A 288,358-nucleotide genomic window follows, 5' to 3' on the forward strand; every position below is an offset into this window, starting at 1 on the left:
GGTGGTAGTTCTTGAGCTTTCTCTCACCTTCAACTGTAAGGTGAGGTGTTTTGATCTTTACTATTTGACTTTGACTAATTGTAATTGCTCGATAAAGATTATTAACACCTTTTTTCTTCTGTCTCAGTTTAGTGCACTCTAAATATACCCTTCTCGTTACCTTGGAAACTAAAAGTAACATTTAACTAAAATGATGTTCTGTTTTAATCTACAATTAAATTATGCCATATTGTGAGTCCCTTCCTTTTGACATCAGTGCATGTGGAACAAGGGAAAGATTACCACTTGTTTAAGTTCTGAAAGGTTAATCCTCAATGTGGTCTTTAGTACTGCCACTGTTTTATCCGCCATGAAGGACGTAAAGCTGCCACGTTAAGTGTGTGGTGCTACGTGCTAATCTACTGAACACCAATTCAGCTTCTACAAACTCACCACACATACAATACCTACAGCAAAGGTGTTTGAAATTCAGATTTCTCAGAAATATTATAGTAGTAATATCTTAAATATGTTGTTGAATGAGTCTGCGTCAGTTTAAGACTGAAGAATCTGGGGGTGTGGAGTTAAAAAGAAGTGAGACCTCTCCAAAGGAATGAACGCAGGCGCTGAAGACGTTAAAAAAAAGATATCTCTGATTCTGCTGCATCAATTTTCATCATTTTTTAAATACTGTACATTAAGAATGATGACATGCTAAATCAGTGGAGATACAAATGTGATATTCTAAACATCATTATAGCAGTAAACAACTATTTGCTATTTAAAGATTCAGGGGAGATATGTTTTCCTGAGCAGAGGCCCCACTAACTGGCTCATGGCCGCTGCTTAGCACCCACGTTCCAGTTCACTCCGGTTCGTACAGCTTTGTTTGCACTGTGCGGCTGTGCACATAAAACCTTTACTGAGCTTATAAAACAGCCATTTACTCTACAGACTGATCACTTTTATAAGCAATACTTGTGAGCATTTCTTTCATTGATGTACTCATTAGGTTTTACTGTTTTTTTTCACTGGGTATTTTGACGTTATGGATCAATGTATAATTTCTGGCTCAGATATTCAGTGTTTTATTGTACATATTGTCTCAGGTATAAGTGTACGATAAGGGCTCATAGCTTCTTCATGTTAAAGTTCCAATTTTTCTGATCCAATGGTTGGACAATTATGTTTTATTTAATGGTTTATTTGAGGCAAGAGACAGACTCAGTCACAGGGCATTTGGATATCCAGTGTAACCAGTGTCACTGGCATGTAAATGTACCAACATACACCATAACGTTAGTTAGTTATATAGTTGTTTTTATTTCATTTTAAATGTTTTTGTCTATAATTCTAAAACAACGGATGTTGGCTTCTCGATGCAGGAGAAGATAAGTCAGGAAAATCTGTGATTATAAATTATTGTTATCTATGAATTCTCAATTGCCATGGAAACAGTAACCTAGGTTAACAGTAAATATACTGTAGGACAATGCTATTATTGTATACTTGAATCACGTCTCTGTGACGGCAGTCAGACACACGAGCAGCTTTAAAACTGCCACGAACCAACGTGCAGACAGAGATGAACTAACCAGACACAATCCTGACTTCCCTGTTTCAATTTAACAAAAGAATACACAACAACGGCGCCTCAGAAAACCTTTTCTTTTATTTTACAGATTTGCACTGGACACGAGTTTGATTCCCAGCATGCTTTAGGAGCACAGAGGTACAACGAATTAGTCCATCGGGCTAGCTGCTCAGTACTTCAGTGCAGGGTGTTTGATCATTCTCAATAATTGCCTCAACCGACATTAAACAATTATTAATACAAAAAATGCAAGAGTGTCCAACCCCCAAATTTTTTGCCGTTCATATTTTATTTATTTGTATCAATTAATTATCGGCTTCACATAGGATCCAATCTCTAACATAAGAGGCACAGGGCCAGATACCTTGTGAGTAAACAAAGTGTGTGACTTTCATGACTGGAATTACACTTTTGTGTCAATATATAAGTACAAATGTATCTAGTGGTTGAACTCATATTCAGTCAAGTACGGTAATTATGGACAAATATGAGCTACATGTACTTCACTTGAGTATTTCTATTTCATGCAGCTTTATACTTTTACTTCACCTCATCAAAGAGGGAAATATTACACTTTTCACTTCACCACAATTGATGGCTTAAGTCATTAGTTAATGATTGTAAAGATCTTACGTATAAAACCTGTAATTGGCTTAAACTGTACAATTGTAGATTTAACTACCCAACAATATATAAAGCAGTTTACATGAGCTTCACCTTAACAACAGTCAAATACTGACACATTATCGCATCGTCATTAATGATCTATTAATGACACATGTTTGAATGCAGGACATTAATAATACAGTGGAAATGCATTTGTTTTTTAATCTTGTGAAATGTTGGTATTTAAACATTGAATTGATTAATATTACGAAATCTTTTTCAGATTTGAAAAGATTGTTATAAAAATGCCAAAAGTCAAAAGTCGTTAAATACAAGGTAAGAAAAAAAACAATGAACATATGATGATGACATAGAATCTCATTTGTGTCAACTTTTTGTTTGTTCTGTGACTGACATTCGTTTTTCTTTGTCGTATGTAATGTGTGACTTGATATTTTCTTGTCTTTGAATGTTGATCCGACATAATAAGCTATATGAAGACATATCAATGTGAGCTTTCGGAGACAGTTGCAGCCATGTTTTTCAATAACTTTTGACAATTTGTGTAAAAACGATTAATCAAGAAAATAACTGTCAGATTAATGAAAATAATAGTTTGTTGCAGCACTATATGTTGGGTAAACAGATGATTATCATAAGATCAAATATGTCTTTTTGTATCAATAAGAAACAAAAACTGTCATTTGTCTCAACCACTTACAAAATAAACCAGATTTAGGTCTGTTTTGACAGCTTTAAAGAGTCTGTCTGGCTGCCCTCTATCAAATAAAAAAACAAAACACAACAACAACAAAGTCATCTACAGACTGTGTATTGTATTTGATTATAACTTCATAGTTTCATGTGTATATTATTGTTCGTACTGAACAACTTGTGAGGAGGTTATCGAGGAAATTATCACTTTGTAGATAAAATTAGGTTATAGTAGCACAGATAAATGGAAATAATAAAACTGAAGCAAATTTGTGATTTGTGATTTTGGGCTAACGACATAAATTGAATTAAATAAAACACTGTTTTAGTCGTTTATTAAGCAAAGTAATGAATGTACGCGAATACCAAACGTGTCGATGACAGCTTCTTTACTGGATACTTCCAAACCAAATCCCTGTTGATCTGATGGGGTTTGTCATTATTTCTTAATACATTTATCAGAAGAAAAAATAAACTTGGGACCAGAATGCAGCTATAAATTGTAAAAAGCTTCTTCTCCAACTATACCCTCAGTTGAATGATAAATGTTCGGAAAAAAATTACATTTCCCTCTGTGTCCTGGTGCCAACTTCTGTTGTTTTTGTTAGTGTAATTTATGGGTTGATCTTCTGCATGGTTCTTGCAACTGTAAAGATCTGGTTGGGAAAATGAAATCCACCTTTTTGAGAATGTAAATGTATTCAATCATCAGAAGTAATTAAATAGGTCTGAAGATCCTGCCCTCATTAATTATTTGCATGTAAGATGTTTTACATAAAAAATATTGGTCTTTATTGAACATGTATGTATATCTTCGGCTGTATGTGAAGCGTAGGCTATTGTAAAGCAAGGCCAAGGTGATGTCTTCTAACGACATTTGAAGACATCACCTTGAACAGTTGTGGGAATTATTTTCACCATTTTTAAAGATTTCATTGTTTAAATAAAAAACAATTCTGCATATTAACTGATCGTGAAAAAGATCATCATTTGCTAACCTTATTATATTAAGAGATGTTTGGATCAGATACCCATAAAACTTACATTTGTTTGATTTCCTCCTTTGGATTATTGTATGTAATGCTCTGTGGTTTCAGAATATTCTGTAAATGTGGGGTTTAAGATGATGTGAAATGTATACTTTTGTACCAGCTAATGTATTTTTATACTGGGAGATTATATTGGGAATCTGAACAACAGCAGCATGTAGAACTATCAAAAAACAAAAACATGACAATTTAAAAATAGAAGAAAAAACAACTCTAGGCTGAAGCAATAACTTGCTGTTTTCTCCCCCTAAAAATGAATGACTGTGCACTACCTGTGGATATTCATCTACCTCTGAGTGTATCTTTTTGTGGCACTGTGACCATTAACTGTCTGTGCGAGGAATGAGCCATGTGACAGCCTGTGGCTCCCCTTCTGACGGACTGAAGAATGGATGACTTTCACTGACTAAGGCGGCCACAGAAAGCTCATTCTATCCACATCTTTACTGCCCTCCCTCCTACTCCCACTCCCCGCCCATATTGGCTGCTCCGCCTGCTATAAAAAGACTTGTCACTGAAAAACACTGAGGTCAAAGCCATTTGAATAATTTTTGTGATTGACGCAGGGCTTGCAGGTCTCTTACGAAGAAGATCTAACTGTGAAAGAAGACAACCATGTTGGATAATAGTGCACAGCCGGGGGCTTCTACTGCATTTTGCTGACATTCAATTTGGAATTTAGTTCAAGGGATTGAAGTGTGACATTGAAAACACTTATTACAAGTCCTTCCCTCTTCAGAGTTTACCCAAATTCATCCCCTTTAAGCTGCCAAAAATTAATCAGCTGTTTAGTGTATCCTAAGCTGATCGCAGCATCTTCTTTATGTCTGACCCATCATCAGAGCACACCTCTTGATGTCTCAGGTTGTGTACAGGGTGACCTGATGTCAGCTCACTTACTCCAGAGTCTCCAGCTGAAGGCGAAAACACCGCCTTTCTTTGTTCCGACAACAGCCAATGTTTTTGTGCACCTGTCTGACTGTAGAGCAAACCCTGCCACAGCCAAGTGGATGTGATCAAGGATGGTAAGGTCTAAATGGCAAATTCCACATAGTTAGTTTAGGAAGTTTAATATGTGACCAGTACCTGGATACCTTATCTAATAAGGACGATAAGTGTTAATGCAAAGTGTCAATGCACGAAACAGAAAACGTTTCAATCACATCGTCTGGACCACATCTGTATGTAGTGGTATTTATATTCATATGTGGTCCAGTGGAGCAGAAGTTTCCGTTTAAGATTCACGGTTCTCATTCGTCATGATTTATTCACTAAGTATGTCTTCTACCTTTCACCAATTTTTTTGCAAAATGTCAACTTTTCTTTTTTGTCAACTTTTCTCAGGATGAGTTGAGCTTTATATATTAGTTTTATTGTTTTTTAGGATTTCTTTACTCATATATTTATATACAGTATTTTTTTTCTCAGAAGGCATTTGTAATATTGTACATGTATTTCTTCTTTGTATTGTCTTCTCTGTATTTAATGTATTACTGTCGTTTAAGTTGATTGCACTTGTGTGTTACCCGAGTATGTAATCTTCTCTTATCTTTGCTAACTATTGCCAACTGTGACATGACCCTCACCTTGCAGGTCACAGCGGTCCTTTCAGAGGCACCCACGTCACCTAACTTGACCTTCATGCGCCATGTTTGCTGATAAAACCGCCAGTTCTGCAAGCTTATTTCCATATTGTGATTTTGTTATCTAGATAATATATCCAGATGCAGCGCACTTGTTACGATGTCTTCATTTCTGAAGGACAAAAATAAGAATTGTGCCGGTGTTCAAGTGCTTTTATTTAAACATATACTAAGAAATTAAATAGCATCCATCTTATTGGACTAATCTTCATCAATGTGTAGGAAAATGGTCAACGGTCACCAAAAGATGGAAACCGGGATAAAGACTTTTTTTCATATTCTCTCTGAACCTGCTGAAAATGGAAGTTGATTTGTTGATTAGTAGTTTACAGTTTACATTGTGCTCTCTTTAGTGAAAGCCGTACCACTAAAATGGGTTTCATTTCATAGCTGTTCTGAGAAAGGAAAATAGATCGCATTTTTCCTATACGGTGGTAAAATAACACTGCAAGAAAACAAAAACCCAACTGCCTTCACATTAGATTGTAAGGTGAGATGGCAAAACCTTGAAACCAGGAGTTGCTGTAATCAACAGCAATGAGGCAATATATTGGCTGGTGGCAGCAGAATAAAATCACCACCCTCCAAGTAGGTGTACAGTATATGACCAATCTGACCAACCCCCCACTTACTGCCATTATCTCACCGTAGGGAAAATTGCCTGTCTGTGTACAAGCCTGCAATATTCCCAGCAGTCGTCCATTTGGCTCTTACAGAAGCACCACTCTCTTAAATGACAGTGAAACGGAGGTCACTCGCCGAACAGTCACCCTGGGGTTAAAATGATAGAGTTTGTGCAAGTGTAAATTACTCTATAACACAGGACACCTTCACTCAAGTCTTTAATGGGTACCTTCCGAGTCTTATTTATAGCCATCTTATCAGTACCCTGTTATCTTGTGGATTTTTCTGACGCTTTGTCAGAACAGCTACACGACGGACGCAGTAGTTTAGGAAGAAGACTTCTGTTGAAGGTGAACACTGAAGCCAATGCGGACTGTTTTCAACCTGCATTTCTTCTAATGGACAGCAGAGGGCGACTTCTCTGGCAACAAAAAGAAGTCCAATTGTTTAAAAGTCTCTGAGAAAAGAACCCTACTTCTCACTTGGCTCAGTTAACACTGTGAACATAGGTTTACAGTATCAATTGCTAGTTTGAAGTCTTCTTCGATGGATGATGTTCATTCAGTAAATTACGATCCCATTTAGAGTCGGATAGACGATAAAGCCAGAGGGTATGCTTTAGGGCGCGACAGGTCGGTACCACTCCTTTATGGTGTCTCTATGTCACTCTTACGCTGTCCAAACCGATTGGTGATGACACATTAACTACGTTCACTTGTCATATACAGTCTTGTATTTGCTTTGGGCAGACGGGAGGGCCTGTGGATGGGTCAAACCGACTCTTGTGCGCTTACTACTCAATACGTCTCATGTTCTACCATCCACTAGAGCCGCAGGAGGGTTTACATTAGAGTTAGTTGAACGCCTCCTGGGGCAAAGTCCTTTGTTTGTTTCTTTAATTAAACAAAACGCATTGTTTGTCCAAGTCCTTGAGTATGATGCACAGAAGTGTTTTCAGCAGGACAACATCATCTGTCTGTTCCTTCCAAAACCATTTCAAACCACTGTGGTCTAAATGGCTACTTTTTGTGGCCACACCCTAAGGTTGGACCTGATACTGGTGCAGTCTCAGAAAAAACAGTCTCAGAGAATCGGTTGATACACAAGCATGTTAAGTGTTCAACCTCGAAGAAGTTTGGTGAATATAACCAAAGCTTGTGACATTCATGGCTAAAACTTAAACCCTTTTGTTTATCTGAAATACAATGACCATTATTAGACCTGCTTGAACATTTTTAAGACATGGTCAGTTTTGGACTGTATTATTTCTGTGATTAAGCCAGAGGCTTAACTTCAACTTAATAATAAGGTAATACAATGCTAATGCTCCTATCAATAAAATCAAACATTTCAAACATTAACTCATATCATTGTGTTACCTGTTTTGTCGGTCTTTTCATTGCATATGAATTGGATGGTCCAGGACCTGATTAAAACTTGGATTAGCAGTGCGCATTCATAAACGTTCATCAAAAGCTTAAGTCAAGTCAAACTCTCTTAGTCAGTCGTCACAACATCAACACGGCTCAAAGAAAATGGTATGTTTCTGAAGTCACACCACCTTCAAAGATTTAGTTTGTGCACATTTAATGCATTTTTAAAGATAGATGCCAAGCCAGCTGTTTGAAATAGTTGAAGGGGACTGTCCATAAACATAAGGGCTGTCCATAGTACCACTTTTTGGGCTCCGGAGCTGTGGTAGTAATCAACAGCGAATATTAAAATCTTTGGCTGTGGGTGGGGGTCGGGGGTACTCAACCTGCACAGGACCGCCGTGACCAGAGCCGCCTTTTAACATGTTGCATAGTGTGCAGTATGGACTCATGTGATGTCGGTTTCCTACTGAGGTGCAGGTGTCCTGATACACAACTCAGTGAATATTAATACGCAGATGACTGTGGCCATTATATCACTAATCACTAGCACTAATTAGCACTAATTACACAAAGTATCAACGCAATGTCGATCCTGAGATTTACTGAACCCAAGTGGCGTGTTCATTGCGCAGATTCAATATCTGGATCTTTGGAACATTTTTCCTTGTTGTGGCGGTGAGTCATGTTCAGTCCCATCAACATAACATAAAGAAACAGATGGATATCATTTTTTCTGTATCCCAGACATGAGAATGTTTAACATAAAATTAAAAAAATATATTAAAAAAACAAAAAAGAAAAAAAAGCACATTTACTCTGAAAACAGTGTAGAATTAAAATGGTAGCCCTTCACCTTTTGCCTTTTCAAACTATTTTTTCTTCTCTTTGACTGCAGGAGTAATGCCTCACTATGGCCTTCGTAAAAAAAGTAAAGACCACTTTGTCAACTTGCTGGAGCAATGCAACACTCCACCTACTGCTCTCGACTGCACCTTAGTGACTTACCTGCCAACAAGACTTCATCCAAGAGGTGAGAGCTAGGTGTGCTACTTCCCTCAGCCATCCATATTTGTGTTTTTCACTTTTTTTTTTACATGTAATAAATGCATCAAAAAAACGTCTGTGACGCTGCTGCTTCACTTTCATAGCAGAAGGTGAAACAACCGCTCCATTATTCACACCATTATGGATAAAAATGTACTGCGCAGTGCAAAGGGGTTATCTGCATCATTAAATTATAATTTATATTATTACACGGCCCACCTAACTTTGAATGAGGAATACAGTCAGTATTGTCATTAGATGTTAGACACAATAAATTAGTCAGATACCTTAAGATTTAGAGAAATATAGCTTAGAATTCACAATGTACAGAGTGTACTCGATTTGGTTTAAGTGCAATGAGTCATACTTTTGCTCGACACTGGTAGCCAGACAAAGCACAACAGACAAAGCTCTGGTCGTGTCTTCAGATGGATAGATAGATAGATAGACAGAGAGAGAGACAGAGAGAGAGAGAGATAGATAGATAGATAGATAGATAGATAGATAGATAGATAGATAGATAGATAGATAGATAGATAGATAGATAGATAGATGGATAGATGGATGAATAGATGGATGCACATTTTTCAGAGTCTTTCAGATGTGAGAAAGGCTCAAGTGTGGCTGCTGCTCACAAAGAAGTTGAAGCAGAGAAATGCCACAGCGCACGCTGAGTGACGTCAACCAGGAGGCCCCGTGGGGATGAGGTGAGTCAGAGCCAGGGCCGCGGCCTCGCCAGCTCTCCGCAGCCATGAGCGCGTCATCACCAGTCTCACTGACACCCTCTCACATTTCTCTGCATCTGCTTCAATGTGCCTCTGCCTCCCTCCATCCCTCCGCCTCCTCAAGAGGATGTCTTCACATCCATGGCATACGCCAGTCCTCGCTATGCCTGTCTGTCTTTGTCTCTCTGCACACTTTGGGGTGGGTACTCATCAAGCATGAAATGTTTTATATCTAATGATGGTGAACGCTTTCTGTCATTTTTTTATGGAATCAAAGAAGCATCCTAAAATATAAGCAAACAAATACGATACTGTAAATCCCAAGTTTGTCATTAGGGGAAAATAACTTTTAGATACCTCAACATTGTGAACATTATAGTTTTGTATTGATAATGTACAAGCAATAGCACAGTTGCTGGTGCAAGAGCAGTGAGTCACAGCTTTGCTGTATACTCGTAGTTACACAAAGAGCAGCGCAACAGACCAACATCCTCTCATATCTTCCAGACCTAACCATGTGCAGGTTAAGAGAGCAAATGCCTCAGTATCTCAGCAGAGTAGGTTTATGCTGATAAGGAGCTCATTAATGCAGAATATACTGTTAGTGATAGATCGAGGCTGGCACAGCTGAGCTGTGATGATTCATCCATCACTTGCAGAACAACACTTTAAATATTTTTGAGGGACCGCTTAGAAACAAAGTACCCTGTAAACCTTCAGCACTTAACCTGCCTCTCCTAGCAGCCAGCACTGATTGGAAATGATGATAAATGGATCTTCCAAACAAAGAATCCTGACATTTATCATCTCAGTCATTACCGTAGCTAAGGCTAACAAATTGACACAGTTGACAACAAAATTAGACCAAGTAAAATATGTTGATTTAAATAGCAGTAAGTTTGTCTTAATGATGTCTCGTATCCGAGTGTACATATCTTCAAATGGTAATTTTTTTGTATTTCACTTTTTTTTTTAAATGTGAAACAAGACAATACTCAGGAGCTAAAACAATTATTCAAAACAAGACATCTGAAAGCACCCTCTTGGGCTCCGGGGGTCGCTCTACATGACAGGGTGGCAGTGCTATGAAGGCGTGGCACAGACACACCTCTAATGGGGAGGAATGCAGTAGATGGAGGAGAGGGCTGTCGGATATGGAGAAGCAGGCTTAATTTTTGTATTAACTTCCTTCTAATTGGTTGACTTGATGCTTGTCTGCAAGCTGCCTGCAATGTGTTCAAATTCCATCATTGCCAGGTAGAGCATGCTCAGCTGGGGAGTCTGCTAGGGGTGGCGGTGGTGGTGGTGGGATGTGTGTTGCTGTTGGGTTGAGAGCGAGATGGGGGAAGTAGCTTGCCCGGAGAAAGAGGTCTGCACCACATACAACATTCAAGCGGACATCTGACGTCAGAGCATCAATAATTAAAGCGTTTTATTCATAGCCTCAGAGAAAAAGAATCAATTGACAAATCACATATTCACTTTGAGTTACTTCAAACGGTGAGACAATTAAAATGCACAACATGTCTGTGTTGTGTGTGTCTGTGTGTGTTTGTGTGCCAAGCCATTTATACATGTTCTATTTATAGCTTCCATGTTATTTAGGATGCACTCCCCAATATATAAGATACAGCCAGCCTTTGCATTTATCCCATTGTTCACGATTTGACACTGCCTCTTCCTCATTTGTATTTCATGTATTGTTGTGCACGCTATCAAATTGTATTAATAATTAATGTTCGGATTTTAGTGTACGCGAACCCTGGTTTACTGCAGACATCAACATAACTGTTCAGCTTTATATAACTGTGTAACATGAAAAATAAACACTGAAGACAGCAGGTTGTCCTTAACACCTTTCATGAATCACTCTTGATGAACTCATATTGCATAGCTAAAATTAAGGTCATATATCATTCACTTTTGGAAGATAAAACTACCAATTAGAGCAAAAATGCTGAGCTTAATCACACGACTTAAATAGTAAATGAATTGTACTTGTTTATGGTGCTTTTCTAGTCTTCTGACACTCATGTCATCATTCACACTCATTCATACACTGATGGGAGGAGCTACCATGCAAGGTGCCACCTGCCAATCAGGACTAACTAACATTCAACATTCATACACCGTAAGCACAGCTACGGGAGCAACTTGGGGTTAAGTGTCTTGCCCAAGGACACATCGACATGGGCTAGCGGAGCCGGGGATCGAACTGCTGATCCTCTGATTGAAGGACGACCCAAAACAATGCGATACACACATAACAATCCATATATTAGGGTAACAAGTGTAAATATCAGCTCTTCCTGAGGAAAATGTTTCTCCTTCTGGCATTCCTTGTGTTATTTTACCCAAAGGTTTATGATTACGGTTTCCTTATTTTATTGTAGAATATAAATAAGACTTGCTGAACATGACATCTCATTCTAGCTGTGGCAAGTTTCACATGTCCTATGTCAACAGTCCTTCTAAAACTGCACTCATCAATATTTTTAAATAACACTTGATCAAAGGACTGTGTATAACATGAAAGGAGTCATTCGAGAAAAAGACCCAGAGATTACTTTTACCTGAATCTGTAGTTTCTCTTCAACACTTCTCAGCACTAAACAGGTAAAGTTAGCAAGTGTCCGACGAGCGGCGTAGGAACATTTAGCAGCTACAGAGCCAGATGTGTTTTTAAGGAGTAGGTGGAGCCCAAAACAGAGGAAAAGAGGAGTGAATACTGCTGTTAGAGATGTCAGGTTGCCAGACATGATTCTGAATAAATGCGTATGTTGCCAATGTTGTTCTGCTGTCCCCAAGTAATTGGGAACAACACAGGGTTATTTGCCAGACTATTTCTTGGCTGAATGCAGTGACTTTCTACAAAAAACACATTTAAAGGGCCAGTTCACCCCCAAATTAAAAAAATACACGTTTTTCCTTTTGGTGTGAGTTGCCAGGTGTCGAAGATATTAACCATATGTCTGCATTCTCTCGAATATAATAAAACTACAGATGGCACTCAGCCTGTGATGCTCAAAGCACCAAAAGAAAAAAGAAAAAACGTGGAAAGACTTACCAGCTATGTCTCTCTCTGGAAATCATGACCATGTTACTATGGCTATCCACAGACCTTGTTTTGAGCAGTTTCATTTAGATGCTTTTTTTCTTTCAACCATAGTTCCTACATTATATTTGAGAGAAGGCAGACATCTCTTCGAACTGTATTACCAAAACTAGACAACTTACAGTTGATAAATAGCACTATGAGGGACAATATGTATTTTCTAACTAAGCGGGTGCTGGCAGTAGCTTCATATTTACCAGACTGATACTGGCATCAATCTTCTTATCTAACTCTCGGCAAGAAAATAAGTTGAATAATTGTATTTCCCAAAATGTAAAAGTATTTCTTTAAAACAGCTTTAATATATCAGAAATGCTTCAAATACTGCAACAAATGATCTGTTTTTCCATTAATTTACTATTATCTGCAATCCTAGGAATAAAAAAAAAGAACTGCGTATATGTAAAAAATATAAATACAGACACTGAATCAGTGAGTTTTATTAGACTTTTACAACGAGTATAAAACCTGAACTATCAAACTAATACAAATATTGACTTCATTAACAGGCCAAGCGTGTCCTCTGTTTTCCCTCACTGACCGTCTTTGGCCTGCATGTTGGCCTGCCTCTGACCTGTGCTCTGTCTCTGTCTTTCATCCTGACCTTTGCCTTTTGCACCTCCCAAGACACTTTTGGATGCATTTCTTTGGGTTAAGAGCATGTTTTGTTATGATGGGTAGAATATAGTGGTATGCTTTATTCAAAATAGGACATTATCACTGTCACATCCAAGCTGAGTCAAAGCAAGACAAACAAGATTCAAACAGATGCCTGCCGAGTTCAAGACAACGATAGAAAACATGCCATTGAAGTATTTCTTTCACAACATCTTCAGCATGTTCGTAAAGAAATAGAGAGCTGAGTCAAAAGTACTTAACCACAATGCTGTCTCCATCAGGTGGTTAAATGGGACGTTTGTATCAGAAATGTGTGTCCTCATGTGTGTGTTTCACTTTTTACTACTTTGCGTTTTGTAGCACATTTAGCTTGTGGCATCCATCTTGTTCCCTGGAATCAGAATCATTTATTAGCCAAATATGTTACGCATACAAGGAATTTCACGAGGTGAAAGGTGCATAACAATAAACATAGACAGAGAATAAAACAAAAAAAATAATAAAAAACAATAAAGATAATGTAAAGATAAATATGGTAAACAACAAACAGACAACAGTAATTTAAAACAAGTATTTATTATAAAATAAAAGTGGCAAGTGTATTTTAATAAGAAAAGAAAAGGTAAGGTTGTCCTGGGGATGTAAGAGTCAGTGGGGGTCCCGGCCTTTGTTGATGAACCCGACTGCAGCTGGAAAGAAACAGCATTTGTGGCGTAAGGTCTTGGTCCTGATGGAGGAGTGAGCGATGGTTGGGTGGACTGTAGGTGTACAATGCACAGGACCTTGAGTCGCGGGATAACGGTTCACATCCTGTGAGTGGCCGGGTGTCGGCAGCTAAACCACTTCAGGTTAAGGTTCGGGAAACATCGTGGTTGCATAACATAACCATGAAAACAATCCCACTTTAGCTGCTATGAGGAGATTGTTTCATTTGTAAAACCAATTCAATATTTTGGCAGTGAATGTTTCGTTCATACGCTCAAACTAGCAGTATAATGTAATTACGAGATGATGTTGTTATGTCATGGCTTGTATTCTCATTTCATTTTGATTAACGTTTGGCAGATGTGCTATGACTGAATTAAACTCGCTTTCACCTTTCAAATCAGCCTCGTCTTTGTACCGCTGAGTTCATCTGACAAATACGCCGCGACTCCACTTCTGAAAGCATGTATTTTACAACGTCAATGTTAATCATGTATGAATCCATGTAATGTTACCACTTCCTAATTCATGACAAACTCAAAGAGAGACGGACAACTGACCGAGTAATGTGTAAGCTGGTTGCTGGGTTGGTCTGACTGGAAGATTCAAAACTAAATCACTCACCTGTCTTTCTAATCTTTCAACGTTGTGCCTCAAAGCTCTGATGGTCGATTGAGGCAGCGTCCATGTTTGTTCAATCTACGACTTTGGCTCCTCAGAAAGAACATATATTCACCAAATCTGGACAGTGAAATAAAGTCCAGGCTGTATCTTTGACTCAATGTGTGGCTGGCCATGCCACTCACGTCAATGTGCCATTCTGACTCATGGTGTTGCCTACAGTGGGGGAGGGAAACTCCGGAGGCAGAGAGAGGCAAGAGCTCTGATACTGAGAGTGGGATGAAGTGTTTTCTCCCCCTACTGACTGAAAAGCTGTCCGGTATTTTCTGTGGAAAGTTCAAATAGATGCAGAATCAAAAGCAGATCCACATTCATTCATTCATTAATTCAGTCATTCATGTTGTAATTGTTTTCTTGTTTTAATTGAAGTTTCGTTTTAAGATTTATTCACCCTCAAAGGTCAATGGAAGGATTTCTGTGTTTTTTTGTTTTAATGAACAGTAGGGCCTTGACAAATTATACTTATTTTTAATAGAAGGCTATGTGTTCTTTTATGCTGTCATATTATTTTATTCATTTAAAATTAAACTATATGCACAGCTGGCTGTCCCAGTATATTGTACTGTATATCAGTATACATATATACTATATAGTATTATTAACTTTCTAAATCAGGACATCTACTGTAGAAGTTTATATTGCACATGTTTGCTGGACCATTGTGAAAGAATAGAAAAGCTGTTTTTAATTATTTATAAATTGTTCACTTATACCATGGCAAGGTTTATGTCTCAATTAACCAATGAGCCACCTAGTAATTAATTCTATCGAACCTTATCCAAGTTCTTTTCAACCCTTCTTTGAATCTGTGCCGGTCGAGCTTTTAACATTTGTGAGAAGAAAAAGTTATAAATAACTAACTAAAACTAAATGATCCAACTGTAACCTGTAATCATATTTTGTTGACTGCGATGACAAAAACACTATAGTTTTTACTTGGAGCCTAATTGATAGTCCCAAAAATTAAAAACAAAAACATGTCCACCCCGGTCACTGTGAATAGGGGGTCGCATCAGGAAGAGCATCCGGCATTAAAATCTATGCCAAATCAAATATGCAGATCATAAAATTATATTTCCATAGTGGATCAGTCAATGAGATGGAAACAGATGATCAGCTGTGGTGACCACTAAAGGTGAAGAAGAAGATTGTTCACACTATTAAGTTTGACATGCTTTTAAGATGGGCATGACAGTTTAACTAGGACATTCTGACATCTTAAATTAACAGTAGAATGCATACTAACCACATGTGTATGTTGCTTTTTGCAATATAAAAGAGTGAGAAGAGATTCATACAATTTAAAGAAGAGATTTGTTAGCTTTGCAGCTTAACGACTACTTTTTCATCCTAGAAAGGGATCACAAATAAAAAGTCTCTAAATATTAGTTATTTTGTTACTTACTAAAACACATTTAAACTTGTATTCAGATGAGATTAAACTTTACACAATAATGCTATAAAAATGGCGTAAAATAAAATTCCATTCAAAACACAGTTGGGAAATTACATTTAAACTTGATTTATTTTGAATAAATAATAAATACTGATTACCAAAATGTCGTAAAATAATACTTCCTGTAAATTATTAATACAAAAATACATGGGGGTAACATTATTTAGTATTAAAAAAATTGTTTAGGGTAAAAGAAGATCACATTTTTTGCATCTAACACAATTAAATCTGAAACACAAAGATGTTGAAACATGACGTTTCCCCCAGTATTAGATGATCTGTTGAAATTTCCATTAAGAAAAACATTTATAATTTTTATTGTCCCAGTTTAAAGTTGCAGCCACACACACTTTTTTCAGTTTAATTACTATAAAAAGTTAAAGTTTGCAATTTTGAATCATCAGAAGTTATGTCTGTTCTGTTTTACATATATAATTCCTTATCACAGAAAAGTAAAAACATAAATAAAAAAGCAACCCAGTAACTTATACAATTATTTAGCAAATGAAATTCTTGAATTAGCACATGATAAATACTACACTTTTCAATCAAAATACGACATTTTACTACTACATCAGAACACATTTCCGTATGTTATTTTTAAAACAGAAAAAAAGTTGCTGTGCGTCTGACAACATGCAATAATAAAAACATCTGCAAAAAGTGATTTCAAAACAGCCAAAAAATAAATTGGTCCCTTTAGGAGGCAAGACTGTAATTTATCAATATATAATTGAGCAATGAAAAACATGAAACCCAAGGATAAATTCCCAGAGAGTCCCAAGAGTGTATAATAACAAATGTAATGTTAACTCTGAAAGTGCACCAGGAAGCTTGTATGAAAAACACCACTGATTTATCATCACTTATATGTGATGCCTTTGCTAAAGCTCTGTAGATGTCAGCTCAGCTGCCTACGGTCACTTACAAAACAATAAATACGAATGAAATTGATTAATTAATTATGAATATTTTTATATTAATGTTAATACAACCTCCAGTTTGCTAAAACGTTCTGTCTGTGGCAATGAGTGTCATTTCACTCTTTGATACTAGTTCACTTTAAAGGTATATAAATGTTTTACTAACATTTTTTGTTAATTTCACAATTTTGCCCTCGCCATCTTGGATTACGACCATTGCCACGTTGAATGGTCATAATGAAGGAAGTGACCATGTTTGGAATGGGGAGGAGTGACGTAGGGACACTGTATACATCTCACAGTAAGCCCAAAAGTATGCTCCGCTTTATGGTCTATTTACTAATTGAACATCAAGTTGTATTGAAGAAGACTTAAAGCTAGCGAACGAGACCATAAACTAATGTTTACAATGTTTACTGAGGGTAATAAATCAAGTGAGAAGTAGGGTCATTTTCTCATAGACTTCCATACAATAAAACTTCATTTTGCAATCAGAGGGGTCGCCCCCTGTTGGTCTGTAGAGAGAATTAAAGTTTTAAGACACTTCGGCATTGGCTTCATTCAGCAGAACCTTCCTGTTTTATTTTGTTACTCACTTCTCCTCTCATTTCAGATCACATCACTTCCTCCTTTGGTATTTTTCCCACCAGTTTTAATGGTTTGCCCCGGCTTGATTAGTCCCACCTGTCCCTCATTAGACCTGCAGTCACTCACAAAATGTTACCGAAAGTTACGGATGTAACTACGGTTCTACGAATCCTGGATGACCACCAGAGTTCTTGGTCACTTGAAATCTCGTGAACTCACGAGAAGATCTCGTAGGACGCTACTTATTCCCGGCTGGGGTCATCCAAGGTCACAGGTGACTTTGTTGATATGACGACTCGACCTGCGTGTGTGCATCCAGAAGATATCCAGTGTTAAGCTCTGCCTCTGGCGGTCAGGCAGGATTAAATAGAACTGCCTACTTCCTTTCTTCCTTGCCAGTTTGTCGTTTCACTCAGTGTCCAGCGTTCCAGCCTTTCTTTCTTTCTCTTTTTTGTTCCCTGTTACTTGTCTTTGTATTAACCTTAGTTAGTTTATTTCAACAATAAATTGTTCAACTCCTGATGCTGCTTTCTCATCTTGTTTATCTGCATTTGGGTCCAACTGCGTGTCTCCTGAGACTATAACACATTATTTTTTCTTTTACTTTTCTCAGACATGTTGAATTGCACAGCTCCATGTGAGCTCTGAGACCTGGATGTGAGTGACAAACCAGGAGTCAAACACATACTTTCACCTACTGTGAGGATATTGACGGTGAGAGACAACAGACTATCTGCAATCCCTCCATGTCTGATGCAACTCAGAATTTCTTCAGATCTCAGTGTTTATAGATGGCTTATACAAAAACATAATGACGGCATTTCATTTGCTGCATACTGGTACATGTGCCAACAAATGCAGCTTGTCGGCAGGTGAGAATATGCATTACCTGGCATTAGGAGAAAAGCTCTCGTCTGGCTACGCTCACGTGATTGTCTGTCCATGTGCGCACAGGTGCGTCAGTGTGTGTATGTTATGTGTTTGTATTTTGATTCTAACATGAAAAGGCACTTCCACACCCATATATTACATTCTAAAAATAAAGTCATGACGTCAAACAGTTATTTCAGTTGGTCAGCTCGCGTTGCCCCCTCCCTTTTGAAAATGCACTCAATAACAGCAACTTTCAGGCTTAAAAAAATAGGTGTAAAAATGTTTCTTAGTAAACGAGTAACACAGAGGATGAATGTTATTATATTAATGATCCTATAATGCAACCATTAGTGTTATCTAAACTAATACAAGTGAGACAATCCCAAAGTCAAATCAAATATTTACTTGTTTATTATTTCTCAAACAGCTCATCTGCATCCTTTCCACAGCCATGGTGTTCTATATATTAAAAGCAAGCATTATGTCCCACTGGTTTATTCATAAAGGATTGATATGTTACTACAAGGCTGAATTGTAGAAACAAGTTTGGGATTGTTGCCTTGATAAGTATTCACATCACATATAACGCTCTGCAGTGAGGCTTAGATATGAGTCATAGTCTAGAATGGTAGGAGGGCACATTAACAGACTGAGTTTGTATTACCACTCAGCCGAAAACAAATATCTTCATCGATTGGCTGAATGACTATGGAACCACTGACTAATTAAAGACATATTAGGGTGCTTATATACATATAGTACAAACCTATAACATGTTGAATTAAACTGGAAGTGGTCTGGGAAAAGTGACCAGGCTGATTTGAACAATGATGAGGATCAATGAAGGTTTCAAATCACATCACATAGTAACAGACAGAAATCCACAAGATAACAACAAGTAAACCTTTTTAAATTGTCATTTTAATTTGCCATGACATTTATTTAATTACGGAGTCTGAAGTGAAACAATGGGAAGATTCATGTTGTTTCGTGGTGGATTAATAATCTTTTAATAATTTCTTCTGACAAAAATATGTATAATACGATCAAACTCGTTTGAATGGTGCAAGCAAACAATTATTATTATAAATGAAATATTTTTTTAATGGATTTTCAAAATATATTTTTGCAAGGATTTTAACGTTAACTTCCTTGCTTTAACAGTCACATTTAGTTTTTTTCTTCAATTTTTTTTTCTAATTAAAAGTATAAAATTAAATTAAAAGTATAAAATTAAAAGCAAAAGGAAGTCCAACCCCACGAAACATATTTAGAGACCAGCCATCACTTCAATATACATAATTTTAATTGATTTACAAACAGAACAGAGCTGTTTTATTTAAAGTGTAAATTAAAAGGAATACAACATAATATGTATTTTAGAATATTCATGCGAATATAATATATTGAATATAGAACATAACATTGGAAAATGACCTAGAGTATGGCCAAGAAGAGTATTATTACATTATTTTCTGTTTGAAAAAAAGAAAACCCCCAGAATAACATGACTCTGTGGTCTTACTGTTGAAGTTATTAGAAACTTTATCTGTTCCTGCTGGCCACATTTTAAACGCTGTTTGTTGAATTGTTGAAATACCAGTTTTTATGAGTATTCACGGTATTCTCCATATTAACTTGGGATCATAAGACAGACACAGTGGTGTGAAAATGTTTGTAAAGGCCACATGAAGTTTATCCAACATTTCACATCTAACAGCACTACTTTAATGACTCGACTTGTGTCTCCATCTCATCTCTGCTGTCCAGTCTCTCAGAGGACTGAGGATTCCCAGTCGTTGGTCCTTTTACTTGATCTGCTGCACGCTTTTTTTCACATTTGGTGTGATCATGAACCGAGACTAGTATTGAAAGCAGACTTAAAGACGGATCCCAGAGTGACCGATTGCCTTTTCTTTTACATTGAAGGCTGGAAACACCTGTGCAGGTACCACGTGTGGCTTCTTAAAGTGACAGGGCTCTATATCTATATCTGCTGACTCGTGGGTCAGACCAAGGATAGTTTCTTTCGGCAAACAAAAAGGACACTGACAATACCCTCACTATGTATTACTACTGGATATGGTCTCTCAAACTTACTCTGGTCTCTAAAAACAACATTTTGTCCATCATTTGGTGTCACAGGTCATCACGTATCACTGATAGCATAGCCACATTGGTCATTAGGTGTCACTGATTGTTACCATGGAAACACTGGTCAAATAAATGTCATCAATTGTTACTATGGAAACACTTGTCAGCAGGTGTTACTGATTGTTACCATGTACAAGCGGATCAGCAGGTGTCACTGATTGTAAGTCTTGGGGTCGGAAAGCAACATTTTAGACTTGAAACAAGTCCATCTTCATTTTTGTGAAACTGTCTAACTTTCATCAGAAAGCTATAAGAGGACACTACAAAAACAAACATTTCAATAATACCCTTCATCAGAGATATGCCATCACTTCTATAGTGCAGTGCATAGATTATATAAATAATTGTACAGCTCTAACAACACTTTCACCAGTGCCAATTGTCTATTGTATTATTATAAAGCTGAAATATTTAATCAACTGATAGAAAACTAATCTGCAAAAATTGTGTAATCAATTAATCCTTTGAGTAATTTAACAACGATGAGTTTCTGTTCAGAACCAGCTTCAGTTGGACACGTCTGTGTGCATATACTATAACTTTAAAGTTAGAAGGAATAGTAGTAACTAGAGGTTTTCAGTTTTATATTATTGTACACTGTGTTTGGGATTTTGTATTGTTGGTCAGTCAAAACAAGGACAATTTCCTAGGGATTTTATAGACCTAACAATTAATCAGAAAATCCAGAAAATAATTAGCGGATTTGACAATAATGAAAATCATCCTAAATAGCAGCCCTACAGAAATGGAGCAAAACGATATAGCGATGAAAGAACAGGTTTTCCAAAACTGTGAAACGACTGACCCTCAACACTTAGTGTTTTGACAGTTACAAGACAAAGCCTGCAAATGCTTCAAATTCCATGGAGGGAGTCCAAGTGACACCACTTCAGATATTGTGAGGACGAGGAACCGTTCTATTTTGAAGAACAAAGCGAGAGTTCTGCTCCATATTCATCCCCGTTTTGTTAAGTCTAGCACATTTTGATGCCATAGAAAAATGTAAATATTGAAACTTGTCAGAAACTGCTGGACAAAGTCGGCTGGCAAATGGCAGTTTACATATTTTAGTTGTGAGAAACATAATTCTGAATGAGTCTTGCATAAATATCTCACGTCAGCATTGTCAGTGGAGTATTTAACTGACTTCAGTAAAGCAGTGTGTTTTCAGTAAATCCTAGATTTTTCACAAGCGAGCTGCAAAATTAATTCCCGATATGCACACACCTCCTCCTTACTGTATACTCGTCCTACAACTTCAAAACATCCTGCTGTAGCAACTTCTGGAACTTTCCCACTCAGAATGATTACCACCAGTCTTTTGTAGATGCAGCTTTTTTCATGCAATCCAATCTCAACTAAATTTGAACCATACAAAATATATGCAGATTTTACATTACATTCGCAGTGTTTTAAATATCCAAACTGTGTGTCCGGATGTCCATGTTGAACAAATCGAGCTGAAAGGTAGAATTTATACATTGGTAATATTATTCCATAATGCCACAATTAAGCTAACCGTGTGTTTAATGTCTGATGTTATACACTTCAAACAAAAAATTATGCAGAGAGGACATTTTTGCACAGTAAATACAAAAATGAATCATGTTTGAATTCCATTTACCTGCTTTGAATTCAGGACCCTGTTATCGTTATATGCTTGCGTGCTCTCTCTGAACGCTTGAATAGAACAGAGCCATCATGTTATTAGTTACCCTTGTGCTTTTCCTACTACATGTCAAAAAGTCTGCTTTGAAGAAGGCCTATTGAGCCGTCTTCTGGCGCTCAGGATCTGCCTTTCACACGGTGAAAAAACATCGAAAACATTGCCAGAATGTTAAAGTTGTGCAAACAAAGAGATTCTGTAAAAGCCATTTTGAATGCTACTTTTTAAGAGGCGACGTAACGATAACTAACCACACACATGGTTGTCTGAATGAAATGAAACTACGAAGTATAGGTGGGGTTAATGACATGCTGTAATATGTGAAGCAGCAGAAACGACGCAATCATAAGCGCTGCATTGACACCTTTTTAAAGGACCACCTCATTGCTAAAAATACAATAGATGCAAGTTGCAGCAGACTAATGTTGTATGTAGCTGTACATCTGCTGGTGTCTGCCTAAACTGAGTGGTGGTCAATGTTCCATTAACACATGAGAGAAAGGTCTTTTTTCATTATCCTGTTCAATTTTCATCAAGAAAATGCAGAGTGCAGATTTTAGCTCATGAACAATGTCTCAGAAAGTACATTTGCTAAAGACATAAGCATGCTTTGCTTTGAACCGGATAACTCGTATTTGAGGTATACATCTGAGACACAAGTCAAAGAGGCAGGTTTAGCTGGTTGTTTGTACATTTGTGTGTTGAATGTATACGCGCCTTTGTGTGTAACGCAGTTGTACCCAGGCTGTGAATGAAACAAGGTCATTGTAGCTACAGCAGGAGAGGAAGTAATAACTCTTAATGTTGGGCACTTGGGCGAGGCACGAGGCCTCATTATCTCCCTAAACGCCTCAGGCTTTCCGATGTTCTCACCTTACACCCACTGCTGACCTATGACTCACCAGTCCTCTATCCTCATAGTAAACCTTTATTACATTACCTTAATCGCGAAGCATCATGTTGGGAGGTTGGAGGGCAAACCCCCGGCTCCTCATCATTTATCATTTCACCCTCTTCCTATAAGTGACGTACACTTGACTTGGGCCGTGTCCATTTGACAAAATACTGCACATACTATGCATTCTTCCAGCATGATGTACAAAAACAACCAGTTCACTTTTATTTAGATTCACCAGACTAGTTTAGTTGGCAGACGTCTCCTGCGTGACAGAACACAGGACTGTTTAGACACTGACGTCACTTCATTGACATTATGGTATGAGAACTGCTGTCTCTGTTTGGGAATGTATCATAAATTGTTTGAGTTTATGTAAATTTGTCAGTGAGCGCTTTGAACCAAAAACCAGCTGAGGTCAAATTTCAAACACTTCCTTCTAGGCCTCAATTCCTAAACTACTCACTTCCTGGCAGAAAAAGATGAGGTCCTTTCCATACTCTTTTTGGTCAACAACTGTATCTCTTGTTGAATAAACTGACATAAACTGTGTATGGATTATTCCAATTCTGAATAGGTTACAAGAGCAAGTTTGTTTATCCTGTGAGACATCTCTCTCAAGGCATTTTCAGTGCATCTGAATTTCAATAATGAGCTCTTTTTTCTTTTACGACTATTTTCTAGATGTTTTTTAAGAGTATCCTGAGTCACACACAGTATAACAGTAGCTTGCACTCATATCTCAAACTCTTAAGTGGGCAGACTGTTCTATGTGTGGGTGAAACACCACAAATGGACAGTCATCCATTATCTTTTCCTCTTCTCTGGGGCCGAGTCGTGGGGGCAGCAGGCTTAGCGGGGTTAGCAGCAACGTTTTTCTGCTCTTCCTGGCCAAATGAGGTTCTTTCCAGCCTGATCTTGGTGTGGCTGGGGAGGTGGATGGGTCCAACGAGTAGATCCTTCAGCCAGTAGACTACAGTTCGTAAGATGGAAGTTGAAAAGACTGTGTGTATGTAACGAGCAGTAACTTTTCAATGGATATCAAAGGAACCGTTGTATGAGGATACGTTGTCTGAGTCTATCCCGGGGCCTCGCAACAGTTGGTCGTGCCCGGAGAATAAAATGTGTCAAAATAGATGTACAGTTTGGTCGTCTCGGATAGCCACACCTATCTCACAGCACTGTCGGCGTTAAAAAACGGTCTGGCTGCACATATTATCATTCTGGTAGAGGTGGGAAAAACACTTTGTAACACTTGTTATGTAAATCCAGCTATTACTTGTAACACGTTCATCAGTTTAGTGTCCCTGGATGTCCCTTTCCTGATCAATCACACGATTGCCTCTCCTAGAGTGCATTACCTCTTTTCACCACACAGTCCAACTGACATTTACAATCTGTTTCAAACCAAAGAAGCTATTTCAAAACATTCACACAAATCTCTCAAACAAACCCCGCTGCATAATCCACCTCTCCACTGTTCAGCCATGTGCTCAGAAAGTTGCAAACAGCGCTGTACATCTAGAGAGGCGACTGTGAGTTCGTCTTTCAATCAGAGGGTCGGCGGTTCAATCCCGTCACGGCCCTAGTCAATGTCTCCTTGAGCCACTCAACCCTGAACGAAACTTAACCCTGAATTGCTCCCTGTGTCTATAGTGTATGATTGTAAGTAGCTTTGGATAAAAGCTTCAGCTAAATTGAAATGTAATGAGAAGCCTTGTCCTCAGTATTTATTTTTCCAAGGCAATATGAAGCCCTGAAGTGCATTCTGTTTTTTTTGGTTTAAAAGTAAAGAACTTGAAGAGAAACTCTGGTACAAAACATATCTGAGAATATTTTAATGGGGATTTTTTAATTATCTGTGAAGCTGTTTAGACTCATGACTTGAGTATTTTCTTTGTTTACAGTTGATTTTGCTGGATTTAGGGCAATGAATGTCCATAAAGCACATTCTGAATTTCAGCATTCAATTAATTTCAGAAAATTTGTAAAAAGATATTAAATAGGTTAAAAAGTCTGCACCTTTTTTGTAAGTACTAGTGTTTTATTCAGTCATCACATGGAATACAATGAGTAAAGCCTTTATGCAATCTAATATACATTTATATATACTTCATAAGTAAAGTGAATTACTGTGTTTGAGCCTCAAAGAATTATAACCATATAGATTTATGGTAACGGAGTAGAGGCTCACTGATACAACAAGGGATGCAACTATCTTTTTAGGTCAACTTAGTTGTGCAGGAGTGTGTCTGTTTCTCAGAACCAAAGGTTTTTTATCTCAGCCAGAGGCCACAGTCTCCACATTCCTTATTTCCAAGCCTCTCTTCTGCTGATGACTCATCTCCCCTGCCTTGTTACAGGGAGCAGAACTCACTCTCCATCGTCGGACTACAGGATTACTTTACTGCACACACCTTGTAATGAAATGGAGAAGCCGAGGCAAAAGGCAGAGAGGGCCAACAAATTGATTGTAAACTGTTTCTGAATATCTATTTATGTGCAAGGGATTCTGATTTCAGGAAGAGGTAAAGAAAAGAGGACATTTACTGAGAAGGTACATTTTACGCTGCAACACAGAAAAATATGCTAAGTAGATCATATGGCTAAATACCATACCAGGTGGTCGAATCGATGTTCCAAAGAGACCATGAAACATATATGGAAGGGTGCTATTTTGGGACAGTTGATTATGTTAGTGGGATCATAACCAACATTCAACAATGTAAAAGATGGAGGCGTTGCCCGATTCAAAGCTTTGAATACCCTGCAATTGTAAAACGTAGATATTGCACTTGAAAATGTTCTACGTCCTGCAGTTACGAAGCAGAATGAGCAATCATTTGGAGTCGTGGCCATTAAATGAATTTAAGTCCAATATTCTCTTTTATCTAAATGTTTGGTCTCCACCAACCCCTTAGGTAGCTGCTATAAGCTCCTCTATGTTCACCAGCTAGTCGTTAATTGTGTCTCTGCTGATAGTGCTGAGTAGGTTGTGTACAGTGGGTTGTTAGAGCTCTTTCTATGTAAACAGTTGCCTGCTGCCATTAAAAACAAAACCATAAGAGCAGTGAGAGGGAACCAAAATAATAAAGTTACGGCCAAAAAGCTAAACAATAAGCTAAAGCTCCATGAAGCCAAGGGGACCAGCTGCTGTTGGGTGATAATACTTTTTTGGTTCATCACTATGAGCATTACATATTGCCATTTGATATTTTGTTATAAAATTATTGATTATAACTTATTTATTACCAGTGACATAATAACATTATTTTCCAACAGTGATTTGTAACAAGTTAAAAGACGCAAGCGAATGACGGCCAGCCCGATAGGGGTGTCAACTTCAGAAAAAAATACTTAATTTGAAAGACTTATTGACAGAAACCTCCAATGGGATGATATATATATTTAAGAGCCGTGTGTCTATCAGCTTGTTTTGGACTTCTTCTGCCCTCTAGTGGCCACAAATTGTTTATTGCCGCTTTAAGTGTAGGACTGATCATCTCCATGGTCACTGTTAAAATAACACTGCTGAAACTCATGTCCACATTCTCTGAATTTGTACTCTGCTGTCCACTCTGTATACATCCATAATTCATGTTATATACTAGCCAGACATAAGAAAATGTAACTTTTAAAATATGCTTTAAGTATACCGTTGACTGCCTGTGCAGACTTTATCACCTTGTTTACCGTATTCTTGTTATTTATCACTGGCACATGCACAAAGCCCAGTGTGTTTAATAACCCTCATGTTTCTCTTCCTTTATGATTTAATCAGTGAGTGTTGGCAGGAGCCTAATGGCAAGGCCAGTGATGAGTCAGCCAGGCTGCAGTTTTGGAAGCTGGAGGTGAGAATAACACCGAGGTAACACAGAGGGGAGGAGGACGGCAGGGACAGAGACAGAAAACTCAAGCAGAAAGGCAGACGGGGAATGAGGGATACATACCATTGTGAATAACACACTGGATTTGGAAACAGGATTTTTGTTCTGTCTAGTCAAACAAGACTGCTAACCTTTGGAAATGAGCGGATTTGTTCCAGACATAGATCTCATTCCAGTGCTAGGATGCCTTTCCTCATTCAGGAGTCTGTGTTGGACCTGCCCTCATGTTATCAAAGGAGCTCTACTTGGTTAGGATAACATGAACGTAAATGTTTTGGAAAATGTTTGATCCAGGATGCATACCCTTGTAAGACAGCCTGATTGATGAGCCAGACTTGTGGCATTCCTTTCATCGTCACCCAAATACCACCATGACAGGAGAGCTTTCCATGCGTGTGTTTAGTCCTTGACCTTTATTTTTAAACATGACGGTAAATGTTAATTATGGACCCATTTAATAGTTGACTGTATTTTCACTGCCAGAATAATCTAGTGACATTGTTTGGGTGACACACCACAGTTTAGACAGTGTGGTATTTTCATTCATAACACTCAAGCTATTCCCGTTCCTGCTCTTGAACCAAAGAAACCAAAATATGTTAGAATTTCAGAAGCTGAACTATATCGTCTATTTCTGTATTTCAGTCACATCTGATAGGTATTTTACTTTTTTTTGTATCTCTCATTTGTTAATCCGCACATTGACAACAGCAACATGATACCTTGACATAACTAAATGGAATCGTCTGAACCATTTTTTGTTATTAGGGATTATAGTTCAATAAGATATAAAAGTAATGGGATTTTTTCACAGAAGGTAAGAAAAACAAAGATGACAGACATATCTTCTATTACTATATGCATCTACCACCAGGTATGATTTTCGTGTTTTTGTGTGTAAATTGGCGCAGTGAACATAACTTTAATTCATTAATTTGTGGTTAATTTGATAGGGACATATACAGTTTACTGCATACAGACAAAGTGAAAACTGCTATGATGCCAGTATCAGAGCTTACTGGAGACATTGCGGTAACTGTCACTCACCGAGCATATCTTCACCTCCTGCACATGTGGATTGTATGAATTGGCAAAGTCTGGAAATAAAACCAATGACAGCCTTTGCACAATCATTAAGCTTTATATCCTAATTTATAGCATCTTAATCATAATGCAGGCCACCAGAACACATCTAAAATAAATAAATAAATTGTGTTCACTTTGTTCAAACTTCCATTTTGTAAGGATATCCCAGGATGGGGGAGGGGATACGAGGCCTGTGTTTGTTGCGGTCATTTTGGAAGCAATCGGTCGGATTACTGTAATCATATAAATACTGCGGTGACACTTGTAATGCTGCATGATGGATGCACTAGCACTGTTAGAACTACATGAATGAAATAATTTGTTAATGAGTGTTCAGGGGCCATCTCCTCCACAAGCACCCTTATTTGTGTTTGAAAATTACATTTCCTTGGTCTCCCTCTCGGTAGTGATTCACCATAAAGAATCATTGATTGATTGGCTGACGTACATTCCCTCATTTGTACGTATGCAAACCATTGTTAAAAGCACAATGAGTAGGATTTGTCACATGCTGTTTATTAAACACAACATTCAAAGTTGACCCCTCCTCCACAACTCAATGAGGGTTAAAAATGAAAGCCAACCCAAGATTTATTCTCCTTCTGGAACAAACTTTGTCCGTTTGGCGTTTTGGTGGCCTGTTTGTGTGTGTATATGTGTTTGTGTGTGTGTTTGTGTGTGTTTGTGTGTGTGTGTGCGTGTGTGTGCATGTGTCACTGCGCTCGTATGTCAGTTACAGCTGATGATCGGCTGTCGGCATTGCCACCAAATCTCCATTTCCCTCCCACTGGCTCAGTCATGTCCATGTTGAGAACCATGTGGAGGCAAGCAATGAGCTCTGAATTGAGTTTGTATTGACCACCTTCAAAGCAAATGTGCTGTTGTCCAGTCTTTTCACAGTTGTAGATGTTGTATTGTCTGAAAAAAACATTGGTCTATCTTTTATAATATAAAAATCTGTGGAAAATAATGTAGGTTTTCTTGAACAACAAGTCTTTTTGATTGAAAGGGGCCTGAAATAGGTTCAAATAAGTACAGAGTCACTATGAGGGCAATATATCTCTCGTCCTGTTCTTCACAGTGCAGGTGAGAGCCTGTTTCATACTCTGCCTACACATTTCAGGGTAAAAACTCATTGGCGATGGTGGTAAGGTGTCCAGATTTCTTGCAGTTATTATGAGCAAGAACTCAAAGGTGCCTCTCACTCGTTTCCATCCATCAGGTGCCACATTGTTTCCAGGCACATGCACGTTGCAGATGTTGATATGAACCATATGGAATCTGGCTGTTATCTGTGCAACACATTTTGCATTGATGAAATGTCACTAACATAATAAAGGTGTGAGAATTGTGTGAAAATGTGTGAATTCAAATTAAATATGTATCTAAGATCTGGGTATGAAATATCATCATGACATGGACTGCTTGTGAGCTGACTTTCAAATAAAAAGAGGATGACGCATGAGCTCAGGTGTTGAGTGATGATACCAAGAAATGAGGGTGAAAGAAAAGGTTCAGTGTGAGAGTGAGAGCTGGAAAATATATGACCATTAGGTGATGTGAGTGACGTCAATTAACTTATTCGGTCTGAGGTTCTGATTAAGACTTTCATATTGGAAGACAATCTTTGGTTTAAGACATGAGACGATTCCACTAATTTCCCAGTATAGATTTCCTTGTTTCATAATAGAAGGTAGTGTAAATACTTTGAAACATAACAGAGTGGGCAGAATGGGTCGTGATTCTAGAAAAACATCTCACTTCTTGGCGTATTTTGTTAGTTATGTTGCTATATATATATATATATATATATATATATATATATATATATATACATACTTTTTTTTAGCAGTGTACTTACACATGGTGCATCCCTTTAAAAAAAAGCTTGATATGTTGAACCCACAAAGATGTGTCCTTCAGAGGACCAGAAGGCAATGGAGGTCCAACAGCTGTGTTTGGCCAGCCGTTGATTTCTCAAATGGCTTTTGATTTCTAGGTTCATCACCACAATGTTACCCTCAAACTGCCAAACCACCAATAAATTGCATCATACCGCACAGTAGCTAAGATAACTGACACACATAGTGCATTGCCCATTCAAAAGTTATCTGGTGCATTATAAGCTTGTTTGTGCTGGATATCTATTGATGCAAGATACTATCAGAAAATGGACTCTGAGTAGACTTTTCTTGAGCTCATTAAGATGATGTTGAATGTTTTCCCTATAATTAAATGAATAAACAATTAAAAAACATCAAACAGCGGTGACCCTTCAACTGGTCTGCTTCAAGAAGTATATTTACCAGTAATTTTATATCCATTCATTTTCTGGAGTTTATTGTGGCTGCAGGCTAAACGAGGTAGCCCAGACGTACGTCACTACAGTCAAGTTTCCCAGTTCTTTCTGGGGACTCATGAGGTATTCCCAGGCCAGATGAACATGTAATCCCATCAGATGTTTTTTCAAGATGAATGCAGGGGAATGTCCCGGAGACTTCCTAGTCAGATACCAGGACCACTTCAAGTGGCTCCTTTCAAACTCTAAAATGTCTGACAGTGATACCAACATACAATAATACTGATGAAAAGCAGAGATGGGTGAAAGATGCAGAAATGTTAATACAAATAGAAACCTTTTTTTACTTGACTAAGTTACTGAAATATATTGTCACAGAAATAATTTGACCCATACTTGCATTGCATAAAAAGCATTACAGAAACCCACTTAAATCCCCTGATCTTCTGCATCATATCGTATCATAGACCCCCTCCAAATGTCTACAGAGAACAATTTTTAATTGTAACAGAAGCTAAAAATACTGTACTTCTGGAACAACATGATTACGAAATTAAATGAAGGTTACTGCAAGTAAATAACAGCACTGACCATCCAACAGATAAGGAGCCATATTTGTGTTTTCTCCCCTGAAATAAAACTGTTTATAATAGTTATAGGTCGCAGTCTGAAAATCTGATTTTTCTTTTTCTCTCTGCTATTAATGACGATGCATGTATAGAAGTGGTAGAACAGTTGCAGGATGTGCACACAGTATATATTTAGTTTAGCTCCAAATCAAAAATTGCAAACCCAATAACAACACATATTTAGGATTATTATCTTTGTTTCAAGAAAATCTGTCTGTCCTTAATACTAAACTTTAGTTTTTTTATTTACATATTTCCCATTATTTCCTTTAGTTCTATCTAAATACAGAGATCATTTTGTTGGTTTAACAGATGGAGCATTACGTCTTTGTACATCTCAAATAAAGGCCTTGCACATTTACTAGAGAACCACACACAAGCTGGCCACATCGCGTGAAAGAAGTAGAACTCTGCATCTGGTTCTATAAGCCGTACGCCGCTAAAACAACACATTCTGTCCTTGAACCAACATTTTTCTGATGGGTTTCTCAGGCTCTGTTGTGAATTGACTTACCAAGCTGTCATATAATGTTGTCATGTTTTATGTGAGGTCACTTGGCATAAGCTTGAATTTTAAACCCCTTAAAAAAAAGCAGACACTGCCTGGTTACTTTTGAGACCCCCCCCCCCCCCCACACACACACACACACATGGGTCGTGATTCTAGAAAAACATCTCTTTTCTTGGCGGATTTTGTTAGTTATGTTGATATATATATATATATATATATATATATATATATATATATATATACACTTTTTTTAGCAGTGTACTTGGACATGGTGCATCCCTTTAAAAAAAACTTGATATGTTGAACCCACAAAGATGTGTCCTTCAGAGGACCAGAAGGCAACGGAGGGGCCAGTAGACTTATTAACAGTATTGTCATATGCATGCACCAATTCTGGTAACCTTTGAGACCTTTGTGTCGTCTCCTCTTCTTTTAAAAAGCTCAACAGGGTCAGCAGAGTATGATGAACCTCTCCGCTGAGCTGTTCCCTTGGGGGTGATATGTGTCCCGACCAGGGTGTGGTGGGGCAAAGACTCTGGCACAGAGGAACAGACAGGAGTCAAGGTGAGGTAAAGCAACAATTATCTTTACTGGGCAGAGTATAAATCAAGGGGAAAAACGGGGACTAAAAACGAACACTAGAAACTAAGGTTTGAAGGCAATGTGAACACGGGGGGTATTACAAAGACAATCTGGCAGGGGACAAGGGAAAGCAGGGGAGTATGAAGGGAAACCACATGTGTAGGGGGGGGGGGGGACCACAGGGTGTTACAGAATGGGGTTGTATGCCTCTTCCTGGCTCCGTAACTCTGGCATATCTCTGTGAGGACCGCTGATTCAAAAGCTGCTCCCCGGTCTGGCTGGTACCTCAGCCACACTACTTTGGCTGACGTACCAGCCATCTGGTTCCTTGTTAGCATGGCCCACGCAAACCTGGAAAAAACATCCACTGCAACCAAGATATAGGGGTACACCTCTACAGGCTGCCCCAATGACAGATAATCCACATCTACCAATTCAAGTGGGTAAGAGGTGGCAATAGGATTTAGGGGCGCCCTTCCCTCCCGATGTGATTTCTGGTGCAGGCAGTGGCCACAGTTGGTTTGCCATTGATGGACGTTGTCCACATGCCCCGGCCAGTAAAACCTGCGCTGCAACACAGATAAAGTCTTCGTCCCAGCCAATTGGCCAACATCTTCATGGTACTGTTTCCAAACCAATTTCCTCCACCCTGGGGGCACTACTCAATTTACTCAAGTAATTCAGTGTCCTTGTCCTTAATAGAACACTCAACTGGACCCAAAACCTGGTATAGGTCCGCAACAACTTCCCTCTGTGTCCCTGAGTGTGTTCTGGTCTGTTTACCATCCAGTATCAGTGTTTTATCCATTTACTGCTCCTGAAACTCTGCATCTTCTGCTGTGATGGCCATGGTGGCGGCAGCCTCTGGTGGTCTCCTTGACAAGGCGTACGCATTGACATTTTCTTTCCCTGGGCAATATCTAAGCACAAGGTTAAAGTGTGCCAATTGTACTACCCACCTCTGCTCAGCTGTCCCAAGATGTGCAATGTTCATGTGCACCTAGTGGGTTATTCTTGGTAAACCCAGTAACCTCAGAGCCACACAGATAGTTTTCTGTGACGGCCCATTTAAGGGCCTGCAGTTTCAATTTAAAAGAGCTGTAGTTTATTTCACTCATTATAGGGCTTAGGGATTGGCTTGCATAAACAATGACCCGTTCTCTGTTGTCCTGCACCTGGGAAAGGAATGTCCCCAAACCCTCAAAAATAGCATCAATGTACAATCCGAAAGGCAGATTAAAATCAGTTTAAGATAAAATAGGAACACTCCCCAACTTGCTCTTCAAGACTTCGAAGGCTTGTTAGCACCTGGAGTCCTACTCTATAGGCTATATACCCCAACTGTTCCATCTGTCAACGCATGCAAGGGGGCAGCAACTTTTGCAGGAATAAACCATCTGTAGTAGCCCACAAAACCAAGGAAGGAACTTACTTGGTGTACAGTAGTGGGTGGGGCCCACCTTTGACCTTCTCAGGGTAAGGAGACACACCCTGTTGCCTCACTAGCTGTCCCAAGTAATGCTCCTCAGTTTGAAACAGCTTCCTTGGTTGCAGTTTCGGTCCATGATCTTTACGTTTCTGAAAAATCGTTCGAGGTGAGCAAGATGTTGGTCAAAGGTACACAATGATATCATCTAAGTAGATTAAGAAGGAATCATTTCCCTGTGAACCCAGACATTGCTGCATCAGCTGTTAGGACGTGACTCGTGCGTTGCATAGTCCGATGCGCCAGCCACACATGCGAACCACGTGGTTGGCATGGACGACGCAGTCAGGAACTCAGAGGAAAAATGGCTATCGGGTGGTTAGTTCCCGTCATCGCTAGGCCCGTGGTTCGTCGTCCAAGTTCTTTTCCGCTATTCCTGCCCTCGCACCACACAAGGCCCTATATTTATCAATCTCGATCCAATCTGACGCCTCTCCTTTGATTGTGTGATTCGCCTCAGGTGTGTTTGGGGAGTGTCTTATTTGCCTGCCAGGCAAAGCAGAGAAAAATATCCCAGAACAAAAACACCACACACCAAAAGAATAATTACACTCAATACAAAATACTACCTTCCCGGCTACACTTTGTGACACAGCTCGTCATTAGAGGGCAGAGAGAGTTCTGGGTCCATGCAATGATCATGCTTGTGCTTTATGGGAGTTTTCTAGCAGCTTGCTCACTAAAGCACTCATGGTGATTCAACAGTCTGTTCTAGACTGCAACACAATTACTTCACTTACATTACTTTTTTACAAATTACAGTGTTATCAATTTCTCTTCCAATTCATAGCAATAAAAGCTGATAAGTGGTTTTCTGAAAATGTCAAACTATTCTATTACATAGTTATTTCTGGTTCAATTGAATCAATTTGATAAAAAAGTCATGTATTGTAGAGCAATCTTTTGAATTTACAACATGGCGCTTAGAGAAAGTACAATTTAAATGTGACAATGTTGCATTATCAATGTCTGTAATGAATAAATAGAGGTGAATAAAAATACAGACTTTACATGGTTAACTGAAATAAAATAAAGCCATTAGCAGATTGTCATAGTTCCCATTTCATTTTAGGGACTTTTATGATTTTCTTTGGACAAATATTTTACTGGAGCTTTTGTTTTCAGTGACTTTCTATTTTCCCAGGACCTAAACCAACCGTGTAAAGCTTTGATAAGAAAAAATTATTAACAGGCCAGATCTAACTCACCAGCTGCCCATTGACGATGCCTGTTCCAGGGACACAGGAACTTGTTACATCTGATGTCTGGGTGCTGTGAATTTTATCTTTCCACTCTTCACTATTTGGTTCCTTGTATTATGAGCCAAGTGGGAATTTAAGCTTTTGTATTTCAATATGCTCATTGGATAGTCTTAAATAGTATATCGAAAATATTAGTAGCGGCAAAGGATAACCAAACAAGAAGCCAGGTCACAGCGGCACACATAATCACCATCTTCTCTACCTCAATGGCTCATATGGGGATCATTCTTTGGTGAAGCAATCTATGTAAGCTTCACTGTTTTAATAGTTATAATTGCAGCAAAGAATACATGTTTTATTCTCTCATTAATCCACATAAAAACAGCATGCATGGATTATCACTCACTAGAAGTTCACAGGCTTGATTGAAAAAGAATTTAAAGAGGAAATAATCCATATTCATATTGACAATGGACAATACTACTTGAATGTTGATGGTTGAATCAAAGATGGCAGTTGGGACCTGTGTTAAGAACAAATAGTATGTGATGTGGAAGTTTTGAGATTATCTTGAAATGTGTATGTCTGCGTTGAAAACCAATTCACATAAGTGATAGTAACATATCTAAAATAATGCGTCTGGTTAGAAGAGAGGTATTGTCAATGCAATTGATTTGTGAAGCATAATGAATACATCAAATATCCTGACAAAAATGATATTACTATAAATAAAACTTTGTGAATAGCATGGCATCAACAGTGCTAATGCCATGATGAGTAGGCCGAGTTACATTTTCCAAGTCCATGGGGGGAAAAGGATTCCTTTGAGCTAAGTGTATTCTCTCCTCAGTGAAGCCGATCCCGGCCTGTGCACTAAGCTCTGCAAGTTGCTTTGCCTCTTAGTCGTGAACCTTTGAAGTTTTGTCACTAGGTACTCACTTTACAGGGCTTGTACAAAGGCAGTACAATAGTCCATGAACATGATATTGTACAGATTTGTTCATGGTAACATTTGTTGTCTTCTTGCTTCTTCACAGTACATTTTGTTTTTATGCCCTATGGCATTTTGGAGAATAATGCAGAATAACAGCAGATCAAGCAAAAATGCCTTTGTGCATGCTCGTAGCTCATGTGCCATCTTGTGAGGGCTCACACCACGAAGCCCACATTTTCCCACTGAGAGTAAAAATTTAAGTATCCTGGGAAACTGAGTTAAATGTCTCTGCTGACGTTTTGAGGGTTGAGACTCAAAAATACTTAATGATGTGTTTGTGAATACTATGCATTGGTTTTGTTTGCTTGTTCATGCGTGAGAGATTTTGTCGACTATAAGATCCAAAGATGGTGCAGAGAAGTGACAAACAAAACTAGCTTCATGTAACCTTGTGCGCAGTACTGTGAGGCACTGTGGAAATGTGTGTGTATGTGCTGTGGGTGTATGAGTTTGTGTTGCATGACGCAGATCATCAATTGTGATAGGCAACTTCCAGCAATCCTGTGGAGAGGAGCAGTCCTTCTTGTGGTTGCAGTTACAAAATGAGTCTGGCATGTAAAGCTGTCTCTTATTGTAAATGTGCAGTTGATTAAGCTTCTGTGTTTATTAAATGCCACCGTGTTGCAAAAACAACAAAACGTTTGTCTCATCATTTCTTATTTTAAAAGGTTGGTTCACAATTCTTCCCTGTCAGCCTCTTTGCATTTCTGTGCTTCATGATTCCTTTATTAACTGCATCTCATCAAACACAAACGCCTAGATGTCTTTGGGAAAGCCTTGCTTAACTGTGCTGGCAGAAATGGCAAGAGAGATCCAGTGATGTGAATCAACCCTCTGATGTCTCTCATGGAGGACATCGGCTGAGAAATTATTAATTAGTTTTGCACAAGAGTGGTAGGCAGGAAATACTATCAGCTATACTTAGGGCTGTACACTTTGGCTCCTATAGACGGGTATGGTTTCTCTCAATGGACAGGAGGTCTTGTTTACAACTTTTGTATTTAAACTGTACATTGTATTACAATAATGGCTTACAGTAATGTTATTTATTTACATACCACTGGAACTTGACAATGTTGTAGAAAAGATATGATGATACTTAACTGAGAAAAGTAAATCAATCTTTTATGTGGCAGATAATCAAATATATTGAACTTAATAGGTCACCAATAGATGCATGCAACTATATTCATTGTTATTTTAACATATGTCAATGAATTGATCCAACACATAAAGATATAATAATAATAATAATAATACATACTATTTTTATTTTTGAATCTGGTTTCATTAAAAGGATGAAGAACATGCAGCTGGTTGTGAAATAATATTGACATTACCATTCGAGACAGCCCCTACCATGCTTTTAACTTCAGTCTTGTCACCTTCTGAACTTAATGCAGTTAGTTATTCATTTTCAACTGTACCAGGTCAAGATAGACAGGGAGAGGTGTATGATTGGGGCCAACACAAAAAGTCTATCTTGGTGCACAACTAAACTTGCCTTGAGCCGAACTGATGATTGATGTCAAAAGTGTAGCATACAATGCTTTACTTCTTCCACATAACTAAACCCTTCTTCAGGCCCCAAAACGTTACTGATGGTCAGAGCAGGCAGTTTATAGTGCATTTAAATAACTAGTGAAGTGCCCGTTGAAAACATTCCTATTCAGAACCGGCCTGTGGTGTTGCTGCTTGCACTTTCACAAACAACTTCACAGTCAACACTTCGTTGCCTTGGGTCTTCAGCAATACACATGCCATGACAAAGTTGCATTACACACCCAAGTCTCGGCTACTCACTGTCAGAAACACAAAAAAACACAAACTTTTCTTACCAACATCCTGGGACCCCAAACTAAAAGGGCCTCAAACAGCTATAGATTTATTACGATGAAAAAATATGAAAAATACTGAATTATGTTACGATTCTAATTAATTGTGCTCCAAAATAACTTACAAAGGACTCCAAAAGCACATAGAATATGCAACACTTACTGTTCTACCTACAATATTGTAGTGCAGAGTACAGAGAAATGTTAATGGTTATGTTGCAGATTCAGAATTGATTTGCAGCAGCATCATAGAATTGAAAGCTCCACCTTCAACAGACATTAAAGCTACAACAAGTTATTTTGGGTTGGTTTTGGTGGTCCCTGTGGATGAGACCGGTAGTGTTTCTGAGCACAAGAATCCCTTTAGAAAACCTCAATTTACTGCAGCAGGGTCTGACAGTCTGCCCCGTAAGTAATGGTTCTGGTTTTCCCATACCTCCCTTCCCTCCCGCGGGCCTGGGCCTCCAGCAAGGTTGTGTCTGTGTTGGCTCCCAGTGGAACAGCAAGGCATACAAGTGTTGAGTACTTCTTCTTCCACCGATGGCAATACCAACATTCCCAGTTCGAGAAAGGGTGAAAAGTGAAGCAAGGCGATGTTTGCCTACTGTAGAGTCAGATGACATGCTAAACTCAGGCTCCGCCCCCGCCGTTGAACCCAGCACTTTTCCCTTGTTTATTCAAAGTGTATTAATATTGTGTTCAAATTGCACCAAAGTAGACGCTACACATCCTTGAAACCCCAGCAATACACCCACCAAGTAGATTGGAGGAACGATTCTCGAGATATGCGAAGGACACAACCACATACAGACAAATGGAGAGACATTCTTTATATTGGGACATCCATCCATCTATTATCTAAACACTTATTCTAATCAGGGGACAGGTTCTGGGGCCTATCCCATAATACATTGAAGAAGTGGCCCACACCCTGGACAAATGGCCAGTGTGTGATGTCACAAAGCATCAAGACACATATAAGACCTCAACAGACGATCAACATTTTCCAGTTCACCCAATCTAGATGTCTTCAGTCCACTGGAGGACACACCCACATGAAGTATCCACAGAGAAGGACCCACCCAGCCTGCTGGCATATTTTAATACAGAACCTTCTTTCTGCGAGGCGACAGGGATAACTGCTGAGCCATCATTAACATAATGTGTTTATCATAAAGGTTCAATTGCATTAAGCAGCCATGCCGAACTGACACATTCTGCGTAGTTAGAACAATTTGCAAATGAACAGAGATTCAGAGCTCGATTTCAGTCTACAGAAATATTATCATACAGGCTGCTTATTAGCAGATGAATGATATCAAATTAGCCACTTCAAACACAATTTTAATGCTCTTATTTAAATTAAATTGAGTTTGGCTGGACTGTGTTGCCTTTTGCTTGTCAGTAGAAATTCAACGTCATCTTTACATAGAAACATGGAACGCAGCTTATAAAATATGAATATTTTTCAGGCACATCCTGTATACGTAATGTGCGCGTAATCTATACATTACTGCTGCCAGGAATTCTTACTCACACATACACACACACACATGCAGATACACACACTACACACACACACACACACACAGTCTGTGTTCCTATATTTTGTTTGCTGAAAGTGCTTTATTAACAGCAGCGTATAAATAGGCTCAGAGGAGTCAGATTTAAACAGCTCCTTTGCAAGAAAATGCTTACAGTGCGATGCTTTGTTCAAACGTTCATGTACTTTTATTCATCTTCACATCATTAGCCAGCTGTTCAAAGTGAGCATGACTGACGCACAGTGATGTACGAACAGCGCATGAATTGGTTGATTGCTATATTAATAGTAACATGTTTAGGGATTGTGTCCACGTGTTTGGAGGGTGTGGTGACTCATATCTTGTTGACTTGGAGACCAAAATAGCAGCCAAATGGAAGAGGACATTCAGTCTACCCTTGAGACTTTGCACGATGGTGAAGAAAATGGGGAGAGAAAGATAAAATGAGAGGAGTGACAGGAGAGAGGAGAGGAGAGGAGAGGAGAGGAGAGGAGAGGAGAGGAGAGGAGAGGAGAGGAGAGAGGACTATGAAGGTTTGAGTTGTATAAGCCAACGGTGAGTCACACTCACTGTTTGAATCTTGAGAACTAATAGAAAATCGTTTGTTTTCTCTCACTAGGGAGTGGGTTAACTCTGCAAGGACAAAAAAGGAAATAGGTTGATTTGAGAAACAAGAAGGAGTTGTCTTATGCAATGCATATCAGGTCATTGCAGAGTGGCACAATGATTTGGTATATTAAGTGCATTAAATGCCCCTGCAGGAGGTCAGATGAGTGGTAGGAATTTCCCAGCTATGATATGTCATAACCCAGCAATATGTCAAAACTGCAACAGATTTATTCACATGGGTGAACTCTAATGTGTTTACACTTAAACGGCATTTACAGGTCACAGGCAAAACAATTGTACTCTATGGACCTGACGGTCAGTTGGTTGTTTCTATGGTCCAGACTGAACTATGACTTTGGCCTCCTAATCTTGTCAAATGCATTTGATCAGATTTATCATTCAATATGTAATGTTTGTTTTTTGCATCGTACTTTGCGTCAGCTGATGGATTAAAATTACATTTTTATCAGTGGTTCCCAGCAACCCTGACAAGGGGTCCCAAAATTAATCCCAGGGGTCATAATTCAATTACCAGTGTAGGAAACGGGAACAAAACAGTACTACACAACTTTTCAACTAAAAAAAGAAAGTTATCTGCTTAAACTGCTCACAACTCATATAGAGTAAAGCGAGTATTGATTCATATGAAGGGTTCACAAGCTGAAAAGATGGGAAATACGGGGTCTACACCACTATACACTAGACAAAGTAGAGTTTTTGGTCACTATTAAGAACAATTTGCAATATAAAGTGGACTTAGTTTGTACTATCTGGTCACACTTTCTCTGGGATGTCATTTGTGCTTTCCCGGGCTGGTCAGATCCACCAGCAGGATCACATTACAATTAGTCACCAAATATGCCACAACATATTTTACACGCACAATCTTTGGTTCATACTATATTTATACAATGTAACCTAGCATTTAATTGCAAAAATAACAAAATTGCAAATCATCCAAAAATCTTATATATTGCATTTTAATTCATACAATCTGAATCTTAATGTGAAACTACTAATTTTTCCCCAGAAGAAACAGGAAATGATCCAGGATTTCAGCTTCAGAAAGTATATTTGACCAGTTTATTACTCAGCTTTTGTGTCAAATATTTCCATCCATTAATAGAAAACAACTAATATGGCATTTGCTTTTTCAATCATTTCATCCGAAACGTGTATCAAATCTGCAACCTTTTAACTGATTTTCATTCCCTGCCCCCCTACACACGCCACTCTTCAAATTGCACCACCGTTTCTTTTCATTGTCTTTAACCAGTAGACGTGGTGGGCGCACAAAAGGAAAGCAGCATGGTTTTCTGGTGCTCCATCAATTGCAAATGTAGCCCCACAATGAACAGGCAGGGTAAGCCAAACCTCGCCATCAGCAGGACTTTCAGATTGAGAGGTTGAAAATTAATCTGACAGCATGCTTTCAAAAGACAGCCTGGAGCCACGCGGGCTAGTACGTGTTACTATGTTTCTCTTGACTGTGGTTTTCAATTATTATGGTTGGGGTCTGTTTGGGCAGAGTTTCACACTGAGCTGCTCTTTGTGGCTAAAAAGGCCCACATTGGATTTATCATTCATAGTACACTATGAATATTTACAGATTTTATTGCCAGGGAATGTGTCAAAGCTTATTTATTTCAAAGCACAGATACTTAACTGTAAAAACAAATACATCTCAAATAACAGCAAGGTTCCATGAAAGGTCTGATTAATTAATCTATTCAGCGGTTGACAGAAATTTAATTGGCAACTACTTTGTTAACCGATTAATTCCTCTTTGAAAAAGTGCCAAAAATGAACTGCTGAAATATGAACAGATGCTGGGTTTTGTTGTCCTCTCGGATGGTAAGTTCATGTTTTGGACTTTTCTGACTTTATTGACCACACTATGAATGTAATTGAATAGCTGAGAATCATGTATCATCAGATGCAGCCATATTATTAAACTGCCATTAAAAACTGTTGAACGTAGTTGAACATTTTATACCCTTCATTATCTATAGATTGATTTGCATTGCATGGTTCCATCTAATATGGTTGCGTGGATGTTGTCAAACCTTTGGAGCACCAGGGTTATGCCTGATTATTAATGAAATTCGATTATTTTTAATAAAAGGACAACTGATGAAAACTAGGATACATTTAGGATCAAAATAGGGACAGTAGACTCCATTTTGTCATTGCGCTGTCAGTTCTGAACATTGACAGAAGTCAATCTGATGAAGGCACATCTTGTTCATCTGAGAGGATACTCCCTATCAGACATATGTCACCAACTGGTGAGAAACAACAGTGTGCACTGTACTGATGCATGCTCAGATGTTAGAATATGGCTTGAGGGGACAGTATCACAATGAGCATTTATACAGACAGAAAGCATGAATGACAGGACCACATAGGCCGGCCTTGCAAGAATGCAATTACGAGACAAGCATTCTGCCAGATTATAAAAGGGGAATTTGGAGATAAAACGTCATAAATTACAGAACATGTGTGCCCAAATGTTCAGAGCCTTTCAACAAAAATGACAACTGAAACATACGCACACATTTTTGAGAGCGCTTAACTTCTAACAACCATTCTTTGATTTAAAAAACCTGGATCAATTTGCCCTCTTTTGCTGGTAAGGCATTATATCCATGAGTAACTTTAATGAGAGTGGTAGCTTTAGGCCTTAAGACTTAGACGCTTCTTTAGAGCAATTTGTCCTCTATTGCTGCTGAGGAATTATGTCCATGAGTAACCTTTAATATGAGAATGTTAGCTGTAGGCCGTAATAGTTAACATTTCTAGGTCACCATATCCGCAAGCATCCAGTCTGAGTCGGTACAACCCGATCCAGTTCCTATTTACTTCCATGACAGCGGGTTCATAGTAAATGTAGAAGCTCTCGGTTGGGCAAAAAAAAATTGGTGTAAATGACACTGATGAGCAACAACCGCACATTGAGACTTTGAATGGCTACAACTGTGTACATCATCAAAGCCCCCTTTCAAAAGGCTCAAAAACACAGCTTTGTCCCAAGGTTATTTATATAATAGTGTCTAAACAAAATGACAAGTGTTTCATTACCTTGAAACGTCAATGAAAACTTCTTTTTCATTAGTTCACTTCACAGCCTGCTCTGTTTCTGTGGTCTCTTTGCCTGAGATAGTTCTTGTTTGTGTCAGCGATGGTCATCAGACAAAAGAAGCTTTATTATAGTCAAGAAATGACGAACATCAGACATCCAAAGTCGTTGTAGAAGAAGGTGTTCATTGTGACCACTGACACTCCTCCAAGGACAGACAGAGAGCGTCATCTGGCGTTACGGTCACACTCTCCCTTACTTGCTAATAACTAATCTGACCTTAGCATCAAATTGTCCCTCAGGGCTTGCCTTTCTTATTGAGCAGCAGAGCTAAAAGGAACAGCCTGGCAGAGAGAGACAAAAAGTGACAATAACTGACATTTTTCACAGCATGCAGTGGAGCTACGTTTCTTGTATGATAACAGGACAAAGAAATCCAACTCGACCTCAGGAGAGGAGGATGTGTGAAAGCCACGGTTGTGTTCTGCATTACAGGGAACCAGAGCTGTATGAAAGACTCTGTTAGTCATATGGAAACTATTCAAGTGATGGGAGTTAATGGCTCCATTCCTTTTATTCACCTCTCTTTTTACACAGTCATTTGACTCTTCACCAATATAAAAAAAATATAGATTTTACATAGATTTAATGTCAAAATGTTGCAGCGTGGTCGAGGTCGGGTTAATATACTGCCGGCCTGGGTAGATTAATCTATAGCAATTTCTGTAAAGGTACAATACCTCATGTACAGTACTTTAGTAAATATCACTTTATTCCGTTATTGCAGTCCTTTCATTAACTTTTTATTGTATTTAATATGTATTTTGGATGTGTGCTGTTCAGTGAATTCTTTCTTTTCCCTCTTGATATTTTTCTTCTGTTTCAGTCTCAAGCCTTTCTGACTACAGAGATGACATTTGTTACACATGGTACAATAATGAAAGTCAGGTTTTCCAGTTGAATTCCTCCATGACTTAATCTTCTGTCATGTGGAATATATTAAAATACAGATTGGTTTCTGCGTCAGTACAATGTTAAACTCCTTAGGCAACGTTCATTCACGCCATTGAGTGTGAATGGACAATAGTTTGGAGCACTGAGAAAATCTAACCACTGTGGGGTAGTGTTTCTCTTCATAAGAACCTGGCTTCACTTACAACTGTGTTGAGAAAGAAACTATTTAAAGAAAGAAATGTACACTTTTGGCATTATACTTGTGTGCTTTGGCTGAAATATGAAGGTGGGCATATTAAATAGCAGTGGACCTTGAGAAGCGCTTGTTGGCATACTGGCTTAAAAGACCAAGACAAACTTTTACAATCAGGTTTATTGTCATTTATTTCCTCACTGACATATACCTTTCAACTAAACTACACATTGTTTAAACAATGGAAATAATAAAGCATAGCCTGTTTTCAAGAATGATGCTTTCACATATATGTCTGGGTGAGTGGAAGTGGAAGAATTTACCGTAATTAGGGGATACTATCATTCTTGACAAAAATCTGTTTTGGAGGCAATCTCATATTGTTTTTTGTATTTTATTATTTCATGTCTGCACATTAAATAAGTTAATTTGAGTTAATTTGAGTTAATTTGCAATATTTTGTATTATATTTCGATGCTAAAAGAAAATAGGTTATTTTTCCAAAACAAGGACAGGTGTAGTGTAAAAACCTGACTTCATTCAGTTTGGTCAAAGTTCAATACTGATTAACTTATTACTTGTTATTCTCACCACTCACTGCAATGTCTTGAGATTGTTTGTCACTGGGGGTCCAGTACGGAGGTCCAGGATGCCTTCCGCCTTGATTAACATCAAGGAAGAGACTGAACCTTAATTACCGGTGAAGAACCATGCATTCCTGCTCCAAATGTGTCTGGTTTGAATATTATGCATTGCTAGCTAGTCAGCAATACATTCAAAAGTCACTATTACTGCACACCAGTGTGTAAAGCTTTTAGGAGCGGTGTGCTGTTACAGTTAAATGGGTTTTACTGGAATACATGTTCTTTACAAAGTGCTAATATAATTATTTCTACTTTCAACATGAGCCAATTTCATTTAATCAACTTGTAATATTTTCAGATATGCGAGTCTAACTCACCTTCTGAACAAGACATTAGTACATTCTTGGGAGAAGCAGCTCTGAGCGACTTCCTTCCACATTAGAGGCGTATGCCACAGTGGGTGGATTTGAATGGCCATGATTGATGGCATACTGTAAACCATCCCACTGATAATGTATTGCTTGTAAACCAATCCCAGTTTCCTTACATGCTGCAGGTGTGCCAAATGCCTCTGGCTGCAAGAATACCAAACAGTCACCACACCCTGTGCACCTTGAGCCCTGTCTGGTCGACTGCCCTTTCCCCCATGCACCATTGATTATCCCATGATGTCAAGGGTGGAGATGCTCGGGTGTCAGGTGCCATAAGAGTGAATTTGTAAGTGGTGTGTTAAGAAGAGCTTTTTTTATTCATGATGGAAATAATCATGGGGGGGGAGGAAGCAGTAGCAAGATTACTGATAGAAAAGAAGTATAAGAGGAGACATGATTGTGGTATTCATGACATGCACTGAATGTAGAGGTCTAAGTGGGCCTTCCCTACTGGCTTTGTGGTTTGTGTCCCATTTGACGTGAGCACTTTGACCATGATCACAATCTTTTCAAATGTATCTGCAAGGGTGCATTCAATGTAATGTGCATGCCATTCAAAGTCACTGCTATGATTTCCACTGGCACAACAAGAGAAAATATTGATGCATAAGAACAGGAGACAAACACAGAGGAGCCATAAAACAAGTGACATATTTTTAGCAAATTCAAACATGTTTAAGTATCTTGAAGATACTACAATATACATGCTCTGCCTGATATGTTGAAGACAAATGGCTGCATTTCATCCCCCAACAGGTACCTTCCAATGCAAAATACTCACATCTGAATTTAATTCTTAAACAATTCAGTTGGTCTATTCTGTGGTTCTAGTATTGTTGGTAATTGATAGTCACTTTTACAGCCATGTCAATACATTAGGCGGTTTGTCAGACATTGTGTAACACCTGGCAAACCTGCAAAAGATCAATGAAATCCTTCAAACGGAGCTTCTGGTTATCAGGATCTACACATCATTTGCAAGAAGGTCGTGTCTGTAAAAAACACATGCCACATGCCTATTTATTAATTTAGTTGTTACACCCTCATCTTGGTGTGAGCTAGAGAGACACTTTAAACTAGATTATTTTACAAGCATGGACTATTTTAAACCCAGCATTAAGAACTATTTGACCACTGGATGTAGCCTACATGTCCTGTTACTGAACAACACTGCTTATTTATAACCTCAAATGTGCTGTTTGTTTCAGGCCTGTTGTGTTTGCTTTTATGCTAATTTATTCAATGCCATCGTGGCCAGGACTGTTAAAGAGATTGTAAATGTCAATGGGAAACATCCTGGTTTAATGTCTTGCTAAAAGACCTTTCATGGTAGCTGTTGATTCATCCACCTCTTATTTTGTATGCTTTCCTATGTATTGTGGTTTAAACAAAGGAAAGCCTAAAAACAACAATATGCAAGCCCCTTGAAGCAGGAAGTGTTAGTCCCTGCATACTTATGTGAACTCCACTTAACTCTGTACATTGTGAATCTACCTTGTCACCATGTCAATCATCCACCTCATCAGATTAGTGAGCAACACAACTGGGTTTCAATCATAGCATTAGAGGTGTACAGTATACTGTAAGTAAAATCACTTGTATTTTACTTTCCAATATGTTTGCTTTTGTTTCATGACAGAGAACTCATTTTATTCCACTTTGTGTATTTCATCGTACTGTATTGCCTGTTACTCCTCAAATTGTGTCATATTTTACACTGATGGAAGCTATTGAATGCTGCTTCAATAGTATGTCAACCTCTATGAGCAAGGCTTGATTACCAGCAGGAGAAGCATCTAGTTGCTTGAAGGCCACAGAACACAGACACCACAAAAGCCCCACAAACACCATTTGTCACTGTGATTTAAGCAATTTATAATTTAATTTACAAATATGCACTATTTAAAGGAGTTACATAGAAATGTAGGTACTTAAGTACAGTACTTGACTGAATGCATGCAGTCAGTGGTGGAATGTGACTAAGTCATTTACATAAGTACAATTACAATGCACTTGTACCGATGCAACTTTATACTTCTACTCCACTAAACTCAGAAGCAAATATTGCACTTTTTTTACTTGTCTACATTTGTCTGACACCTTCAGTTAATTATGAGAGCACATGCTCTTCCTGTCCAATGAATACCATGTATCTCCAGGTGACTTCTTATTGTTCTGATACATTATATAGACGTTGCTATAGATTAAACTATCCAACAGTATAAATAAGTTCAAATTAGCACAACCTTCTAGAGTAGTGGAATGAAACAATAAGCATTTTTCTGCACAATGAGTACTTTTTTTGTAATTTTTAAAAAACTTTTTTGCGTTTGTAAAAGTTTGAATGCATACCCTTTTACTATAACAGTTTATATTTTACAACACAGTATTGCTACTATGGCTTAATAACTAAATACTTATTTCACCACTGGTATTTCCACAGTGTGGTATTGATACTTAAGTAAAGGATCTGAACTTTACTTCATCCACCAATGTACTAAGTTACACACCACCACTGCTTTCAAAAACCTGTTGAGTACATGTTGTTGTTGTTGTTGTTGTTGTTGTTGTTGTTGTTGTTTTTACAAAAGTGCACTAACCCACGACCCACACGGGACCGCCATACTTTGTGTGCACAGTTGTTACCTGACTTCTCCCCCCGAGCCGCTAGTGAGCGAGCAGCGGTTGGCACCGTGACGCGGTGGTGCAGGTCTGAGTGTTGCACAGGCCGGGCCCAGTGCTGCAGGTTGTCCGGTAGGGTGCCCGCGGAGCTACGAGCATGCTGTTGATGTCAGGAGCAGAGGAGGGGAACGTGAGCGATAGCTGAAAACTGTCGGTGCTCTTCTGGAAGGAAACAAACCCGCGGTCGTCCGGCATGTTTTAACTGAAGGTTTCACCGCCACTGGACCAGCCTGTTAGCGACGCATTAGCAGGCACCGCTCGTGTTGGTGTGTGTCTGTGTGTGTGTGTGTGTGTGTGTGTGTGCGCGTGGTTATTTAATGGGACAACCAAAACGCAGAAAACGCAAGGTAGGCTACCGCTCCTGTCGCCAGCGCTGCTACTTTATTTCCATGGACTAATACGACACGCGCACGGGGGCTGAGCAATGTTTCGCTTTAAGGTAAAACGCTCCTCTTCGAAGACACCGTCTGCTCGGTAACGCTAGCTGGACCCGGTAACGTGGATATTTTGGGGTCGGGCTCTTGAATGTATGAAGTGGCTCGGACGTTATATGTTGTTGTTGTTGTTGTTTTTTTTGCTTCATCTCTTCATGCCTCAACCGACCGACCACATGAAAAGTCGACGTCCGGAATAAATTAAACCACAAAGAAAGGCCTCCCTTTTCCACCGCGTCCACCTGAACCGACGAGGAGACAATGCGTTTGGATTTGTTTTGGATGTGTTTGTGGTGTTTACTTCGCCCTGGATCTGCCGGTCAAGGGCAGGCGACGGCCGTTTGTTCGCCCTCATGCAGCTGCGATGAAGATGGGGGCGCAGACTGCTCCGGGAGAGGGCTGACCACCGTCCCGACCGGGCTCAGTGCTTTCACCTACTACCTGTGAGTACTGATCCACTGTGCGACGCCACCTCAACACACGTCTGTGCACTTCAACGTGCCTCGCCGTAAAGGCCTGTGTTTACATCGCTAGTGAGGAATGAACATGCAACACCATGCGGGAAACTTTCTGCTGATGGTCCAACAGAGGGAAAACATGGCCCGATCAAGCTGTTGAGGAGAGTCTGAGGCTTATGGCACATGATGGCTAGAAACTTAGAGTTCAGTTACACTAAGCACAGTTATAGCTTCACAACTTGTACCAACTTTCAATTGCAGCCAAACGGTGACTCCTTCTCTGAAACAACATCAAAACAGCTCTGTTTCTACTCGTGTTATGGTAGACGTGTCTTATGTAAGACTGCAACTAATGAATACAGAAAACGTACCTGCAGCTCTTTTGATAATCAATGAAGTCATTTTTTTTAAGCAAAAGTGAGCAACATTTTCGGATTCCAGCATTTTTGATCAGATATGATGGGAGACTAAGCTGAATATGTTGAGGTTGAGGATCATCTTGGACTCATTACAATGGACATGACGCATTACTTTGTGATGATTTTTAGTGAACAATCAAGCAGGAAAACAATCGCCACATTCGATAATGAGATTATGTGTTAGTTTCTGTATTAGTCTTTTAAAATGTCAGAATAGTGAAAAATGTCCGCCACACGTGTCTAGAGCCTGATTGCTGTCTCCAAAAAATATATTAAATGTACAATTCTATTACCAGTCGAGCCCCTGGGACTAGTTAATGTTGAACATTTTTGCTTGATTAAAGACTAAATGATGAATCAATAACCATAATTGTTGATTTCATTTTCTATTAATCAACACCTTGTTTCAGCTCTAGACAGGTTGATGAGTTTTCCCCCCACTTTAAGATCAACATGACTTGATTTAGCCCTATTTGTGCCGCCAGCCCTCCATATGTTTCCTCAAAGTGATATGTTGTATCTGTTGTTCAGCAGCAGGTTGCATCGTCACAGTATTTTAGTGAGCTTTAAGGTTTGGTGACCGAACCACAAAGTAAAGTTAGGAGTGCTGAGTTTCAAATCAGGGGGTTGAGTAATGCTGCGTGGATCATAGCCAGCATTGTGTTTATTACTAAATAATTGTGAGGGCCATTAATGCATTCTCGCCATAAGCCTGATGAAGAGTTTAACTACAGTTTCATGGAAGGGCACACATTTCTTTTTTATATAAAGTGAAGCACATGTGCTCCAGGTATGTGGGATCTTTACAGGGTGGCGCAGATACAGTTGATTGCCCCATGAAAAAACTCCTCAGTTGGTTTCACAACCTCTGGGTTAATCATAAGCTAAAGTAACCACCTTGGCAACAGCATTCAAAACAGCAATCTATTGTGTCATTTTGTTATTACTATTCTCCCTAAAAAACAAATAGAAGTTATAACTTTAAGATTACATAGGCACTCATCCATTTGAAATGGACCTGTATTTCACAGTCACCTTGCCGTGAAGTTTTAAGGTTTGTTCTTGTTTGTCCTCTGTGCTGTTTTGCCACCTTTTTTAAGAATAGTGGTCAAAGCCTCGCTACCCCAGAACCAATATATTGTGCAACTTGAAATCACCATTGGTAGGAAAGTGTTGGTTTAAGTAAACAAGAAGTAGTGGATTCATATTCCAGGCTCAATGAATTGCACACTAAAGTCTACTGCTTACAGCTGAGACTCTCACCATAGATTGTCCTTATTATTGTCAGTCTGACATCTCGACAAACAACAAAATGATATCGTAACCCTTACTGATACTCTGTGGGCTTATTTTATGCCAAATTAGAAAACAATTAGTTGTTTTCAAGATTGTGCTATCTTCTTACATGGGTATCTATATGCTCTGTGACAAATGTTAAGCACCAAACTGCCTCATCTATTCGCTTCAACCTTTCACAAATATGTGAAAGGTTGTTTGTCCCCCTCTCTGTCCTGCTCTCATTTGTTCTCCTGGTCTCTTGAACTTAAGTTGTCCTCTCCCACTCCCTCCGTCTTTTGTATGTGGAGCACTGGGGTTAGGGATCACGATGGATTAGAGAGACATATTGCAGCTGCAAGGGCTCCTTCTCTCAGGGCTAATGGACCCACAATGTTCTGCTGATGTGTAAAGGAATATGAGTGTTTTGCCATGACAATATTTTAACTGAACTTGTCTAAGTTTGTTTGCAGTTATCATGTCTTCACAATCAGTTTGATGGGTAAAAGACACTGAGAAAAAAAAAGAAACATAGCTTAGTTAGTGCCAACAACCGGAAGGAAGGTGCAAATTTAGTAAGCGTAGCACTGCTCAGAGGTCAAGAAGTCCTCAATACAAGGACACATATTTTAGGCTATCTCTATGGTTGCGCCTCTACTGTTTATCTGTACCTTTTTGCTTTAGTTGAATCTCATGGCAATAGAAAACCACACATTTTACAATAAATCCAATGACACGGTTAGAGTGGACTCTCACCTACAGCCCTCAGGGGCTTGAGTTTTGGCATATGTAATGGCAACAGGCCTGTCACAGAAAAGCAGATGAGAGAAAAAGAAGGCCCCTCAGCCAATAACAAAGCAAACACTCCTTTTGAAGGTATGTAGTTTACCTGCCACCGAGTCTCTGCACACTATTTCGATAGTGTTTGCATGAACTTTTGTGCATTTTTAGAAAGTTATTCCAGATTGCTTCCCAGTTGTTAGGTCCTTTCATACCCTGAACAAGTTTGAGACTTAGAGGAAAAAGGAGGGGTGGCGTCAGGGGTCTTGCACTCTGCTGGTGGAGCTTGCCGGCTTCACCATTGGTGCCCTCAATCCATTTTTAACTGAATGATACTTTTGTTCTTCGTCAGCAGAGGTGAAAGGAGCCAGTCAGTGGTTCCCACTCCCAAACAGGTTGACTCGTGGATGAGAGAATATTAACGCTCTCTCCCCAACACTGTCCTCCACTTGTAGACCTATTCCCATCCCCCCATCACACAGTTTCTAACTGCTAATTGCTGCTGGTTTTCTGAATCTCGTGCCAGTATTCAAAACTACAAATATGAACACAAGAGGAGTTGGTTAGACATGTATTATCGGTTTTCAACTTAAATGCTCTGTATTCTAAATATGTTTCATGTTCAGTAGTATTAATGACCAAAGTCTTTGTATTTGGTAGTTTGTTTTTAACAATGACTGATTGCGTCAAAGTAAAGACTGTCATTTCTTGTGGGACTCCAAAGACGGATAAGTGGGTGAGGATGTGAGCGTTTTGGCCAGATGCTTGAAAGCTAATTAGAAACAGAAAATAATCTTTATTATTATATTATTACATTTGTCACAACCATCCTACAGGTAATCTTATGTAGCTGACATTTATTCAGGTAGAATATGAATACACTTTCAATGTAGCATTGTCTGAAACATTAATGTGATATAATATAGATACGTTCATTTCTAAATGTGTACTTATTTACAATGTGTTGTAATAACTGTTGATATATCACACACACTCTCTTTGATAATGCTGAGTAGATTTTGACATAACTTTGCATAGTAATGCTTGTCATGGCATTGTTCCTGTTCTGACAGTGGAACATGGAAAGGCCTGGGAGTGTGCTGCAACAACAGTTTAATTGTTGATTACACACAGCATCGTTGATTGTATGTTTTGAGGAAATTATGATGCATTGCACCATTGGTCTAATGTGATGTGTTATTTGTGAGGGGTGATGCAGCTACTTGTCTTGTGGAAAGAAGAAATAAGTGTAGTCAAAAATAAGAAAAAAGAGTGTAATGCCAGAAGACGCATGATTTCTATAACATTTTTAGAAAACTTAAATTAAGGAGATCTTGGTAAGATTTTGATTTTGAGTTTATTTTTGAACAATTTTGAAATTGGGGGAGAAGGGGAAAGCTGGAAATCAAGTTTCACTAGTTCAACAAACATGTAAATGGAAAAATAATTTTGAAAATAAGGATTTGGGAGTTTTTATGAAGTAAAAGAAAATATATCAAATTAATATCAAGTAAGAACACATCAGTTGTAATTTCCTGAACATTTGTACAGTATGATGTTATTATTTAGTGTTGGACAGTGTTAGACGGATGAACTAGTAGCTGTATCAGAGGGCTGCACAGATTGTTGTCCTTCTGGTGAAACCTCCAGCAGGAGTCCATGAACTCTCAAGTTACGTCTTCCTTCCTGGCTAAGACCTCCTTTCCTGGTTGTTTGGTTTGGTCAGGTGTCAAGATAGTGTTGGCCGGAGGCATGGCGTTGTCAGGTTGTCAGTCCGGAGGTCCACTATGGCTCAGTCACGCCAAAGGTAGTTTCTTCAAATTTAGCACAGACCTCCACCTGAATGCAAGGATGCCCCTGATTTTAGATTGGTGGTCAAAAGTCAAGGTCATTGTGAGCTCACATCTGTCCGTCCCATTCTCGTGAAAGCAATATCTCAGGAATTTCTTCAACTATGGTACACATTTTCACTTCACAAGGATGAACTGATTATAATTTTGTGTTTGGTCACTGTGACCTCACAAAACAAATGTGTCTGCTAATTTTGAAAAATTCACATAAATGTCTTACAAGATAAAATTGCTGAAGTGGCGACAATTTGTACAGATATGGATGTAAACTGCAAATTGACTGATTGGCGGAGGCAGACAACGGCAAGGCGCTAATTCTAGTTTTCAATTATGAAGCTTATTGTGCTCTTTGAAATATCTTTACACAGAATCCCAGCAAGCATATTTTGTCAAATGAGCAGCACAACACTTACCCAGTAATTATTAGATGCAAATATTGATTAACAAATAGGCTCTTTTTAAGAGTTTGTTTGGCTATTTAGTATTTCTGTACTTACAAACTGGCAACTGGCTGCAGATATGTGCTTAATTTCAGTGTTTAAGTGTTGTGGAAAGTTGTTATATTCATATTTATGGTAGGAAATGCTTCATATTCAAATTGTGTCCAGTTTTGGCCACAGGTCAGTCCTTTCAAGTTGCGCAGGCATCTTGAAAATGATTCAGGAAGACTTTTCTGCACATCTTTTAAATCGGGTTGGAGGAAGTGTCAGACAGTAACAACAGAGATCAACGTACACGGTTACTGCAGGGCAGAAACACAACAGATTAGATGCATTGCATGTGTAGACTCATGACTAAAACGTTTTAAAACACTATACATAGTGTTTTAAAACTTTTATATGTAGTTTTTCTGTCACAGAAAATTTATTTTGACTTTAGAAAATGTTCATGCTTCATAGCGGCCTTGTTTTCCTTTTCTCAAAGCATGTCTGCTACCTCTGAGATTCTTTCTGTGCTTCCTCTCTAAAATTAAGCCAAATGGCACATGGGATGTCCCCTTCAATCTATCTTAGCAGGGACATGCCAGGACCTTGATGAGAAAAGCAGCCAGACACAGAGGGAGGGAGGAAGTGTGATAGAGTCATGCAGGCCTCCTGTTCTCCCCAGCCCTGCATGTGGTTCAGACCAAACCAGTCAACAGTCTGTGGAAGATTTAGTTAAATGGTTTAACATGTGGTTAGGGATGTATCCATCTTCCCACCAGTGGTGGCAGGTCTGCAGCAGTGGTTGCAAAGCACCACCAGAGATGTTGTCTGTGTCGAAAAGAACGATAAGGAGTGGTTGGATGTTGATGGAAGTTTTGTTGTAGCTGCAAAGTCTGTGTGGTAATTGGATAACCAGGTAAGTGGAGATGGGACAGGTCGCAGGGATGATGAGGGTTCTGTCAGGGCCCGCCTTTTAAGGTGTGTGTGTGTGTGTGAGAGAGATTGGGACTGCAGCGGAAGGGCAATATGATCCTTGTAGGATTCAGGGGCCCACACACAAGGTCCTCGAGAGATCTGGCAGTGAAATTCAAGATGGCCAGTTGGAGAGTGAAAGGGGGGCAGGGGGTTGCTTAATGTGTGAATCTTGTATGTTTTGTCAGTCTTTATATGTCCTGTGTCTTCACATATGGAGGCGGGTGGGGGCGGGTTAGTGGATTCCTAATCAGATTAGGGATCCAAAACTGTCTTTGCTCTCACTGGTCTCCTCAGTTGACCTAAAAGAGCAGTTTGTCCTCTCTTTTAATGTGATAGTCCCTTACTTTAACATATATTTTCAGTAGCAAATACGCATGTCATTTTTTTTTTTTTTATTATAAAAGTAAAAGGCCTAAACTCATATTAGCTTTGTGGGGAAGCAAATCAAGTCCTGCGTGCATATCTTTCATGCTGCTACATGCCTATCTTTACTTGAAAGTTAGTTTGAAAAATGAAGCTCCCTGGGGCGAGAGAGAAGGGATTCTTCAAGGAACTCAGCAGGCACAGTTAAAAGACTTACAACTGCCATGAAGGATGGGTGACACAACTACCCTGTGGGTTGTATGTATTATGTTATGCAGCCAAACACTGTGTTGTGTTGTCTTAACTGCATCATATATGCAATAGTTAAATAGATAAAGGAAAGCCTCATTCACAGATGATTATGTCAGTAAGTAAAACTTTATACATCGGCAAGTTTTAAAAGGGCTTCACAGTTGCAAAAGCAAAGCAATACCAAATAAATGAAATGACAAAGGTTTTAAATGTAAACGGTAAAAGGTTTTTAATCAAACTGATTTTAAATGTATGAATGAATTCAGAGATTGGGCTGTGTTTCTAAATGATTGATTGTTTCCACAGGGACCTGAGCATGAACAACATCACTGAGCTTCCAGCATTTGTATTCAAGAACTTTCCCTATCTTGAAGAACTGTGAGTACATGCCCCGTTTTTTTTTTGTCCTTCTTCTTGCTCATGACGTATTTACTCTGTACAATGTTGACATGAGGGCTTATGATATGCACCTGGGTATTTGAGTTTGTGCTGCAAAACACACACTGTATAGGTGCACGACATGCCCTTCTTCTCAGCTGTAGAAGATAAGTGCATTACGTGAGGTTACGAATCACTCAACCATTCATGAATTGAACAAGGGCGGTTACAAAAGGTGCAGTAAAGCTCAATTAAAAAGGTGAGGTGAGACAACATGTATTGAAGCTACGGTCACATGACATCCTGTGTGGATTTTTGCTTTTAAGGGATTATCAGGGTGGCAACAGCATATCTGTGCTCTGGGGCTTTGTTGAGTGGCGTACTTCTAATCTTAGTGGGTGCTTGTTTTTTTTCTTTACTCTTTAAACACTCTGCTGTCTGGCTCGCTGCTGCTGGGAGTCAGAGATAAAATCTGTCTACCTGATATCAGGTAACATGCAGCCCTGAGAAAGCAGAATGACCAGTGAGTGAACAAACTCTAGCGGTTCCAGCTCTACTTGGGCTTTTGCAGATGTGTTTCTTCAGCTCTCGTGCATCTTTCAGCACCACTCCAATCTGCTTTGTCAAAAGGCAATTTACTTTTCATCACATTGTGTGGAGGAATGCAAGGCAGGAAGGAAGGAAGAGGGCAAAACAATTGTTTCCATGGCAACGAGGCAACCCCCACCCACCCCCAAAACACCCAGTCTCACTACTACTCATTTCTCATCTTAGGTCATCATAATGGATGACCTAAGATGTTGTCGGGGTGTCATTAATTGACATATACCCTCACTTTATATGCGTTTTGTTTAACCTTTTTTCTGGGAACAAATCTGCAGACTTGTTTTGGTGAACTTTAGTAAATGACTTTCTCGCTCCAGGGCTGCAGCAATGTCAGTGAACCAGAGCATGTGCCCTGAGGGCAAAGACAAGGAGAGAAAGAGTTGACATAGAAAGAGATCAGGAAGAGAAAAAGAGAGTGGGACGTCCTCATACAGGACAGGAGCGGAGACCAGGGAGGAATATATCCTCCTTCTCTTGCCAAAGGCATCACAAAGCTCCGCAGACGTGATGACAGATATTCTCTGTCTACTTTGCAGTTTGTTTATAGTCTTGAAATAACCTGTGACCGATAGGCTCTCTATGTCTTCAGTAAATTGCGGCAATGACATCTTGTTCTAGATATGCTGTATTTAAAGTGTATTGTATCTCTATCTCTATCTCTCTCTCTCTATCTCCTATTTAGTGTTGGCTCACATCTGATATGTTAGTTCTGATCAATCTTGGTATGATCATTTGAAGAGGAACTGTACTGTTTTTGCCAGTACACATATTGTGTGTCATAACAGTTTTTGTTTGCTCCAAATTAGCTTGGGTTTTAAAGTTTAGTTCTGCCACAATTAAATGAGCATGATCGTCAGCGATATTGACTATTGATTGATTATATAAAACACCTTGCTCTTGCAATTGGGAAAAACAACACACCTGCTAATTTTATCCCAAATTAACCCCAAATACAGAAGCTCCGTGGTCAGCTTACTCCACGGGGGTACCTTGTTAATTTGATGTTTCCTTCTGAAATGCACCTTTAGGCATTGTAGTTAACTGAGCCAAATGTTTCATGTACACAGACTTGTACCTTTTAAAAAAGGCAATAAGATACTTTAATATCTAACACACTCGTTCATCTTTTGTGCTGTTGATTCAACCAGGGAAGTGTAGAAGGGCTTCAACTGTGAGTCACATTGACTTGTGGGAAAATGGATGTGACTTTTACTTCTGAAACGCTTGAAATACCTCCTCCAACTTAACATCTCTGTTACATGGTTATTGTACATTGCAATAGGAATATCTACATTGCCAACATAAACATAGGAAATTAACTCACAGGCTTATTGTCACGACTACCTGTACCAACAATGGTACAAAAAGGTGTGTACGACATGTGGGAGCCTGTCGTGGGGGAGCTGTGCTTATTTGCCCCAGTAGTTTCATGAAAAGAAAGCAAATTTGTATTGTTTCAGCAAAATGTAAATCCTGTATGCCTTTTTAAAAATGTGTTTGTGGTAAATTATGTTTGTTGCCCTTTAATGCCAGAGTGCCCTGCAGGGCTCTTTGTGAATTTCCTATTGACCAAGGTAGACTTGTAGGAGTGGTGTTGCACAAGCAGAGGATTTAGCCTTTTCTCAACGAGATTTAGCACATTCTTCTTTCCTTGTCAAAGCCTAGGGGGACATGTACTGGATTTGTTGAAAGATGCAAGAGGAGAAGAAGCTCTTTATGTTGTGAAACCTGATGGATAATGATTTGTCAAACCATGTTTGCATGTGGGGGTTAGCGGCTTGTGACAATGATTGCATGTTCTGTGTTATGTGAGTTCTTATGGCATTAAGTCCTATTGATATATTAGGCACATTGGTCATTGTATATTTGAAATCATCAAGAATGACAGGCGAGATTTGTGTCATTTTAAATTTGTAGGCATCCATCTGCGTGTGACAACTTGTCATGAGTCATGACTATACGTGCAGATTACGGTCTTGGAATTAAAAGCTGTGGATGTTTCAGTGAGAAACAGCTGGTGGTGTTGGTTTTCTGGTGAAGTGACACAAAGCCATTCCAGCAAAAGAGGGCACAACACAATTACATGATTAAAAGAGTGCCAAACCTCAAACGGTGAAAAACAATGTAAAAAATACGATGGGAATATGACATTTATGTTATTTGAATGTATTCATTTCAGGGTGATTACAGTCTCTGGATTGCTCCACACAGATCTGGTGTTTTTGTTGCTGCCATTTTCCATACCATCTGTGGACCAGCAGCTTCAGTGGACGTCAAAGTCACGTGCTGCATGTCAACTGTCTGCCAACAGTTGATTTTTAAAAGCAGATATAATAACGATGGTCCGTAACAGAACAAGCAGATAGGCGATTAATTGGCTGATATCAGGAATCGCATTTACACAGATATATTCAGCAAAAATGACCTTCAAATGGACAGATATGGCCCACAGATGTATATAGGCTATATTAGTTTGAGAATTATGGAAGGGAAAACTTTGGTTGGGGGCTCCACATGTCGGAGAGCTATTTGCCCACCACTCATAAAGTATGCTCATGGAACAGGTAATTCACTGATTATTTCAGTCTCATCAGGGACTCGCAGCTATTCATACTTGTCATCTCACAGCTATGCTACAAAAATGCCTTGAAGTAGCTCTCTTATTCAGGGAAATGTGTGGCACATGAGCAGTTTTGAGTCTTCTAACACATTCTCAGGCTCACACCAACGGCAGCTCTTGTTGCAGGGAATTCGGTCTGGTCTGACTCACGTTGCAGTGATACATTTGTTGCTAATCTCTAAGACCAGTATACTTGGGCTATGTGTCCCAGTCAGCCAGTCCCTTACTTATTTACACCCTTGTTTCCCATTGACGTCCTGTTCCCAACAGGAAAGGGAGGTGTCCCCTCAGTCTAAAGTAATTCATCCAGGGACTGAAGAAGCTTCCCACTGATCAATGTTACACAGAGAAGACTGTTACAAAGTTGGCCTGCTTGTGTCAGCCTCAGAGGGGTGAATCCGTTTTTCACGCACTGAATCGTAATGGTTAGGAGCCTGAGAAAGAGGGGATATCCAGGAACGGCTCTAATCTCTTGTGAGTGACGGACTAAGTGACAACAGGCAATGGCACAGGCACATGTCTTTGACACCCCAGGCCCCATGTTCAGCTGGAACCTAATATACTGAGGCACAGGATGTGGAGGGGTTCTTTAAACACTATGCATTGCTTTATTCAGAAATGTATCTTGTAGCTTTGAAACATTTTAAGAAATTTCTAAAATGTATACGTGTGACTCTTTCTTTCATTACAGACGACTTGCAGGGAATGAGATGTCATTCATCCACCCTGAAGCCCTGTCTGGACTGCATCAGCTCAAAGTCCTGTAAGCATGCACCCTCCCTGTCACCACCATCGTCGTCAAAACACACACACACACACACACACACACACACACACACACACACACACACTCTCTTATGGCTGAAGTTTTCCACACACTGGGGGAGAGAGTACATATTGCAGTTTATGGTGCTGTCGGTTATTGCCACCCTAAACGTAGTCATATAATGTATCTCCACCCTGGGATAGACTAAATGCCTTTTTCTATCCCTGCCCCAACACTGTCTGTAGTTGTGAAAACACCTAACGCAGAATTGCATACAATTCTTGTGTAAAAATTAGTTCTGCATAATTTACATTGGGCAGCACACCCTGTGTGTGCTTGCACAGACTCGAACACATTGAACAACACACAGTGCTGCCCTGTTGATTCTGCAACAGGCCAAAAGTTCAAAGTCCTGTTGATCTACAGGTGAGGTCTTGGTGACATGACTGAAAACACATCATATAATTGTCATTGTTACTTGGCAAAAACACAGGTGAAAACAAACAAGTATTTTGACTATATGCAGCTCAAACAACCATGTAAACATATACAATTGTACAGGTTGTTAAAAGTGAACATGAAGATGGCTTCCTTCATAACTCAGTCTGTGTTTAGAGTTTAGTGATCAGCCTGGCAACAGCATCAGGAATCAGGAAAACCCCATGAAGACAGCGTCGCTCATTGTGGCGCCACATAATCAACAATAAAACCGCACAGAGGAGGCCTTCACAAAGCTCCCTTACATAGTTGGCATCGGCTGTATCTGTGGACACACATTGTTTTAAATATTTAGTGCAAAAAAGGGTTGTGAGTTGAAGTCATAATTTTGCCATTTTACCTGCAGAATGCTCCAGAATAATCAGCTGAAGACTGTGCCCGGTGCAGCCCTGAAGACTCTTCTTTCTCTCCAGTCTCTGTAAGTCAACACACACACACACAGACACACACACACACACACACACACACGCACGCATACACAGACACGCGCAAATGCACGCAATTGTCTGTTCAAAGAACCTTGAGTTTCGAGTGGACCTTTACGTCCTGCATTTACTATATTAGGGAGACTCTCACTGCTAACTCGGGGCCATGATGTCACACCAGCTCTGCTTGTGAGTTTTATGAATGCCTGTGTTTTCTCAAGAAGTTGCAATTAATGATAAAAGTTATATCGTCCACAATTTCAGACAGGAAGATATGCTTCAGTCATCAGTGCATAGAAAGCGCTGCAGTCATGATCATAGAAGTGTTTACTATCCATAAGTAGAATGCACATGTTTGTGAGCAACTGTCTAGAACATGGTTGTTTGGTACAAAGATAATATTAAAAGCAACAGAAGTACTATAGAACAGTTTTATCAACTAATGTATCTTAACGTCTGGTGCTGAAATTCAGCTGAACAAATTCATGCAGAAATGGATCTATAGGCAAGTTTGTGTAAAATTGAGATCAGTCCTCGATGCTTTGTGGCGGTTTTTTTAATGATTGTGTCAAGGATGAGAGTGTTATACTGTGTGTACTCTACCACTTCGGTCCACACTAAAATGTACTACAGACATTCATGGTCCTTTGAGGATGAATCCACCATCTTACAGTTCACATTTGTGGTTTTAAGTGAAATGGCTCAACTATCAGATGGATTGCTATTTAACATGCTGGAAAATCACACTTTAAAATCTGGTATTGTTGCTCCAAACAACATGTCTTTGTGCCACATTTTAAAAGTTCAGACTAGAAACATCAAATTGTTTACAGTTTGACAAACTTTATTATCCACTTGGAGCCCCATCATCTTACACCACAGTTCCCATTGGAGTCCTGGTCATGTTGACCATCAGATTGCTTCAACTGACCTAATTCTGGCAGATAGCGGTTGTTCAGCAAGGTAGTTTAATATGCAACATACAGTATGTTACTGTAAGATAGCCATATTATGAGAGTAAAGATTTCACTCGTCCTCCAAGTCGAGAATAACTGTTGAAATCTCAATTATTTACTCAAGACTTTGTTGATGTCATCCAGGGGCGGTTCCACTCATATCACATACTTTATTTATTCTTGCTGCAGTGTTTGTTGTGCACTAAGCCCAGCCGTAGCCCTGTGCAAATGTAGGTCAGTCTTATTCAGCAGATCTCTTGCTAACCTTTCTCTTCTTGTTTTGGATTGTTGAGTTTTCCAGGAACTTGTGTTTTTCCACATGTTTACTCTTAACTGTTATAGTGTGTTTTGATTGGCATGCCCTCTCACAATTTCCTGCTCCACTCGTCTTCAGTCTTTGCATCGGTTTTCTGCGACCAGTCAGTTTCATTGAGACAATGATATGTACATGTCTCTATATTTGCCACCTCCAGGAATCAATGGAGGAATTAATCCAGCTCGAAACTTGCTGAAAGTCCAGCTTTCTTCTATTATCACCCCTCTATAACCCTCCCCTTGTCCCTTGCCCCCCCCCCCCCCCCCCTCTTCTTTTTTCACCCGCTCTTCTTTCTTTTTAACAGATGTCTTTTCTCTGTGAGGGTTTTAAGGTCTGTAGCTGAAGTAATATGCTTTGACACAGCCAGTTCTCAGTTTGTATAAAGTTTTAGAGCGCTGAATGTCAATCAAGACTGTTTTCCTCCCAGCCCAGACACTTGAGGAATTTTGAGGGAGGGCGAGACACTCAGTGAGGGAGGACAGCAGGAGAAAACAGGGTGGTGATGGTGAAAAGAACACTTGTGCATTCATAATACTGCTTGCATATAAATGTAATTTTATACCACCAAGCTATTGGCTCCTGATCAGAATTTCATCTGTTTGCAGGTCCACTGCTTTGTAATACAATATAGTCAATGGCTAACAGTCAACATCAGATTACCTGAATATTCACATCATGAAACTTATAATGCTCTATTATATTCACATTTCCCCACAAAATGTGAAGTAAATATATCAGATTTACCTTCTGAGCTCCAGCGTTGAGAGGAACCATTCAGGTGTGACCAATGCACTTCAAAAGTTGGTGCTGCTCATTGCATTAACATTTGTCCAAGACGTTTCAATACCTTGAAGAAATCCAAGTTTGGTTGAAGCCTTGGTGATAGAAAATAATAATAAATGCTTTTTAACTAACAAGAGACCAAAGGTCAAACCCAGGACAAACTGACCTTAATAGATGGATTTGACAAACTTTCTGGTACATGCTAGAAAAGTGACAGTGAAATTAAAGTAACGTTTTGAGTAAAAACATTTTTTTAATTGTATTGTGATGAATATAAAACTTCCTTTGTTGTTTTATTGCTGTTTGTAAGGCATTCATAGCAGCGTCATATACCTGAGGTAATGTCAATATCATATGCATTCAATGAATCCTTGTTCCTCTGTTCTGCAGTCGGCTGGATGCAAACCACATCACTACAGTTCCAGAAGACAGTTTTGAAGGCCTTCAGCAGCTGCGCCACCTCTGGTTGGATGACAACAACCTGACGGAAGTCCCGGTCGGTTCTCTGAGACACCAGGCGAACCTTCAGGCTCTGACCTTGGCGCTCAACCGCATCTCGTACATACCAGACAATGCCTTCGCAAACCTTACCAGTCTGGTTGTGCTGTAAGTTATATTAACTTCTGTTCTAATTGTGGTTTCAATAAAGATATGTTCAGTAGTGTTAAAGTACAAATATTTACTGGCTATATGTTTCACTAATGTTTATAACCAGTCGGTCAGAGAAAAACCCACCCGGTGCAGTCAATTGTATTTTGCGTATTTTATATCACCACTAAACCAAGCTACAAAAATACTCAGAAGGACAACATTTGTAAAGTAGCCATGTCATGAAACCAGCAGTCAAAAAAAAATTGACAATTACATATCATGGCATTTTGATGAGTTTTTGCTGGGACATAATTGAGTAATAAACGGTTTCAGTTCTTATAATAATTGTCCCCAGGACAGCCAGGACAGCCAGGAGGGCTTCGCTTGGAGTCTTCATAGACCTGAACACTAAAGAACTCAGCAGGAGCAACCTGCTGGACTACTTTAAACAAAATTAATTAACTAGGTACACTGACTGAGAACATTCTCGTGTTGACTGAAATAACCTGAGGGAGTAGCTGAAGAAGTGACAGTCATTCGGTGTTCACATCTCTCTCTCTCTGACTTTGTACCATCCCGGTAGTGAAGCAGGACTGTGCTGCTACTTCTCTGCTCTAAATTAAAGAGGCTGTAATTCCTATTTAGTTTTTCATGTATCATATGCATTATTCTGTCACCACAAATCAATGCAAAGTACCTCTCCTTGTTTCCTGCTCTTGCTCTGAATGTATCCTCTGAGCGACTGCAAAAACACAAACATACTGTAGTATTTATTTCCACGGCTTACAGTTAATAAGTCAACAAAACAGGGAGCTGCTCGTGCCCTGCTGTGGTTTTGCATACACTTTTGCAGTGAAATATGCCATTGGGGTTTGAATGCTAACAGCAGCATTGCTCGACTCCAAGCATTAATGTAAAATCAAGATTATCTTGATGTTTTATGCATGGAGGAGAGCTAAAACCTTCCATTAGAGGAACTGGTACAAATATGTGGCACATTTCGAATCGCTGAGATTGTCCCAAACTGTCAGACATACACACGCACACACACACACATTGAGTGGTATTGCTGCAGGGTTAGCATAAACATGTCAGGGTAAACAGGAAGAAAATACCGTGAACCTATTAGGCAAGGATAGCCTTCTGCACACACACACACACACGCACACATCCAGTAGAGACACACCTGATTCACAAGTCACACTCTAGTGTTCAGAGATTATTTGTGGAACAAAAGCTGCAAAACAAGACTGATATACAACCCATAATGAATGTGATGGATTATTTAAAATCTGTCATGGTATGAAAATCTCACAGATGTGTGTGTGTGTAAAACTGCTTTTGCTTTTATAGACATCTTCATAACAACAGAATTAAGGAGATAGGGGACACCTGTTTTTCTGGACTCGTGAACCTGGAGACACTGTGAGTGCAGTCACACAGTAGTTAATGTGTGTGTCAGTCTGAGTGTGTTTGCGCTTGTGTTTATGTATGCTAACAGCTCCCCCACCCACCTCTGCTCCGGTCCTTCAGACATCATTGTGTCCACTTCCTCCTTTAATTGCTCTAAGATAAATAGAGCAAAGTACATGATGCTTATCAACTCTGCCCTCCCACTGTTCACTTCCTCCTGCCACACAATCATGAATAATATTTGTGTGACGGCTTTACCTAATGACAAACAGCTACTGTACAACACTCAGGACTTTACAGGCTGCTGAAGATGTCCTCATACATTTAAAATGAAATATCTGCAAAGGCTGATCCAGTCTTTACATGTTCCTACATAATAACACAGCGCAGTGGACACTAGGCCACACGTAGGCCTACATTAAAATTATTAAAGGTAGTTCTGTTAGTTTTCTGCAATGGTTTGTTATAGCCTCTAGTGTGCTGTTTATCTACTTGTGCTGCTTCATGTCGTGATGAAATGATAACCATTCATTGATAAGTCAATCGACAGAAAAAACGTCCCTTTTTAATAATGGGTTATCAAATAATTGACTTTTCCGCATTCTCAAATTTGAGGATTTTCTGTCTTTCTACCATTTCATATCTTTGCAAATGTATTTATCTTCTGGTGTTGGACAAACAAGCAGTGTGTATGGACTCCGAGAACCCTTTCACAATGTATGACATTTTATAATCTTGACAAATACACAAAATCAACACATTTCCATAAAACCTTCAACTAGGGATTAGTCATTGGGAATATGCATGTTCTTTAAGCTTTTTTTTTTGGTTAGTTGTTCATTGGTTATTGCTGCTTAAAGATTAACTCATTCAGTTCTGCTGGCAAGTCATTAATTTTATTAGAACGATAACAAAGCTGCTTATCCTAGTTATTTATAATACGTACTTGACTTTGTGCTGACAGCCGTCACAGAGAGAACTAAATAAGTTATCTTCAATGTTATCAATGCCTATTTATAGAATCTTTTGTTTTAATGTACCATTGATTATCGGAATGAACCTGTTGCGTCAAAATGCAAGAAAACAGCGCTGACTTCCTGAATCTCCCTCTCTCATCCTAGAGATCTTAACTTCAACAGCATGATGGTTTTTCCCAAAGCAATAGAGGCCCTGCCCAAACTCAAGGAACTGTGAGTATTTCGTTCTGTTTTTCCTCCATTTTGTACCGACACTAAAGTCAGGGACCAGTTAACTCATCAAGTCAACTTTTAATGTCTTCTAGTTTTTATGCGATTCAAAACGCACATCTGAGAATGTAGCTCTGAACTAAATAAGGGGAAAACTAGAGCGCACATGAAATGAAGCAAAACCATTATAACCTGCTTCTATTTTTGTTCCTCTGAGTGACTTAAAATCACAACTACTGTCTGTTCCTTTTCACATACAGATCAGGCCAACAATGACTAATATTATTACATTTTTACTAATTAGAAAGAACATCTGAAATCTTCTGTTTTCAACTTCTGTGCTTTTTTATTTTTGAAGGCAAAACAGCGCAAGTCTTATTTCCTGTTTTTTTTATGGGCACATTATGTAGTTAATGAATCAATTGACTGACCTTGATTTCTGTAGCAGACAGTGATAGTTATTCCACACCTTTTTGTTTGTGCTTTCTTTGGTTGAACTGTGCAGTTTGCCTTTTGCAGCATTACTTTTAGTATTTCTTTAAGCATAGCTCAACTTAACTTATTATGTCATGGTTTTATATTGAGCAAAGTGTCCTTGCTGTGTCCTTGTTCTTCCTACAGCGGATTTCACAGCAATGATATTACCTCCATACCTGAAGGGGCCTTCCATAACAACCCCCTGCTGCGAACCATGTAAGGTCAAACTCAGTGGCACTACTTAGAAACAGACATAGAACACTAACTACTCACTTTTGCACAAATACTATCATGGACTGTACAGTATGCCTTCTGGTAAGCACGCATACGGTACCAGCTGACCGTGTGAGGCTTCAGTAGATGAATGTCCAGAAGATGGTGCCATTCTTGCATAGTAAATGATTTTGGTTTGAACTCTTCCCCCTCTGCTCTCGCTGCCCTCCCAGACATCTGTATGACAACCCGCTGTCCTTCGTGGCCGCTTCGGCTTTCCAGAATCTGTCTGACCTGCACTCTCTGTAAGTCCCGGTTAGGCATGACTCCTGACAAATCAGTGTTCAAAGTGTTGTCTGAACTTGGTGACTTAAATACAATTTAAGTGTGTTTTTAAATCCAATCCACGGCTCATGCTTTGATGTTCTGACTGTGGTTTTACTATTCGTCGTCATGTGTGTTTTCAGGATGCTGCGTGGGGCCAGCATGATGCAGGACTTTCCCATCCTTACGTGGACGAACAATCTTGAGAGTCTGTGAGTGAATTTGTTTGCAGCATCGTTTCATGCTTTGTGCTTTTGTGCGTCTCAGGAGTGACTAATTAGACTTTTCATTTCCAGGACCCTGTCGGGAACCCAGATATCGTTCATCCCCGCTGATCTGTGTGAGAACCTCAAGTTGCTTCGGACGCTGTAAGAGACTTCCTTACCGGCCCTGCAATAGTGCTGAAAATATATCCTCTGCAAATAATTTACTCACCAATTTAGCGGTACAGTTGAAATGGTCCCGGTATAGTTTGAGGGTTAAACTATAGTTTTAACAATGCTACAGAAAAAAAGTGGCATTTTAGTAAATGGGACATATTGAGGTATCGGGAAATTCTTTGTAGACCAATTGTATCTTTCAATGTGGAGCATGACTAATAATCCAATTTTTTTTTCTTCATTCTTCCATTTCAAAAAGTCCTATTCATCTAACTGTTTGTTTTCCTCCATCAGAGACCTGTCCTACAACGAGATCAAGGAGCTGCCGTCCCTCCAGGGCTGCAGCCGACTGCAGGAGATGTGAGTGCTGAACATGCAGCCGTCAGATCACTGATCCTAAAACCTTAGGAGACAGATTATAATTTGAGATTACAAGATTATAATGTAATAACAAACAAGTATTAAGGGTAATCGTGCTTGTTGATAATAACCATAAATTATTGTTTTCAATCGACAGAAGCTTTCAACATAACCATGTTCAACAAATTGACAGGGACACTCTCCAGGGTCTCTCTGCGCTCCGTTTGCTGTAAGTCCACTCAGTCACACACATTGGATGCTGTAGAAACACATATTTATGCGTGGATTGTGAGTTCACTGCATTATTGTTTTACACAGAGACCTGAGTAGAAATGAAATCCGAGTTATCCACAGAGATGCTTTCCTCTCACTCACTGCGCTCACCAACCTGTGAGTATGACTGATGAGCATTATAATTATGTATTATTTTACCCCCTCTGATCATGTGTACAGAACTCTCCACGTACCATCGCTCAATTGCACTCGTGTGCAGAGAATTAAATTGCTTATGTCTTTTCTTTTGCAGAGATCTGAGTATGAACTCTCTGACTGTGATTCCAACAACTGGACTGAGCGCACTCAGTCAGTTGAAACTCTCGGGGAACCCGCAGATGAAAAATGTCTTGACTGCAAAAAACCTGCCCAAACTCCGGTAGGGAAGAGCTTCTGCGATCTGCTGTCAAGTTCTGTTATTTCAAGTGTTTCCTGTTTGGTGCCGACAATGTGATTGAAACGTTCCATGTTCGGTTCCTGGGGAACTCTTGTTGCCTCTGATCTCCCACCGATCTCTCCTCACTCAGATCACAAAATACCAATGATTCATAGAAAATGTTTAGGGACATTTGTGTGATTTGTAAAGTTGTAAACCACGAAGATGTACACGGTTTGGAATAAATCGCTGAAATCAAATAATAAAAATAAAAAAAATATCACATCACTACAGTAAGTAGCTCATACACATATTTGTTTGGCTCTTTTCCATCACGTTATCTCAAATGATTGATAAATAAATATAAATTAGACAAAATGATTTTATACATTTACAGATTCTTTATGTTTCTCCTAGTCTGGAGGTCTGTCAAATATATTGGCAAACAAAAGTTATATATGCTTTTCCCAATGAGGTATTAAGATACTAGACAGTCTGTATTTCGACACTGGAACTCTGCAGGATGCTCACAGCCTTTCTGAATGATCATTGTTTATTTTTAGGTCCATCTCTGTCCCTTATGCCTACCAATGCTGTGCTTTCGTTGGCTGTGACTCATTGATGGGAGCATCTGAGGAAAACGACATCAAGAAATCTACAGGTGGGAATGCTGCAGTCAGTCTTTTCCTTGAAATGCTTAACTATTTTTGTTTTATTTACATAAAAGAAACAAAAAATATTTTATTAACATACTTCCTGCTGGTCACACCTGACTACTTCTTTTGGCCCAGCAACTTACTAATTTAAGATCCCCTTTTTAATATTTCTTAAATGACATTTTCTTTTTTTAAGGAGGGGAGGATGTGGAAAGAATTTCAATAGTTATGCATTGCTCTCCTTCACCAGGTAAGCAATAAACAGCTTCTAATATCTTTTGTTATGTGTCTGTGTATCAATTTTGAAGAGCTTTGAAATACAAAATATTGCTAAATGAAGTATTATTAACTCTTGAGCAACCACATTGTTTCTGTCTTCAGGAGCCTTCAAGCCTTGTGAGCACTTGCTGGGTAACTGGATGATTCGCCTGACCGTCTGGTTCATCTGTCTGGTGTCGTTGGTCTTCAACAGCCTGGTGCTGGTGGCCACCTTCTCCCCCACACACAGAGCCGCAGCCCATTCCCACCACTCCCTAACTCCGTCTCTTTCCCCTGCCCGGCTGCTGATGGGGCTACTGGCCCTGGCCAACCTACTAACAGGCCTGTATGTTGGCGTGCTGACCGCGCTCGACGTTGCCACCTGGGGCTCGTTTGCCGAGTTTGGTGTGTGGTGGGAGATGGGCCCTGGCTGTCAGGTCACAGGAGCTCTGGCCGTCTTCTCGTCAGAGTGGGCGGTCTTGTTACTCTCACTGGCAGCTGTTGAACGCAGCGTGGCCGTGCGTACGATACTCGGGAAGGTAATGATGTCGTCCAGGAGGAACGTCGGCAGCCGTCGCGGGTGCTGGAGAGGAGATCGTCGCTTCAGCCTTGCTGCAGGACTACTGGGGCTGCTGGCTGCTGCTGGAGCCTGCCTGCCCCTCCTGAGTTTAAGTGACCAATCCACCTCTCCTCTCTGCCTGCCCTTTGCTGGTGGAGAGAGTCCAGCTCTGAGTGTTACAGTTGTTCTGGTGCTGCTCAATGCGCTGGCTTACTTGTTCACTGCAGCTGTGTACACCCAGCTGTACTGCCACCTGGGCAGGGTGGAGCTGGCAGATCCGGAGCAGACAGGTGCCCTGCGACATGTGGCCTGGCTCATCTTCACCAACTGCATCTTCTTCTGCCCCGTGGCAGCTTTCTCCTTCGCCCCTCTCTTAACCGGCTCCACAGCCGGCGGCCCAGAGATTGCCAAGTCTGTCACCCTCATTTTCTTCCCGCTGCCTGCATGCCTGAACCCAGTGCTGTACGTGTTCTTCAGCCCGGCCTTCAGGGAGGACTGGCTGAGACTACGCGGCCGCGGAGGATTGACAAGAGAGGTGAAGGCTGGTGCTGAAAGTCACGGAGATGCTGGTGGCGGAGGGTCGGAGCTCACAGACAGTGGCTCCTCCTCCACCCACCTGGGCTTTAACTGTGGGATGTACTCCCAGCTTTGTGGAGAGACAGTTGTATGCGAGCAGTGTGAAGCTGCACTGCATGCCCGGACCTGCTCTTCTCCCTCATCCTCCACAGTCTGTAGACACTTGATGAAGTCTCACAGCTGTCCCACCCTCCTGGCGGGAGCAGCCGTCTGCCAGCGCGCTGAAGGGTTTTGGGCAGACGGCAGCACACCCTCTGCTCAGTCTGAGTACGCAGACGAGGGGGACTCGTTTGTGTCGGATAGTTCAGACCAGGTTCAGGCCTGTGGCAGAGCCTGCTTCTGTCAGAGCAGAGGCCTTCCTCTGGTACACTACTCATACAACATACCTCGAGTCAAGGACTGAGGACGCTTCAGAGCTCCATTATGTCTGTGTGCACAGATCTCTGTCATGTGAATTTAGATTCTACAAGAAAATATAAACACTTTTATATCAAACAACAAAATGTGCCAACTACCCTGCTAAAGGACTTTTCAGCAAGCACTTATGTTTGTAATTACTGTGTAAACGGATGCAACCAATCATTTAAAGGGAACCTGGTGCGCTTTTTGAACTTCATGAGGCCATTTCTACTTACACGTGTTACGTTTCCACTGAACTGAGCACATCATGTTACAAACTGGTCAACAAAGGATCTTGCAAAGAAAAATCTCGCCACCAGTGCCTGCATCCTGCTTTCGATTGGATCTCATTATGTTGCGAGCCTCAATGTATGCGTCAAAGATATTGTGATTTCTCTGTTTTACCTGTGCTTATAAGCTTTTTCAATTTTAATTATTACACATCTTGTCAATTTTTAGGGTTTCTTCACAGCAACTGTTGATTTTATACTTTGATTATTATTTGTTTTACATAAATGTAGCAAATGTAATAATCTTCCTAGAATTTTCTGTTTGAATGTAACTTTACCTACCAGAGGGGTTTAATGTAACGTCAGCAATAACCTCTACCCTGCCTGCCTGTGATCGTAATTCATCAGCGTGAGAATGGTATAAGTAAACACCAGTCTATAATAAATATGTCTTTGCTTTAATTTACTAAGACTAAGAATGTGATAAAAGTAGCAGATATCACTGTGATGGCAACAGCTATGCTTGGTGGCGGTGAACAATGTTATTTATTGTTTGAGCAGCAGGAGGGTGGAGACTATTTCAGGTGGCCTTTGAATGATGAATATACAATATAACCCACGCCTTCACCAAAACGACAGCACTTCTTTTTGTTAAGTTCTTAACCAAAAACTATTACTACACGCCCAAAGTTTTAAGTAATGGTCAGTTTTCCCCATCGTGCTGTTTGATTATCAATCTTTTACATTTTTCGTAACTGCAGAACTTCATCAAACCCAACAAACATTTTATAATGGTAGCGTTTCAATAATTAAATAAGACCTACTTTTATCAGTTGGTCAGATTATTTTGGGCCGTCAGAACTATTGTATCGTATGATGTTGGGAAATACATTTACTCTCTGTCTTGCTGACAGCAATGTGAGAAGATCAATACCACTCATCACATATCTGTATAAGAAATATTCAGCGACAGCCAGCTGCTGGTTAGCTTAGCTTAGCATAAAAAACAGAAGCAGAGAGAAACGTCTATTTTCATCCATTCAAAAACTGAAGGATTAAACAAACACACTTAATAAACATAATTAATGAGTGGTCTTTAAATGTGCTTGTATGTAACATTTGGACAGAGTAAGGCTAGCAATCAAACTTTATGTTAAGCTAAGCTAACCTGCTGCTAGCTCTACCTCCATGTTTCGCGTCCAGATAAAAGAGGGATAGCTTGCATACATTTCTCATTGGTTTAAATGTATCCTTAAATATAATTTGGCTTGAGTGCCAAGTTAAACACATGAATACCGTCCAAGTTAAACGTGAATATAATCCCACTCTTTCACTTCCAACGTCATGTGAAAGCAGCACAAGACTGGCAGCCAGCTGAGTCAACAAGGACGTTTTAAGTGGTGCCAAAAAAATATAAAATGGACTATTATAATTTAAATGTGTGTAATTATATTCAACCACAGATATTTAGAGACAAGTATCTGCAGTGTGGATCTTTTTTCTTTTCTTTTCGGTACTTTACAGCTCTACAGTGCAAAAAAGTCCATATTGGTCAAAGTATGAAAATAAGGGTCTTTCAATCCAGCTAATATTATAGACTTTTTACTGTACGTACATTTCACTCTGTATTGTTGTACAGGTCATCAGAACAGCATTATTATATAGTATATTAACATGGACATCCTTTCACCCTGAGAGTTGACCCGAGTGAAACCGCGTGACGAGGGATTGACTGACGTTTGGTTTGCTGGAGCGTGACTGTACACATTAAAGGTGGATACACCCTCGGAGCGTGTATCCACAAGTGCACATCATGTGAGTGCTCAGGAATTTAGGCAATGTAGGGAAACGTTATCTTCCACCAACAAGGCATTCTTGTGTACTTATAGTGCACCGTTTCATTTTGATCTTTTTAATTTGAATTCCCATGTAGGCAATTTTTCTCGACCGGGTGTGTACATTTTTACACCAACCAAAATGTCTGTTGATTGTTTGAGATTTCCCATATGGTGAAACTACAATTTGTTTTGTAAGTAGGCTGGTTATTGTGTTTTGTATTTGTATGTAAATTATTTGAAACAAAAACAAGTAATCAAGAATGGGATGCTAACTAAGGAAGCTACCTCCTCGACTGTAGTGGCTACCAGCAGTGCTTTGTAAAAGAAATGTCTGTTTTCTCTGTTCTTCTCTTTGTTTGCATTCTTAGCTTTAAGTTTTACATCATCATTTTAGATAAGTGCAAATTGTGGGAGGATCTATGTACTGTATACTGTGATTTATTTTTAACCAAACTATAAACTATGACTTTTTTTAGTTTGATCTTTTATGGATACAAACTTGCAGAATAATACGGATTATAAAAATAATCTCCCTTAATTTCAGTTCAAAATAAAATCTCATTGTAGCTTTTCATGTGAGATCTTCCAGAGTTATTTTTATTCTGTTCAAGTAGAATAATAATTCTATAAAATTGTGAATGAATAAAATTGGATAAATTGACCCATTTCTCTTTTACCTTTGTGTTTAGTATTGAAATTACAGCAACCATTATCTTCACGTATGTTATCATATCTGACATCATTATACTTTTTTACCTGCCCAGTTTGGTTTTGGGACTGGAGATAATTTAGAAAATGTAGTTAATTGCAATATGTCATAGAAAGGACGGCTCCCCTGAAGATGAAACTATTGACTCAAATGGTGCATATTTTTCTCCCAGCAGAGCTGCATAATCGCCTCATGAGAAGGAAGGTCATTCTTTCACCACACTGGTGGAAGTGTCTGAAGCCAGCTGTCCAATCAGATATAACAAAGAGTCTCATCTCTGCTCAGAAAAATGTCCAGAGACGGTCCATTCCTTTGGTCTAGACCGAAATATCTCTGCATTTATTGGATGGATACCCATGACTTTCACAGCTTCCAGAGAATATATAATAGTATTTAAATTCCATGCTACTACACGTTGGTGTGAATGCATTAGTTACTGGTTATTTTTCCATTTCAAATTGTATTTACAGAAGATAATCAACAAATAAATCGGGCTGTATTTATCCGCAGCACTTTTATGAGCGTTGACATAAATGCATACTTTTAGTTTTGGTACTTTTTAACTATATGATGATGCGGACACGTTTACTCAAGAAACATTTTGACTGCATGACTTTTGTTGTATTACATGTAGAGTTTTCCTGCACTTCTACATCATTGAGTTTTGTTTATTATTTAATTTGCGATTATTTTTCCATGTTCCTAATTGCTTTATTAATTTACAATTATTTTTATTTATAAATTTTTCCTTAGTTTTTTCTGTCAAATCAAAATCCTTTTTGACTTGACACCCACTGTGCCTTAGAGAGGTGCTGGCGGGAGATTTGCTCCACTGGTTTCAGCTGAAATTGGCCACACCGACATCATTGTAGGGGAAAATGTTTGCTATTTTTTTCAAAACGTGACCTTTCAAAGCCTCTTTGTACGTATAAAACTTTTTGTGCTATTAAGTGGAGTTTTCTTTCACCTCCAGTCATGTTGTCCACCACTTCTGGCTCCCGTCACTTGTGAAGAGAGCTGTAACCTGGGGCTAAGTGAAAAATAACCTCAGGCATTGTATAAAGGAACAGACAATTTAAGATGTCCTGTTTAGCTTTGAAGCGTGTAGGCTTTTCACTTGTAATGTCAAAACACCTGGCAAAAGTGGAGGCCCTGTAAGGCATTCGTCACGCGTGTTAATAGTGGCCTGGTGACGTGTACAAAGGCTCACTGGATCTTTCGCAGCTGTACGTCGAGAGGTCACAGGAAATATTGACATCGAAGGCATCAAAGGAATAACTGTCGAGTGATGTCACAGCAGCTCCCGCTCGTCCAACGCCGACATGTGTTCGTCTTCATTTACACGCCCTCAGCAGGAAAAGGACTGTGTTGCTATTCCAGCCCTTCACACACGTCTCTGTGGCGCTCGTCAGTCACATTGCTCACACCTCCGGCTTTAGCGAGCCTTTGGGACAATAAAACCAAGGCCTCAATAACTCTCATCCAGTCTTCTGAGTGTGCGTGGCATGCTCTTCATGGAACTGGTTTCCACATGGACACCATTACTTAATACACTGTAACATAATGACCCAACTTCATAACATGACTGAATAAAATCCTTCACTCATTTTTATGATGTAGTATACTATCTATGGCATTTCATGAGATACTGTACCATGACTTTACATGGCATACTATACTGACTGATAGCGTACTATACTATGACTTATTATGGCATAGTGAACTATGAATCTGTTTAGGACATACTATACTATGGCCTTTTTGCAATATACAATACTTTGACTTGTCATTGGTATTGTAGACTATACCAGATTATGGCTTTTTGTGGTATACTATATTATGACTATTTTACGGCTTACAATATTAGGATTTGGCATTTTTATGATTTACTATACTATACATTTTAACAACACACTGATATTGTTAGACTGCTCCTTTTGCAGTCAATTCTTACTTCTAGTAAATATGCTATTTAGTATGCTAAAACCAATAGCGAACGAATTGCATACTATTTCCAGTGAAATATTACAGTACGTAAACACTGGAAACTACAACATCATAAATATCCCACAATGCCATGCGGTAGTGTAGACAACAACGGGCAATGGCGGACACCTCTGTAAAGTCAATGACGCTTCAATGTAAGTATATCATTCCAATATAATATTTTCCTAAATTAGTTGAGCTCACAAATCACAAATGTACTTTTTATGGCATACTATGCAATATTTTTTTTGTGACATACAATACAGTAATATGGCGTGAATATGAAATTTTATGACATTAAACTATAGTATGGATATTTTTGACTTTTTTATGGCTAATTCATCTCTGATTTTATAACAAATGTTATGCTATGAAATTACTTTTGAATTACTTTTTTTGATTACTTTTCTTGATTATTTTGACTATTTCTATATATATTTAGAAATATATATAGACTTTTTATGGCATATAATACAATGACTTTTGTCATGACATACTATACTTTGACTTGTTTATAGCATACAATACCTCAACTGTTTTATTGTATATTATACTATGACTTTTTGCTTTACTACACCATGGCTGCTGTAGCTATCTTGATGGCAGATTCCAGAACTGGTCTCCACTTGTACAACATTACTTTATATTATTAAGTCATTTCACTACTTGATAGTATAACGGAATGAAATCACTCACTTTTGTGTTTTTATTGCATTTATATTGACCTTTCCAAGCACACAAACAAATCAAACACTGCAGTACATTTCTTTAGACCAGCTGACATAAATGAGACACAAGATAGGAAATTATAAATTAATTTCATAAATATTTCCACCTTCCTTTACTATGACACTTTTACTTAGAAGTAAGTGTGAAATTCATTAATCGAGAGTTACACGTGACACTAACACAACAGCGAGTATGGTGATATGATAGATGATTGAGATGAAGGAGGAACGTGTGGCAAATATAAAGGATATATGGGATGATCACAGTTTGACGTGACACAAAACAAACAACGTGGAGACACATTTATAATCTCTTCAGTCAGTCGCCGAACATCTTTAATCAATTTCTTCTTTTGCAATTTGAGCTGCAAGCCAGAAACAAAACATAAGTCAATATAGATAAGCCTTGATAAGTGGCACAAAGTGAAATTGGTAGCAACATTTTCAAAAGCAAATACTTTTTTCAAATTAGTATTATTATTGTCTCATTATTTGTGGATTTTCTTTTTCTTTTGTGTAAAAAATATTTTCAATATTAATAAGTTTTCAAACTTATTAAATCATATGATATTTCATGCCCACTTAGGTGTAACAGAAAATAGGTGTAACACTATAATGACATTTCATCATTTAGTGATTATTACTCATATCGACAACTTGTTGCTGTCTGTGTCTGTCAGCGGTTTGGTGCTGAGGAGGTAGTGTACCGTAGGGTTATAGCGGTTTTGACTTTACAGTTATGGGAGTGACCCAACACAATAAAGTTGTGGGCCCAAAGAAAATAACAATGAGCTGAAAGACAAACAAAGGACCGCCCGGGGAACCGTGGCCCCTCTAGCTGACAGGTGACAGTGCTGGCCGCTACGCCACCGTGCAGCCCACATTAGTGGTTTAATGCGTTCTATACTAGGAATTTGTTATTAAAGACTTTTTTATTTACATATTTATGGACTACTACACAGTACTATCTTTTTTTTGAAAGACGTACCATATGAATACATTTTTACAGCATACTATACTTTGACTTTTTTATGGGGAGATTTTTATGGGAGATTCGATCAACATTGTTATGACATACTTTACGAAATAGTCATAATATACTTTGACTGGTTATGACACTGAGGACATAGACATATATTTGAGTTCAAATACAACCCCCTGCACCTTAATGACTGATTTGTTCTTCAGAAATCTTTCTTTGAGAATCAAAAAACGTATCTGCGTTCTTTGAGGAGAAGAATATTTTGAGAAAGAAGTTGTAATATTATGATAATTATGTCATACTTGAATGCAGTAATATATCCTGATGAAATCTACTCGTCCTACATCCTGCTGTGCATCACTTTATGGCTCTCCCCTTCAGACCATTTGAGAGACCCAGCAGCCCGTTTGGGAGTCTCTTTATGAGAAAGGTTTAGGGAAGCTGCTTTGTGCTGCTCCTCATCAGAAGTGGAAAACCAAAAAGGCATTAATCTCATCATTGTGTATCTTATTGTCCAGACACATATTAACTTAACCACCTATAATAAATAGCAGCTCACAGATGCTTTTCCAAGGTTTTCAGTGAGAAGCACACAAAGATACCGGTCAGCAGCCCAAACTATTTAAAGAGTCAACATAACTGTAGAAAATGCTTAAACATGCACATAAAACTTGACCCAAGCTATTCTATTTTCTCGTATTATTATCACTTCTTTCTCTTTTGTAGTTACCCGAATACTGCGAGTAATTGACGGATTAGAATATTGACTTTTACATTCATCTTTCTCTGGCTAATTTGTGGCTGTATATGGGAATATTTAGAGTTTTTTTGTTTATTTGGATTTGCTGTATATTCTGCAGTTATTTGGGGGAAATGTCTATGTTTCCTATAATCATAAACATATAATTATTTCCAGGACTCTTCTTGGAAATTTAGAAACCTTTTTTTTTGTTTACATCATATATTCACTCTGTTTTAGAAAATCCACTTCAGGAAAAATAAGGGCTATACTATAACATGTTGATCATTTTTTATGACACTAAACATGTTTTTGTTGTTTTTTTGTAACAAAAAGAAAGAGATGGGATGTGAGTGTCAAGTCAGTCAAGAAAGGTGGACCCATGCGTGTCTTTGTACCTCCCAGGAGGATACTTACGGCGGACCTCCAGTTTACACTCCACTACGTCTTCCCCGTTGTCGTTGACTGCTTTGCACATATATATTCCTCCATCAAAAGTACACGGCTTACGGATCTCCAGTGTCAGAACCCCTTGTTTACAGAACATCCGATACTTGGCTTCATTTGAGATGTCCATCTTGTTTTTGTACCAGGTCACTTTGGGCTAACAAGGTAGGACAAAGTATTAAAATATGTCAGCTGATACTTTTTACAATCTGCGATATTGCACAAGTATTAGTATCGGAGCATTATATCATTATTATAGATAATTCTATGTCGGTTTGGGAGTAGTTTTCCCTTGCTTTTATTCCAGTTGTAAGTTACTCAGTTATTCCTGTAAAAGCTGGTGAGTGGAACTTCAGTTTGAAGTGTTTCATGCTTAAATATCTTTATTTAGCTTTCCAAAAAGTGCTCCTAACAGCTTCAGTGTTTGGGTTGGAAGCTTTGGAAAGAGCTAGAAAGTGGACCTTCTGTAGGAATTGTTTTGCCAGAATTAAATTGAAATTGTATTCCTTTTTCGTTACAAAAAAAGATCACACGCATCGCTTGCATAACATGTGATGACCCCACTGACCTTTGGTATGCCTCTGACTGAGCAGCTGAGGGTTGTGCTGTATCCGGCTATGATAGAGCGGTTCACCAACGGATGTGTGAACTTGGGAGCCTGTGAGAAGTCACGGTCCTTGTAGGTGGGCGACTTGTACTCCATACCTGGGAAGAGAGACAGACAGACAATCGGGTAATTGGGTATAATTCTCTTCATGACATAAAAACGGAACCATAACCGCCTTGTACCGGTTGTTTATGTGCAGTCACAGCCCACCTATTTTGTGGATGTAAGCGCTGTCTGTTGAGCTGCAGGGCTCTTGGCTGGGGCCCACCTGGTTGATGGCAAAGACTCGGAAGACATACTCATTCCCCATGATGAGGTCCGATGCAACGCAGTTGGTTCGTCTGTACTGCTCATAGACTGTAAACCACTCCTTCACATGAATCACAAAAACATGGTTCCCAAATCAGTATTTTCCAATTCAGTGTAGTGTTTCTGTTGATTTGTAAATATGGTAAATAATATCAGGCAATCATTTTCAAGATATATCACTGATTTCATTTTCAAAATACCTGAAACTAAAGAGTTGTGTAACTGGGTACAGTTTAGATGTATTTATGTAGGTACAATAATGAAAGAGGATATGGGCAGATTTAAATTGAAATTACATCTAATATGTACGCAGTTCATTGTTATTAATAACATGATAAGCGTCACCTTCAAGCAAGTGTAATTAATTTGATCTAATAATGACTAGAGTGAAACATGAACCGTCAGCACAGGCAGGCAGGAGAACAAGGGCCCTGCGTCACCATACAGACAATCCAGACCAGGTCAAGGCTACGAGGATAAGATTAGGACATTCCTGGCCGACATCGTTCCTGGCAGCTCGAGGTGGAGGACGGTGCTAGTTGGAGGTCTTGCCAACAGGCCCATAATGCATTTGCTGATTACAGTCTATGAGTCACGAGGGGAGGCTAAAATATCCCTCTGTGTCCATGCAGCATTCATTCTCACACGTACATGCACACTCATTCATGACAATAGAAAGGCCAAATGTGGCTTCACAGCAGCTCAGCTGGTGGTTGGCAGGTGAAACTAAAGGCCTGCAATGTAACAGTTTTAGTGGGCAAGAAAGACAACCATTGTCGTCCTAAGAAGACCTTCAGATGTTGTGTTTTTTCCACTTCCTAGTGGCCATGACCTTTCAATAATTGGCTCAATTACTGTCAATATGTCTAATGCCCAAATGGATCGCATTCGTAAACATTTGCATTTTGAGAGAAAATAAATGTATTGCTACTTATTTTGACTGAAGCTGCTGATTATTTAGTGGCGCAACCTGACAGTTGAATTTAGTCTCTTTTAAAAAACAAAACAAAATGATTAATTGGGTTCAAGTTTTCTCTCCAACCTTTGTAACTCGGATCCAACATTTTCCACTCGTAAGGATTTCTTATGCCGTATGAACATATATTCTTGAGGGTTTCTTCTGGCTTTTAATGAGCATAATTACTGCCTAGCATCAACATCAGAAGTTTGTATTCAGTTTAATTTAAATGTAACATAAATGTAAGCACTGCTGCTAGCACCTACGGATGTAGAGTCTCACCATGGTCTTTTTCTCAGCTTTCTGAATGGTGTAACCAGTTATTTCACAGTTACCGTCGTCCTTTGGGAGCTTCCACTCGAGCGCCACATTAAAGCCCCAGGTGTCCGTGATCTTCAGTGCTTCAGGGGGCCCTGGGAGATCTACAGATGAGAGATATGGATTGTGAGTAACTGCCCACAACAGACATTGTATTTATTCCTAATGATATAATGATACTACTCTAGTTATCATACCCTCAACCAGTCCTGCTTACCAACAACCTGCAGTGTGATACTTGCTTTGTCTTCCATATTCTCAATCTGCAATTGGAGATCATACTTCCCCGAGTGTTTTCTCTCTGTGTTGCGAATGAAGAAAATGGTATCCACATCGCTGTTCCTCACACTAGCGAATGTCGGGCTCAGAGGCTCCCCGTCTTTGATCCACGTGACCTTCGGCTTGGGCTTACCCTGCACGACCAAAAAGACAATGGAAGGGTTTCACTTCAAGATGCTATGTGTCAGGTCAAGATTTCAGATGGTGATTTTTCTAAGAAACACAGCTTGGATTACACTCTATTGGTCCTTAGTAAGACATTGACACTTGTGGACATATTGGCCATGAAAACTGGTACAAACATAAGGACTGACCTTCCATAGTGTGCCACCAACAGGTGGCCAAACACTCCAATTAATCATTGACAGATATATATTGATATGAAAGGAAGCCTGACCATGCATGCTTGGTAAAAACATGGCCTTTTCTCTGTCACCTTAAGAACAAACTGTACATTTTGACACTGCAGGTGCCTTTTGATTGTCTAGAAACCTGTCAGCCAGTTGGTCAAGCAAAATAAAAATGTTATCCAAATCAACGACCCCAACAGGTACTCACGCTGCATCTCTCCTCGACAGCGTAAAACACCGTAACATGACCAAGACAATCTTACCGTCCTCTTTTGAAGACAAACATGACATCTTCTTGGTGGAACATTTACATGCAAAGCCAATTTAAATACACACATCAAACATTATTTGTTTATCAACATCATTTCAGTTAATATATTAATGAAACACTTATCTATGATCACAAATGTTTAATCATGATGACTTATCGTTTTTTTAACCAAATTACTGGTTAATTTATTTCAGTCTTTGTGCCTTGTTTACGTTTCACTCTATAAAGACACGAGTAAGGCCCTTTGGTGTTTGAATGATGGTTTAAGAAGGTATACTGTATATTGCACCTGGAATTTTATCACAAGGTTGACAGTTTCTCCAACTTTCTTGATGAGAGTCTGGCGGAGATTTCTAGGGATCCAAATTTTAGGGCGTTCTGTGAAACAAAAAAACACAATAAGAGGAATGAAGGGAAATAAAAAAAAAATGGAGGAAACTCAAGAATTAAGGGTGAATTTAAACCTAAGGAAATATTTTGGTATATTAGATGCATTGGTTGAAACTAAAGAAGCAGAGAGTCCACAAAAGTAATCAAATCTATAAATACTCACCCATTATCTCTCTGATGGTGACAGGTTGAGCCAGCGTGTCGGGAGCACTGGGTCCTGCCATGTTGTAGGCCCGCACACGGAACTTCAGCTTGTCTCCGGTGGTGAGGTTTCTGATGACCATTGATGTCCGGTCAGTCAGACCCTGAGTGGCTGGTATCCATTCATCCGCTGCGACCAGGAAACACACAACAAGGGAAACAACAGTTCATGACTGCAAGTAACAGATATAAATGTAATTTATATTGTGACACAAACTGAGAGACAGAGGAATGACATATACAACAGGGTGTGTTGCAGTTTCATAGTATAAACCTGAGACAGGGTTAGCAGGGTGTCTTCAAAGAGCTTTTTTCATTCTTCTCCTAACTTACAACATTTGCTTCCCTTCACTGTGATTAACTGATTGATGGATATAAACTCTGTTGATATATGCTATTAAAAACGCTCCTCATCAAAAGCATGCCGGCGGTTAAGTCCAGCACTTACTGCCCTCCTTGCAGTACTCAACCCCATAACCCTCGAGTTCAGCTGAGCCAATCCTCTCAGGCGGCCGCCACTTCAGCGAGATGGAAGTGTCACTGATGTCGTCGAGGCAGAGTCCGATGGGCTGACTTGTGGGGGCTGAGAGTGAGGAAGAGGGCAGATAAATGGCTCTGTTAGTCAGTTAGCGCATTAAAGAAATAAATACTGCATTAATTACTGAACAAGTGGATGAATCAGAAATTGGCAAATGAAAAAAACAGCATCAAGTGGTTTTAAGGTGGAATGAGGCATGAACGTACATTTTTGGTGGCTCCCCCAATTAAACTTTGATTTACCTTTGGGCAACAGAACGATACCAAGGGAGCTCGTTACGTTAGTTGATTTGTTGGATCTTTGAGTTACTTAAAGAGGGATGAGTCAAATGTTTCCTTATATTCTTACATTTGCAATGATTGCAAGTATAGTTGTGAGGTACTGTAGCTGTTTGTCATACATGGTGAAGGAAGTCATTGGCGTAGCTACAGTATATGTTATGCTTAAAACATTTTAACATTTCATTTACTACCATCACAACCTGTCCACAGATAAACAAAAGAAATAGATGGATGTATTTCATTTAGTAAAATGTACATATGTCATCTAACAACAGACTCCCTGATCCTGGCAATGATCCTAATTCATATAACACCAAAAACAATATCCATCTCAGTATCAGATACTTGTGGTTGTGTTATCAAACCAATCTATTAGCCTGGAAGCTTTTGTATGTCATCGCGGGAAAGATGAGCCGTCTTTGGTCTTTGGTGCCTGCTGCACTTTATGTCCCGCAGGGATGAAATGATGGCTTTGGTTTATCAGCTACGTCCCACACATTGTTTTCACCACAGAAGGGCCCAAAGCAAACCGCTAGTCACAACACGTTTTAGATGGCTCTGTTTTCAAGAAAACAAATGACAGAGCAATATTGATTGTACCGTGTTTAGCAATTAGTTTTAGGATCTAGTCTCTCATTTGCAAGAATACTGTAGAGGTCAGGAGGATTTACGGAACGTGAAAAAGGATGAATAATTGACTGCTAAGATAAATAATGATAAAAGAATAATAAATTCCCATTAAATTTTTGTGTGAGACTGAAGAGAAACTACACTAGTTGTTTTAAATTACAAGCCTGATGAAACACCGAACATATTACTACTGATTCATCAAGTCATCTGGAGCAGTGACCTCCACCAACAGGTAGATTCATACACTTTTGGGAAAGAATTCACTGCCAAGACATACTAAATATGCAATATCAGCAACCAATATTGAAAGTATGATAACAAACACTGTGAGTAAAAAATCCTCCAAATATCAGCAACATCATTTTATCGTTCCTAGGTCATATTTATAAAGTCCACCATATATTTCCATGTTGTTGCCACATCTTGTTGACGACTTGTGATTTGACTGAAAGGTGATGAATGTGTGTTGAGGTCGAGTCGTCACTCAGGCCAGGACTTCACGTCAAAGGGCAGAGTCTAAGTATTCAGCACTAGCGAATGATGGCATCAGATGTCAAGGGCTTCCTTGTGTGTAGAAAGTCACAGGGATTGTTTCAAAAGTAGCTCAGGGTTGTCTGTGTAGAGTATCTCATTCAGATGTGTTTTAAAAGCAAATCATCAGCAGCATGATGTCTAAAACTGTGTTTCACACTTTCACACATGTACTCCAATAAAAAAAATATAGAGCTGCTGGAATAATGCCCACTACCAACAGGTTGCGGCTCTGGCTCTGGTTCAGCAGCAGGAACGGGCTCCACAGGGGTCACCTCTGCCGGGGGACTACTTTCTGTTGGGGTTACACCCTCTGCTGGTGGTGTCTCATTCTCAGCTGGAGCTCCATCTTCCCTACTCGGGTCTGCCTCTGACGGGTAGACTGCTGCTGCTGGTGGTTCGCTGCTGGCTTCAGGGTTCCTGTGCTACCACATCAGGTGGAGGTTTCTCTGTCTCGGGCTTGCTGTCTTCCACCTCTGCTGGTGCCTCCACTGGAGCATGTCTTTCTTCTTCCATTGGCTTCTTCTCAGCTGTCTTTGGGAGTTTTTTTTTTTTTCATCCTTTCTCAGTGTCTAATAGTCCTGCAGCTGATTCAATCTGATGGTCGTACATGTCCGCCTCGTCTGCCAGATGCCTTGCTCCAACCTATGATCTCATTCTCTTCGCTGTAGTGACAACAATGCTCCCTCTGGAGCAGCAGCCTCCACAGTAGTGTGGACCCCTCAGTGTTAAGCAGCTGGTCCAAGCAGGCCATTATTTATAGAGAGGAATGCCATGGATAGTTTCCTAATCGTCTGTTTTACACACAAGCGCCATCTGGATACAATGGTGTTCCCTCTTAAATCAATAAGTGGAGAACTAGATGGTAGTTAAAGAATCAGTGAAAGACTGGGAGACAATTGAAACCTGAGCCTCTGCCTGACAAGATATTGTCAGAACAGTCAGGAAGTAAATCTTATTAGACTTGTCCCAGACCTCTGGATCACCACACTCACCTACGATTTATTTGACAATTGATATGCAAGGAAGTAAAACAGACAGTCTGACTCTTACATCCTACTTTGTTTTCCTTGTGTTTGTATGTTTAGTACCAACATGAAGAATGTCCACGTTGCATACTGTCTTTGGATTCACACAAGGTAAAGAATCTTAAACAAGAAAGCCATTTCCTCAGAGAACAAATACAGTAGAGCCTGAGTATAACTTTTCATTGAAAAGGAACTCAAATTAAAATCTTCTTATCTCAAACAATAAATATTCATGACTAAAGAAGCAATAATTCAAATGTATCAAATGTCTTGAGGAATTATCTCTGAAGAGATTGAAAAACTCAGGTGATCTGCTTCACAAAGACTGTGCGGTTGATTTTGATTTCATTAACATCATATGGGATCCTCCTCTGTTGCTCTCCTGAAGGTTTCTTCCCTTTTTTCCCTGTGAAAAGGTTATTTTTTGGGGAGTTTTTCCTGATCTGATGTGAGGTCCTGGGACAGGGATGTCGTATGTGTACAGATTGTAAAGCCCTCTGAGGCAAATTTGTAATTTGTGATATTGGGCTATACAAAATAAACTGAATTGAATTGAATAATTTTTCAGGGCGGTTCAACCTTTACATGGATGTAATGCAGTGAATGCCGTGGCAGAGAGGACATGTTCTTTTAGCTGCAAAATGTAACTTATCAGACCTCTGTAGCTCGCTCTTCATCTCTGCTCCATAAGCTGCCACTACTGAAACAAACCTGCATCTCTGACTAACTGTAGAAGCTCATTTTGGATAATGTTGGTTTTGACAACAAAGAAGAATGCACAGAATAAAAGAAAACAATATCTAGTGTTATGCTGCATCGATTTCCTTTTTAAAAACTGTTGATTTGAGAGTCCAACAATGTTATGCTGTATAAGTGCAATGGTGCGTAAATTGTTGCTCTTTTAACCATCAGAGGATCAGTATCTAGCTCAAGGACACTTGACATGCGGACTGCAGGAGACAAGGAGCAAATCTTCAACCCTGCCCAACTGAGCCACGCCATCCCTTCTTAAACAAGCGACACTGTAGGACTTGGGTGTAATATGTCCTCATCATTTTGTCCATGTGGTGATGTAACAGACATACACACCGTCATGACATTACTCAGAAAGGACCTGTGGGTCGCATGCGATGTGCAACATATATTTCTGTTACACAGACGAGCCACAGGCTTCTTGGTTTACACACATGACCTTGTCCTTTCTCGACACAAATCAACCGGGTCCCGTGACCAGAGTGAAACCTTAGTCTGAGCAAACCAGGCATGAAACAACCCCTGACTCATCAAAAGACTGCCATGTCATCTTCATCCCCCTCTCCCATCGCTCATCATCATCCTCATATTACTGTGGTGTGGTGGGTGTTGTAAATTGATCTATAAATGATCTCCGTTATAATTGAGGTTCAACAATTAAAAGCTTTTTTTTGTGGGATAAACATTGGAACAAGTATTAATTTAATGCACAAAGTGGGATAGCAGCTGGTATAAACCTGTTGGTAAAGACTCACCGACTGGCACAAAAGGCTGTGAGGCTGGACTGTGACGAGACATGCCGATGCCGTTGACAGCATAGACTCGCATCTCGTACTCCATTCCCTCGATCATCCGCTTGGCTTCATAGGTTGTTTCAGAATAAGGGTCAAAGTTCAGTCTCATCCACCTGTAGCTCTTCTTCTTCTTTCTCTCCAGCACGTAGCCTGATAATTAAATGTTGTCACCAACTAGGCGAGTCAGAACCATAAAGGAGGAGAATACTTCCAAATAATTTGAACACGTTTTGATATGTTTTACCAATAACTGGCTGTCCACCATCAAACAGAGGGGGGTCCCACTGGACCACACAGGAGTCCTCTCCCAAGCTGAGGATTCTGGGAGCCTGGGGAGGATCTGGAACATCTGTGGGAAACATGACTTGTGATCAGAAAAAAACCAACATGTATATTTACTCATACAGGTGATGAACAGATTGTACAAACTAATTTAGAGTTTATTTGTCTACACTGTGATGATAATGAAATCCTGACTGTTTCTTTTGAAATGCATGTGGGAGCTCAGTCTTACCAACAACTTTCACATTGATATCTGCAGTGTCCTCCCCAGCGGGGTTTCGGACCACAACAGAATACCTCCCCTCGTCCTGTCTCTCAGCCCCCTCGATGGTGAAAATACAGTGTCCCTTGGTGGTTTCAACATGGACCCTGCTGTCTCCCTCTGTGACAACCTTCAGGACACAATGAGAACCAGAGCAGAACTGGATTGAGTCTCGCTCTAAACTGATTGACAGTTTCAAAAAAAGATGCAGCATCGCACAATACATGTACACACACATCATGTCAACATGTGGAGGGATAGTAAACACAACACTTTCCATCTCAAAGTTCATTAAAGTATTTGGGAAAACCATGCTTTTAAAAGCCAACAACTTGATAGGAACACACAACTCCAGACATCACCATGCAAATACGGGACCAGCTTCTGAAATGAAAGTCTAATGAGTTGCTCAAAAGGGAAGTTGCGTTCATATACTGATTTCTTGTAATTTAAACTAAATATTGATATAAATATCAATATTGTTAAGTAATTCAGTATATCATCCAGGGATTATTTCACAGAGTCACTTTATCAAGTTGCCATACAAAACCATACTTACTGCCCAGTTTCCGCTGACCTGTGTCTGTCTTTAGGAAGATTCTGGACATGCTCTTACCTGATTGACGTGGACGGATACTGACCACATGCAGTTTTTGTTTTTATAATGCTCTTAATGCAAAAGTGAGACATACAAGTGAAACACACATCAATAGCCACTGGAGAAGCTGTTTTTCATGTATCTGTCTGCATCTGACTGTGATTGTTACTGCTGCAGCCGTTTCATTATCCAGGGTTGTAAAGCAGTAAATCAATATAACACACAACGTGTTCAAGTAGCTGCACGATCAATATTTTGTTATCATGAATTGGGAGTGGTAAGCCATTTGCATGCCGTTTACAGAGTGAAATGTCGAGAGTGCAACTTCTCTACTGGCTGTATTTGTACATCCAATACACTACAGGTGAACCTATTGTTTTCTTTAGAGGCAAGGACAAAGGTTGTAAGCTTATTGTCGAACCACACATGGGTTAGAGATGCTATCGACAAACTTGGATCTCAATCTCCTCCAAACAGTCATATCCATGCATACTTACTTCCCCATCCTTTATGGTCCAAGAGGATGGCGGCCCTTCTTTCTCTTCTCCATCAGGTTTTACAGAACTAGCCTACATTTGAGCAGAGCACAAGTCGAAGAGAACAGAGAGGGCATGTACGCCTCTCTTTCTCCTCAACTCAATGAAACAGCAAGCATGCAGGTGGCATCATTGAACTAAGCTTTTATTAGCTTTGCACTACTTCAGCCTGGTTAAGACAGCTCAGTATTACAGACACATGAATTAGCAGGGAGGAATGCATGAGTTATCAGAGCATCAGTGAGACTGACTCAATAGCTGGATCGGGTATCGCTGACAATGGGGCCGATATGTTTAATTCAATTCTTTGTTATGTACTATATATATTATATACTGGAGTTTTAATTCATATTTACATTTTGAACAAGCTGTTGCTGCATTAACAATGTTACAATTGATTTGCAATTCCTGTAAATTCTGAATATGTTTTACTCACTCATTTATTATTTTAATGATAAATAATAATTCAGTGAATATCTACTTTATTTCTTACATTTGGTTTTACAAAGTTAGGAACGTAATGTTTCAGTGAAGCCTGATGTTTCCTGTCACATAAAAGGTGCATCTCTTCCACACAGTGAGGCATACAGCTTATGAATCAGTCACTGGAATCGAACCGGTACTTGGTGTCAGTCCACCCCCAAAGCCTCAGGCATCGGGACGGAGAAGTGAGACTGCTGCATCGCTAATCTAGAGCTAACCTGTGCAACTCAGAATAGTAGTAAAAAGAGAGTAAACTCCTCAACGTGTATTGTATTAGAACTGCACGACATGTTGTTTAAATGCCGACATTTCTTCTGAGATTTATATTTATTAAATTATAAAATTAGGCTTTGCTTTCACACCAAGCCTCAGATTTGAGATCATACCTCCGTTGCTCTGGACAGACATTAGATGTAGCTGATTCTAACAGTCTATTATACCTTCTCTCCTTTGGTCCAGATCACTGTGGGAGCAGGGTCTCCAGTGATGGGGACATCCAAACGCAGCTTGTTGCCAGCCACCACCACGATGGTTGACTCAGGGGTGCGACCCATACAGTCCAGGTGGATCTTCGGAGGATCTTGTAGAGGGGGAGGGTAACGGTTAAAATGAACAAACCCTTGCATTTCATCTGGCTTTCAACTAGAGGATACGTTTGTGGTACCTTGGCGTGGCACGTAATCAATCTTCACCTCTAGGACACAAATGGAAAAAAAGGGTGTTAGAAATCGTTGAAGTAAAATTGAGCTTGTGAAACTACAAATGATGTTCATTTTTAAGTGTAAAAGAAAAAAAAAGCATCAATATTACCAATGAAATTGAGTTTAGCAGAGAGGTTGAAAGCATGGCCATCTGGCACAAAAGTGTAGTCTCCCTCATCCTCTGGTTTGACTTCATCTATGGTCAGTTTGTGGATCCTTAAATGGTAAAAAAAAGTTCATGTTATCATGTGATACGTGCAGCATATTTAACGCATGTGCAAAAGCATCCTCACCTGCCAATATGTGTGATATTTATTCTGGCATCCTGCTTGACTTCTGCACCATTCTTGTACCAGGTTCCTCTCACATTCTCGTCCGACACCTCACACTTAAACACCGCCTGGTCCTTCGCCTTCACAGTGAGGTCGGCAATGCTCTGGTAGACCTCCAAGTCTTTTTCTACCCAATCAGAGAAAACAAAAGCTCAGAGTTCAGATGATGTAAACTGTCGAGGCCTTCAGACTTCAGAGGAGGTGCTACTGTACGAGACGATGACTTAAGATGCAAATAAGATGATGATGTATGATGAAAAACAATTAGATGCAGCTATTCTATGTGAGGATAATATAGTAATAATGTGTTCAAGCGTGGGGTGTTCGTTGTGTGTGCAGCCTTTGTGTGTTGTATCTTAGCAACAGGCACAAGGAGAATAGTTAATTGGATTTTGGGCAGACAATGAAGTGTGAGGATTTGAAGACCAGATGAAGGAGCTTCATGCTATTACTGTATACAACAAGAAATGATGTACATGGGAGTTATGAAAGGTATCCCTAAGAAATTATTATCTGGGCGAGATACCTCACACCACGCTCCTTGTAAAGGTTCCTCGTCAGCTCGCTGCAGGGGCTGCAAATAAGGTTGTTACTTAATGGAAGTTCTGCCGAGGACCGAGGTGTTGAGCGCGCACACACACACACACACACACACACACACACATAAACACGTACACATACACACACACACACACGCAACCACGCACATGAATATATATATGCAAAAGTGAGAGTATATATATTCAATATAAATTATAGCTTCTACAAGAAAAGGTCAAATTGTAGTCAAACGTTGATGGTGTCACATGATGGTTTTGTGCGGGGGGCTAATGGTACTAAGATGAAATGCCAGGTGGTTAAAAACAGGAGGAACTAGTTGGGGTTTATATGTTGCCTACGTCCGTGTACGGATGAGTTTGAACCGTCCCCATCCATCATTTTTAGATCATCTGTTGATTGGAAATTAAGTATATTTATCCACCTTAAACCTTCACCTGCAAAACACGCCATGTCTTAAATACACTAAAAGTCATCATATTTATTTTTTTCAAACCATCAAAATCTTGCTAGGAATCAGACTTACAAATATCTGAGGGGCCCCGTGAAGATCTTTCATCAGCATCGCCAGGCTGTTGTGACTTGGTACTAGAGGCAAATCTATCATCTAGCAATAAAATATATTTTAAAACCATAACTTCATTTTGATATACAAAAAAGACAATACAAATTTCCCACCGTGATACTTAAGATTTTTAAGTGTTGCATTACAAAGGTCAACATAGTTTGGGGTATTATTTTTGTTGAAGTGGGACATTAAATCAACACAAAGAAATCAACAACACAGAAAAACAAATACCAGAGAGAGAAACCGGGACACGTGATTTATGTCATCCAACTTTAGCTTGCATGTGGACTTCTTGGCATCAACCTTGGCAGAATAATGTGTGCAAATGGCGAGAGCCACTATACCCCAAAGATAGACAGCATGCCTGAAGGTAGGGTATGAGAATGTCCACTCGCAGCGCTCATCACTGACTAAAGCGTCTCATACTGTACGCAGCTCACATGACTGACACTCACCCTGCACCATGAGTTCAGCCATAGACTCGCCCCCGTTGGTTTTGACACTGTAGTGACCGCAGTCTTCTTTCGTGGCCTCATTAATGATCAGGACATGTTTGCAGCCGTCTTTCTTGAAGCGATACTTGAAAGACTCGTCTCTTGTCAACTCCACACCGTCTTTTTCCCTGCACATAGAAATTCGCGGCAACAAAACATATCGGAATTATTAGTCGTGTCTGAAAGTATCAGAAGTATCATTAAAGATGACGAGACTTATAACTCAACCTTTAATAATTTTTTTAGTTTTCTACCATATCTCATCTCTTGCGCATACAATAACAATTCAAAGACATTCGAGTTGTTTTGATTTGTTGATTTGGTGACAGTTAACCTGGCAACATCCGTTTATCAATCAAACCATGACTCACGGATTTGACATCCTGTCTGTCAGCAGCAACAGTTTGACCTTTAGGATTTATGATAGCATGCAACTGTAACTAAAAAAAGACAGCTGATTTGTGTGTGTGAAGAAGAATATCTGACCATTTAACATTGGCTCCTTCCTCTGAGACTTCACACTCTAACTCCACCCTCTCACCCTTCATGACCATCTGATCCTCCAGATTCTTCACAATCTCAATGGGAGGCTCTGCAGGAAACAGAGAAGAATGAGAGGTTGAACTGCGAATCGCAAACATTTTCTGGATGCATTGTGTTGTAAATTTCCCCTAAAACTTGAATACCTTTAACAAAGAGCTCAGTGGTGCATTTCTCCTCTCCCACCACGCAGCAATATGCGGCATCATCAGCCAAGGAGCAGTGGTTGATGATGAGGTATCGCATGTTGTCCACACTGTCAAAGATGTACCTGTATAAAGACCAGGAAGACGTTTACACATTGGAAATACTTTGTTTCAGAGCTATAACTTAAAACAAGAAGTTGATGAAATTGCAAACATGTTGGGGAACGAGCTCATGAGCAGTTGTTGTTTTTTTTTTCCAAAAGAACATTGAAATATTTTCTATTGCCCTTTGACACTTACTTGCTATGGATGTCATGAAGGAGGAGTTCATCCATATATTGATGAAAGCAGAAGCAAAAGAGAGATAGAGATAATTCAATTTTAAAAAAAGTCAAATAGGTTTGCTGCTGAATGTTTCATTATGTGTTATAGAGTTAAGGTGACTAGTTCACATCTCTCTAAATATTAACCTTCCAGATGGTTGAATTTCTTGCCCGTTCTTCAGCCATTTCACCTCAGCATCTGCATTGGCGACCTCAATGGCCAGTCTTATTTTTTTTCCCTTGGCTACTTGGTAAGCTGGATCCAACTTTTTGAGGAAAGCTAAGTTTCAGAGAAGGTACACATACAATTATAAAGTTACAATTAGGTCCTTACTTTATAGTAGGAATTAGACCAAGTACAGCATTTAAAATCTCTGCACAAACCTTCACTTTTCTTCTCTTCTATCTTCATCTTCTTCAGTCTCTTGAGCATCCCTCGTAGGTCGGTAAGGCCGTGTTGAAAAGCAATCTTCTCATATTCTGAAGGAGGAGCATGGCTGAGAACCTCCCAGACATCCTTGTCTGGCTCTGTGTTCACCTGCACGACTCTAATACACATATACCAGAGTTTAATATTAATATTATAAGTAGTACTGCTAATAGTTGTGATACATTTACAAAACAATGAGGTGTTTACATTTTTACTAACAGGTAAAATCTCCATTTAGTCTAAAATATGATCAGAAAGAAAGAATAACTAATGAAAGCAGGAATACAATATGTGCCCTTCCTCCCTCTCTTCTCGACTAGTCTGTGTGTCTTTACCTCACCTGTCCACTAGATGCCCTCAGCAACTTTTCTAGCTCAGCCAATCACCTGACAGCCATTGTGAGCAGCCATGTGCCTGCAGCTTTTGTCCTTCCTCATGTTAAAGCTGTTTCTTTCTGTACATATTTGTTTGTTGTGTATCTGATATTTAGCTTGCTGACTTTTGTCCTAATTGGCCAAGTGAGTAAAATGCTGTTTACAACTATTGTGAGCACTTTGTTGCACCTCAATGTCAAAGATTACAAATATGGTTAACACAATGATGTATACTATTTAATCAACACTCAGGGTACAACATAGTGTAACAAATTAGTAAATAAATACATAACTTTAAATAACTGAATCCTGACAGATGAATGTATGCAAAACAACATTTTCCAACGATACTCAGCAGTTTCTTACCGATTTGAGGGTTTTAAGAAACTGCTGCTCATTCAAAGGAAGAACCCAACATGGCAAAACAAACCAGACACGTTAAAACACAGCACATCAACAGTAACACTATCAGCATATTAGAAACATGCATTTGACAATAATGTCATATTATATGAGTTGTTAAACTGCAGGGAAGCATGCATGAATAAATAAGGACTAATTCATTATGTGCTTGGGGTTTGATTTGCTGTCCAATTTCTTGGTGCACAAAGGACAATGAGTGTTTTGAGACTTTTGACGTGTTGAGAAGGTGACTTGTGTTTCTGAGTGAAGACTGCTAATTGTGAGAAAACGAGTGCTCATTATGTCAGAAAAAAACATCAACAACATGTAGAGGAAAGAGATAAACTGTAGAAACACTGTCTGATCAGTACAAAGTGTTGAGCTATTGTAGTATGAGTAAGAAAGGAAAAGATGAAGAGTGCAATATTAGCGTTAGTGTGATAATAAATGTGAGATAAAATAGGGGGACTAGATAATCTGATGGTGGTAAATTAGGATTTATATTGCTACATGTGTATTTATTGGTATTTTCAATGGCAGATGATTTAATTATTTCAAGAAGCTTTTGCAAACTGCAAAACCTCAAATTAAATTACATTTCTGAGACAATTCTCCCTAACTTATCATTGTCCTCAGGCATTTTTGCATGCAGGTAAATGATCAGGTTATTAGTCCAACTTTTAGAGTCAATGCAGAAGTATCTTACTCTCTGAAGATGCAGGACGATCCAGAAAGAATGAGACAGAAACAGAGTAAATATTGTTTCCTTTTTCTGATAGTCTGCAAAATGCTGTCACTATTTTGTTATTGTTTACCTCTTTCTTAATAAGGTACTAAAGTCCAGCTCTCCCGAGTCTTCATTTCCATCATTACTACTGCAAAAATTTCAGCCACCAGCAGCAAAATATTAACAGCACAGAATAAATCAAAACCACAATTCTAGACTTTTATACAATATGAATCATTTCCTGTTAACTCATGCTCCAATATGTAAAAGAGATACGGAACAATACTGTACAATGCAAATATGTAAATACAAAAATTAGGCTTGGATGAAAAAAGACAAATCAGTGCATTGATGGATGAAACAAGTGCATTTACATGCAGAAGTTTTGCTGCAGAGACAAAGCGTTCCCATGTTTAAAGGAACAGCATTAGGCACTTTGGGAAATACACATGTATTTATGTTTGTTTGTTAACTATAGAACCTGAGCTGAGAGAGAAACTCACATAAAGACTGGAAGAGGGTGAAACTTGTCTCTCTCTTTCCCGTTGAGGCAGCTTTACACTTTCATAGTTAACGTCAGTTTGTAGGCTAAATAGCAGCAATAGCATGATGTTGTATGAATGTTATTTTGATGTTTTTATGGGAATCTTCTTAAAAATGTTCAAAAACACAAGCAATCAGTGTGCCTGTGCCAGCCCCTGGTGTGTTTAGGCACAACTAAATACTTGGGTAGGTTTAGGTGGTTTGGGCTGAAATAAGAACTGAAGTGACGTTTGTAAAGTATGAAAATTACATCAAAAATAAGTCAATGTTGACTTCTGGTTTTGCGTAACACACAAACAGCGGTCTCCTTGGTGAAAGTCTGGTGTTTCTAGACCAACCCATCCACTCTGACCTCCCACTACGTAGGCTTTGTGGCTCTATGTCACCCGTTGTGGCTTACCATAAGGATTACACATGTGGATTACTTAAGAATTGATTAAATGGGTCACATATGAATTATAGTGCATTTCCTTTAGTAGGTATATCTACCAACAGCCTGTCTGTTTAAATGTCAGTAGAACAGAAGCATTTATGATACTTCTTCTTCCTTTCAATAATAATAAAACATGTTTTTACTATACATTAAAAAATATATATATATTTTGACTTAAGGGTGACTAAATGTGATTTCCGATTTGCCATTAAGCTCATTTTATTTACTTTACATTGAAGAGGCAGACCGTAAACAAGGGAGAAGAGAGAGAAAGGGGCATGATGGACGGGGGATGTTGTGGTTATGTGCTGTGCACCTTTGCACACATTACCGCGGGTTACCGTTAACTAGCCAGACTAGTTGTTCACCCCAGCCTCCAGTCCTGCTGCCTTAATTGAATCACCTCCTGGCTCAAGCTTCAAACTTAACACACACATTTGACATTGGTCTCAGTTTTCTGATCTAATTCTCAGAAAGAAAATATTGGCAAGCAAATTCATCTTTCCCAAAATGTCCAATTATTCCCTTAAGCCATGAGCAGCAACAGTCATCCAAGCAAGAATGTTACAAACACCCGAGGTTAAAGAAAACAACGGCCTCCATAGGATCTGATCGACTCTAATCAGTGGGATGAAAGATAAAGACAAGGGCATAGTCTGTGTGCTTGTCTCCTGTCTCTGATCCGACAGCAGGATTAGAAGCTGAGTCTCTGGTTTATGTGGTGAAGTTACAACACACCAGAGCTGCACTTCCTCTATGTGACAACCCTGTGGAAGAGCTCATTTACTGAAAAGCCTGTGTGTCTTAGCACATCCTGCCCTTTCAGGACGATCAAACTACCGTCAAAGCTCACTCTGCCGGGTCGCTGTTTTTGCAGCTGGCTCTGCTGTTTTGATCGAGGCCCAGGAGTAGATCAGAGAGAGCTGATAGCTGCAACTATTGCAACTCTCTGGTGTAATAACCGCACCTCATCCTACAGTATCAAGATCTGAGTCAAAGGCTAACACAATGACAGCTACTACAGTTGGCGACTACATCAAAGATGTTTTAATTTGAGTCCTCTCAGCTCTCTCCAGTCTTTGTGGTCCATCTCTCAAAATTCAGCAGATTGGAGGCTGCACCATTCACAACACTGGTTCTGTTTGACTTGATTCAGAGAAGAAACAGGCCACAGAAGAACCTGGTCCTGGTTTCTCTGTGCGTTGACAATCAGAATCCTCAGAGTTTGAATACGAGCCAACATTGTTGCAAGAAATCCCCTTTACTACCTTGATTGTGGTCCACTTCTCTTCTTACCGGCTTCATTCCTGATAGGTTAGCATTTCCACAGATACTTGTTACACAAAACATGATAATATTCCACCGAGGGAAGTTTGGCAATTGTATTATTCTCTTACAGTATTTCATATAATAGAATGTTGCTGCTGTGTTTTACAGGACATTAATTTGGTTTTTTTTTAATTTCATGATCACTATCTATATGTAAAAAATAAACTTCAGTTTAAATCAATTTCAGATCACCAGATATTAATTGAGCACTGGAGCAGAATAAGGTCACATTTTTAATCTTCATATATAGTCATAGATTCCTCATCAGAGTAAGAAAACAATGTGGATCTTAAAACTTTAAATATGACTAAATATGAGCTGCTTGGTTTTAGTTTTTAATAAAAAATAAATACATTTAACTGAAGACATAAATCAACACTTGTAATACAAAGTTCAAAATGAGTTTTATTTGGAACTGATTTTTCAGTACCAATACAATGGTTTTCTTAATACCTGTAAGGTCAAGAAAGAAGCTGGTTGACACTATTAATGAATGTTGTCCAACGGCCAGCGGCCAAACCTTAATGTGAAACTAATTTAGAAAAAAAGTAAACTAATCAATCAGCATAAAATCGATTTCAATGTTACCAGACATTCTTTTTTTTACAACATATACAACTTACGTGCGCCTAAAAGCTGCTCTGATGTCAAAACCTTCAGCAGCACAAGCCTCTGAAACACAAGATAATTATGTTAGTGAATGAATCGATATGAGAAACAATACTAATGACTAACAACAGGTCCGCTCACCATGTACAGCCAAGTCAAAATTGCAGCTGTCAAACTTGTCCCTGGATGCAACCTCACATCTGTAAGCTCCAGCAAAGTTTGGCTTGGCCTCGATGATTTGCATCTCAAAGGTGTAGACCTGCAACCACATGCATGAGGAGAGACGTGAGAAGGATTACCCGACAACATCTTTGATTCAAAACCTTGTTGTACGTATGCTTCATGTGTATAACATCAGCGAGTTTCAGATTTGGGGATTTTTAATAGCGTTTGCCACTGATTTTACCTGCAGACTCTCCTTGCAAGAGTTTGTTTTGGCATCAAACAAAATTTGGAGGGTTAACACGCCCCATAACATAAGATCTGAGGTAACGTGCGTGCGGTTCATCATGTTATGAGGATGAGTGACTGAGGCAAGAGCTTGCAAAACCCAGGGTGAGGAGGGCAATACTTGCAAAACAGCTTTGTTGCCTGAAAGAAAAACTTCACACATTATTGACGAAATACATATCATAATACGTATTTCGTCAATAGAATGGCATATCATAGGACATATACTATGTGTCTCAAGAAACGATGTCTATGTTCCTGTTTTAGTGTGGGCAGTATTTTTCTACAGTACCTTACTGCTGCGGTCATACGTCTCCTTTAGCTGCAGGTGTTTTCCAGACTTGCTGGCGAGGTCCATCCACTTCCCTTTGAACCATTTAATGGTGGGCTTCTTCAGCAACGACTCAGCATTCACTTTGGCCACAAACGTGATGTTTTCACCTGCACAAAAGATTAGTTTACCATGTGGCCTTCAGATACCTATATCCAATGCAGCATGCCATGTTATCTGTATGCACATAAATACCCTTAAATGCACTCACTTGGATGTACATACTGTATATGTTTAAAAATAAAACAAATTGGGACAAATGGTAGTTTTGAAATAAAAGCACCATTAACATGTATTACTCTTTAACTTTCTTTTCATCAAGTTTCCTTATTTTCACATTTCACAATACCTTGTCTAGCTCAGAGTTTGCTGAAACAATGTAATAATAAAGGTGTAAAAACTCATGTTAAACCTTGTTAAGACAGTTTATTCAACAGAATATGACACACACACTTATTACAAACACATTATGCTCTATATATTCCTGGATTTGAAGCCACTCACCTACAGTGACCTCCCCACTCTGGGGTTTCTCTGTGAAAAGTCCAGTCAGGTCCTGTCTGGTGTCCGGAGGCTGTCCCTCTGAATAAAGACAACAAGGTCAGAGCAGAATACCACAACATGAAGTTAAGGGATCAAAATCAAACAATGTAAAATTCAAATGCACAAATGTGTTGCATGAAATTACAGGATGCAAAACCTTTCATTTTAAATTGCATTATTTTCCATATTATTCAAGGTAGAAAAAGTGTGTGTATGACACTTGAATAAAAGTATTAACAAGTAACAACTTTAAATACTTTCATTCAACACCCGAGAACCTTACACATGCTCACGAGACACTATCAAAAAGAAAACCAAGCAAATATATGGTACTGTATGCATATGTGTCAACATATAGAATATGAGACATACACTCGATGGCAGCTAAGGCCAAAGTAAACATGGCCTTTAATGTACATTTAGACTGCAATGTTTTTTGTCATGTTTGACATTTCCAGGAAAAGCTTAAGTCAACGATTATGATATTATGATGAGCAGTATGGTGTCCATCGGTGACTGAAAAAGGAAAGGGGTTAAGGAACCACCCTCAGCTTGAGGAGCATCATGTGCTGGGGCAGCCGTCTGGTCCTCAGTGGGTGCTGCTGCAGGCGGAGCAGGAGCATCAGCAGGAGCCTCAATGGGAGCGTCTGGGTTACCACAGAGAGGACAGGTCACAAGTAAGAGTCACGAAACATATTGGATCCATACATTGCACCCCTAACAACAAGTAGTCAGCTCCAAAAAGGCGAATGACTAAAATGTCAAACTTCATTTATAATCCTAGAAAATGTGTGTAACCAGCAGAACTTCTCTTTATTTTCACTTTGAGAAGCACTTAAAATGACAACATGTAGTGTACCAAGGACAATGAGCAGTTAACTGTCTACAGATGAATCTATTTGATACTTTCTTTTATGTCGTGTGAAAAAACTCTCTGGTGAACGTCTATCGCCAAAATATTTCTTCTGCCTTATCATCTTTGAATGGCTGAACGATTTTCCATGTGTTATCAGCTGCCTCTTATGCCTATCCTGAGCACCAGTCAAGTAGTGGTTACTCATGAGGAAATAATGTGCTGGTGTGAGGGTCAAGGTCTCCGTGCAGACAAAGGAAGGGTGGCTATGATGTGGGCCACGGACAGCTGTGGGACGTCTCTTGTAGCACACTGGGCCATTAGTCTGCTGCCTTTCTTCAAGATTTGTTTCCACCTTATCAAATCCAAACAAACGACCTCAGCGGGTCACAATGACAGACTAATGGCACAAAGGTTGATGTTTGACACACTTAGCACACAGTCACTGCAGCACACAGTCACTACACAGTGCCACGCAGATGTGATAAAGGGCTGGACAAAATGATTGTGATTAAAATGTGATTACAATGTGAGTTTGTGTGAAACATTAAGTGCATGCAGTGCATTGAGTATTTACGGCCTCGGTGGTTCTGTGCATTAAGTGCTATATTTTGCTTTGTGCTCTGTGACGACACAGCCTGCAGGTGAGCGAGCAGAGGCCTCAAACACACAGCTGCAGCATCAAAGACTCCCACCTGGCTTTGATATGACCTTCAGGTCAAACTTGACCTTTGACCCCCCAGCGATCACTGCATAGACATTGGCATCTTCCCTGGTAATAGCTTTTAAAGCGAGGGAGTGCTTTTTTCCGTCAGCTGTGATCAAATATTTGTCGCCACTGGCAATGTCCTTTGAGTTGCACTGCCATTTTACTTTAGCGTCAGGCTTCTCGGTCTCTGCTTCAAAGACCACAGAGGACCCCTCCTCCGCCTCCTGAGTCTTTGGTTTCTTGGCAAATGCTGAAACTGAAGAAGGGATGTGGGTTCAAAATGAATGGTGAGCCTTTTTAAGTGTGACTTTGTTTTAATATATCTGCTATAATCAAATAATTTAAGGATAAAACACACATACTATAATCGATGAGCAGACGTGGAACATTATTTTACAATAGTGATTATACTCTTTGCACCTTGAATGAATTGTCAATAAAATCAACGTTTTTGTTAATTCCATCGACAAACGAACGTCACTCGTGAAAAAAAGAACAACACACATAACAAATTGCAGTGGAACAGAGAGTGGACATGTAAGAGAGAGGGGGGGAGCTGCTCATGTTGTACAGTCACAGCACACTGGGGGGGGGGGCTAGCTGAAAACCAATAAATGTGCCCTGTTGCAGTCAACACATCGTGTCTCAAAACACCAACATCTGGCTCCTTAATAAGTCTTATTTTATTATTTGTCTTTGTGTTCACTTTCATAGTTTCTGTACTGACAAGATAATTGTGAATGTGGGGAATCATGAAAGAGTTAATGTAAATATTGAGCGAGGGAAAGCTAATAGTGCAAAAGAACAGTTATTAAAAGCGCGGAAAAAACCTCCAAGGTTGTTCAACATACCAATAAATCAGGTTGCTGATAAATGTAAAGGTGGTTCCTCGATTGCCAACAGTAGTGGTTTCCTTGTAGAGTGTCCTTGAGTTTGTAATGTGACCTCAGGAGCCCATTCACATAGATATTGTGTTATGCGTACTCATATTTCACTTAAGTAACACAATGTCAAAATAAAGTAAAAGTCTTTCATTTGAAATTTTACATTAGTAAGTTTAAGAGTGTCATGAGCTAGAAGTACTTTAAGTTGCAACAATAAAGTTTTTTATTTATTGTGTATGAAATATATTTTTATTACTCGTACTTAAGTAGCATTTTAATGGCCAGTGTGGAACTCATTCAAGTCAGAAAATATTCAGAAAAAAAGTACAATGTGTCACCATAAAATGTAGCACAAGTAAAAATTAGAATAAAACAAAGTTAAGTAGAATAACCTTAAAATTGTAGAGTACCTATAGTGCGTCAGTAAATGTACACAAATAAAAAACGACCTCTACTTATCAGTAACAGGCCTGGGTCGTGATCCTAAATGGGGGGGAAATGGTGTCTAGGGTCAATCTATTAATATTAAGTTACACACTCATTGTGTAAAACACCAGCTGTTGCCTTTCCTGCAGTGTAGGGAGGTCTTTTTTATCTTTTGACACGTTTTCAAACATGCGTAGCAACGTCATTCTTCAACACTTTAAAAAGGACCTAAAAATAGTGAGTGCCATCCCTGAGAGTGGACATGTAACACCAGGTGTTTGGAATCATGAAACATATGTCGGTTTAATTCAGATATACAGAGTCTGAAACGGTGCAATGTACTGAACAAAAAACATGTGTTACAAGATGACCTTATGCATTTATATATAGGATACATATGTACCGGACTAATAAATAAGGCTGGCAGACTTCAGCTAACAGCAGCGCAGGTATCATAGTCGCAGGATTAACTGGACTCTATTTTAGTGACAGAATGAACAGCGTGTGTCTGCAGCCAGCAAACCTCTTGTCACGCCGTCAGTCAATCGTACTGCCCGCGGTACCTTTCACACATTCTTACCACATCTAAAGAAAAAGGAATCTCCTAATTGCAGTCATTATAAAATGAAATGGTAAATTACAGTTCAGAAATATTTAGTGGGGTATACTTTCAAAAACTTTGGTTTCGAGAAAAAAAAGAATATTTAGTAAAATAAGAGTTGATCGTAGCCATTAAGTGAGCATAATGTCTTTAAGTCTCTTTGTTTGTCTAAATACAATATACTGCTGTACAGAGCTCTGTCTAAGCTCTTTATTCATTTACAATCAAAAGTTACTCTTGTTTTATGTTAATACCTAGCAAGGCATGTTATTACCAATTTAGGGATGACTTTTGGATTGGTTGGCACTGATACCTGCAAAAGAAAGATTTACTGTTTTTTTCAAGACTTTCTTTCATGAAATCATGTTTTTATTTCCATGTATTTAATTGTATTATTTACACATGTATGTTTTATTTGTTACAAGTTGTATCTGAGTATACTAATATATTAATGGATTGATTAAGTTAGTTGCAAATAGTTTACTTTTTTTCACAGCCAGCAATTAGAGCAACATTATCATTAACCTGGCGTTTCCCTTTTAGAGTTCCTTCTTTGGGCTCCCGAGGGAAGCACCGGTCTCTTTAATGTTCTGTTGTGTTCATCGTCGTTTGGTGCTGAGCAGCTCGTGTTCAGTGTGTTTTAAGATCTTTTTGGCTGAAAACAATGCTACAAGAGAGCTGGAAGTGAACTGGGGCGACTGTGGGTCAGTGGTTAGCAGGTCCATCTTTCAATCAGGGGGTTTGTGGTTCAATCCCCAGCCTAGTCGTTGTGTCCTTGAGCAAGACACTTAACCCTGAATTGCTCCCTGTAGCTGTGTCTACAGTGTATGAATGTAATATGGTTGTAAGTCGCTTTGGATAAAAGCGTCAGCTAAATGTAATGTAACTAAAACTGTAGTGTGTCGGACAGCAAAAAAACATGGTGGAAAGTACGAGCTGCAAATTTGGGTGATTATTATCTCTAGCTTCATCATTTTAAGTAACCCCTTTCTCCTTGTCACATTGTCATTTAATACATTGTTAATTTTAGAAATTTGAATTATAGATGCTACAATATACTTATGTTTGTACTTTAAAGTTGACAAAGCAGTGTTGATAACGATTGCTAATAATGTCAAAGGCGCAAGACGATCCTAATGGTTATTTTCCTGAAATCTGGCCTTTTGGGAACTACGAACAATGTGTCATCTAATGTGTCATCTAATAAGTGATATGTCGTCACTCCACAAACGACAAGAGGGGGGGAAAAAAACTGGAAACTCATTTGACAAGTTGGAATCTTGTCCGACAATTTTGGATCAGTGGTGCATCTTGTGATGCAATGATGTGACACAAATGTGACAGTGTCGAATTCACACGACACGATGTTTCCACCTGGATCGTTCGAGATGCAACTGAGTCCAAAAGGGGCTGAGAGTACTATCATGCCACTGGCAAACACTTTTAACTAAGCATGGATAATTAATGACACATACTATGTTGGGATTTTAGCTACTGGCTACGTTATTATTCGTACTAAGCTACTTTAGTAAGCCGCTGTATTAAGTGTTGGAAGTGTCGTCAGTTTCTTGACCCAATCTACTGTATAGTTATTACATTTACTACTATCTGCAGGACATTTGAACAACCACCCTATTTCATTTTTGTCTCAATACACATAATGCCTCATTTCACAGTGTTTTAAAGTTACATATAAACAAATCTATTACTTAATCTATTGTCTGCTATTGTTACTTCAGTGTGCCTGTGAAGTCAAAGAAGTAAATTTTATTCCATCTTGTTATAAAAATTTATTGAATTTCTCTTTTTTTTAGAGATTGTATTGTCTGTCGATAAACTTGTAAAGTCAAGCGATATACTACTTTTACATCAATGTAGAATATACTTGTAAGTGGCAGAAAATAGCTTTTAATTGTGACATAATGGCACAATTAGTGATTTAAAAAACGCTGTGGTAATACAATTACACAACTTGATATAAACAGGAAAATGTTTGAGTGAAATGTAATAATCACATTATTCCACGAACAGTCAACCGATGTATCACTATTTCTCATAAAAACAATGTGCAGGTCTCAAGTGATCTTGAGTTTGGTTGTGGTTTAAAGTTGCTTAATAGGGGCCTGGCCCAACACAGCAGAATATGTTCTCACACATATTGTCATATCACATAGCTTCTTAGAAGAAGTGTGTGTTTCAGGAGAATATTGCACAGAGGAAGTAAAACATACAACTAGATATTCAGTTGCAGCATGTTGATTAATTCAGTTAAAACAGGTCATATGTATTGTAGACTTTGTTAGACAACAGGATTAAACTAATATTTAACAATGTACTGTACGTTTTTTTCTATTTGTTAGGGAAACATTATGACAACACTTTCAAAAGTAGCTGAATGAGCACATGTACCTGTTTTTTTGACTGGCTCTGGCATCCTGAATGATCTTCTCTCCTCTCGAGTATGACTCCCTGATCCTAAAGTCTGCCGTCTATCTCGACCCTGTGCCTTTAATAGTGGTGCCGCTGCCAAAAAAGCCCCCCCATTCTACTTTCATGAACCATCCCACCTCTCTGCCATGTTTTTTCTCCGAGGCCCAACACAATGCCCAAAAGAACAACCCCCCCCCCCCCCCCCCCCCCCCCCCCCCCCCCCCCCCCCCCCCCCCCCCCCCCCCCCCCCCCCCCCCCCCCCCCCCCCCCCCCCCCCCCCCCCCCCCCCCTGTACTCCCCATCCCATCCCAGCAGCAACCCGGCTCCCAGCCCCTCCCCCGCTCACGTCTGACCTCGGGCTATATTTCAACCATCCTTTCCTGCAACACCTCGGCTGAATGATAGGACTTGAGAGGGAGGGGAAGGGATGTATGTCGGTGGTTAAATTTAGAGCCTTGAATACACAAAAAGTCTCCCCACATCTGTGCTGCACCAAGTCACCCTGTAACTATAAGAATGAATATGAGAGGGTGGTTGAGAATATGTGATCTATAGGTTTGTTTGATCTGTCGGCAGAGATGAGTGTGTCTCTCTTTAAGTCTCACAGTTGTAGAGTCCAGTTTAATTTTGTTTTTTTTTATTTGCATGAATTTGTGTCTTTGTTGAGCACCTTTAGACTGACCTTTACACACAAGCATTATATCCCTTTCCAGACAATCTCAGGAACAAGTGTGACTTTTTGTTTTCTCCATTTGTAGAATATTAAGCTGCCAAGGACACAAAATACAAGAAAAGTGACACAGAAAAGGTATTGCTGATAATTCATTTCATATGCCTTCCTCTTCTATTTCATACTAGTTTTTGTTATACTATACATTACACTATGTTTCATTGCCCTGTACTGTACTATCTTATATTGTGTTTTTCTGTATTGTTGTGTACTATACAATACTTCACTATAACATAATATAACATATATACTAATATTATATTGTTATTAAAACATATATTATCATATATTATATACCGACAGTACATAAATCTACTACAAACATAGATATGTAAATATAATATATACACTTGATTGACCATAAATGAGGCATGGGGAGGATCACACGCCTTTTAGTGTTTAGACTCTTTAAATCTTAATCTGAAGGATCTGCAGATGGCAGCTGGTCATTCACTTGTGAGATGTGTTTGATGATGACCACAGAAATGATCAGTGCTTTTATTTCTGAATTTGAACTGAGAGCTGTTGCTTAAGTTGGTTCATCATGGAGACCCTTACTTCTGTTAATGTGTTTTTCTTTTCTGACTTGGTTTCCAAACACTCAAAATTCATCTGATCCTGCCATAATAAGACCACTGGTTGAGTTATATTGCATTACATTGTATTGTTTTCTATTATATTCTATCTCTTTTCATCTTCACCTATTACTTCAATTACAACTTGACCATCGAGGGGAGCTGTTGGCCCTCTGGACACCAGGTGCTGGAGTACTTTTATATTTACACACTGCACATTACATGTGATCAAATTACTCCTTTGTATTTCAGTGTTTTTGTCTCGTGTTGTATATTATTTCTTTGATGTTTTTAGAGCTGTTATGTTATTCTTTATTGAACTAAATATAATCTGCAAAATTGGTTTGTAAATGTGGTGAATAAATATAGTTAAGTTCCTATTTTTCTGTTCAAAGGGAGGTGTGAGGTTGTGCCTTTGATAAACATTTCATAAGCATCGCTGTCGTGTTTACAGTCCAAACACTAAACTTTAGACAGTTTGATAAAAACTGCTTTGTTCAGAAAAATGATGACTGAAGCTTCGATAACTACAAGAAACAAGATATTATTCCATGGCATTCAAGGAAAACTTCAACATTTAATGCAGGAAAAAACCAACTTGACGCACAGCTGCATTGCAGACTGGATGCAATACATTAACCACACAGTCACCAGTGATAGCTGCAGTGAAACGCAAGAGCTCATCTTCTTCTTCTTTGTGTTTTACCTCATACCTTAAAACCACCATACACATATGTTCATGAAGAATTTATTTTTTTACAAGCACTTCCTTATTAGAGCATACAAAGTTGTATGTACAAAACTTTTGTCATATAAGTATAACATGGTCTTATAATTGTTCTAATGGTCTTAACCTTAAGGTTCGTCTAAATCATTAATGACTTATTTGTGTCTTCTTGTTTTAAATATTAATTTGCAATTATATATACATGGAATAATACACACAGTATACACACAAGAGAACTTAAGCCTGTTAAGCGTCAAACACATTAGAAAGAAGGCTCGGGCCTCCTGGGATATTTCAACTCTCACTCGTTGTCAAACAAAAGTTTTGAAAATGTACAAACAGAAGTTTCCAAAAAAGAATATGCACAGATATGTGCGCAGCCACATTTAAACATGCATACTGAGCGTCAAAGTGACCCGGGGTCTAGGATGCATAACGTGAAACTGTAATGCCCTCCTCTCTCTTTCCACTTTTTGCCTTTTCACTGTACACTATCAATTATTGGTCCACTGTACAGCAGTAACGGTATTCACACAATTAAATTTCCAGAACGGCAAGTTTGATTAAGCATCTAAGCATCTAACACTTTTAATGCGTACATTTTGACATTTCAGGATCCCTCCTGCCTACATGTATTTTCTCTCCAGATGACTCTTCCCCAGCACCTCATCACTGAAATGGTACGTCAGCTTCTTCTTTATTTTTTTCACCTCTCCAGTTTTGCCATAGTTGCGTAAGGCACGAGCCATCTTCTGATAGGTCATTTTTTTGCGGTTTCCCTTCTGGATTCCCCAGCGGTGTGCGAGAGCCTCCTTGTGTTTGGAGGAAAACTGGAATGTCCCTTTGTCTCTGTCACCCACCAGATACTGTCTTTCATATCGCCGTTCCTTAAAAGGTCCCAACAGGAACTGGTACAATCGGATCTTCTTTTTATTGCCTGTTGGAAACATTAGAATTGCACCGTTACTACATTACATTACATTACATTACATGTCATTTAGCTGACGCTTTTATCCAAAGCGACTTACAATAAGTACATTAAACCATGAGTACAAACTCAGAACAACAAGAATCAAGCAAGTACAATTTCTTCAATAACGTTAAACTACAAAGTGCTATCAGTAAGATACATTTAAGTGCTACTAAAGTGCTACTACGGAGCTACCTTCCCTATTCAAGGTATAGTCGAAAAGATGTGTTTTTAGTTTGCGACGGAAGATGTAGAGACTGTCTGCTGTCCTGATGTCAATGGGGAGCTCGTTCCACCAATGAGGAGCCAGCACAGCAAACAGTCGTGATTTTGTTGAGTGTACTAACTCATATTTACTGAAGAAGGAAATAAAACAACAACATGAAGCCTTATTTTTTTTGCTGTAGCATAGTGACACATAGATGGGTGAGTCGATTGTTTTGCTAGTTTCAACATCATCTGTTAAATGAATTAAATAAGATAACTCGGACATTGGGCTAATTAGCAATAACATAAAAAAGAGGCAGCGGAAGCAGACACACAATATCCTTGTTTTTTCAAGGTCCTTTTTTCCTAATCTTTAATACAAAGTAACTTTACAATGACAACAATAACTACAATGTCAAGAAATACTGACATGTTATCCTTCGTTAGTGCTTTCCACATTGTCATGGTGCTGCGTGAAAAGAAAAGTTGATGACATATTAACTGTTTTTTAAAAATTGGTTAGATATTAAGATAAAACATGTTTTAGTGTAGAACCAGTGCAGAATAAATCATCAAACTCCAAATGTTTGAGCTTCAAAAGAGAAACCCAGGAACAAAATGAATGGCGCTGTATGTTTCCCATAACATAAAATTTGGATATATTTAATATTTTAATATTTTTGCTTACAGATTTCTTGCATTCAATTTAACCGACATTTTGAGTAAGAAATATTATCTAAAAATATTATCTAACTGTCCTTTCCTCAAATACAATCCTGTCACCAGTTTGTAAACAGGCTAATGACAATGTCTGATTCCAGTTATCAGAAAAGTTACTTTACAGTCAAACACTCAATGACAGCTCTGAGTCTGGAAACTTGTTCCATGTGTGTGTGGTGGACAGATGGTCTCTACACTCTGAGAACCATGTTCATTCATCTATTTGTCTGTTCGTTATTCCCCACTGCAGATGCCAAATGTAGAGGGGCTCGGTGAGGCCGTGGTTAGATCAAAGGCCTGCCTTGATGTGGCCAAGGTACAATATAACACTGGAGCTGATGAAACACTATCACTGTGCTCACGAGGGTACTTGAATAAAAACAAACCTCATTTTCCCAAAAACCCTTCAGCTACAGGCAGTGCAGATACTGCCAGACACGACTAGCTGGTCCTAAACTGGCCAAAAGAGGAAGTGGAGAACAAGCATGTAATTTGAGAGGGACACGTCGCCTCTGATTTGTGACAAATGGAAACTGTTCCCCCTCAATATTTGTAATGAGCAGTGATCAAATGCCTCCAAAAACTTAAAGGAAGCTCATTTTCTGCCCTCAATTTTCCGTGTTAAACCGACTGCACACTGGATGCTCACTGAACTCCTCCTGCTTCATGTTCGTGTTCATGTCAAACAGAAATATTGAACACAACAGCTGTGCTCACGGACATGCACAGCTGATTACTCTCAGGTATACTACACAAGTAAAACATGTTAAATATAAACCAGCACTTTTTACTGATCTTGTTGATGAACACATCCGGGTGTTTGTCAGTGAAACAGACGGATGAGTCGCGTTTATTGTGCACATATTTATACACAAACTGGAGATGGTACAGACACAGCCTCATTTCCTGATGAGACATTAGTGCGTTATGTTCATGTGCACATTTCTGCAAAAGGGCTTTGACCAAAAGAACATCTGACAAGGGGGTGGCTCACCAGAAGGCCAAAAATGTAGCCATTGGGGATAGCCTGCCATTCTCCCAGTACACCTGCTGGATTATTTCCACAATCCATTATACAAATTCAATTCATTTCAATTCAGTTTATTTTGTATAGCCCAATATCACAAATTACAAATTTGCCTCAGAGGGCTTTACAATCTGTACACATACGACATCCCTGTCCCAGGACCTCACATCGGATCAGGAAAAACTCCCCAAAAACCACCAAATCCATCCTTGGAAACCAAGAACATTCGAGTTTATAACAGACAAACAACCAGTCTGTTTTTTTGGGAGCCCACTTCCGTTAAAGATGCATGACCAGCAGTGTAAAAGCCGTTGTGCAACAAGTAGCTCATACTAAAAGTGCATCTTAAATTGTCAGCAATACAGAGCTGACATGACTTAATGCCAGACTTCCACCATCACAATGCGAGGAACACAACACTGGCCGGCTGCAACACCGATTTAGATTCTTGAGACTGAAGAATCTGAAGCACGAGTCTCAAAGTCATTTTAGTTGATTGCATAATAACCAATGCATTACAACACTTTTGGTGTAAAGAAGTACGAGCACATTCTGAAAATGTTCACAATTAATGATCCAACCATTTAAATAACAGATGAAGAACAGCCTCCGATGTTTCCCTGATCTCTTGGCTACCACTAAAGTAGACAAGTGTTTCCTCAAATCTGACGACAATTCATTCATCTTCTCTGCTCTCCATTTTCCTGAAAGAAAAAGCAACTTGTCCATTCTGTTGTGTCATATAGCCTTTCTGAAGCACGCGGGATCTATAATATTGTATCAGCAATTTCCACACTTTGCAAAGTCATCCAGTGAGCTGGATTGGACCCTTTGGCATGCCGGTTGTGGCCCTCGGGCCGTATGTTTGACACCCCTGATCTGAAGCATGTCAAGTGACTTAGCACTTCTAGATATATCGTGACCTGGATGATTGAGAATCTTCACATTGTTCTCACCAATGTGCTCACCAACCGCTCACATGAAAGAGATCGTAAATCAATCTACTAACCCAGTTCTCCTGGTGTGACATAAGGGACTCGATCTCTCAGACACTCCTCATCAGACACCTCCAGTGGGGGACTTCGTGCTCCGTGCTCCTCATCATCAGAGCTGCGCTGGGACACGTGTGGTGGATACACTGCCCGAGGGAAGAATGCTGCCTACAACCCAGGGGTCAAAGTTAATTAATCTTAAATCAACACATATTGGTTAACTTATTGATCATATGCTAAATCGCTTCATGTTGCCTTCGGGTTTTTAGAAGAAATACAGTTTTTCAAACTGTATGAGAATGTTATATATATGTTCTCTGTATTTCTTTGGTTACACATTAAGGGGAAAGAAAAAGCATCATTTGATGGAATACATGTTGGGATCCTACTGGAAGAACAAAATGTGCATTATGTATCATTAATAAGGCTGGTTACTATGATCATACAAATACATTGTTTGTCAGATCTCAGGTTATGAAGTGTAATGATTTGGTATTTTATAAAATAATGCAAACAATGTACAGAGCTAAAGCAAAGTCATTGCCCGACTGTGTACAAAGGTTGTTTTCATTGTTTTCAATATATTATGTATTATTCAATAGTATAATCCTATCCATCCAATCAAATTCAGGTTCACCTGTGAGCAGTTTTTTTTTGTGTCTTATGGAAAATACTTTTTATTTAAATCTGTCACAACTTCACATACACTGTATCTGCTTGTTTCAGCACATTACTGAGCTACACTTTGGCCTCACAGTGACCTCAAGTGGAAACATTGTAGTTGTGATATTTTGTGGGTAATCATGCCATATAAATACATTTTAAAAACGTACTTTTCTGCACAACAAGGGCTTGTAATGAATGATGAACCCAACAAATGGTCCGTGGAAGTGAAGAGTGCTACTGCAGCTTTAAGCTGCTATCTCTGTTCTGGTCCACCGGTTCATAACTGGAGGGGTGGAGTGTGTTTTTGTGATACTGAGCTTAGCGTTCAGACTCTGTTAGAAGAAATTATTCTTTTTAAACTGAAATTTAAAAAAAGAAAAAACACAGAATTTAACTTCCTGATTTTTGTCACAGGACTCTAAAAGGCCTCTAGCTCCCTGAATGTTTGATTTCAAACCCAACTGTGAATTATGTTGAGTTTGAAGACGGCTGGAGTGAGCTAGAAGGATATTTTAAGATTTAGAGGTGTGTGTGTGTGAAGGACATCGAGCCTCATAAAGCCTTTTCTGAACTATTAACAATTTTCTGTTCCTTGGAATCATATTTTAGTGGCATTAGCATTACGGAAAGCCTTTGCCATTATTACTCTCATCACTTCAAACAATGAGTGATGACAGCCTTTGCACCGAACATCACAAAACAGCCATTTTTAGTTTTCTTCAATAACATTAAAATGTATATTTATTGTGTGCTGATGTGCTGTTTTGCTGGTGACAGAAGGACTTACCGGTTGCTGTAACACGTGAGGATGGGCCCCGAGATTTGGATCCAGCAGGCTCTCTGCGTCGTAACGTATGACGTCATGTCGTAACAGGCTGGGCGCATGCAGAGTCTGCACACTCTGCAGCTCTGTGAAGTTAGTCTCTTGGAGGTTCTCAAACTCTACAGCGTGTACGTGAGGGTGAGTGTGGTAGTCCCAGTGATCTGAGGAGAGAGAAACAGCATAATGGCCACAGCATTTTATTTTATTTTGTTTAAACAAAGGACTGTATAACTCCAAAACAAGAGTTAAATAAACTGGAAGACACGGCTTAATATAAAAGTCCTAAACATGCCTTTAAAGTGAAGCAGAAATACATGTTTAAAAAGTTTGAGATGACTCAGACTGTGTGTCTATGAAAATTAATCTTTGTCAATATCTAAAACCACGAAGTCTAAAGCAACTAGACTTGATGACGAGCTACTTACTCATTGTGCTTGAGTTTGCATAATAATAATAATAGAGAATTCAGCATGAAGCCCTTTCCTGTTTGTTGCCACAGCCGTTGACTTGAAATGTGCACTCTTTTTCATTTTTCCTCTTTTTCAGAATGGATTCAATAATGGGTGAATTAAAGATTTCATGTTCAAGTGAAACTATTGAAATAGAGGAGAGACCGTAGTTATTTATTGCAACTACTACCACTATACAACTTAATCAAGCAAGATAATAAAGACATATCACACATCCACTGTCACACTAGATTACTCTTTTCTATAGTGTTCTTATTCGTAAGTATTTGAGATATGGATATGAAACATTGTTATCACAATGTCAACTTGCGCTTTGTCAGTGGGGGCGTATTTTGCTATACGGTCTGGAAAAGTCCCCCCACACCCACACACCCACCCCCCAAATTAGATTGTTTTCGTGTAATATGCAAAACTGTTGATTACAAAAGAAAGTACAGCACCAACAAAACCCCATGGGGCGAAAGTTTGTTCTATGTCTGTAAGTTGTAGCGGCCGAAAGAAATGGCATCTGTTTCCTGTGTTCCATACACCCTAATGTGGTGCGCTCCAGCTGCACACTGCAGGCGTGTTACATACAGTGCACCAGAAAAAGCCAGTGTTACCACAACAAAGTTATGGTGATTAGTTTGAAGATTTAAGACTAAAATGACAGTATGTTCCTTTAATTAAAAATGTAAACAAGATTCATGTTGTTTTATGTTTTATGTTTCCCACCACCATCATCCTCATTCATTTAGCATTTTAAAATGTGGCGGTTTCAATTCAAACTGTGTTCGTATGAGACAAAAAAAACACATGGAGTAAAACTCACCTGCCTGGATATCTGCATCTAGGACATATGGATTATAATATTCTGTAATTTGATGTCTGTAGATCTCAGGATCGTACATTTCTTCTGAGTGCTGCGAGAGCAAAACAAAACATCTTCAGACTCATGAAAGTAAAGTCTTCAACTAGAGGTTGATGCAGATAGCACACATTCAATAATACACACCATTTGTGTTTTATAAAACACTCATTTTGTATCTAAATAGGTTTTACTTTGTAAGTCAGACGACGCATTAGTAATAGTGTTATCGTTATGACTTTCTTTTCTTGCCACTACAGTTCTGAAACTCTCAAGAAGTTTTGAGTTTCATTTTCATGTCGCCTGTCATATAAAAGACTCTTACAGTTTGTGTGCTGTATTCAAATTGAAGTAGAGTCACATTAAGTCATTAATTTTATTTGTTATCCATCCTCCTAACTATCAAATATGTAATGCTGCATTAAAAATAAAACTCCTCAAGGAACTCCTCTAAGCTTTAAAATCTCAAAGTTTAGATAATAATTTTTTTTTAAATGTTTTAAAAGATACTTACAGGCGCGATGAGGTAGCTCTCCATTCTGTATGGATGCAACATGGAGACCTCTTCTTCAACGGACCGCGTCTCAAATGCTTTGCAGGATAAAAAGCTCTCACAACCTTTCAAAACTTTTGCGGCATCATTGCACAATCTTTCAAAATTTCCTCTTACTCAACGAAAAACCTAAAAATGTCTCTCCTCTCTCTCTGGTTGTACACGTATAACCTGGGCTACTCTCGAAGGCCTTCAGCTGTGTCAAATAAAATGAAATAAACAAGGCCCGCTGTTTGACTGTAAATTGAAAAAGGAACTTTTGACTTCTGCAAAATGTGAGTGGGTGGGAGCAATAGTGTGTGTCTGTTGAAGGTTCCTGGCCATTGATGAGTTGTCAGGGGAGACCATGAAACTTCACATTTATCAGGGTCTACACGCTGTCCCCTCCCTCAGCAGCCAATCGTCATCAAGTGTTTTCCTCACTGTCAATTTCTCCTGACAGTGAGTATCTCAACATTTTAAGTTTGCTTGACTTTATTTGTTTTAATTTTATTTACGGCACACTTTGGTGTCAACAGCAGTGGAGTCGTACTTTAAAAACGGGTTATTGCACACTTATATAGTTCTGCGCAGATATAAGGACAATTGTTTATTGATATTTTTGATGCAGATAATGATAGTATAGTGTAATAGTATAAATGTTTCTTCATTGGAGGAAGGTATCGTATATTTTGACAAATACTGTACATTAATAAACACATAAATGTACTTATAATTTTGAACAATTACATTACTGGCACATAAATGTTGAATTGGGGAATTTCAAGCAAAGTGTTACCAAATTCAAGAATATTCAAACTTATTATGTTAGCTAATATAAGATGTACTACCTTATGATACAGTGTACATTAAAGTAGTATCAATCAATATAAGCTTTATTGAACACTGTCTCTGATTTGCTTTCAACTTACTTTCAAACAGTGCCAATAAAAACACCAGCAAGCAATAAGATGATTCTAGAAAATCTTATTTAAAAAAACATATTTATTTGAAAGATATGCTAAAATTTACAGCTCACATGCACAACAAAGACAGGCTTTACTGTGACAATGGATATTATTTTTAGTTGAAAGGGTCACATGTCCGGGTTCTGACTGTAGACCTGAAACTGACGGACAGAAAGTTTACAGTGTCGCAAAAGGACTAAAACACGTTGTATAGTGATGTAAACAGGAGTTTGTTGAGGAAGAATGTCCACACACACACACACACACACACACACACACACACACACACACACACACACACACACACACACACACTCACTCACACACACACAGCTGGAAGATAAGATGAAGGTACAGTATCTGTGTTGTAACCACAATGGAGGTAAATGGAGATTATCATTATGACAGAGGAGATACTGCAACAACTCCTGGGTGGGAACTGAGTCCCTCTGCTACCAACAGAAGTCTGTTTGTTGGGTTCAATGATAGATTGTGATGCATTATGTCATGTTTAAGGTGAATTGGGTGAAGAAATGTAATAATTTAAATACCACCATTGCACTTTCCCAGTATATTACTTACATTAAGGCAATTCTTTTTTTGTATTACAAGTTTTCTGAAAATGTATGTTTAAGTATGCCAATGGCACATTATTTGATCAAATATGTTCTAATCTGAATACATTTCCAGAACAGAAATCTGACTTTTTCTTTTCATTTGATGACATATTTGAGTCAAAGGTCTTTACAGAAGGCAATCATTCCAAAAATCTAAAAAATACTGTCTCAGCCATAAATGAAAAATACAAACAAAAAAGTAATAAAATGTAAACGCTTTTCTGAAACTGTACTGTTTAAATATGCAAATTACTTTACAAATTACAGTTATTTGAGAGCAATCTTTCAGATGCAAATTAAACACCTGATTGTATATTTTGTATGTTTTCTTTCCACTAGTGTGTAAAAAGAAACGTGGAATAAAAATAGCACAAAATCAAAAAATTGACCAGTGATTGAAAAACATCCATCCATCCATCCATTATCACCCGCTTATCCGGGGTCGGGTCGCGGTGGCAGCAGGTTCAGCAGGCCGACCCAGGCCTCCCTCTCACCCGCAGCACTTTCCAGCTCATTCTGGGGGATCCCGAGGCGTTCCAAGGCCAGCCGGGAGATATAATCCCTCCAGCATGTCCTCAGTCTTCCCCGGGGCCTCCTACCAGTTGGACGTGCCCGGAAAACCTCTAATGGGAGGCGTCCAGGAGGCATCCTGACTAGATGCCCGAACCACCTCAGCTGACTCCTTTCGACACGAAGGAGCAGCGACTCGACTCCAAGCTCCCCCTTGATGTCCGAGCTCCTTACCCTATCTCTAAGGCTGAGCCCGGCCACTCTACGGAGGAAGCTCATTTCGGCCGCTTGTATCCGAGATCTCGTTCTTTCGGTCACGATCCAGAGTTCGTGACCATAGGTGAGGGTTGGAACGTAGACCGACCAGTAAATGGAGAGCTTTGCCTTCCGGCTCAGCTCCCTCTTCACCAAGACGGACCGGTACAGCGCCTGTTTTACTGCTGCAGCCGCACCGATCCGCCTGTCGATCTCCCGCTCCACCTTACCCTCACTCGTGAACAAGACCCCGAGATACTTGAACTCCTTCACTTGGGGTAGGCAGTTTGCCCCCACCGGAAGGGAGCAATCCGCCGCAGAGCACCATGGCCTCAGATTTGGAGGTGCTAACTCTCATCCCTGCCGCTTCGCACTCGGCTGCAAAATGCCCCAGTGAATGCTGGAGGTCACGGTCCGAGGAGGCAAACAGGACCACATCATCCGCAAACAGCAGAGAGGCGATCCCGAGACTCCCGAACCGGATCCTCTCCACTCCCTGGCTGCGCCTAGATATCCTGTCCATGAAGGTCACGAACAGGACCGGTGATAAAGGGCAGCCCTGGCGGAGGCCAACACCCACCGGGAACGTGTCTGATTTACTACCGAGGAGACGAACACAGCTCCTACTGCAGGCGTACAGAGACCGGATGGCCCGTGCCAACGGGTCCGGCACCCCATACTCCCGCAGTACCCCCCACAAAAACCCCCGAGGGACCCGGTCGAAAGCCTTCTCCAGGTCTACAAAGCACATGTAAACTGGTTGGGCAAACTCCCAGGACCCCTCCAGTAATCTTGCGAGGGTAAAGAGCTGGTCCACTGTTCCACGACCGGGACGGAATCCGCACTGTTCGTCTTAAATCTGAGGTTCGACAAGCGGTCGGAGCCTCCTCTCCAGCACCCTGGCATAAGCTTTTCCCGGGAGGCTGAGCAGTGTTATACCACGATAGTTCGAGCACACTCTCCGGTCCCCCTTCTTGAAGATGGGAACCACCACCCCGGTCTGCCAGTCCATGGGCACTGTTCCCGACCCCCATGCGACACTGAAAAGGCGTGTCAACCAAGACAGCCCAACAATGTCCAGCGCTTTCAGCATCTCAGGGCGGATCTCATCCACCCCTGGCGCCTTGCCACCAAGGAGCTTTTTAACTACCTTAGCGACCTCTGCCAGGGATATGGGTGAAACCACCCCAAAGTCTTCCGGCGCTGCCCCCTCTCTGGGGGACATGTTGGCCGGGTTTAGGAGTTCCTCAAAGTGCTCTTTCCACCGCCCGACGATGTCCCCAGTCCGGGTCAGCAGTTCCCCCCCCCCTGCTGAGAACAGCCTGGGGTAGACCCTGCTTTCCCTTCCTGAGCCGTCGGATGGTTTGCCAGAACTTCCTTGAGGCCAACCGAAAGTCCTTCTCCATGGCCTCCCCGAACTCCTCCCATGCCCGAGTTTTAGCCTCCGCGACCATCGCCGCTGCAGCCCTTCTGGCCCGCCGGTACCCGTCAGCTGCTTCAGGAGAGCCCTGGGCCAGCCAGGCCAGAAAGGCTTCCCTCACCCCCGGTGTCCACCACCGGGTTCACGGGTTGCCGCCACGACAGGCACCGATGACCTTCCGGCCACAGCCCCGAGGAGCCGCGTCCACAATAGAGGCTTTGAACAAGGTCCACTCGGATTCCATGCCTCCAGCCTCCCTCAGGATTTGTGAGAAGTTCTTCCGGAGGTGGGAGTTGAAGACCTCCCGGACAGGATCCTCTGCTAGACGTTCCCAGTTCACCCTCACTACATGTTTGGGCTTGCCAGGTCTCTCTAGCCGAGTCCCCCGCCATCTGATCCAACTCACCACCAGGTGGTGATCAGTTGACAGCTCTGCTCCTCTCTTCACCCGAGTGTCCAAGACATACGGCCGCAGATCAGATGATACGATTACAAAGTCGATCATTGATCTCCGGCCTAAGGTGTTCTGGTACCAGGTACACTTATGAGCCACCATATGTTCGAACATGGTGTTCGTTATGGACAAACTGTGGCTAGCACAGAAGTCCAACAACAAAACACCATTCGGGTTCAGATCGGGCAAGCCGTTCCTCCCAATCATGCCCCGCCAGGTTTCTCTGTCATTGCCCACGTGAGCGTTGAAGTCTCCCAGGAGAACTATGGAGTCGGCAGGCGGTGCCCTTTCCAGGACCCCTCCCACTGACTCCAAGAAGGCCGGATACTCCGAAATGCTGTTCGGTGCATAAGCACAAACAACAGTCAGAGCCTTACTCCCCGCAACCCATAGGCGCAGGGAGGCGACCCTCTCGTTCCCCGGGGAAAACTCCAACACAGCGGCGCTCAGCCGGGGGCTCGTGAGTATCCCCACTACCGCCCGGCGCCTCTCACCCTGGGCAACTCCAGAAAAGGACATAGTCCAACCCTTCTCCAGGAGCTTGGTTCCAGAGCCCATGCTGTGCGTGGAGGTGAGCCCAACTATATCTAGCTAGTACCGCTCCGCCTCCTGCACCAGCTCCGGCTCTTTCCCCGCTAGTGAGGTGACGTTCCACGTCCCTAGAGCTAGTTAATGCCGCCGGCGATCGGCCCGCCCAGGTCTCCCGCCTGGCCCGCCGCCCGGTCTACATAGCACCCGACCCCGATAATTCTCCCTGCGGGTGGTGGGTCCACAGGGTGACTGCTGCTCCATGATGTTTTTTCGGGCTGAGCCCGACCGGGCCCCATGGGCGAAAGCCCGGCCACCAGACGCTCGCCGACGAGCTCCCCTCCTGGGTCTGGCTCCGGGAGGGTGCCCCGGTTTCCCTTGTCCGGGCAAGGTAACTTCAGTCCGTGGGCTGCTTATCATCAGGGTTTATTGAACCGCTCTTAGTCTGGGCTCTCCCCCGAGACCTGTTTGCTTTGGGAGACCCTACCAGGGGCTGATGCCCCGGACAACATAGCTCCCAGGATCACTGAGCCACTCAAACTCCTCCACCACGTTAAGGTGGCGATTCATAGGAGGAGCAATGTTTTGTCAACATAAAAATGAAACTGTAAAAACTATAGATACTGCAAAAGACAGTTAAAGAGAACAGTATAACAGTGCGGCACAAAACTGTGGTTGTATTGTTAGCGCTGCCTGTTTAAGAGGAAGACTGGAGCCTTGTTATAAGGCAATGCGCTGAAAATATTACTATCTCTGAGATTAAAATACTGAGGTTATGTTTATCTTCTTACCGAGGTCAGCCTATTTATTCTCATGAGCACGGAGATCTCCACTACACATTAAAAACACGGTAAAATCGTCTTTCAAATACTGCTTTCATACATAATGTACTCAGGTACATAATCACACAGGAAGGACTTATCAAAAGCAACAAAAGATAGTGATTGTCATTGGTCATAATATTCAAAATAGTTGTACTGTGTGCAGATCCATCGACAACATTAATCTTCTTATGCACATTCAATGTTACATGCAGTTTGATAAAACTGTAAAAAAAAAGTTGCTTTAGATATTTCTGTCTTCTTGTCGGTTGTATTTTCCTGGTTGACTGATGGAAGACCTTAATGGGAGAGTCTCCGTTTGAGGAGCTGTTAAAACCACGCAGACTGTGGGCAACCTCGAGAGGCCCCATTTTATTCACAGCTGGCTGAGCAAAACTCACGACATGTAGCCTACAGTGGCATTTTCCGAGAGTATTAATACACAGCGTGAGCTGCAGCATGCCACGCACTATTTCCATGACAACTATTTTCAGTAAAGCCAAAGGATAATTCTTTTTGTTCATGTCGTGCAAGAAAATGACATCTAGTTTAAACACAACCTAAATGATGTTAACGTTTTAGTGAGTAAAATCCACCTTAATTACATTAAATACTAATTCAAGTTTATAATAATAAGTTATGTTGAACATGGTGGAGAAATATAAAGTTGAAAAATTCAACTTCACTGATCATTTTATATAAAACCTTTTATTTTAAAGAGCAAAGCCATCCGGTAAGTCAAAGAGTTACGCCAACTGTTTTTTTGTTCAGATGTATGCACGTGACTTTGGGTGCGGATTGTAAAAAGGACAAAAAGATTAATCCTACACACTGTTGATTACCTGTTCTCATTTTAGTGATGATGTTATTAACATTTATCAGGTAATATTCATACAGGTAAACAGCATTTTTTGGGGGTTTTCACAGTCAGGGAACACAACTGTCGTCAAGACAAGAACTTTGTAAAAACAGAACAAAATTGGAAATAAATGAAACTGGATGTGATTCACTCTTTAATTGTGTTGTCTAGGTTTGATTGTTAGGACTGAGGAGCTGCTTGTGTTGTTTGTTCCGACATATACGTTTACACACTCTCAAAGTACCATAACATCCTTGTATGCAGTACTTTATTTGAGAAAGGTAATAAATATTTAAAAACAGCGTTAAAGAATGTTTCAGTTGAGAAAATGGCCTCCTTTACGCAGTGTGGGTCAGTCAAGGTATTGACTAAAGAGATGGTGAAAATAAAATATTGATTTAATCATTGATGCATTTGCTGGCGTGTAATTAAGCTGTATTTAATTCAAGAGATGTTCAGTTCATATGTAATTTAGTATTAACTTCTCCGAGATAGACATTGCTTTAACATTAACATTTTAATCTGAAATAACTATTTTTAAAATTGTATTTCTGGGTTTTGTTCTCTTCTTTGTTTCTGTGAAGTCAGTTTTTAAACAAAGATCTAAACTAGTTGCAGTGTGTTTGTCTTCCTTGTGGCCTGAGAGATGAGGTACATGCAGAATACAGGACACGCAGTGATATATTATTAAATGAGGAACTGGGAACTAGTCTTTCAGATTCAGTTCCTTGAAGGTTGCCTTCCATTTACGTGTCATATGGTCAGGATCCTCCAGACCTCCATACGGCCGGTTGCCTTGTTGTCCTCCTTTGTAGGAAGAGCAACTGGTTTTAATCAAAGTTTAAATGTGTGACAAGAAGATGATAAAGAGATATTGTTCAAGAATGTCAGTGTCAGTATAAAACATAGTTTTCTAAAGTAATTGACGACTGAATATTAGTGACATATTTGACGTTATTGTGGAAAACATTAGAAACTACAGGAAAGAGAAGGAGGATAACACATTTGGCTTTATTACATCCAAATTATTTCCACAAAACTTCCAAAATTCAACAACAAGTACTGTCACAAACTGACTTGTTTTTCATTTCTAACAAATAGTTAAAAGTAACTGATTCATGTTAAGCCCGGAGTGTGTTTCAACTCTAACTGGTCTCTTTTCACTTTCTGCAAGTTACGACGTCATAAAAAAAAGCGTGAATCCCAGACAGATCACATGCAGAGAATTAATTTCCAAAATGTTTCCATTGGTCATGTGCATAGGATTTTACAGCGACAGTATAACTGTGTAAGCAGTGGTGGAGTCTAACTTAGTATATTTATTTCAGTACTATACGGTTTGGGTACTTTATTTGGCTATTTCCATGTGATGCCTCCATTCCAGAACAATTCAGAGGGAAATATTTAGACTTTTAATTAGAGATTTAGCCTTCACTGATAGTAAGGTTTCTATACAAACTAAGATTTTACATAACACATATAATGCTTATGATGAGCTTGTAAATATAAAGCATTGTAATTAAATAGAATAAACTACCTAGATACATGTGAAATACTTAAAATTAGCTGGACCTTGGCTACTACTACAATACTACAATGCTGACAGCCAGGTCCTTTATTCTGCATTGAGTACTACTTTTATGATAATTTTACTAAGTTGTGCTAATAATATTTACATACATTTACTAACATTTAATAAAAGCTAACTTTTGCTGATCAGCGGCACCTATTGCCAAAAGCTAAGTATCAGGTACTGCATAATGTAGCATAAGCATCATAAAGTCAGCAATCTAGCAAGTAAAGTCAGTTAAACAGTGTTTTCATGAAGTCATGCCAGACCAAGTAGCTGCAAAGCCTGTGTGTTGACTTGATTCTGGTGAATACAACATTTGAATTTGTGATAGGAAGAATGTCTTAGCCTATGCCTTATTTGAAATCTCACTGTAAGTAACATTTTCAAAGCAGATAATTAGCATAGCTTAGCAGAGATAATGGCAACAGCAAGTGTGACTCTGTTTAAAGTTCAAAGTTCAAAGTTACATTTAAAGTTACCAAAATATGTCAACCAGCACCTATAAAGCTAACTTACAAAATGTAAATGGGTCATCATTAGTAAAATAATCAAATTGTAAAAACAGCATGTTGTGGCTGATGTCTAGGTCCGGCTCAAATTATGTAAAACCTGTTTTAAAGGTGTTGGACACATTTTGAACAGAGCAAGGCTAGCTCTTTCCCCTATTTCCAATCTTTGTGGTAAGCTAAGCTAACCAATGTAAAACACCAAGCCAAAACAAAAAACCCTTGCTATGGTTGGAAAAACTAGAAAAGGGCTAAGGCAATGGATTGCCTCACGCTGAGCAGGTGTCCATATTATTGTGTCCAACAGCAGTTACTGTATGGACCACGCTCATAAACATAAAAGGAAACATACAGTAGAATCACATTTGGCAGGGTTGTTATTTGTTTTGAAGTGTGACACACTGTGAAGTTGCATACATGTAATCTGCAGTAGCGCTGACCGAGTGTGGCTTTCTGGTTCGGTACCACCACAGAGTGTAACTGAGCGCTTCACAGTGTTTCCCTCTGAATGCACTCACAAGATGCACATTGCTGATGGCTGAAGCCCTCAACAGTTACATTACTACACAGTCACACACTGTGGCCCCTCAAGTCTGTGGGCCTGCTGTGTGGAGGTGTCAATGTTCTCATCACTATCTTTGTGTGCACTTATTTTAAGAGGCTACTCATATTCTGAAGGAAGCACTGCTGCAGTTTACTTAACACTTCAAAAACATAGGGATTATAAAATGAAAAAACGACAGGTATTTACTGAGGTCTTTCTTATTAACTGTTAGCAAGACAGACCAACGTCTGAGTCATTTCTCAACAGTCCTGGATACATTTATTGTGCTGTTATACATATTTTTCTGCTGACATTCAGAGTTTTTCTCAGACATGTGGAGTCTCCCTAGATTCAGTATCATAAGATTCACAGTGCAGGGTCACGAGATTGTGCCAGCCTCGCAGAGGGGAATGACGCGCATGACCACTGACTGTGGAAAACAGGATACAGGCTACGTCGCAACAGGATGTGTTGCACTCCTCCTCTGCAGAACATCAGTTTGACCAGAATGACTGCAGGTTGATGTCCACACTCTGTAACTCCTGCGGCAGTATCAACATTTCGTAATCGTCTCCGCTCACCATTTCTTCTGAGCTAGTTGAGTAATTCAGTGAAAAAAGAAAAAGAAAGGTTTTGTCTGAAAGAAACACATGTAGGTTGTAATATTCTTCATATTAGATGCATAGCTATAGATAATTACTTAATTTAATTGTGTATAGCAAAGACTAATAAACATAGAATCATTCAATACAGTATGAAGTTTATATAATTTTAAATACATTAATAACCAAACAAAAGATAACTGAAACAAACATTTATTGTTGTCTGTGCATTTCAAGTAAACACAATATGTGTCAGCCTTGCTTGCATATGGAAACAAATTAAAAGATTTAAAACCTTAAGATAAATTATTTTTGAGAACCAAATGTACATCTAGATAAGCTCTCTCTCTCTCTCTCTCTCTCTATCTATCTATCTATCTATCTATCTATCTATCTATCTATCTATCTATCTATCTATCTATCTATCTATCTATCTATCTATCTGTGTGTATATCTATGTTTGAGTTATGCAGGATATTATTAATAAACTAATGTAAGACTTGCATGAATTCTTACAAATAAATGTAAAAAATAGCAAACAAAAACATTTCTGAAATTAAATGTAAGTAAATACTTTAAGTAAACTGTTTGAACAGATGTATCAACACTGTATAGCTACGATAGACAAAGTAACACTAAAACACCATCTCGTTACAGTGTGCTTGTATAAGGAAACGCCCACAACCTCACTCAACAACGTCTTACCGTCGCCGCCTGTACAACGTTCAGCGATGAGCAGCCAAGGTGTCCACGGGGGAGTTGTTGAACTACTGGAAGCAAATTGCCAAAGGTGGTTGAAAAATGCAGGCTTTCTATATATCTCTGAATTAACAGGGGAACTAAAAACTTCCTTAATTCTACCAATTTAGGTTGGTACCATGAGCTTCTTCTTCTTCTCCTTCTTCTTCCTTATTAAAACAAGAAGGTGACAAACGTTTCCTACAAACCAAGTTTTTAAGGCTGTGAATCTAGTGTGAACGATGAGTTCAGTGCATTTGGTCACATCTTGACATCTTCAGTGAATTAATATGCTTTACAACAATAAACATCACACATTATAACACATTTTATTGTGACGTGTAAGTTACTTACATGTTAGTTACATTGTAATATTTTACAACCACTGTTAGACAGCATTATAAATTGGGTGCTTTAGGTGACAAAGATATTCGTGGATTAGGCAGATTATAATACATTACGAGCTTGTAAAATCACTATAATGTAGTCATTGTTTGTCAATTAGAAACAACATTATTTAATCAAAAATGTCAGTGAGTGACCAGAAATTATGAAGTATTAATAGAATTGACCTTATAAGACATTATATAGTGTGTTGTGCTTGTTGTTATAAAGAATTATGAATAGTTGAGTCCTTATGATTATACAATGGAAAACGCATAACACAATGCATTATAAATATGTGTATAATGTATATTAGACATGGGCATCATAGGAAGTGTTACAACATTGTCTTTTGTGAAAGAGTATACTGTATCATGCTTTTTGCAACAACTTGCAATGCCAGGTGCCTAAAATATATTTACATTGAATTCATGGCTACATGAACTTGTTTCCCTCCATCAGCTAAACAAACACAACCCCATGTATCCCCTTTATCTCACTTATTTCAACAGAAGGCCCTTTCTATCATTTCTGAATTATATATACGAAAGCAGAGTGATCCTACATAATATATTTTATCACGTATTTACAGAATTGTGAAAGGAGATATGCATTTGGGTGTGTCTAACAGATTCTATTTTTGATGATTTTCTGATGAGAAGTGTCACGGTAGATGTGGCCCCCCTGTGCTATACAAAGCTAGAAATAAATAACAAGCATTCAAATCCACTCGTTCCTTCTCATTGGATCTCACTGAATGCCGCTTCAGTACCACGGTACCATTTAGTGTCCAGAGCAGCTTCTACAAAAAGAAAAACGCCTTTCATCTGCCGGAGCTGCAGGGTGACAACATGCACATAGAGTTCAACTTTAATGTACGTTTAAAAAACACAATGCATTGTTTTTTGAAGAATACACTACAACTCATCATATTATTAGACCTCCTTCTGTTTCATGGATTGGAGTTCCATTCATACATTGTCATATTCATTGCATGTGTTTGTGTAACTCTGTAACACTGTTCATCTGTACACTTGACATCTATCTCTCCATCCGGGGAGAGGGATCCTCCTCTGTTCTCTCCTGAAGGTTTCCTCCCTTTTTTCCCTGTGAAAGGTTATTTTTGGGGAGTTTTTCCTGATCCGATGTGAGGTCCTGGGACAGGGATGTCGTATGTGTACAGATTGTAAAGCCCTCTGAGGCAAATTTGTAATTTGTGATATTGGGCTATACAAAATAAACTGAATTTAATTGAATTATTACAAATCATGTCGACAAATAAGCTTTAAAACAATACAATGTGGATTGGTTCATTAAAATGACTGAAAAATGTTACCGTTACTGTTACCACATTCAAGTGAGCTTGGTAAACATTATTTTATGTGACTGTGATACAGCTTGCCGTATATGCATGTGAAATTGGCCAGCCAACAATGAAAACAGCTGAATTCCATTACAGAAAGTTATGCAAATGTCATCAAAAAAATAGAAACACACGAGTCAGATGATTTATTGTATATTGCCACGTCTGCAAGGCCTCATTACAGTGTGAGCCTTAAATTACCAGAAGACCGAATAAATTCTCATTTGCGCCGCACGATCTGAGCCGTCAACAGGCACAACATCATCACTGAGCCTGACAAGCAATCCAGCAAGCATCCACAGGGTTATATCAGGCGGAAGTTGGATCCACAAGTGGGCTTTTAACTAAATGGATTCTGTTTGATGTCCGATTCTTATGAAATTTACAAAAACACGAGAAATGTACGTTGAATATTTCAGTTTTGTGGATGGGCGGTCCACAGAATGGGCCCATGCTTCCTGGCTGATAGTCACCAGAGGTTTCAGTGGCCATACTGTGTTTCACAATGATGAGGAATGGTCGCTTGACATGCCTGCAAGGGGACATCCAGCCCTCTCACTTCTTATTCCTGATTCCTCATTTTCTCTGGACTCTACATGATCCAACTATCAGACAAGGCTGTGGGTATTATTAGACAAGGGTGAATCACAAGGCACATGGACACACGCACACAGCCACACACACAGCCACACACACACACGCAGCCAGACACACACACAGCAACACACACACACACAGCCACGCACACACACACGAAAGCAGCACAATAGTAGCCCTAATTTGTTGTCTCAATCTATTTTAATAACATTTGAGTTTTAGAATATCTTTATCTACAAACAACATACACATACATAACCAAATGTACCCAGGCTTTGGGTCCCTATCACACCAAACAATCAAGTTCCTCTTTCTTTTTTCGTATTGCTCAAGTCAAGCGAGGATGACTCAGTGCAGATAATGATCATGTTTTTTTTGTTATCTGACTGCTAAATTCACGTCAGCGCAGTTCCCAAGTCTATTTTAAAGAATCTGAGAACTTAAAGATTTGGTAGACTTCTTAAATGTTAAAAACAACTTTCCTCAAGAACATACACCGACGATGTCGTTGAAGGGAGTTAAGAGTGTACATTACCATACATTTGTACATTTAAACCATTTATCTTTATAAATAGGTTTCCAGATGATCTAGAATGTGTCATGTAGTCTTACTTTAACTCAGGAGAGTCTGCTGATCTGTGTTCAGTTACGAGTACAAAACAAGTTGAAAAAAACAGATCTAATTGTTGTGGTAATAGAATTACATTTGTTTTCTTCGGGGCAAATGTCACACGATAATTTATGCAGTGAACTTCTGTCACATGCACCACCTGCTGGTCAGGCCGTTAATTAAGGAAATGTATTGTACTGTTGGACCTACAGGTTAGATGGTGCTGACCACCTCTGGACCCAAACATGGGTGCAAAATACTTGTGGCCGACCTTGACAAACTGTGTATTCAAAAACAGATCAATTACTTTGAATGATTAACTATTTTCAAACTGTTTTTGTTTAAGAGATGGGTTGAGAGAAGATGAAAGAAGAAGTACAACTACCAATACGTAATTCATAAAACTACAGCGCTAGAAGTAAATGTCATTCAAAATCTGACCTATAAGTAAAAGTACAATCTACTCATATATTGTAATCTTCGATATTGTTAGTTTGATAATACTAGTGAAGTATTTAATTGTTGCAGCTGCTCAAGGCGGAGCTAGTTTTGACTACTTTATATACAGTTTGGTAGATTTGGCTGAGTGGCTCTCAACCCGGAAGTCAGGCCTCTTGCAAAGGGGAGCAAGATTAATCTGATTGGGTTGTAAGATTATTAATGGGGTAGGATGGAAGACCAACATTATAATACACACATCTATATCCACTTGTCTTTTCTCAGATACTAACACACATTGGATAAGTTGGATCAGGTATTTAAAGTTACCCTCATTTTGTGTCGATTTTGGCGGTCCCTGTGGACAAAAGTGGAGGCTTTCTGAGCATCAGAGTCCCTTTAGAAAACCTCTCACTTTACAGCAGCAGGCTCTGACAGTCTGGTCTGCTCAGAGGATAAATGTCTCTTTGGTGGATTTCCTACCAACTTATGGACATGTGAAACATGACCAGAAGCACCACGTTGGTGTTTCACAACCCATAAAGGTTGCAACCCAGCGGTTCAATCTTTGACAATGCATTGATTTGTAACCTCATCTTACGTTTCTTTATGTAACATCTTAATCTGCAAAGTAACTAACAACTACAGTGTCAAATATATGTAATGGAGTAAATGACACAATATGTGTTACTTTAGGAAATAAAAGTATAAACTGTAAATACTGAAGTAAAAATACAAGCGTACCTTTAAATATGTGAAAGTTACACCTTCACATATTGTGTTTTTACAGACTAATTATTATTTGTGTTTTTTGGTATCACAAAGAACAAAGCACAAACAACAAAGCAGAAATATAGTTCATCACTGAAACATTTTGTTATATTTAAAAAGGTGTACAGTTAAAGTTTTCAGAGTTCAAATCCAAGTTAATATAATTTGTTACGTTTATAACCCCTTCTATTTGAGAGTTTCTGGCTCAACACACTCTTTATGAAAGCATGTTAACGTCACACTTGGCCAATCCCAGGGTCTATCTAACTCTTTGTGTCTATACATGAAACAGCAGCTTTAGGAAAAAAAGAAGAGGTTATGTCAGTAGTTCCCAGAACTGAAGTTCAATTATTTTATTTTACGTCCTCCAAATGAGTGCACTCTCGGCGGTCTTTGCACAAGCTACCATAACACACACGTTGTGTAATCCTGTCAAAGTTCATATCCAACAACATCAGTGTGTTCTAGTGGGGCCATTGAGGACAACATTGGTGATATGCCTTGCTAGTGTCAATATTGGGGTGGGGGGGGTCTCACTTGATGGTAGGTTGGTCTTGTGATGTATGTAGCTATTTTTTTTACATCCAACCAGTAATTATTTGAGCCAAAGAAGATTCCACAGTGACGGATATTATATGAAATATCGTATATCGGACGACAAGAAGTCTGTAATGAAGTCCAACATGGATGCATTTTAAGGTAACCTAGATTTGCCACTGACTGCATCTACTGTGGCTGGTGCTTCGTTGGCTAGGCTGGTTCCTCAGTCCTTTGAGTGCTGTGCTCATGCAAGGTGCACAAACTGCTCAAATTGGGTACCCTGTGCTTTAGTAAGAACACTTTTACAACATTGTGATGGTATCCAATCCAACTCCAAATAGGCCTTTTTCACAACAGAAATTTCTGTTTGCCACTGTGCAAAACAGGTGTCACTAATAACACTAACAAGAGCTCTGTTTCCATCAAGTGTCTTGGTAAGCTGTGACAATATTACACCTGTGTTTCCTACCGCAACATGTCCAAATGTGTTCTGGGAGAAAGGCCAGGGCAATTAATATTAGATATAACTTAATTAATATGAAATGACATTCCTGTGACCATATACATACACTGTGTTGTGTAGACAGACAAGGTCGTAGAACAAAGGGAGTAGCACATTAGAAACTAGAACGGGCACTCGGTAAAGCGCATACCTTCGCCGCAGTGGATATCACACGATTGGGCATTAAGTTCTGAACATTTTGGCATTAGTATCATGCAAATTAGACACAAATTAAAAACGCTATGGTAAAAAGATGATTTTGACATTTTTATGATTTTGACCTTTGTATGTTGCATGAGAGGGTGGGGAACAGAACAGTGAACATTTTGGTGCTGTTTTCATGCAAATCGGATAAGAATTGACTGTGTTATGACAAACCCCGCACATTTTGCAAGGTCGTAACCCCCCCTGACCTTCGACCCTCAACCGCTAAGAAGGGTTATGACGTCATTGTATCATGTCGTATATCACAAGACCGGGCATTGAATTCTGAACATTTTGGCATTAGTTGCATGCCAATTGGATAAAAATTTACCGCGTTATGATAAAAATACGATTTTTACCTTTTTATGACCTTGACCTTGACCTTTGACCCAATCGCTCCCAAAATCTAATCAAATGGTCCCCGGACAACAGCCAATGATCCCACCAAATTTCATGCGATTCGGTTTAATACTTTTTGAGTTATGCGAATAACAAACAGACATATTTACAAATAAATACACAGCGATCAAAACATAACCTCCGCAAAAGTATTTTGCGAAGGTAATGATGGTACAAGCTTATGGTCAATGTTGTCCTCAAGGCCCCATCTGAGTAGACTGTTGTTGTCCAGTATGCTACCTGTTGGGAATTATTAAACAAAATTAGTCTTAGGCTACTAATACAAATTACAAGCGAGCATGAATGAACTAAAGGAATAAATCACACACATTTGGAACAGCATCTGGGACTGCGATATATGACTTTTATGGTTTAAATTCCTTTATTCCAATAAAACGCATGTGGGACTCATAAGTGGTTGATTCCCCTGAAACCTTCTTTTGAAATGCCTAAAATTAACCCAGTTCTGCTGCCATATCCAATTAAACTAGACTGGCCTTAAAATCCCTGTGCACGGCGTGCGTTAATGTGTGTGCCTCAATGTGAACATCGACAACAGTGTGTACGAATGCATTTGGGTTTATCCATTTTTTTTAAAAAGAAGCAATATAAAGTAAACTCTCCGCCTGGGGGCTTCTCCTGCATGTGGAGTTAATGGGGCAAAATGTTACGTTAACGTTACTTCCTGAAATCTTTGGTGGGGCTGGATCCACGTCCAGTCTCCCCTCTCCTGTTTGCACCCCCTCCCCCCCGCTCCCCTCTCCAGCATCCTGACACGTGGCTGTTTGGGAGAGCCGTGGTGACCGACAGTTACTCCCGAGCTGCAGCTAGCGGATCCCTGCGCTCCGCAGCTGGGAGACTCAGCGACGCAAGCCTGCCTTCATCAAGCCGGCCTGGATGGCAGGGACACACTGGTGCGAAGCCTGCAGAAACCACAAGGTATTATTAACGCATTGCAATGTCGCGTTTACGTCGTTGTTTGCCGTTTTACGGCCCCGGGACATTCGCACTTAACTTAACTCAAACTGTTGCTAGTTTTTGTCGTGGTGACCGTTTTTGTTGATTTGCCGTGCATTGCGCGTGCGAGCTAACGTCTGTAGCTGTGAGCGGACGTTAACTTCCGTGGCTCCGACTGTTCACCGGCTAACGTTAGCGCGCTGACTTTTTAACGTTAGTTCACACAGTTAGCTTCGTTGTCGAAAGCGGTGCGACGTTCACTGTCCGCAGTGTTTGTCACTTTATCACTGGGCCGCTGTGTAGTTTGTGTTTTCCGTATGCAACGTGAGTCGACGTCATTGTTTGTTTGTGAGTGAACTGATTTATCATCTGTCCTGCTGACTGACGGAGACGATGAGCAGCAGATGCTTTCAAACGCGTATTAAAAACTTGATGTTACATTCTGGAGCAACAAGACGACGCACTGCTGCAGTGAGGTTAAGGCTCCATTAAACTTTCCGCTACGTCGCAGATATCCGAGGCAGCGGCCTGAACTCTGCTACTTGTGAATGCTTCATTCCCTGGCGCAACTTTACTTTTAACACGACTTCTTAAGCATGTGTCTTCAGCTGGTCAAAGTAACAAGTTACATCTGGTTGGAGTTTTTTTTAAATATGAGTCTGGGTCAAGCAAACATGCAAGCAGGCCTATGCCAGCGTCTGATCATCAGACAACTGAATGCTGGGGTTTAGACTTTAGGTCAGACTATTTAGCTAAATTAATATGAAATAATTGTGAGTAGCAGACTTAATTTCATGCTTATGTAAAATGTTCCTACATGTTTTGAGAGGGGCCTGTTGGTCTGAACGTGTGCCTCTCTTGCAGCATTACTGGTTGCAAGTGCTTTTTGGACCGTGGGACGGATGAAAGGTGGAAGCTGTAGGAAGCCCAGCCGGGCTGTAGCTGCTTTGTTTATCCCAGTTACCCTGCTGATGCTGACCTTCAGGGGGGCATCAGGCAGCCACAAGATGACACAAACGTCTATGACACATGCAACAGCCTCTGCTGCAGGACCGGGCCACGGCCTGACAGAGTACCTCCAAGCGAACATCTTGTCCAGTGAACATTTTCATGTCTGGCTCTTGTCCCTGGTGGGCTCTGTTGCTGTGGGCCTCAGTGGGATATTCCCCCTCCTTGTCATTCCCATTGAAGCTGGAGCAGCCCTCAAAACAGAAGGTAAGAGATGGTAACATGTACCAAAAACTTGCATGTATGGCAATGTATCAATGACGCATAATGATATCTCTGTGACTTCAGGGAAAAGATGCCCTTTTTTAAATTGGTTGTAGGATTTTTTGGGAAAAGCAGGAATCAGTCAGTACATGTCAACATATACACAAATGGTGCCATGTAAAGGCCAAACAGCTATAACATGACAAAGGACTTCAAATTTCTGCAGTAAAATAAATATTTCAGCCTCATTAAACCATTACGTATGTACGTAAAATGCCAGTTCTTTAGTGGCTCTGTAATAAATCTCAGCTCTCCACACCCTCTGAAGAGGGAAAAATAACCCCAGTAAGTTCAAGAGATAGTTCTACTGGGTCTTAGTCAGCCAGTCCTGGACCCAGCTGCACCTCCTTTTGTGTTTACAGCCTTCAAGATTCCATGAAACGGGTACTTGAACTTCCTGGAAAACGTTATGTGCACTATTGCATATTTTTCTGCATAACCATGCCTTGAAGTTTAGATGAGACAGAAGGCGGAAGGATTAACATTTATAGGAAGCTTTTACTTCATTTCCTTTTTTTCTACTGTAAAGTTACTTATCAATAGCAAGCGCTGAGTGTTGTACTGAATGGGAACAATGTCAGACTGTCAATTGAAAACTCAACCAGTACCAAACTGGATAAAGATTAGATATAAAAAAATACACGGTGGAAAATAAATAATTAAAAAAGCAGGTTGCTCTGTAATTAAAGTAATTCGGATAAACCGAGTGTGTCACAATCCACCTGCTTTAACGTGAATGTTTTATTAGCGCATGAATGAAACTGAGCACTTCAATAACCAGACCAGGCAGGTCAGCCTGAGGCCTGCAGCCTCTTGGTCTGCCCCGCCCACAGGAACGTGGCATTCCAGATGTATTTTAGGCCGTGGGCTTTTCAAGTGCAGTCCTGACCGGAGGTTAGTCGTGACTGAGGAAACTCCCAAAGCAAAGAAAAAGTTTTGTGGAGCACATCATCACTGTGTATATTAGTAGACTGCGCCAGAGACACCTTTTTGTGGATTTGTGTGCATCATGCTTTACTTAAAAATGAAACGGTACCATTTTATATATTATATACACATACATATATACATACATACATAAAAAGAGAGAAAGTAACCTTGGTGCAAAAAAAGAAAGAAAAGAAAGCCCATGTCACAAACTGGCCTAGAGTCCATGACAAAAAAGTAAATCACATATAAGATAAGGTAAACTAATTATGTTAATTGGGTAGATTAGTAATGAATATGGATGAGGGCAGTTTAGGGAGGGAGGGAGAGCTGTGTGCAAACAAAACAAAACCAGGTGGTGGAGGCCCGGGAGGAAGTGACAAGAGAGGTTTGAGTTGAAGCTACTTAAATAGACTGAGGCCCAATGTATTCAGGTGTAGGCAGTTTACTGATGTCTTTTCCCACTCTGCCCATTGGCTCCTCAGCCAGGAAGCCAAATCAACCACACAAGCAACAGGCAGAGGGAGGGAAGTCAGTCACATGACATCAATTTGCAGTTCTTAATTAAACACAGTATACAGTGATGGCTCTTCTCTCTTCCCCTGTGTTTCCTCAGCTGGTGGCCAGAGGCTGAAGCAGCTCCTGAGCTTTGCTATCGGTGGTCTTCTTGGTGATGTTTTCCTTCACCTCCTCCCTGAGGCGTGGGAGCGCTCTCGCTCTTCAGGTGGGTCTCCTTTCCACCAAGACCATCACCACCTTTTTGTATTTGAATTATGTTTAATTTCTTTGACCCCTCTTAAACACATAAGAATAATATATTTATATTTGTATACTAGTAGAATGCTTAAGACCTTTTTACAAAGACTAATGTCAGGAAACCTTATTTGAGAGCAGTAATTCCTCAGATATCATTCCATTTTGAATAAATGAATCATGAATTACATTTCTTTCAAATGTAAATATGTAATTTCATTTATGTTTAATTAAACTCTTGGTTTGAGTTGTTGATTGTAGCTCAGTTTTCACTTACTACATTTTCTCATTCAGTCTTGTTTGAATATTTCTGCTTCAATTCTAGCTGGTAAACACAACCACTACATGACCCAGGGCTTGTGGGTAATCCTTGGCCTGTTGGCCTTCCTCCTCTTGGAGAAGATGTTCCCAGACCGAGACAGCCATGAGGAACTCGCGTCAAATTCAGATCTGAATTCTAACTCTGCTGTAAGTGTTTCAGCTGAAATGTCGTTAGAAATGTCAATACCCGCCTTCATATTTTTGTTTTCATATGTATGCTAGGTCTGCATATTTCCAACAGTGTTCTGGTTACTTTAGCATTAGATGAGCTACTGTCCAGCCAGCCTATCAGTTCCCTTGAGCAGGGAAGAATTTAAAACAAGAGTTTGATGAGAAAATCAATACGCCTCTCGCCTCTCGTTGGGCAGTGAGGTTGCCAGACAGCTGGGGGGGACTCCAGGATGTCACTGCGCCCGTCCAAGAAATAATTTGGCACATAAAACCACAAGGAGTTGTTTTTACACTAAGATTTTTGTTCAGATTGAAAAATAAGTGTAATTTTAATTCGTAAGATTTTGATTTTGTTAAGCATGGCCAGAGCCAGGCCAGCTGTTTCAAGTCTTTGTGCTAAGCTAACCAGACAGGCAGAGAGAATGGTATTGATCTTTCATCTAAATCTAGTTTCCCAAAATGTCAAGCTATTCCTTTAACATCCTGAGTATGAATACTTATCAAATGGATCTTTATCAATGAACAGACTCATATTTTACGTTTTATATTATTCAGTGTCAAAAATAAATAATCGTCACCACTGTTGTAGTTTGCTGTTTAGAAATTATATGAAAATAGTGGAATATGAAATATGACGCTGCAAGATTGACAATAACCTTTTAACGCATGGCTTCGTTGTCGACAATGAATGGCTGGTTGCAATATGTTTGTAAAGGCGGTCTCATCCTCTCTTGTCTTTGTATTGCCAGTGAGGGGGGAAGGGGACAGGGGGAGGGAGGGAGGGAGGGGGGGGGGGCAGAATTGGAATCCACGACTCAGCTCCTCCACTAGTGCAGGGGTGAAGCAGCTGCTTTAGCCATTTCAGTGTCCACCGGAGAGCACTCGGCTTGTAGACAGAGGCAACAATAGAGTGTGACAGAGGTGATACGTGTTTTTCCTTTTACAACACTGGGTTTAGGCACATTTTACCAAAATGGGCAAGGACTGTCACAAACTGAACTACTTTTTAACCCAAATTGGGTAATTGTTTTTGTGTGGAGAGCTACAATGTTTAATGTAAGAGATCACTTTTGTATTTTTAGTTTATTTTAAATTAGGTTGCAGTGGTAATTTAGTATATCAGTCTAAATGGCAACATAAGTGGTTTCTGAATTTTTTCTGAAGAAAGTTGGCTGTTCTCAGAAAACAGAGGCTATAGCCTGAAATGTCTCCTTTATGTTCAAATTAGAAACCTGTTGCGCAGTGTTGGAATTAAAAGGTCATCTGTAATATCTGAACAAAAATGAAGTAAAAATACAAATGACTGCTTATTCCTGCATATGTAGGAAGTTAGAGAAATAATTAAACATAACAGCTGTTCTGCTGGCAGGAGGTGAAAGCCATTGACACACAGTGGGAGCAGCAATAAAATGCATGTTCATTGCACTGTTGAATCCACACAACCATTAATTTAATGTTTTTGGTAAGACTGGTGTGGTTTCCTTAAGGGAGAAGAGCCCTTCCAAATGCCTTTGTACTGATGGTGGACATTGATGGATAATAGGAACAGAAAAATGTATTTTCTTTTTTAAGTTTGGGGGTTATGGTTCACATGGGGACATGTTCATTTTTCCTTGTTGTTCTTCCCTTTTTCTCCACAGTCGCAGTCTATTTCGGCTTTCAGTGGAAAGGCTTCAGCATCGCTCAAAAATGGGCATCATGCTGAGTCATGGAAATCCTCCAAGCAGAGTCTGCAGGAAAGATCAGAGAAAATCAAGGTAATTCTGACAACCAAGACATTTCCCAGTTAACAACAGATGAAATGTTTATTTTTATTTCAGAGACACCACTGGGTGTGCTTGTCATGGGTTGGTTATGCAAGAGATGCATTTGTTTAATCTTCAAGCCTCCACACTATTAATGTAGTTTAGTTCATAACCAGAAACTTTGTTGGCTCAATTAAACAAAAATCCAAAAGATAAATTGGGTCTTGTAAATTGTATCATTCAGCCACATCTACCACAGTGTCAGCAAATCCTCTACACTTCATTATACATTGCATATTGTTTGCACACATTGGGTGAGAGGCTGATTTGAAACTGCACAATTCAACAGTTTATTACAACAACAATAAAATTGCCCCAGCAGCTGTTTTTTCTTTTCCAGAGAGGAATGGATCATTTACTGCCTCCATTTTAAAGAGGTCAGACTACAAAGCAGGGCGTAACTTTAGCTGACACCCAAAACAACCAGGATTGTGTCCTGAAAGAGAATGCTGTGACTCATAAATGATACGATTCCTGTTCGACTAATCGAGGGTAACATGAGTAACAGTGGCATTGTGTTTGTGTGTCACAGACATGTGGATACCTAAACCTACTGGCCAACTGCATTGACAACTTCACCCATGGACTGGCTGTAGCAGGAAGTTTCCTGGTTAGCAAAAAAGTAAGAACTCATCACTACAAACACGGTTATCTTAGAATGTTTGTATTTCTCATTCAAATGTAGTTTACACCCAAAAAAAATCCATTTAGTTTTTATCGATGAATGAGAGCTCCCACTTTGCTTTATGTTCCTCATATGATTTGTCTTTATTAAAGATAACCTAGAGTTTGAGGCCTATAATAGCGTATTGAGGCTCGATGGCGGAGCAGCAGACCTGTTCAGAGTCTTAAAAGTGGACCGCTCAGTGGAGATTCATTAAAACAAACTTTTTCAGCTTATTCTTGCGGCATCATCTGACAGGCTTGATCAAAAAGGTGCAGTAATATGTATTTGCGTCGCTTCAGTAGGTTAGTGTATATTTGTAGCTGTGGGGAAAGAGTCCAGCTGGAGAGACATAAGGCTAGCAGCATGAACTATGGATCAATGTGCCAGAGAGGAAGTTCTCAAACATACACATACAAGACATCTCACCGGTGTTTTGTTTACTCCCTTGCGCATTTATCACAACGTGACTTTGCCACGATGAAATACTGTATGAAAATTATCTGTATCAATGCAGCGTTAATTAAAGATTAATTGTATAATACTAATGCATGTTTTACTTACTATAATTAAGTCTTTGACTAGTGTCTCCTAAACAATGTTATTCTTTTAAAAATAAAATGTACACGAAAAAGTCAATAAACTCTTATGCCAAATGGCTTTTTGAGTCTATTCTTTTTACTCGTAACTGGTTTGAGCTTTGAGTTCAGTGACATGTAGATATCCAATAGCCTCATGTACATGTCGTGTGTGTGTGTGTGTGTGTATAATAACTACGCTTAGTACACACTTGATGGGTCTTATCATGCTCTTCATGAGGGATTATAAACACTTTAAAATATGTTAAGCTGTCACAGCTTCACAGCCCTTTTTAAGCTGCTCAAAGTTTGTACTTTGTTTTTTACATTTTTCCTCTTTGCACTGCAAACTTAACATAATAAGCTTATCACTCAACTCAGGTGCTGTCGAGGATGAATGTGTCGTACGTCTTTTTTTTAATACTAAAGAAACACATTTCTTTACCAAGTCAGACAAAGCAGTGTAAATGAAACTTCTCTTGCAGGTTGGGTTCCTCACCACCTTTGCTATCCTGCTCCATGAAATCCCCCACGAGGTGAGATACAGAGTCTTCTCTTAAATTGTATATACCATTTCTAAATATAGACGTTTGAGGTTCACTTTAAGGTTTTATGTTTACATAGCAGAAAGTACGTAGGAAGAATCAGACTGCTTGAGTGCTTGTAAACACAGTGAATGTTGAGCCGATCCTCTGCTGTGGGATGTGTCCCCGTCTGCAGGTGGGAGACTTTGCCATTCTCCTGAGGGCCGGGTTTGACCGGTGCAGTGCCGCCCGCATGCAGCTGTCCACGGCGCTGGTCGGTGTCTTGGGAGCTTGCTTCGCTCTGTGCTCTCAGTCACCAAAAGGCACAGGTAAGATTCTCAATATACTGTACGTACAATTAAACCATTTTACAGTGTCCAGAATGATACATAAGTCTTTCCTGCTGTTTCTAGAAAATGCCACTGCCTGGATATTGCCGTTCACCTCTGGAGGCTTCCTCTACATAGCCTTGGTGAATGTGGTGCCTGACCTGCTAGAAGAGTCCAGTTTAAGGTATGCATCTTTTGTGCGTGTTCACATTACAAACACAATGGGGGAGCCACTCATTAAAGCGTGGCCTTTTTAACCTGTTCTGTATTGTTGGAGTTGAGACAGTGGTGACGATGTAAGACTTTTTTTTTTACAAACGGAACTTTGCATGTCTTGTTCTGTGGTGTGGAAATGGGCAGATGGAATTTTTCTTGTAAGTCCTTGACTCTGAATCTGTGCCCTTTGTTGTTTTTCCTCTACCAGGCAGTCTCTCCTGCAGATCCTGCTCATTTTCTGTGGCGTGGCTGTCATGGCTGTGCTCTCTGCCATTGTTAATTGAATATGAACAAATATCTGACAGAAGAACATCACTTTATGGATGGAAGATCTTCTTGATCTGCTGACGAGACATTTGTGCAGATACTTAAAAAGTGTTCCAAACTGAAACGTCAATGGAATTAAGAGCGTTTCTATGGATCTTTGTTACCAAATGGTCTTATATCGTTAATCAGACAATGTTTTGCACATGCATTTACACAGGTACACCTAATGCACCAGCTCAACAGAGCAGGTATGATTAGACTCTACAAGAACATACTCCTTTTAAAATTTATTCAACACTAAATTGTTTTAACATTGTATATATATTTTCTGATGTAGCTGCTGTATATTTATTGAAAATTAGACAAGCAACCTATAGTTTTATTAGATGTGCACCACCGCCACTCAATCTTTGTCTTACGATTTAAGTGCCAAGAAGTCAGGATGTTCTGTTACACCAGGGTCATGTCTACACCAAAGTACAGTTGTCTGTTTTGTATCTTCATTCACCCCAGTCTGCACCTTTCTTTTTTTTTTTTTTGTATCTCTGCTTGAATAAATAATTGTAATAAAGTTGAAGTTAATAAAAAAAAGATTGTTACTGTTTGTTAATATTCAGCTTTAATGTATTGTTGCCAATAGTTCATTGAGAATTGTCACCATGCTGGACTTTTCATAGCATTAAGTTTCCACCCCTGAAATAAATGCCTGTACATTTCAGACATCCGTAAAAATAAAAAAAATTAACAGCTGTTTATGAACTTAATGAAAAAACCCACACATAGCAGACAATTAGTATGAGTAACTGGAACACGCGTGTGATAATGATCTCAGTGGGATTAGGATATCCTGATATTGACTGGTAGAACTGTGTGAAGGTGCTGAGGCAGCCCAGTGTGTTGTGACCTCACAAAAATCTGTCCATGAGCATATTTGTACTGCAAAGATCCTATGCCTAAAATGTCATATGGGAGTGGAGGGAGGGGGGTATTGATTGTGTTCACACTTGTCCAATTTCAACACAGTCTGTTTGGCAAGCTTCTGTTGCCATAACGACTCCGCCACGGGTTGCCTTCCTTAGTCGTCAGCCTGTGAGCGGCCGATTGTCTGTGGGAGCCTTCCTCGGTCACAGCACCGAAGGACCACAAACAACCGCTACGTGTAGTGCAAACGCATTGATTCTCAGCTATGTTCCAATAACTTCATTAAGTTCTGAATTAGATTATCTGATCTCGTTGATGACCGATATATAACCCTCTGCTCAGTAGTTTTGTGGTTCTGCTCACAAAATCCTGACACTTTCCATCAGCCTTTTGATGTAATGCCTGTGCTCAGGTCAACATGTCATACACTAAAACTGAACATCTCCAACACAATCCAGACTGAGCTATACACATGTAAGAACAATCATATCTATGTGTTACACTGTAATGTGGTCAGGTTACAATAAACTCTAACAAATGTATTATTTCCAGTGGCTGAGTCTCTTAAGTGCAAGATCAGAAAAAGGAAAATAAAGGTTTATGTGTAGGAGTTGCGCTCAGTGTAGACATTTGATTACATTCTAATTTGTTTCAGTGACATGATTATATTTGAGTACAGTATACGGAAATAATTTCTGTTCAATGATTAAATACTTATTTATATATTGAATGAGCCTCTCTAGGATAACAATCTAACTTATCACAGACCCCCTTACTAGATCTTCTTTTGGTTGATTAAAGGCTTCTGAATGCTTGGCTCCACACTAATGACCTGCAACAGGATCTCAAATTGGATCAATAAATTTCTTCAGCCAACTTCAAAGATTTAATTGTAGACGTAACATGTGTGCAGCTGTTAAAGTTACAGAGGCCTTTACCCCCTCAGTTGTATTTATTGCTGGTTCGATGTCCTCCTAGATAGTCTTGTATGTTTATGTCTATTTTTGGACTAACCTTTATTAATAAAAGGTAGTTTGAATTACCAATTTGTCGCTGTGAGAACCACAGAGGTTACTTTCGTTCATTAGGTGTATATGCTGATACGTCTCTTAGAAGGGTAGAGTATGCGTTTGCATGATACTGTATTCATTTCATAGGGTAATTGACTGAGTCATACATCCATAATGAACACTATAGGTGAGTGACCAATTACATGCAACTAATCATTTAAAGAAACCACTGCTGCTGCTTATTTCTAGATTTAAAAAAAAGGATTCCACTGCACCTGTGTTTTGCATGTTTACCACAATCCCAAAAGGTGACCATTCAAGCATCACAAATGACCACTCCCCCATAGCAGAACAGCACTCATGTCCACCCCATCCCGCAACAACCTGGAGGAGAAAGAGCGCAACTACATCCCTGCCCCTGCCGCCTCCTCACAGCGTTGGTCGCCATCCATCCCCTCTCCTCTCCTCCCATACCATAACAGATGGTGGGAACAACATTGCATCTACCGGGTACCACAATAGACCGCAGCATCCAGTCCGGACGACGCTGGCCTTGCACCATTATGCTCGTGCAGGACTGTGTGAGGCTGTGAGTGCCGTCGTGATTCATTTCACGCGGTACCACCACCACCACCACGGCCACGGAGGAACCTTCCTGCGACTGTTTGGGCTCTCCATCGAGCGGGGAAGATGGCCGCTATGAAAATATTAACGGGCACGGGGCTCTTCTTGGCTTTCTGTGCGCTCGGGCTGCTCGCCATGGCGATTTGCACCGATTATTGGTACGAGACCGACGCAAGGAGACATCGAGAGAGGTGTAAAAACTATGCCAACAAGCGAAACGACCCGGGCTACATCTACAATTCAAACATCAACCTCCCCCTCCAGATGCCTCCAAAGAGCCTGGAGAGGAAAGGTAACGGCCCAGATGCTGGCGCTCTCATCCGGGGGAAGCGGCACTTCATGGCCGCTGCGTCTCCCATGGAGTCTCATTGCAGTCGGCAGTTTAACTCCACCATCTCCGGGCTTTGGAGGAAGTGTCACCGGGAGGGATTCGACCTGGAGACCGAGGACCTTATTTACAAAGGTAAACACGAGCCGTCTGGCTTTTCTTGTGTGCACCAGGCCGTGATGTTCAGCGATGAGCTCACACCTAGCCTGACACAAACAGGATGGCACAGAGGCCCACACTCTCCTCACACATCAACGTGTCTCTGCGCTATATATGTGCGTTTTAAATGTGTTATGAAACGAGATTAGGATGTGGTTGTTTTTTTTAGAAGCTTATGTCTCCTCTTTATTTGCGAATGTCGCTGTCCATGGTGCTGAGAGAACCCCCTTTTGCTGAGTGTCTCTCCCAGATAATGGCTGCACCTCTATTTTCTGAACCCGTTTTCCATATAAGAGACACAGCATCTCATAGAGATTAATGTCATAAAAATGTGTTTTCTTCCTGCAAACGAAGCTGAATCAGTTAAATGTGGTTTGAATTTTAGATCATAGCAGAGAAAACATAATGCACAGCCCTCCTCATTGAGCAACAATGAAAAGCCATCATTCAGGCCTCACTCATTTTGCAACACCTGATCCAGACCAAGATCTTAAAACTGAGCAGATATATTCTTTTATACTCTGTAAAAGAAGTTGTTGCAAAGTAGACATTACGAATTGCTTAGTGATTTCCCCCCTCTCTTTAAAGCCTAGTCTCTGGATATTTAACACAACATGTTTTTTTTCATAATTTATAGATGTCTGAGCCAGCACCATAATCTACCTCTAGATAATGATTACGGGCATTTTAGTTAGGTTTAACCATTTTAATCTTATTTAACATTAACACTTTTTATTTAATCAATAACACAATGATTGTGTATTAAAATAATCTACTGTGTACAGTTAATGTGTACAATCTATGCATATCCACACACAAAGTGAACATAATAATAACCCAGGTATGTTTTGGTTTAATTGACTGAATCGGTCAGTGGGCAGACATGGTCCAATACCTCTAAACCATATACTACATTTTGGAAGCTTGTTGTCGTACTGTTTTTGTTGGCAGTCTCAGAAAGGTGTTTATTTAGTTTTAAATGAATTGTACATGTGTGCATGGAATTATGACCACACGTTGTACTGTATGTGTTGATAAACTACTCAAAAATGACTGGTCACATGAATACAATGTCATAATTACTATTAGTGCTAGTAGCCCCAGACAGAAATACTACACATAACCTAATGCAAGTGAAAACACGATATTAAATCAGTTTATTTAATCTTGTCTGATTCTTAAAACCATATTTGTTTCTTTTCAAAAATCATGTCTAGGCCCAATATTGGCGTTAATATATTGAGCAATTTGAAGTCATATATTAATACATGCCAAATGACCAATAAAGTATACATTTACACATTATATAAGATGGTCCATATGTCCAAGCGACGCCATTTAAAATAAACATAAATGACCCTAACGGAACCCACCATTTGAAAGCATGACGACCAAGTTTTAACACAAAAGAGAGATTTGTGTGGCACTGTCATACTTTAAATTATGTCAGTGCACTTATGGCTGAACAAGTGAGGCAATTTACAAAACTGTTCAGAAATGATTCTCATGCACTTTGATATTGCCCAGCTATTGAGGTTTCTGATGTTTATCTAATCCTGATTACAGTCTTGATGATCACAGAGAGATTGCAGGAACATTTCTCTTCTGTTGTCTACTCATATAATAACTTTATTTATATAGCACCTTTAAAAACAGGATTTACAAAGTGCTCATCCAGTGATATGTTAAATAAATGCCACATGCTTCAGATATATACAGCAATCGTTCACTAGGTGTAGAGTGTCAGTGAGGGTTGATCTTTGTGTGGCATTCTATTAGGCCATTGCCACCCACACAGGTGTTTTCACCTGTTTTGGCAGATTAAAGGTGATGTAATGGGAATTGAATTAAGTCACCAAGCTCAATGTACCAATACAAATTATAAAAAGGTGCACTTTGTCCCGCCCCAATAGACAAAGCTAACGGGAGAGTCAGGGAGATGTCAATCAAGCGCAGTCTGCAGATTATCACACTGTCCTGAGAAGACGTACGATTAGGCAAAATAGCTCAGCACGGATCTACAACCGGTGTGCAAAGCGTTTCACATTTTGCCAGGTAGCCACCATTGTGTCTCTGTTTGTCATTGAAATACAGTTGACTTGTAAAAGATGGGTCTCAACTGAGGTACAATTTGTAACTTCTTAACATGGGATGTGGAGTATTGAAACCACATTCAAACCAAGTTGGTATGGGAAGCTGAAGTCTCAACAAAAGTGCCCATGTTTTATAGATGATGATATCAGTAAGTGTGTTCTGCATACCGTAGTTTCCATTTGAGCTTTAGACGTACAACAAAGTCAAAATAAAAAAATGCTGTAAGTAGGCAGCAGGTTGTACTTTATATACTTTTCTTTATATGTAGCTCATCAATTTGTCTCGAAAACATATAAACAAATATTTGGACTAAATGCTGCCCTGATAATATAAACCTTTTTCTTTAATAGTACTCTTGGGTGCCTCAACAAAGAATATTCAGACAAAACCCAACTATCAGAAGGAAAGTCTAAAAATCTGAGATGAATAAAGTGTGATAAAAGTTCTGGGAATGTTATATTGTATTATTAAGCCATATACCTTATTGACAGCAAATATTTGCACTTACCAAAGCAGGAAAAAGCACAGGTGGAATTAATACAAGTGATGACTGCTGCATTGCATTCAAGCGGGCCATATTGTGCATGCTCAGTACTGATGTGCCTTGCTAGGACACTTAATGGAATGGAGCCATCGTTAATGTGATTATTTACACCTGTGATTGTCCTGCTTTGACGAGCCAAACCATCTTCTGTGAAAAAGGTCTATTGAGCTCCCAATACAAAAAGCAAGATGTCTGCCGTAGTTCTGACTTGAGAGATATGCAAAGCACTTTAGAAATATCACAGTTCTTCTCAAATGTGAAAGGAAAGTGACGATTTGCTGGGAAATTGAAATATAAAGCTGTTGTGTCGCTTGACATATGGAGTAGGAGCTGGAATACAAATGTCTTTAAATTCTGAATGTATTGGAGTCTGAAGGCCTATTTTGAATGCACTTTACTGCACTGACTATCTAGCCATTATGAGGGGATTCACATTAAATGAGAACAATTAAGGTTCTTTATGCGGCCTTCGGTAGAATAATCCATATTGCACATTGTTTCCTAATCCTCCCTTAATAACAATGTAGGAGTGGTTGGGAACACGAGGTTAATAAGGCCAGCTCAGTAAATTAAAACTCAATGAGGGTGTAGAATAAATATGAAGCTTTTCCACCATGTGTTTATATTATTTCATAATCCCAAAGGCTCAGAATGAGATTTTTACTTAATTTTATTTTTTGTCACTTCGCTCTAAAATATTTGTGCTCCAGTTATTATTGTCTCCATCATTTTCTTCTTTTTTTGCCAGGAGTAATTCAAAGATGTACCGCAGTCAAGTATCACTACTCTTCGTCCATCCTACCACGAAATCTACCCGTCAACATCACAAAGACCATACGACAGGATGAGTGGCATGCACTTCGTAAGTATCAACGTGTTAGTCTGTCTTCATGGAGTTGGTTGGACTAGTTGGTTTAGTCACTGAATACAAATAATGATAATAATATCTTTCTACCTGTTATTTGCAATGTTTGTGTATGTTTATGCTTCATGGCTCTACTGTATTCAATTAATAGACTAATTCATTACTAAAATAAATAAATTCAAAAACAGATAAAGGTTGAGAAAATCCACGATTGACCCTCTTGATGTAGGTAATTTAAAAATGTTATCCTCTAGACAGGCTTCACCTTCAGGGGTTTTATTTGCCGTTTCTCAAGGCCCAATATTTTCATTGTACATCTTTCTCGAATTTCTAGGAATTTAATTTAAACAGTTTTTGTCTTGTTTTTATAATTTTAAAGACATTTATGACATATAGTCTTTATTAGCCAAACTAATAAAATAAATGAATGCTCCTGAGTATATCACTGACCTCATAAGCCCTTTTCTCCCACATCGAGACTCATGACCATGAGGTTATCAGGTCATCACTATTAGGAAGCCATTAGCTTTCAAGTGGCTTATCTGAGGACATTAGGTCTGACAGATCAATATGTTCTTGAATATCTCCCCTTAATACACTTTTATTCCTCACTTGAAATCCTTGTTCAAAGAGAGAGAGAGTGAAGGAGTTGTTTGACCTTGGATTGCATCAGTATTATTTTCAGTTTTAAACCCCTTTCATCAGTTTGTTTTCAGTATTATTGGGAAGCTGTTACGATATGTTCTGTTATAAACATGCTACTCCAAAGCATTATTTAAGATATCATTTTTATATAAAATAAAACTAGTGCCTGATAAGAATGAAACATGTTCAGATTGACAATGCAATTAAAGTAATGTTACATTCATTTTGAAATGACCTGGTTGGTCAAAAACATTTCAATGTGGTTTATCGATAGAGTAATAAAGGCTCCACCATCCACTCTCAAGTTGGAGAGCAACAGATTCACCACTACGCACAATTTGTAATTACAAGTTCACACAATAGCTTTTAGTTTCACTGTTGAGTTTCAGTGGAGGCGTTTTCACTTCTGCCTGCAGATCTAAGAAGAATGACGGCTGGCTTTGTGGGCATGGCCGTGTCCATCATTCTCTTTGGCTGGATCATTGGAGTGCTGGGATGCTGCCAGCAGCATGACCTCATGCAATATGTAGCTGGGCTACTCTTTCTCATGGGAGGTATTGTGAGAGCACATATGCCCACGTTTACACACAAACATGCAGCCAAAATCCAATTTCATTCAATTTCTGTATGTATTTGGTGACAGCTTGATAGCATTGTTGGTTTATCATGAGAGAATAGATCAATGTCCTGCACTGAGATGCACAGTACATGTAGGAATTCAATCACCAAGCTGGAACCCTTTTAAATCACCGCGTGTCTCCTTTGCTCACACAGGAACATGCTGCATCATCTCCTTGTGCACATGTGTGGCAGGAATCAACTTTGAGTTGTCCCGCTACCCCCGCTACATGTATGGCCTCCCCGAGGACATTAGCCATGGCTATGGCTGGTCCATGTTCTGTGCCTGGGGGGGCCTCGGTCTCACATTGTTGGCTGGCTTCCTCTGCACCTTGGCCCCCTCCCTGAGCACGCCCACTCGCACAACGAGCCACAAGCCGAGGCAGGAGAATGGAACCGTGTGACAGAGGCGTTGTGAAGCGACTGACCCACCGAACGCAAAAACCACACCCTTCCAACCTTGATGTTTAACTCTGAAACAGTTTTTGTCTGATCACCATCACACCACCCTCGACATCGCCATCTCCCCCTCAGTGTTCAGTGTGCCTGAGCTGTGACAGAAGGAGCAAAGTAATGACAAACTTCACACACCTAATCTCAAAAAGAAATCCCAGAGGCACCTCCAGGAACACCAAGACTAACACCTACAGTAACGTATGTCTGAGGCATGGCTCTCATAGCACAAATAAGACATTTTATTGGTTCAGATGTTTGACATGTTGACTTTATGGCGATCTAAAGGTGACTGTTTTCTCTGATGAGAATTTGTCTTAAAATGGTGCTCTCCTAAATACATAAAGCCACACACACTCTCCCGCAACACACACACACGCACACACACACACTCATACACACTCATACACCAGAACATGCTTTTCCACACATACTCTGGATGAATCATGGGAAAATTCCATCAAAAGAGAAGAAGAAAAAAAACACACAAACATCAGGCCAGAGCATCTTGTCAGCATTCCTCTTTCAGTCGAGTGATGTGAGCTGTGTTATTGTTCGTAATGAAAAAAAAAATGAAAAAAACTGCCGTTGACTGCCCATTGCTTATCTTTAGTGTAGCACACTAACTGATATCACACACAAGCCCTGAGGGTCACGTCTGCAGCCTCTGCAGAGCACAAGATGGATCTAGCAGCGTGGTCAGTACGATAAAATACACTTAAGTAAACCTGCATTGAAAAGAAAATCGTTTGATGCTTCTTTAAAGATTATATATGTACAAATGCATCTCCATGTAGATCCAGATCATTGTTTGTGTAAATTAGATTTTGAATAAGACTGTTTGCTTTCTGTTTGTTTAGAGGTGATGATGGCTAAGGAGAGGATTAGGAGTTACAGGGTGCTGCTTGGAGCATGAATCCATTATTGGATTCAGCAAGGTAAAGACATTTTGTGGATGCGACTCGGTTGTTTGCTGACGACAGCAAAACATGAAACCAAACTGTGGAGGGAGTATGAGATTGCTCCATTGTTTACCCTCAATATTGGACAGGCTTTTTGTGTAATACAAGAAAAGAAAATGCAACTTCAGTGATAAAAACAAAAGCACAAGCTGCGTTCCAAATCGTCATCTGCACTAAATACAGTAACATAGTAACATCACATATTGGTGGAGGGCCAAAGTGTCATCATGTCTTTACTAAATCGGAACTCAGTAACAACTGAGACAAGCAGAATATGGAAAATCATATATGTGATGAACATTATTCTTCTCACAATGCAATGCACACTGGAAATGGAGGAACTGTTTAAACACATTGAAGTAATGAATACATAAGAAATATTTGATTTGAACTTTAAGATTGATAGAGGCATTACAAATTCCCAGTTTGATTGATGTGTAGAACACTTCTCTTGAGCAGTAAAATATGTATTCATTGTGTACTAACGTACATGTTGTTTCAATTTATATTATGCGGTATGCATACTTTTCTGAATCAATAGTTGGATTAAAAATACCTCCACATCTGGTGATAAAAATAAGGACAAATAGTCTTTTAGAAAGGACTGCAGTGCTGCACAGCAGCCTATGTTAAAAGCTGTATTCCAAATGCAAACTGTATAGTAATGTTGTGTTTTAATTGAGGTGCACACATTGAAAATGACAAAATGAAGTATACCTATAATCAAAAGTATCCATACTAAAATGTCTTTAAGCGTTGTGGTAATGGACAACATTTAAAATAATCAAAATATAATAAAGTCATTTTTATTTAAATTTGGAAATGCCATTTCAAATTAACAGTTGAATTGTAGTGTATGCAATTCACACTTTAAATTGTGTGTCATTAGTACACATTCAGTTAAATGCGCCAGTTGTGTACTAACTTATACAATTATGAACTTACAAAAAAAGTATGCAGTGTGGCATGGAGCCACATGAGAGGTGTTGAAAAAGGTGTGTAGCAGGTAGGACTGCAGTTTATTCAGTGGAAAAGGTATCAACGATTCTCTCTGTGACACTTGTGGGTGATAATAACTCACAGAAGCCGGTTTTCTCTTACTGTATCCCCACCCCATAGTCATTAGAAATCATTTATTTTGAAATGTTCAATCTCACTTCATAAAACAAGAATATTACAGCCATGTGTGATGACATTTTTATAAACTGCTGGAGATGAGTCATGAGATAATCTATCAGCTATGTCAATTAACTTTCTTAGAAAAAAAGGTGTTATAATGTGTGTTGACGACACTGTGTGTGATGTTCAGTCCTTTCACCATCACCATTTACCTCCTCATGAGGCTACCACTTTTCAGAAGTCGAGGGAATTAACTGAGGCATGATTGAAAACTGTATCTTCAGTGTCTTGTTGAATCTTTGCACTTTGCTGGGTCTCATAAAAGTCTGTGAACTTGAATTCTGAGCAGGTGGAGTTACACATTATATGTTTGCAAAGTCACATACGGGAGCAAAGGATGACCAGAGCATGTAATAAGCACCCTGTTGTGTCTTTTACAAACAGTTTGGGTTTAAAACCATGTTGTGTAGGGTCAGTCGGTTTAGGCTCTTATTGTGAAAATATTTATGCCAGAAACATGAAAGACATACCATAAATATGAACATATTTATATCTGTGGTCATTACACTAACAACTGAGTCAGTAAATTCCCTGACGTCCTCACAGAATGCAATGCTGTTTGGTGTTTTGATTTTCTAAAGTTTTAAGTTCACACCCAAACTAATGTGCAGTAATATAAGTATTACTGTAAGCAGTAAACTGTAATGTATAAGTACATGGTGCAAGTATAATGTGTTGTTAGGACTGAAGCACAATTGCACACAAAGTTTCTTTGTGTATTATAGTTGTAAATCTGACTTTTACAGTACTGATGTGCCACTACTGCATATGTGCAGGACTTTATCAAAAAGTATTACAAGCAAACATTCTAAAGCACATATTTACGCCCCATATCTCAAACAGTACATTTAAAAAGTAACACCAACAAAATAACAATGTCTGTATCTTAAAACAAAGATGTTGTCTTTGATTGGATTGAGTTTCCACACAGAAGAACAGTAGCACACAGTAGCAAGATTGACAAAACTTTAAGATGATGTGCTTTTCAAATGGGGTCAACACAGTGTAACAATGTATTTGAAATTATTGTAAAATCCCTCTCAAGTAACAACTTCCTGTGTTTCATGAGGAGCTTAGAGATGTACTCTGTGCAACGAGAGATGCTCTGTGAAAACGCCGCTGTTTCGAGTGGCACTTGTTCAGTAGCACAGCTATCATTTTCTACAAGTCATTTATACTGGTTCAAACCACTGCAGATGTTATGTGGGGACTAAAGAGACATTACAGTCTTGCATGATCTCATTACAGTTAGTTTCTTTCAATATATAAAACTTGTGTCCATTTTTAATTGATTTATTTTACTGAAATAAAACATGTAATTACTAAAGTGTTGTGCCGTTCTGTGGTTGGATTCTACAGTTTTGCTTTCCATAGTTACACACTTGTCTTTCCCTTTAATGTTCCTTTTTATGTAGCACATTCACCTCGAAAAGATGTGCCTCCAAATCTTGCTGATGAGGCAGCAATGTGTTTTATACAATCTGTGGGCATGAGGTAGTTTATGGAACCGAAAGCACATTTCCAGTCCAACTCAGAAATGAATGTCCTGGGGAGGCAACAGGATCACAACAGCAGACAGCTTCCTCTTCCAGATAAGCACGGAGGCAAAGCGTGGCCTTTTGTGGCTGAGGACATGGTGCCATCTAGAGGGAGGACGCGATGTGATGTGTCTTTTCCTCTTCAAGGCTGAGATTATACACTATTTGCTCCAGGCAATGTGAAACTAAATGCGAAGTAAGAAATATACAATATTTTTTTACTCCATCCTGTGTTACAAAATATGAAATAAATTCTAAATCATGAGACATACTAAATGTTATAAGATGTGATTGAGGATGTGCAATATGTTCTTCCTTTGAAAAGAAGTTTATTGTTTTCTAAAGGAAACCAACCCGGGTCTAATTTCCATACATTCAAATGACTACGAGTACGATTCAAACGTCTGCTGAAAGAAAATACAAAAGCTCAAACGTACCATGATACATAACACATAGCTGTATGTTAAAAAACTAAACTACACTATAATTGAACTCATAATGACATTATTGCATACAGTTCTACACAAAACCACATGGAAATGATCACATACAGTACATAACAACTATTGCTGAAACTAACAATTATTCTCATAATTGATAAATATGCTGATTATTTTCTCTATTTTTATAATTAGTATGTAAAATGTACAGTTATAATGTCTCACAGCCCAAGTTGTTTGTTTTATTCAACATCACTCCAAAACCCAAATAATATTCAGTGGTTTTGTTTTTAATCATATGTGCCCCCCCAAAAAAGAGCAAGAAAACGAACATTATAGAAGCTGGAACCGGCGAATGTTTGGCATTTCTTCTTGAAACTATTAAAACTATTAGTTGATTATTAAAATCTCTGCCATTTAATTGTCGTCTAACTGACCGATTGATGCATGTATGTAGTAGAGTTATGTAGCTACGCTGCCAAGTTGTTAGTCATTTGGAAAACTACAAAATACAATCAGTGAAGAACCAGTCATCTACATCTTTGAATAGAAAAACTTGGGTTTGCTTTTCAACTAAAGGTACAAACTATATGTTAAATCCTTGACCTCGTACAGTTTGGTTGGATTAACTGAAATGTTCAGAGCCAGAAGCACAAGCGAGCAGTTTGAGAGTCTACTTCTTGCCCCGGTAATGCGCACCGACCACCAAATAGCTGTCGGGTGAGATGCTCAAACTGAGTGGCTTCGCTTTGTCTCTGCAGACTCTGACCTCAGATCTGCTGACCGGACCTCCTCCTCTGCAGGGGTCATGCTTCTGGAGGTAACTTATGAAGGTCTCCCAGCCGCCGCCTACACGCACCATCACATGACGCTCATTCAGCATCTGCAAAGGTGAAATGAGAGAGCACAGTCAATGAGGGAATGCTGGGAAAAAAGTCAGCATATATTTTCTCCCGGGATGTGTTTATGAATAGAATTCTCAATTATATGATAAACAGACCCCCCCTCCCCCCCTGTCTCTCTCCATAGCAGCAGACACACACCAATTTAATATTTACAAGCTTGTGTAGCTCTGGCTCTGAGAGGCAAATTATCTCTCGCTTCAGATAGCTTTGTCAAAATCTCATCAAACCAAATGAAACAACACCTCATGGCACCAGCTGAGCACACACGCGGGACTAATCCACATATGAGCATGCGTACACACACACACAGAACCGCAACACAAACCACCTCATAAACACTACTTCTTTTTAATAAAAACGACTACTGTGTAGCCGATCTATCTGTCAGTATAGTTGCAGGGAAGTCAGTTTGATCTGAATCAACACATTCTCCTTAAAGCTGGAAAACCAACTGCTGCCATGGCAACTCCAGCCACAATATCAAGAAAATGAAAGGAGAGATTGAGATGAGTTCAGCGCAGACCTTCAACTCCCCGCAGACGTTAACATTCCCAGGAGGCCTTGCAAGGCCATCCGTTGCCCTGTCAGCAACGGCCCATCCCCCTCTTGCCTTATCGCCAATAAAGCCTTCATTATGGAGCCATTAAGGGTGTGATAATACAAGCAGATCTACTCTTCTTATGGGGAGGTGTGTGTCACGTGTAAGGGAGCTCTAGAGGAAACCCCAGACATGGTGTGTCTCAGCTGTCATCCTGCAGATTAAAATGTTGAGGTTGACAGGGGTCAAGTCTGACATCACGAATAAACCACTTTCCTGTCAGAGTTAATGTCATTCTGACTGGGCTTAATTTGCAAAAATTCACTCATCAGCAAACGTTTTTTTCCAAGAAATAAGAACATTATTTTAATCCAGCATTAATTATCAGTTCCAAATAAATGTGTTGTATTAGTATTAAGCATATACTGCTGTTGTGTCCGTAATGTTTAAAATATGTTACTTATCCTTAAAACAGCTGAGCAAATGTTATCTTATGTTTGTTTTTTATTGCTCATATAATTATTTCTAATTATCCTATGTTTCAATTGTATGTTGGTTATTTGGATCTACATGTGCTCGTTGTGTTTGTTTTATTTCACTGTGAGTGTTTCTTGTTCTCAGTTCTCTGTTATCTGATTAAATATATGAACTGTCTTTTAAAATAGGATTTGTATAATTTTCTATATAAAGTAGATTGTATGTTATACATCAAAACTACGGTAAAGCAGGCCAACCAAACTACCGAACTGATCATGTAACAAAGAACAGCATCAGCCCCTTTCTGTACTGTAATATTCAACACAAGCCCTCTTTGTGAGGCAGACTCCTTTATTTCTGTCTCTACAACTCCCCCCTCCCCCCACCGGGTCTCCGTACAAAGTGTGCTACGTCTGCAGCCCATAAACTACCGTCTGGATTCCCCTGTGTCCTCCCTCCCTGGCAGCTCCATTGATTCCCTCTCTCCTCTTCTCCTGAAAGATGCATGAGTGTTCTCAGAGAGGAGGCATCTTTTAAACTTCCACCAGTAGGAGGCAGGTTTTAGCCACATCCACCGCTCTGTATGCTGTTTTTGACAGTGAAGAGACAAACTAAGCAGCATTATCAGATATGAGCTGATTCTGGCACATGTGAGTCTTATCGCTCATGTACATTTATATTTTTCCTGCTGTACTTGATCTCTATGAGACCACTTGATTAAATTGTGTGCTGTAGATATTGTCTGCATTTATATGTTTTAGGACAGCACATTGAAAGACCTGTAGACAAACCGTTGCAGTTTTTAAAAGTTACAATGATAAATTGTTAAAGATATCTGACCTTTTCTTTCCTGTAAAAGATAAGAATAGAGGGTGCTGTATTTTGTGCAGGTTGTAAAGACCTGTTACTAGTTTTTCATTATAAAATGTCACGAAATGTTGTACAGACGTTCATGTTCCCCTCATTATGAGAATGATTTATGATTTAGGTGAATGTTTATCTAATGACGAAATACTTGCAAATCTAATGAGATCAAGGTCAGGGTCAGGGTCACCTACATAACTGGAGGAGGATGAAGGGTTTATCTATAAATGCTAAGCTGAAGGCGAGAAAAACTATTTAATCGTTCTCATGTCTGTCCTGATTCTGCTTCCAGACTTAAAAAACGAGATATTTTCATTTCACTTTCAAGGTTTATGTCTAATGCAGATAGCTTGATAAACAAAGAATTGGTGCGCCATGATATTGTGAGATGTTTGAATGTCTTTTCTTCCATTGACGCAGTCAGACAGTGTGGCTGCTACAAAGCCGAAGGAGAGCCTAATTGGGCGCAGAGAAGAAAGAAAAGCTTTCCTCTTTTTAACACCAAAGAATGGTGGAGTACTTCAGGGCCAGCGTGATTGAATAGACTCCAGAGGGAATAGAAAAGGGGGGAAGAGGTGGGGTAGAAAGTTTACACGTGAGGAGGGGCGGTCATGCTCAGCCGCTCATTAACAAGCTGTCTGATTAAACCCCTCGCTAATGACTCTGTCTCATTAATCAATAGTATCTGCTCTTTGAAAAGATCTGTACACCCTGAATGGCACGCTCTTCTATAGAAGCCGCATCGGGTTTATCGCGCTTATATGGAAATTGAGGTTTATGACGTGTTTCCCTGAACACACGTAGGCGGCTGAAGGTAATGGATGGAGTCAAGGTCGATGGGCTGCAGCGCTCTATTCACACAGCTGAGGTGTGTTTGTGAAACGGGGAGACAGCCGGGCAAGAGTCCACAAACTAGTAATTAAAGCTTGAAGCTGACAGACAGACACAGAGTTATGGTGAGACATTGTATCTGCGAGGCTGTGTCGGGAAAGTGAGCACAAAAGGTTGAGATAAAAAGAAAGAAAAAGAAATCTAGATATTGATATATGAAATACACAAAACTCATTCTGCTGGACCTGACCATAAACTAATAAAATGAATAAACTTTCTTATATGTTTGATGTTGATGTCCTTTGATGTGCGCCCGTGTTATTGACAGGTCGGCTCTGGAGAAACAGGTGTTCTGTGACTTGAAGGGAGGCATTATTTTCTAAATGGCCTGTAAAAATGTCAGAAATGTAGCTGTAACTCTGTTGAACGCAAACTAACGCTGACAGTATTGATTACCAGTTCAGGGAGTGTGAGGTCAATATAGTTAACACCCCATTAAATACATTTAAACTAGTGACCAATTAGCCCTCAGAGCTGGGATACACCTCCTTGTAACTGTATTTTCTGAAGAGGACTTATATATTGTGATAGACTATTTTTAAATGAACAGCATGTACTTTTTTAATGGACTCATAGATGCCTTACTTAGACAGTGTACATTAAATATACACTGAAGCTGTTATATTTTCTCTTTGTATGGCTCGTATATTCAAAACCTCCCACACCTCGGTGGACTTGGACTCCCGAGTGGGCTGCCATTTGCGCCGCACACCACGGTCATATCTCCGCCAAATCATCCTGAAAGAGACATGTTTGTTTTTCCTTCAGGTTTGAACTCTTTGCCGAAGGTCTATGTACTAAATAAAATCATTGTCAGCCCAGTCTTATCCTGACCATTGGTTGCCAAGCAACCCTTCCTCCCCGAAGGCCATTCCTCGAGCCTTTGTACAGACGCACACGGGTGGTGCACGACTCGCGAGGCTGAGAAGCACCGACGTCTCCATCCAAAGTGATCGCAAATGAGTCGCTCTGACACACTACACTTGTTGCTGACTCAGCTGTTGATTAATAACTCGAAGGCATTAGCACCTCACATCTCATTATGCATTGTACATCGCATTAGATTTCACATTCATATGTAATCAAATGTAACATAACTGTAGCTTTAATACATTAATATAACCATATAAAACAACATATCAGTAGGGTTAATAAGTAACAAACCTTGTCTTCTAAAATATATATTTTATATGCTACTGATTTGTTTTGACTGTTGTGTTTTAATGGGAAACATAATTGCAGAATTGATTATGTTCAGTAGCAATATTTTCTTAGGTGGAGTGCTGCGTATGGTTAGATTCAGGAAACAGAAGAATTTTGGTTATGGTGAGGAAATAATTTTTTGTTTGGGATAAATAATAATAAAGTGACCTTGTCCTGTCTTGTGCTTCATATCTCGAGTTTTTAAACATTCACCCCATACCATCATATTTCCCTAACTTCAACCTGCTAAACATAACTGGTATAATATAATATATATAATCACGCTTCAGTTGCTATAAATGAAACAAATACATATGATTCATACTGCAGATTGGTTCAGTAACAACAGTTCCTCATTATGTTGATACAAATGTAATCAGGCATGCTGTGTCTCTGAAAACACAAAAACCCACGGTTAGTGTGAACAGACTTACCCGTATGTACAGAAGTTTCTCCCCAACTCGGTAGCAGCCTTTAGGTTGCTTCTCAACAAGGAACCTGGTTGGACAGCTGCAGGGGGGATTTTCAATAATGTTTCTCACCTGGAACAGGTTAGGCAGAGAGAAATCATATTAACCGGTTACATCCATAAGCTCAAATAACATGACGTTTAATTTAAATAAAATACGTACAATGTCATCCAAAATGTTAGTGGTGCCTGTGCTCCTCCGGCTTGTGGATCTGCCGGAGGAACGAGCTGCTGCAGGTGGGGAGGTGATGGGAGGTGTAGCGGTGGGAGTGTGGTTGTTTATTGTGGTAGAGGAGACTTTGGAAGTGGATACCAGTGTTTGGCCTGGCGAGGGTGCTGAAGCTGATGTGTTAGTGGTGCAGGATGAAGAGAACAAAGGTGTTTGTGTTGAGGCTGTGGTGGTGCAAGGGTTAGAGGCTGAGAGGGAGGACTGAGGGGGGGATGTAGGACATGTAGGTACTGGGCTTGTTGTGGCTGATGGAAGATCAGAGGCGAGGGAGGCAGCGATGGGTTCAGACAGACAGGTTGTGCTTGGAGTGAGAGGCGCAGGTGGGGGAGAAGGAGGAGGAGAGGGGGCTAGGGGTAGGGATGATTGTGATGGGGAATACAATGATATGGGAGGAAAAAAGGAGAGGGGCCGAGGGGATGATGGAGATAAGCACCCCGCCTCCTCCCTCTCGATCTCTCTCTCCAACTTCACAAGCCCCGGAGGCTCCACTCCGTACCTAAGAGAGAGGTTTCACAAATATATGAGCAATCAACAGGATAAATCAACACAAAATCACAAAGTAGAGGCCTCTTGAACAACAGGTGATACTTCTGAAGTCATGCGGAGAGACTGAGGACAGAGTAGCTCAACACATTTGAAGAAAAAAAAACAGACCTGCTATTTTATTTTTAAATATATTTAAATAGAGTAATCTGTAATTGAGCACAGCGAGTTGCAATCAAAAGTATGGTAAAATATTTCAAATAGGTAATAACATTTTTTTAAGTAATAGATATAGATACCTAAAAGTAATGTATATCATTAAAAGTAATGGAAATGTAATGGATGGCCAGTTGAAATAGAGAGGCTAAAGGGAGGATAAAAATGTCCAGCAATGTTTAAGCGTTCAAAAGCATTTTGTATTTCTCAGCAGATGAAGGACACTTCAATGATCACGATCATTGAAAAAAAAGTTGATAAAGTTCAGTTCAGTTTCCGATTCAGTTGTGATTTACTATTCAGGAGTTAGAGTAGTTACCTGGCTGCAATCCTTCCTAGCTCCATCAGGCACAGGCACACCTCTCGAGGTTGTTTGTGGAGGACTTCACAGTAGAAGTACAAACAAAGAGGGCGGAGGGGTAGAAACACAAAATAGTCACTCATCTGAAAGGAAAGATGTTTCCGGTGATAAACGTTTGTCTGTGTCAAAAGATAACAGCAGCCGCAATCTGAACATAGAGGACACATTTCAGGCGGTGCTCTGTCTCTATTGTGCGTCTCAATCTTTAAAGCCGAGCAGGAATTTCTGTGGATGCGCAGCTGAGGGCATGAGGGCATGAAAGCTTCATAAACAAGTCAGCCTCTCCTGCCTCCAATCGGCTATTCATAAATCAAAAAGGGGCTCTATGAAGCAGACAAAAGCCACACTAGTTCACTTGTTAAAATTATTTGGTTGAGCATGCACTAAAATATATACAGCTACAACATGTGGGGCACACTCTCTAAAAGTCCACAACATTCATGAGTAAACAAAACACAACAAGAAGCAAAATAGTTACATAGTGATGTCACTATCACTGCATTGGTATTTAATTTCCCTTCACCTGTATTTGATATCCACCATTACCATCATCATGGCTGCAGCAAGAAAAGGAGACGAGAGAAAAGAAAAGAAAGTAATCATCTGTGTCCTCACAGTCAAAGTGCAGTAAGTTTACTCTCCCTGTCACTCAATTAGTTAAGTGAAGTAGGTTAGTCTGCCTGCAGGGAGCAGGACTTATTGTTGGAGGAGATTAACCTTCACATTATCATTCTCACGCATGTGCCGCCCTGCGTAGACATGCCCAAGTAAGACGTACATAGAGAGGAGTACGTTTGATAATAAAGAACCACGTTATAATGGAATATCTTTTGACAAAATAAGACAAATTGTGCTGAGTCTATCACATTTATTCAGACGGAGGCGGAAAAAATGAAGAAGACTAGATTTGTCAATAAACACAAAAGCACTGGAAAGAGGGAGTAGGAACACTGCGTTCTCGCTCATCAAATAGATTGACTAAAATGCAAACATGCCAAGGAACATCCTTTGTGACTTGTATTATTTTAAGCCCAGTGAGGTAAAACTCAAAAGTCAAATGATTTTAGTCTAATTAATATCATACTGAGTGCTGCATGACATTATTCACATAATCTCACCCAAATCCTCTGACTCAAAAAGGTAAGCTTCATCAACGCCAATCTTTCGACACCAGTACAGGAAGTTAGCGGTGTTGTCTCGGGCGAAGAATGATCCGGAAGACGCATCAGCACGCCAGTGTATCACCCTCCTTAGTAAGAGCTGCACACACACACAGAGGAAATAGAAAGGTGTTTACTGCAGTCACACGAAAATGGATTAATATATTTTTGGTGGGCAATGGTGTGTGTTGTGTGTTGAGTTGTGTTGTTGCAGTACCTTGCCGTTGTTGGGGTGCATCATCTTGTCCTGGAGCAGCTGTGCGAGCTGACAGAGGACAACACCGTTGTCCAAGCTTTCCATGAGACTGTCTGCTGTGAGGTGCCCACCTGAAGATACACACACACACACACACACACACACACACACACACACACACACACACACACACACACACACTGAGTCATGTGCATTAACAGTAACAACTCAAAGCTCATCATTTTTCACAGAAAAATACACTGATCGTTTCAAAGAAGTACTTTAAACAACATTTAATCACAATATATATTCAAATGCGTAAAAACAATTAAAATATAAATTGAAGAAAATGTATGTAGCACAAATTCAGCTCAAATTTATTTAAACCTTTATTTAACCAGGTGAATCCCATTTAGATTAAAAATCTCTTTTTCAAGGGTGACCTGGTCAAGAGAAGCAACAACATAAGAAACACATAGTTATGAACAAAAAACACAGAACAAGACAAGTTAAAAGAAACTAAAAATTAGTCAAAGGTAAAGAACAGACAATTTAAACAAAATGTTAATAACATTTCCTGCAGCAAGAGACACATCTGTCCACAACAGTTTTCAGTAAGCTGGGTCTTCCAAAGGTGAGGACAGAACCGGAAAATGCAAACAATAAGTGAAGAACAAATGAGGTTAATAACATGAGGCTCATAAGGATAGCACTTTGGTTGATGAGATGGCAAACCTTCTGTAGAAATGTGTTTCTCTCCTACAATTACACACAATATAATCTACTATTGCAGTTCTCACATATCCGTTACAATATTATCCTGTTGCACAGAAAACCTTGTTATCAAGAGGAAGACAACGTTGTAAACTGTTTGAATTGTTCTCTGATGTAGAGATTTACAAAATACCAAATTTAGCCACAGGAATGTTTTTGATACTTCAGTAAGAAACTTGTGTCACCTTCCAGACACCTTCCAACAGGTTGTGGCATGTGCGGACCCTTTATGTTTTCCCCCACATTGCAGTGAAGTGGTAAGAAACATCCTTTACCCTGGAGTCACAGCCACAGTTTCCCTCATGGAGAGGTATTTCAAGGATTTGGGATTATACAGTAAGTAGGTTAATGTACAATTCTTCAATTGGGAATCTTTCCACTGCAGCTAATGTCCAGATAGTGTAGTTAAGATGAGTTTGGTATGACGATCAATGGAGGAAGAATGCCTCACCCATGATGGTGTTGAGCCAGAAGGCCAGGTCTTCTTTCATGGGCAGCAGGCTGGCGTCGTGGCGATAAGGCAGCCACTGGTTGAACTCCTGAGGACTGGCCAGGCCGGGCCCAGAGGGTCGGACCTTTTGGCCAAAAAGACAGTTCATCCCCAACCCGGTCAGGGGCCTCGGGCTCAGAGGACCGTCAAGGCTGGTGTTCATCGCTTCCACTTCACTCTCCATCGCTCTTTGATGGACCCTGGTGGATCAGAGAACAGGCGTTTTTCATGCTCGTTGGCTTTGGATTTTTACATCTTGCCTAAAGTTAGTATGGCCTTATTTAAAGTTTAATTTGTCTACATTTTAGTCACAATTCTGAGGGTTTAGTTTTAGATTTAGCTCCAATTCAAGAAGTGAACTAGACTGAGCTGTATTCTGCCACCAGATCATTTCACTGAGTTTCTTGAGTCTCGTTAGTGAACTTACCAAGACGAGGGTTAAACTACTGCCATGACTGGGACATTATGCCAGTTTGACTACACCTTACAAATTCAAGGCACATTCAAAATGACAACTTGCAATAGTGTCAGCAAGTCGGAGCAAGTGAATCAAATCCTATCCTATTGCAATTAAGTTTTCCTTTACATTTTGTAAATATTCTAATACTGTGAACATGTAACCTGAACCAATGAGCCACCTTTGTAAGTCCATCTCAAAAGTTAATATAGCGCTGTAATCATTTTCTTGTCTGTAGAGAGATTCCTTCCTCAAAGGTAGAAATGCACAGTCCTTTTTTTCATGCAAAAATATAAGGCTTCAGCAGTCTGAGCTCAGACCATATTAAGTGGGTATTTTCCAATTTAGTGCAGATTCCCTCTTTCGGACATGTTTTCTTGCTGAGTTGAGACTGAAGAAAAGCAAACCAAAAGGGAGTTTTGACTGCTGTGCTCTGAGAAAGCAAACATAATTCAAACGTAATGGTTTTTGAGTGATGATGGTTGGTTATTTTCAGTGAAAACCACATAACTGTCTCACACATGTACATGAGCAACGGAACATGTTGAAACAAATGTTAAACACTGTGCTCAATGCACATACCTTGCACTCACATCCACACAATACACACAGTCATTAATCAAAGGGATTAAACTGACTGACTGCAAGTTTAATAAGATGTACAGCTACAGCCCTCAGCCAGTCTCCTGGTGCCGCGATATGGCTCATTTATCCTGTTCCCAGAGCAGCCTCCGTCATAAAGCTCAGCCCCATGCAGAGACATGCTGTGACTGCCAGTAATACTCACTGCTAATCAGCTGGAATAAAGACAACACCACATGCTGTGGGTCACTGGGGTTGCTGAGTAATATACAGTAGAGAAAGAGGCTCGCTTTGTGCCAGATGACTGAGTTTAAAGGTTCCTTATAAAGTAACATTATTAAGACTGAAAACAGACCTGTGATACAACAATGCAAGGAGCTGCGATGGTGAGGATGTGTTGTTTAAGGGCACTGGTGAGACATGAAATACGACCTAGGAAGTCCAGTTTGAGTAACAGATCTGTTTGATTTTAAGGCCTCTCAGATGGCAAAACACAGAGGATGCACAGAAGTTTATAACACCGTAAGTCTTTATGGTAAGTTGCCATGGCAGCAACTACTTTATCTTTCATTGTGATGATTAGTTAAGCACAGATGTGCATGTAACTGAATGCTAACATAAGTAGCAATGCTAACATGCAGATGTTTGTTCTTCTCCACACAGTGTGTGTGTGTGTGTGTGTGAGTGTGTGTGTGTGTAAGAAGGATAACATGAACTAATTAGTGTCAGCCCAATGTACAACTCAGGCTGATGAGAGTGTAATCAGTTGTGCAGCTCATTAATAAGCAACGTTTTGGACAAATTAACAGCATTAAATGGAACGTGAATAAATCACCAGAGGGATTACAATTCATCTTGAAGGGAACAAGTATTTTTGTAACAAAATGTCATTGAAAACCCAATATGTAATATATATAACATAATCAATTTTTTGAGACTCAACGTTTCATGGCAATCCATCCAGAAGTTGTTAAGATATTCCAGTCAAGACCAAAGAGGTGAATCGACCGACTGAGGGACAGAGCCGCTAGCATGTCTAATAAAGATCTTGTCTCTAACAAAGACGTTATCTTTGTAGAATATGAGCACCCCTGGAGGGCAGATGTTTGGGGCACAGACAGGCAGCATCACAGCTGGCTTCCATCGCCCATTCATCTGAGTACCACCTGTGTTTTGCTCTGCGTCTGTCGCTCACTGTTGCAGATCGTCATTACAAGTTCAACTCTGTCGTAATGTTAGTAGGGCAAAGACGTACATGCAGTAATGTATGTCAAGTGAATTATGGGCTCAGCTTGTGGGAGATAAATGAGAATATGTTGTGGACACAGAGTTCTGACTGGATGTAGTGAAAAGGGTCTATTGTAAACACATCATGCAGACGTGGGACAGAGACCAGGCGTAATGTAGAGGCCTTCCAAGTTTGAGGCTGGTTTACAGGTTGACCAGCAGGGCATGAGAGCGTCTGTCTCTAACAAAACATCCACGTGCAATATTCACACCTCTGCTACAGAATGGCTCTGTAGGGAAGGGAAGGCAAAGGTCAGCCACTGGCCGAGCTCTCAGACACTAGCAGCCTTTATCCTCCTGCAGAGCCGAGGGTTTGTAAACACGGCACACATACACACATGGTGCAAACACACACAGGCCCATGCATGTATACGTTTTTCTATTCTACCTCACTTACTTTGCACAACCTTTAAGTAAGATTTGCTTCCGTGGTATTTCAAAGCCAGTAATTGTGTTTCCGTAATCAAACAAAACATCTCTGCAGTCAAACCAGCAGTTAGGGGGAAAGCGCTAAAATTACACGGCAGCCTACACGAAAAATGTGTGGAAAAATGATGGATCTGATCTAAAGCGCCGGCTAAAATACCTGAACGTGTACTGGTCGTATATGTAAGATGACACAGTGATTGATGATCCAGTCGCATGTGGCCTTCAGCAAACACCGCAGTCTCCAGAGAATGAAACGAAAGCTCATCTTGTTGTCTGGTAAACAACTAACTTCACAACTAGTTCACACAATTCAGTTTCCTTACATAACAGGTGCAGCTGTCATGTTTACGCTGGTAAAGCAACACATCTGTAACTGGAAGATTCATCTCTTCAGGCAGGAACATACTGTCGCTGTTTCCACAAACACATTTCAGTGAAGATGCTATCACTGCATCACCTGCAGGCTTGTGCATTCTGCTTTTGTCTTCAAAGTCTGTTCAGTAGCTACTCTCCGTGGCAATAGTTTGAGGGAAAACAAACTATTCATAGACCATTATTAATAACTTTCTCCATCAGCTTTGACTCAATGATCTGGTTTCTCTGGTGTACGTTTGCAGGATTGTAACAGCTTAAAAGCGGTAATGTAAAACTAGTGGATGAATAAAAGGTATTGAATAGATACAGCCGCAGAGTTGAGGTATACGTTCCAGCTATAGTGGTGCTCTACCCCAGTGGCTTTCCTTCAGCTGCTTCCAGACTAAATAAACCTCATATCAACACAGGATGGAAAGGTCTGTAGCCTGCTGCACCCGGAGCAGTGGAGACTTGTACTCCAGCTCAAGTAAAACTCAATAAAATACAATTCTGGCACCAAAAACGTATTTCTGATTGACTGTTTTAGTGTGTGGAACATTAAATAAACAATGATCTCCTCTGAACAGTCGGTTCATTGAGGGAGTTCTGACTCAATGTTTTTTTTTTTGCTACCGAGACCGTGTTCAGACATCATGAGCATGTTGGAGGAGTCATTTCTGTGTTGATGGACTGAGCGCTGAAGTGATAGCTCATTTTCAAAACTCTCATTCAAACATAATTTTTTTATTCTTGAAAATGTGAACTTCAAAAAAACTAAATAAAAATAAAACATTCAGTGCACTTTAACGTGTATAGTTGTGACAATAAATTACACAAAATCAACAATAAATAACTTTTTGTGACCAGTTTTTGTATAATTTTGAACTGAGTATAATTTAATCTGAAACGCATGTGTTATGCACAAATAAATATATTTGACACTATAGGCATAAACAAAAGCGTTAAATCAGAGCTACTGGCCTATACTTTCAAACACTATCATTATATCAAAAAACGTTTCAAACGTTGAACTATTCAGTATTAGTGAGGGAGATACAGCTTTTACCATCATCATCTGTAATTACCTTCAACATGTGCAACAATCATAACTTTACTTTCTCTACTGTAATAAATACACAGTATGCCCAAAATATACTTACTACTCGCTAAAAGTAACAGCCGGATTCTTCAGGTTTCCTTTTTCGTAATTTTCCCCGCAGTCCCTCGTCCGCCGCAGTTTTCCTCTCACACACACGTGCACGCATCACTTTCAGCCAGATGTTCACCTCCCTCAGGTTCGACACATGGAAGCAGCGCCGCCGTAACAAGGTGGAGGCTGACGTCACTTCTCACGCTGCTGCTGCGCGTCTGCAAGTGCGTGGTGTCCACTTACAATCACGTCGTTTGTTTGCTTTGAACGTGTTTGTAGAAAACTTTATCCCAAGTATTATAAGCAACCTATGAGTGGGATACAAGTCAAACTAATTATAAAAAACACATTACGTTTATTCGTATGTTATGTTGTTGCTGATGTCTGATGACAGCTAACAGGAAGTGGACTTGATTTCCGATGCATTGCAGTTCCAATTAAGCAGTGAACGTGATGAGAATTAGTCAACACAGAAGTTGAGAGGGGAAATGTCTCTTAATCTGCAAAGTAACTAGTTATCTGTCAAGTAAATATAGTTCAGTAAAAAGTGCAATAAATACTAAAAATAAACGTGCAATAACAATACAATTTTAAATGAAATGGAGAATATGTGAAAATGTCAAAATGATATTGGGAACTAGCAATTACTTTTCCTCAGCGTGAACAGAGATATTATTAACAACAATAATTATATACTATATTGAATATAACCGTATTAATCGCAAATAGTGTGACACTGTTTATAGTAAGCTATACTAAAAAGGTCATTGGTCATTTATTATTTGTATTATTATGAAAATATTATGAAATGATTCACAAATCAGGTGACAGAGTTAGAATAACAAACATTCAGTCGTCTTCCGTTAGCTGTCGTCCGTTAATCTGGACAGGAATAAAAATGTAAGAGTGGTCGTTCCCCTCAATAATCTCAATCATGTCGCTGTCTTTGACACGTTGGAGGCAGATACATAGGAAAACTGTGCAACTTAACTTGGTATTAACAGTATTGGGACATCCACAATATATTCTGGGATAGAAGGACATGGGTACACAAAGTATATAAACCTCCATTAGACGACTGAACTGGTCCTGTTTACTTGTTGTGTCTGCATTTGGGTCCAACAAGTTTTTCTTGAAAAAAAGATTATGTTTTTTATGCTTTTATGTTGGTGGTTTTGGAGTTGACCAACAAATCCACCAAGAGAAGAGATGATGGTTTCCACAACTCTGTTATACTACAGACATGTGAGAAAGGGAAAAAACATGAAGTAGACTCTTTGAGTTTTGAACTGCTTGAGACAATTTGCTGTTTACGAAACGTTGGTGGACAGAACTACTAGATCACTACTACCCTGAGCAACAGAGAGCCTGACAAAGGAGCTCCTGCTGAAGGGTCTGGGCTGTGAGTTGGACAATAACTGTGCAGCTAAGACAACTTTTAGACTTAATTTAGCATTTTTATTATCAATGTATCCCCATAAATCATTTAAAAGTGCTCTCAGTTTAGGAACCAGTGAAACTTTTAACAGAATGTTGTCAGACCTGTTGGGAAAAAACAGATTTGGTGGAAAGTGACACTTAGTCAACCATTTTTATGTTTTGGTTTGTTTTGACTGTTGAAATGTGACTTATTGTACAAACATCTGTTCCTTTTACTTTATCATATTAAATAAATGATTTCTTTAACATTGAAATGCACTTTCACGTTGTTGCGGTTGTTTTTCAGGGGACAAGAGAGCGATGTGTTAGGTAAGTGTGTGGGACTGCATGTGTGCATGCTGCCTCCAGCATCTCCTCCACGCGCTGTGATATGCACCTCATAAACTGGAGAATAATGAGTTATAAACAAAAGAGGTTACTGTGGTTATGTTGCATACATGTCGCCATGTTTCACTGTAAGACGCACGTGGTTCAATGTATATTAAATACGTTCACGCTGTTTATTACAAACCATTGATCGTTTTGTTCACACAAACGCTGAAATCTTTACAATTGTTTGGTACAAATTGTTTGCCGACAGCTCACGAGAACTTAACTGTCGGTTAATTGACCACAACAAAGCTGTGCATAAAAGGCACCTCCGCATCCAAACTTTATGAAGCCCTCCTAATGTGAAACTAAAACTTGACAACGGAGAGGACGACGGGATTCAGGATACGGCTCCATGTGGGATTTATGACTTATGACCTTTCACAAGTCCACGAGAACACAATCACAGACAAGAACGCACATTGAGAAATGGCCATGGTCTCCACTTCAGGCCTCAGCTTCTCCACAAAGAAGAGCAGGGAAGAGGACTAAAGGTGGGCCGTTTCTCAATGTAAGTACGCCAAGTACGGACTTGTGTACTTGGGAGTTTGGATTTAGGAGTTTGGACCAGATTGCTGTGTTGGTTTGATCACTGACACCTCTCTCGCTCTCTTTCTCTGTGTCTGTTTCTTTCTCCCTTTTTCTCCGTCTTACTGTCTCTCTCTCTCTCTCACTCTGTCTCTCTTTCTCTGTCTGACTGTCTCCCTCTCACTCTGTCTGTCTGCCATTCTCTCTCTGTCTGTTTGACTGTCTCTCTCTGTCTGTTTGACTGTCTCTCTCTCTCTCTCTCCCTGTCTGTCTGTCTCTCTCTGTCTCTCTCTGTCTGTCTGTCTCTCTCTGTCTCTCTCTCTCTGTCTGTCTCTCTCTGTCTCTCTCTCTCTCTGTCTGTCTCTCCCTGTCTGTCTGTCTCTCTCTGTCTCTCTCTCTGTCTCTCTCTCTCTGTCTGTCTCTCTCTGTCTGTCTGTCTCTCTCTGTCTCTCTCTCTCTGTCTGTCTCTCCCTGTCTGTCTGTCTCTCTCTGTCTCTCTCTCTCTCTGTCTGTCTCTCCCTGTCTGTCTGTCTCTCTCTCTCTCTCTCTCTCTCTCTCTGTCTGTCTCTCTCTCTCTGTCTGTCTCTCTCTGTCTCTCTCTCTCTCTGTCTGTCTCTCTCTGTCTGTCTGTCTCTCTCTGTCTTTCTGTCTGTCTGGTCAAATCAAGAGAAGGAATCTTAAACGGTGAAACTGTACATGTCATGTCTGTGTATAAATATAATGGGACAGTAGTGACAGTGAGTACATGGGGGACATTGACACCGTCACGAGAACTACCTGTGTTCCTGCCAAATGTATTCAGGTTATTTACTGAGACAGGCACCTGTTGGTCGATAAGTGTCATGGGGGAATCTCGAAACAGTGAAACAGCATAGACATTATCATATATGGTGCACACACATAAGGAACAAAGTCATAGGGCCTTGAAACTGTTGTGAGATCTGCACCTGCAAGCACAAGTACCTGTAATGTTACAAAATACTGACCAACAGAGATCAGAAGAGGAGTCGGGGATGGTGTGAGATGCATTTTATGCTCTGCAAAAAAAATTAATGCAAAACAAGGTGAACTTATGCACACGGCGCACATGCAAGGTTTCCCTCCACTGCTTTGAATGAGGAGAAGAGTTTGCAATTATAATTTATTGTTTTGTATTGTTTGCTGGTTAAATGTTAGTTTGTGTTAAAAGTTGAAAAATTGCTTAAAAAATAATGAATGCAAAAATGAATGATCCATCAGCTTCATCAACTTATCATTCTATCAGCCTCATCCACAACCACCACCAACACCACCACCAGTGTCTGGACTCGACTTATCATCACATTGCATCCGTTAATAATAAACAATTATCTTTTCTTTATCTTACTTGTCTCTCCTGATTGAAATAACGTTGCTGTTGCCACACAAAAGATTCAGAGTTTGAGAAAAAGGTTTCTTCAGAACAAGAGAGTATGCAGGCTACATGAGCAGTCTCATCAGCAAGGCCTACGCAGAGCAGGTACCTCAGCAACAACTGCATTGTGGGCAAGGGAAGGTGTGGTACATCCCTCACTATGGTGTCCATGTGGGGTTTTTACCATAAAGATAAAGCCCCGCTAGTTCAATTAACAGACCCACACTCCAATGACCACAGATGACAGACTCGAGCTCTTGGTTTTACTTGCTGCAAGGAGAATGTTGAGCTGTGCCTCTGCACGTCTGCAAAACACTCTGGCTCGCCATTCTCCAGACAGTCCTTTTTATTGAAGCAAGTGGTTATCCCACACAGAATGAGGAAACAGTTTGTCTAGTTCCTTATCAGTCTGAGATGACCCTGAGCCATGTGTGGTGCGCGGGTGTGTGAGGTATGTGGGGAGGCACAAAACAAACCTTGTTTTGTGCCTGCACATTAAACCTGTTGACCTCTTGTCCTCAGGGTGAACGGTATAGAATAAGTACAACAACAACGTATTACTCTTCTTCTGTTAGCTACAGTAATTACATTCATAGGGCGTACATTCTTTAATGCAAATTGAAAACACATGCTCTAAACTCTAACAGTCCACCATCCAAGAAAGGGATTCCTTCATGTGGTGTTCGACTGTGGGGCCACATTTCGCCTGTTCGGTGCTGTGTCATCGCCCAGTTGTGCAAGCTAGCTATTGAAGAAAACTGCAGATGATAACCATTCTGAGTTTGCGACTGAAGTGTCACAATCTGTCAAGCAGGATGTTTATGTGACTGTTTGAAGAGCTTATCTGCTGAGGGAGAAGGTATCCGTATGTTAAGGTATCTCATAGTGTCGGAAGGGGGGCTTCAACTTGGAGAAATGGATCAGCAGGTGGAGAGTAAGGTTAGAGTTAGATCAATACTGACATATATATTCAAATATATTTATTTGAAAACAGGCTGCATTCCTTTCAAATACAGAGCAACACACTTTCAAATCCATCTTGTTACACTATTGGTTTGAGATAAAATGGCTCAATATTAGTATTGACAACTAATATCTCTTGAGCTATTTCTTGCTCATTAACATTTTGATTACTAAATTACACTTCCACAAAAGGATAGTTTTTTTCTTTTTTTTTATAGCAGAAGAAAGCATCACTGTGTGTGTGTCTGTGTGTTCGCATGTGCATGTGTGTTAGTGTGTGTGTGTGTGTGTGTGTGTGTGTGTGTGTGTGTGTGGGTGTGTGTTTGTGTGTGTGTGTGTGTGTGTGTGTGTGTGTGGGTGTGTGTTTGTGTGTGTGCGTGTGTGTGTGTGTGTGTGTGTGGGTGTGTGTTTGTGTTTGTGTGTGTGTGTGTGTGTGTGTGTGTGTGTGTGGGTGTGTGTGTGTTTGTGTGTGTGCGTGTGTAGTCCCATGTGTGGCTCCTGGTTCATTTGCAGCTCTCTCCCCAGGGACTACGCCTTTGTGTCACAACATCTATCTGACCCTCCCCTCTTCCTCCATCAATACACTTCACTGCTGCCCTCATGCTTATTTGCACTGGTTAGCATTCATCTGACCTATGCTATTGTGCATATCAATGTGTGTGTGTGTGTGTGTGTGCGTGCGTGTGGGTGCATGCACGCACGCGTGTGTGATGGTGATAGGATACTACCAAAACATTTTCCAATCCCCCAAAAACACAAATGAGCCATTTGAGTGAGTTGATGTACAGAAGCTTCTGAAACAGTGAGCGTTGAACTGAGTGAATCACATCCTGTCTCTGTTATAGAGGCAATGTGCCTTTGAGCAGGTATTGTATAGCGGACATACTGATGATGTTTTAAAGACCCGTTAAACCAATTTAATAATGACTCAGAGGCACCCACAGAGTTAAGAAATAGTCGCTCAGCATCTGGAGCACAGCCTGAAGGATCCCAGACAAGGTACACAGTTTATGCATATTATTTCGTAAGGCTGTAATATAAATATTTTGAATAGCATAGTAATTTGTTGTAGCAAAAGCCTAATACAGGCTATTTCTCTGTGATTTTGATGTCCAAATTATATTTAAATCCCAGCACTCATCTTGAAAATAATCCCCAACCAACGCACAAACTAAGCACTCCAAAACCTCTACCAACACTGACAGTGGTGACTCCTGTTTGACTAATGGTTGCAAAATGCTATGGGGTACGTTTGACATTTTGGGAAATACGCTTATTTAAGTGAAATATTTTACCTTGAGCCAGAGCCAGGCTAGCTGTTTCCCCCTGTTTCCATTCATTTAGCTATAGGCTAATCTAAACAGCTGCTGGCTGTAGCTTCATATTGAACGCACAGACATGAGAGTGGCATCAATCTTCTTATCTAACTCTCAGCAGGAAAGTGAGTAAGTGTTCTTACCAAAATGTCAAATATTTCCTTGAAGGAATCAACAGTCTTTGGGTTGCGTGTTTTAAAGCCCTTCATGTTGCTCAACACCACCATTGTATTTTTAATGAAAACCAATCGTATAACTCTGCTTGTTAGAAACATGCTGACATGAGTTCTATGTATTTTAACAGGAGATCTGTCTGGCATTGAGACAATGATTAAATTAAAACAATGTCTCAGCTACACGATGTGCATCAGCACACACATGACAGATGGCATCTCAGGTTGCCAAGACAACTAAACCCTAATCCGCCTCCCTCTTGTCCCCTCTGCAATGGCGGTGGTGGTGTTGGGGGTCGATAATTCAGCACAGGGCACCATGTGCTGTGTACCACTCAAATTGGTCCCCTGGGTCAAGAGAACCTGAGGCCCATCAGATGGGGACACACTTATTAGAGACTCACAAGTGTTTTATCATTCTGTCAGATTAAAGCAGATCTCATTGTAAATTGGAATGCGTTCATGTAATTGATTATTTATTTTCTTGTGCTTTTTGCCTGATATGTGCATGCATCCATTATTATGTTCAGGTTTCATATACTTTGTTGTTGCTTCCAGGAATAAAGTATAACCTAAGACTGTGAACGTAAAGTACAAGTTGACTTTCACACATTGACAATTCTTCAAGTTGACTTTCAGCTAAAATGTGAACATTTTAGAGAGTTTTTCATCTGATAATACTAGATTTATATTTATATTTAAGGTGGAATTCAACCAGTTTTACAAACATCGGGTACTAATCATTGAGGACTACCCAGCTAGTAGTAATATCATAGCAGTGGATGAATAGTCTCCAGAGTTATTTAAGCACAGGCTTTGAGTATAAGAGAATCCCTTTGTTACGAATGAAGGCGCTGACATTTAAAAGATGTGGGGTTTTACATTGCAGAGAGTGTGAAACAAAAAATAGGCTATTGGTTCCATTATGGATAATGTAAGATCAAGTGATTTTGGAGATTGACTTTTACGAGGGCCTAAAATGTCGAGGCTATCGAGAAATGCTTCTTAAATGCATTCAAAGCTGCAAAGTGAGTTTCTTGAAATGTCTCTGTAATTTCTATCTTATCAAATATTCAACCATCGTCAAATTATGAATTGTGAGGAAATACTTCACTCTGCCTCTTTTCATCTCAAAGGAATTTATTATGATTTATATAATGTCATCACATCGTCTTAATTACCACTGATTATCCCTACAGAGCATCAGAAACTTTTCTTCCTGTCGGTGGGTGTGTGGCCGTGAGGCATTCATATAAATGACTAATAAATAATATGTCAGCCAGTCGTGCACATGACAAATGCATACTGGTTACCTCGACTGAGGCTGGCAGGCCAGGGGGTCAGTAGCTGCAGGGCAGACCTTTACTTTAATTAAACTACCTGTCACACTGAGCATTTGGATGTGGAGCCAGTCTGGAATCAAGGCCAGGAAATGACTGTACTCTACCTTCAAGTCTACAGCAGCAACGTGGGAATAAATACACCTACAAACTGATTTATATATACAAATGTTTTTTTCATTTTTGTCAGTTCTCTACACTACCTAAAACACAACAACATGCAATATCCTGATAAAGCAGAATGGTTTCTAGGGAGTGTGGAGACATGGCCACCAGAGGGCAGCATGGCAACTCAATCAAAAGCCCTAGATGCTCGACTAAAATAGGAAAAAGAGGAGCCATCTTTACTTTTAATGGAGTGGGGCGCATCCATTGTGTAGTGTTTTTGTGTAATATTCTTTTAAGTTTTCACAAACGAAAAAGAGGAAGAAAGAAAAAAATCAAACCAACATTATTCAGGTCCTTCCTAAGACTCCAAAACAGCAAATGGACCAAAGAGGGAATACCTGCATTTAAAAGTGCATTTCAGTACCTGTATGCCTATGCAGCTCCATGGTTACTCAACAAAAGCGTAATGCACTTTAAATCTTCAGTCAGACGTGCAGAGGGCTCGGTTCCACGGCTGCTGCCTGGCTGTCATCCGTCTCTCTGTCACTGCGATTCCAATCACCGGGATTTTAACAAGATTACCGGGAGCGGGTGGAAGCAATGGAGTACCAGTGTAATGTAATTATCAGGTGATGGAGTGCCTGAAACAGCGGTATTATCACTGGCCAGTCGCTTAACCCCTGTCAACACGTGAAGGATCACACCCTCACTCCCTGCGTGGTTATGAACAAAGGGTTATCAGCATATTTTAACATAATTGTGGGTTAATTTCTTCATTAGCAACACGGACAGCAGAAGGATGGTGGCTGAAAGTCGTTTTTGTGTCTATATCTTTGTGTGTAAAAAATAAATGATAAAAGAGGAAATATTAATGTACTGCACTCTTCGAACAAAAGTGTGTGGGGTTGCTTCTGTCGACTACCCGCGAGTGTGACGCACCTGACCTCGTGCTCCCCACATTGCTCTCTTGTGCCACTTCCTTTTTACACAAGTATCCTAGTCTCCATAGCAACTCATCTCAGTTTTAGAAACATGGACAAAAGACACAGTGGGAGAAAAAAAGAAAAAAAAATAGGCAAAATACATATTGACGCTTATCTCTTCCCCCTTCGGTCTGTTTATTCAGGTATACTTGCAGACAGTGATGGGAAAAGTATTACGATCATTTACTCAGCATTGCATTGTGAGACATTTGCGTCAGAAAAACATTGATGCAGCACAGCAAGATATATTGTCTTTTTTATTCTGTGCATTCTTCTTCCTTGTCAAAATGTGGCAAGAGAGTTGGTTATGTCATGCTCAAAGCGGCTCATTCTGTCTCGAGCTGCTGGCCACAGAGGTTGGGACAGAGGTCTGATGAGCTCTCTTCTTTCTAACTACTACTTTCTAAGTTTCATGTAGTCTTCAAACCCAAATGACGCTGACTCAAGTGACATCACTTTATCAGAAACAGCTCAGTCTGGAGCCGCGAAAGGCTTTGTACAACTCCTTATCACATGTGTAGCAGTCCTGTGATTACAGACTTGGATGTGTAAAGCCTGTAAGAGGAGACACCAATAATTCAATTCAATTCAAAGCCTCAGAGGGCTTTACAATCTGTACATACGACATCCCTGTCCCAGGACCTCACATCATATCAGGAAAAACTTGCCCAAAAAAAACTGAAAAATAACCTTTCACGGGGGAAAAAGGGAAGAAACCTTCAGGAGAGCAACAGAGGAGGATCCCTCTCCCCGGATAGACAGAAGCATTAGATGTCATGTGTACAGAGGAATAGCATTACAGAGTTACAACACATTCAATGAATATGACAGACATTTATGAATAATGAGTAGTAGGCATGGACCACGATCCAGAGCTCCACAATCCATGAAACAGAAGGAGGAATGGGGGTGGGGGGGGGGGGGGGGGCTACAACACTACTTAATGTACTTAAAGTATCAAAAGTTATGCAGAATGCGTCCAGTCAGTGTTATCATTTACTCACCTTGTGAGTCTGTGTGTGTTTGTCATCATGGCAACATGTGGTTCTGGAGAGAAGAAGAAGACAAGATTATAGTGCGTTAAACCATTTATTATTATTATTGTAGACCACCCACGTCTTTTAATGTGTACCTAATTCCCTCTGAAATTAGTCAAATAAAAGTAACATCAAATGTAAATACTCAAGTAAAGTTCCTTAAAGCTCTACAGTGCTTGAGTAAATCTACCTGGGTACTTTCTGCAGAGAGTTCTTGTGCTTGACTGACTTGTTGTTGTTGAAACCCCTGAAACAAAGACCTTGCATGTGTTTAGGTTTGTGTGTGTGTGTGCGTGTGTGTGCGTGTGTGTGTGTGTGTGTGTGTGTGTTTGTGTGTTTAAAGCACTCCATTCGAGCAGAAGGGAGAAAGACTGACAGATGGACAGACAGAGCGAGGGAATGAAGAAAAACCTTGGCCCTCTGCGGAGCAGCTGATTGACAGATTTACCGTGTGTGTACACGTTTCTTGTCGCGGCCAGGGCGGTGTGAAGGGAACAACGTTAGAATCAGCTTGTTTGTTGAGTCAGGAGGGCAGGTGCGGAGGAGAGTTTCAAGATAAGCTATGTTCGAAGTGTCGATCATGGCAGCTCGCTGAGCGCAGAGCTAAATCTGCTCGGGTTTGAGTGGATATAAAGTAACTTAGAGGTTACAGCGTTGTGCAGCTTCCGTGCACTTGTGTGTGTGTGTCGAAGAAGAAAACAACTTTTCAGAGATGGACAGCAGCAGATCGGTGTGTGACTCATCCGATATACCATTTAGTTGTAGCATCTCTGCAGTGTCTGAGTCACCATGCAGCAGTGACAGAGGGAGGAAGAGGGAGGGAGAGAGAGCAAAAGGAAAAGAGCAGATAACAAAGGAAGCTGATATGAAAGAAAGATCATGGCATTATCTTATCCTTTTCATCTGACTCTTTTCTGTAGCCTTCACTTGGCTTACTTCAGGCTGTCAGAGGCGTTATCTAGTCGTACGAGGGATATTGTCTCAATCTAGAGCTCACGAGAGGTGCAGCCTGGTGATTGTTTTTAAAATCTAACAGGATTATCTGGCTGAACAATGCCAATTCTGACAATACAGTCAATATTATCTGACTTTGCGAAGTGTGACCATTTAGCATTTCTTTGAAATATTTACAGAGGTCGGAAAATATTTTTAACTGTGTGGAGACATTTAAATATTGAAGAGAAATATCAATAACATATACATGTCTTGGTAACTTTACCAGTTATGATATAAAACTAATGGGAGTTTTACGTTGATTTCTTTCTTTCCTCTTTCCAAAGCAAATGTCAGAGACAGTGTCTCCTGTGTGTGTTATGCTATTTGTTTATTGTCTGTCCACTCTCTCTCTCTCTCTCACACACACTCATCCCAAGGTGTCTCCTCTCTCAAGGCTCGGCTCTTAAAGGCACCGCACATCAATATTTTATCACTGCAATGACACAAACCAAAATCCATTAGCTCAATGCAAACATCAAGTTATCATTAAAAATGTCTGCAGGAAGACACTAACACAGGGTTAAATGACCGACTGCTGCTTCTTTCTTTCTTTTTCTCCAATTGAGGCGCTTTAGTGTGCGGTTGCTGCAGTGGACGGGGAGTAATTGCTCACAATTGCAAAGCATTTCCAACCCTAATGGGTAAATTGCAAGGTGTAAAAATCACTTGTTGTTACGCCATTCACACTGGCAATTAGGACAAAAGGTTTAACACGAGATGATAAAAGGACTGTTTTTAAGCTTGTTTAACATGTGTTTTTGTCAGGGTCGCTTTTATCTAACACAAGTGAAAGTTGTCCAAGATTGATTTGTCTTGTTCAGCTCCGGCAGTGAGGAGTGTGTGTTGAGCCGCTGCTCTGAGCGCAGAACAAAGGGGCAGGCGGTGATAGCATCGCCCTCGTGTTATCCCTCCGCTTTGAGACCTCTATCGGATGTGTCACATCACTGTACCTAATGAAATCAGATGGACACTTATTGTCCATCAAATCAATGAAGCATCAAAGGTGTGTTTGTGAGCGTGCACGCTTTAGGCTACCCATAGTCTCAGTCTGAGGAGATTGTTTTGGTTTTCCTTATTTTTATGAACACAAAAGCAATAACACAAGGTGAATGTAAGGATAACTGGTCATTTCAAGATGCTCATATAACACAGCATCGCCTGCACCGAGTTGGACTTGCTATTAAATGTTTCCTCCAGTTTCCATTAGACATGAAAGCCCTCCCCCCATTTCTCACTTTCTAATGAGATTTGGAGTGTGTGTCACCCCACTGTGAAGCCATCGGTGACAGGGAAGAGGACAAAGGGAGGCCTGATGCTTGGGTTTAGGGAAATACCCCCCTCCTAACCGAACACACACACACACACACACACCGCTAGCTCCCATCTGGTGATGGGCATATAGAGGCAAGCCTGAATAAGGAGCTATTGGCATACACATGCATGTTCATTCATACACACACACACACACACACGCACGCACGCACACACACACGCACGCACACACACACACACACACACACACACACACACACACACACACACACACACACTTCAATCCAGGTGCCTTAGCTGCATTAAATGCCTCCCTCCCCTTCCTCCTGTTAATGTTCTTATCATCTATCTAGCATCGACGTGTGCTGCAAAACTCAAATGTTTTTTGTCTTTTATCCAAATATCTCACTATCAAAGCGCAACAGGAAGACATTATTGCTTCAGAAGAAAAAACCCAAGCAGTGTACAAACCCCAAGCAATTAGTCATGAAAAGGTCAATTTTAAATATTTCTTTTGAGCTTCACTGACCTGTGAGTGGACTGAAAAAAGTGCCTTGTTACCACATGTCCTACCTGCACCCCTCCCAAGATATCAAATGGATATTTTACTCTGAATAATGCAGAAATGTGTGATCAAATCCTTGAAGTATTTCAGGACGGCAGTGTGCTGCGAATTCCTCTTGAAAGAAAACGATTATTTTTCTGTCTATTTCGTCTTGGAATCACTTCATTTTAAAACTAGTTCTGCATTGAAGGCAAAGAAGCAAGAACGATTATTATTGTGTCTGCATGTGGACTGTACACATTATCTGCAGACCTCTCAGCTCACATTATCACATAATCCTGCATCAAACAGAGATGCACGTGTCTTCTAAATGCCTTTTTTTTTTTACATGTGTGTGTGTCAGTTTGTGTGTTCTTGAAGAAGCCCTGATGAAGGAGAGTTTCTGACTTTAATATTAGTGTGCCTCGCCCCAGAGGCTCCCCCTCGACAAGCCTATGACGCACTTCCTGTTAAGGTGGTGGGAGGATGCGTATGAGGAGCAGAGAAGGAGTTGGGTGGGGGTGGGGGGTGGGGGGGGGGGGGGGGGGTTGCTTAGGACCAGCTAAATATATACCAGCTGTGGTGATGGTGCTGAAGGCTTCCATGTGCAACCAATCATGCTTCCTGAGTCTTGCAGGAGGAGGATCCTGCTGCTGTATCCCGAGCCAACCGGCACCGATCCAGAGTCTGTTGTGGGGGGGGGGGGGGTCGTTACCCAGCATTCTTGTAGAAGTGGGAGTTATAGATCAGGATCTTGAATACCATGAAATCATGCTGCATTCTGCATATCTATGTATGGCTCAGTGGACACTCCCACGGTTGTTCTGCGCAGTGATCCTTCATTAGAGCACCATGGACAGCTCACGTGTGGATGTATGTGACTGCAGAAAACAGGAGAGGCTGCGTGAAGTTACACTTTATTTATTTTTCTCCCAAAACAAAGACATTTCTCTGTTTGGAGCTATTTTTAATGAAGCAACTCCTAAAAATGCTAATGTGTGAAAATGTTCAATAATTTATGAGGTTCTGAAAAAGACAGAGTAGTGGAGCAGTACATTATTTGTTTATGATACTATGAGGACAATAATTCCTATCATTAAATCAGTCATGACTGATGTTATGTCTCCTGCTTGATCTTAAGTCGATGTCGTATCTAAAGATATATACTTTCTCATCATCCTGTGACTCGCTCAGAGGTGCTGGAGGCACAATGTGCAAATCAGGACCTTATTTATGAGCAGCATAGGCTCTCAGGGGCCCGAGCACAACATGAGCAAAGCCCCAAGTCATTAAAGAGTGATTTTGGCATCCACTTCCACTCCTCTCACTCACACCCCCTCTGCTCCCTTGAGACTGTAGCAGCACCTGCCCCCCTCCCACATTTGAACAGCCATTTGAGATGCTGAACATATGCGCACGCATTCTCTCAATTTAGCGTCCATGCCCACATGCTATATTTATATATATGATGCAAATGAAAAGTTTAAACCCAACAGAACATTTAAAGAGTTGCCGGATGACGTGTTTCTGCACGTAGACTTGCATCAATGACGCAGACACCGAGGCTGATATTTCCTTGATTTCTATTTGTTCTTAGCTTTTCTGTGGAAAGAGGAAGTGGCAGGTTTTTGCGAAATAGACAGATTGATTGTCACAAAGGGTTATGGGTCACCTCCCTCACTTGCACCGGGACGGGATGACGGTTCTGGCTGGTTGACTCTGAGAAAACACCATTTAGGGGTGACTGGTGACGCATTTATTGAGCCTGTCAAATTAACAAAAGCAATGGGCTGAGCCGGGACAAGAGTCTCACACACACACACACACACACACACACACACACACACACACACACACACACACACACACACACACACACACACACACACACACACACACACACACAGGGACAGAGAGCATGCTTTTAATATCCCCTGTTCCAGAAGTTGTGCATCAATCACACACTGATCTCGGTGTCACCTTGGGATTTTCAGAGCTCCTGCAGAGTTGTTTGACGTCAGTGATGTCAGGAGAGAGAATGTGGTCTGAATTTCATTTCACTAACACGGCTCTTCACAGTGCGGGAACCCTCACAAAATGACTTTAAAGACAGACCTTGGAGGTTAAACTCCAGATACACAGATATTCTAAATAGACTTTAAAGGGGATAGTTTAGCAGAGTTGGACAATGTCTTGTGTGACATCTAAAATAAGTATTGTGATTCATTTGATATGACTATTAACTTTTGATTTATTGGTCTTTAAAATGTATTTTTCTCAGGTTTTAAATATTTCTCTTGTGACAATAAATAGATGTATAGCAATGTATTTGACTTAAGTGGAGAACACAAATGATTTATCTCTACTCAGGTGTACTGTTTTGCTTTGTTGTACAGTATCTCCTCTTATGGTCATCTGTGAGAACTGTTTGCTGAAGCACCTCAAAATAACACCTCCAAATAACACCTCCAAATAGCTCGATAAGTGCTCCTCCGCCCTCTAGTCTCCATTAAGAGGTTAGAACAGTCGATAGGTGCAGCAGAACACTGGGGACCGAGCCTATTGATTTCACCGACGGGGAAGGAGGGCCGCCATTAACTGAGCACTTCCTGTGGCCTTGGTGGAGCAGCTAAACTACTGAAAACACCACTATCAGGGTTTCACCCACTTAAGTTTTAATTAAGATCATTCCTTCGACATCAGTATATTAATGTTAATGTGTCTTGCAGTGAGTAAGAATAATGTGTATGATATGTTGGGAATTCCTGTCTTGTCACAGTATATAATTGTCACAATGTCGGCCTCAGTTGTGATATTTATTGCCCATTTGGTCTCTCTGTCCCTCCTTTCAGCCACATTTCCACATCCTCAGATCCCTTTATTGCCTTTTAATCTGCTTGTCTACGAGATCAGAATGTTACAGCCACCCCAGTCACCTGACTCACCACACTCAGGCGCTTCCTCCTGCAGTAATCCCCGCCCACCTGCTCCCCATTTACGAGTCTGGCAGTATATATACCGGCTTATTTAGTCTAGTTTGTGTCCACTCGTTTTCCAGTATTTGTTTCTACCATAACCACAATTTCATCATATTCTGTCTTCTGGTGAAGTGTTTATGTTTTTATATTCTGACTTCCAACCAGGTTTTCAGCCCCGAGTTGCAGGTTTTGTTTTAGGTCTGCTTGCTTTGTTTTTTTTAATACAAGCTCTAACCTAATATGTGCTTTGGTAGTCATGTCTGAAGAATGCAATTGTTACATCCTCTATAAAAGTGGCACATTAACCTCATGCATGTGTGATGTTTACTACACAATGCAGGGCAACTTTCTCTAAACACAGAAATATGTGATGAGAATCGACACGTTCATGTGATAATGAATGTCACAGAAGTTAAAATAAAAACCTAAAACATATGGCTTCTTATTCAGTGTGAATAGTCCTTCAGTTTCATGGTTGACTTCTTACTTTCACCAACAATCAACCTGCTGATTACCAACAGCTGCCCCAGGTGACGACAGTCAGAGGTGTCCTCGGACCTGCCTCGTTGAAAACCTCACAGAGCCCATTCCCAACATGAAATCCCTTATGAGTATCAACAGGTCACATCCACTGTGGTTGTGAACACTGTTGGACTAGTGGGGCTGTGTAGATGTTGAGATATCGTCTCATGAAATACATTGAACCTCTTCCTTCTTCTTCTGGAGAAGTCACTAAAACAACAGAGGTGACTGCATTAGTTTGACTGTAAACTAATTAATGTTTGGCCAAGTATCTCGGTATCTGCTGTAAAGAGAGACAGAGTGGGTTTTTCTTTTACCACAATGTTCCTCCGCTCCTACCCTTTGCATGTCCAAGTGTTCTTGAGCCAGAAACTGAACCCCAAGTAGCTCCCGCAGTGGTTCAGTCCCGCTGCTCCCAATGCATATGATGGCTTAAATGCAGAGGTCAAATGACATTTATGCGTTGTTTGAATATTATCAGCATCCATTTGTAGGAACAGTTGTCTTTTTTAGTTATTGTGCATTATTTCAGTTTTAACCACCTGAGTTATTAGCAACTTGTGAATATGAAGTGGAAAGTGTTGCGCAATGGTCAAGCTAAGAAATTGCCAATTTGCCCTTGTTTATGTGCTTCAACACTTTTTCATTACTTTTTCTCCTATGCTGCCAACACAAATACTCGGGACACACATGGTTATTTTTATTTTTTTTATCAAAAATGATATAGAGTATTTCATTTCGACACCAACAAACCTCTCAATTTACACAGCAACAGAAGGCATAGAATCACACTATAACTTCAGAGGCACAGAAACAGGAAACTTTTAACTACTTCAGGTTGAACATTCGTCATTTTTGAAAATGTAGAATCGCCTATTTAGATTTCATCCTTATTGTCGATGAATATTGGGACAATGAAAACAGGGTTGAACAGCTGGAGAGAGGAGGTGCACATGGTTAAGTAGGGCGGTGAGGGTCCACTGAATGAAGAACATTAATGGAAAGAGAGAGGGAGAGAGGGGGGGCGGGGAACCACAGCACACACCAAAACAAAAACAGAAACATGAAGAAAACGAGCGTCCGCCTCTCAGACGGAGCTCGTTTTATCATTCTCATCTGGTGAGCAGCCCCGTCACAAACTTGTTTGTGTTGGACTCTATTACTATATTTTTCATACATATATTTCTATGTTATTTTCTGTTTATTTCTTTATTTTCTACATTTGTTATCACAAAAAAACCACGACTCTCAAATGCATAAAAAACGGTTACATAATGACTGTTCATGACGTTTTGACCAGAACTGTTACTATGGATGTATTGCTTTGTACACTGAGTAATGTTTTGGTGCCATCTGCACGCTGTGGGTCTAAACGCTGGAAACTCACTGCTGATGGTCTGTACTCCCTCAAAAAATATTTGACTTCCAGCTAAAACCCAGCTCTGCTCTTCACCTTTGGTTGATTGTGCAAAGAAATTGAAGCATCAGTAACAGTTTCTGAGACAAATACAAATAAGTTTGAAAGAAAAGGAAACGTAGAAAAGGACACACCACAAATTGCACTTTGTTCCATGCATAAATACACACCCACACACATCTATATTGTGAAGTGCTGACTTAAGGTCTCCACAGACAAATGAAACACAAGTGTCCCCCGTCAGACTTTGTCTGCGTGAGGGCAGAATGAAGAGAAAACTGATTGTGGAGTGTGTTTGCTTGTTCTTTCTCTTCAGGAGCCTAAAACACTTTTCATTATCAGACTCCCATAAAGACACGTCATTATTACATTATTCATCTCACTTCTATTCTGTGATAGACATCTCCTGTTATGGTGAACTTTATGCAAAGTATAGATTCATGTAAACATGTAAATACTTGTTTACTTCTATAATGTCATTTGACATTTCAAACTCTTCTTCTTTCATTTTCAAAGGCTTCAAAGACATGTAGGCTCACATCGCTTTCACTTTAAACGATGGGATCCGACATGAACTTTCAACTTTCTGCTAAAGTTCCAACGATTGTGATTATTTCACATGATAGTTTTTTTTTTTTAAACTTTGATTGTTGCTTTTTTACTCATAATATGTGATGTCATAGCTAAAATACTTGGTTTTAACATTAAAATCACTCTCATGTCCATTTGATCATATAAATATATTTCACACCCTTTTAACTATTCATTTTTGTCTTATTCTCATTTAAGATTCTTAGGTTTGCTGCTCTAATGAAGTAAGACTCTCATACTGATTGTGATTCATCTGTACTTTCCTAAACTCTTTGCATTGCACAACCCGTTGAGACACATATGAGTGTCAATCTCTGAATTTAATCGATAAACTCTTATGCATCTTTACTCACTAGTTATCTCTGTCATATATGTTTTAGTTAAGACAACTCTTTCAACAATGCATTGGTGCAACTAGACTTTTGACAGTTATGGTGAGCATAATAATGAGAATGGCTTTACTCCTGCACTACACTGCTGAGATGTGATGGATTAAAATTGCTCAAATCAAAATGCTCATCCGCAGAGATACCGTGTCACCAACTGGATCACATGTAGCAAACATGAGACAGACATTTTTTTTCTTCTTTTACCTTACATGAAGGTGTAACCAAACGGTCATCACAAGTCATTATGCCACTCAAATCTCTACACAAGCTCACTTACATATTAAGGACTTTTACACACACGTAAGCCGGTGATAAGAAAGAAAATAAACATCATATTGTGCATTAAAAGGACACACTACTCTGAGTGCAGAGAGATACAGTACAATCTATTTCAACAGAGGGTCTAGTTTCTGTTACCCACGCTGTGGAGGGACAGATCTATACACTGTAATGGCTGGCTTGTAGGACGTTGTACTGTCACAGTTAAGTTGATAAATAAGGGGTCGGCACGCTGATGGGCAGCTCCTATGTAACCCTACTGGCTTCAGTGGTCAGGAAGCCTCGGCTGATGGGATAGAAATGTTGACACTTACACACAATTGCACTGAATGAATATATCTATTATCATAATAATACATTTACAGACTGCCAATTTGATATGTGTTACATCTCTAGTAATCCAATATCTTTGAATTGTGTACACACTTTAGAAATTTGAATATTAAGTTGCTACTTTTTTGGAATGTGTGCAAACGATACAATGACAGATTGTAATTTTTCTTTTGACTCATTTGTTGATATTTTTTGGACTAAACTGATACACACTCACGAAAATAAGTCTACTCGTGTGTCAGTGAATGTGTGTTTGGGTCTAGGAGTATCCCTCATCCTTCCTGTATCCGTAGCCTCCTGCCTGTGCTTCTTCCTGGACATACTCCTCTGTCTTCTCCCAGCCTGAAGCCCAGCCTCCGTTCACCTGCGTGGTTGCGCCGTACGACTTAGCCGGACCGCCAAAGGCCCCATGACTTTGAGTGATATCGCCCGTCTCTTCTGCCAGCTCGTCCTCATCTATGAAGCCACACTTCTCCTCGCTGGTCAGTTCTGGGTCGGCCCACGGCTGTTTTTCTCCCGACGCAAAGATCCCATAGAAGATCACACCCCCATAATGCACCATGGAGGCAATCAGGAACACAGACTGCCACTCCTCTCGAGTCTGAAGAGGGACGCAAACCCAAAAGTTGATTTTATTTTTAATGGCCTGGACATTTTCTTATGTTCATCTTATTTTAAAATAACTAAAGCCAACAATGAAAAGATCTGATTTCCAAGTGTTGTCTGTGTGCAAGAGACATTGTTGTCGAATATTAAAAATACATTGTTCGTTCATCACCACCAACATAGTGAATACCACCTTGCTGTTCTCAGCTCTCAAATGTGTGTTGATTTGTAGCTGAAATAGTCAAATAGACAATTGCACAATTTACCTCTGAGAAATGTGTGTTTTGTGAATCTGTAATATTTCCCTTTAATAAGGTGGTGCAGACATAAATAAAACATTGAGTCTTGGGTTTCAATATTTGACCCCATGTGAACATCATATATTGTACATATACATACTTTCATACTTTTACTTTCCAGGTACCGCTAATCAAAGATTATTAGGGAAGTGGGGGTCTGAGTCAAGTAGTCGAAACTGTCACTTTATGTCCTAAAATCATTACGTCTGCATTTGAAGGCAATTTTAACTCATCTTATGAAGACATGTTTTAAATTGAGTCTTGACAGTATTAATGTCATTACAACTGTGTTTTACTATATTGCGATTCATAATCTGTTCACACTTCAGCCTGCATTTAAGCATCACATGAAGACAAATACATTATATTATATTCATACATGCTTACAGCTGCATTACAGTTTTTTACAGACAGTTAATTAAATGTTCACTCTATTTACTGCTATGTAATGCTAAATATGGGGACTTTGAGTGTTCCTGACTAATCTAGGTCTTTAACACCTTTAAGATTTATTGCACACATGAGTGGATCTTAATTCGTGCCATTTTTGGTGCCTGAATGGAGAAGCTCTTACCTTGTTCTTTGTCATAGTACCAACTATCATTGGGCACACCATCCCAGACAGAGTACCCACACCATTAGAGATTCCCATGAGAATACTGGCGTAGCGCGGAGCAATGTCCAGATGATTGACATTGAAGCCTGATGCAGCAACAAACAAACAAAGCAACACATTACATTGAAATAAGGTTGATACATTTAACCTTTTTTAAAGTATGACATGACCAGACAACCAGAATAAAATGCCACATTTGTGCAAACCACTGTGATAGTATCAACACCGAAGCTGGACACAGTGGTATAAGTAGCCCATGGTGACCGTCTTGTGGCAGAAATAGACAGTAACTCGCCACACGTTCTCCTCCTCCCCCACAGTGATGGCTGAATGAGTAAGTGTCCTCGCGATCTGCCTCACACTGCCTGCCTGGCAAACCCCCCGAGACAGCTAGCTAGCACTGAATTATTAAACACTCCAGGAGAAAGCTCAAGAACAACAGGCAAGAAACTGATGTTGCACACAGTCACAGACCGGCGCAGCAACATGAAAAGATCTGTTGAATCAGTGGCTGAAGAATGCTGAAAGGTCCTTTTTGCCATTCACTTAAAATGTTTTACAAATAATATCTGTAATCTGATGGCTTAAGAAAGTCTGTTACGCAGTTTATATTGATGATCTATCTATCTATCTATAGTTAAAGATATATAGAAAAGATCTACACCACTTGACATGTGAGAATATCAATCCTCTATCCAATGCTCAGCAAGAAAAAAAACAGTTCATTTATCTACACTTTTTAATTCCATTGTTACCTTTCTAAAGCACTGGCTTATCTTAAAAATCATAATGTCAAGAAACAGTACAGTGATACCAAACTTAGATTGTTGTGAAAGGTATTTTTCTTCCATATGTTTCACATTTTTCAACTTCAAATGTGGCTTCTAGCCTCATTGGCCCTTCTTTTGTGAACGCTACACACATAGACCCAGAGAACCAGCCCACATATTGTATATGTAGTATACCGTACACTAAGATGTACCTAAATTACATTCTGATTGAGCAGAAAGTGTGTTTGACGTACTAACCTGATATAGCAAATCCACTGAAGCCCACTGCCAGTACCAGGAAGGAGATGGCCACCCCTTTGCTGTGGGAATATCCCACCACCAGCAGCAATGTGGCCTCCATGCCAAATCCTAACAGAGATAGACAGCAGGTCACACACACACACACACACACACACAGACACACACACACACACGCAGACAAACACACACAGAAACACAAAGCCCTCAGGATGTTGGACATTGTGGTGCCAATTGAATTAATCATGATAGATGGCCTGCACTCAATTACTCAAGTGACAGATATGAAATCAATGCATAGTCCCAATCAACGAGTTAACTAAGTATTGAACAGAAAAATATACCAACACAACCATCTCTCTGGCAGTGAAGAGCAACACAAAAAAGAGCAGTATGGATCTAACACCGTGAAGTAACACCCGCTATCTGAGCAGAGAGAGGTGTGGAAAATGATATTTCATCCTCAGTTCCGACTTCTCACCGCCACAGTTCATGATTTTCCTGACAGTGGTAGTCGTCAGGATGTTCTTGCTGCGTAGGTAGTCGGCCAGCTGGCCGCCGATGGGCACGATGATGGTCATCACCAAATGTGGCAGCGCGGACAGCATGCCGACCTGCAACCACAAGCAGAAAATCCACCAATTCAAGCAACGCGATGGATACATTCATGATGCCTTTTTGAGTAAATACATCATCATTTAGTTTCATCCCCGGCCGGCACAGTCAGCACACAAGAGAAACAGAATGTGGTCCCAAATAATCATGGCTCATGAGCTTTTTCAAAACCTCAAAACAAAAATTGCGGCAAATAGCATCGTGGGATTGTTACCACGGACACTACTTTTTTATTGTTTCATTGTCTGAATTCTGAGGGCACTATAGTGAATACATTTCATATGTTTGAAAGTGGGTAAATGTAGTGCACTTTATGGTCAACAGAAGCGTGATTACACTTAGTTAATTACTTAGAACTAGAGATGTTTTCCCCAAACCTTTAACTTTAATTGTTGCTTCATCAACGTCAAATCATTTGTGATACTTAGTATCTTTTTATCTTATTGAACCAAAGCTGCATTCTTATGTAATGTGTCAGTTCGTGACACAGGACCACAGCCCACCAGTCGCTGACATTGATTTTGATAACGAATCATTCCAAGAGCAACGTGTCACATGCTCAACGTTTGGCACAAGTGTTGAGGGATTATTTCCAGTGCGTTTTAATCCGTCGTTCATCGATCACTCAATACATGCTCCACGTTTGACACCTGTCCACTGACTTGAATCGTGAGCTCACCTTGCTTATCTCAAAGCCAAAGACTTCCTCAAAGTATGCAGGCTGGCTGATCAGCAGCAGGTAAAACGTCCAGCTCCTGCAGAAGTTGGCCACAATGATTGCATAGACGGGCATAGAGGTGAAGAACTTCTTCCAGGGGGTCTTGAATTTCTGCAATAGATTATCACAACGGATCGATTTTGACATGAATTAGTTTGATAGCGTCTCCCTGACAAAAGACAAAGGGTGATGGAAATGGCTGAATGATTGTACTTCTAGTACCCTGTACAACAAGAAGGGTTGAGAACAAATGAGGGCTGGGTGGATGAAATGATATTCATTGTCTCGGCTGTTACCTCGGCAGGACCCGATAGCTGGACGCTCTCTCCGATGCTCTCCTCTATGTAGCAGCGTTCCTCGTCAGTGATGGTAGGATGTTCCCCGGGGCTCTCGTAAGATACAAGGACCCAGAACACATACCAAAAGATGCCGAAGCATCCTGCACATCACAGATAGAAAACGTGTCAGAAATTCAGACCATTACAGACAAAGTACTGCAGACAATTTTGACCTCAGCGAAAGGTACACATAGAGAGGAGTTGGCAGTCTGATCTTTCCAGAATGCCTGAGAGAATAAAACCCAGGAGAGCGAACTGTATCCAGTCCAATGAGAAACAGAAACGGGGAGGTGGGAGGGGGATTTATCTATTGACACACCAAAACATTGGGGGAGAGGAAATCCATATGCATGCAGTGGGCCTGGATAAATCCATTTGACTTTCACTGAGTGTCAAACTCTCAAGGTTTCAACCAGTCACACACTTTCGACATACACACATATCAATATTTACTTTATGACATTAATGAATGAATTTGATTTCATCTCATATGTACTTGTGCAATGACACACACACACACACACACACACACACACACACACACACACACACACACACACACATCACATGCATCGATCCATCTTACCATAAATGTAGAACACAGAGGACCAGCCTGAATACTGAACCAGGATCCCAGCCAGAGGCATGGCTATCACAGCACCAGCATAAGATCCTGGGAGTCAAGTCAGACTTCTTAACCACCACACGGTAATATGCAACACGTCATTTCGTCACCCAATGTATTAATGTCAATAGGAGATGCTGAGAAATGAGTATTTACCACAGAATGAGAGGGTGGCCAGTCGACTCCTCTCCAGCGGAGGAGCCCACTTACTCCAGATGCCATGACATGCCGGGTAGGTCACTCCCTAAACACACCACACACACACACACACACACACACACACACACACACACACACACACACACACACACACACACACACACACACACACACACACACACAGTCTGTGTTCATGGTGAGAAACAGCAGACTGCAACTCCAGATTCTTCAGCTTATCATTTCAGCACTCCTGATACTCACAGTTTGTTTTGGAAATGTATCAATTCAATGCTCCATGTCGGACATTTTTCGGCATTTGGTTAAAATAGTTGTACGGGTTTTTACAATAAACTAATTACAGGAATTAGTTAGCATCCATTTTTGATGGAGCCCATGGGGTATTGCTCCAGTAAATAGGGATCTTAAAATCCTTATGCAAATAGAAACATAACCATGTTACCCGTCCTTTTCAAACATGATAAAAGCATTGTTATGCTTCACAGAAATTGTATTTCTGGATTATTTGAGTTTAGGAATTACCAACAATCCAAGAAGCAAAATCCTTTTGCATATGAACATGAATCAACAGATTCTGATATAATAACTAAAATAAATGAACATTTTCACCCTTGTAATTAACATGAACAAATTGCTACAGAGGACCTGATGAGCTGTGCATGGAGCGGAGCAGCTCTGCAGCTATTAAATGTTCATCAGGCACTAATCTGAACAAACGTAAAAGACAAAACATACTTTTTTGAAGTGCAGTGCGATATAACACATTACATTGTTGTATTATTATTTATTCTCCACAAAACTACAAATCTATAAATTAGCCTTCAATAAAGATGTGCCGCTATATGCTAGGCTACTGGTGAGAGAATAATCCACCATCAGGAATAAGCATTTTAATACTGTTTGTCTAAAAACATTGAGATGATGGAAAAGTATCCCATTATACAAACAACTTCTCTTTTACATGTAATTATGCGTAATGTTTGTGTATTTAAGACCCGTAGTATCAGCTCTCAGTGTTTTGCATTACATATGCACAACATCAACTGTACAGCAGGCAGATATCTGGGTGTCATATTTCACTATATGAAGCCAGAGGACCGACTTTTGCCGACCAGCATTTTAATTTCCATAGCAGCACTTTGCTGTTGTGTTTCCACCATACAAAGTGTGACAGCTATATAGGAAGCTGGACTAAACACTCGGCTGTGAACTGGATCAATACAGCTCTCACATTTCCTCTGGTTTAAAATCCAGTGCATGGTAAAGTCTTTCCTTTACTTTCACCTGGAGTAATGTTTGCAAGAAGCCCCTTTGTGTTGTATATTATTGCAAATCCTATATGGATAGCCACAATAACAGAAAATCCATCTGACATGTGTAACCTCTATATGTTCTATTAATAGTGAGAATGTTGTCTCGGAGGATTTTTATTTGTAAAGCCATCCTTGATTTTTATTAAATGGGAGACACAATTAAACTGTTGAAATGCACCTTTAGATATAGCTCTTACCTCCACCAGCCCTTGTAATATCCTGACAAAGATGACACACCCATAGTGGACTCGAGCAGCCGAGGGAATGAACATGTTGAGGGTCGAGGTTAGCACAATGGCTGCACCAAACACCCTGAAAATTGTAAGATGTATTTTAAATGTAGCATTTCATAAATATCATAATGATTTCAACTAAACTGAATGAATGGCATTGAGCTCTGTGCCATGGTGACAATGAGCAGAGCATTGACATATTGCATGATTAAATATGCCTTTATCTTTTTAAAGAAAATATTACCACTCCTATCATATTGTTTATAATAAACAGACATGGCAAATGAACAACTTATATACCTGAAAGGTAAAAGTGTGTGTCTTCATGTCATTGTGGAGACATATCTGACGCATGTAAACACCTTATATATAAGCTATAGCGCAAAGCCTCATTTTTCATCACGAATCGATGTTCGTTGTGTCCTCGGCTCTGATTGGCACGCGCTCCTCTGACATCCGAAACAAATAATATTTCAAGCAGCAACGCCCCGTTGACGCTCACGTCAATGCGCACATGTCGCCTAGCAACCGTTTTCACTTCGGTAGGCCGACTGTTTCAAGAAATGTTTTTTTCATAAAGAATGTCATTTAATTTTAATTGCCATAGATGCAAACAGCATATGTATTGACCACTGAACATTTGCGTATAATGACTGTCTTAATTATCGGACAAGATGAGGCTGTCTGTGGTTGTTAAAAAACATCCATAAACACAGAGCCATTTCTCATTTCTGTCACGTTTTCACGCCCCTCTCATCTGCACGCGGGGGGCAAATCCTAATCTGGTTGAGACTACTGGTGGGCACGAGACCAATTGATTTGATTACATCCTCGTGTCAATCAACAGGACGAGGAACGGAATAAAAATGTAAAACACAAGAGAGCGATGGGGTACATTATTCCCAAATTATAGCAGGGTAGATTTATTAGACATACTGGCCCCTTTTTCAGAATTAGTGTCTGTCAATATTTCGCTATTGTTTGCCTTTTAATTCATGGACCTAAACGTTCATACTTATAGCGCGTTCAAGATTTTAAACATATGCAGAACCATGCCTTCATAGTGGCAATATTGTGTATATCAATATTACATTGCTAAAAACGTTCATCTTCGTCCTAGTGTTTGTAATTATTATGATGACGCATGAATTAAAGCCTTTGGCGACGAGACGGGGTCTTGAGAGAGCGACAGATTAGACCCGGCTCCTCCAGGGATCTCATTAACAGGTGGCAGAAAGCCCTGACACCGGGAGCTGCAGGCCTGCCAGCCCGGTGCCTCCCTGCAGCTCTGCATCACTTCAGAGCAGCTGACTGTCTGTCTGCTGCCTGTGTGTGGTGAGACTCAGCCTGTAGTGAATTCTTTAACCGATTCATAATTCAGGCTAGACGCCATTTTTTTTTCACGTCTGGCCTTGGCTGTCTTCTTTTTTTGGGGGGTATTGTCTGAATTTATTCCAGTCCCCATGTGTTCATTTTCGTTTCCTCCTTATTTTAGAGATAACAGGCAATAAATAATGAGAGTGAGACGAAGGGAGAGTCCCACCAACTGTTCAGCCATTTTGATTAATTGGCAAAAAAATGGTAATTAAAAAATATAATACATTCTGAAAAATTACTGTCACTGTCTTGTAATTATGGTATTTCCCCAGGAGGACTGCCCTACCTGTTTGCTGCCAGCCTGGAGCATATGTATCCTCCCGGGATTTGCGTCACAATGTAGCCCCAGAAAAAGGATCCGTGAATCAGTCCCACCGTCTGTGGATCCCAGTTAAACTTGGCTTTCTGGGAGATGATATGGAAGAAAACAAACTAGTAAAAAAAAGCAATGACGTTGCATTGTGTTGAATGACCTCTGTTGATGTATATATAGGCTATGAGTCATGAAGAAACGAACCACGCGTATTCTCTGAATGGATTGATCTCAATCCAGGCCTCTTTATTAAAGGCCTGCAACGGGTTATTTCGATCATATTAAATTGATCTGGGCATCAAAACCTTCATGCGTCCTGCATTGTGAAAGAGAAACTGTTGAGAATATGTGTGGAAGTAGCTGTGTGTCAGATGTAATTAGGCGACGACGTTTCGGTTAATATTTGGCCTAAACGCAAAAACTATAACATAATATATACATTTAGCTAAATATCTATAGGTTGTTGTGAATTAGGTTATTCACACGTATATGTTATATATGTATAGCATATATGTGTCTTTTAACTTATTTGTCTTTTATGTAAATAAATGCTGTCGAGAGAGAATAACGTCAATTATTGGTTGGTTAACATACTCGGTTTCATGAGTTGGGCTTTCCACGCAGGATACATTTAATACTTTTAAAATTGCAGCATATTTATTTCCTAAAATGTATTATACATATCTCAAGGCTATAGCTGAAATGATAAAACATGGGAAGCATCTTTAACGATTTAGGCTTGCATTCAAATGTCTTAAAAAAGGTGTTCCCACTTAAAGTGTGTACAAGCTCATCCGTCGTGATTATTGTGGGCTATTAAAGTGAATTTATGGCGGAATATGCACGTATAGGCCTCACATATTTTTGTAAATCATGTGTGGAGGAATGTTTCCTTTCCTGCCCTTTAATTTCATGATTAAATAAGAAGCAGGTGTCTCGTGTCTTGAGGCGCGCGGTCTACGTTGCCTGACGTCATGAGTGCGCACAGCCGTTGCCACACCTCTGTGATGATGATCTTGTCTTTCAGGTGGATGGTGCTGTTGTTAACCATGCCCACTATAGCCACGCCCAGGTTACACCGGATACCGAAGGAGATGCAGAAGCCCAGGCCGCTCATGATGGCGATGATGTAGCGGCGGGGAAGACCGAAGCAGCTGCAGTCGCACAGCGGGGGTTTCTTCTGCGCGGCCTCCCGGGGCCGCCCATCCTCCGTCAGCTCGATCACCTCCCCGGTTTTCTGTTTCTTCTCCATCACCCTGCAACAGCCAGGCGAGGACAGTTTGTTAGTGTCCCCTGATCGTATACGACATGATGCACCCTACAAAATATATCCAGTAATGGGAAATATTTATGGGGAGGCCTTGTTACCACTTGTGAGAATACTTGATTATGGACATGGGTATTGGGTGGTTTGGGTGCCTGTTTGATATTTATTGTGTCATGTGAGTGAAGAGAATTTAGGGGGCAGTTCTTCCATCAACCTAATAAAGCAGCTGCACACGGATGGAGAGGCCTCCATATTGTATTTTATTCTGTCACACAATAAGGAGCGTCAAATCTGTGAGCTTCGAGTCAGAGGACTCAAAAGACACGAACAGCGAATTGAAAGCACAACACGTCTTCTGTATTTGCACATAGGAAAACATAACAAATAGGAACACCAAACAGACTTGGCCTGAAGATCTGAGACCAGGTGAACATGTCCCTGACTGTACCGCATTGCAGCAGCCCACTCACTCTCACACTCATTAGCATTCAGCTCCAGCCTCCAGACACACACGTCTGGGGGCATTCCTCAAAGTCCCCCTTTTTTCTCTCCGTGAAAATCACATTTTTCGCCCAGACGTTGTTTGTCCAAAATCAGGATGCAAAACGATAAAAAAAAAAGCTCAAACCTAAAGCTTTAAAAGCGTGTGCCTGCAAACGGATGAAAAGCAACATAACTAATTAATAAAAAGGAATCGAATAAAATGCAAATCGATGGAGGCTGCGACTTGCAGCGAAATCAAAGGCCTTAAAAAAATCGAACAACTGAGCTTTTCTAAACGGGCATTGGAACCATAATTTATATGCATGCGATTTTACTGTATGTCTACTTCAGATTGTAAATAATTAGGATAAATGAACAAGCCAGCTGGATATGCAAAAATGAGCAAGATGTTTTAAAGAAACCTAATTTAACCCTTTTATTGATTCATTTGAGACACAGGCCACACATTATGCATCACTGGTTTTAAAAGATGATAAGAAATGCATTACAAATTATTAATGAATCCCCCATAAATGTGCGTGTCGCCTTCACGTTGTGTATAACCTGTCTGTCTGCTAATGAGCTATACTGGTACCGGCCCCTGCATCAGGACCAACTGGCTGGGTGCACACTCTCATTCAGTGGCATCTAGGTACAACCAAACCCCCTGTCATCAGTGCGCGCGCACACACACACACACACACACACACACACACACACACACACACACACACACACACACACATACATACACACAGACACACGCACACACGCACACGCACACACGTTTGATTGCATCATGTTCCTCTCACTTCTAGAGGCGTGACTAGAGATCCCTGTAAGTTGTAAAACAGTTTAGGGTGACCTGCACACCTACACACCACCCTAACTCGTGTCTGGTTAAAAACACGCATGCAAATAATCAGACTAGATGAAAAAGAAAACAAAGCCGGTCCTTACCTGTACATATGACCCAGGGTCTTCCCCGCAAATTCCTTCACCCCCGCCGTGGCTCTCGTCTTTACTGACTCCATATCCAGTTTCTATGTATCGGCCTATATTTCCTCACTATTTTTTTCTTTACTGCTTAATCGTCATGTTACAGCGCAGGATGGCGGACTGCAGCGGCTACAAGGAAAACAACAAACGAAGTTGTGATGAATCTGAGTCCGGGGAGGTGACTATCCAAAACGACGAGTCTAATTTTCACGATGAAAGTGCCAAAGCGAATAGAGAGGAGGAATCAAACGACCTGTGCGCCTCCATCCGCCACCACACCCCCTCCTGCCTGGCGTACAGTAGCCGCGCTGCCAACTGCCATCGCGGCGGAGCACGAAAATGAGTGAAATTGTTAGCCAGCGTCGTTGATCTGCTTTGGATTTGTCCAGAATAAAAATAAGAGAGAAAGAGAGAGAGAGAGAGAGAATGAATGAACGGAAAAATAAAAGAGCTCAAAGTTTAGAAAGCAGAAGTGGGTGTTTGGAGTAGCTTCAATAAATCAAAGAGGGAGTGAGGCTGGATGGTGTCTCCTGTGGTGCGCGCAGGTTCATCTGACGTCGTGTTCAGCACCGAGGTCAGCGACAGCAGCTCCGCGTCCAACATCTGGCCATCTGGTTGCTGAGCAGACGTTAAGGCCAGAATCAAGAAATAACAGGCTAATGCTTATTTATATATATATATATATATATATATATATATATATATATATATATGAGTCTGTTTATATCAGTCATTTCGTAAAACAACGGAGGGAAAGAGGAGGAAATGTTTCCATAGTTCAATATTTCGCTCCATGTCGCAGCCTAAATTATATGACAATTACAGTAAAAAGCTACCATTTTAGATATTTGGATTATATATCGTTATTTTGCGTTTTTATGGAAAAAACACACACAAAAAACAAGGACACCCCATTTATGAAAGCTGCAGCTTTCCCGAGGGCGGTGCTATGGAAACCAAATGAGCAGGAGTGGATTCCCCCCCCCCCCCCCCCAACATGCTCCTCTGCTCAACGTAGGAAACCATCAATAATTCATCCCTCCGACAACCACATCTTCCCACCGAAGCATGCACACAATTTTGGAAGCATTTATATATACAGTACATATATATATATATATATATATATATATATATATATATATAAATGTAATGAGATTTCAAGGTTATGTCATCTGATAGTTATCTCTCTGCAGACCAAATTACTAATGCACAATAATGCTAATAATTAATATAGTAATGATTATATTCATACAAATAACAATATAACTTATAACAATAAAAATAATAATACAAAAAATACTTCTAAGATATTACATGTGCGATTAGAGGAAAAAAGAGAAAAGAGAAAAGCGATTCTTCCTTCTTGTCATTTGTTGGTATTGGACACCATCTGGTGGTCACACGCGGCACTGCTGCCTATTATGTGGGTTGCTCAATCTATAATCTATATTATTATTTGTTTTTCATAAAGTCACTATCTGTGTGTTTGGTTATTGTTGCTTCTCTGGGATGTTTGAGCTTCACTGTGCAGAATGGCGTGTGTAAAGCAGAGTTTGACTGGAAGGATGATTTCATGTCCAACTGCTGAAGGGAGGAAGTGTGTGTGTGCTCACTTTAAATATAAATTTAACACTGTAATAATGAGATGATTTCACAACTTATTTGGAATTCAATCATGGTGCAAGATGCAATTTACACAAGTGTGGTTTTGGAAATACCAAGAGTGGACCTTTCAGTGGCTATGGAGACACCTGGTGTCCAGTAGTGAAATTAACAATATTTAGTCTGAATTTGTCACTGATATAATGATGGATTTTTGTTTGGAAAAAACCTGATGAGACACTCGCTATGAATCGAAATATTGTGTTTTTACACATCTTAAAACAATTGGGGGAAGCTCCACAATATAAACCTTTTCTCTTGACCTCGCCGGTCACAACAGTCATATTGAATTTTGTATCTGCTTTTATGTTCTGTGCACACACAAAAAACTTTCACACTATAACTTGTTATTTCTTTATTTTATCTGCATTTATGTACAAACGTCTACACTTAGAATATAACTGACAACAATATTTACAGCAATGCATGCAATAAAAAAACGCTACTTTGCAATGACTAGCAGCAGCAACATGTTTTCTGAAACATGTTTTGAATTCAGATAGGAAACTTTGTCGTTACAAAATCATACAAAAACAGATAAACACAGAGGTTTAAGGCATTTGTTTGTTGAGAAATACATGATGCATGCTGCAGGAAGATGCTCTACACCAGCTGGAATCTGCATACTTTATCAACATGTGACGCTCAGCGAACATTAGCAGCTGTCTAATGATGAGATGGCTTAGTTTTTGACTGTGAAATATAATTTGCTGATATCTAAAATCACAACTGCATCATTTAAATTAAAAAATACTTTTTTTATATAAACACAGAAAAACCTAAACACATGTTAAGCTAAAGATGATACAAAGTGATCCTGTATCTCATAAATGGCTTTAAAGAAGACAGATCTACTGTAAAGAAATATAACCTTTTTATTTTTTTACCACGCTGGTCCCTTGACAAAGTAGCAATTTATTGAATGAAATGTAATTGAAGAATTGTCCAAACTAACGCTGCTCGATGGTCGTTATGATGCAATGAAAAGTATTAAATAAGAAATCAGGTGTTGCAAATATTGATGAGTAACCCTAAATACAAAAGCTTCAGGCGACAGAGCAGAAGCAGATCAATTAGCTAATTGTATGGCAACCATTTAAATAGATGATATATTATTTATATTTACAGGACCTCTTGGTAACCATAGAGTATGAACCAGTCACTAAAAGTCCCTCACAGAAATCCTCACTCACATGTCTCCCAACCGGGAGTTCTTCTTCTTTTATCTCTTAAACGACGGTTATAATTGTTTATGCCTAACGGTATGTAGAGAGACCAATAATGGGAAATCTGAAAACAGAAATATAGGCCGTTTATTATCCATGTGTAACACAAGGAGGAGTAAAGTCGATACACGATCAAACTCAAATCACGCACATAAACTGATTGTATTCAAACAGAAAATCTGTCGTCTTTTCTCCCGGTAGAAATCTTATCTTCTAATTGTTCGTGCAGCAAGTTGGAAATACATTTGAAAGGTGAGATGCACGAGCTTGCAACTGCTGTGTCACCATGTTACTAACACAGGTTGATACTCACACTTCTCATTGTTACGGTATCTCTGCAGTATCATTGGTTTTTAAATGCAGACTTTAAGAGACATTCCCTAAAAATTCCCAGCTATAGATTAGTGGAACTCAACATTATGTAGCTAAAGCATATGATATAAGATATCCTTAAAATGATATGAATTCTTTTACCACAAACATTTTTAAAACTGACACATATTTTCTTTTCTTAAACCGTTGAGTCCTTCATCTTGTATTCTAGAAGAATCACATGCAGAACATTTAATTTATGATATCATAGCCAACCCTTGAAAGGGTAATTACACCTAATGTCACATGTTCAACACCACACACTTTAACTCTATGGACACACACAGAGAACACATTACATGGGGAATGATAATGGCTGAACTTTCAATCTTTTTGCTCTTTGCTGTTATTTTCCCACCATCTTTTTATGGCACAGGAATGTTTTATCCACTCAAAAAGCAGATTTTAAGCAAAGTGAAATGTTGCATCCTAATATAGGAGTCCATTCAGCAATACAAGATAATAGCGTTATTTAGCCCAAAGACAGAAGCCCTTGTACGCGGACGCTCTCCGTCCGTTCGTGGCTTGAAGCTCAAAGCTACAGGCACTCAGACAACACTTCATGCTTGTCTGTCATCAACGACATTTCTGACTGCGGCTCTGTGATGAAACTGGCACTCAGCTGGAGTTTGAGCCTCTCCACCTCGTAGTTATGCAGGTACTCTTGAATCAAGTAGCGTTCTCGTTTAAACCGAGCCTTCACATCTGAAGGGATGTCGGGGATCATCCACGCCACGAAGAACTTCACCACAAACACAACGTGCTGCAGAGGAAGAATAATCACATGGTCAAGATATAACACTTTCATTCTGAGCATGTATTCTTTGAGCAAGGAGTGGGAAGAAGCGGTGATGTCTTACCTCCATGATGATAATGAAGGCCATTTTGGCTGCCAGGATGTGCCAGAACTGCATGGTGTGAGTGTACTCCTTCCGGTGGCCTGGAGGGTAGCGGTAGTCACGGTATCTGGACAAAACGACGTCATACAGTCAGTAATGTTTAATCAATGTAATCATGAAAGAAAATGTGCTGATACCAGCACACATTAGTTGATGCGATAGAAACTTTCCAAATAGCGTATACAAAATAAATACATCTTCTTGAATTACGTATGTAATGTACACACCACTGACATATCATACATAACCCTATACAGTTGATATGTATGGCTAACTATTTTTTCTCAACTGACTCCTGAGGCAAATATCTGGCTCTTTAGCCGCTAAATGCTCCACTATATACTTGGTTTGTGCATCGTAGTGTACAGAGGGTTCATCAGACCCTCTGCAAACAGCTGCCTGTTGCGGCTAGAAGAAACACTATTAGATTTGAACATAAAAATGAGTGATTAGTGCAATTTTAAAACTCTTCAGAAAAGCTTTAATACCTGCAGGTAGCGGTGGAGTTCTCAAACCAGTCGTCTCGTTCCTCGGGCATATTGTACACAGGTATCTGGGAGATGTTGTATATCGACAGGCTGTTGTTAACGTATCCCCTCATGCCAGCATTTTCATTGTAGGCATACAGGAAGACCATACGGGGGATCATGTCGGAGGTGAACGCTATTATGAAAGCCTGAGACAGAAGAAAGCACAAAAGGCATTCAATGAAATGTTTGAGTCTGCTGTGAAATTGCTGAAAATAAATGTTATTTTGAGACACAGTGTCATTCTGTTAAATGTTTAAAATCCATGAAAAGAAAGACAAATAAACATATTCCTGCGCTACACACGTAACACTCACGTTGGTCACAACAGACAAAATGGCCACTGCATTGAGGATTTCCTGCCACGCTCCGATGTTTCGGGCCTTGGACGCTACTGGTCTCCTGAACTGGGTGGTGAACTTCCAGGCGTCCACCCTGATCTCCAGGATGTTGTTGAACAGAGCCAGTAGTGGAGCCAGAGGGAAGGAGGCCACAAACAATGTGATGAAACCAAACTGGACCACTGAAAAGACAGGGAGAGCAGGCAGAGAGTTAGTGGTCGTTAGTGGGAGCGGAAAGCAAAGAGTGGAATACTGGGGTAGAAAACAAGACAGCCTCCATATATATATATACAGCAATGTATCTGGCTCTCCTGCCCAGATATGATCTCTGTATTGTAAACAAGGCAAGTGAAGCATCTCACCCATCTCCAGGTACTCATAAAACAATCCCAGCTGGCTGAAGTTCTGCAGGACGTGGTCCTGCTCCCAACGGCTGTTATGGTTCTCAGGGTGGTGCCGTCCCTTTCTGCTACTCCACCAGTTACGCATCAACCTGTCAAGACGAAGTAACAGATGTCAGACGGCTGCGATCTGACGTCGAGATTTTCATAAAGTAATTTACTGAGACCTTCCTCGATCACCATAGTGACGACACTATGTACAGCTGCAGTCCTATAGTCTGGAATAAAGTTTAAAAAAGTGTTTCCAAGTTATTTAAAGGTATGCGTAAAAGTTTGCAAAGACAATACACAAACCAACATATTTTAAATTGCCATTCATGTACCTGATATATTGTAATGTGTTGCTTTTGACTACAGTACTGACTGTTTTACACTCTGGACTGAGTTTGGCTGACAATGTCTTCTACTTCTAAACTTTGAACCTTTTTTCTATCAATAGTTTAACGTAAATCTGATTCTTGATAAATATTGCGTTTGTGGCTGGTGAAGCCAAACTTTCATTGCGTGACCGTCAAGAGGTAAATGCTATCAACTGAGTCCTCTCCATTTTGAAGAGGCTGTGAGCATCTGAAGCAAGCTGCAGAGCAGGAAATGGGATGTATTGAGGGTACATCTACTTGTTGATAACTTGTGCACCCAACATATTAATCTGTTAAAAACAATTACTAAAATGTACAAGGCAAATTGCAATTGAAAACCTTAATTGGACATTATTCTTGTTATGGTGGCTAATTGAGATGAATAAGTAAGAGTGTGTGGACTCACGGCAGCAGAGCTTCCTGAATGTTGCCCCAGAGTTGTTTTCCTGACATCACAATCACCAGCTGTGTGGTCAGCTCAATCAGGCAGCCTCCAGGGTCACACTACGACGGCAAGACGTGTTTAGTTTATATAACTAAAAATAATACTTTCATTTGATGCACTCCCTGTTGGCAGCACCAGTTTATGAAGCTGTCCTCACTGGTAGAAAAACGTTGCAAAATGTTACGGTATGAACCTTCCCCTCTTCTATAGGGATGTTTACTTAAAATAAATACATGACTTCAATCATTATTGTATAAAAGGGAAAGAAAACGCACCTCCTCATTCCTCAGTTTGCTCCTTTTGCCAAACATATATGTGTAGTCGCCAGGAAAACCAACAAATTTCCCCTTGAAGAAGGCCACGTAGAAGCACGATGAGTAGTAGTTGACAAACTGGAAGAGGAACATCTTCATGGTCAGCCTGTTCTCATACTCAAGGTGGGTCTTTGGGATTTCTGCAGGAAGCAAACACCAGATAGTAATTCAGTGTCAAATGTTTTTAGCGTCAAAGATGACTCTATTGTGCCATTTGTGTTTATTAGTATTCTCTTCATTTAAAAAGGGACCATGTACAGTTCAAACATAAATGTCACCATTTGATGCACTGTACCAGATTATCGCTTCAGCTAAATTGCATCTGTAGTCCCGTGAGAGGTCATAACAAACATAACACAATAGCAACAACTATTTTTAAAAGTGCTGATAGAGCTGCAGCTCTTCACCACGTCAAGAAAAAAGGTGTTCCACTGATTTGTGGCTTTCACAAAAAAGGATATCAGATACCAAATATCAGATGACATCTCTTTACCCATATCAGTGATCCACACGGCCACCCTCTCATAGAAGAAGTTGAGGATCATGATGATGACAAAGTTGATGCAGGAGGCGGTGACGGACGTCGCTAGCTGTGGAGTGATGAATCTGCCCACCACCTGGATCTTCCTCATGGGGTCTTTAATGATACTTGCAAAGGCCGCATGCACAGCCAGCCTGTATGCTATGACCCCAATGATGCAGGCCACGATCAGAGAGATCTGTGGGAGCACACACACGTAAAGCTGAGCGTGTGACTACGCTGGGGAAAATACTCACTATGTATTGTTGTAAATAGCACACATGTGCTTAAGCAAACACACAGGAATGAGATACATATTCAGTTACCCAGAATATAACAGTGGCAGCCGAGAGGCAGAAGCGAGCACACTTGCTGGTGACAGGGAGATATGGCTCCATTTCCTGAAACATTGTTGTCATTTATTCTTTATGACGTATAGCGACGTCGCAATTTTTTGCAAACCACAGAGCACATAATAATTAGTGTGTTCATTTTCATGTTTCGAAGCACCTGAGTGATCTTGTTGAGTCTCTTGTTAGTGCATCGAATCTCAAATTCGGGCCGGATTTGAAGCTGCTGCTGTTCCTCCTCAAAGTCCACCAAGTCCCACTCGTACTCCAGCCGGGCTTGACGCCGCTTCCAGATCTCCAAAAACAGAGTTACTGCCGAGTAGATTTGAAGAAAGGAAGCAAAAAGTTGTAAAATCATGTACAAAAATGTTGTTGTACAGTGAGAAGTCTGATGCTGTGCTGGTGTGTCCATCCATGTTGTATCACCTGAATAATGTTACACTGGCTGAAAACAGACAATGCCTGTGTTGGGTTTTAGGAGTGTAATGTGTTTCAGCTGTGCTACAACACTTCTTGGCTTGCTGCTCATGAGCCCAGTTTTTTTTATTGCCACCATCGGTCTTCATTGTGCTGGACGAGCTTTCTGACTGCTTCTTTGATACCAACATAACTGTGCTGGCATTTTGTTTTGGGCCCAAGCAGTACAGATGAAGGTTGACGCTTCAGTGTGAAAAGGCTTTAATTGTGAAAATCTGTCACGCAGGAGGGGGAGTAAACTGGGCCTCCAACACAGGTTCAATTCAATTCAATTCAGTTTATTTTGTATAGCCCAATATCACCAATTACAAATTTGCCTCAGAGGGCTTTACAATCTGTACACATATGACATCCCTGTCCCAGGACCTCACATCGGATCAGGAAAAACTCCCCAAAAATAACCTTTCACAGGGAAAAGAAAAGCTAAGTTAAACGCAGTAAGAGCAGCATTGATTGACACTTACCCCAAATCCCCATAAATATGGCAAAGAAAACCGTTCCCTCGTTGTCAAACAGATGGGATTGCTGGAAGAGAGATTATGGAAAAATGAGTTCCTCAGAAACATGCTGGGCACGAACATGGTGACATACTGCTGACTTTTAACTGCCGATACTTAAGTTTCACACACTTGTGTAGTAAAATTATACTATGTAGTATGTGCTTTTAGGTTTTACAATGGTGTCTAATGAACATATGAAGCGTGATGTTTTACCCAGGATGAGAGACACGTAGAGTTGAGCTTCCAGAAAGGACACTTTTTATCACAAAGCGGACACATCACAATACTTCCGCCAATATCAGCGTCACATATTTCTTTGCTAAAAGGAGAAAACAAAGAGAACAATTTACAAAGCGGGTGTCAAATTCTGATCAGGCCATCATAGATCCCTCTGTCCACATACTTTTTGTGTATACTTTGAGGCTGCTTTTCCAAGTTGGTGCTGGACACTTTAGTTCCAATAAATCTTAATGCAACAGCACAGTGTACCCAAAATGACCATTTGTATATCGAATACTCGCCCCGTGATGCCTTTTATTCTTAAGGAAAACATTGTTTTTCCCGCATGCCCTAATGAGGACAAGATAATTAAAAAACTGAGAAATAAGTACAAGACATCCGTGTTTAACAACAGCAAAACTATATCAAAACACACGTTAATCCACGTCATATTTATCCAGTTGTATGCTCAGTACTTCCCAAACACATGCATCTCTGCTAAAACCTTTCTATCTAAAACACTGCATGTGTTTGGGATCTAGTGAGCGTACGACTGGATAAATGAGACTTATACTGCACAAGTCTTGATATACTTTTGATGGAGTTCAATGTGCATTTATTTAAATGTATCACGGATTGTCTGTTTTTTGATTCTTCAATCGTCAAACAAAGTTTTCTTCCAGATTCAAGGTAACACAAGAGGTCCATAAAGATAAAGATGAAGGTTCGTTAAATGGTCAACATTGACATATGGGTGTATTTGGATGCCCATATATTTTGGGCCATTTGGTTATCAGCTCCCCGACGCCCTTTGGTGCTACTCACCTTGACATGTTGTCCTCATAACTGAGCAATCCATAGATGAAACATATAAGGCCCATGACGGCTGCAAAGAACAGCATCTCAGTGTAGAAGCCCAGCCAGGCAAAGTAGATCCCGATCTTCTCCCCATAGTACTTCCTACAACCAAAAACAGCACGTTTAACGACCTAATTTAGAGAAAGTTTTCACTAAACACGCTTCAGTAATCTTTATTCCTCTTTGACAGCTTGTTTACCTGATGAGGTTGAGAGGCTGTTCTTTGTAAAAGCAGAGAAACCTGGCCCAGTGCTTGTACAAGTTGTAGCGCTCACTCTCGCACTCAGCGTTTCTGGCCCTTTTCCAGTATCGACACTGAAAGGAAAAGAAAACGCGACACAGGGCTGTTGAGCAAAAGATCTGTTGGGAAATTAAAGAAAAAAAGTTCTCTGCAAAAAGGGAATGAGCGTGTTTCTGATAATGTTGTATTATTATTTGTATTCCTTCATCCCATTTTCCTTGACGTGAAAAAGAAGGAATCCCTTTATATATATATATCATAATATGCTGAGACCATGCTCATTTGAATAATACTGCTCTGGAACTGGGAAATAGACAAAGAATACCTGACACTAATACTTGAAATAAAAGTCCTGCATTCAATGTTTTGCAAACCAATTTACTACTACCACATTAAAAAAAAAAAAGTACTAGTGGTACTAGTAATAAAAGTAGCATTACTCCTTCTACAGAACCACTCCTGTCTGTGTGTTTATTTATCATGTGTTAAATATAGGGGGCAATTTTATGTTGTTTGTGGTGCAGGAAGCTTTACTTCTAACTACTTAATATGGAATTGGGTTACTTATACTTATATGCATCACATCATACATCTTGCATGTTGAGTCTTAACCTAGATTAATATCGTAGCTGGTCACATTTTTCTCCCAGTGTAATGAAGTAGAAGTAAAACAGCTCATGAAATGGAAGACGCTGAAGAAGATGACCATCGATATGTTTGACCTCGACATGTTTATGTCTCGTCTTCCACGGGTCTTACGTCATGTAGTGGAAAGGCTGCTGTATACGTCCCATTGCTGAGCAGTCGCTTGATTCCCGTCTTGTCTCTCTCTTTCTGACCCTCTTTGTAGTACGGGCAACGGGCCAGTATGTAGAACACCTTACAACAAGGACAGGATTCACCAAGAGATTAAAGGATTTGGATTTTTAGGAACTTCTTAGCTAAATGCATTTAGCATTTTGCTCCATCGTTGCGCAAGCCTGTACCAACACTGTGCGGTAACTGCTAAAACAATTGTCCAAGGGTCGGCCTGTACAGAAGAACTGTGAGCGTTATACTGATTTATCATTCATAAATACTAAAATATCAGACGCAGGAGATATTTACAAAAAAAGTGTTTTCTGATTTTAGAAGAGAAATACTCACAATTCTGTTTCTTGTGGAAGGCGGGAAGAAAGTGTCTTTGTCAGTGATCAGGAAGAAGTCGGTCTTGCTCTTCTCGAAGGGGTAAGTGAAGTAGTCAGGCTGGGGACGCATAATGTGCTCAGGCAAGCGGAAAGGATGAGAGAGCCACTCCAGTGGGACATCCTGGCTGTGGGGGACATCACTGGTTTTGAAGGGAACTTTGATCTTTAAGACGTCAGCATAGGTGGCCAGTACGTTCCACGGAGCATGAATCTTTAAGAAATATGTCTTTTGGTCTTTGGAGTCCTGATACAAGGAGAGAGGGAGGAGAGGAACACATACTAATGATTAGATACATCATTTACGTTGAGTACTTGGATGGCAGTATAATATGAGCAATCCCTTTAAGACTTTTCCTGGAGAATGTGGTGCGCCTCAGCCAACTATCCACTAGGTGGTGCAAGTATTCTGTGGTTGAATTTCTTACCGATTTGTCCTCAGTCTCCAGCTCCAGTCCTTCCTTCTCAAGGTTGGCCTCAAACTCCCTCCTTCTGTCCTGTGGACAAACACACACACCGCAGGCATGATAGCCACATGCACTCTTACAGTCTTTGCATGTTGTTTTCCTTCGTATACAACATTGTCTGCAAAAGCATGCTGTTATAAAGAGACTGTTATAACTTCCAAATGGATACAGGAGACAATTTAATGGCCCTATCAATGGACACTACTGACCTAGATTAAATACAGTGAGCAGCATATGTATGTTTTAGATGTAACTCTCATTTTCAAAAAGCCTAAAACAGTGATACAATGTAAAAAAAATATATGGTGTGACGATGATAATGATAATGGAAAACCTATACCACCTTTAATACATTATGTGTTTTTGTAAAATTACACACAAACATTTACATATACATTCAATTAACATGTTTGAAGTCAACTTAAGATATACAGCAAACACAATCATTACACTGCAAATTAAAACAGAAAATATCAAATAAATAAATAACTAATCCAGCGAAATGATTAAAAGCGAGTCAACAAAGTACTCAAGGTTAGTTTGTATTCTTGAGCTTTAAAAAAGGTGAGCCTTAAAATGTGTTTTTCTTTCTTTTTAGAAGTTACATGTCGCCTGTTTAAGCTATTCCTCAGTTTTGATGTAAAAGTTACATCTTTTCATATATAAAACTAAATGGTTCGACCTCTGAGCTCTGAGCTCTGCGATCTTTGGCGCTGTGGTTGTTCTGTTCACAGCTTTCAGGTGTGAATGTGAAAACAGCCTTCCTCAAAAAGAGTGTTGCTCTTAGTGCAATCTCCCTGGATAAATAAAGGCTGAAAAGATGGTGCTGAGATTGAGGACGACCGGGAGAGAAACACCAGTAATTTAAGTATTCAGAATGCTGTTTGATGATGATGTAGCCATAACATGCTTCAAAATATGAAGATTTTGAATAGTCCGCTGCCTTACATGCATGTAGGTGGACAGCTATGCAGAGAGCAAAATACACTTCCAATAAAGGTTAAAGACAATTAGTAGCTCTTTACTGGAAGCAATTGGGAAAACAAATTCAAGCCTAGTGATTATAAATAAGAAAACAATGAGATTCCATGAATGAAAATGAATTAGTACATTGAACTGGATTCATAAACGTGTAGACAAGCAAACTGTCAAATGTCAATTCTCTGAACAAACAAGATATAACTTATGAATAAACAAGATATAACTTATGAATAAACAAGATATAACTTATGAATAAATAAGTACAATCCAGTAATTAATTGAGTAAACATAAGCACAAGTCCACACGAGTAAACAGTTGGCCAGACAGTATTTGTAGAAATAGTTACCTAAAATTAGGGATGTCCCAATCAAGTTATTTTAATCCCAATTCAAGTTCTTTAATACTGGGTATCTGCAAATACTGATACCATCATTTTATTGACCTAAATGTTGATTAAATGTGTACCCGACACATTGAAGTAACAGGTGTAGGCCCACCTTATTGTTCACAAGCTAATTGAACCAAATACTGAAGGCCACAAATGTTGTCTGTCTGTGCAAAATATATAACCTGAATCCCATTTCCTCTTAGCAGTACCATATTCCTGTTCTGGATATTTATGAGTTGTGTAACGTCAACAGCATCACAGTTAGTCACACTGTAACATGCTGAGTGGTCAACTGACGACAACTTGTCACTTTTCTGGGACACTTACCTGTTTCTTTTCTCCATCCTTGTCATCTACATAGGACAGCACAAAGTCTATCCTCCGAACTCCGTCCCTGAAGAACACGGTGTCTTTGTTCGGTTGCAGCTTGTCAGTCTGAAGGAGAAACAAACAAACTCAATGTAGCGCTCAGCTTTGACACGGAGTAGGAAGCGAAAGCTAACAGACAGGCAATACTTGAACAACAGATACTGACACAGCAAGAAGTTAAATCTGAAGAAATTAAATCTGAATCTTGAAGGCTCAGACTTTAACACTGATGTACAGTAGTTTATATATATATATATATATATATATATATATATATATATATATATATATATATATATATATATATATGTATATATATATATATATATATGGAGAAGCACATTGTGTCCCAGAAATATACATGTAATTTGGGTTATAGGCTGCTGACTCCAGGGAGCAGTGGTATTGAAAAGTATTTAAAGAGTATGTGGTTTCCTTTGCATAAAGTCCAAAGGCCACAATGAGTGCAGAAGACACACATAAAACAGGACGTTTTGCACACAGTACAATCGCAGTTTGTCGTCATACAAAAGTAGTTGTCGGTAGAGGAGAAACATGCTCTGCGTGTCCTTCATCTACTTTTGTATTTCACTCATTGTCCCACTACAAAATTTGTTTTTTTTAAACTAATAACATTATTGGTCATTCTCAGTGTCTACAATATACAGTGTGTGTCCTTATTTCTAGTGCTGTTAATATGTATTTCATAACCGTTAAACAACCTGAAAAAAGATATCACTTTAAACCTTCAGTCAAACACTTGAAAGGTCTGATTTCCGTTAACCCCGGCGTGGAGTAACCAGTGTGTTCAGTCGTTTACTGAACCCCACCCAGCTGGTTTATCAGACATCTCCCATCCACTAACAGACCTACTGCTCGTCACTGTTATTTAATCATGCCCGGACCTAATGAGAACATTGGAAACAGAAGTGTTTGATAGATTACCACTGATCCAACCATGAACCGAAGTCGTACATCACAGAAACAAATTATATGAATTATGGATTAAGATTGATAAACCATCTGCTTGTTTTGCCCTCACTGTATCACTGAAAACACAACAGACTGACTGCTGTTGGAGCAGCGACAGTTTATTTATTTCTCTCGCCGAGAAGAAAAGAGGAGCTTTTAGAGACCCAGAGGTCTCGTGACTCAGCGATGCGAGTGGGGAGTTGACAAGAGGGTCAGTCAAAGGACACAAACATAAACGTTGACACAAACAACCTCGAAAGGAAAACAACGTACACAGAGATATAACAAAGGGCACCTTCACCTGCATAACTGTTGCTGGAAAACTTGGTGAGCTTTAACGTGGAGGTTATTTGTTTATCTATGCTAAGCTAAGCTAGCCAGATTCATACCATACAGATTGTCATGTCAAACTTCTTTCTTCCTGTTGAAACACCCGTAGAGACGATGGAGCTTACCTCTGTGTGTCCAGGCAGTGCTGTTTTTTCAGATGATGAATTGACACTAGTTCCACCGTTTTCATCTGCAAAATAAAGATTACATTTTTTAAATATATATATATATATATATATATATATATATATATATATATATATATATATATATATATATGTAAAAGTTAAATAGGTAGTAGGGGCCTAAAGGTTAGCGAAATGGGCTTGTGACCAGAAGATTATTGATTCAACCCCAATCCAGCAAAAACCTTTTTATTGTTGTCAGTTTATTACATTACTTACAATAAGTGCATTCAACCATGAGTACAACTCAGAACAACAAGAATCAAGAAAGTACAATTTCTTCAATAAAGTTAAACTACAAAGTGCTATCAGTAAGAGACATTTAAGTGCTACCAAAGTGCTACTACAGCTCTACCTTCCCTATTCAAGGTATAGTCGAAAAAGATGTGCTTTTAGTTTCCGGCGGAAGGTGTAGAGACTTTCTTCTGTCCTGATGTCAATGGGGAGCTCGTTCCACCAATGAGGAGCCAGCACAGCAAATAGTCGTCACTTTGTTGAGTGGTTAGTCGTGAGGTTATTAGTTGTGTCATTCGATAATGTGTTATGATGAAAACTTGATTATTACTAAAGATACATTGAAAAGAGTCCAACGACAACTTATAGGCGTCAGTGTTATGTTTAGTGAGTTTGAATTGTCATGTCATATATTTTTCTTCTATAAAGTGATAGGTCAGGTTTTTTTTCCTTTTTCATTGTTTATGTATATCTGGGCCTTCAGTTTGAAGGTGTGCTGATGAGCCATGCCAATGTAGCATCTAAAATACTTTAGACCCAGCGACTGATGGCTGATCAAACTAAACTACATGTCACAATGTTTTTTTCTTCAAATAGAAAAAATTGACTTTTCAGTCATCCGTTGGACCTTCCTGCTTACATGTGGCTACACCCAACAACGGAAAACTATGGCTCCAAAAATAATGTCACTGTTAGTTATTTCCTCATGTGCTTGTTTGATCAGTTGATGAAAAAGGTCCACGCTAGCCTGACAAGTAGACAGTGTCGACCCTTTAGCAATGGAGAGGGTATTCTTCTCCACTGGCACACCAACATCCAGTAATGTATAGCTAAGCTAGGTTCTGTTTACATCCATGCAGCATACGTGGTATGTAGGATAATACTCAGGTTCACTCAAAACCAAACCAAACCTCCTTTTAGAGAAATGAGCCGGTTATGGCATCTCAGACAAACTCAAATTAACAAATGCAAATCCTACAGTCTCTTGGCAACATAAAGCAGAGGAGATGAGAGAGATGAGAAGGACAAAGGCAGAAACACAGACACACACACACACACATCCTCTTCCTCTCTCATACAATGACACACAACATTCCTGCCGTGCCTCTCTCTCCCTCCACACTGGCAGAGAGAATGTGCTCATGTAGCAGTGCTGTGCTCGCTGCCTGCTCCCCTGTTATTCCTGGTTGATGGGAAAGTGGCACTTCCTGTGGGGGAGGCTAGAACTTGCATGAAGACATCAGCGAGGGGGAGGGGCCAGAAGTGGGCGTTGCTGCTGTGCCAGAAGTCTTACCTCCCCTTACATGAAACACAAAGGAGCCTTCTCTGATTAAACACAATGATATTACAGGCAGCATTGTGAGCCAATGAGAGAGGGGCTGTGGTGGCTCCATGTGGAAGCTCAATGATAAGGCTGGAGAGTCATCGAAGGAATGAAGATAATCCCCGAGGAGGGCAAATGACACCGTGTGATATCTTCCAGTGGGCTCGTGGGAAGCATCGTTGACTGTGCAGCCACAGACAATATTATATTTATTCTGAGCAGCTTTCCTTCTTTCTTTTTTTTCTTTCCTTTTTTGGTCTCGCTCCAACTGTGCACAGACAGTTATCAGAGCCTGAGTTGAGCGAACAGAAGCAAGGGGCCAGCAGTGTGTCATACTCATATGGAGTACTCATATGGAGTAGGCTGCCTTTTGTAGAACTGTGCAACAGTGTCAGACTTAGATGCACAAATGAGCATAGACTGTATACTCAAATCACACAGTCATGCCTTGATGGAAAATGAGCTTGGTAACTGTGGCTTTTGAGGGCACACATGAACCAAATAACAACTCATTTAAAAGTAAAGCTCATGCACTGTTTTCTAACACACCCCAAACACCCTCAGCTGAGATATTCTTGTATCAACATGCCCACCAGCAGAATGTCAATTTAGTGAAACATATGCCAGTAGCCTCTTGTGAGCTCTAAATCAAGTGACAAAGGGAACTAGAATCCCAAATGGTCAGCTGCTGCTGAGCATGCTCACTGATATGAAAGCCATAAGCTAATGCCAAACTCAAAACAAGATGTATCTCTTTTACATTATTTTATATGGATTCCAACTCATACAATCTTGTGAATGTGGTAGACAGTGATTTTTGTTAAACTTCTGTAAAGATGGCGCACCGACATAAAAGAATGGTCAAAAAGGAGCAGGGGGCTGAGAAATGCTGTAGGTCGAGCTTCACTCTCAGTTCAGGCCTTAAATAAATCAGTGAAATAGGAGGTCACGCGCATCAATATATTAGTTTTTAGGGCTTCGTATTCTCTCCTGAAATTCACTATTCCCAAACAGAATAATGCCCAATCCTAATTCATTACAACCTGATGAAGTCTCCATTCCCGTTGACGGTGATTGCCTTTGAATAAGAAATCCGCCTCTCATGCGTAGCCCCCAGGTGAGATGCACATTTAGTGCACCGCAGTTTCATTTGACGTGGCAGCATGTGTAACTGGCAGGAGAGAGCGGCCTCCCTTCAGTGAATCCCAAAGTGAGTCATTAAAACAAATGTTATGAAAGGAAACCTGGATGTGAACCGACATACAGGGTCTAGTATTTGTCTGATGGCTGTGAGATGATATCTCAGCCACCCACACAGACACACACACACACACACACACACACACACACACACACACACAAACACACACGCACACACACACACAGGAATTTATAGTATTGAATGCACCATATGAGCATACTGTACATACTCTGGTACTATATATACATACACACACACACACACACACAAGCACAATAATAATGTATCTTATATCAAGAAACTATCAAAAACGTACAATCTAGTTCCGACACTTGGTCTGGCTGAAAGCACATGTTCAACAGCAGTGGTGGAAGATAATAAAGTAGTTTACTGAAGAACTCATAAGATAAGATAAGATAAGGTAATCATCCTGTATTAGTCCCACAGAGGGGACATTTGCAGGATTACAGCAGCATAGTGGATAGTGCAAAATAACAAACAGACATAAAACCAAAACAAGTATAATAAATACGTAATCACACAGGTTCAGTATAATAAACAAGTTAAAACAAACTGAAATATAATAAAGTAGATATATTAAGTGGTTGTTAATGTTTCACAGTAGATTGAACACATTAGATTTATATTGCATTGAATTAATACATGAATGAAGAATTGTGAGTTTGTGGTATGTGTGGTCTACTGGGAGCAGTGTTCGTTGTGCTCTAGGATGTACTTCCTTGAGTACTTTTATATACTTCTACTCCCCTACATTTTGTATATTACATATATAGTTATTATTTAATTAGAAGATAAAATATGACCCACTTACAAGATATAATGCTAATTGTATTAAATGCTAATTGAAACTACACTTTAGTACATCAATAATACAAATCAAAAAATATGGGCTGATAAAGACAGGGTCCATTATGTTGCCTAATGAGTGCTTTTACTTCAAATACTATATGATAATATTGTTTGCAAATATTTTTAAACTGGGCGATGTGGATACAACTCTCTGTAATGGTATCTGTAGCGTTATATTGTGATATAGAAATATATATAATGTTCTTTTTCTGGGAAGTCAATAACTATAAGTATATATATATAGAGAGAGAGAGAGAGAGAGAGAGTGAGAGAGAGGGAGGACAATGCTATGAACACAGGACACAGCAAACTCAGCTACCAGGAGCCAGGCTCTGCCGATGCAGTCAGAAGCTGAGATGGAGGAGGCTGAGCAGACAGACACACAGACATCTAGGTGTGATCAGCAGAAACAGAAAGATGCTCCGTTATCGAGGAAAGTTCAGCATGATGAAAAAGCGAGTGGATTAAAAGTGAAATAGCAGAAGTGATGATGAGAGGACGGACAGACAGGCATCACATAAAGCCTCCGATCTGCCCGTACCTGAGTGCAGGGTTATGCTGAATGCGGTCAACACTGCGGGACCATCTTTAAAGGACAGACAGATAGACACAGGTTAGTTTGAAACTGCAGGTCGGGAGAGGTGAATATGCACACTTGCAGAGTGCTGAGACGTTCTGATGGACAGCAGATCCATCAGACAGCCTCACAGTGTGAAACAGTGCCCAGGGCGTACTTACTCTAAGCACTGCAGACACAATAAACAACAAAAACATTTAATCTCTTGTGGCGATCAGACTGGGTCTTCCATCTTTGGCACAGCATCTGAATAAACAGTGATGATGATGACCTGTAACATAAGGTTGACTCAATAACTAAATAATAGTTTTTTCACGATGACTCAAGCTGGCTGTGTGGGTGACTCCTCTCTGAAAGAAGAGCCCCATTAACAGCTCTTGTGTAGCTCTCCCACCAGGGTGGCACTCAGCTTTCAAACAGATACTCCTCAGATCATTGTTTTGCTTTGCACTTCCTCGAGTGCAGACAAACTAACCACGACTCCACATTGTGACGACATGAACCTTTTCTAAAGGGAAGTGATTCAAACATGTTACAGATTGCCCTACGACTTCCCTCTAAGCACGAGTTGTGTTGGTGCCAGGTGGATTGCGTATGGATTCATATGAAATATTCATGTGATGCAGGTTAGTACTCTTGTCTATGGGTCACGGTCAAAGTCAACCACAGCCCTCAGAGAAGTTGAGTGCTCGTCTTGATGATTATTAATTAGGCAAATGGGCATATGAAATGCTAAACCACAAAAAGATTCAATGTCATACCAAAACATATGAGTGATAGAGTCCTGTCAGTCTAGCAAGGCGTGGTGTGTATCGCGATACAGTGAACCACAACATCCTGAGCTCAAACCGGGTCTAGGGCTGCTATGACAAGACATCCTCTATCGCTCTCTCCACATTTCCTATCGAGTCAGCTAAAAAACAAAAGGAAAGATCCATAAACTACTCCAGGCAAATGAGAATGTTGTTGTTAGATTAAGACCAAACCAACTAATGGCACATATAAACCCTGTTAATCGTAACAGTAAGGAGTGAAACATATTGACAAACTAACAAAACTATCCTCTGTTCTATTTTAGTATTGTGTGTTTGAAGTGAGAGTTGTGTCTTTGTGTTTGCATCCGACTGCAACACATATTTCCTTTCTGGATATTATCGTCCCAAAGGGGAGATTTCCTGCCAATCCCCGGAAAGTGCAACAAAACCACAAACTCATATACAAGAGGTCATGTGCAGGAATAACGTATTATCTTCATAAGACACAACATAACATGAACATATGTTATGAAGGCATATTTGTGGAAGAAAATGTCAAGGAGTATTTGTTAACACAGATGAGGACACAGACAAGTGTTCTCTTGCTTGTATGACATGCAACCTGTGGCCTGATTGTTTGGTTTTGATATGATGATAATAATAATAAATAATAATGCATCGAATTTATATATAGCGCTTTTCAAAACACACAAAGACGCTTATGATGATGATGATGATGAATGCGATGGCAACAGGGCAAATAAGAATGTGGTTTCTGCACTAGCATTTTCCTTATGATCATATTATTATTAATTATTTTCATTATTATTTATTTATGTTTAAGAAATATTGTACTAAATGACAATTATAGTTCCCACAGGCGCAGCTGTTCTATTAACAGCTCATAAAACAAACACATACTTTGGATTTCCCACATCTAAGTGTTTCAGTGCCAATGCATAGGGAGCCATGTTCTTCATTTGATTTGAATCTAAAAAAACAAAGCTTGAAAAAGATCATTTGGATCTAAAACAAAATAGCCAAAACAAGTCTACTTTAGTTTGTTGAGAGGAAATCTTGGTTGCTTTCCTTATCTTGTTTAGTACCATGCATCAAAGCGGGTAATGCAATCAAAGGCCTGTTTCCATAGAAACTCTTTGGCTCGGTTTCCCCTCTGACTGGAAAATGACTTCATCTGCCATGGCTGCAGAATGCAGAGTGAGATCAACTTAATGATCTCCTTTAAATATGAGCAATTACTATTAGGTATGAATTCCTGACTAACTGTCCCTGATAGATGACAAAAAACTGTCCATCCGCTACTGAAAAGCATCGAGTCCAATTCAAAGGATGAGCTGAATGAAGAGGACATCAAGTAAAGTACCTGTCGCGTCATTGTGCCGCGACCGTACATCATCCAGTAGTGCTCAGTAGTAGATCTATAAATCAGTGTTTGGACAGCTGTGAACGAGGTAATGCACTCCAAGCACACATGTATATATACCGAGGTGAGGACAGACTCCTTCTTCTTTCCCATGTGGCTGAAGGGCGGCCATGATGAGAACAAAGCCTTTGCAGAGCAAGAGGAGTCTATTAACCCACTCCTAACCCTTGATAAACAGGCACGTGTCTTCATTAACAACTTGCTGATTAACACAATATAGAGTGTGGGATTGATGAATGGGAAAGGTCTGATTGTGATTTTATTATATTCCCTCAACACGCGTCGATTCAATGTGAATGCCGTGGAATAAATTATCTTTATTGTTCACTTCCCTTGATGGTCCCTCGGTGACGCAGCGTTATAAATGCTACTGATTTCATCCAGCTGTTACCTAGACAGTTATCATTCAAGTGAGATACAGGTTGTTGTTTTTTCCTTAAAATATCTTTGGTAAATAACTCTAAATACTGAGTTGCATTTCATTTAGCGTTCAGAATAATAGGTTAAAGTGGTTGTTTTTTGAGCATTTTTTACAGTAACCGTTACATTCAAGGCTGATAAAAAAAACATGTCAGGAGCTTGACATTACTTGAATGATTAAAATCAATATAATCTGATCACTTTTTTAACAGTGCTGTAACTACATCTTAATGTATCAATTGCTTATAAAGTTATACGGTGCACTTTTAATAATGCTTAAATGGGCATTTGGACTTATTCTAGAATTGATCGTCCATTAAGATGAGTGATTATACAAAAACTGTTTTATTTGAGGAGTAAAAGCAAACTTTAGTCTCTCATTCTCTGAGCCGTCTTCAGTGCAACGCAGTACTGCTCTTATCACGAGAGCACCAGACTTTTCCAATCAGGGTCCAGCAGAGTCAAAAAAAAAAAAAAGTCAGTCAATAAATACCGTGCATGTATCTTGACTCCTGATATGGCTCAACGACTGGACTTCAACAGACATCGGCGCTTCAGCTACTGAGCTTTTGACTATGATGAAAGTTTACAGTTAAAGATGTCAATGAGAGGATACAACAGGTTTGAAATAGAAATGTTCGTCCCTGAGAGAAGAGAGATGGATGATGTAAACAGGGATTCAGCACATCGAATAGAGGTGTTGGCACATGGTCTCAAAGCCACTATGTATTACTGTACATAAGAAGAATCTATTCATGCATGGTTCATTTGAACTTTTAAGTGAGCCTCACATTATGAAACATTATGTTATGTCAGTCGTTAAACACAAGGAGCCTTTTCTGTTTGTCAACACCCAGTTACCTTTCCATTTAACTGTATGTGTAACATTTCAAATATTAGGGAGAACACAACCACTGTTCACAAACAGAGTGACTGACTGTGACTAGTTAGCAGGTCCGTCTTTCAATCAGGGGGTTGGTGGTTCAATACCCGCCCTAGTCGATGTGTCCTTGATCAAGACACTTAATCCTGAATTGTTCCCTGTAGCTGTGTATGAATGTAACATGATTGTAAGTCGCTTTGGATAAAAGCGTCAGCTAAAATGACATGACATGACATGAATGGTGGTATATCTTATATAAAACTCTGGGTTTTCCTCGATGTGACAGATCTGTTGCTTCAGAACAAAACCACGGCAATGTCATCTTCACAAACTGTCATGCTGTGGGATCTATGGGAGAGCTAATGCAGCACTTAACAAACCACAGCCCTCCAATACCAGAACAAATGGAGCTTCATGGAAGTACTAATCTGAACTCATGTTCTGTCCTCAGAGGTTACTGTACACCAAATAAAGGCTTATTCCATCACATTTATGAAAGTGGCTTGCTGTTTTCAAAAGAGTCAGTTAAGCCCGACTATCTCAGAATATACATACTCAGCTTGACAGCGGAAATTAGGAACATTTGATTTGTTTACTCACATGCTTCATCGCCTCTGATCATTTTGCCCGTTTGTCAACTAATTTACGATGAAAAGTCATTTAAAATGAAAGATGAAGGAATATTCCTGCAATACAAAAGTACAAAAAAACTTGACTAAATACCCCACACACAAATACCCACGTCTGTTTTCCTCCTGGCTTGTCATGGGATCGCTGTTAACTTGCTGTGAAATGCATCACATAATAAACTGTTTTATTTTAATAGTGGGTTTATCTTTCTGCTATACTTCACTGGGATTTGACAGTACGGACCTCCTGACTGAGACAACTCTAATTAATCAAAATCCTTCCCAAACACTCCCTTTTTCTGTTCATGATATCATTGTGCACAGCCCCAGTGCTCAGAACAGCAGCCAAACACACAACTTTTGGAAATATATATAGCATCTCTTCAAAAAGTAATTTAACTGAGCTGTGGCCAAAACACACCCATGCCAAGTAACACAATAGTATGCAACCGAGTGCCACTCAGATGGTAAACTGCCATGCTTTGCTACATGACACGAGGGCAGCCTATATTCTCCAAAGGGTTTACTTTAATTACACCCCCAGTTCTTTAGGATAAGGATCATCCCACCCAGGGATAATGTCGGGATGCAGATCATGCCTTCTAACACCATACAGGCCAGTGTGTTTATTTGCCACAGTATGGCGAGAGCTACTCCAGCACGAAGTAAAGCAGTCTTTTGGGCAAATATGGCATGAGATGTGACATGTGACATAAGATAGAAACCTCCTCGTGACCAGCTGTTGAAGGTTAATGAGTGCATATGAATTTAATTACCTCCATTCTGTGAATCCGTCGCGCTCTGCAGCTCGATCAAAGTTTCATCCTTCGCCTTTCCCGTTATTCGTCTCATCGCGGCCAGCGGTGTTGTTCTGAAGGCTCTCACCTCCTCAGGAAACAAGTGTGGAAAAGAGAGAGAGAATGAGCATCGATGAACACACGCGGCAATCAATGAGTCCGATTCACATTATTGGATGGATTATGAATCATAGCTAGATTATGAGCGATCCTCACAGAAACTGTACCCAGCTGGGCTCCCAGGCGCTACCCGAGAAGACCAGCCACTCATCAAGACTCATAAAGGGGAGTGGCACGGGGGTTTATCTGTCGGCAAAATGGTGTGTGTGCGTGTGCGTGTGTGCGTGTGTGTGTGAGAGAGAGAGAGAGAGAGAGAGAGAGAGAGAGAGAGAGAGGGAGAGAGAGAGCGCGACGACAGGGAGTCTTCTATAGCAGGAGGACATCTTGCGGTGATTTTCAATATTGCACACGTAAATATGTATTTCATATCATAGAGGTTAGTTACATTGTGTCGCAGGAAAGTAAACTACATATAATTTCATCTTTTTCACAAAGGAACATTTGCATCACTTAATCAAGCGATACCTTGTAGATTATAAGTGGGTTGTCAATTGTTTGTTTTTGTATCTCTCTGGCTGGTGTTTATCTTTTCCTTCACCAGTTTTTGTCTTTTTGTCTCAGCTAATAAAACAGTTAGTAAAGACAAATTACCACAAGTAAAACTGCCAAAGCAAAATTAATAGTTTATAATCCTTTTTGATGACGTATTCATATTTATATACAGACATGATGAATTATTGAAAAGTGAGAAGTAGATGAGTATTAATGAAATCACCAATGGCTTTTTACAACCTGGCAACCTAAATTGGGCCCACATTGGTGTTTTATAAGCCTAAGTGATAAAACAATTTTTTTAAGCATATATGATTTATCAACCAATACAGACATTAGTTACAAACCCCTTTAGGAATGATGGCCTTTTGAGAAAATGCACCTGGATAAAAAGGTGTAGGAAGTGTTGTGTCTCTCCTAAAGTAAATGGCAATATATAATATATACTGTATATATATATATATAGGTGCATGAGCCTTAGAGTATGTCACAGTATACAACCCCATCACAATCTGCAGCCTCAAAAGTGGATCAATTAACTTTGGTATAGCGTTATTGTGTTTGATTCCATATTATTCATCATCTAATTATATCTATTTTTAGTTTTTTACACTGACATTATTTACTATTGTCCATGTATTTCAAGCGTGTTGCTCATACCTAACCTAACCTACCTTGACCCGGGGGGCCAATATACAGTCCAAAATACGAATGTAAAGCTCATACACATAATATGTTTTCGTTAAGAGTCAAAATACATGCTTCGTCCACTTGGGGGCGATCGAGTACAGCTAAACAACCGCTGCTTTGTTGCAACTGAGTGCTCGAGGTCCCCCTTGTTTATTTATCATATCAGATTCACGTGTCGAACCATACAAAACAAAACACGTCCAATTCACCGACTTTTATTATACTGTTTGTATTGGCATGATAAAAAAAAAACTAAGCCTGCTTTTCAAAAACGGCTGCCACGTGTCACTGTGGTCAAAATGGTTTAATCACTTGTTTTATCACATATTTTGTCGACACAAGTGCAACCAATGACAGGGGAAAGGTGTGTGCGGCCATAGTCTGATCATTTATCCGGTTTATTGTTAGAAACATTGGCAGTACCCTAATATTAACCACAATGTCTGTTTTTATGGTCATCGTGAATACCACACCATTATTTATAAGTGTGATTCATTATTACTATTGTTAGTAGTATTGCAATGCCTACCCCGTGTGTAGAAATAGTAGACTACTACTAGTAGCCTACCTGTTTCATTGACAGTTTTTGCAGGTTTCTCGTGCGTTTTGGAGAAAAGCAGTCAGCTCTTTTGTTCCGAGAGCAGATTCAGCGAGTGTGTGTGTGTGTGTGTGTGAGAGAGAGAGAGAGAGAGAGAGAGAGAGAGAGAGAGAGAGAGAGAGAGAGAGAGAGAGAGAGAGAGAGAGAGAGAGAGAGAGAGAGAGAGAGAGAGAGAGAGAGAGAGAGAGAGAGAGAGAGAGAGAGAGAGAGAGAGTAGGGCTGTCTTTGGGATACAGCAGAGTGAGTGAGGAGAGAGAGAGAGCGGGATGCTGACATATTCCTGATAGATGGCTAAAATGGCGAAAGCGTGTTCGACCCCAGCGAGCCACCAAACTGTAGCTCTGTAGGTCCGAACATGTAGTAGCTGGAGCTGGATATCCCGTGTTGTTGTTGTTTTTTTTAACCGTCCGCTCTTTTCACCTGCACGCTGTCTTCTGCAAGTGCTGGGATCTTTACCATAAGTATTCAGATGGCATCCACAAGGCGCCGCCGCCTTGTTCCGTGCTTTTGGGGAATACTCCTAAATGCTTTCATCGGTAAGTGGCCCCTGTCTCATTGAGTGGAGCGTCTCGCGCTGCACGGTGTGCGGTCGCGTTGTGGAGGATAACCGCTGTTAGTGTGCTGCTCCCCGGAGCCCGACGCATGCTGCAAGGAGCGATCCGTGCGCCGCTGACCAGTCACCCTGAACTTGGCCCCTCTCCGGGGTCCGTTAGTATTCCGGCTGTAAATGCCAATGTGGACTGAATACTTGGAAGTGTATTCAAAGTTACATGTGGCGTGCGTCCTGCGGAACTTTAAATGTTCGAGCAGACTATCTGTGTTGTTTCCAAGGCATCACTTCAAACGGGCAATATATCAAGTCTAGGTGGCTTATGAGCACCATCATAATACATGGTAGCCACTTGCAACGTGGCCGGCAGAGTGTTTCGTTTGTTTTCATAAGTATGTGGATGGGAGCACGATCAGAGGAACGTAAAGACTCCTCTGTTGAAGGTTTTTGTTGCTACAATAGCTGCGAACTCTGCAGAAAGTGCTTCAAGTTGTCCTCATGACTGTCTTTTAATCAGGTGTCCCAGTATGTTTATAGCCACTTTCAGTGTTATTGTTCAGTACATGTTCTCAATTACACTATTACAAGCACTATTACTGATACTTTAGTGACATTTAAATAAGTGTAGTTTTATGCTTATGAGTGTTACATTAAAAGTTAAAGTAATCAAAATTGCCCACTGCCTAATTCTCCAAAAAACCTTTAAAAAGTGATATACTTTAAGAAGTAGACAGAGTTTGTTTTCATATCAGGGGACTTTCAAAGTGCTGGTGTTGTTGATTGATGAGTCCTTATAGCACACCACCCTGTGGCTGGGTGAAATGACAGTGGGCATGTCTCTGATGATAGAGTACAAGACTGTGGTTATTTCCTGCTGGAGAGAATATTTGTTCAGATTAAATGTCAAAACTGTCCCTCTACTCCTTTAATTTTTTTATTTTTTAGCCCCTTTGTTCACTATGATAGACAGTTTCTCTCTCTTTGTGAGGCCCCTTAATTCAAAGGCAGGAGAGACTATTGAGTATTTGCAAAGCATACCACACAAGGACCCACAATGGCCACGACTGGAATCATAAAGGCATAAATAACATGTTCAGCCAGAGGACTGGGAACAGGAACTTTAGAAACACCGCTCTGTGATGGATGTGGTTCCTATCTAACCATCCCATTAAAGAATTGACGCGTCAGAGATTAGATTCAGTTAAGATGAAGGCACTTTTTATGACATTTCAAGCAGAGTTGATAAGAAGTAATAGGAGGAATATTTGCATTATAGCTCTTTCATGGCACGAGGAGCTGAAACTCTAAGGTGAAATGACATCATTCAGAGGATCTCATGATCTAAAAGTTTGAGTGTATCAAAGGGCAAGTGTTTGCTTTAAATGTGATATTACCATATCAGTGGTAAATCAAGGCATGTGAGAGAAAAATATTGAGAACTTTCACCTCATAACTGTTTATGTCCGTGATCTTTGAAGTATCTAGAAACTCATTAATTATAATCCAAAGCAACCGGTATGTAGTTTATAGAAAGATACTACAGATGAATACTGTGAGACAAGATTGTACAACATTGAGAGGTGAATTGTGCAACAGCTGCACTCCATACCAGCATGCCAACACATGGACTATTTCTCAGCATTCATGTGCTGCATTTTAATACCAATATGACCGTCATTTCTGTTTAATCATCGCTGAGCTGCTGCTATTATAACAAGCGAATAGCAGCCCTCTTGAAACTACATGCCCATGAGTATTAAGGAAGCTAGAAAGGAAAGGTATTGATTAATAATTTGTCAAGCAGAAGCCTATAGGTGAGAATACAATCAATGCTGCATGCATGATCTATATACTTTGCTGTTTCAGCCATACACACATATACTTGATCTAAATGCAAATATATGACTTTTGCTGTGCATGGTTGAAGGCACCTTTATATTGATATTTCATAACTGTGTACCGTAAGTCTATTTCTGTTTAATACTCTCCATGTTTAAAATCTAGTTGGCATGCATAATTTTCACATTTCCATCTACAGTTCAGTGAGATTAATGGAGGTTAAATGGAGTGTAGAATACATGTATCCACATTTACAACACATCTAACATGATGGAATCTGCAGCAGTCCGTCAAAGCAAATTCAATTGGTTATTTAGAAATACAGCATGTTGTATTTGTTAATATGGTGAATATTTAAGAGTGAGCTGCAACATATGGATGCTGAGAGGGCAAGGGGGGTAAGCAGGTCATTTCACAAACTACCACAGGTACTATTCTAATATGTTGTGTAGCATTTATAAGATGTGTGTATTAAATCTAAACAATTTAAACACTTTTATTTCCCAAAGGGGCATCATACGATACGATATGATGCCGCCAAGCCGTTTTCTTGCCAGAAGCCTGTGGCGTGTCCTCAGCTCACGGAGCTCTATCGATGGTACTTGTGTGCTAACTCCATCTGTCTGGCAGGAGCTTGTGTGTGATCCTCGCTTTACTGTTGCAGCAGTAAAACTTTGTGCCAGCCAGTCACACTTATCTGTCAATAGTAAGCCAGAGCATGAGCCACACTTGGCCAACACTTGTCTCTGGTCTCACCCAGTAATCCAACATTAGTGTCTCTTTCCTCTGCATTAGGATGTATGTGTGTGTGTGTGTCTCTCCTTATCTAACCATGAAAATCCACGGCTGTGTAGTCTTGTGTCTGTGAACATGTGTTTCTGTGGATAGGCCGTGTTCTTGCCACCAGTTTCCACAGCTGTGCTCTCCTCCGCTCACCCTCTGGATGCTCAGCACTCACAGGTGGCTTTAACCTACACCACACAGAGCAACATGCCTTCCCCTTGTTTCTTTTGGCCTCTCTTATCTCCTTTCTCTCATTTGGGTCTGTCAGATGATTCAGCACTGTATCCAAACAGATTTTCTCTAATCTTGTTCACACTGTTGATTGTAACCTTCTCCCCATCCAGAGCTCAGCATTACACTAGCCAGTTACTCTAGCAACAAGCATTATTCATTAGGAAAGCCCAATAACCTTTACATAGTTTGAGCTAATGGAAGAAACTGATTGGCTTAATTGAAGTAACAAGGAAGTATATCAACATCAATAAAATTGTTTAATCAACTCTGAATCAATGCCATTGTAACCCATTGCTCACTCAACTGTGAACCTTGTTTGCTGCAAGGTGTGATAACATTGACTAATGCCTTTTGACAGCGTTGGAAGCTGTAAATGCGAAGCCTCCAATATATGTCAATCTGATCTGATGGAAAACACTCATCTGTGTTACACACTCAAATGTGTCCTGAAGCATTTTGTTCAGTGTATATAATACTTTATTTGATAACTATCCATAAAGTGTGACTGACTGGATGTGTGGCTGCAGGCTCTTTGAATGCTATGTGAAAACATCTGATCTTTGTTGGACCAGAAGAGATGGAGCTCATGTGGCCAGCATCAGGTTTTGGAGAGTGGGATCACTGCCTGCCAGCTAAGGGTTAAATATTTCTTCACCACTACCCCCTTGTTTTCCTCAAGTGGCAGCACTGATGTCTCTCTGGTCCCATGGCCATTTACTTTCCGTACATGTTGAGTGAAAAAGAAAAAGGAGGGGGATGGGGGGGTCACATAAAGAGAGGAGAGCAAGAAGAGAGGTAGAATACATGTTTATTTGCTTTATACTCTATATGTAATCTTCATAGAGGAGTGTGTCAATGAATTCCTTGTCTGCACCTAAGGGGAAGTATTTTTCGGCTGGAATTTGAGGGATGAAGCCGGAGGTTCTCTGTTTTGACCCTTGTGCTTGCCCCCTCTCCCCCCCCCCCCCCATGACCCTCCCCTAGCCCTGCTCCTACCAGATTCCAGGGCCTGGGGCAGAGACTGGTAGTGCTTAGTCCATCAGCAGCTGAAACATGATACCAAGAGAGCCCACTAAGCCCCTCTTTTATAGTACCACGTCAGGTCAGGCTGTTTACATCCTTTATTTATTGTTCTCCTGCTCCCTCTTTTTTACCCTCAGAAACTGCAAATACAAAAAAAACGGTTCCCCTCACGTTTCTATAAAGTGGGACGCATCACTACGAATACATTTAGTCACATATGATCTGGTGTCGAGTAGTAAAAAAGAACACAGCTATCACGGTGACAAAGTTGTTGCCGTCAGTATCACATACAAGGCTGTGTGTGTGTGTGTGTGTGTGTGTGTGTGTGTTTGTGTGTGTGTGTGTGTGTGTGTGTGTGTGTGTGTGTTTGTGTGTGTGTGTGTGTGTGTGTGTGTGTGTGTGTGTGTGTGTGTGTGTGTGTGTGTGTGTGTGTGTGTGTGTGGTACCAGAGTATGTACAGTATGCTCATATGGTGCATTCCTTTGGAACTCCAGCCTGGAGGTAGCTCAGTCAAGGCTTTTTATCCTGTACGGCCTTGTGAGCTGCTATCAGTGATACGACATAAGGAACATTCTTCTTGTTTGGTTGATGTGAAAACAATGTTCAAGGCCTTTGTGATGATCCTGAAGTTAGGAATAGACATGAATGGATGAGTAAATACAGCTTCAGTGTTGTTTGTGGCTGAATATTTACTCGGTGTCCACTAACTATCTTTTTCTCAAGCATTAATGGAGTTTTACCATTACTACTGTGAACAAACTAAGAGATGAAAAAGACCTTGTTTGGCACCTCTTTTTTACAAGGTTAAGAATGAACCTTCATATATGTGTGTGTGTGTGTGTCTCTCCAGGTGTGATGTGTGAAGCGGAGCTCTCCTTCACGCTGGAGCCCAGTGACATCATTGCTGTGCAGGAGCAGCCCCTCATGCTCCACTGCCAGGTGGACGGCATCCCCCCAATCACGACCCAGTGGAGGCACAACGGTCTGCGTTTAACTCAGGATCAGCATCACGTCACCTTCATCAATGGCTCACTCCTGATCGCTCACTTCCAGAAGACCAAATCCCATGGCTCATCTGACGAGGGTGACTACGAGTGTGTGGCCCAGAATTCTTTTGGGCTGGTGGTGAGCCGCAAGGCTCGTATTCAGGCAGCCAGTAAGTCTCTTCCTTTGTCTTTTAGTGATGTAAGATGTATGACACTTGTATGGGCGGGATGTTACGTTTAGTTTGATTGCCTACATTCACACATGAGAGCAGTATCCATCTTTCATCCAACTTTCTTTAAAGGAAATACTACAAAATGTAATCCGCTTTTGAACCTGTGTGTGTTAGTTGTTGTTATCCTTTAATTCCGATTTAACTTCATCCTGAATTATCTTATTATCTTGAGATAAATACCAACTCAATAGTTTGTCTGGGATTAATCTGGTTGTCAGTTTGTCGTCCCAAGTGTCAGAAAAATAAATCATAACTGAGCAATGCGGGTATGACACAAGCAGAATCTGCAAACACTTGCATATGTTTGATTAAGTTGTGATCTGTGTTCCCGACAAATGTAAACAATGTAATTCAAAAATTAAATAATCACATTACTCTACAGTGCCGTTAATCAGGGTAATGATGTGCTGTAAATGCACGTATTTTTCCTGGGCGTGGAGTCATATATTTGAATACCATTCTTTGTGTGTAATGAACTTTCCGATGCTCATCTACAGTGCTGCTTAGAAATTCAAGCTTTTGAGTTTAGCATTAACAAGCGCTCATGCTGAGAGTCTCCAAGCTGCTTTGTAAAAGTGCAATAAGCTTGAAGCAACTCAGCAGCCCACTCGCTGGTGGAGGCATCCAGATAAATCTTCTCTTGCTTGACCACCAAATCTCTTATTTGAAGTCACTCTAGTTCAGCATTACTTTCTCAGCATTGTTGCCATGGTTTATTTACATTTTCATCATATCACAGTCAATCTGACTGTCTGTACTCCTGGATGTGCACATTCCTCTGTGGACACACAGAGCTTCACACAGCTTTAGTGATACTGTTCAACTTCAGCTTTTTGAAGGCTCTGTTATATATACTCTGTAAAACAGAGATGGACAAAGGCTCGCAGAAGCCTGTTGATTCCCGGGCTGTGTGTAGACAGCACACTGCTGTGCTGTTGTGGCCAATACAGCTTTTCCACTCAGCAGGATAGGGAGGTTAGCGTGGATATCTCACTGGCCAAAGGGAAAAGTCATTTCAGCTCAGTGGCTGGCGCTGTCAAACACATGCAACCTTTTAAGGCCTCCCCTTCCTTTTCAAAGGTCAGGCTTAAGCAGCTATTTAATTGCATTTCTTTTTTTATTGTGCTTCTGGAAAAAGTCTTCAGTATAGTCCGCCTAATTTTTTTCTCACAGAATTGCTTTGTCATAGTGGTAAGAAAGCATGAGGAAGAGGAACAATCCTTAGATTTATGAACACAGAGTTCATCACCTGAACAAGCTGCAGAGAAAACAATCAACTTATCCTTATGATCTGCACTGTCAATGTACAGTGTAATATGTATGACTTTAATATCTGATAGCATTCACATTTGACATTTGTCTTGTATTTCCTTGATATTTTCATCATATTTTAAGGTGTTTGAAGGTCATCTCAAATGTTGCCTCACAAATTGTGTGTCAGTAATATTCCTCAAATTAAACCTTTTAATTCAAGAGATCAATACTGTATGAGCATGAACAATTTTAAATCATGCGAGCATGGAGCAATCCTGCGCCACTCATCTGTCGCTAAAAGGCTATGATGTGAATACTGATTTAATCTTGGCGAATGAACCTGACCTGGAGCGCTCCTTGGCTAAAGTTCAAAATCATTCATGGTGGAAGTATTTTGTTTTGGCGGGGGCTTTTGCTCTTCCTGTTGTCTTGTATTGATTGGGAAGGCACTGAAGGATTACTAAAAGTCACATTCTGACCCCTGACCTTTTGGGTGGTATTGAGAAGTCTTTGAGGGCGAGGCATTGAATGAGTAGAGCTTCTGCTGGCATGGCTGTCTTTCCCTCCTTAATGGAGTCTCACTTCTATCAAGGAAGCAAGAAGCCATCACAGTGAAAATAATCCTCCAGGATTTTTTTTTTTTTTACCAATTTGTGTTCCTAATCATTACTCACTAATACCTATTTGTATTTTGGAAGATTTGCCATAAAACAGTAATGTTGGTATTTCTCTGAATTTCACTAGGTCTTTTTGTTTTCATTGCGTTGATGTGTAGACAAAATGCCCCACTTCTTTGTAAAGTCCTATTGATGAGGCTTTCTTTGCACTATTAGTTGTGGTAGTTGACTGCCAGTCAAACCTAGTGATATTGTATTTGACCTGTTATGTCACATATTTCCACCATTCATATGTTGGCATAACAGATTTCCTACCTGCAGTCTCGGAAAGGCTTTATGGATGATTTATTTAACTGCACATTCAGAAGAAAAAAAGTAATTGTCCTTCAATTCTCAGCTCTGTTCACACCTCAGCCTCTAGGTTCCTGCAGGCGATGGTTCAGTAAGTGTTCCCCTGTTGATCAAGCCTTTAATTAGTTTTTGGTCTTCAATATAAGGTCTTAAAGTATATTCTACAGGGATTCGGGCAATCACCGATCTGTGTCATCTCCTGCCCCACCAGATTTCTTTACTGGACATAAATTATTTTATGTTTTCATTTGGTTTATGAAGAGAAATGGCCCAAAACTAGTTAATGCTCTCCTTACAAAGATCACTAACTAGTGTTTGTTTCTTTTTCTGTTCCAAGTGTTTGTTAATGTTGATGTTTTCTTTGTGTTTTTGAGGTAATTTGCTGTGTTATAGTCCCTCTTACAACAGCTCTGACTTGTACCACTGTGATGCAATGGGTGGTGTGATTACTGAAGCCTCTTTATAGCCCTCCCAGTGGATAAAGCTTCCATCTTACCCTCCACACTACCTCCCTCCATAAATTTCACTTTTTATTTGCTTGACAACCGTTTGTGTGAGCTCACTGTCGGGGACTGGTATAGGACGGACTCCCCGTTGCCCCTCTAAATTGGCGGTCGGTCCAGGAAACTCTTTTTTCTTCTAAATGTTATCTCTTTGATGGTCGGTTTCTCTCTCTCTCTCTCTCTCTCTCTCTCTCTCTCTCTCTCTCTCTTTCCTCAGTTTCTCTAGGACCTCCTCATTAGCTTACGTTCAGGAAGCTTTTCATCATTTGGATGAATGACAAGCCTGGTACAGTGGGCCTGGACGGGGCTACTGCCCCTCCCCCACAGCACACCCGCGTCACCAGGCAACACACCACAAAAGCCCCCCCTGTTACAAAATAGCTTTTAGGATCAATTGAATTGACTTGCTTTTGTCTGTTTGTCTGGAATTAATTGGAAAGAGTTGAAGTTTTGTTCTGCGTCTTCTTCCCCAGTCCTATCCATATGTGGAGACGGCAATTGACTTCAGGAAACATTCCAAAAAAGATATGAAGTGTCCTAATAAAAGGCAGTGCTAACATGAGGATAGTGAAAAAAAGAAGCAATAAATGCAAGTTCAATAACTCTGCATTATCCGTGTTATTTATTTTATTGACTGCTTCGGTAATAGATATAAAGCCCTGGTGAATTTAACTGCCGTTATAATGGTAGGCTCTTGAATGAGACTTTCATAAAAACAGAAAAACCCAGGGGGCTGTAAAGGATGAAATGGGAGAAGACACAGGATGCCTGTAAAAGTCTCAATTGCCTCCCATCCCTCCCACTTGTATAAATGTAACTCCTTTTAGTGGTATGAATGTAAATGTATACATATATTTATAAAGTGTGACGTCGACCGGGCAGAGTCCGATAGAAGCCTCATATGTGGCCGTGGCAGAAGGTGAGACGTTGCAATATGCTACATTTAAAAGGTACGTGGATGGATTGCCACTAGCAGCTACTCAGATTCAGACAGCAGTTGGTGAAAGTGATTCATGGGGAGCTCCTGTCAGTGTATGTTGGAGTGTTTGTACGTGTGCATGTGTTTGGAGGGTCGACGGTGGCTCTCCATCACCATCCGACCTTCCTGTTCCCTACCCCTTTCATGGCCTCCTGCCTGGTTGAATTGTGAAGCGCTATCCCCACATCTCCTTGTAGCTCCCTTTGTCTGCCAAACCCCGCCCTCGATATGCCCCCCCCCCCCCCCCCTGCTCTTCTCTGCTCGCTTGCCACGAAGCGAGTCATCTCTCTGTCATATAGATTAGCTAACTAAATGCCATATACGCTTGTTTTGACATTTAAACATGAAGCCTCGTAGTGTTTTCTTTAATCCTTGGAAAATCAAGATTAGTTCATGCAGCAGACCTGCTGCAATATTGACATTGCAGCATTAGTAACTTCATTTATTGCGATTTGGAGCATTGCCACAACACCAATATAGAATAGTCAACGTTGTATTCTTCTCACTGATATCATTGCTCCGAATGATCTCCCTGTCTAGAAAACAACACGTTAGTAGTAGTGCATACGGCCATGTGAGTGCCCTGTTCCTTCCTTTCTGCAGGTGTGCGGCTGATGTTAAGCCCGAATGTTCCCTCCTGCTGTGTGGTCCACCAAAGATTGAGGAAGAAAGAGATCTTCTCTTCTTTTTTTACTGCATTAGGTGGGCAGAAGGGATGAGAGCTCTGACCTCCGAAATTGGTTTATTACTGTACACCTGCAGACTAAATACTCAGATCTCAGATATGCATGCTCTATTTGAGTTGATTAAGAATTGGCTACAGGGTGTACGATATTGTATTACTTGTTATAGAGTAGTAACCAGCCTTTCAGAAGTGGTTCAAAGCGGGTCCCTTTCCTATACTCTGTTATAGGGTAAACAACTGCTGGTGTCATTGTCTCCCTCTGTTTCTCTCTCTCTCTCTCTCTCTCTCTCTCTCTCTCTCTCTCCTTCCCTTTCTCTCCAATGCCTATAAACAAGATGTTTGTCCTCTGTGGGTTGCTTTTTTCTCAGGGAGCTGTTTAAGCACAGCAATACATCCCTAATGCCAGCTCTGGATATTTGCATTGAATAATGCTTAAGCTGAACAACACTCCTGTGGAGAAGGGGCAGGACGAATCCCTATTATATCTGAAGATGACACATTGACCTTGAAGCTGTGAAAATGGGATCCCATACTGCTCATAGTACGCCTTATTGTCTTGGTGTACTATACGTATTGTTATGGTGGGGAACAGTGAGATGCAATGTGAAATCCTCATTGGATTTCCAAATCATTCCAGACAGTTGCATCATTTTCAAATTTATTACCATACAATTTTTTATACAATGCATTAATTACTATTTACATTGTATAACAATACAGATAATGCTGAATGGTTGGAAACAAAAAGTGCAATTCACCTACTTTTTTTTCTTTAATCCTCCATCTCTAAATGTCATCTCTGAATGAACCCCTAATATAACGACATCAAGAGCAAAATGGTTAATAGTGTGCTTATATTTTGAGCTATGCTGACAAGACTCCAGCCACGCTCAGAGCCCAGACATACACAGAGAGCTATAAACATCTCTTGTGAGAAGGAGCTGCCTCATAATATGAGCGATGAGCTGCTGTGTGAAGAGGGCACCCTTAAGCACTAAAAATATCTAACTGTGAAAACGACATCACTTGGAAAATAAAGACATTAAACAGGTGAAGGAACACTGAAGAGTGGTGAAACAACTGGGTGATGGAAATATTGAACTGCTCAAAATAGCATGTTTCTTATTCCTCTCGGTGCACTGTCTTCATGTTTGACATGGCTTTAATCCTGCTCACAGTGATATAATAGCAACTGTAATCGTATGATATGTTTGTTTATAGAGCGCTTGACAAATATGTGTACAATACACATACAAGTCAGGGCATAACAAATAAGATGTACATTTAAACCAACTACACATTTATTTTAGTTGCATTAAAACCACATAATCATAAAGAAAAGAAAGTAAAGATTATAACATGACAACCAACTTAATCACTTATCACATGTCATGTGAGAAAAAGACAGACATTAAGTGAGTAAACTTGAGTATCGTCCTTCAATCATCAACATCCTGAATGGCAGTCAATTTTTGAATGACTTAAATCATTTTAAATGTTTTCAAACATTTGATTTGTCTTTTTAGTGGTGCTTTTTTAGATATTTAGGAGACACATTTAGCTCTTATCCAGAACATCTTTAAATGCCTTTTATGTCATTATATGCTGCTCCCTGCAGCAGCTGCTCTCATCAGCTGTGTACACTGTAGCTGATCATCCAGATAATGTCCATTCAGATGATGCCTTTTCATATATTTCATTGCCATACTGAGCAGCATTAACTTTGAGAAAGAGACTTTCAATGCTAAACAAGTGTTTAAGCGCACGTGTGGTTTAAAAAAATTAAACAGAACATCTTTAGCTTTTCTCTACACAAGGATCAGCCTAAAATAAGATCAGGTGTCAGTTCAAGTTCAAGTTCAGAAAAGGGATTTCACCCTTTGTTTAAAGTTTGTGTAGCATGTGTATGTTTGTCTGTGTGTCTGTCAATGGATGTGTGGATCTGACTGCATCTGTGCTTGTGTATTGGGCAAAGTAATACGGTCTGTGGTGGTCTCCGGATGTCTCCGGACCACCCTTTACTCAAACAAACAAATCAAAAGGGGGCCTAAAGTTCCTTCTGCCTGCTTTTAAGGCTCATGGGATGAATTCCTGAGTAATATAGAGGGGAAAGGTGAAAGAGAGAGCTGAGGCTGGGCCAAAGGTTGGAAGGGTCGGGCCAGTCCCTGAATGCTGGAGTCTGGCTTTACAATCTATACACGGCGATCTTGGTTTGAGTTGGATAAATCCAGCATGATGTGTTTGTCTTGACCAAGTATGTGTTTGTTTTCATGCCTGCGTCATGCCAGTTTCATTATCTTTAGGTCACCTGGCCCCTTGGAAGAGTGTGTTTGAAGATCTGTCCTCCAGACAAGAGCAGGGTTTTGTTTGGTCCCAACTTCTTTAAGGTCCTATTTTAGAGTTTGAACTGTCATTTAGTGTTGATCAAAATGAAGATGTGGTTTAGGTTTAGGTTGGGCAACACCAGAGAATTAATTTTGTCAACATGGGATTCTCCTCAGGAGGATATGTTGATGTATATTGAGTGTGTTGTTCCTATGATTCCAGGCTTCACCAGGGGCCTGGCCAGTTCTGCACCATCACCGCGCTTCACTACACTTAACAACGCCTTTATGGCCAGATTGGGCCGTTAAAAGCCTTAACAGGGTCTGCTCCATCCACCAATAAAAACAAGAAAACTCCCTCTTCCTGTCTTTTCCTTTGGCCGACATTTTGTTTAGCATGTGTAAAATGTGTAATAAGGACAAAGACAGACAGGAGGTGGAGGTATTAAAAGTAGAGATAATAGTAAACAAAATAGTGTTCTATTATATGATTATGTCTTCCTCAGTTGTTCACACACACACACACACACACACACACAAATAGGGCCCCTCAGTCCAGTTTTCTACTTGTTGTTTAAGCAGGGATCAGGAAATCTTTCTATGGTGGCAAATAAGCAGACGAGCTGGAGACAAAGGCCAGTCAGTGATGGGCAGGCTGCGGCTCTCCTTTGGGCCTCGGCCACCTCTCCCCTCTCTAGCCTGTGTGTTTGTGTGTGTTGGGGTACCTCTCTGAGCGTATTGTTAGTTGTGAAATGCAGGGCATTGGAGTGGCTGGGAACAGGCAGAGGCTGTGGAGATGTGCAGCCTCTGGTGGCTCTGCTTTGTGTTGGTGGCCTGGGCGTTTGTTCTCCTGACCGCCTCAGCTAGCTGTGGCTGAGGCCCCCTTTTGTCACTGCTGACTCTGGGTGGGTGTGTTTTTTCCTTGCACCCTCCCTTCTCCTTCTTCTCCCTCTGTTTCAGCATTGACTCAGAAATAGAGGGGTCAGAGGTCATGAGGGGCTGGACAACAGGGAGGGGGGTTTATCTGGGAAACGGTGACCTTTTTGTGTGCACTAGGGCAGAATACCCCTCCCCTTTTTTTTTATTCTCCTCCGAGTACGATTCCCCTCCTCCACAACTCAGCCTCCTGCTCATTCCCCAGTGGGGACCCATCCCCCTGTCTGCTGGCCCCGGGGCAGTGGCAGTGACCTTGGCTTTGGCTGTGAAATAAGGTGGCCCAAACCTGCCACAGCATCACAGCTCTCACTCTGTGCAAACAAGGAACGCAGCAGCCCAAAATAAGCACATTTTCACTCACTCACTCTGAAAGGACATTTATTTGTCTCTCATGTTTTTCATCAACGGCTTCTTAGCTAGTCGCTGTGAATAAGTCAGCTCCATAAAACAATTACTTTCTTAACGTCTAGTACTTCTGTTATTTTCAAAAGTGTTTCATTCAAAACATCACAAAGTGACTGACTGATGTTGTACTTGGCTTGATGGCTCGAAATGTCTGTAATTATTTTTAATTGTTTCCTCACACAATTCTAATGCTATAGTTCTGCATTGATGCTATTAATTTAGCAGAATCGTGGTGGAAGAATAGTTTTTCACTTTCACTGCAAAGGGAATAATGAGGAAGGCCGAGTATGATTACTGTGAGAGATTGGGGAGAAATTATTGAATGGATTCAGGATCTCTATGTCTTGTGTGCATGCTTTGTAAGCATCTTTACAAACAAATTCTGAAATAAGGGATGTTTGTAAGAAAAAAAACAATCTTTACTCTTGTTTCTCCACAGTTGTCACATCGGAACAAAGCACCTGAAGTGTTTGGGGTTAAAAGCCTGTCAGGCTCCAGTGTGTGTGGAGTCGGTCAGCGGGGATGAAATGAATTCCACAGGAACCAATTAAAAGAGGTTGCTGCTGGCTTAGAATGAAAGATTTCTGCGATGGTCAATTACGTCCTGCAAACAACCTGTTTGCAATGGCTGTAGTTTTGTTGTTAGCATGTATCACTATTGGAAATCTAATGATCAAGCAGTTTATAATTCCATCTTTTATTTCAAATTATTATAACTGTCAATGGATGATTTTGGTGAAATAAGAATGTAATGAGTAGTTTCTCATCAGCATATAACAGACAAAAGCAGTGCTTTAAAATAATAAATGAACAACCATGTTGCCCAGCAACCCATGTTTATGAAGAAAGCCTGCAGTGACAATCAATTATTTTGATAGTCAATCCGAGGTCTAAACAATCACTTATTCCAGCTTCTCAGCTTGTCTTGTGTCATACTAAATCTATTGTCTTTACGTTTTGGACTGTTGTTTGGACAAAACAAGACATTTAAAGACGTCATCTTGGGCTTCAGCAAATTGTAATCTGTATTTTTTTTAAGGGTAATTTATTAATTAATATAATAATCACCAGATTATAAATAATTGCAGCATGGCAAGGCAAGTTTATTTATAGAGCACAAAGTACCATGTGCATTGATTACTGTGTGATACAACATGATACAACATGATACACTTCATTTGACTTTTCTATAACGGAGGAGTTAATTCAATCACGATGTGTAAGTGACTTAGAGCAAGTAGACCACAGCAAAGCAAGCGCCCATCAGTAAACCATGTAAGGGAGATGAAAGTGGAGAGAGGTGGGGAGTAAAATAGATGGAGCATGTGTCTCAAATGATCTCCGGGCCCCTCTGGCTCTGGAGGCTGGACCTTGAACCAGGAAGGAACATTCCATTCTGATGCTGTGCTGTGACCTCCTGACCCCGGCAGCTTTGTTTCTAGGGCAGCTTTCGACAGGCAGCAAGATGCAAAGCAACAGTGGCTGGGTCGCTTAGCTTGAGGTAGCACACCTTTGCCGATGGAACATGCCGGAAAGCTGCTCCCCTGACCTCCCACTCGTAATTTCTCAGTGTAACTTGCACATTACCTACCCTTAAGATCAAATACATGCACTGACATGTGCACACTCTTGCATGGGCTCATGCTAGTAAAAAACAGGAACTAATGTGTGAGCATTCCCTCTACACATAGACATGTTACTGAGGCCCATTTTTCTCCCTGAATGCACCGTGAAACATTTTATTTAATTCGCACCTGAAGTGATGTAGTAGCAATTTAAGAATCCATCATAACAGACATTTCAACTCTCTCAGTAGCCGCTCGGAGGATCAAATGTGTTTATTTTATCATCACATAAAGAATTTGTATCATCTGTCCAACTGAAGTCTTTAATCATATTTATGAATGTATTTTCTTTTAAAGAAGTGGGTTCATGTCTTGTGTTGGTAAGTCGTAAGGCGGACCATTTCATTGCTTCCACGTGAAAAGATGAAACATGATGCTAGCAGTGTAATAGCCCTCTCCATTTGCCAGCATTATTTGTGAGTGGGAAGACAGTTTTAGAGGATGAGCTGGCTGATGGCAGGTTGGAGGAGCCCAGTGATATGTGACAGATTATGCTAGTGCTCCTCCCATCCACTGCAGGGAATAGACCAGAGGAGAGTACGGCACCTCTGCGAGCTGCGCGTGTGTTCTGTGTCATCCTCTGTGTCTTCAGGACATTATTTTACATCATATCTGATAACAGAATGCAGACACATTGATATGCAAGTGAGGGACAGCCAAGAAATATCCTGTGTTAATTTCAGTTAGGGAAACGCTTATTTGAAAATATGGAAACATTTTCCATGAACATATTTGACAATGAGGTCAATTGTTAGTTGTAGCTCTAAGGTGGTCTATGCAAACTATCACACCTAATACAAAATATCTCAAGAATTAACCCCAAATACATGTTTCGAGCTGCTTGGAATCACAATTAGTCTGTTTAATCGAGCACAAATTGATTGAGTAATTGACTTGTATTTACAGTAGAAATACAATTACAGAGACAAAGCCTGTATTTTTTCCATTGTAAATGTCTTGGGATTTATTTTTCCGTAGAATAAAAAGAAATTCTCTCAATTTATGTAAATCCGTAGCAGCTCTTTGTTTACTCAAGTCCTGAAAATGGTATTTCACTATCTGATAGAACAGATATGCCCTCGTTACAAATACAGTATGTGCACAGTCTTTGTTTGCACACCACTGTAGGTAGAGGCGGAGGCAGAGACAAAGGGCTTTCATTTCTCACCCACTGTCTTGTAACACTAAGTGGTTATGACAGGACCTGCACTTGCCTTTCCTCTTTCCTCTTTCTTCTCATCTGCTCCTCTTCCTCTCTGGTTATTTTTCCTGCTGAATTCATATGAACTAGGTTCTGTGCAGTGGGCGTGGCAGCGGAGTCGCACATGTGCCTACAAAATTAATTTGGGGTTACTGGCTGCATATTAGCATGAATTCATCGGGATTAGCCAGTTTGGCGTGGGGGGCTGGGTTCCTCAGATCGGTGAGGGGCAGTAATATCCCTGGTGACCACAGTCAGCCGGCAGCCTGAATGGAGGGACAGAAGGAGGGAATAGACAAGAATAGGGTGCAGATTTTGAGGTTCCAGCTGTCTCAACTAGAGGATGTTGTGGTGAGAATAACCTGACATCACAAAGGGAGGCGATGCCAATTCCCCATTACATTAACGGCTGCTGCTCTCTTTGTCATTATCCTAAATGGTCCATGCTCTTAAATGACTGCTGTCACTGTAGCGGTTTTATTACGCAGCCTCTCTCTTTGCTCCATGTTATGCATTTAAGTATGAGCCTTCAGCATGCACAACATTGCTTTCTCGTGTACATGAATGTGGACCTATGATGCTACAAGTCCCTAAAGGCATGCAGTGGTTGGCAGAAGGATGTCCCACCTATCGTATTTATCATGATTGATGTCACAGCATCTCTCCTCCCAATAATTGAGCTCATATTACAATAATAGAGCATCTGGGTTTTTCTACTTCCTGTCTTTATCCTCCATTTAGCCCCGTATGAGCCAGAGCAAGACCATTTACCAAGCCAAACGATTTGTTTATGAAGCACTATTGTGTTTTATGGTCTCTCTCATTCCTTCGTCATCAGTCCACCCTTGTCTTTGTCACAGCTGCAAGCTCCTCCTTTCCTATGTTTTTGTCCCATTGCCCCCCCCCCCCCCCCCCCCCCCCCCCCCCCCCCCCACGAATCTCAGTTTGCCGCCACACGTGATGGCACTGTGTTGCTCGGGATTGTGATTAATGGCCCCAATTCAGCCTGAAAAATTCCCTTGAGTGGGTGCCAGTTGGCTTACGCAGAGAAGAAACTCATTACTGCTGTCAGTTGAGCTGACGAAGCAGGGAGGGGTGTGAGTGATTGTACGTGTGTGTGTGTGCGTGTGTGTGTGTGTGTGTGCGTGTGTGTGTGTGTGTGTGTGTGTGTGTGCATAAGAGGGAGAGAGAGAAACACATTTTTGCTCATGTCCGTAAGTGCATGCGTGTTGTTCCACCTTTGCCATGTATAAGCAATCATGCGTGAATAAGTGTATCCACGTGTTTGAAGCTGAGCGTAAAGGTGACAGTGTGTCCCAGGGCTGGTATCCAAGTAACAAGGGTTCACTTCTGAGTCTGGTATCGTCAAGACCCTGCACACACAAACACTCCAACTTGAGGTTTTAAATGGATAACCTGTGGGTACCATGCTGGTTTATGACTACAGTCTTTCCCCTCTACTGCACGTCACAAATGTTTGGAACATATGGATCTTTTGTCTATTTCTACACACTCCCATCTTCCACTCACAGATGAACTTTTATCTGTGGTATGGTAAATATGGCAGATGGTCAGGATATTACTTATACTTGTGAGTCCTATGTTAAAACTAATTAGTATTAAATTATTGGACATGTTTTAAATACCATAATTACCTGTCCACTCGTATTAAAAGTGAGAAAGTAAAGCAAGAAGTTGAGAAAACAAATAGAAAAGGCAGAAGAGAAAGCAATCTAAAATAAGCGAAGCATTGCTTAATATGGATAAGCAGAGAAGTGTGCAGCTCAAAGAGAGATTGCTATCTTTATTCCCTGACACCTGAAACACTGCGAAACAAAGATTTGAGGATATGCACATACATTGCACATATAAATAGTATAAGTCCCACCCTCAAACTCAGACCAGCCAATCATCGGTCAGCTTATCAGACAACTATCCGGCTGTGCTCCATAGATCCTTGTGAAATGGTTTCTGATTTTTCTTCATTTTCAGGCGGTTTTTTGGGGGATTTTGAGCTAGTCGTGGTTGCGTAATAGTGATACTTATTACCTTGAAGGATACATATCAGGGCGACTGTGGCTCAGTCCTAGATTGGGTCAACCTTCAATCAGCGAGGATCAGCGGTTCGATCCCCGGCTTCATGTCGATGTGCTCCCATAGGCTGAGCCTGCGGTGTGTGAATGTTAGATCATTCGGGTGGGTGGGTGGCACCTTACATAGTAGTGTATGAATGGGTGAATGACATGTGGTGGTCGTAAGACTAGAAAAGTGCTATCTACTACATCATTAACATCCTAACTCTAATGAAGGTATACTGAACACATAAACATGCTGCTTTTGCTTTGTAATGATTGGAACAGTGAATAAAGAGCTAACTGGCCTTACAGGAGTAGTGGCGTTCTTGATTGCCAGATGATGTGGTAGTTCACTTTTTCACTGCGATCTGTAAATTTGGTCTTTGGCTTCTATCTTTATTAATTTAACCTGTGTTCGGTGCTGAATCAGTTTAATATCCTGGATATATCCTGCAAACGCATATTGTTGACCCTTCTGTCTGCCTCTTTCTGACATCGCTGTTCTGTTTTATTATATCTATTCAGGGAGTGCAGTGATGCCTAGTTCACACAACAAGACTTTAGCCTTGATTTTCAGCTCCCAGACAGTTTTTAAAGCTTCTGGACAAAATCCCCAGATCAGAGGTGAATCCTTGTTGGCCCGCAGCTAAGGTGCACCAGCGCCGGGTGTGCGAGACGCGGGTTGAAAGGATAGGAACTTTGCTATTAATTGCACCTAGACAAATTCAATTAATAGGAAAGACAAATGAAAACAGGTTATTTTGTGAACACATGAGTCTACAACAACATTTACAAGGAAAGTTCTGCGGATCGCTTGGACCCAAGACCACAATCAATTTTGAACATTTGTTTCCGGTGGACATCCATTTGGCAATGAAAATATACCATCTTGCACATGGTAATTCATAATTTCCTTTGTCACTTGATTTATCTTGTAAAGACGTAGTTTGGAGAACAGACATACACATTGATGACTCCTGGTAAAAGATAGCCGGTCATGTAATGTGAAGACTCCCGATTACAAGACGGCAGGTTGTGAAGTGTGAACAGTGCAGCAATCTGATAACGTTGTGTATTGTGTGAACTTGGCTTTTGTGACAGTTTACATTCTATGGTATCTCTGACAGCTTGTTGGAGTAGCAGCGGGGCGGAGCCTAGTGAAGGGACAATTGGCACCATATGGGGCTCAGGCTTTTGCTATGCTGCTTAGTTTGAAGAGAATGGACCAGGCGTTGAGGGACAAATTCATGTATTTCAGTGAAAACAAATAGTTTTGTCGTCAACTTGATTTTATTTATAACGCCCAATATTGCAATTTTACTTGAGGGTCTTCTACAATCTGCACAGCATACGGCACCCTATGTCCCTAGCCACTTCAATTACATTCAATTACATTATATTACATTTAATTTAGCTGATGCTTTTATTCAAAGTGACTTACACATTTGGTCTCTGCATGTTAACTTTTAACTTTTAACAGGAAAATATATGGTAGAAACCTCAGGAAGAGCAACAGAGGAGGGAACACTTAGGACAGACTGACTTGCAGTAGACGTCATATGTACAAAATAGACCAACATTGTAATATTAAAGAATGGACTAATATAAGCTTGGATTTAAAGGCCTCAAGAAATTCAGACTGCTCACAAGGAGGTTATTCCAGAGGAAAGGGTGCACAATAGGAAAAGCTCCCGTAGCCTGCTGACTATTGTTAACCTCTGGGTAAAGACAGAAGCCCTGTATTCGTAGAGCACCGGATGGAATATAAAGATTAAAGAGATCAGACAGGTATCAAGGGAGATGCATATTTACAATTTTGTAAGTGATCAGAGGCATGTTGAAGTCTTAACTGACATGGATGGGCAGCCAATGGAAGGAAACTTGAAAACAACCTGAAAACAAAACATTACAATAATCAAGTCTGTATGAACCATAGATGTAAATAAGGGTCTCTGAAATATGGACAGAAAAAACAAATTTTAGCTATACGTAGCTGTTATCAGGCAAATACATCGGAGTATCATCAGCATAGCAATGCAAATCATAGAAACACCATATTGATTTTCCAGTTAGTCTAGGAGTATACAGTGATCTATGGTATCAAAAGCCACATTGAGATCCAGTAATATAAGCACGTAGGTGGAATTTGAATCAATAACAAGCAGAAGATCATTTCCCACTTTATTTAGTGCAGTTTCAGGGGAGTGAGTGACACGCCATGAAAGATTAAAAAGGATACAAAGATTACTGTTAAATATGTGAGACAAAAGTTACTGAGACACAACTGATATCCTGTGTGGTTTCTTAAGTTGAGGCTTACACACGTCTAGCAGGGACGCCCTAGTCGTAAGTGATAAGTTAACAATATTTAGCATTGTAGGTCGGCAGAATAATTTGTATTAACCAAGACTATCTAGGATCCATCATATGGAGCCAGATGAGTAAGCTAAGCTAATGTGTGTTGTTGATACAACATAGCCATTGTTATCTCAGCATTGCATTGCATTTACTTTGCATTGTACAGAAACCCAACCATACTTGCTGTCAGTTCATACCAGAATCCAATATTTTAGTTATATTGTATCCTCTTCTTCTCGAGTGATGCAGCATAACTTTACCTGAGGCAGTTTGTCCTGAACTTCTTGTCCTGAGATGTGGAAGTGGAAACATACTGTTGGGTAGTTATACGTGTAGCTTTAGGTCTAATCATATCCACTGTCAGCTATATAATAAATGGAAAGACATATTCAGCAAAGAATATACAAAAAAACATTGAGAGTAGATGAGGACGTCTTGTGTTTGCTTGCAGTGACTTCTTGTGTCACTGTCTTGTGTTTATTGCTCAGACTGGGAGATTTATATTAAATGGACAACTTGATATTTCGGATGCAGTTGTCACTTCGGATGCAGTTGTCACTCTGTTGATGGATTTGTTTGTGTGAATTGTCACAGGATAGCATTTTTGGAAACTGTCAAACTGATTTGAGCATTTGGAAACCAACAGGGACACTGAGACCCCGATAAACGCCCAATGGGGACCACGCAGCTGAAGCACTGTGGTCTTACAACTGCCAGAGGCTTCTCTTGAGCTGTGTGTGGGGGTAGGGGGTGAGATTTACAAAGCCATTTTCATTTGGGGAGCCCAGTTTTCAGGGTGCTGTGAGATGCAGTGGAGCGCATGGGCCGGTCCCGCCCTGTGTCTTTCAGATGTCCCGTGGGAGTGCCAGATGTGGGGTCATCCATCTACCCCTGGTTCAGGCCAGCCCCCCTCAAAATCACTGTCAGATGCATAGTTAACACTGTATGCTACACTCTCAGAAAGCAACACACTCACACATTGCGGTAAATTCATCTTAGAAGAGGTATGTTCCTTCCACCAGCAATATATGATCACTGAAAAGCACAAAGGAAGACTTTTCTGCAGAGATTCATCTTGGCCTCCTCAGACTGGCCTCACTACCCAACAGTTGTTCTCTAATGAGGGGGAAGTAATGAGTGTTGGACTGAGGAGAATTGTGATGCCAAATGTCCGTCCAGGTTGTTATTCAGAGCCACTGCTGTCTGTGGGCATCACTTATTTCTTGCTTCACAAAACAAGAGGCGGAGACGAGGCAAAGAAGAATTAAATGGCATTTCCATTTGAATATAAATGTTACCTTACCGCAGATGTCTCTAAAACACCAAGAAGTGACAAGACAAGACAGAGATAAAGCAGTTGCAGGGTTTTGCTTTTGTGCAGAAGGCATAGAGTAAATGAGCTGAAGAACAGACAGCACATAATTCATATGGATATGGGCTCACATAATCCTGGTTGGATGATGGGAGAGACATCTCATTTGAATTCTAAAGCAGGCAGTTGAATTCTGAGGTATTGGCGATATTAATTAGATATTTGGCCTCTGGGAAAGTAGAGAATGGCACTTTGAAGGCATAGCCTCTTTCCTGCAACAATCAGGAGTGACATCATTTATATTTTTAAGAAGCATAAGTTTTTGTAATATACACATGGAGGGTGGTGTTTTTTGTGAAAGCCTGATTTCAAATTTGACAAAAGAAATAGGTGTGGTCCATGACTTCTGTTGTCGTGCTTAGGCTGTTGTTTTGAGAATAGTATGAGTGTGAGGGAGTGTGTCTGAGAGTGAATGTAGTAAAGTAGGTGCGTTTGTTCTTCTACTAACAATTGATTTTGAGCACAGACCCTTAAGGAGAACTTAATGCTGCCTGAAATGCTCAAGAGAAAATAATTTCATTAACTGAAAAGAGTTATTTTCCAATACCTAGCAAGTAACGAGTAGAGGAAAGAAGATTGGCTTCTGGGATACTTAGCTTTCACTTGTTATATTTTACAAGAGAGCTTTTCTTTTAGTACTCTTTCTGAAAATACGTTTTTTTTGTCTAGATGAGTCATGAGCCACACAGTGTACGAGCAAAGTTCATTACAGGAAGACAGGGTTCAGATTTTACAGGCCAGAACAGAACTCCACTATCATTATGGAGCTTTTTAAACCTTTTTCAAGACACACATATTGTCTGGCCGATGGGACTTCAACTCTTGGAGCTATCACACATGCAATGTCCTCAAGGAGCTGGTAATTTGACTGAGGGACAGACTAAAGAGAGTGCAAGTTAAGAGGAGATTGAATTTATTCGAGTAGAGGATCCCAGGCTGCATTAATGTGGGAGTATGATCATTCACTTAGCTGCCTGTCCTCAGACCTCCTTTATCTCTACTAAAGCAGAAGCGGAATTGTGCCTCCAGTGTACAATCAGGAAACAGAAATGGAAAACTTTTCGGCTACATGTTGTTTTAAGAGAGGTATTTCTGAAAGGTGCAAGATCCGAGATTGTGAGCATTTCAATTCCCTCTCGCCGGTTCTCAACGCGGCGATGGCGAGCCGGCGGCTCACAGCTAACAGCGCTCACGGTGCGGCAAAAGTGCTCCCCATGAGACACTAGATGGTGATGAGACTGGACGCCCTCGGCCACCTGCATGTGAGAAAGGAACATTGTGATAGACAGTGTGGAAAATGTGCCATCAGAGGAGTGAAGTCTTAAGAAAGTAGAAAAGATGCCCTTTTGAGCCGTGTCCCTGATTATCATGAGTTAATGTTTGAAGTTGTTTAATGAGTATGCAGTTTTACGCCCAGTTAGACCTTAAATGTTACAAAAGGACTGCTCTTTTTGTTCTCACACTTCAAACCCCTTCTTTGTTGCTTGTGAATCTCTGCATGAACAAATACTTATCTTATTTCTTTTTATTAAAAAGGAGACAATACCAATAAGGTTGACGACAAAAAGCAGAAGTGCTGGCAGTTTCAAATCAAACTGGTTTGTCTGTTATTTTAACCCTCCTTTTTCTAATGACCCAGTTCTCTCACTTGTTTCATATTTTACCCAAGCTGCGACTGGGAATCATTTAAATAATCCCTTAATTTTCAGCATCTGTTGTGCTTTAATGGGTCTCTTTAATTAGGGCCAGCATGCTGAAGTAACTGTAGGAGGCTTAGTGCGGAGATTTGGGGCCACAGGGGCAGAGCAGGAGTGCTGAGGCTTGGGTGCTGGGGTGGGAGGAGCAGAGGCTTGAGAGACGATGCTGTGAGGAGGATGGAGGGGGCTTGAGGTGGGGCAGGAGTAAGGGTTGTGATGGAGGCACAGGCACAGAGCAGGGCAACAGGGCTTTGTCCCTGGAGTGGAAAGGTTAGGATGGACGGGGGGGACAAACCCTTATAATTTGAAACAATCCAAAATAGCGTTGCAATTCTTGATTATATTCATTATCGATTAATCTTGCACCCATCACAATTTCTCAAAAGTCCAATTTAACATAATCAAATAGCTTTTTGTTCAACCAACAGTTCAAACCCCAAATAGATTTAGTTTAATATCATAGAAGACTGATGAGAAACCAGCATTGAGGAACTGTAACAAGTGCCATTAGTTCTCAAAAACATCAACATTGAATATCAAAACTGATGATTGCTGCTGAATGATTAGTGAATACATTTATATTTAATTGACTAATTAATTCAGCTCCTATTCAGTACAACCTTAAGATTACAATCCCCAAAATGAGCCTATTGGTTCAATTGTACATATAGTTAACAAAACAGTTTCAACGTACTCGTTCTGGAGCTTTCGACTGCATTGCACCGTCATCCTCAGCAGATTGACTTCACTCAACTATACATATAAAATAAACTGAATTGAATTGAATTGAACTATCATGGAACTGCATGAAACTATCATTTGAGCAGCTTTAGGACTTCTCATCTTTACAAAGATTATTACAACCTTTTTTGTTGGATTGCATTACAATGAACAGGGGCTTCTATTTATTTTACAGATCATTGCCTCTCTTCAACTTCCTTGGTTAAAGAGAGAACATAGTAATGTGACTGGGAACTGTTAGCAATGCTGCTCCCTTTACCTTCTACAGGGAGCCTTAAAAGCAGCCATCAATCTTACTATATTTAACGTATTGCTCACAAGCTCCACAGTATTGATCAACACAACAGGCTATGGAAAATCACGCCACAGGAAAACATCATGCAAACAAGCGTACAACACAAGCCGAAAGGGCAATTCAATTCCAGTCAGAATGATTTTGAAATGTGAGAAGGGGAAGTAAGGGAGTCATGTTCAGCTGTGAGTTTAGGAAATAGGAGGAAATCACCAAAGACAAGAGAAAGAAAGGCTTCAAAATAATGAAAAGAAAAAAAATAGGTTGTTGTTTGAAGTGGACCAGATATATGTGTTCTTTGGTTGACATGTAATAATAATAATAATAATAATACATTTATTTATATAGCACCTTTAAAAACAGGGTTTACAAAGTGCTCTACATAGAAGCAAGGTAAAAACATAACATCAATACATTTTAGAAAACAGTAAACATTTTAGAAAATACATGAGGCAAAGGAGACAATGCCATATAGGCAATGAACACAATAGAGGAATAGAAAATTACAAATACAAAATAAAGCAGAACAGACAAACTAAAATAGGGGAACCAAAGAAGTGCATAAAAGGACGACATCTTGGAGTGTACCAGTCCGGTTTTGGGGAGTGGAGTCAGCAGGAAGAGTAGAGGGTGCTGGGGGAGCTGTAACAGTTCCTAATTTTGTGCCACCATCTCGCTCTTGGGGACTGTTGTTGTGATGACGAGCTGCAGCGATGCGCCCGGCCGACCAGAGGGAGGGGATGGAAAGCGTGGAGCGATCAGGCCAGGAGCAAACAAATCCTCCACGGGAGGCTCTGTGGATGCAACGGGGCCGACGAAGGAGTCCGAGCGCCCCGATGGCCGAGACGAACGGAGGAGCAGAGAAGCTGTTGAGCCCAAGGAGTTGCGAGGTGGAACACTGCAGAACCATACCAGCCGGGGAGGATGCAATCGCCAACCACGGACCGGACCACCGGAGCACCAGGACCGCTGAGAGGCGACCAGCCTCAGAGCAACAGCACGGAACAGGGAGTCGGCCGGCTCGCCCGCAGCTGCCGGCCAGCAAGAGACCGTCGGCCGGCCAGCAAGAGACCGTCGGCCAGCCAGCAAGAGATTGTCGGCTAGCCAGCCAACGCCAGTTGTCCAGGATTGTCCAGGCGGCAGCGGTGGAGAGCATCCAGCAGGGAGTCGGCTGGCTCGTTGGCAGCCGCCGGCCAGCAAGAGACTGTCGGCTAGCCAGCCAACGCCAGTTGACCAGATCGCAGTGGCAATGGAGCCAACGGCAATCACAAAATAAAAAATAATCCAAGATTTGCAGAATAATTAAGTCAGAAGAATGGCTACACTGTTAAATACAATTTTAAATAATTTAAATGAATGTTAAATTGTAAAAAAGGTAGAAAAAAACCCAAATAAAAACAGTCCTAGACGGAGCGGCGTTAAGTTTCGCAAGCGTCCCCGTTGTCAGGACTACACTTGTAGTTGTAGTTGACCTGTGTGTTACGATATGCGTTAGATTACATTGTATGACTTTGTTTCATGCTGTGCTGTCAGATATCATACATTTGGACCAAGGGCACACCATGCAATATTTATATTTGTAAAACCATATAGGTGATTATGCAAGTAGTCTTTAGTCACAGTAGTGCTGTGACTCTGGGCACCGCAATGTGGGTCTGTGGGTCACTTGTTCCACCACTCTGGTCAGAATGAAATGTTTGAACAACTATTGGATGTGTTAAACTTCTATTTTGTAGAGACATTCATGTTCTCAATTTTTTACTGCAGTATCTCAACAGCTATTTGAATGGTTGGCCTCATCAGGATGGTGTAATAACTTTGATGATCTCCTGACTAGCGCCTTAAAACTTAGGGCGAGACAATCCATGCCTGCAACATGTAAAGGCAAAGTTTGCATTGGACCACAACATGAACCTTTTGAGTAAAGACTGATCAAGTGCCACAAGTAGCAGAACACATAAGGTATGCTGAACTGCTAGACGAAATAGCAAATGCATGCTTGTAACCTATACAACCTGTTTAAGATATATTACATGTATATTGACTGGATAGCTTTTAATATAAATGATCAATAGGTCTGGTTCAATAGGTCTGGTTCCCTAGTCTTACTGTCCTCATGTACATCCTTACATCTCGCAGCTGAATATGGCAGATATGCAGCTTAATTGATGCTTTGGCTAAAAAGGTACTGACAGGAGAAAGTGTTGATGTGCCAAAGCATTCAAAAAAGAAATTAATGTGAGACAGAGTACAACCCATGCACGTGGAGCCCTTCCTTTCGTAGGTGATAAGCGTCACGCACCACGAACCACGAACCAGCAGATTGATCACATAGTGCCCAGGCTTGGGTGCAGCATCGGGGGGGGGGGGGCGCTATTGGGGCTGGAGCCAATAAAATATCACATCTGCATTAAAATGCCATCTTTAGGGTCCCGGCACAGGGATCTGCTATTTCAGGGATGCCTATTTAAAGGCTGTTGAAGTGTGGGTTCTCCATGCTGGAATAGCACCGTACACAATCTCCATTATTTATGGTCCTCATCTCTGTTTTACTGGTTTACCGAAGGGGGTGGGGTGGGTACGGCAGTCATCACCACTGCTTGAACAACATGTGCTTAATGATGTCACAGGCCTGAGAGGGCTCATGGGGGTGGGTCGAGGGGTGCGATGAGGAGCCGAGCAAGCGGTTGAAATGAACGGTAGAGTGGGTGGCCTGGAGGCAAGGGGAGATGTGAGGGAGGGAGATACAATTATAACATCACTGAAGCTTTACACCAGAGCTGCAGGTTTGAATGGTGCTGTAGGATGCATGTCCGAGCATCATTACCTCTGTCATGTCAATGAATCCTCCACAGTACAGGAACTTCACATGTGACCACATGTCTGCAATGGAAACGTCTCATCAGATGTGGTCACTGCAGCAGGAGTCGTAACAGAAAAACACCAGTTTGGGCTTTTAATCACCTTGTTAATTATTTTCTGCGGTGTATTTGTGTGTGTGTGCGTGTGTGCGTGTGTGTGTGTGTGTGTGTGTGTGTGTGTGTGTGTGTGTGTGTGTGTTTAACCGAGCAATAAAGAAATGCATCATTACTTTGCTATTAGGCAAAAAAAGATACTAAATAAAATATAGTATGTTAATTATACTCCTAAACAAAATATCCTATACACACTAGTGTCCATACTCCATTTTTTAAATGTGTTAATCGTCTTATTTTTGAATATGTTGTTTTTAATGCTTTGAAGTGTTTGTATTTCCTTTTCAAAATGATTCCACAAATTAATCTTTTTTTGTATTGCATTTGTTCTGATCTTTGTTTTTGTAACATGCAAATTCTTCTTAGTTCTTTCTGACTCACATTAATTCTGAGCAACTTCTGGATACAGTCTGACAGGATCTTATTTTTTACTTCATACATTAATTGGACACGACCAGTAGTGGAATTGAAAGGATGGTAAATTCACTGTCCTTTTCGCTCATCATCGGCCCTCAAACCCCAATAATCAGCACCAGTAGATCAGCACATTGTCTATCTTGGTGAGATTTCAGCATGTGGAATTTTGACGTCTTAAAACAAATGTTCCTGTTTATTTCTGTCTGTTTATGACGCCTTATGGAACTATTCGGTCATAAATTGTGAAAGAAGCATTCAGGCAGTGCCACTCACTTGTTGGCTATCATTAGATGACCAGAGTTTTGACAAGACCTGATTTACAGCACAGCTACCCTTCTAAATCACCACGCTTCACATTTTCTGTTCGTCACCTTCCTTCATATTACTCCCTCACTCATTCTCCTTCTATGGTTGTCAGACATATGTTAAAGAGGCAATGTCCTCCCTATGCACTTGTGTATGGATTCTTTTCTAGTATGCACCCCAACCATTGTCTGCGTCATTGCAGTAATTAGACCTACTCCATTAAAGCCAACAGCGTCATGCTGGTAGTGGGCAGTCTTTAATCATGTGTGAGTGTCTGTCAACACTTAGCAAAGGAAGAGTGAAAAACAATAGAGGAACATGTCTCGGGCTGCGTGTTGGGATACGTGAGACTGTCACATGTGTGTCTGTCTTTTCCTGCAGCATCGAGGGGAGATTGCTTTAGTTGCTTGTTTCTGTTGAAGCAGCTCTTTGCATTTGTTTATATGTATGTGCTGTCGCTGAGCTACATCACTTTAGATTGACTCTGCCACCTCTCACACAATGAAATGGCAAATGCACAATGCAGATTATGAACGGCTGTTTTCTTTTACATCCAGCACAGACAGTTAACAAGTTGCTCTGCTTCTGTATATGTTTATCTGCGTGTCTATTGTTTCTCAGATTGTGTCTGATCCTACGAGTGTGTCGATGGTCGCAGGGGTGTGGGCCTCTTAGAGAAACCATGTTTTATGCATGAGGGCCAAGGGTGGGGCCCGTTATGGGGGTTGAGTAGGCGGACACACAGAACCGCCAGATCAGCGGACACCATGACTACTTGGCAAAGATGGACAAAAAAACTCCAATAGGCTCTGGTCCTCCTATTAAACTCCTTTGTTCCTCTCCATTCAAATGTAATTTTGTTTCCCTCTTCACGTCACCAGTGTTCCCAGTACACATGGACAGCACAAACAGCAGAGTTCCTGCATGTGCGTATCTTACTTTGAGACTGTAAGTCAGAAAGTGCCTTTTGATGACATCAGTCAGTGAGCTGATTGTTTTTTTGTGTATTAAGGGTTTCTAGTTTTTTCACCACGCCTAACCTTTTGCAGTGACAGTTCTTTTAAGGCTTTAATTTGGTAATACACTTTGCCAGTCTCTGCCCAGGCTCCGTAATACAGCAGGCCAAGACAGAAAGTATTGCTGATGAGAACCCATGAAAGTCTTCTTGATGGCCAATATTCTGTCATGTGAATTGTGAAATATACAATAATAGATGTAACATTTGTTATTTAAAGGACATGCAAAAGGCTGTATGCGTGGTTTGGTGGTAGAATAATTGTTCTCTGAGACATTTATGACTTTTATGCTTCCCCGCGAGGACTAAAATATTTGTAGGTTGTGGGTCTCAGGTGAAGAAATTGCACTTGGGCCACTGACTTAGGTCAAATTACCCCAGTAAGATATAGAGCTGTTTAAGTGTGGCTTCCTAGAAGGGAGACAAAGAAAAAATATGATCCCAAGAAATCTGTCAGGTTGAGTAACAGTCAAATTTATCTTGAGGCAAAACAATGGAAATGTGAACGTGCTATTTCTTCTCACAGAGAACTCGCAGCGTAGGACGAGTGAGCTGTCACTACTGGAAGAATACTAAATGTGCATGTTTAAATTTTCATCAAAGCTCCATACATCCATTCAGAGATCTAAGGTCAAGTCGTGTTGCCGGAATGCCACGCTTCTCATTAAGCTCTGAAATGGAATACTCTGGACCACTGACGCAGCCACATCGGTCTAAAGTACCGCCGCATATGAAGTACCCCCTCTCTCTTTGTCTCTTGTCCATTAACACAAGTGTGTGCCATTTGGGTCTATTTAACAGTCCTTTTAAACTGCACAGTCCTTTCAACCCTTTCCAAATAATAATGGCATGGCAAAGACTGAAATCACTATCTGTATTAAGACAACGAGACACAAACAGGCGGAACAAAAGAAATTTTGTGGAAAGACAAGCAGACAACAACCAAGCATGTTTCCGTCATAAATAAGCCTCCTGAGTAGTTCTGCTTACTTCCTGCGTGTCCTGTCAGTAATTAATGAATGCAGGCTACAGGTTGGGAGGGGCAGGAGGTTATGAAATAATAAGGGGTCCATCCCTCTTGTTATGCTAACAGTATTCAGATAAGTCCTCCTGTGTCCAAGTTAATTATGGCTGACATTTAAATGAGTACACTTGTGTTGAAGAAGGTGGGAGAACTGTGGAAGAAGAGGGCCTCTCTCTAATTCAGTTTGTCGCTGGCTCCACCTTCGATGCCGCTTTTGTTCTGCTGGCACCGGCAGTAGATATGTGAATGCAGCTGAGTGAGGCTCTCTGTAGGGTTATTGGTACTGGTTTTGGTGAATATACGTGTGTGTTGCTTTGTCTGTGTTAGCATGCATTTCTAAAAGCATGCCTGGCCCACATACTACATGTCAAGATATAGCAGAAAATCCATATTTACGTGCATAGTATGTATACAGTGCTGTATCAATGTACAGTACATGTGGCATGTCTTTTTTTTTTTAAAGAGAAAGGGCAGACATGCTCCTGTAACTCCTGACCGTGTTACTTCATGATGACATTTATAGGGAAGGTTTTCAGAAAATGTTCTAAGAATTGTGGGACTTTGGACAACATTTGGATCAAAATAGCATTAATCAAATCATCTAAGTGAAAGGAGCTATATATTGTTTTGTTTGTAATACGTTTTGCAATGTTATGGCTTTCAAATCTCAGCTCCTGTAGTTACTACAGGGACTAGTAAATGAACAGCATTGGCATTGGTGTCTTCAGTCGATTTCTCTCCAGAGAGATGTGAACTTTACAGCTGGCAGTATTGTTCCCTCTCATCCTTATCGTCCTGTATGAAGACATTGATCTGTCTAGTACTGTGATGAGTAAAGAGAGCAGTGTGCACTTTATTTCCAGCACTGTAACAAGATGATGCTTGTGTCCTAAATACAGCAATTCTACATTGATCTTAGTCTTTTTCAGCAAATTATTATTCATACCATAAGAATCATCATCTCCAATCTTGAGTTTTAACGAAGGCATAATGAAAGTGACATTGGCACTTTACACATCTTGTGAATATATTTTATTTTTACACTTGCATAATGAGTAGATGGTAAAGGACAACATGAATGTGTCGGAGGAAGACATATGGATCTTACATAAATAGTTGTTTCCTTTAAGCAGCCAGGCGTGTTGATCTGTATCTGTGTTGTGATTATATGACCTAATATCCCCCTCTTACTCCCTTCCTCTACAGCGATGGCAGACTTCCATGTCCAACCAGAGTCAGTGCATGCTGAGGAGTCCGGCGTTGCTAGATTCCAGTGCCAGATCCATGGTCTGCCAGAGCCGGTCATCAGCTGGGAAAAAGACAGCCGTCCGGTGGACACCCAGAACGAGAGGTTGGCCCACACCAAATTGCAGAATAGCACTTGTTAGAGATGGCAGCACTTTTACCAGGTCTCATCGTATTTGACTCCTTCTGTCTTCTCTCTCGCAGGTACACTCTTCTGCCTACAGGTGTTCTACAGATTACAGGCGTGCGTGAGGAGGACAGTGGAAAGTTCTGCTGTGTGGCCCATAACAGTGCAGGAGTGAAACACAGCACTGAAGCACTCCTCACTGTTTCAGGTTGTTATATTTAATCTGTTTTACATCTACACGCCATGAGCGGGCTATTTACCCAGCATAATTACCAAGATTTTCTGAACCTATTGTTCCTCTGCCTGATTCAAGAGATAGAGGCATATTGAGCTAATGCACTCCAGAGGAATCCAATTAAAGGATGCCATCCATCATGCTCGTTCCCATCTTATTGTCCCCTCTCCCCTGCTTTTTTCCCAGTCTCTCAGTCATCTGTTTACAAAGAGCCTATGATAGTGGTCGGTCCAGAAAACCTCACCCTCACTGTTCACCAAACCGCCATCTTGGAGTGTGTTGCTACCGGATACCCTCGGCCCATTGTGTCTTGGAGCAGACTAGGTGAGAACAATTCCTGTTAATATCAAAGGAAAGGCCCTAAAAAGTGCACTTTTGGAGTTGGAATTTTTCGATCCGCGTATATGTGTTTGCATTTGAGGAATTAAGTGTCACTGAGTCGAAGTACAATCGCAGTGTGCATCCATGCATGTAAAATCAGAGTGTTTTGTATGGGTCATCTGTGCTTTTTGTCCTTGTGTGTTTCTATGTTCTTCGCAGCACAGCTTTGATCTGTCCGGCTTTGTGTAATGTACATGTGTGCACAGAATACATTTGACACAGTGCAGCATCTTTTGGATATACATGAGGCAGTGGGATTCATCACTAGGCCTTGAGGTCTTGAGGCTAAACATGGTGTTGGACTCTGTGTTGATAAATGCATGCTTCATCTCCTCATGAAGTTGAATTTCCCTCGAAGCATCGGCGAGCCTCTGAGTAATTGCTTTGAGGTGGTGAAACAGATACGATTAGTTTTCCCCTTCCAGCCATGCTTGTGTGTTTTTTCTTAACGATCAGTCAAAGTCTGTCAGAACCTTTTTTCAATCTGGTATTTGTTTTCTTTACTTATTATACAATACGATTTGCTGTTCCAAATGTAAATTGCTGTCCCTCCCAAGCACTTGGGCATAATCTGATTGAGGGTATTGCCTTACACAATGTCGCTAGAATGAAATGCTAACTCGATGGAATTTGTGTGTATTAGATTACAGCAGGGAGGCAAAAATGCATAATTAATCTGATAGTTTCACATCAGTCATTCCTTAATGCCAGAGTTTGTTTACTGCTATTCATTCAACAACCGGCTAGCTGCTGTGCTCTTTCTTTCCTGACACTAAGTTAATTAGTGCCTGATGGAGAGAAACTGATTAGGAGGGGGGGCAAAAGAGAAAGAACAAAATATAGTAGAAAAAGGCAAGACTGCTTTGAGACAAAAGCTCACTAGACTGAGAAGTTAGTTAATAATAATAGAAAAATGCAGAAAAGCAATAAAACCTATCACAATGACAGACAAAGAGCAAAACCAGCTGGCAGGGAAATTGGAGTGATTTATTTAATCTCAATAATTTGTCATGATTCATTAAAAATAGTGTCCTCTTCATATTATATAGCTTTACACTATTTTATAGCAATATTGTATTCTCTTTGTTGTTCATTTGTTGGGTTTAATTGCTAATCCCTTTATGTTTGTGTTTTATATTGCTATGCTTTTAGCATTTTGACACATGCAGTAGTAAATGCTGTTTAAAGAAATATAGTTTAAACGTACCTTAATTATTTGCATCAAAGCTACAAAAGTACACAAAAGAAAACACTGCTGACCAGTGATCATATGGTTTGTATCTCCTGCACCTGCATGTGTCCATCATGCTGCCCATCTCCCTGCCTTCCTGACTGGCTTTTGGGTTTTAAAACTTCAAATCTGGACCATACGTACAGGCTGCTGATGGAAATCATAGATGGGATTAAAATGTACCCTTGGTCCCATAGCTAATATCAGAGGCAAACTGGAGTCATTGTTGGGGGAGAGACTACAGATAATGAGCACAGGAAAGTGTGAGCTTATCATGTAAGTACAGCGAGAGCCGAGCCTAGGCAGCTATGGATTGTGTAAGGAGATAGAAGATTATAAGTTGCAGTTAGAGTTTCTGGTCCCTAAGTGGCGGCTGGAACATCTCCTCTGTAACGCTTTAAAAGCAACTGTACTTCAACGCTTTGTCAGACAAAAGCATGAAGAAAGGAGCTAAAGTGTGAAAGCTTTAATTAACCGAACATCCATTAGAGAACCTGCACTTACAATAAAAAACATTAATGAAATGGATGATGAATGTACTCTTTAGGTAGCCACTCTGACAACCAGCTCCCAGTTAAGACAACTAATTTCAGCATGAACACCGCACACGCAGCAATCACAAACCCCGTGACCTTCTTGTCTTTAGTACTTTAGTGTTGTACTGGCAGCTTTGCCAGAAGACATCACACACAGTTCACACTGTGAAAGCTGCATGCTTGACTTCTAGAAATAGCACGCGCTTTGTCAAATTGTGTCTGTAAAAGTGCAGCCGTCTTTTAGGCCTCCTCTGACCTTAACTCTAGAACATTCACCACACTCACCCCCCACGTAACATGAATACATGCTGTGCATGTGCCCACCTGGTCCTTTTTTGTGCTGCCTTACATGCATTCTTTTCCATCCTTCTTAACTGTTCTCTCTCTCTCTCTCTCTCTCTCTCTCTCTCTTATCCGAGTAGACGGCCGTCCCATTGGTGTGGAGGGAATCCAGGTACTCGGCACAGGGAACCTGATGATCTCCGATGTGGGTGTGCAGCACTCAGGGGTCTACGTTTGTGCTGCTAACAAACCGGGGACCCGTGTTCGTAGGACGGCTCAGGGACGTCTGGTGGTCCAAGGTGAGTTCTGGAGAAAAGAAATGTGCTATTTTCAAAAGGTAGGTAGGAGTCGTGGAGGGAAACTCAAAGCCTACAAATACAGCTGTGGTCAGGTGATAAGGTAAAGCGTGTGAATTCTGTGGGTGGCCATCTGTGCAGGCACCCGGACTTCCATATGATAACTTCCCCGCCTTCCCACCAAGCGTTAAAAATACACTACGAGCACAAGAGAAAGAGTGATACCCTCATTGTGAGGACAACAAGTTAAACATAGTACAGAACTAACCAATCTACAACATCACATTAGGAAGTATAGTTTCTGTAAAATAAATGCTATTTAATTTAAAAGAGTTTTTACCAATGTTGGTCCGTACACGCGGACAAGAAATCAAGTACAATATAGTATATTTGCAGAGGCACAAGTGATTACATCTTTTATGGCAAATTGCTTTTTAAGAGATACGGCCAACAAAGAATGTGTTTCATTTTGAGGCACTGAGCACAGCGTCCACAGAGACACTTCTCTTTCATTCCCCCAACTTTTTAAAATCTGCCACATCGTGAGAGTATCGAGGAGAGTATTTGTATCGGCTTCTTTAGTGTTGTGCTGTTTTCCCGCATCTATGGACAGGACATCCATTAAAAGAAATGAAAAACTGGTTTATCCTTCAAACTTAACATTAATTGGCACTATAACAAAAACAAATACAAACAACATCATCGATAAAATGTAACAGGCAGAAAGTCAAATACATATTTGCATTTTTACAGCAATGGGCTGTAACATGCACAACTGGTATTTTCCTTTAAAGTTGCTCTCTGAAAGTGTTTTTTAATCTGTTAATTTGTTCTGTTATATTATTCTTTGTCTATTCTGTGTTGTAACCAGTAAAGCCCCCGGTGGATTAGTTGTTGCAGGAAACATCCAACATTTGCCTCACTCACATATTGATCAGATATACCACACTTTGCTTCAGCCCATAGCAGTATTGATCCTGATCAATATTTTATTTTTTCTGCCCGTCAAGTCCGAGACAAGCCCCTACCCTAGCAGGAACAAAGAGGAAAAGCCACGGATGTAATTATGTGTCAATGTCTTTGGGTTTTGTCATTGATTTGTGGAAACAAAGGTGTGCTCGGGTGAGAAAAAAAACTAAACTTCTGTATGTCCTTATGAGAGGATGTCAGTGGCTATTAATTCAGAAAAGGACTACAGAGGTCAGGAAATCCCAATCCTAATGAATGCAGACCAGAGGTTCTTATGAAACCATCACACATCAAACAAATGCAACTGATACAGCAAATAAATTACCTTCAGAAACAAAGACCGGAGGAGGAGTCAAAAGTGACAGCCCAAAGGGGAAAGAAGAGCAAGATGGATAGATGGTGCTGATGATCTAACTCACACCCTTACAGGTGCACATCAATATCTTCCCCAGCTCCATCTGACCTTCACCTTTAAGAAAGCGTTCAAAGAACACGTTGAGTGAGAGGGAAAGAGAGAATGAATCTGGGAATAAGGGAGAAATAAATGAAAGGACCATCACACGCTGTCAGCCGCCTCCTTTCAAGTGCCTATGGGTCCCTTAGCTTTGGGAGAATGAAAATTCTCCCATTGGAAAAGTGTCAGACAACATTTTGTCATTTAGGTTGGGAACACGAGGGAGGACCAAACAATGCGGGAAAGATATTAAACCGGTATAAGCAGTTTAATATCCTTTACCAAAAACAATAAGCAAAGGTATTTGAAGTGCTAGACATGGGGCCATTTCATTAAAGGACAAGGATGGTTTGAGTCAATCATGTTCTCATTGTTAATAAATCCCTTTAAAAGATCATCAATAATTCAATCTTAGTAACAATTATTGTCTGTGTATACAAATTCTGGTATAACGTATTCCTCTGTGCCATAGACCTTCATTGTTGTCCAACAACTATTGACTCTGCTGTCTGTTTTAATTAAAACACCATCCACAGTAAATACTCACTAATGCACCAAATACACGGCAGCTGAAAATAGTCCCCAACAAATGCACTATTTTGTCCTGATTTAATAACTTTTGCAAACAACTACAGTGCTCAGCAGATTAAGGACATTATTGATCCTTTTTTTTTTTTTTAAATCAATCAATAATGTCCTTAAACTGTATATTTCTGACCTGTTTGTAAGATTCAAGTCTTTCCAGGAATGAATGGGCTTGAAACTGAGAAACACTCAATAATTGTTTTAGTCTCTCACTGATACTCAATAATTGTTTCAGTGTTTTAGTCGCTCACTGATACTCAATAATTGTTTTAGTCTCTCACTGATACTCAATAATTGTTTTAGTCGCTCACTGATACAGGTTTATCTCTGTTAAAACTCACTCAAAATAATTCAATGTGGTTTTATTCTATCCAGCATCTGTGTTAAAGGTTTAATTTCACAATGTCACTCCAGTTGCTCAGCTTCACCAGGTAATGATGAGTTAAAGGATTGGCACAGAACGAATGAAGGAAATTTAATTTTGTATTAATACCCAATATGTTACGCCCAGTGTTCCAGCTTTCTACCCTCTAGTGATGTCTCTGAGATATTATAATTACCACATTTTTTCTTAGTTAATATGGGCATAAATAATTCAGGTTATTAATTCACTGATAACCACTGGGCCAATAATGAGTGCAGAGGAAATGGTACAATACCTCTCTGTCTGTCAGATCAAATGAAAACACCAAGCCATAAATTAACCTCCAGCAGAGTAATTACTCCGTGACTATAAAAGTACCTTCTCTGCTGAAAGAATAATTTCATATGAATAAGTCATCACCACAAATTGACCAAACCTGTAGCATGGGATGAGACAAGATGTTATGAAACTACAAACTGCATCATTTAATGTCCATGTAAATGTGTTTGTTTTAAAGCACATTAGTCCCAAAGTATGCTGTTGTTGATTGTCTTGCTCTCCTCCTTCAACTGTTATGCTCCTCTCTTTCTTTATTTCCCTGGATAAGCATTGATCTGGTGTCTCTTTTAATTCCACGAATTTACTCTGATTGATAGATTTTCAACAGTAGACCTATAATGCAGTACACTACTTATTTTTAATCAAATACAACTGCCTGTATACCTCGTGGGATCTTCTATTTTCCCTTTCTCATTCGTTCTTGCTCTATCTCGTTTTTCTCTCTGTGTTTTTGTCGCACTCATTTTTCTCAATGTTTCTGCGATTCTCTTTTTCATTTTGCACCTCTGGATTCTGCTCAAATCTGCTTCTCCGATGTATCTGGGACCGCGGCCATCTTATCTGACTCGCTGCCTCCCTCCTCTTTCAGCTCCAGCAAAGTTTGTTCAAGCTCCGCAGTCCATCGCTCGGCCCGTCGGCACCAACGCGGTCTTCACCTGCCAGGCTGAGGGCGAGCCTGAGCCCCAGCTCACCTGGCTGAAGAACGGGCAGATCCTGGAGCCCTGGGGTCACGTCAAACTCAGGAACAACAACAGGTGAAAAATAACTTTTCCTTTAAATCTTGAGGAAATGTATTCATATATACGAGGGTACCCACTGATTTGTCAGGTTGTGGGGAAAAAAAGTCACAAAGCAAAACAAAAGCCCTGCACGACATATACAAGGTGAAGCTTGTTCAATGTTTGTTGACACTGTCAGAAATATTGTTTCTCCAAGCAACTCCATTTTTTGACGCCATAATCTGTAGTGTTGTTTAACTGAGGAGAGGTCTGCCTTTTCCAAACTTCTTGGCATTATGTTTTTTTTTTTTAGACTAATGCAGTGCTTACATCTGATGCACCGATCTATTGTCCATGTATATATTTTGCATGTACACGTGCAACACTATGGGACTTCCTACTTGGAGGGATTTTGGTACAACTTTCTAATGAGCCACACTTTATATTAAAGCATTGTCTTTATTGGATAATACATAATACATTTATACTTAATAGATAGCTTATAAGACATCAATAAGAGTAGTTTATTAGGCTGATTGTGAAAATATCTTGTGGCTGGTGTTTATCCTCAAACAAGACACTTGTCTTTTTAGCTCTTAAATTCATCAGCAAGACCCTCTAATGGACCAATTTATCTGGATCAATGGCATATGAACATGTGTAACTGTACACTTGTGTGAAACCCGCATATGTTGACTAATGGATTATCAACATTTATAATTGCATTTTTACCAAATAAAAAGAAGAAACAAATTTCGAAAATAATCTGAAAAAGGGCCACTGTGGAGGCCATCACATAATGCAAAATGTGATTAACACAGCCCAGATTTCCCTCCCAACCCTGACTCCCACCCACTCACTGTCCTCACAAAATTGGACCCAAATCACAGAAGAAATATGGATTTCAGGAAAAAACGACTGCCTTAATCTGATCATTGGCATCATCAACTGCTCAATTTTACTGCGTTTCTGTCACTTCTAACGCGGCAGCTGCTGGGATTCACGTCTGTCAACACATGAGCCTCAATTTATTTGTACCTTTGTATGCGAGCAGCGTATTGACTGGATGTTGGAGGCTTTCCCATGGCAGTCTCCAGGAATGTCATGAGGAGGAGTACCCAGCAACCAGCTCTGTTAGTTACCATTGCCACCACCTCACGGTGGACAGGTTGCATGTTACAGTGCCTGTTGTCTGTGGCAGAGGAGGGCTATCTCAGATAGAGGGTATAGATATATACCTAGATATAGAGGGGAAAATACACAGCGGACCTACTTGTTGTACAGAATAATGTCTGATAACATGTCATGATTAATGTTTTCCAGCACTTGGTTTCAAGGCATTACTTGTAAAGGATCGATCATAATTGTCCGGCCTGTTGCCACTGCTTAGTGCATGTGTGTGTGTGTGTGCGTGTGCGTGTGCGATTGTGAACTGCTATCCATCTAGTAAAGAAAGTTACATTTTGGCAGCCAACCATGCGTGCATGTTGTTGTTTTTATGAAAGAGAAATATGAAAGATCAAAGAAAAGCCATACTCTGTAGCAGTGAGTGACGGGAGCAGACCTCTCGTCCACACACACTGCTCCACTCCCACTTGCCTGAAGAAATAAATGAGAGGCCACATGTAGATGTAGAAATGTGAACGGGTGTTCAAAAGAGAAATGAGGAGTTGGCAGGAAGAGCAAATGAGGAGAGAGATACAGCGGGTTGTCAGAGAATCACAGCGTTTTTCACTTAGCACCATTCGTGTATGCTATAGACCTGCTATAATGAGGATCTCATGCATCACAAATCCTGCTCTGTGATTGGTTAAGGAGGCAGGACTCAGCTGGAGATCTACCATTAGCTAATTATCTCATAAACTCAGCTAGTTGACTAGGAAATGCACTCGCCCATTTAGAGAACAGAGCAGCTCAATGTGCCTCTTTTTACACACTGTAGATACACTGTGAGGTGAGTAAGAACACATTACAGTATAATTCATGATCACAGTCTCTTATTTAATATTACTTTACTATCTAACCCTGTGTACTACAAAATATTAATATACACAGACTAGTGTTGCCACACACTGCTCTCTGGACTGCGTTTGCTTGTAACAAGTGCTAACACGTATTCTTATTGTTGATTAATCTGTAGATATCTTACTTTTTTACTAATAGATTAATATTTTTGGTATTTAAATAGTATAAATGTGTATTACAATATCCTAAAGCCTGAGATGACGTGTTTTGGCCGACCAAAAGTCCCAAACCAAAATGTAGGTAATTTACTGTAATTGAAGTACCGTGAAAACCAGCAAATTCACATTTGTAAAATCAGTACAAGGCAGTAATTTTGGATGTTTATAAAAATTGTTTGCAAAAAATGAATATACATAATTTTGGACTAATTGATTAATAGACAAATCATCTCAGCTCTACTTGCACATTTATTTCCAATCATAACAATGTCTATAAAGGGGATATAGACAGGACTACACAGGACTTGAAACCCACAGGCCAGGATGTCCCTCGTGTTGTCTGGTAACACAGCTAAAACAAGTTGTTTGGGTTAGGAAAATAATTTGGTTTTGATATTGATAAAGTCAATTTCAAGCACAAGATGCATTGAAGATGCAGTTTCACGAAGCGGAACCGAGTGCTTACAGTTGCCTAAACATAACGGGAAGAATACTATCCTTTTCTACTTGTTGTGGGGAGAATAAACTAAATGTGTTCACAGTGAACAATTTCAACAGTTTTTTTTTTGTTCAGATTAGTTTGTATTAAATGGGGCCACAGTAGCTCAGGCAGTGGGCACATGGCCAGAGAGCCTGAGGGTTGCCGCTCAGACCAAGTACGGTTTCTTACAAAATGCAAATGTTATGCTGCTAGTCACATTACATGAGGTTATGTTGTCATAGCTGACACATGTCAGTCTGACTCATGTTTGTCTGATTATCCATTACATGACGTACATCTAATGCACAAACATTGCAGGAGCTTGGGAGAGAAACATTCTCCCACCGAGCTATAGCCATCCCATACATGTCAGTTGTACATGACATTTTGCAGAGGGATGTTTGGAGAGTTCATAGTTTTACCTGAAGCTGAAAAAAAAACATGTGTGTTGTTGTAGTGGAGGTCCCGAAAAAGTGGGAACATAATGTGTGATAGGGCACAATTTACCTCGTAAACCAAGCCAAAACAAAATAATGATTTGCAAATTATATTCAACAGCTCTGGGCAGCACAACAATTGTATTATTATATATATATATATATATATATATATATATATATATATATATATATATATATATATATATTCATATACATACTCGGATACTGGAAGCTTGTATGTACAGTGTTTATATACAGTGTAAATTGTGTTTCTGGTGGGAAAAACTGTATGTGTGTGTGTGTGTGTGTGTGTGTGTGGTGTGTGTGTGTGTTTGTGTAAAAATATACATACGCTGAGTTTTCTCCCTTCAGCATCCCTCATGACGCTGACCTTCAAAAGCAAATCGGACAAGGGAAGGAAGGGGAATCGATTGTACATTTCATTCACACACACGCATGCACACACATTAATCAAAAAACAAGTGAGCCTCATATGTGCACAAGTAGCCCTGCGGTGCATGCCATCATTCATTTTGTGCACATGCATAGTCAAACATGAAAATTCACAAAGTGTGTTGCGCCCTTTACACCTTGTCTGCACGCAAGTGTGACACACAAACACACGCGAGGAAGACACAGCGTCGTGAAACGCTGCATGAGAGGAGCTGATAAGCTGCTTCTGTAAACAGACTGATGCTCAGTGTGAAGTTGTGTGTCTCAACAGGCCTTCGTACAAACACCTGCTCACATGATCGAACAAAAACACACACACTATTGCTACCCCATTCATTATTGGCCCTCGCTGACAAGGTAAAGCATGTTATTGTGGCTATTTGAAGCTGTTGCTAATTATGTATAAAGACTCGCCTCTCTCTTAAGTCTCTAACGTTAACACATGTAAACCATGTACAACCTGTGTTCTCACATCAGGCAAAGGTCTAATAAACATTGAAATAAACAACCTTTGTTATTTTAAAAGTGATACTGTAACTGATGATGACAACAAAATCTGATTCTTTTTTTGTGGCGAATGAAGAGAGAGAGATCCCATGAGATTTATTTGTAATTTACTCTCTTTTTCTCAATCACTTAGATGACGAGGATCCTTTTTACATTGGCGTAGAGAGAATTTAAGTGGTATAGTAAAGAAACAAACATTCATCAAGTGTGTGTGTGTGAGTGCCGTGGTGTGTTTTATAATTAATGACCAACATCTGAAGGAACAGGCAACCGCACAAACCTGGACATTTCGTACTTTTTCTTTTCTTTTTTCTTCTCTTTCTTTCACCCAGACCTGCCTTTCTTGTTTGCGGCCCCTCTCTGTGTCCCACATCCCCCTTCTGCCCCCATTATAAAGAGCTGGGGCCTGGGCATTGGCCTTGAACTCTGACCCCGGCTGTAATCAGTCATATCCCTTGGCCCTTCCCTCCTCTCAGGCCACAGACAACTCATTGCTCCTCCCCTCCCCTCCCCCTTCCCCACCTCTTCCTCCTGTTCTCTCTTTGTCCTCATATTTTTTCCACCTTCCCTCTTGCTGGATCTAGAATGGCCACACTGGCTTTTGGTGGGGTGCTGCTCAAAAACAACAGAGAGTAAACACAGCCGAACAACAGAACCAGAGCTCCACTGTCAATCACTTATTCATCAATCTGTGAAATGACCTTGAACTGATGGGTAAATGATGGTGTCAACCTGTCAGGACCAGACAGCATGGCTTTGGAGCTCATGTGAGACAAAACAACCACAAATGTAGGCCAAACCCCTTTCAAAATGCTTTAAGAGGGGTTTCCATCCTTCTTTTTTCCGTTCACATTGTATGGGTCTTTGATGGCCGAGCTCTGCTGTTGCATGTTAATGTTTTCTAAAACTGAATGTCCAAACAATTTATTTGAAAAAGTATTTAAAGTTTTAAAAGAGAGGTCCATTTTGTGACCTCCTCTCTAGGAATATAATGGCTGTATAATAATTAAGTACAATATTTTGATAAAAAGTATCCAAAGGATTTTCAATGCATAAATGTATGCTTTGTTTCTGTTCTGTTTTCATCAATTTATCACAACTGTGATGCAACCTAAAACTAATTATTCTAAAACGTTCGGCATTCATCAGGTCTGAGAAATATCCTGATACAGGAAGAAATGTGGTTTACATTTCCAGTTTTCCGCAGCAGAGCACGAAAAAGTAACACCTACTTCAAACAGAGACACTCTGCTCCTTATTTGCCCAATTATTTTTAGAAAGTGTCCAAAGCACCACGGTATCTGCTCGCCAAAGTGAAACCAAAACACAGAATCTTGTGGAGAACAATTGTACATTAAGTCATAGCCAAACACACTATCAATAAAGTTAAAATAATCATATATTCTGATACTAATGTTTAAACCTCTGAAGCTTTTATTCTTGAATTTGGAAAGGACGTTTTGACAACAGGTGTGGAATTTCATAAATTCAGCAGGATCGGTGTGTGTGTAACTGGCTCGGCATGTACACACACACAAACAACGTCTTGTGAAACTTCCCTGCATTCCCCTCACACACTCAGGAGGCCCATCCAGGCCCGGTGGTATCCGGGTAGTGCATCCCCGGGGGCCTCTTTGCTGCGTGCGTCTGTGTCGTCTGGTCAGGGCTGCCTGTCTGCAAACACTCCATCAATCGCTGATATGAAAGGCTGTCAGAAATGTGATGTTGAGTAGAGAGCTGAGGGCCGGCGACTGCTGCCACTTCCGGGGTCAGAGGTGGGATTGGCTTGGAGAGGGTTAAATACAGAGCGCCTCTTTGACCTGATAATTATCCAGATTGAATCCACCTGGTAGACAAGAGAGGATAACTTCACCAATTCTGACCAAGATTAGAAAAGTACTGTAATTGTAGCCCAGTACATCAATTTTGAAAAGGAAATGGAATGATTCACATTACATTAAATTACGTTACATGTCATTTAGCTGACGCTTTTATCCAAAGCGACTTACAATAAGTGCATTAAACCATGAGTCCAAACTCAGAACAACAAGAATCAAGCAAGTACAGCTACAAGTCGATTTGCAGAAGCCGAGCGAAGTGAACGGGCTGGGGTGTACGGTTTGACCATGTCCTGGATTTAGACCGGACACGATCTGTTCGCAGCACGGTACGCAAGTACCAATGTTTTGAAGCGGATGCGGGCGGCCACCGGTAACCAGTGAAGGTCGCGGAGGAGCGGATTAGTGTGGGTAAATTTCGGGAGGTTGAAGACCAGTCGAGCAGCTGCATTCTGGATGAGCTGTAGAGGTCGAATGGCATTAGCAGGTAGACCTGCCAGGAGGGAGTTACAGTAGTCTAGACGCGAGATGACCAGAGCCTGGACCAGAACCTGTGCCGCCTTCTGAGTGAGAAGAGGTCGTATTCTCCTAATGTTGTACAGCATGTACCTACATTCACTTCTCCATCCTGCCCGCTGACCCAGAAGAGCACCCCCGATTCTTACAAATCCATCCTCACAAACCACGCTGAGGCTGGTGTGACTTCTGTCCAGAGCTGAAAGGCCACTTTCCTCATGTCCCATTTCACATGTCCAAGAAGGTCACCAGTGACAGACCACGAACACCGCACATGGCTGACATGTTGTTCTTTCTATGAACGGCATGCTTTTCCTTATGGGATACCATTTTGATTTAATACACAGAGGATCCAACCTGTCAATCAAAGAAAGATGACAATCAGTTCGACAGGTTGTTACAAACATCAAGTGACAGATTAGGCGGGATGCTGCAGGATATGTTGAACTCCTGTGGCATTCAATTCTTGTTTTTACAGTAAAGAACTTGAGGCCAGAGACTTTTTTTTCCCTTTATTAGAAAGATGCTTCAAATCTGTTAAAATGCCATGACCTGGGGCTAGAGAAAAGGAACAAAGCCAAGTCAAGTGCTTCCACATTTCCAAAGTGTATTCATTATGTGTATTTTCACTTTTCTCCCACACATATTATACATTAACTATAGCAAAATGGCCTTGGTATGAAAATGGCAAGGAGTAATGTTTTGCACCACAGGGTGTCATTTAAATAATTATTTATTTTGCCTTTTGCCTTCAGACAAATAAGAGTGAATTACGTATTCTCGTCTCATAACTCCTACTCAGCTTGTACACACATACACACACAATGCTTATATTTATTCTATAACAGAAGACCGGTCCGGAGGGAAGGAAGAAGAAGCAGAGATACAGTAGATAGACAAAGAGCAGAGTGGTGAAGGTACAACAGTGAGGAGCGATGGTTGCAAGAAAGAATATAGAGAGAAGGCATTGAGTGTGTGAGTTTGTGTGTGTGTGTGTGTGTGTGTGTGTGTGTGTGTGTGTGTGTGTGTGTGTGTGTGTGTGTGTGTGTGTGTGTCTATAGGTATAGTGATGAAGTGAGAACATATGGATGGATGGACAGCGAGGGAGAGATGAAAGGTTTCACTGAGGCAGGCAAAGTAAAAAAAAATGAAGTGAAATAGATTTGTTCTCCAACAAGAGCTCTAGCAGGAGAAAGTGAGCCCTCATAAATACTGCTGCTATCTGTGTGGCTTTATCTTTTACTCACTCAAAGACACACATCCAAACTCAAAACCTTATTTAGGTAATTCATTTCTGGCAGCCAAGTCACAAGTTCCTTCGCAAGCGTAAAACCTAAACAACACAGTGTGATGCTTTACTGCCGCAGTAGATCAAATGGTTATTTAAGAGGAAAAGATTTGTCAAATGTCAGCAAAATATTTCAAAAGCTAGTAAAAACTGATTTTGACTCATTTTTCATGAGAATAGTGTCACAATGTGATACTTTATTCAGCACACAACCCTCAAGGAATAAGTTATTTTCTACAGATTTCAACCAACAGAGGATGTCATGTGTACAGATTGTAAAGCCCTCTGAGGCAAATATGTATTGTTGGGCGATACAAATCTGTGACTTTGGACGATATAATATTAATTAATTTGAATTGAAATGTTTACTGTGATACAATATACATAACTCAATAATACAATACAACAATACATTCTTCTAAATTACATGTTTTACTTGCTTTATAGCTAAAATAGGCAGATTTACAATCTGAAACAATTATCATGTGCAACAATAATGTAACACTATGACACCATGAGTACTTCTTAAGGAAACATTTAATGACAAGTACTTTTAATAAAGAACTATTAAACAGTATAGTTGACCTTGTGGATATGCAAAATGTACTTTAGATGTCTCATATATAGGCATATACAGTCAACTGAATATATAGATAAACTAAACTATACATAGAGAAACTAAACTTCCCAATTTCTTTTTTTCTTTCTTTCTTTCTTTCCTTCCTGTTGCACCTCTCCTCTCCTTCTCTTCTCACAGCACACTGACGATATATGGTATCAGCCAGGATGACGAGGCCATCTACCAGTGTATCGCTGAGAACAGCGCTGGCTCCACACAGGCCAGTGCCCGCCTCACCGTGCTCTGGGCTGACGGACTGCCCGGTGAGCCAACCCATGTGCAGGCCGAGGCCCTCTCACCCACCAACATCCAGGTGTCCTGGAGGGAGCCCAATCAAAACACCCAAGACATCATCGGTTATGTGCTCCACATCCGCAGAACTTCAGGTGGGTTGCACTCAAGATCTAAGTAGTTATATGCAATAGATTACATAAAAATAAATCACTATAAAATTGGACCGTGTCAAAAAGCTGATAAGATAGATGGCAGTGACATTGATAGCGAGGGCCCCAAATCACAGAAACTATTTACGCGCACTGCTTACACGCAGATGCCAAATGGCCCTTTTCATAAATGATTGTCACGCTCCTCTTTCATGCTTCGTGTGGTGTTCCTTGTGATTAATCGAATGTGTCAAAATTTCCCGCAAGGGAAATTATCTAATTTTGCAAGTTTCAGTTTGCATCTTGCAAATTTGATGAAACGGGCCACAGACGAATATACACACACCTATTAACGGTCTCCGTTGCAGATTATGGAAACTATGATAAATGCACAGCGTTTTTAGTGTTTCCCATCTCATTTACATGACTTTCATTTGGAAGATACTTTTGTCCATAGCTACTTACAGTATTAGGAAAAAGCAGAAGGGAAATGCATCCCTCCCAACAAACAACTACAAGTGTGTTCAGTGCTACAGTGTAAGTCCCCACACTCCACTATCCTGATGGATATAATAAGGACGTTAGGACCAAACTTACCTTGGGATCCATATGTGTTTACGATTGGTATGGTGCTTCCTCTGTGTGCCCATACATGCATATGTGCATGCTTGTTTATGAGCATGCAGCGTATTTGTTTACGGCTTTTGGCAAGCGTATGTGTGTGTGTGTGTGTGTGTGTGCGTGTGTGATTGTTTTTTTTGTGTGTGCCGAGGGTCTTGTAGTGCCTGCTGCTGTTCTCCTCACTAGTTTTATCAGACGGATAATTAAGGGCCCCGGGGACCAACCAATAGGATCTGCTGTTATTATCCTTCCAAGACGGTATGGGCCAATAGGTTGAGGGGTGGAGGTGCATATTGGTTATGGTTGGTTGTCTCCGGCTTGAGAGCAATAAAAATGCTTTAACACGTCCTTTGCAACTCCACTTTTTACCACCTCCATCTCCTAACTCTGCAATTCAGCCAACCATCACAATTTAGTTCAAACAAGATTAGCTATTAACTAACAGAGCGGCTCTGATAAAACCAGTGAAAAGGGCAATAATCATAAAATAATGACAGAAACCAATTGTATTTATTGTTTCCCCATATTCCATCACTTTAATGCATACTGTTGCTTTTCTTTTCCAGTTAATTTCATTTGATATCCTCCTTTACCTCCCCCATGTTTCCTCCTTCAGACCCAGCGGAGATGGAGTATGAGGAGGCCGTCAGTAAGGTGACACTGCAGCAAATCATCAGAGACCTGGAGCCCTCCACCTGTTACACCTTCTACGTCAAGGCCTACACATCCCACGGGGCCAGCAAACCATCAGACCGTGTCACAGAGAGCACTCATGGGGAGGGTGAGCTGGAAGCAGAGCACGCACCAACACACTGATTTGTTGCCAATAATAGACATTAATATGAACGGTTTACAGTGGAAAAATATATATTTACTGCACACTAGGTGTCATAACTCAAGTTGCAAAATAATAGCTGTCAGTGCTGCTACTATTATATTGTTATACAACTTTGGTTGACGGTCTGTATTTTATGTTGCAGTGCCAGCACCTCCTTCCCTCTACACCAAGGTGGTTAACAGCAGTGTTATACAAGCAAGGTGGGAACCCTCCTCCAAGATGGCCCAACATCAAGGCTTCAGGCTGTATTACAGAAGAGCCCACACACTGCTGTTCACTGGTCCCATCACATTCCCTCGCAACGTCACCCAGTACAACGTCACTCAGCTCGGTGAGATGTGTAGTTTCTTAGAACTACAACTTATTGTGTAATAGCAAACATGATTTGCTTTTTTTTTATCTGACTTTGCTGTTTCTTTGATCTTAATTGCCATTGTAATCGTCATTAAATGAGCCACATTGATAGTTTGTTCTGGTCTTGTAAACATGCATTTCACAATATCTCTGTGGAACTGTGCTGACGATGGACCTAGGACTAAAAACACACTCCTACCTCAAGAGGGGTGTGCTTCATTCATTAGCTTACCATCTTTTCCTGTCTGTGTTGTCCAGATCCTACACTGCCTTATGAGATAAAGCTTCTTGCATTCAACGAACACGGAGATGGCAACGCGACCTTGCGATTGGTTTCACTTCGGGAGGCAGTGGAGAAAACTGGTGATTGTCTTACCAAACCAAGCAGAGCCACGTGCAGCTACACCACCAGTGCATCCAAGTTTAATCTGTTCAAGCTGACCATCACAGACACATACACACATGCACAGCTCCCTGACGTAGTGTTGGAGTATGATTTATCACAAAAAGGCAGCACCATCAAATACGTTAAATGTTTTAAGCACACATCTACAAAATCCACAGATTAGTGTTAATATAGTATGATTTGAGTGATTTAACATGTAACCTGTTTGAATCAATTAATAATAATTAAAACAATTAAAATGTAAATACACTTTGAAAGCTAAAAATATTGGTATCATGTTTGAGTGGGAATGTTTGGGACTTCCCGAGACACCATTAAAAAAATGAAACCTGGGTGTGACTAAAATAAAAATATACTGTTGTCTCCAAAACAAACTTTAAATAGAGAGGAGTGGCTTTAACCTCAGATGGAGAAACCGTATAAGAAAGCGGTCGAATGTTCAACTGGTCTCCGGAGGTTATCTCCAGCAGGTTCTTTGCTTGAAGAATAAACTCTATTGCATCGAACTCTGACCGTTTCCAGGGCTTACTTCAAACATCGTTGGGACACCAATAGTTAGTAATAAGCGAATAGACGAAGTGTTGGAGCAGTAGTTTAGACTTCTTCAACTGGCCCAGCCTGAGCTTTTGCTCTCCAACACTAGTCTTGTTTGCACAAACATTTGTGGTGGTTTGACTGTGAGGTTTTCTGTATCTTCTCAGTGTTGGATGCCCCATGCGACTGTGTGAAAGATGAACAGAGCAAAACATCCACTACAGGCATCGTAATCGGCATTCACATTGGAGTCACCTGCATCATCTTCTGTGTGCTCTTCCTCGTGTTCAGCTACCGCGGCAGGTCAGTACCAACATGACGTGTAAACGCACCAAAAACAAAAGGGCCGCAATGGAATAACTTGCCAATCATTGTTGATGAAGGTAATTGTCATGTGGTTATCATGTGTGTGCAGCTGACAAGAGTTTTCTGTGTGTGTGTTCATGTAATCCACAGGTTAGTGATGTGTAAGACGGTTCAGGCCACCCCCCAGGCGGGGCACAGCGCAGTGTTGGAAGCCTCTTCCTCTTCCCAGGGGGCCTCTGGGCAGAATGGGGCTGCCAGGAGAAAGATGGAGGTCAATGGCAGCGCTGCGGGGAAGAAAGTGGCCGACAGCAACGAGCTGGAGAGACTTTTCACTCAACCCACACAAGATACATGCATGGTGAGGCCTGATAGAAAGAAATGAACTGGAAGCCATTATGTGTGATAGATAAAGATATTTTAAAGGTTAAGTTTATTTCAGCTTGGGTTATATTTATTTTTGTTGATATAGTATATTTTTGTATATTCTTGCTTTGTTTGTCCTACCATACTTGTCATAGTTATGCACATTCATGGTTTTCCTGTTGAGATATTATTAACAACATCACAGGTGAGCTCACTTGCTAGTCCGGGCTTTTTAAATTTAGGGTCTTCTGATCACTGGTGTTTCTTGCCCCACTGGACCTATTCTCAGAAGTTACTTTTGTGAGTGCAGTGTTATTGTAACTGATATAATTGATGCCCGGAGTGCAAAAATAAAACCCATGGTAGAATAAAGGTGTAGTGTTTTACTTAAATTCTTACTCATGCCCAATTTATTTTTAATAAGCATAACTTATCCAGCTACAGTTTATAATGCCTTCATAATAGTCTGATAAAAGCATAAAAAAAACTACATTGAAGAAAAGCATTAACTAAGACAATAAACAAAAGCCTTAACTGCACTAACGTTTGTTTATTACACAACAAAGAAGCGGGGCATCCTGCTGGCTAGGAGTCCTGCCATGTATATGTGGCAGGACCTTTGTTGTTTGTCATTTGTTTTCCGTCTATTTCTTCATCTGTGGGCCGAAATGTCCAATGAATGATTTAAATGCACTCTCTATGTAACCCTATTTAATTATGCATGTGCTTTCAGTCCGACTCCTACGTGCTGAATGACGCCCAGCTGTCTACGATACCGCTGGACAAGTTTTCGGTGGAGCGAGAGACGCATTTCCAGCAGCCTCCATCAACGGGAGCGGGTCGGCATGACCAAGGCTAAGCTTATGAAGGCCATTTCACAGGATGGTGTGCACAGAGACTCTTCTCTCACTCAGGTTGACAAGTGTTTCCTTTCAAAGTAGTTTTTCCTTTCGTACAAAGATTTTATCTTCGGTAAGTTAAGAAGTTCTAGAAAATCTAGGTCAACATTGGAGTGTTTTTGGCTTGAAGTTTGGGAGAGCTTTCTTCTGACGGACGGTTGCTTCTAGCCAGGCAGGCCAGTTAAATGTTTTTTTTAATTATTTTGAAATTTGGACTTTTGCTATTCACATAATAGATTCCCCAGAATGTCCTTCTTCTACAATGAGGATTTTATTTTTAAGTTTATATATATATATATATATATATATATCACTTATATGTCAAAGTGGCTATCTCTACTTTTCTGTGGATGTCAAAGACTCCTGCTGCCTGCTCTCACCTACCAATGATCACACCTTCTCGCACACAGAAGACCTCAGCCTTCGTCCAGGGATTCAATGTGTTCTGTATCAGGACTTTTTTTCAGTGATATTGACACTTTTTTATGCGTTCTCTGCCTTCATACAGGCAATAGACTTGGCTGTCTGAACCTTACTATTGAACAAAAACCTACCTCAGCCGGAATGAATGTCTTGAGGGAAGCTTTTCGGGACTTTACCTTCCCCTGTGCTCACAATTACTTTACATGCGGAGGAACTGATTGGTTTGAAAATTACAGGATCAGGTGCCGCCCTACCTCAGATGTCAGGAATCGTCTCTCTTCTTCTTGACGAAGCAAAACGAACAAAAAACGAGTATCCAACATAAAGCACTTCCAAATGCTGATGTTAATGTTCTACCTCAAAATAACAATGTTAATGTTGTCGCTGTTGTTGTTGTTGTTTGTCTGTTTATTGCATAATGAAAAACCCTCTTTTCCCCGTCTGTGAAATCGCGGCTTCCCCTCGGTTGATGAATATGGTATTTGTAGATATAATGTCAGTACCTCATGCAAGTTGACAGACTGATAACACGTTGTATGAATTACAGTATGTTAGTTAGGACGATGCTCTTACATTGTAAGCCTTTTTTTTACAAACAAAAGATCATTATCTTTTTTTTCTTCAGTTGAATGAATAGAGCGTTAGCGATACATTGCATTTCTACTGATATTTCCAGGACTATTCACCATCCAATGAGACCTGATACATAATGTTCAATTGGACAAGAGCAAATCAAATACGTGTCTAAAATTAGCCATGATTGAATTGTGTGTATATTTGTGTGTGCAGATGTGTTTTATTGATTGAATGAATGTTTTCATACATATGTGATGTTTGTAAAAAAGAAAATTAAGCACAAATCTTATCAATATGTCCCAAGTGTAATGTGTTAAAGGAATAGTTTGAAATTTTGGGACAAACAATTTTTTTATTTTTAGCTGTCAGTTAGATGATGCCACTCTTGTGTCTCGGTGTTTATCTGTAAAGCTTCATCATAGCCGAACTTAGCATGTTCAGAACAGGACATAACTTTCCCTAAAATCACAACTTGTTATATTCACATGACTGTTTGAGCACAACATAAACACATAAGATATTACATACATTATTATTACATAATTAGTGAGCTGTAGAGGTGCTGGTTTTGTGAACTTTGGCAAGCTGTTTCTCCTCGCTTCAAGTATTTGTGCTGAGCTAAGTTAATTAAACATGTGCATGTATAGGGGAAATGTGTATATCTTCTTGGTTAGATGAGAAGATTTAGCAGACAGTTAGCCTAGCTTAGCATAAAAACTAGACAGTGTGTTTCTCAAAATGTTCAACTATTCCTATGATTTAAATTGGCTGCAGTGTATTTCTAACCTCATTCTGGATATTTCTTGCTGCAGTGCTCTTAGTGATTTTAATTTCACGTCACATTATCTGCCTCCTTTTTAAAACAAAGTAGTAGCCTTTCAGACTTGCGGTGCCCAGGAGACATTACAGTTGCTGATCATGCTTGACTATTGTTAGTCTCTTCCCAAAACCACAACTGCTGCTTTGCCTTCTCCCTCCTGTCAACACTGAAAGTGCTTCAGGAACACCGCGTTTATAATGTCGCTGGATGTTGACGACCACAGACAGAGAGCTGGCGGAGGGAGATAGATGTTGTTGGGTATCTACTATCACTGGGCTTCTCTCTGTGTTGTCACAGACTGTACAGGACTTGCTCTGATGCATTATGGTTACCTACCTCAACACGGTTTTTGGCCTTAATCTCAGGTCGATGAAGGAAACATACAGAGTATGAACAATGGAGTAGAGTGATACACCCACATATATAAATGTATATATTGCAATTGTCGCTACATGCTGGACAGACAGAAAGGGACGGTACACAAACAATGGAGGGAGAAATCTCTATATTGTGCTATTAAAACAGTTCAAGTTCATACTTAGTTTTTAGTGGATGTGAATGTGTAACTTCGGTTATCAGATGTTTTCTTTTTCATATCACAAGCTTTTAACTTTTTCTCACTGGTGTTTGACTTTATGTCCTCTTTTGAAAGTTAATTCATGAACTATGCTGCATTCACGTGATATCATAAAAAGTGTTTTTATCAGAGGTCCGACATCTTCTACTTTCCTCATCCTCTCACTTTTTCAGATGAACTAGTGAGTCATTTATATAAATGGTTTTATGGGTTACATTGTCCCATCCGTTTACCATACCTTTACTGCTTCACTTGAGTGAAAAACGTTACTTTACATTCTGCAAAGTCAGCAAATAACTTGTTTTTTACATGGAGCCAGAATTCCTCACATTACTTCTCAGATAGTCTGACTTACCTGATGTCGACTGTGGGCTTAAGTCTGCGTTTGGCTGCCTATTTTAGCCAGCATTCTCTTTGTCTCCCACTCTCTGCGCTTTATATTTTGTCAGGGCAACGTCGCTGCTTCGTGTGCTTAAAGAAATACAAACAAACCATATTATTTTTCCCCTGTAGAAATTTGAGAATTTGTGGAGCCAGATCTTAGATTAGATTATATTTTACTTTATTCATTCCCAGGGGGACATTTCTTGATCTTCCTTTAGCGCTGACACGTCACAGGTCTGGCTGGCTATGCAAGACAACCTGTCAGATAGTTTGGTGTGTTTGTTTAGCACACCAGACAGCTTTCTCCATTTTGCGTTAGCAAAGATAACAATTCTCCAGTTTATTGAGAGACAGCAGAGCATGTAATGAGTTAGATGGGCATTTTTATTTAAATTGATTCTTTTAATTTATAAGTAGCTATACCCTACTTGTTTGTATCTGGTTTGACACAACACAACTATGATCCTGGCTATCTAAATAGTGTGACTACACGGCTAGCATTGGGGCTAGCATCTTGGGCTAACACAGGAACACTACAGAGACCGGAATAACTCCAGGTTTTCCAGTTTTTCCCATTGTGCTGACATTGCGTGAATGCAGCATAAGGACTAGTGAAAAAATAAGAAATAGTTTTCAAAATACATATTTCAATAAATGTGTCTCTATTCACAGTAGTGTATCTCCTGATTGTCCACACCATGTGAGTGTTGTTTCTCTCCCCGCAACAGAGAATCACCTGCTTATTTGTTAGTTCTGCAAACCTGCATTATACACAGTTTCCATGCTCGTGATCATCCTAGGTACTGTCATGTTATGCCTTTCACATTTATTTGTTCATGTTTATCTGGTTACAGACTTTCTCCTTGCATCCATTTATTGTATTTAATTGTAAACCTTGGTGTTAATATCATGTTACAATAATGGTACTTGTCAAAATAGCAGAACAAATGTTTGAACCTAAATGTCTCCTGCTTGTATATTTATTAACTACCAGTGGGATATTTTCTCTCCAGGCTGCTGCAGCTTTAATCAGTTTTTCATTTTTTAGAGTAATTTCACAAGGGAAAAAAGTTGTGTTTTCCCCCTTCCTTACTTCCTTCCTTCCTTCCTTACTTCCTTACTTCCTTACTTCCTTCCTTCGGTGTAATTTAGGGTTAATCTCCTGCAGGTAATTGTCCACATCTCACCAGTGGATGTGACAGGTGTTAGTGCCATGTTGTTACCTGATTCACTGGTAATGTGGTGCAGTGACGACCATGTTTACGTGATTAGACTGTGATAGGTCAAGTTGTCGTTTTGCTGTATAATGTAAAAATCTGTGATTTAACAGAGCCCTCAAAGCTCTTCTCGCTGACTAACTGGTGCTGTAAGTACATCATCAGAAAAGCCCAGATAACCCCTACACTAACACAATTATTGTGTAGTGTTATTGGTGTTAGTGCTATATCACCAAACTCTGCTACTGTCAGTTAGCCAGCCTCCTTTTTTCTTTGTTCAAGAGTCTTGACCTTTGGACAGAGAGAGTTTGTGCTCAGGAACTCTCTGATCCTCTTAAATGTGCATCAGCAGGCCATGCTTGGACGATTTCTGAATTCTGCTCTGTGGCCAGTTCAGACACATTTGCTGTCAGGGATGCCTTCTTTGTTGGCCATTTATGTAAATAAGAGAAAGTGTTGGCAGGATGATGAGTATTTAACATTGTGTCCCCTGCTAGAAACAGAATCGTGCAATTTCTCAGAAAATAGTTCGACAGCTTTTATTGTGTCCTAAAAGTTGATGAAAACAAGCATATACAGAGTATCCATTAACATGAGGTTACGACTTCTGTGGGGAAATAATCTGCGACAACTTCAGGGAAATCACACTTTAGTTTTTTCTCAGTGGAAGATTACTGTTAAAGCCTCTAAATCCTTCACAAGTCTGCCTGGATTACCTTAGAAGTGATTGACTTCTATGGTAATGTGTCTCGATAACTAAAATGCTTCTGTAGTTCTGTTCATGCTGAAACAAATATTCAATCAATCGGTAGAAAGAAATATGTTACATTTAAGTCATTTTTCAAGCACAAAAGCCAAAAACTACCTGTTTCAAGAATTTGCTAATGTTCTTATATATTTCTATATCAGATGTGATGGCAAACTGAATATTTGGGTGATTTTAGACAAATCAAACGTTTAAAACAATTAGATTAGATTAGATTAGATTTAACTTTATTCATCCCGAGGGGTGAATTTCCTGAGGCAGCAGCAAAACATTTTTTACAAATATAGAATACAATAAAAAAGCAGCTGTAATCTATTCATTCTTCTAAGTTTCTCTCAAAAATGAAGGCGTCCTGACTGGGCATGTGCAGGATTTATTTTACATTGCCAGTACATGTCTCTAACTGTCTTATGCATTAACTTAACAAAGGTGACCAGATTGGACAGGCTAGATTGACATTGTCTCTATAGTGTTTGTTTGGATGTACAATACTGGAATTCAACGGTTGATCTCAATGGCGAGGATGTTTTGGGAAACCTGGAATACTCTCAATCTGGTTTCTCCAAAAATCCAAAGCCAGATGCTATTAGCTTCTGGCTGAAATATCCTCACATTATGTGGTCCTGATCGTTGTGGCACAAATGATCAATATGATTGTAAATTGATCACATTTTCAATGCATTTATCTCTAGGGTGTTCTGCTCTGAGACCCCGATGACTGTACATATAATAATGCTGAGTTTTCTAAGTGGTTTATACTCTTGTCAAATGGTGATTTGTGATTTATTGTAAATGTACTTTAATGTTTGAGATCAGTATATATAGTGTATTTTGATGAAAATAGACTGATAGACCTTTTTCCAGAGACAAATCTCTCTTGCCCTCGCTGATGCATGATGATCACCTCATCCTCATCCCGTTTCCACCAGTCATCCTCACATGAGTGACTCTGGGTGAGGTCCTGTCAGTCTCGTTACCTTTTAAAAGTGACGAGTTGTTTTCCTTCACAAACCATCTTTGCCAGAGGAGAATATGTGTTCTGTATTGATGGTGCCATTGTGCTGTAAAGCCGTTCGCTTATACGTCATTTGGCCACATGAGTAGATTCTACTCCGCAGGTGATCGACCCTCCACACCTGTCCTGGGACGTTAGCGTCAAACATAAAAGTCAATAACAGCTTGTCAGTTAAAGCATCATCGTTTAAGCAAACATGCATTGTAAAATATTCCTATATAGAGCAACACATTTATGTCTAAGCTCCACTCTTGCAGCACTGCAGGCAAGAGTATTTAGTCTTAAAGGGAAGATTATGCCAATATATTGTTGCCATATGAAAGCATGTAGGCGTAATACTATTTGACCTACTCTTGCCCAGTGTTGCTGGCTTTCATCAGGAATTGTACTCATGCATAAAACAGAAACTGATGTGAGATTAGTTTTAATCGTTAAAGCTGACAGTTGAACGTGGTTTAATTGGCCAAGCTACGGTTTGAATCTTTCAACCATCTCTAGTTTGTAGGAGGTGATTAGAAATGTGGTGCAAGGCCGTGTAGATGTGTTTTTTCTCAATCTACAGCTGCCGACTTCAAACCAATGAGGAGAGCAAAAATCTCCAATGTGAAATCTCCAAAACCTTAAATCTAACTTTGGCAGGAAATTGTGTCTTCTTGTACAGTCTTATCTGTTCCTGAGACACATTGACTTGATTGTATGCTGAAATAATCACTGTCTTCTTTTCCAGTAGAATATGTGACCGCAACAAAGGGCAAGAGAAGGGAAAGTCTGTGAGCCAATTTATTCTTAGTAGAGTTGCTTTTACTGGTACTACGCAGTTTTATTATCATTTTAAAATCCTACAGGGTTCAAATGTGGTGCCAACCTGAAACCAAAAACCATATGCATCATCAGCTGTGTAGACTACTTGTTTTTGACAAAACAAGCCTCATTTGTAGTGGTATGTGTGTTCAATTCACTGATCGACCAGTTGGATGGAACAAAGGGAGCCCAAGTCTGTACAGCAAAACCATGATCACACATCCGCCTGTCAGTCACTGTGTCTGTCTGTCTGACTGTCTTTGAGGTCTGTCTGTCTGTCTTTGAGGTCTGTCTGACTGTTTTTGAGGTCTGTCTGTCTGAGGTCACTGCCTCTGTCTGCTGTTACTGTTTCTCTCTACTGTTTAATTCAGGTCCACATATATCTCAAGAATATTGTCAGGGATCACTACTGTTTTCCACAAGGTTGTGTTTTCACACTCTCTAGACCAAGGTGTTGACATTATAAATATGTATACATATCCACGTGTGTACTGTGTGTGTATGTATGTGTAAAAAGGCAAAATAGACCATTTTAGTGGTTTGTATTGTTTTAGGGTTCATTGTGCAAAACTGAAGACAAAAAACAATAACAGTGATAATAAACTAGCTCTAGAAATAATAAATCCAGAGACTCTTTATTCCGTGTGTGCTTGTGTGTGTAGGTGTGTGTATGTGTGTGTTCCTGGGACTTTAGCTTGGTGGATAAAGAAGCGTTATGCACAGATGTGTTGGCTTGCTTCCTGCCTGCAGTCCACTGAGATGCAGCAGATCAATCGGAAGCAGGCTTCTTCTGCTCTCCCTCCCGACTTTACCGTCCTGCTCTCTGTTCAGCACATTAACTCATGGACTGCTGGACAGACAATAAGTATTGAGCTCGAAGCCCAGAGCTCCTGGTCGATGAAGGTTGGTGCTGGACTTGTGAATCCCAATGCATGATTGAACTTCAAGACAAAGGGGGAGTCCAATATGGATCCACCTCCTCTTTCTGGCTTTTTTTCTCTCTTTTGGGTGAGGCATTTGAGGATAATTCCAGTTTATTTTTATTGTTTTGCCCATCGCTCCTCTTGGTAATGATTTGACAGGGTTTACACAAACCAAACAGGTCAGCCAAACTTATTTCAATCAAAAGAGACCAATCAAATAAAGAAAGGATAATTGTATTTTGTTAAAAGATCATATGTGATGATAAAGTCTCAGAGTTTTTGGCACTTGGACTATACAGAGAGATTCGTAATTGAGGACCGTCTGCCCCGATCAGGAACAAGATAAATCCCCCTCCCCCCCTGTGATGTCCAGACATGGTGGTGGTGATGATGGTGGTGGTACTGATGAGGCTGATAGAAGGATGAGTTGATGAAGCTGATGGATCTGAAGACTGGGCAGAGATGGGGAGGTGGAGGGGTGCGTAACAGCAACATGAATGAACTGAAGGTAGAGAGACAGTCATATTTAAACGAGACAGCAGCAGGATGATTGGCTCACGATGTCATTGTGTCGTTGTGCTTATTGGCTAGAGGAGACCAGCTGATCTAAACAGCTTTTGTCATGATTGACGGCCTGAACAATGATAGCAAGTGAATAATAAGTGAGCATGAGAAGTGATTGACAGATGTATGAGAAATGAATGACGGGCTTGCAAGAGTATGGTCTTCCGACTGGAAATTAAGGTTAATTGTAACATTATTTGAAAAAAACTAACTCACTAAAAGGACCATTTATTAGCTGTTCTGGAGCATCGGATCCTATCACAGTGTCCTTCAGATGTTTTGCAGATGTTCCCTGAACAGATAAAGGACTAATCATTAATTTTGGCTTCAAAGTTAAGATTGAAAGATTGTTCATAATCTTAATTCAATTATTGCATAAACATCCATCACAGCTTACTCACTGATTTTCAGTTGCCTAGTAGTCCTTTGACCTTTTGTATTAATAGTATAATTAAGTGGTTTACACCACCTGACCATCTGAATGCTTGTTTTTGTATGTTCTTTACAGATGTGGCTGCATTCACTGATCATAGATCTCAGCTAATTATCTTGCAGAGTGCTCTGTTATCATAACCAATAGAAACGATGGCCAAAGCTACGAATCCTAAGCATCTCCCAAGACACCCACATGTCAGAGCTGATCTCTGTCTCTCAGTTCAGGACTGTGTTTCTGTTTTGTCATGAAGAAAGCTGTTTCATGTAAGCATCAGATTAAAAAACAGCTTTTTGTTATATTTAAGTGGGATGAGAGTTGTGTGGAAGAGTGCAGTGGCAGAGGAAAGGTGTCTGTGATCACTACAGCTTTCTATTTTTGTGGTCTTAATAAAGAGACAACAGCAGCTCCCTTTTCTTTCCCACTCACAGACACACAAAACAGTCCAGACTGGCCGTGTAAAGCAGTGAAACTCTATCCCTGGCTGGACCACCTCCACTGGGCCCCGGCTCCTCCTGACCCCACAGCATTTAAAGTGAGTTGAGAAAGGGGACCTCCGTTTCCCAGAGAGAGCACAGAGGAGGAGAAGGGGGGCTGCAGCTGTCTTCTGGCTTCTCACACCGCACGCCTTTTAGCGGCTCTAAGGGAGTAGCTAAGAGGGAGGGAGGCCAGAGGTCAGAGACAGCCAACTTTCATACCGCCTACCTCTGATGTTTTCTGTTTTTTTTTTCCTCTTCTTCTTTTACTGTTTCCAGATTTCCCAGCCGTAACACACTTCCCAGGTGACATCTCTGCTCTCACGTCGCAAATAATCAAACCGTCTTGTCAGCTCCTGTTTTTTTTAAAAGTTCTATCCTCTGTGTGCGTGTGTGTTTGTGTGTGTGTGTGTGTGTGTGTGTGTGTGTGTGTGTGTGTGTGTGTGTGTGTTTATGTGAGTGAGGGAGACGATTAGATATGTTTGTTCTTTTAGCAATTGCTGTTCATATATTTACATTTTATAATTGTTGGTCCATATAGTCAATGCTGGCGAAGTCTGCTTACACGGGATTCAGCTGCGTTCCCACACACAATATTACCATGTTAGACTTTATCGTTGATGGTCATCGTTCGTCTTCTCTGATAAAACAGCATGACACGAGGATTCCTTTCAGCCCTAAGTTCATCAGAGTATCAACTCAGTGTGTGTTTTCTTCCCCCGGTGGTGGATACAGGTGTCATTTTAAATACTTTGATAACTATTAATAAAATCACTGGTGTTTAACAGGTGCAATCAACCAGGTCTGAAATTAAACCTGCATTAAAAGATTTTTGTTGGCCACTTGGGGGCAGCAGAAACAAGTTGTAAATACATCACTGACCTATTATCATTTACTTTGGTTCATTTTATTAAGCTCTGTCTTTCTTCCTTCGGACTACGGGAACAAAGACGTGAGCTGTTCAGTGTCTCCTCCCGGGTCTGTCTAATGTGAAGGCTGATTAGCACCATAGCTAGGCTAACGTTGGGTAGCTAGGATCTTCCTGCAAGGCATACTGGGTAGACTCTACCACACAAGTGCAGGACGGATCGGGCAACTGGGGAACGATCGGGTACTGGCAGTCTCCACCAACTCCTCAAGGAAATATTTGTCTCTTTAGCAGCTAAATGCTCCACTGTGTTCACCAGCTAGTCGCTAACGGTCTCTGTCTGCCGTCTGATGCTGGCAGGTAGTGTACAGTGGATAGCTTTTTTGGTGAACAGCTTCCTGCTGGGATTGAAAACGATGTGAATGAGAACAGTGCGAGTGAACGAAACAGAAAAGTTGAGGGTTGCTGAAATTCCCTATAGAGCCGAGGGAAACGGCAAAGTCTTGTGATAATTCTCTGTGGGTTTGTCACTACGAGCTTTTACATTACACAATGTATTTTGTTTGATTCATATGAGAGAGAGAGAGAGAGAGAGAGAGAGAGAGAGAGAGAGAGAGAGAGAGATAGTCTCTGACCCTAACCCAGAGACAATAAAACAAGGGTGCTCAAATCAAGCAATCTGATTGGTTCATAGCGGTGGTATGTGGTTACAACCACTTGTGTGACGGCATGGTTGAAAAATACAATATCATTTCTGCCACTTCTCTCTTCCCTTTGGTTCCGGTTTAAGATGGAGTGTCATGTGGTGGAGGGTGACTGATGGAGAATGTGGGCATTAACATGCTGAGGACACAGGAGACGTGGCACTGAAAGCATTAATGGAGTGACTGTTTCTGAAAAAAGGAGGGCTGATGTGATTGCAATCGGTGCCAGGGGAATCATTCTGCAGGAGCCGACCATGCATGCTGTATAGCTGCCCATATTACACATTTATATGTATTTGAGAGCTATATTGGTTCGCCCTTTCAGTTGCAGAGTTTACGCCTCACACTCACGTGCAGAGATATGCAGTCATCATCTATGACAGAGCACTCCCACCCATCACGTTTCTCTTCATTTGTCACTCAAACACCACCGGTTAACACAACGCACCCACGCGCCCTCAAGAAAGAAGTGTGGGGGGAGTGTTGTAGAGCATGGGGGAAGGATGAGCGGCAGAGATATGCATCCCCTGTGCGCACGATGGCAGTGATGTGTGGAGCAGGACAAAGAAAGGATGGAGGGTGGGAAAAAGGGAGCTAGGGATGGAGATGTTGAGTGGCTTTGAGGAAAGAGAGGATTTAAGGATGCTGGAAATGGCAACAAATGGCAATAGGTGAGGATGAAACATTTTTAAAAAATGGGGAAATATGGTGCATGCTCCTTTGAAGTAAAAAAAACAACAACAACAAAAACAAATGTTCTCACCTCGAGTGGTATCAAGCGATTTCTGCTGAGGTTAATGGAATTTCGTTTGTGGCGCTCGCAGGACTGAATGCAATATTTTCATTTCCCCTGCCAGCATCTTTAACATTGGAGCACCATTAATTGTGGGATATTCCCTCAAGAAAGTCTGCTGAATTGCAGTCTCAATGAACAAGTGCAGAAATGGCTCAAAAAGGCCATGAGAGGGCCCTCGGGCACTTTGTGATTCCACATCAGCCTTAAACATTGTGTTTAGCAAACAAATATGTCTTTGTAGAAAGTAGTAACCATGAAAAATGATCTACTACTATTAGTTGGATTGGATGAGCAAATTAGCGAATGTTACATACTGGAGTGGAGGCAGATTCATTTTCTTGAGTGAAAAAGGAAAGAACAGTGGAAGGTGAGGTTGAGTTTCACACCTACTACAACAGTTTAGATTACTGCGTTTCCTTCCTCTCCTGCATGGTCTACACTTTATCTTGCTGCTTGTTGCCCCAGGCCTGTCCCTCTCCATTACCCCCAGCCCTCACCTATCTCTAATCCATACAGTGGAGGAACACCACTGGGGGATTGTGGTCTGCAAACAGGGCTTTGTTCCAACAAAAGGGTCACGGCTTTGTTACAACACTTGTATTTGGCCTTAAGGAAACGTTGTTTCATAGCAAGTGACATGAAACAAATATGGTATTCATTGTCTCTTTAATTGACTCAAACATTTTACGTATTGATTTTTCAGGGTTTAATCCCGCTGCTTTGTGCCAAGGTTGGCTTCCTGTTTCATTGCCCTGAACAGTTGTTGCAGGCAGAGGGAAACAGCGGATGCTGCAATATATTATTATCCATCAATGAAGGAAACATGGTAGTGTGGACCCCGCCTGCACCCCCACCACATCCTGCGCTGTCTTTCCCCCTTTATCTCCCCTCCCCTCTCTATCTGTTTAATCACACAGAGCCATATGGATGCACAGTGTGTTGTATTAATTAGACCCCGGGGTGTGGCCACACACCGGGGACTGGAGTGACTCTAGCAGTTGCTATGAAATCTACCTCCCAGCATAAACTGGGAGGATGGAGATACAGAAGGTGAGCTGAAGATGGGTCACAGGCAGCTAAATATTTCTCTGGTACGAGCCCTGCTGCAATGGAGATCAGCTGGTATTGGCATGCTGGTTGTGGCTGACTGCTGGCAGAGCATCAGAGCAGAACGTCTCACAAGGGAGGAATGAAACTTGTGTTGAACTGAATGTAAAATGATTCAATGTAGTCACGAGGAATATCATTTGGATGAAAATCAAGTCAACAAACTGAATATGTAGATTGATCAATTTGGAAAGTTAAAACAATTTAGTCCAGATCAAATTGTTTAATCCTACAGTTGAATGTTTGCCACAAAAATAAATATATATCACGTTCAGCTACTCAAATTAATCTCACTGCAAATATTCTATTTGTATTGTGTTATTTGCCACCCCGGCTACAAGATTTGACCGTATTAATTGTGAGAACATGTTTTCATTTGCTTGTCTGTGTGTGTGTGTGTGTGTGTGTGTGTGTGTGTGTGTGTGTGTGTGTGTGTGTGCGTGCGTGTGTGTGCGTGCGTGTGTGTGTGTATGTGGGTGTGGGTGTGTACGTGTGCATGCGTGTGCATGTGTGTGTGTGTGTGTTTTTGTGTGCGTGTGTGTGTGTGTGTGGGTGTGTGTGTGTGGGTGTGTGTTTGCGACAGATAGACATATAGAGAGATAGAGCGAGAAAGAGAAAGAGAAAGTTTAAAACAGAGACGAGAAAGAAAAGATGCCTAACGGCGCAAACAAAAAAACAAAGGAATAAAAGTTTACATATGCAGCTACGTATGTGCATGTAGGAAAGAAAGCAAGAAAGATGTTGACCCTGCTGTGTGTGGAAGTAACCTTATGTATTTGCCCAAACTCTTAAGTGTTGTGAATTCCTAAGTCCTACGAGTCTCGCCGCTGAGGGACCGCAGACCTGGGTGGGCATCAGGTCCAGCTGCTTGGTCGGTGAGGTGGGCCGCTTGAACTAAGCAGCCAGCGCAGGGAGGCCTAAATGTGGAGCAGTTGGGGGTGAGGTCAGCTTAAGGGGTCACAAAGAAAGGGGCAGATACGTGTCAGTGTTTGCCCAGCTGTCCTCTGTGCAGTTGAAAAGGAAGTAACTGGATAGAGATGGGTAGGAGAGGGGATGGGTGTGATGCTCTAATTCAGTGTTAATGATGTCCAAAGGTGTCTGACAGACAGGAAGTGATTTAAATTGTGTGTATTATAGCTACCGGTATGTCTCCTCCTGTCCATAGAGCCACAATAACATACGTTTGTCAACATACAATGAATGCAAATCCCTCAAGCTCTACTGTGTGTTTTAGCATCTTTCATCTTGATTTGGTTTTAATGTTTTTATCAACGTGATTCATCAACAACGTTTCCAGAAAATACAGGTAACAGTTTCACCCAAAAAAGCACTAAAAACCCAATAAATGCTACCTGCAGACAGACACAGGTATCTGGTATTATCTAGCTGGTGAACATAGATAGATATTTCCCTCAGGAGTTGGTGGAGACCAAAACAGAGCTAAAAGAGTGTGAATTCTGGTCATATATTCATCATGTGGCCTTAAACATAACTTTAAATTAATGATAATGATGCTCTGTAACAGCTGGATGTGCAGTTAGGGAACTGATTGCTAACAACATGCTACCAAAGGTCCTTTTACTAGTTTTTGGTTGTAGTTGTAAGCTCTCGAAGACCATTAGATATGTTTGAAAGCTCCAAAAGCTAATAAGTTGTTGTTTTGTTACCTAAAATTCAAATTAGCCTCAACGCGATCAGCAACAAGATTAAAACGCTTACGTTGATAGCGGTGTTAAAGAAATACAAAATACATTAACGATTGAAAGGTTGAAGTTGCAGTGTCTGCAGTGTGTCTCATTTGAACTCTCTTCCATTTGGGTCACCTTGAAGCTGCAGTTCATATACTGTAGTAAGATTAATTGTGTGTGTATCAACAGTTTATGGATGTTTTAGCTTGTGGTAATACAATTTAAAGGAGCCAGCGTTGCTTATTTCTTGGCTCAATATGTGGTCACTAATGTTCACTGCTCTGATGTTCTTCTAGCGGTCACTATAATCCTTTCAAATGTACCCTCCATTATTCTCCTGCCCTCTCAGGAGTCCCAGGAGAATTCATCTGCTTTATGAAATCCTGTGAAACAAGCATCCAACATGCAGATCCTTAATCCTCTATCAAACATGGCCACATGTATTAGATGTTTTAGGTTTATATTTAGATATTTTTTCACCCGTATTTCATTCCTATTTTTCACATCTACTTGTAAGGTGTCTGCTATTAAAGCAAGGTGTACTACCAGATCACATTTGTAACCCTCTCTTGTCAAACTAAAGAAGACTTCTTTTTTTTCATGTATACAAGTTCTTTGAAGCTATAGGACCACAAACAAACAAATATGAAGCTGCTGAGCTTGTTTTCATTGACAACCCAAACAAATAAAGATGAGGACCGGCCTGAGGGTCCACTTTAATCCTGTTGTTTTACTCTAAGATTGGATCATGTGGAATGATTGCATTGCTCTCAAATTGCATCATCACCCGCAGGATGAAGGCTAGTCGGCCTAATGGATGGACTTACTTCTGTGCTGAAACACAGGGCCAATTTACAAATGTCATGTGATGAAGAGTCGAGAGCGTGGAGAGATGAGTGGATGGTAGGGTCACAGGTGGAGGTCGCCATGGTTGCTGGTTCGTCTTAGCAAATTAGTGGGCTTGTGTGGAGGCGAGGTGAAGGTCAAGGTGGTCACCGCTGCTACCCTCACCCACCTCCACCATGTTCCTCTGGTCCTTCTTAACCATTGACAGCTCACTCAATAACCATTCCTCTAACCGGACATGAAGTGGGTGGACCCCGCTGGGCTGCTAATCGCACAATCAATAGTTGACCATAAAATACCATGAGCTCACCAGAGGGATCTATTAGTATAAAGAGTATAACACTAACTGAATCACAGCTCATAATGATATTAAGGGGCAGAGACTACAAGAATAACACACACTATAATAGTATTATATGATGTATACTTTATGGTCATTTCTATACACAATTTAACAACTTTATAATTGTATTTTTTGCCAAAAATAATTTTTCAGACTCCATCATGAATGCACCTGACTGGCCTTTATCCCATCTCTGCAGACATTCCAGGGACTCTTTACGATGGCCTTTTCCTTTGTTGTGCCTAAATCGCACAGTGCTATTGGTCTCCATGTTTGGTAATGTATGGATGATGAAACACAGACACATAGTCACACACACACACACACACACACACACACACACACACACACGTATACCCTTATACACGCACACACACTATGTGGAAACGCCAAGATTATCTCAGTCCACGGGAAAGAAAAGCATTGCCACCTGATGGTCATTTGGAGGCACTGCAGCCTTCAGAGTTCACCTCAAATTTTCCACAAGATGTAACCTAAACTTTTTTCATATTATTTCTTAGTTTTACAAAAGATACCTACAAATAATAAAAAATCAAATAAATAAGTGAAAAAAATGCTCTTATTCCAGTTTACCAGTGACTTTTCCTAATTGTTGATGATTGGGAACTGATGACATGTTACAGAAGATACATACAATGTTGCATTATTTCTGTTTGAGGTCTGTTTGAGGTCTGCCATATACATAAAATATGTGGCGCCACGTCTGCCACATATTTTATTTCTTTGTTTATAAATTACTTTTTGGAAAACAAAATGAATATTTAATCATCCATAGACACTTTATACTTCATTATATAACAACGATTATTTAGGCTCATGCATTTATATGGTCAGTAGTAGGTTACCATTTTAATTGTTTTCTACAAAATGTTTTCTCAATGATGTCAAATGAAAAGAAATAAAATGTTTAAACCGACGGTAACTTATTTCTTTGACCTCTTGAAGGCACCAGAAACAAGTTGTGAACACAACATTGAGCTATCATCTCCTTTTAAGTTTATTTGATGAACTTATTTGCAACAGTTGCTTATTTACAAATCGAGTTTACGGTAATTTTCACTCTCTGTTAACTCTTCAGGGAAATATCTGTCTCTAACTAAATGATCCTTTCTGCTCACCCAGCTAGGAGAAAACTGTGTCTGTCAGATACTGTAGTGTGTGTGTGTGCGTGTGTGTGTGTGTGTGTTGGAACGGTGATCGACTATCTTGGTGAGTATTGCTGATGAGGGTGCAGTCTCTTTACCATGTCGATAGAAACAGACCTGTATCTCAGTGACAAGATGCACACACACACACAAACACACACAGACACACACTCTTTCTCTTTGCAGTACATATGTCTTTGTCATAACAAGCCTCCAGCTTCTTCTTTAGCAGTTTGCAGTGTCTCACCCAGCTTTGAGGGATCAGTTTGGACGTATGTGTCCAGATGCTCATGCATCCAATCAATTTGTCAACACTCCTCGGGGGGAAACGCTCCGAGTCCCCCTGCCCACATTCTGCATCCGCTGACTTAACCTCCTACACCTGTAACCTGTAGACGGCTCTTCGAAGCTGCAACATAAACCGCCCCTGTGTTGTTATTGATTTGGTGCTAATGTGGTTTAGAGCAATACT

The 288,358-nt window shown here is 40.3% G+C and overlaps 9 protein-coding genes and 1 long non-coding RNA gene across 18 annotated transcripts; 4 read left to right on the forward strand and 6 right to left on the reverse strand.

Moving 5' to 3' along the window:
• Positions 1-47,569: 47,569 nt before the first annotated feature.
• On the forward strand, positions 47,570-70,932 carry lgr4 (leucine-rich repeat containing G protein-coupled receptor 4). 4 transcript variants are annotated; one of them, XM_034560277.1, is made up of 19 exons: positions 47,571-48,054; positions 48,234-48,492; positions 55,153-55,224; positions 59,142-59,213; positions 60,061-60,132; positions 62,585-62,800; positions 64,139-64,210; positions 65,320-65,388; positions 66,007-66,078; positions 66,309-66,380; positions 66,543-66,611; positions 66,696-66,767; positions 67,074-67,139; positions 67,297-67,368; positions 67,458-67,529; positions 67,666-67,791; positions 68,352-68,449; positions 68,641-68,694; positions 68,826-70,932. In XM_034560277.1, the coding sequence occupies exons 2-19, from the start codon at positions 48,311-48,313 to the stop codon at positions 70,238-70,240; spliced, it is 2,943 nt and encodes a 980-aa protein (XP_034416168.1). In that variant the 5' UTR covers positions 47,571-48,054; positions 48,234-48,310; the 3' UTR covers positions 70,241-70,932. The 4 variants fall into 4 exon arrangements, with proteins under 4 accessions (XP_034416188.1, XP_034416168.1, XP_034416178.1 ...); XM_034560287.1 differs by having other exon boundaries at positions 47,571-47,962; XM_034560269.1 differs by having other exon boundaries at positions 47,571-48,492.
• Positions 70,933-75,786: 4,854 nt separating this feature from the next.
• On the reverse strand, positions 75,787-104,145 carry mybpc3 (myosin binding protein C3). The gene is made up of 32 exons (XM_034560255.1): positions 104,010-104,145; positions 98,673-98,774; positions 98,089-98,166; positions 97,546-97,694; positions 96,945-97,062; positions 96,818-96,866; positions 96,134-96,172; positions 93,978-94,037; positions 93,127-93,150; positions 92,341-92,504; positions 92,104-92,236; positions 91,934-91,936; positions 91,634-91,758; positions 91,434-91,539; positions 90,909-91,075; positions 89,289-89,454; positions 89,105-89,211; positions 88,959-88,988; positions 88,735-88,874; positions 87,773-87,844; positions 86,648-86,807; positions 86,378-86,482; positions 86,095-86,283; positions 82,027-82,161; positions 81,541-81,708; positions 81,277-81,365; positions 80,305-80,500; positions 80,052-80,191; positions 78,713-78,872; positions 78,464-78,600; positions 77,866-78,052; positions 75,787-76,092 (listed from the first exon to the last, which is right to left on the reverse strand). The coding sequence occupies exons 1-32, from the start codon at positions 104,032-104,034 to the stop codon at positions 76,064-76,066; spliced, it is 3,552 nt and encodes a 1,183-aa protein (XP_034416146.1). The 5' UTR covers positions 104,035-104,145; the 3' UTR covers positions 75,787-76,063.
• Positions 104,146-106,067: 1,922 nt separating this feature from the next.
• Positions 106,068-113,407, reverse strand: spi1b (Spi-1 proto-oncogene b). The gene is given in 7 exon segments (XM_034557698.1): positions 106,068-106,918; positions 106,921-106,960; positions 106,962-106,999; positions 109,996-110,146; positions 111,432-111,628; positions 112,749-112,839; positions 113,299-113,407. Coding segments are annotated over 7 exon segments (789 nt in total). The 5' UTR covers positions 113,341-113,407; the 3' UTR covers positions 106,068-106,688.
• A 7,333-nt stretch (positions 113,408-120,740) lies between these two features.
• On the reverse strand, positions 120,741-123,887 carry LOC117748083. Its single transcript, XR_004611527.1, has 2 exons — positions 123,679-123,887; positions 120,741-122,965 (listed from the first exon to the last, which is right to left on the reverse strand). It is a non-coding gene; the product is annotated as an uncharacterized LOC117748083 (long non-coding RNA).
• A 6,271-nt stretch (positions 123,888-130,158) lies between these two features.
• slc39a13 (solute carrier family 39 member 13) lies at positions 130,159-139,030 on the forward strand. Of its 3 annotated transcripts, none has more exons than XM_034529645.1 (10): positions 130,159-130,458; positions 131,341-131,691; positions 133,292-133,399; positions 133,754-133,896; positions 135,561-135,677; positions 136,258-136,347; positions 137,453-137,503; positions 137,688-137,820; positions 137,905-138,004; positions 138,245-139,030. In XM_034529645.1, exons 2-10 carry the CDS (start codon positions 131,379-131,381, stop codon positions 138,318-138,320), a joined length of 1,131 nt encoding a protein of 376 aa, XP_034385536.1. In that variant the 5' UTR covers positions 130,159-130,458; positions 131,341-131,378; the 3' UTR covers positions 138,321-139,030. The 3 variants fall into 3 exon arrangements, with proteins under 3 accessions (XP_034385536.1, XP_034385535.1, XP_034385537.1); XM_034529644.1 differs by lacking the exon at positions 130,159-130,458 and adding an exon at positions 130,507-130,800; XM_034529646.1 differs by lacking the exon at positions 130,159-130,458 and adding an exon at positions 130,507-131,249 and having other exon boundaries at positions 138,245-138,886.
• A 1,894-nt stretch (positions 139,031-140,924) lies between these two features.
• si:ch211-150g13.3 (transmembrane protein 178B) lies at positions 140,925-146,515 on the forward strand. The gene is made up of 4 exons (XM_034526704.1): positions 140,925-141,321; positions 144,732-144,845; positions 145,910-146,047; positions 146,268-146,515. Exons 1-4 carry the CDS (start codon positions 140,925-140,927, stop codon positions 146,513-146,515), a joined length of 897 nt encoding a protein of 298 aa, XP_034382595.1.
• Positions 146,516-151,356: 4,841 nt separating this feature from the next.
• gas2b (growth arrest-specific 2b) lies at positions 151,357-160,123 on the reverse strand. The gene is made up of 7 exons (XM_034526714.1): positions 159,901-160,123; positions 158,697-158,806; positions 158,438-158,579; positions 157,278-157,341; positions 156,194-156,755; positions 155,996-156,103; positions 151,357-151,566 (listed from the first exon to the last, which is right to left on the reverse strand). Exons 1-7 carry the CDS (start codon positions 160,121-160,123, stop codon positions 151,357-151,359), a joined length of 1,419 nt encoding a protein of 472 aa, XP_034382605.1.
• Positions 160,124-183,179: 23,056 nt separating this feature from the next.
• Positions 183,180-194,211, reverse strand: slc17a6b (solute carrier family 17 member 6b). The gene is made up of 12 exons (XM_034526922.1): positions 194,138-194,211; positions 192,428-192,683; positions 191,401-191,519; positions 189,702-189,816; positions 188,171-188,258; positions 187,976-188,062; positions 187,348-187,490; positions 187,013-187,162; positions 186,200-186,332; positions 185,719-185,829; positions 184,649-184,776; positions 183,180-183,770 (listed from the first exon to the last, which is right to left on the reverse strand). The coding sequence occupies exons 1-12, from the start codon at positions 194,209-194,211 to the stop codon at positions 183,429-183,431; spliced, it is 1,746 nt and encodes a 581-aa protein (XP_034382813.1). The 3' UTR covers positions 183,180-183,428.
• A 2,921-nt stretch (positions 194,212-197,132) lies between these two features.
• ano5b (anoctamin 5b) lies at positions 197,133-218,234 on the reverse strand. Of its 4 annotated transcripts, none has more exons than XM_034559767.1 (22): positions 218,118-218,234; positions 217,881-217,992; positions 212,938-212,982; positions 208,708-208,772; positions 207,239-207,346; positions 205,503-205,571; positions 205,037-205,321; positions 204,650-204,769; positions 203,849-203,964; positions 203,617-203,751; positions 202,786-202,891; positions 202,537-202,597; positions 201,756-201,907; positions 201,572-201,646; positions 201,219-201,444; positions 200,687-200,865; positions 200,373-200,470; positions 199,569-199,699; positions 199,183-199,388; positions 198,827-199,014; positions 198,300-198,405; positions 197,133-198,202 (listed from the first exon to the last, which is right to left on the reverse strand). In XM_034559767.1, exons 2-22 carry the CDS (start codon positions 217,954-217,956, stop codon positions 197,978-197,980), a joined length of 2,772 nt encoding a protein of 923 aa, XP_034415658.1. In that variant the 5' UTR covers positions 217,957-217,992; positions 218,118-218,234; the 3' UTR covers positions 197,133-197,977. The 4 variants fall into 4 exon arrangements, with proteins under 4 accessions (XP_034415658.1, XP_034415667.1, XP_034415678.1 ...); XM_034559776.1 differs by having other exon boundaries at positions 217,881-217,989; positions 218,118-218,225; XM_034559787.1 differs by lacking the exon at positions 212,938-212,982.
• A 1,791-nt stretch (positions 218,235-220,025) lies between these two features.
• On the forward strand, positions 220,026-271,654 carry igdcc3 (immunoglobulin superfamily, DCC subclass, member 3). The gene is made up of 14 exons (XM_034526237.1): positions 220,026-220,337; positions 225,081-225,386; positions 251,808-251,952; positions 252,051-252,181; positions 252,395-252,532; positions 254,779-254,937; positions 258,235-258,400; positions 266,828-267,075; positions 268,310-268,474; positions 268,674-268,862; positions 269,144-269,248; positions 269,993-270,128; positions 270,282-270,489; positions 271,228-271,654. Exons 1-14 carry the CDS (start codon positions 220,271-220,273, stop codon positions 271,351-271,353), a joined length of 2,289 nt encoding a protein of 762 aa, XP_034382128.1. The 5' UTR covers positions 220,026-220,270; the 3' UTR covers positions 271,354-271,654.
• The last annotated feature ends 16,704 nt before the right edge of the window (positions 271,655-288,358 follow it).

This window comes from Cyclopterus lumpus, chromosome 3, assembly GCF_009769545.1.
Source record: "Cyclopterus lumpus isolate fCycLum1 chromosome 3, fCycLum1.pri, whole genome shotgun sequence".
Classification (NCBI taxonomy): Eukaryota; Metazoa; Chordata; class Actinopteri; order Perciformes; family Cyclopteridae; genus Cyclopterus; species Cyclopterus lumpus.

What these genes read in the sequence shown, in the direction of transcription:
- lgr4 (XM_034560269.1), top strand. Translation starts at nt 48,311, where the DNA reads ATGCGTTTGGATTTGTTTTGGATGTGTTTGTGGTGTTTACTTCGCCCT. An exon ending in TTTCCCTATCTTGAAGAACT is followed by an intron (nt 55,225 to 59,141) that starts GTGAGTACATGC and finishes CTTTCATTACAG; the next exon opens with ACGACTTGCAGGGAATGAGA. An exon ending in CTCTCTGCGCTCCGTTTGCT is followed by an intron (nt 67,369 to 67,457) that starts GTAAGTCCACTC and finishes TGTTTTACACAG; the next exon opens with AGACCTGAGTAGAAATGAAA.
- mybpc3 (XM_034560255.1), bottom strand. Translation starts at nt 104,034, where the DNA reads ATGCCAGAGCCAGTCAAAAAAACAG. An exon ending in AATATCACACATATTGGCAG is followed by an intron (nt 89,212 to 89,288) that starts GTGAGGATGCTT and finishes TTACCATTTAAG; the next exon opens with GATCCACAAACTGACCATAG. An exon ending in TATCAATGTGAAAGTTGTTG is followed by an intron (nt 86,483 to 86,647) that starts GTAAGACTGAGC and finishes TGTTTCCCACAG; the next exon opens with ATGTTCCAGATCCTCCCCAG.
- slc39a13 (XM_034529644.1), top strand. An exon ending in AGCAGCCCTCAAAACAGAAG is followed by an intron (nt 131,692 to 133,291) that starts GTAAGAGATGGT and finishes GTGTTTCCTCAG; the next exon opens with CTGGTGGCCAGAGGCTGAAG. An exon ending in TCCATGAAATCCCCCACGAG is followed by an intron (nt 137,504 to 137,687) that starts GTGAGATACAGA and finishes CCCCGTCTGCAG; the next exon opens with GTGGGAGACTTTGCCATTCT.
- si:ch211-150g13.3 (XM_034526704.1), top strand. Translation starts at nt 140,925, where the DNA reads ATGGCCGCTATGAAAATATTAACGGGCACGGGGCTCTTCTTGGCTTTC. An exon ending in CGAGGACCTTATTTACAAAG is followed by an intron (nt 141,322 to 144,731) that starts GTAAACACGAGC and finishes TTTTTTTGCCAG; the next exon opens with GAGTAATTCAAAGATGTACC. An exon ending in GGATGAGTGGCATGCACTTC is followed by an intron (nt 144,846 to 145,909) that starts GTAAGTATCAAC and finishes TTCTGCCTGCAG; the next exon opens with ATCTAAGAAGAATGACGGCT.
- gas2b (XM_034526714.1), bottom strand. Translation starts at nt 160,123, where the DNA reads ATGGAGAGTGAAGTGGAAGCGATGAACACCAGCCTTGACGGTCCTCTG. An exon ending in TGCACCCCAACAACGGCAAG is followed by an intron (nt 158,580 to 158,696) that starts GTACTGCAACAA and finishes GTGTGTGTGCAG; the next exon opens with CTCTTACTAAGGAGGGTGAT. An exon ending in CTAGGAAGGATTGCAGCCAG is followed by an intron (nt 156,756 to 157,277) that starts GTAACTACTCTA and finishes CCTCTCTCTTAG; the next exon opens with GTACGGAGTGGAGCCTCCGG.
- slc17a6b (XM_034526922.1), bottom strand. Translation starts at nt 194,211, where the DNA reads ATGGAGTCAGTAAAGACGAGAGCCACGGCGGGGGTGAAGGAATTTGCG. An exon ending in TATTACAAGGGCTGGTGGAG is followed by an intron (nt 188,259 to 189,701) that starts GTAAGAGCTATA and finishes TGGTGTGTTTAG; the next exon opens with GGAGTGACCTACCCGGCATG. An exon ending in GGCCACCCTCTCATTCTGTG is followed by an intron (nt 188,063 to 188,170) that starts GTAAATACTCAT and finishes CTTGACTCCCAG; the next exon opens with GATCTTATGCTGGTGCTGTG.
- ano5b (XM_034559767.1), bottom strand. Translation starts at nt 217,956, where the DNA reads ATGAGACGAATAACGGGAAAGGCGAAGGATGAAACTTTGATCGAGCTG. An exon ending in GACTCAACAAGATCACTCAG is followed by an intron (nt 201,647 to 201,755) that starts GTGCTTCGAAAC and finishes ACAATGTTTCAG; the next exon opens with GAAATGGAGCCATATCTCCC. An exon ending in CGTGTGGATCACTGATATGG is followed by an intron (nt 200,866 to 201,218) that starts GTAAAGAGATGT and finishes TGCTTCCTGCAG; the next exon opens with AAATCCCAAAGACCCACCTT.
- igdcc3 (XM_034526237.1), top strand. Translation starts at nt 220,271, where the DNA reads ATGGCATCCACAAGGCGCCGCCGCCTTGTTCCGTGCTTTTGGGGAATA. An exon ending in GTGTTCAGCTACCGCGGCAG is followed by an intron (nt 270,129 to 270,281) that starts GTCAGTACCAAC and finishes TGTAATCCACAG; the next exon opens with GTTAGTGATGTGTAAGACGG. An exon ending in CCACACAAGATACATGCATG is followed by an intron (nt 270,490 to 271,227) that starts GTGAGGCCTGAT and finishes ATGTGCTTTCAG; the next exon opens with TCCGACTCCTACGTGCTGAA.